Source organism: Neovison vison, chromosome 4 (genome assembly GCF_020171115.1).
Source record: "Neovison vison isolate M4711 chromosome 4, ASM_NN_V1, whole genome shotgun sequence".
Taxonomy (NCBI): Eukaryota; Metazoa; Chordata; class Mammalia; order Carnivora; family Mustelidae; genus Neogale; species Neogale vison.
The window spans coordinates 2,622,318-2,879,271 of record NC_058094.1 but is presented as its reverse complement, the minus strand read 5'-3'; the positions used below and the strand labels follow the sequence as shown (position 1 = coordinate 2,879,271).

The window sequence follows — 256,954 nt, the reverse complement described above, 5'->3', positions numbered from 1 at the left end:
GGGCACCCCTAAGGAAGATGCGCAGAAGGGAGGCCAGGTGAAGGAGGGACAGTTCTAGGGACTAGAAGCCAGATTCCCTCCTGCAACATCTCGCCAGTGTAAAGGCAAGATGGGCCACCGCCACCACGTGCCCCGGCCCCGGAGGGAACATTCTAGACTTTGAGGAGAACTAGGCTGTTGATGCAGGTTTCGCTATATGTTTGTAATTTCACTTTCTGCAGGAATTTAACGTAGGGATGGGGGAGTGTGGGATTATTAATACCTGTGCGGGGGAGGGTTATGTCCCCAGTGGTGCTTGCAGGGGGCGCACGTCTCTCCAGGGGACATGTGAACAACTTGCCCCAGGTGTGGGTCCATCCTCAGCTGGTGGTAGGGGTGCCCCAGCCACTCCTGCTCCCGCAGATCTCCCCACACCTTGCCCCACCATGGTGATCCGCACTAGCTGGACCTCCTCCAGGCCCCACCAGGGGCCCAGCCATACGGACTAAGCTGCCTATAGCAGCAAACACAAGACCTCTCTCTGGGGTTCCCAGGGCTGGGCTGCACACCCACTTCCCAGGACTCAACAACCCCACCCCTCAATGCACAGAGGGGGAAACCCTTTCCCTGTACAGTGCTCGGCAGGTCCCACACAGGGACAACCACCCACCCTCCTAACCTGAAATGCCCCGTCAGTCTAGAAAACTTGCAACTGGGCCTCCAATTAGCATCCAGCCAGAGCGCCCACATACCTGCACCTCTAGAAAAGCGAAGGTCTACATTTTCCAGGAGATTCTACCCCAAAGCATTGGTCATCGCATTCAATTGTTGCAACTCCTCAGATAAGTGCTAGTAAATGCATTTTCCACATGGGTAAACTGAGGACAGAAGGTGCTGACTACTCAGCTCAAGTCTACCCAGCATGTAAGGGGCAGAGATGGGATTCGAACCCAGCTTGTGGGGCTCCAACGTTGTGCTCTCGGTGACTGAGCTCCCTGGCCTCCCCGAGCCGGAGTGGCGACCAGGACGGAGTTCAGAGGAGGCCCTCTCGCCTTCTCTCTGGGGTGAACAGTGCGTCGTGGTTTAGCAAAAACGAAGCCATTGCTGGGGCTCCCCCGGACCTGTCCGACTGTGGGCTGGACGAAAGTAATTATCATTGCTTTGATCCATATTAAATCCCCACCAAAACAATGTCCTCTCTGCAAATTCGGTGGGGGTCACACTCAGCACAGAAGGCTGCCCACTTTCCGGTGCCTGCAAGGTGGGCAGACAGCCCTTGGAGATTTCCCACTCCTCATACCTTTTCTGCTGTTTTTTCTCTCCCATCCCCCAGCTTCCCCGCCCCACTCTCCTTTCTGTCTTTCTCTCTCAGGTAAATATATAAGATCTTGAAGAAAAAAAAGCCTAGAGTCAAGCACTCAGGGAACTTCTGGTCCGGCTGGCTAAGGCCTATCTCTCAGGGACGCTCGCTCCCTCCTGAAGCTCCAGGGTCCCGTCTCACACGGTTTTCCGCTTGTGATCGCCAAGGGGTCCCGTCCGCTCCCCTCAGCAGCCTCTGGGGAGAATCTGCCCCTTTTCCAAGTGTCCACAGTCTCCTGGCTTCGTTCGGCCACGGACCCGGAGGTAGACTTAGTTTCACCCAAAGCAAAACAAACCAGGGAGTGTGCCGGTAGGAAGGGAGGAGGAGGTGGGAGGCCCAAATGCCAGAGGCCCCCTCCCGTGCTCTGGTCCCAGAGGACCCCGCTCTTCCCTCGGAGCACGGCCTGCCCCCGTGTGGCTCATGGCCCCGAGGTACCCGGAAGACCCCGGCACCCGTGGTGCCCTCCTTCCCCGGTGGTGGGCTCTCTCCCAGAATGTACCTCTGCAGCGTCTTGGAGAGAAAAGGCAGTCAAGGCCGAGGTGGGGGGATGGGAGAGCGCTCAGAGCTTCTGAGGGGATCTGGTCAGAGGACATCTAGGGTTGACCTGGCCGCCGTTCTCTCCTTTCAGTGCCCTGGGTGAAGCTGTGCCCTCCCTCTTCTGGCTTCCCCCAAGTTAGCCGGAGCAAAGAGAGAGAATATGGACCCATGGTAATATCAGTTAATAATAGATATTATGGGATGGCTCAGTCGGTTCAGTGGCCGACTCTCGATTACTGCCCAGATCACGATCTCAGGGTCGAGAGATCGAGCCCTGGGAAGGGCTCCGTGCTGGGGGCGGAGTCTGTTTATATCCTCTCTCCCTCTCCATCCTTTCCCCCTCTAAAAAATAATAATGGGTATTATTATTGTTATTTCTCCCTCAAGTCTAGGGAGTATGATTTTTCATTTTAATAGACCTTATTTGGGGGAGCAGTTTTAAGTTTACAGAAAAATGGCGTTAACAGTGTAGAGTTCCCAAAGGCCCTTTCCCCTATTATTAACATTCTCCATTAACATGATACATGTGATGCGGGGCTCAATCCCAGGACCCTGAGATCATGACCTGAGCCAAAGGCAGAGGCTTTAACCCACTGAGCCACCCAGGCACCCCTCCTGTGGGCTTTTTAAAAAGATTTTATTTATTTATTTGAGAGAGAGAGAGAGAGAGCACAAGGAGTGAGAATACCAGAGGGAAAGAGGGAAGCAGCCTCCCGGCTGAGCAGAGAGCCTGATGCAGGACTCCAGCCCAGGACCCTGAGATCATGACCTGAGCCGAAGGCAACCGCTACACGGACTGAGCCTCCCAGGCACCCAAGATTTCCTGTGTTTAACCTCATCCTTCCCCTGCCCCAGGACCCCACATGGTGTTCAGTTGTCCTGTGTCCTTGGGCTTCTCTTTAGCTGTGACCATTCCTCAGACTTGCCTCGTCTTTGATGACTTTGACAGGTTGGAAGCCTGGTTGGGTACTTCTTGGGAAGTCGCCCTCCTAGATTTGTCTGATGCCTTTCTCCTGATTAGACAAAGGCTGTGGTTTATTGGGAGGAAGACCCAGAGAAAGAAGACGTACTGTCATCACATCAAGCTCCCATACCATCCACACGACATTAGACTTGATGCTGGCCTTGGTCACCCGGCTGAGGTCTGCCCGCCATCTCCACCATGAAGCTGCTCTCCCCACCCTCCCTTCCAGGCTGTGCACTTTGGAAGAAGATCACGCCTGAAGCGTGGGGAGTCACAGTCACCCTCCTTGAGGGCATGGGGTTGGCATACCTTCTTTGTAGGTCTTTGGCATGGGATTTGTCTCTTCTCCCCCATTTGTTAATTCCTTCAATCATTTGCATCAGTCTGGACTCATGCGTATATGCGTATGTTTTTTTACTTTGGGTTACAATCCACTACCACTTTATTTATTTCGTTGCTCTTGGGGATATTGTTAACGTCCAAAATACCTTCAAGCCTGACATGATCCATTCAAAATCAGGCTCATGTCTGGCATGGATTAGAGCCGCAGGAAGTCAGCCCAGATGACACGCAGCAATCTCCAAGATGAACAGAGCCAGGTAGGCAGCTGGTCTGTGGGAAGAGATTGATGGGTCTTGTTATAAAGCTGTAACCCACCTCGCATGTCGGCAGTGTTCGTTCTCTCCTTCAGCCCACTTGTGCTGAGCCCCTGGGACGTGCCACACAGCATGTCACAAACCAGGTTCCTGTGGTCTGGTGGGAACAGCCAAGTAAACAGGTAATTATGACATGGACCCATCCAAGCCATGCTGGCACAGAGGTGGGCGATGTTTGTGTTGGATCTTAGAAGCAGTCAAGGTCAGGGAAGGACATCCTTGGGGAGGGCACAGCATACACAGAGTGTAAGAGGACCCGTCCTTTGGGAGGGAACCAGGCTCATCTGGGTCACTGATAAGGCAGACAAGGCATCTGGGGCCAGAATGTGGGCTTGAGATTGTGTGGGGGGAGAAAGAATGAACTAAGTCGGTCAGGACTCAGCTATGAAGCAACCGTAATGGAAATTAACCTTGATGTTCATAAGTCAAAGGAATTTTAGTGGAAGGCATGCTTGGAGGAAGAGCTTCAGCTGTGATGAGCAAAGACCCTACTGCAGCAGGGATAACACACGGGGGTTTGCTCTGTCACATAAACAAAGTCCAGAGGTTGGAAGAGGAGAACTGCTATGGACACCCCATCAACTCCTCCGAGACCCCAGCTCCGTCCGTTTCTGCCCCACCGCACATGACTTCCATTCTCAGATCATTTCATGATCTAGAATGGCTGCTCGAGCTCCAGCCATTGCTTCCACATTCCAGGCAATAGGAAGGAGGAGAGAGAAATGACCAAATGACACACTCTCCTGAAAAGTCCCACCCAATATTAGTGCACACATCCCTTTGGCAAGACCTATTCCCAGCTTGGAGAGAGGCTGAGAAACGACGTCTTTTGGCCAGCAAATTATAAGTCTAAAGAAAAATGGATGAAATTGAGGAGGTCGCCCAGAGGATCTGCCACAAAAAATCACCAGGGAGCTCCGTGAGCCAAAGCGAAGCTAGAGAAGCAAGATGAACACTGGGCAGGACCCAGGGGCCTTCTGCAACCAGGCAGGAGAAATGACCAGGACCTCACTGCTCTGCTGCCCACCACAGTAGGAATCTCTCCATGCAGGGATCTTAGCTCCCGACCACTTGCTCAGGATTCACATACCCAGACAGGTGTACCCAGATGGCCAGTCCAGGTCACATGACTGAGCTCAGCCGGGGGAGTGGGATGAAGGATCACTACCACTTCCTGGAGTCCTGACCGCCTGCGGGGAGTCTCATGGTGGGGGAAGGGGCTTGGTGAGGGGCAAGCCCTGCAAGACAGACAGCCCCAGGACCCCACACTGGGATTCCTCCTAGATAAAGTCTCCAACTGGGGAGGGCCCAGAGCCTCCAGATCCAGCCCCAGCCTCCACTGGCTTCTCTTCCCTCTTCCCTTTCTAGACTTTTCCACACTCTCAGTTCCACCCAGGCGGGAGTAATGAATGAGACCATGTCAGAACTGGAGACAAGAGATGACCTTGTACTGAGCACTTACTGAGTACCGGACCCCACACCAGGGGCTCTGCAGGCAGTGGTGTGTTGCCGCCAACCCTGCCAAGTTTTTAGGATTCTGTGAGCCGATTGTTAAATATAGCCATCAGTAGAGATCAAATTATATAAAATCACAATTACCTAAATTATATGGAACACGGAAGTAATAGGGGCATGTGGGTGGCTCAGTCAGTTGAGCCTCCGCCTTCGGCTCCGATCATGGTCTCAGGGTCCTGGGATCGAGCGCTGTGTCGAGCCCTGTGTTGGGCTCTCTGCTCAGCGGGGAGGCTGCTCCTCCCTCTTCCTCTGCCCCTCCCCTTGTTCTCTCTCTCTCTTTTGCTCGCTCTCTCACAAATGAATAAATAAAATCTTTTAAAAAACAAAGGTAATAAATAGCCCGAACTCATCATTTCCTAACGGCTTTACTACGTATCTCCATCCTCTGAGCACTCGTCTGTTGTGTCTTTTTTTTTTAAAGATTTTATTTATTTATTTGACAGAGAGAGATTACAAGTAGGCAGAGAGGCAGGCAGAGAGAGAGGAGTAAGCAGGCTCCCCCCTGAGCAGAGAGCCTGACACAGGACTCGATCCCAGGACCCTGGGATCATGACCTGAGCTGAAGGCAGAGGCTTAACCCACTGAGCCACCCAGGCACCCCTTGTCTGTTGTATCTTGACAGCAGAAATCCGCAGAAATGACATGATGAGCTGCTGACATCAGTTCCGGACTGAATTCAGCAACACCACACTGGTAGCTTGAAATCAGCCACGGGAATACGTACCCCATGGACATGGGCACACGCTACAAATCAGGGCTCCCCCCTCCCCGAGAGCCTGTGATGTTTACCAGCATACCATGGTCTGTCTATGTGCTGCGTGGTAAGATGACCTACAGTCCAGAAACAAACGAGACGGGACATTGAAAACAAAGCTTCATCTTAGTCTAACAAGACGAAACTCATCCTAAGCACCTATGAATCCTGTGCCCCTTCTTGCTTCCTCTGCTGTGACTCCTTGTTTTTGAGCAGCCGTCAGAGACTGAGCATGTGAATTTGTATTCTGTCATTTATCATTCTCAAGTTCAGTGTGATCATTCATCCCATTTCATGGATGAGAAAACTGCGGCACAGAAGGGTTAAAACACTGCCCGGAATCAAACATTTTGCTCCCTGCCACAGGGCCTCTTGCCTGGCTCCACGTGCATCTGCCCCTTTCTAGCCCGAAACAACCCAGAATCTGTGACTGCGTCATCAGATGTGCTGTCACTTTAAATTCCAGTAGGTCTTCATAGCCCCCTGTCCTGCTTTTTCTGAAATGTCCTTTATTCTCTGGCCTGAGCGATTTTCCTTTCCGTCTTCTCCAGCTCTCTGAGGTTACGTTTAACTGCGACGGTGATAAAGCCCTTTTCTCTAGCAGGATCTAGCCAAAGCGAGGGGTAGTTTATAACCCTCAGCCGGTAATTAATGCGTGTGACAACCCACAGACACTACACATACTTCAGCAGCGGGACGGGGAGGAGTTCACAAGCACCAGAGCTACAAATAAATTATGGGAGAAATGCCTGCACCCCCACCCCTGAGAGCCCACACTCCAAGCCGGGCTCCTCCTCCTCCCCACAGCATCCTTGCTACTGGTGTCGGCAGCCAGTGTGGTCCCCATAAGGGGGAAACCGAGGCAAGGAAGTGACTCACCCAGGACATCAGCAAATTAGCACCAGAGGTGTGTGGGGGCACAGGACCTGCGGGCAGAACCCAACCCAGCAAGAGGATTACCTTGTGCCAAATCCCAGTGTTTGTTGAGGGACTGAACAGCAGTTTCCCTGTGTACTCCTTTCTCCCTGTGATTATGAACAGTGGCTTTGGTTTTTGTGTTTCTTCACTTGCCTGTGTGGTAAACTCCTTAGGATAAGGAACGAAGCGACCTGAGCTCCCTAAAATTGAGCTCCTCTGTCTTTACAACAGGGATCCCAGGATGTTACAAGGAACGAGCAGCATGTGCCTCGGGCAGAGCCGGCATCTCGCTCGCAGCACAGGTCCTGTCGTGCAGACACTGCTCTGACCGGGGCGCTCGGGGCGCCTGCATTAATGTCACGCGCGTTAATTACCGGCTCCGAGGCGGGAGGGTGCTAGTGCCCCGGTCACCAGCCTCAACACAGGCCTGCCCTTTGTAGTGCATCTCGTGTGTCAGGGACGGTGACCAGGACTATCTGCGCATCCCATAAACGGGCTTTGGGGACACGTATCTTTGCAGAGAGACGCGTGCCTGAGTCGGCAGCCCGGAGCCGCCTCCACAAGCAACAGAGGAACTCTGGGCTCAGCTTGGTGCTAATTACCATCTCCACCTGGAAAAAACCCTGGTGACTCAACTGGGTGGAAATGCCACCTATGCCTCAGGGACAGGAAAAGAGCTGGGACCTCGGCCAGCCCCAACGGGAGGCAGCTGTCTGGCTCCTGGGCAGAGTCGACGTGGGCTCGTGGGCTCGCACTAGCCTCTCAGGAAAGACCACACAGCTGGGGACCCGAAGTTTTCTCTTCCGTTGTTCCTCCCTGCTCAGCCTTGCATCCCTGGTCTGTGGAAAGACAGAGGACGTAGGTGAGTTCGCGGAGGCCCCCTGAGCTCTGAAGTCCTGTGCATTCACAACAAGGTGGCATTTAGCCTGCAACGGGCCATCTGCAGTCCTCCCTAGGAGCTCTCCAAGGGCAAGGACGAAGCCTGGTTCTCACACAGATCCCAAAGCCAGCAGGGAGTGCTCAATAAATTAAATCATTCTGCTTGCTTTAAAACAATGCTTCTGGAAAATTCCCCCGCCTCCAATGGACGGACGTGTGGCAGCAGGCAGATTTCGAAGACAAACAAAAGGCAAGGTCCTCAGTGTTGTGAACCAGCTGTGGTCTTATGTAGATCCGAGCTGAGCCTGCGTGCACCTGCCAGGGGCCGGGCCGCAGACACGGTCTTGACGAGGGCGTCAGAACAAAGGCTGCGGAGCTGGGGTGGTGGCCGGCCAGCGAGGCTGGCCAGCATGGCTGGGAGTGAGGGGCTTTAGGAAAAGACTTCCGTGTAAACCCGGCCAGATCCGCTGGGATCCACCCCCTTCCATGCAAGTGGGTGGCCTGTCTTTAAATATGTGGATTTATTTGTATTTCTCCAGAGAACATAGAGTTTGGGAGCTGGAAGGATGTGTCATCCTGTGTTTCTTTTCTATCCCTGGCGATGCCAAGTCGAAGACTCTGGTTCAGAGGAACGCCGTTGTTTGCCTTAAAGGGTCAGGAGGCAGAAAGTGTGACTTAGGATGGGCCCGTGTACTGCTGCGGGTGATGCCTTCTGGGTCATCCTTGAGGCCTGACACGTGGGAGTGCCTTCTGCATCCAGCTGTCTCCTTCCAGTTGATAAATCAAGCTCAAATTTGAGTACCTACTATGTGCACAGTGCTGGGCCACGTGCCCGTGGAAGGGCAGAGAAGCTGCTGGTTGTGCCACAGGCCCAGTGGGGAGAGGAAGGGCCTTGGGGGCAGTGGGGGCTGTTCCTGGGGCATGGGCTCATGCCCAGCTCCTCCCCTCCTGGCAAGGTCCCTGCTGTCCCTCCAGACTGTCACTCTTCCAGTCACCCTGTGCTGATGACCCCCAAACCTGGACCTCAGGCCAGGCCTCTGCCCGGACTCGAGACTGGGGTCCAACAGGCACACTGAGCTCGCAGTACCCCCAGATGGAAGAAGCCCCCACTCCCAGCAGGCTTTCCTTGCTCCTGGAGCCCAGGCCTCTTCCTGGTCCCCTCCCCAAGTCCTCCCTCTGCCCGTCCCTCCCACCACCCTGTTACCAGGTCCTGTTGCTTTCCCAAGTCAAATCTTTTCTAATCCATCCTGTTGTTTCCATCCCCACCTGGACCTCCAGGGCCACCCCGGTTCCTGGCCTGCGCAGGCCTGGGCCATTGTGCCTTCCCCGGACTGTGCGGGCTGCTCCTCCTCCGCCCAGTCCGCTCCCTTTGTGCTCAAGCCGGCCGGAGTCGTCGGGTGGCTTGTGCCCGATGAACCAGACCGCCCGCTCCTGCCCGGGTCCTCGTGCGGAGCTGTGGCCCTGCTAAGTGGAGTGCTCTCTCTAAGCTGGGCAAGGCAGCGTGTCACCCGGCAGGTGTGACACCCGGTCGTACTCTTTGTCCTGCTGTTCTCTGACTCCCCTCAAAAGAGCGACGGTCAGGCTGTGTCCAGATCTCGGAGGCAGAAGGCTCCGGGGACCCTGGGCCTGGGGGGGCTCCATGGTGGGGACCTTCTCCCTCCGCTCCGGACTGCTACTCTTAGGGGCCCGTCCTCTGGGCCTCGGGAGGATGCCGCTGCCCAGCCTGGAACCCTCCCCCACACACCTGTGACAGAAGCCAGCCGCTAAACACCGTCGTCTGAACCCATTGTGTCTACATCCTTGACCGGACATCAACACCAAAGCGTGATCTCTTCCAAAGAAAAGGGACAGCTAACAAATTCCGCCAACCCTTCCCAGAGTCGCAGCCGACCGGCCCTCCCCAGCAGCTCTCGTGGAGTCACAGTTGGTGTGGTGGCGGGGAAGGAGCCCAGGCCTCCCAGCCCTAAAGACAAGGCTTACGTCCTGACTTGGCGGCTTCCTAGCTGTGGGACCCCTGGACAAGTCACCTAATGTGTTAAGGTTTTCTTTTTTATTATAAGTTTTACTTATTTAAATTGTTTCTACCCCCCAGTGTGGGGCTTGAACTCACGACCCCGAGATCAAGCATCACACACTCTTGTAACTGAGCCAGCCCGGCATCCCACCCAAGGTTTTCAAGTCCTTGTTAATGTGTCTGAACAGTGAGGGATGGTGACACTTCCTTGTAGACAGCTGTGAGCAGGGAGGAACCAAACACGAACCAAATATCCACCAGTAACATGCTTTCCCGTTGGGCCCCTGCCCTCCGCCCAGTGTTTGAAGGAAGAGGCAGGACAGCCCCACTCTCTGAGCCTCGCCTTTCCACTGGGGGTGTAGGGAAACCAGGCCAGACCAGGCTGGGCTCCATCCCTCCCTCCCTCACTGCCCTGCCCTCTGGTCACAGCCTCACAAGTGACACAGGCAGCTTGCTGGACAGGCCCTGGCCAGCCCCGAGCAGGGCCAACTTCCTTTCCAACTGGGGCGTCCGGTAGGGGCTGGACATCAAGCCCCTTCAAGTTCAGTTTCCCCCGTAACAAAGCTGCGGTTTGCATCTCGTCTCCGGACTCTCTCATCTGCCTAGAGCTCAGGCGGGAGGGGGACGAGGGAGTTTATTTATCTGGCAAATATTTGAATAGCGCTCTCGTGCCAGGCCTGGTTCTGAGACCCTCACCCGTCTCGACCCATTTAAACCTCGTAACGGCCTTGGAGGTCGTGAGTCGCGGGACTCTGGTTTAGCAGGTGGCCCTGAGCTCCAGAGAGGGAGCGGCCCCCGCGGCCTGTAGCTCACTGTGAGGCGGGTGAGGGTTTGAACTCGGGCGGCCCAGCCCCGGGGCCTGCTCTGCATGTCGGCAGCAGCGTGCGGAGCTTCTACCCGCGTGTCCTGGAACCCTCGTTCGAGCCGCAAAGTGTCACGGCCTGGAAAGGACATCAGGTGGGGAGTCCTGTTTTAGGACAGAGCCGTGGCTGGGAGGAAATAGATAAGGAATTTGGGCTTCCCGGAGCTCTGGGTCCCACAGACCCTCTGAGCGGTGTGGATCGGGGGGCTGGGCCCTACAAGAGGTCAGGTGAGCACGCGGGGGTGGCCCCCTTCTGGCCTGCGTGCCTGCGTGCCTGCAGGCAGAGATTACTAACTGGACACCAAAATACACCAGCCACGGAGAACGCATTTAACGAACGTGTGGAGACGTCCCGAAGCAGGGCCGCAGAGGGAAGCAGGGGAGCAGGCCTGGAGGGAGGCCGCTTCCGTTCCAGCCCTCTCCCTGACACAAGTCCCTCCCCAGCTGTGTCCTGTGGCCCCCACAGTCTCTTGGCCCGGGCTTCTGGCTCCAGAGCTTTCTCTGTCCCCGGCAACCAGCTGTGAGCAGTGGCCCTGCTGACCACGCCAGAGCCCCATGACCCCCGGTCCCCAGTGAAGCAGGAACGGCCAGGTGGGTTCTGTCCGGGGGCCTCTGTGGAGCCCTCAGGGCTGCCTTCTGTGGGCACCCACCACTGTCCCCGGTTTACAGCTCAGGACATCAGGCCAGGGGACTTCCCTCGGCCACGCACCAGGGAATACATCTCTCTCCAGCAGACGTGCTCTGAAACCCCCTGAGATTGCAGATTACAGCAGCTCACCGACTCGTTGACCCCAGGTGCCCAGTGTCTGCCATGAGCTCCCCGGGGGGACAGGCACGTGCTACCCATGCTCTGCTGGAGCTCAAGGTGGATCATTCCAGAAACTGCACAGTCGGGCCCAGAGCTGGTGGGGGCTCTTCTGGGGAGAGACAGGGGCTTCTCTGGAAAGATAGCGCTTGCAAAACAAGCCACTTAGAGAAAGACAATGACCACAGGATCTCACTTCTGTGTGGAATTCAAGAGACAAAACAGAGGATCACAGGGGAAGGGTGGGGAAAAGAAAAAAAGACGGAATCAGAGAGAGACAAACCATAAGAGACTCGTGGTCATAGGAAACAAGCTGAGGGCTGCTGGCAGGGTGTCGGGGGCTGGCGTAACCGGGTGACGGGCATGAGGGAGGGCGCTCTAGGGAGTGGGCACCGGGTGATACAGAAGACTGACGATCACTGACCTGCACGTCTGAAACCACGGATACATTATGTTAATTAATCCAATGTAAATAAAAATAAATACATTGTTTTAAAAAAGAAAAGTTAGCTTTGGGGCAAAACCCAAAATGACGAGAACGAGTCAGCCACGTGAAACTCTGTGAAGACAGCAACGCAGGCAGGTGGTCACATATGTATTTGTTTGTTGAAGGTCCAGCAACAGGTCAGCGGCGTTGAAAACGCATTTACAGTGACTTCGGGACAGTTGCAGGAGTGGCTAGATGCTGGCACAATGTGGTTTGCCCCGTGATTCGTGCACGTGCACCAGGACCGGCGTCAGGCGTGTGCGGGCTCCGGCCCTGTTCTCTGCTCTTCTTGCCCCTTCTTCGAGGCAGACCTCCTCTGACCAGACGGAATCTTTCAGTTTCCAGAGCAGGTGAAGGCAGAGGGGGAGGGGAGAAGCAGGGAAGCGCGGGGGGAGGCTGAGCACAGGGGCCCGAGGGTGAGGACGAAGAGGGCATTTTTGGAAGCACCTCCATGAACTGTGTCACCTTTCTGGTATGTGACAAATACGGGGAAAGGACTTGAGGGCATGAAAATTGCCCTCGAATACTGGGCCATGATTTTCTGGCCACGACACAACTCTGGGAAGGGATGGTGTGGGTCACAGCTTCGGAGATGCTGCATTTCTATGCCTAGCCTGCTGTCTGTGGCCTTGGGAGGGAGATTGGATTCTATTAGGAAGGTAACCAGAGGCCACTGAAGAGGTCATTGATGCAATGTCATTTACATTTTAAAAATATCACCTAGACTGCCGTCCGGGGAGCTGGCTGGTGGAGAGGCGCAGGCGTGAGCCGCAGAAGGCCAGGGGCCAGGCCCTCCATCAGACTCCCCAGCCCACAGGCCTCTGCTGCTAAGGTCCCAGCATGCCTTGCAGCCACCCCTGCCCAAGGGCGCACTGTGCCTCCATCCACGCATCCTGGTTTGGAGACAGCGAGGCCTCTTGCCTCTCCCCCAGCCTCCAGCAGCGCAGGGTGCCGGAGCCAGATTGAGTCCCTCCCACGCCCCGCAGCCTCCCCGATTCTCCGCACACGGTCTTCCCACTGCCGCGCTCCGAGGCTCTGGACGAGTGTTCAGAAGCGGACGAGGTGCGTGAGCCTCCTGCGCGTGCACACCAACACCATGGCAACGGCAACGCGTGACAGCAGCGAGGGAAGGCAGCCCGGAATTCGCCAGCCCAGAGAGCCAACCATCTGCGAGGCCGAAGCCTCCAAATGTCACCTTTCCCAAGTGCTCCTCTCAGCCCAGCTTTGCACAGAGCAGAGGCGACAGCTGAGCCACGTAAGAGTCAGCAGCAGGTGCACGTGAAACCCCTTTAATGTGCACATTTTCCTACCCCAGGGTGACCGCGGAGAGGAACCCCGAGGGGCAGGCCTGAGCTGGCGGGCGAGGCAGGTTCAGTGACGGGGAATTTAGCTCATTTGTGAGCGGAGGGGTTCTCCACCCACCTCCGCGCCCACCGGTCTTCTGGACGTCCCCTGTCCAGAGGGGCGAACGTCTGTGCCTGTTTGGATCAAAGGCCCCCATCAACCTGACCCTCCGGAACTTGGGTTTCCGTAGACTTGCCTGTCATCCTAATGACAGTGGCAGTGATGTCTTTCCCATGGCCATGTGACATCTGTGAGGACAGGGCTGAGCCCGTCCACTCTGAGACAGCCTTTGCAGGAAGCACTCTGCTCACCCCCTGTACAAGGCTGAACGAGGATGCTGAGAGATGGTAAAGTGCCCAGGGTCCCCCGGCTGCTGGGAGGAGGAAGAGGGTACGGAAATGCAGCGGTTCTGCTCCAGAGCAGGACCTCCGTGGAGACGGAGGGGTTAAGGCAGCCTGACTGATGCACTAGTCCAAACGCTGGCTCTCGTGCATGGCTTCAGAGGAGCTTTCGCGCCTGGTGTTATGGATGGGGTCCAGCCATCTTGGACGGTTGAAGTCCGGCCTTGCTGACCACTGTGACGCACAGTGACATCATCATCATCATCATCATCACCGTGACACACAGTGTTTCAGGCTACAGCAAGCATGCCGTGCCTAGAGCTGGCGGGCACATGGTGACGGCATAATTCCCTAGCAGCCATCTTCTCCGACCCCGGTCACTGGCTCCTTGTGGCCACCTGCCCTTTCACACACAGCTCTGTCAGAGTCCTTGGTCCAGGCCCGGGTATAGGACCCCCTCCCCAGCCCCACCCCTGCCCACGCAGGGGCCTCTCCTTCTGCCTTTGTCCAAGCCCGAGTCCTGCCACCTGCTGCCAGAGTGGGAGGAGACGAGGGTGGGGGGAAGGTGCAGGCTCTGGGGACCAGTTTCTGTGGTCTGTGAAATGGGCAAGAGACTGCCGGAGAGGCAGCCATTTTCCCACGTGGCCTTTGAAGCACTGTGACCCCATCCACTGGGAATATGACCCATCGAGTAGGAAAGACCCAAATGTAAGAAGCGTTTCAGAGGACCGATCCGCAGTACCTGGAAACCTATTGGGCATGGAATTTTGGAGCAGGGGGTTGAGAATGACTAGAGGCTGGAGCCCAAAGGCCCAGAAGCATCCATGTACCCCTCCTGGAAGCTGGCCAGAGTCAGGGGATGGTCAGGGGAGGTGCGGGGTCAGAAAAGAGTCCGGGGGGGACCACCCCGGGAACCAAGGATGGGTAGGTTAGCCAGCCAGAGCCCCTAGGACACTGGGGCCTGATGGCCAAGAGTCCGAGGCCATGGTGGAATCCAGGGGTCAAGACGTGTAGGAAGCAGGGGTCAGGGCTTCCGGAGGCAGGACAGAGCACGATGGGTTTCCTTTCACCTGCTGCCCACACCCAGCCTGGCTTTGAGAGGAGCTGGGAGCAAGTGACAGCTGTCTCAGGATGGGGAGGGGAGGCGGGGCGCTCTGAAAGGGGGGCGGGGCAGGATGGAGGCTGTTGGAAGAGTCAGTGGCAGGGAGAGCCTTGTGCATCTGGCTGAGAATGGAGAGTAGTGGTGGCCGAGGGGACTGAGCCAGCGGCCATATGTGGGGGCCAGGAGCTCAGGGGAGAGATCAGGCTGGGGGCACGGCTGGGTCAGCGATGACAACAGGTGTTCTTGCTCCGTTTAAGGACACTGCTTGGTGACCTGCCCTGCCCCTTCAGGCAGCCCTCTTGTCCTGGCGCCATGTCCCCAACCCATGCTCACGGCTATCTGGCAGGTCTGGAGCTCCTTCCTGCCTCCCTGTCTGACCCCAAGCTCTGGGCTGTGCCCCGTTCACCTCTGGAAGCTGAGCTTCCCGCCGGGCCATTCAGCCCCAGCATGTGTGGGTCAGAACTTCCTCCAGACCTGGGGGCTCCTCAGCTCCTCTCTGCCTCAGCCCTGTTGCCTCAAACAACAGAAACGTATTTCCCGCATTTCTGGAGGCCAGAAAACCCAAAATCAAGGTCGGCAGTGTTCTGTGTCTGCCGGGAGCCTTTCCCTGGCTCACAGACAGCCACCTTCCCACAGTGTCCTCGTCTGGCAGGAGTGTGAGCTCTGGGCTTCCTCTGCTTGGAAGGACATCTGTTCCTACGGGGGTCAGAGCTTGACCCCGAAGACCTCTGTGAGGCTCTGTCCGAGAGAGTCACGGGGACGGTTAGGGCTTCAACATACGAATTGGGGGGGGGCAGTGTCACCCACCTAACGGTGGCAAGTCCTGTTGTTTGAATGGTGTCCTCTGGAAAGATTTGCTGGAGACCTGACCCCAGGGACCTGTGAATGAGCCCTAATGTGGAAAGAGTGTGTGTAGATGTGATCAGGTCACTTCGTTTGGGCGGGCGCTCACCGCATGGGGCAGGGGTGCTTATAAGAAGGGCAGAGGGGACACAGACACAGGGGAAGAGCTCCATGGGACATCGGGGACCAAGGCTGGAGGGACGCAGCAGCAAGCCAAGGGGCACCAGATGTCTCCACCCCAGCCAGAAGCCAGAAGAGGCAGGGAAGTGCCCCCTTGAGAGCCTTCCCAAGTAGCCCAGCCCTGGCCACACTGCATCTCAGGCTTCTGGCTTCCCAAACTGTGAGACGACACGTTTCTGCTGTTTCAAGATGCCAAGTTTGCGGTACTCCGTGACGGCAGCCCCATCTCTAGAGGGCCTGCCCCCTCCCAGGTACCCCGGTCCCTGTCTCCTGTCATCCAGCAGCCCCACATGCCAGGCAGGCTGTCACCTGTGGGTGCCCTGATGACCTGGGCTGTCCCATGCTGCTTCCTCTGCCTGAGCTCTCCTCCCCTTGTCTGCTGGCAAACTGCTACTCATCCTTAAAAGTCAAGATGGGAGGTCCCCTGCTTGGTGGGGCCATGATGATTTCCAAGTATAGCTCTCCCTCACGTTATGACGAGGTCCTGCCCCAATAAACCCATTTTAAGTTGAAAACATCCTAAGTCAAAGCGCAGGTAAGACACGCAACCCACCGTCCACACGGCCGCGCCGCGCCTGGCTCAACGTGTTTGCAGCATTCCCGAGAGCCTGTAGGGGGGCAAATCCATCCCACACAAAGCCTATTTTATAAGAAAGGGTTGACTGTCTCAGGTCATTCATTGAAGACCGCTGAAAGCGCCAGAAGGGCTCTGTGCGTACTGATCGGTTGCCAGAGTGTGGGACCCTCAAGATCGTGGACTGGGAACTACGGCCGTGGCCATGACCCAGCCTCACCAGAGAGGATCGGGGAGACTATCATACCACATACCCCCAGCCCTGGGAAAGATCACAATTCAAAACTTCGGGGATGGTTTCTGCCAAGTGTATACAGCTTTCACACCATCATAAACTCGAGCCTTCGTAAGTTGAGTCATTGTAAGTCAGCCGTTCCTCCACGGCTTCTTCCGGCACATTGCCGGCACATGCAGCACCCTGGCTCATTGCTTCCCATTTTCCTACATATCCTCTTCTAACCCTGAGCAGTGAGAGCAGCGATTACAGCCCCCGCTGAGGCCCGACAATTTCGGTTTGGTGGAAGGCCTGGGGAGCTGGCTAGCCGGCTGGCTGGTCAGTGGGCAGAAAACCAGGATCACTTCCACACAATTGGCTGGGGGGTCAGCCGTGTGCCCTGTGCTCAGCCCTCGTGTTAGCAGGGAGCGAGCCAGGCTTCATGGGACCCTGATTTTTTTTTTTTTTTTTTACAGTTTGGGGAGGGATTCTCTTTAAGAAACAGAACCCCAAAACAGGTGCAGGGCATTGAAAGTGGCGTATGTGAGGGAGGGCACCCTGGAGCTTCACGGAGCAAAGCTGTGGCTTAGGTGCAAAGGGGCCCAGACGCCCAGGACGCAAGCACTTCTGCCACGTTTCCCCACTTCCTCCCTGCTCTGACCACAGACCGCAGACCACACTTTCTGCAGAGATTGCTTCCCCTTGAAACAGCAGGTCGGAAGGGGGGAAGGAGGTGGCCCAGGAAAGCCCTGGTCCCCGCAGCTCCCGGTGGCCAGGCCTCATGCGGAGTTCAGCTTCTGTGGGTCCCTACCCTGTGCTTCCCAAACCCAGGTCCCTGGCCTGTCCGACTCCCTGGGATGTCCCCAGAGGCAGTGACAGGGACAGGGAAGGAAGCTGTGCATGCAGCCAAGTGGGCCCGCTCCGTCCCCAGCCCGCTCGTTTTGACAGTGGAGGGGGCCTGGCTCTCCTGTGCAGTATTCCTTTCAGAAGCCACCGGAGGAACAAATGACCACCCGCTGGGCGGCTTGAGACAGCAGGAATGTGCCCTCCCATAGCCCTGGAGGCCAGAAGTCCAAAGTCAAGGTGTGGACAGGGTTTCCTCCCAAGGCTCTGGGGGAGGATCTCTGCTGCGTCTCCCAGCTTCTGGGACCTCCTGGCGGTCCTTGGCGTGTGGCTGCACCCCTCCAGAGTCTGCCTCCGCCGCCGTGTGCCCCCTCCGGGGTCCTCCCTCTCCTCACAAGGACACCTGCCCTCGGACGGAAGACTCAGCCTGGATAGGAAGAATGGCCTCATCTTGAGATCCTTCACGTCATCTGCCACGGCTTTTTCCAAATAAGGTCACAATCACAGGACCTGGGGTTAGGACTTGAACATGTCTTCCTGGGGACACAGTCAAGGAGAGGGGCCGGAGGCAAGGGAAGGCAGTGAAGCAGGGGACCTGGGGGAGAAGGGTTCCGGCTCCCCCACGGAGCCCCCAACCGGGGCCCACCACCTGCTGGGCTGCCTGCTCTCCAGAGCTCCCGGCTCCTCTTTTCTTCTATCTGGCCATGAGACCACAAGCTTGGGGTGCGCCTTGAGCCAGCTCAGCGCCCCCACATAGCCCGTGTGCAGGAACCCTGGCCACTGCCCTGCTCTGCTTCCTGCTCCCCCCCCACCTCTGCTGGGACTTGTCCCTCACCATCCCGGGCTCCCCTCCCTCTGGCTCCACATCCTCCCCCCCGCCCGTGCCCCTGTACTCTCCGGCTCCTCTCTGTGGCCTCCCCCCTTTTTCTTGCTGCAAGCAGAGGGCTATGACCGTCTGTTGGTCACCTTTCTGAGGGATTCCAAGTGGCAGTGAAGGATGCCGGGAAGGCACCCTCTCCCGGGCTTCCAGCGTGAGGGACTAGCTCACAAGCTCACGAATGAACACCGTGTGCCGGCTGTGTGTGTGTGTGTGTGTGTGTGTGTGTGTGTGTGTGTGTTGGGGGAGCTCCAGGCCTGCCTCCTTTCTGTTATCTTGGCCCGGCTCCTCCCTCTGACTGAGCACTGTCCTTCCTCGTCTCTGCGGAAGCCCCCACGCACACCCCGGGGTTCTGCTGGTCGCCCGGTTACCAGCTGGCGGCCGCCTCCTCCTGCCCCAGCCCCCATTCCTTAGGGGTCCAGGGAGGGAAGGGCCCCCACTGTTGGGGTGCGACCCTGTCCCACCCTGCACCTCCCCTCCAGGGCCAGCTCCCTTCCGGTCCAGCCGGCCCGCGGCTCCTCCGGGCCGGCTCCCAGGCGGGCTCGCCTTCCTGGTTGCACTGAATACGCAGGACGGGCCACAGCCCATCTGGTTCTGACTCAGCCTCACCGTCAGCTTCGCATTTCCAGCCTCCAGCCGCGGAGCTGCCTCTGTGTCCTTCTCTGCCTCCCAGCTGTCCCTTCACGGATTCAGGAGAGGGGGGAGGGGGCAGGGCTGCTCAGGGTCCTCAGCTCCCAACCCCGTACCAGTCCCGGTCATTTGCGATGACATGCGTGGCGCCTGCCTGCCCAGTGGTCACTGAATAATGTGTGTCCGCCTGTGACAGAAAGGGAAGCGAGCGGCACGGGTTCAAGGTCACACAGCTGCAAACGCAGTCCGTGCTTCATGCGGCCACGGGAGACCTTAGCGGCCTGGGGCGGGCCACCTGCAGTGGTCCTTGGGACCAAGGGCCGGGGTGGGGAGTGTGTGGCCTCCCCCTCGCCCCGGGTCCTTCCCAGCCCCTCTCCAGCTTGCGGAGCAGGAAGCCCTCCCTTGGACTCATTTCCTGCAGAGGAAACCTCCTTTGTCCGCCGAGGTACGAATCCGGCCCGACACGGGCGGCCTCTCGGGGCCCATTCTCTGGCACTTCCTTCTTGGCATCGCGCCGCGGCTCCAGAGCGCTCCCAGGCTCCTGGCCTTCCTCGGCACGCCCGGCTGGCCCGGCTCCGGGGCTCCCGCAGGCCCCGGGCCAGGGCTGCGCCGCGGAAGCCGCCAGCAATTAGTCAGTCAACAAACACTCTCTGGGGCCTTGAGATAACTCTGCCGCAAGGAGATAAGGGTGCGGTGAGACCTCGGGCCAGACGGCTCAGAACCACCCAGAACCACCCAGCCGGCCCTTCCTGAACTCCAGCCCCAAGACTGAGAGCTAGTCAACGGTCCCTCGCGGTCGACTAACAGCGTGAGGCGTTCGGTCTCAGCCGTTCCCGCGCCCAGCTCTGGGGCTCCGAGCACACTCCTCGTCGCGCACCCGCCACCTCCGTCCGCCTGCAGGACGCTCCTGCCCCCAGGCGGAACCCTGTCCCTGATACACACGGGCTCCCCTGTCCCAGCCCCTGGCTGTCCCCTCGCTGACGCCAGGGCCCCCGGGGGACTTGCGTGACGGGCTGATCTCACTGGCCGCGGTGGCCCGAGCACGCCCACGGGTTAGCGGGTGTCAGGCGGTCCTTCCTTTCGCGCCGAGTAACCTTCTAGCGCGCGCCCGGGCCACACTGTCACCTTCCCCTGCGCGCCGACCCGGGGGTCGATCTCACCTTCCGGCTGCCGTGAACAGTGCTGCTGTGAACACGGGCGTGAACTTGTCCCTTGCACACTCGGCTGTCAGTTTTTGTCAACAAATACCCAGAAGTGGAATCGCCGGACGAGAGGGAGACGTGGAGACGGAGACGAGGACAAAGGGAACTGGACATAGAGAGAGAAGCCAGCGGAGCGAGTCACGGAGAGACGGAGAGACAGACAGACAGACAGACACACACACACACACACACAGAGCCCAGTCGGTACAGACGGCAGCTGCTCAGGGGGTGTCGGCTCTAGGACCGGCAGGCTACACATCTACACACGGACCGTTGCCGCCAGTGTGGACAGGGGCCCGCACCCCGGTTCCCCACCTAGAGCTGGTTTTCCGGCGCCTGCTGGGCCCCAGGCACAGGGAGAGACGGGCGGAGAGACAGAGACCGAGGAACAGGAGAGACAGGCAGACAGACCGTCCCTCGGCAGGGGCAGTCCAAGAGGGACAGAAGCGTCCCTCTGCTGGCTCCAGGCTGCGGCCAGTGGGCCGGCACGTCCTCCTCCAGAACCTGTGCCCCTCCTGCCGGGCCTGGAAGGTTCTTCGGTTTCCAGCTCCCCCACATGTGAAGCTATAGCAAGGCCTCCCCTGTGCGTCCAGGGAGGGAAGCGAGGTTCCACAGGCTAATATATAACGTGATGACACCAAGTTTGGCCCAAAGAAAACAACCCAGAGAAGCCCGGCTAGTTCTCAAATCAGCGCCGTGTCATCCGGCGCGAACTGTCTTGTGGCTAAGGTTGGTTTGGGTGGCTTCCAAGGGAAGTTCAGGCTGCTTTGGCTCAAGAGATGAGTTCAAGCCTCTGTGTGTGTGTGGGGGGGCGCCTGTGGGTGTGTGTGTGGTGCGTGTACTATGTGTGTATGATAGTATGTGTGAGATGTGTGTGGTGTGAGGTGAGTGTGTGTGGTGTGTGTGAGGTATACGTGTGTGGAGCGTGTGATGTAAGTATGAGATGTGCGGTATGTGTGAGGTGTATGGAGTATGTGAGGTGTGTGTGAGGTGTGTTAGGTATGTGTGGTATGAGGTATATGTGTGTGGAGCGTGTGATGTGTGGGGGGGGTGTATGGTGTGTGAGGTGTATGTGTGACGTATGTGTGAGGAATTTATGAAGTGTGAGGTGTAGATGAGAGTTGTGTGAGATGCGAGGTACGTGTGGTATGTGTTTGGCATGTATGAAGAGTGTGAGGTATACATGTGTGAAGCATGTGGGGGGAGAGTGTGTGGAGTATGTGAGGTATGTGTGAGGCATGTATTGTGTGAGGTGTATGCATGCAGAGTGTGTGGTGTGTGTGACATGTGTGGTGTGTGTGAAGCATGTGTGGTGTGAGGTATATGTGTATGGAGCGTGTGGTGTATGTGTGAGTTGTGAGGTATGTGTGCAGTGCATGAGGTGTGTGAGATGTGTATAAGGTGTGTGTGAGGTGTGTGAGGTATGTATGCTGTGAGGCATGTGAGGCATGTGTGGTGTGAGGTGTATGTGTGTGAAGCATGTGGTGTGTGTGTGATGTGAGGTGTATGACTTTGTGAGGTATGTGTGAGGCGTGTGTGATGTGAGGCCTATGTGTGTGGAGCATGTGATGTATTTGTGTGGCGTGTGGTGTGTGTGAGGTGTATGGTGTGTGTGAGATGTGTGTGAGTCACGTGTGGTGTGAGGCATATGTAAGGCGTGTGTGGTGTGAGGCATATGTGCATGGAGTGTGTGATGTATGTGTGAAGTGTGTAGAGTAGGTGAGGTGTGTGTGAGGTGTGTGAGGCATGTGAGGCATGTGTGGTCTAAGGCATATATGTGTGGAGTGTGTGGTGTGTATGTGAGTGTGTGATATGTGTGAGGTGTATGGAGTGTGTGAGGTATGTGTGTGGTATGTGCGAGTTGTATGTGTGTGGAGCATGTGGTATGTGCATGAGGTGTGCGTATGAGGTGTGCGGAGTATGTGAGGCATATGTGAGGCATTGTGGTATGTGTATGTGGAATGTGTGGTGTGTGTGGAGTATGTGGTGTTTGTGAGGGGTGTGGTATGTGTGAGGTGTATGGAGTGTGTGAGTTGTGTGTGGTGTGTGTGAGGCATATATGAGTTGAGCATGTGGTGTGTGTGTGAGGGGTGTGATATGTATGAGGTGTGTAGAGTATGTGAGACATGTGTGGTTTGAGGCGTATATGTGTGGAGTGTGTGGTATGTGTGAGGTGTGTGGTGTGGGTGAGGTGTATGGAGTGTGTGAGGTGTGTGTGTGGTGTGTGTGAGGCATATGTGTATGGAGCGTGTGGTGTGGGTATGAAGTGTATGGTGTGTATGAGGTGTGTGGTGTGAGGCATGCGTGGTGTAAGGCTTGTGTGTGTGGAGTGTGTGGTGTGTGTATGAGGTGTGTGGAGTGAGGCATATGTGAGGCATGTGCGGCATGAGGCATGTGTGTGTATGTGGCGTGTGTGGCATGTGTGTGAGGTGTGTGGTATGTGTGAGGTGTATGAGTATGTGAGGCCCATGTGGCGTGAGGTGTACACGTGCGGAGCGTGTGGTGTGGGTGTGCACTGCCGTGGGTCTGCAGGAACAACAAGGCTCCGCTGGCACAGCCCTCCCCAGACACGGACGTGTAGACGCCGACGATTCGCGTGTGGCCCACAGTGCTTCTCTGTGTCCACATCTTTTCCAGACTGATGATCTCGCTTGCACATCGCCCCCCAGGATGGGGCTCCCTGTGACTTTGAGGCTGGGAGACCAGTAGCTGAAAGAGGGGAGCTGATGGCACCACGCTAGGACACGGTCCTAGGGATGGGGACGCACGCTCCGGGCCTGAATGCTCTGCTCTTTCTTGCCCTTGGAGCCAAAGGACCTCCCCCCGCATGCTCGGCTCAGAAAGAAGGGGGCATCCCTGCGAGCGTGAGCGGGGGCCCTAACCCTGGGATGTGTGTGTTCCGCGGTGGCCGGTGGCCGGGGTGCCTGCTTCTCTGGGAGGCTGGCGTTAACTGGGATGCGGAAAGAGCCAACCCCGTGTGAGAGCACAATGTCTGGGACCGCATCTGCCAGGGGAATCCAGGAGGGCGTGCTAGAGGAGGTGTCCCGCGAACTGCTCTCTGTGCCAATTAGGATTTCTGTCACTGGGCATCCCGGTTCACCATGTGAAACTCAGTGACTTTACCAGCAGGGGTTTTTCCTTCTCCTGACATGAGAAGCCTGGAGGAGCTCACCTGGGGCTGGAGCAGCCACCTGGGAAGGTGGTCATGGAAGAGGCTCCTTCTGGCCTCCTGCTTTAGCATCCTTAGAGGGCGGCTCCATGCCTGGGCTGCGGGTGGGTTTGCAGACCAGGAAGGAAGAAAGGGAGCGTGAAAGAAAGCAGAAGCTTAGCAGGGTCTGCCCTTCCCGCTGGGAACGTGGCCATGTCTTGGGGTGCCAGGGCCTTCCAAGTAGGGCAGTGCAGGAAGAGATGGCGGAGGGGGCCCTGAGTCCGCTGAGTGGGCCACACGGCTGAGACTGGCTGGGGGAAGGGGAGCCTGGCAGCCAGGACACTGGGGAGGGGGCTCCTCCGAGGGGGCAGGTCCAACCACACAAGAAACGCCCATCCTAGTCTCAGATACGCGGCCCGGCTGGGAGGACCCAGGAGCCTCTCCAAGCAGGTGTGCCCGAAGGCCCTGGAAGCTCGGCCCAGCGAGCTTGGGGGGAAGCTGCCTGCTCCCCCGTGTAGCTCCAGCACGTCCAGCGGGGCCACGAGGGAATCCTCTGGGCCTCACTCTCTGAAAAGCAGAGGCCATAATGGTGCCGACACAAAGGAGGCAGAGGCAGTCCCGTGGGCAGAGGGTGTGGCAAACGTGTGCTGGACAGAAACTAGGGGCCATGGGGCAGACATGGCCAAAGGCCCCGTTTTCCTCAGACGGCCTAACCACGGTTGCTTGTAAAGGCACTGTCCTGTCTGCTCCCGTGCAGGCCACGTGCTTGCCATCCGCCCAGACCCACACTTGACGAGTGGGCCCCTTAGCCCGGGCCTCCCTGAGCATCTGCTCTGAAGCAGGGTGGCCTTCTGGCCCCAGGCGAGAAGCCCTTTCCAGAATCACTGATACAAAATCTAAGAAGATTAATGAGCGAGAATTTAGGTTTCTAGGAAATGTTCAGACAGAAGCATGGGAAGAGTGATAAAAAGGGAAATCTAGGAAAGAACATTAGAGAGATATGAGGCATGGTGGGAAAATGTGACAGTCCTAGAAGGAAAGCAGTGGCTCAGCCAGGAGCAAAACTTGAGCTATAAGAGATGAGCATTTCCAAATGAATAAAGACATCAAGGCACAGATTCCAGAAATTCTGGAAATCCCAGTTGAGAAGAATAAATAGAAGATCACACCTGGGCACATCTTTGTCAAACAGCAAAAAAAAAAAAAAAAACAAGTCAAAGAGAAAATCTTAGAAGTAGCCAGTGAAAAAGACACAATTACTTTAAACGGAGTGAGAACAGAACAAAGATGGCCTCTCAAAGACATGATGGAAGCCAGAGACAATATTCCAAGTGCAGAAGGAAAACTATGGAGAGCCCCTAATTTCACAGTAAGCGAAATACACTTCAAAAATGAACATGAAATAAAGATGTTTTCAGGTCAACAAAAGCTGTCAGTCGTCGCCAGCTGACCAGTGCTAAGAGAAACACTGGAGGTAGTTCATAGATAGAAGAATGATTATTCTAGATGAAGGCAGTAAGGTAGGAATAAAGAACCCCAGAATAAGCAAATAAGTAAATACAACTAAATAAATGTTGACAGTTTAAAATAATAGTAATTTTATGGGGTTTAAAAAACAAGTAGAAGAAAAATAAAAGCAGTGCAAAAGTCAGGATAGGGTTTATGGAGTTAAAATATAAGGTCCTTCCCTTGTCTAGGAAGTGACGAGTGAAAAAAATTGTAGTAAACTCTAAAAAGTCAAGGATGCATGTTGTAATTCCTAGAGTAACTATGAAAAGAGAAATGACTGAAAGCATAATTAACAACCTGTAAGAAGGAAAAGAAAGTAGTTATTTGAATAATCAAGTCAAAAGGCAAGAAAGGAGAAAAAGAACAAAGAATGGGTGGGCAAATAGAAAATAAACAGTAGCATGGTAATTTAAGCTCAAGCAGATCAGGAATTGCACTAAATGTAAATGGACTAAGTACTCCAATGAAAAGAACAATTGCCAGATTGTATTTAAAAACAAAAACAAAAAAAACAAAAAAACATCCAGGGGCACCTGGCTGGCTCAGTGGGTTAAAGCCTCTGCCTTTGGTTCAGGTCATGATCTCAGGATCCTGAGATCGAGTCCCGCAACGGGCTCTCTGCTCGGCGGGGAGCCTGCTGCCCCCCCGCCCCCACCCACCTATTTGTGACCTCTGTCTGTCAAAGAAATAAAATCTTTAAAGAAAAACAACACCCAACTATATGTTACTTTTAAAAGACTCATTGTAAATTTAAAGACACAAGAAGATTGAAGTAAAATGATGGGGGAAAAGATGGCATTCCGATGAACACAATACAGAAAAAAAGGAAGGGAAAATGGAAGGAAAGAAGGTGGTGCAGTTAAACTAATATCAGATAGAAAGTTGAGCAGCCTTCATTCTGTCAATATTGGCCTTAGGCGTTAAAAAGGGACATTTCAAAATAGTAAAAGGGTAATTCCAACAGTAAGATATGAAGTCCTAAGTCGGTACGCACGTGATACATAGCCTCAAAAGATACACGGTAGGGACGCCTGGGTGGCGCAGTTGGTTAAATGACTGCCTCCGGCTCAGGGCGTGATCCTGGAGTCCTAGGATCGAGTCCCACATCAGGCTCCCAGCTCCATGGGGAGTCTGCTTCTCCCTCTGACCTTCTCCTCGCTCATGCTCTCTCTCACTGTCTCTCTCTCTCAAATAAATAAAATAAAATCTTAAAAAAAAAAAATTAAAAAAAAAAAGATACACGGTAAATTTGGCAACCTGATGGATTAACTACCATCAGATAGGACAGAGGAACCAGGAACTAACCAGCTGCTAGAAGGTAAATGGGGCTTCACTGAGGAGACCTTTAAACTGGGTTTTCAGGCACGAGTAGGAGTTTTCTAGGTGGAAATGACGGCAAGAATAATAGTAACTGCTAGGTCCTCATTTCTTCACCTACCCCATTTCACTCAACTCTTGCAACAACACTGTGATTCAGGCACCATTAGATCCCCAGCAGTAAAACAGGGACACTGGGGCCAAAAGAGCTCCAGTAACTTGACTAAGATGATGAAGCAAATGATCAATGAATCCAGGATTCGGACTGATCTGTTGGCTTCCAGAGCTGGGGTACTTTGCCTCTAGGGCACGCTGTCTTGTGTGCAGAAGCAACACGTTTGTTTGCTTTAGTCTCTTGTCCGGCTTGTGTCTGAAGTGTTTACTTGAGGAAGGCAAGTAGTTGCGCATCCTTGATTGTAATGTTCCCAATCCTAATATACCTATATCCATGTATAGATATTGCAGATTGTAGAGATAGACACAGATGTAGATATATGGGCATGCATAGATACATGCATATAGATATACAGATATAACAAAAATTCTGCCAATGAGAACTTAGAAATCAGAAATAGGTGAAATAAAGCCTTATCTCAGAGCGGGCAGCCCAGCCCAGAACAGTGGTGTGTCCACTGCCATCTAGTGACAGCCTATAATAATTACAGGGAGAGTTCAAGTTCAAAGGCTTTACCAGATGAATGTAGTGACTGAAAATCTGAAGCCTTAAAGGGATGGAAAATATGGAACCTTGGCATCGAGTGGTTCAACAAATATTTGGTGAACAAATACATCCTTGTCAAGCTGTTCTGTTAGCCGTTTTGGTTCACAGTCTCCACGATTTCCTTTTCCCCCTCATTTTAAAAGTAAAACAGTTTTCCCTTGGTTTTAGAAGTTAAAGAGAAAAATAGCAGCTCCCCCCACCCCCGGCTTGGGTACTCAGTTTCCAGAATGAATTCTGGTTCATGATCTTGATGCTTTCTTTCCATCTTACTTTTTAAGAAAAAGAATCAAATTTGCGACATGCTGAAGATCCCCAAGATGGAAGTGAGGGACCAGCCCCAGTCCCGCCAGCGAGAAACAGCCATGGGCATTACGTGAACATCACTGCGGGCAGCTTACATGCAAATACACAAACAGAAGGATGGGTGAGGAGCAGATGGTAGAAAGACCTTTATAAAACCACAAGAATCATATACTGAATACTATTTTTATTTAATTTTACTTGAATTTAACAAAGGGAATAGAAAGGGAAGCTAATGGAATTGCTGGATTCATATACATAGTTCTTCTATACGAGAGATATTTTCATTAAAATATCCCTCCAGGTTTAATGAAAGATGCTGGCGAGGATGCGGAGAAAGGGGAACTGTCCTACACTGTTGGTGGGAAAGCAAGCTGGTGCAACCACTCTGGAAAACAGCATGGAGGGGCCTCAAAAAGTTGAAAAGAGAGCTACCCTATGACCCAGCAATTGCAGTACTGGGTACCTACCCTAAAGATACAAACGTAGTGATCCGAAGGGGCACGTGCACCCGAATGTTTACAGCAGCAACGTCCACAATAGCCAAACTATGGAAGGAACCTAGATGTCAATCAACAGATGAATGGATAAGGAAGATGTGGTGTATATACACAATGGAATACTATGCAGCCATCAAAAGAAATGAAATCTTGCCATTTGCGATGACGTGGATGGAACTAGAGGGTATCATGCTTAGCGAAATAAGTCAATCAGAGAAAGACAAATATCATATGATCTCCCTGATATGAGGAAGTGGAGATGCAACATGGGGCTTTGGGGGGGTAGGAGAATAAATGAAACAAGATGGGACTGGGAGGGAGACAAACCATAAGTGACTCTTAATCTCACAAAACAAACTGAGGGTTGCTGGGGGGAGGGGGGTTGAGAGATGGGGGCGGGGCTATGGACATTGGGGAGGGTATGTGCTATGGTGAGTGCTGTGAAGTGTGTAAACCTGGCGATTCACAGACCTGTACCCCTGGGGATAAAAATACATTATATGTTTATAAAAAAATTTTTTAAAATTTAATTAAAAAAATAATGGACTAAATTGCCTTCATAAATCTAAAAAAAACTTTTAAAAGGATGGCCCTTGGAAGATTGATATAATTTTCCCTTCTCTCATAACATAACCTCAAATTACAAAATCCCATTTAAGCTTCTCTTTTCTTTGAAACAAATGAGAAGCAGGAAAGTGAAATTAAAGCACCGGTGTAAATATGAAGCTTTTTTAGGAGTGCAGGAAAGTCTGCATGTGTATAATTTGTAAGTATTGCAAATATTTCAATAGATCTTTTTGGAAAGTTCAACACAAAGAACATCTACATTAACACTTAATCAAAATGCTCTTTGTATTTGCTTTGATCTTGGTTCTCTATAATTAGAATGCAGCAGACATGAGTTTTTTTTAGTGAATTCCTGCCTTGTAAATCAGTGATATTAATGATGTTTCCTAGTGAAACCTTTTGTATCAAGTTGCTTAATAAAGATATTGGGAGATGGAGAGGAGAAGTGAGTTGGGGGAAATCAGAGGGGGAGACAAACCATGAGACATTGTGGATTCTGAGAAACAAACTGAGGGTCTTGGGTGAGTCTGGTGGTGGGTATTAAGGAGGGCACGCATTGCATGGAGCACTGGGTGTGGTGCATAAACAATGAAACTTGAAACACTGAAAAATAAAATAAAATAAAATTTAAAAAATATATCCCTCCAGGTTTAAGAGAAGAAACGTTGGTGACATTAAAAGGTTGGCGACCTTACGATTTTTCACAAAGACGTGTTATCCCTTTTGCTATATAGACTGACTTCTTGCTGCGAAACATGAGCTCAGGAGCGTGCGGTTTTGAGTATACGGAGTCCTTCCGTACCGGCTGGTAAATACCGGCCGCTGGACTCTGTCCACAGTGCTCTGCGTCCCAGCTACCCTGATGAGCCACCAGGAGCAGCCCCAACCCCATCTCCCCAGGGTGCAGGACAACAGGGTAAATGGGACTGTGGGCCCTTCCCCAGGACTGCCGAGGCCTGGACACGTGTTCATCCTTCCCGCCACCTCCAGCTGGCGACTGGACTGGTTTAGGAGCTGCGACTGGTTTAGGAGTTCCGGGTCCTGTACGGGTTGGATGACACTCCTGAACCCAACCAGAGCCTGCGTTTCCTCCCTCCCTCCCTCCTTCCCCGTCTCGTTTTTCCCTTCCCTCTGTCCTTCCTTCCTTCCCACACATTCTCTGAACACCCACTCTGGACCCAGAGAGCCAAGCCCCACAAGCCGGGACCCCAGGAAGGAGACTCTCATAGGCAGGGAGGCTGAGGGGCTGTGCGCCCAGGGCCAGTGCGAATGGGGGAGGAGAAGGTGGACTTGGACCTCACGGGCTCCCTCCTTCCTTCTCCTTCCCCTGAGCCACTGTCTGTTCCCAGCCTCGGGGACACTGGGTAGAGAGAAGTTCGCATCCCCAAGACCTCACAGCCCCGTGAGGACACAAGCCTTGGAGGCAGGTGCAGAACTCAGGGGGAGGTTTCCCGGTGGGGCGGGGGAGGGGGGCATGAAGGGTGAGGAAGGGTGACCGGGTGGAGGGAACTGCGTGCTTGTGCTCGGAGGCGCAAAGGCAGGAGACCGGCGGCTGCTGTGGGAGCCCCTCACCAGGGGAAGGCAGCCGCCTGAGCCCTTGCTCTAGGAAGTCAGCCCCGGCTGGGCCGGGGTCCCCTGACTCATTTCCTGGCCCCTTGGCCTCTTGGACCTCCTTTGCCCCTGGCGGTGGGGAGGAAGCCGCGCTGGGGGCTGGCTGCACAAAGGGAGGCTTTGACTTTGGAGAAAGGGAGTGAGGAAGGAGGGGCGAGTAGTGCGGGTGTATTTTCGGACGCAGCTCAGGAATCTGCTCCTCTTTCTTCTCCTCCGACACCATGGCAACCAGGCCCACAGCTGGGGGGGGGGCTCCCTGCAGGAGAGCGGCTTGCTGAGGGGGCGGGTGGGGCGCTGGCTGGGCGCTCTGCTCTGAGCCTCAGTGTGGGCATCTGCAGTGTGGGGAGAGCGACAGGGCGTGGGCAGGACAGAACAGGGCTCCCCAGGGCGCAGGTGCCCAGGCAGGGTTAGTGAGGTCAGGGAGGGGACGGGGCGGCGGGGGGGGGGCTTCCTGGAGAGCCTGTGGTCCCCTTCATTTGGCCAGGCCGGGGAGCCCTGGAGCCCAACGGCCTGTCAGAGGTGGCCTGTACCTTTCCCGAAGCTCGTGGCCTCCCCACCCTCACTCTCTGCCCAGGAGCACCCAGGGGAGCCTGGACGGCGCCACGACCAGGGAGCCAGGGTGTGGTGGCCCCCTGTAGCTGGGGGTCTGAGTGGGGGGTCTTGTGGCCACCCCACCGCCCAACCCCACCCCACCCCCCGCCAAGGTACTGGGCCTTTGTTGTTTGCAGAACTCAGTCAAAGCAGAGGAGAGGATGGAGAAGGAGGGGACAGTCTTGTGTCTGTGTCCTGGGGCTGCTGTGACAGATGACCACAAATCAGCTTAAAAAACAGGACATGCTCTCCCACAGTCTGGAAGCCAGGCTCCGAAATCAAGGTGTCCATGAGGCTGGGCTCACTGCGAAGCTCTGGGAGAGGGTGCTGCCCGCCTCTTCCAGCTTTGGGGGTCCCAGTCCTCCGCGGCTGTGGCTGCCCCCCTCAGTGTCCCTTTGTCCCCACATGGCCTCCTCCCCAGTCTCCGTGAGTCCTCCTCCTACAAGGGCACCGATTCCTGGATACAGGGGCAGCCCTGCTCCCATCGGACCTCATTGTGACTAACGACATCGGCAAACACGCTTTTCCCAAATGAGGCCACATTCGGAGGTTCTGGGTGATCACAGATTTGGGGGGATGCTTCCACCCACTACAAACTGTTGGGCAGCTGGGGTGGGAGAGGTGGCCGGTGTGAACCCAAGGTCCAGGAAGGAGCCCTCCTGGGGTGCTCAGGATCCCAGACGGTAGGATGGGGGTCAGTGCTAAGGGAGAACCAGCAAAAGGAAGGTGGGACTGAGCCAAGAGATCAGGGTCCCTGTTCCCCACCTCCCACCCAGCCACACACACACACACACACACGCACGCACGCACGCAAGCACACACATACACACTCACATGCATGCAGGGCAGGGTCCTGTCCCTGAGTTTGCCTGCCATGACCTGGGGTTCCTGCTGTCCCCCGAGGATCTTCCTAGGATCCAATGCCTGCAGACAGTCCTGCCCCGCTACCCCGGGCCTTGGCTCTGTCACTGGCACTAGGCAGGAGGTGGGCAAAAGAGTGAGACTCCCGTCTTGGCCGCTCTCTGCCCCGGCCTCGGTTGTACTCCTCGGTGAAATGGGTTGAAGCTCTGCAGGGGGCTGCTGGGGGTGACTTCAGCATCAGGCCCATGGGGGTGTCCCCTCCAAGGTGGGATGGGCCCTCTCTGCCCTGGGAGGAGCGGGGATGGGGCAGGAGTGGGGGCCCAGCCTCTGGGCTGAGGGCAGAGCCTCAGGAAAGTCCTGCATGGGGGGGGGGGCTTCCTGGTGCCTGGGGTCTGTTGGCTGGCACCACAGGCACCCTCAGACCTGCACACACCCTTACAAGGACGCTCACTTGCTCTCACTCACAAGCACACACTTCTTCTTACATGCACCTGCTCACACACTCGGCTACACACTCCCACACTGACCCACGCCAGACCCTCCACCCAGCAAGTGTGCAAACAGCGCCTCCCAGGATGCCAGGTCTCCCTTCCCCCCTCCCCTCCCCTTCTCTCCCCTCACCTCCCACCTTCCCCTCCCTCCCTCCTCTCCTTCTCCCCCGACTTTCCTTCCCCTCCCTTCCCCTCCCACCCCTGCTTCTTCCTCTCCGCCTGGGCCTCCCTGCCCCAGTTTCTGAGTTGTCCCAGTGGAACTCGGAGAACAGGCAGTTCCCGGCCCATCCCACCACTTCCCTCCTCCTGCCCTTTCCTGGAAGCTTTGGAAACTGGAGAAGGAGGCCAGGACAGAAGCAGGATGGAAGCCCAGTGAGCTGAGCGCAGAGCCGGGCTGAGACCCAGCCCAGCACACGGTGGGGCCTCAAGGGTCCAGCTTCTGCCCTCCAGACCCTTGCAGGGCCTGGTTCGAGGTAGGTGGGGGGCACCCCAGCTTCTAAGCAGGTGTCCCCACCCTCCCCACACCCAGCGCCTCCTGCACAGACGCCCTCCCCTGGTCCAGGGCCCAGTTCCCCTTCAGGGATAATGTCACAGGAGCACCCCCCTGATGCCATGTCTGCCGTTCAGCCTTGAGGCCCACAGCTGTCCTGTGTGTTGGTGGCAGAGCTTCCAGGTCCTGCGAGAACCCCTCCTTTGCTCCTATGCAGGGAGGGGGTAGCCAGGTAGCCAGGATGGCCTGTGGAAGCCCAGACCCAGGGCCTACTCCGGTGGGGGTCTGAGTGGGGGGTCTTGTGGCCACCCCACTGCCCAACCCCACCCCCCGAACCGCACTTTCCTAGCACACGGGCACTCTGTCTGAGTCGTAGGAGCTCGTGCCTGGCAGAAAAATAGATGCTTGGCCCCGGGGGCATCACTCCCAAATGCACAACTTCATCTGACGCATGGAAACTTCAGGCAAAGGCTGGTCGGCCTCTCCCAATCCTCCAGTGTGCCAAGTATTTCAACCTCAGGGCCTTTGCACTGCTATCTCCTATGCTGATCTCTGGTCCCTTCGCTATGTGCCTCAGTGACTCCTCAGTGTTCTTCCGATCTCAGCCTGATGTCACCTCCTTCAGCCCCTCCCCCACCCACCCCACAGCCCCCCTCACAGAATCAGTGACCTACCAGGAGGCCCTTAGAGCAACAAGTCCAATGTATTTGGGCACTTGCTGGTTTGGCCCATCCCCTCTGCTGCCGTAACTTCCCTGAGAGCAGGAACAAGGCCTCCCTTGTCACCGGGCCCGGCGTGCATCTGGTACAAGCAGGTACTCAGTGAGCAGACAGGACCTACTGGGAACAGTGCTGAGGGCTTCCAGACCACAGATCTCTGGCCCTAGTGAGGCCAAAGGCTGTCTCCAGACTCCACCATCTGGAGGGGACCAGCCGGGTCAGCCAAGGGCCTGGGCTGGGCTGGAGTCTGGCAAGGACAAACCGGGTCACAGCGTGTGGGGCAGAGCCAAGCTGCAAGGCCCAGGAGTGCGTGGGGGAGGGGCCGGGCGTGGGAAGGGCCCGGAAGGGCTTTGTGGCCAGAGACCAGGGCGTGGGGCCCCACAGCACACCAACATCTGGGGTGGGACCCAGGGTCAGTATGTTTGCAGATCCTCTGCTTTCCTGGGCAGCTGTGGCCCCGCGGGTGTGGGGGCACGTCTAGAGCTTGAGATCCGCACCCCACCCCTTACTGACCTTGTGCCTGAACCTCCGTGACCCCAGTACCCCGTGGCTCCCTGAGGAACTCCGCACAGGGCCGAGAGCGGACCGGACCGCTGCTCCCTCTCCGTCAGACTCCCGCTGGACCACGGACATGTAAGGGTTCACTGTCCAACACTGCGTTTTTGGAAAGAGAACAAATTGTGAGCATCTCGTAAATAATGGTAGTTGGCATTTACTAATGAAAGTTCAAAATAAGGACGTGACTCTGAAATGATTTCTAGACTTCTTTTTTTTCTTTCACGGGAGCACGCAGGAAAGTATTCCCGGGGTTGTAGGGCCCCTCGCTTTCCCGAGGGTGGCTGGCAGTGGGAGTCACCTTCTGGGCCTGAACGTCAGTCCCCTTTGCTCAGCCTCCCCCGGCCTGGGGCCTTGAGACTGGGGAGTGCTGGGGGCTCCGAGGGACCCTTCCCTGGCACACTGCTGGGGTGGGGGGCGTGGACACCAGGCCAGTGCTGGAAGCTCTTCCCCCTCGCCCAGAGGTGTGGACCAAGAAGCACACGGACCAGAAGGTAGAGGAAAGAGCTCACAGTGACTAAGTTCTGGGGTTTATATATACGCAGAAATGTAACATTTGCATAAGGATCGGCTTGTTTTGTTGGGTTCGGACACCTGGATCACAGGGGTTCCATGGTGGCAGCCAGCCTCCAGGGGGATCTCCAGGGACCCCGCTTCCTGGGACTCACACCCTGAAGTGTCCTCCCATCAGGAGCAGGCTGAGCCTGGGACCCACGGCTGGGGTGGAAATGAGCGACTTCTGGCACCCGGCCGCCGTAGGCGCGAGGCTTCCGTCTTGCCTCCCCAGATCACGGCTCCGGGGGGAGCAGCACCGTGGTTAGGATGCTCAGGCATGGGGACCGAGAGGCCCACACGGTGAGGACAGCCGCGGGAGGGGGACAGCCTGGTCAAGGGCACGTCCACCTGCTCAGGCCTTCAGAGAGGACGGCCCAAGCGGCTGCCTTGACTGCCGCAGCGAGAGAGACCTGGGGCCGGGAGCAGCCGGCCGGCTCGGTGGGAGGACAGGAGTGTCCACTGTGGGCGACTGTCACCCCGAGGCAGCCAGCTAGCACGTGCATGTTTGACACGCCTTTTCCTTTCAGGCGCCCCTTGTTCTGAGAAAGCCGACCCAGAGCAGTGCCCCGGGCGGGGAGGCCCGCCACCCGCCCCTGCTCCCGACGGGAAGCTGCTGCCCTCCTTCCTCTGGTTTCAAGTGGATCAGAACGGTGGCTCCGAGCCCAGGAACCAGGAGTAATGCGTTCAGGGGTGGCCACGCTGCAGGGCCCATGCGGTCTGATCTCAGGGAGCAGGGTGAGAGGAGGAACCGAGGGACAGGGTACCCCACTGGCCACCGCTGGGGGCACCCTGGTTCCACCCTGCGGCAGCTCCCAGGGAGCCTGCGAAGGGATCCCAGAACTGTCTAGGGCAGAATTTATCCACTGGCTTCTCCCTGGGCCGAGTGTTGGGGCGGCCACACGGGCATGCCTGCTGGGTGTGGAGCTGCCCCCAAGGGTGTCCCACCCGGGGAGAACCCACGGGGAGGACGGAGGTGGGATATAGCCCAGGCCCAGGAAAGCGGCCATCAGGTCACCCTCTGAGGGGACGCCTGCATGGAGCTGATCACTGCAGCGTGGCTGGCACTCGGTGGGGCAGAGGCGATGTCGTTTGGCACCAGGACTGGTTCGGTCCAGGGACCTGCTGCCCCCGCCCCCACCCTGCTGTGGAACAGGTCCTGGCAAATGACCCGAAGACACAGATTTGCTCATTGTCCTCGCAGGAGCTGTCCTTCTATGCGACTCTGTTAAAAATATGTGTTAAATATTTTATACGGTAACGAAAACACGAGGGGAACATTGTCCAACGAATTCTCTCATGGTGCAGTTTAATTAAGTGATTTCAAACACCTGCTGCGGGGAAGACCCCTAACTTTCCACTTTGAATCAACTCTGCCCTCTTGGTAGTGGTGGCCCGAGGGGTGGGTTTAGGCCTGTGCGGCCGTGCGCAGGCTTCCCCGGCGAAGTGCTGGGTCCATCATGAAGACAAGCACGGACAAGGGCGCGGCGGCCCCACAGTCATTTGCACACTGCGGCAGGCTGGCTCAGGGTCCCCCAGGGTATCCGGGTCCTTGTCCTCGAAAATCGTGGAGGTTACCTGGTCTCCAGAAGAGACGTAGCCCGTGTCATTCAACTAAGGACCTTGAAATGAAAGGGCAACCCTGCGACGTCTGGATGGCCCTACGCCATCGCGCCTGTCCTGAGGGGGAAGCGAGGTGGGAGCAGACGTGGACAGAGGCAAGGCTCACACCTGAGGAGGCGGGGAGGCGGGGAGGCGGCTCCAGACGTCGGCAGAGGCAAGGAACGGACCCTCCCCAGAGTCTCCGGAGCGGTCACCCTGCCAATACCTTAGATCTGGTCACGGCACCTGTGTGCAGGCTTGTGGCCCCAGAACGGCGAGAGAATGACCACAGGCTGTTTTAGGCCCCGGAGACAGCCCTAGCTTGTTACAGGGGCCCGGGCAGGAGCACGCACGCCGTCCCTGCTTCTCCCCGCCCCCCTGAGAAGGACCCGCTCCCCCCCACCTGCATTTACTGAGCATTCCCCGGGCCATTGGCCCAGCGCCCGTCGGCTCCCACCGCTGCCGGACACGCGGCTCGCACCTGGCAGGGGAGGCCGGCAGCGCAGGGTGCCGATGTTGGTGGGGGGTGGGGGGCCCCTGGCCACCCAGAAGGGGCGAGCGGGCACACACCGGAGTGTGTGGAGTCTGCGCGACATTCATCGCCGGACAGCGGTGAGCAGTAGTGCGGGGCCTGCGACACACGGGCGTGTCCCTCTGTCCACAGCGGGGGTGGGGTCGCCTGGGGGCCCTTGGGTAGCATCTGTTTCCAGGATGCCGTCTCCCTCGGAGGCTCTCTCAGCTCTGCTCCCACACCCGTCCGCTGTCCCCTCCCCAAGCCCTTCCGAAAATCGAAAATCGTGTCCTGTTTGGACGGTGATGGCGCCATCTGCAGAGGAGACACCGTCTGCGGTGGCCCGGGTCCAGTCCCTGCAGGGCTCCCGGGGAGGATGGTGAGGCGGGGCCCTCAGGGTGGTGGGGCTCACAGGCCACCCCACACTCCTGGGCGGAGCAGCCCCGGCCATCGGCCCATCGTACAGGTGAGGCCCCTCAGCACAGAGAGGGCGAGTGACCTCCTCGAGGGCACACAGCAGGAAAGCGGCAGAGCTGGAAACGGAACTGTCCTGCCCAGGGCCGTGTCTCCTTTCCTGGTAACCTTTGAGTCCGTGCCCTGTCGCCCTGCGACTGCCTGCCTGGACCCCACCAGCTGTGGTTGTGACTGCACCTCAGCTGCGGGGCAGGGCCCCGTCCCATTACAGCGCACGGTGTCTGGTCCTAACCGCTCAGGGTTCAGAAACCATACGGTCCTAGGTCACAGCAAGCCTCGGCCCAGCAAGGGGACCTCCTCACTGCAGCTTCCGGACCTCTGCTCCCCTTGTCCCTTCCCATCCCTCTAGGCTAGTGACCTCCCTGGGGTCGCAATGTATGGGGGACGGGCCCCCTCTTCCCAGCTATGGCTTAGAATACACAGCACCGTTTTTTTATTCTTTGCTTCGAACTCCCTGCCTTCTTTGCAGAGTTTTGTTGTGTGTGTTTTTTTTTTTTTTTAACCTTGAAAAGAAAATTGATCCGGCGTTCTGCAAACCACCCATCGGACTTCCTGCGTGAACTTGGTGAGAAATGGACGTGAGATCCTGACGGATCCGGCTCCTAGCACCGCCCCTCCTCTCCACAGCTTCGCTGGCCCCCTGGAGACCCCTGCCCAGGGCACAGTACCCCCTGAAGCTCCCCTGCAGCCCCAGATACGCTGCCGAACCCTCAATCCTGCGTTGACTCCAGCCTCCCAAGCCCTGCTCCTGACTGGGGTTCTCAAGCTGCTCTGGGAGGGACGGGCGAATGGGGGCTGCGGCTGACACAGGTGCATGTGCCAGGTGGGCACTCGGACCCCCAAAGGCCTTGAGCGTTGAGTCAGAGCCGACATCCGCTGCTGAAGGCCAGTGCCAGCAGCAGCGTGACCCTCGGGGTGGGGTGCTGCCCGGCCAGCAGGTCTCAGGGCGAGGGCAGAGTCACCATGGGGTAGGACGTGACATTGGTCAGGAAAGCTGGGCCCAGGGAATCTGCCCATGGGCCCTTCATCTTGAGGGTGGGAGCTTTGCTTTAGCCATTCCTGGGGAGATGGGATTTCTTGGAAAGGAAGAAGGAAGCTTCTGGGGTAAGACGCAAACTCTGCAGGACCAGAAGGCTGCCTTAGGGACGTGGGCTTTGCAGAAGCAGTGCCCTGTATGGAAATTCCGAGGCTGCCCTGGAACCCCAACCTAGGTGTGAGTCCTCCTTGTGCCGCTTGCCGGTGTGTGACCCCGGGCAAGCACCGCAGCTGTCCTCGCCTGTGGAGCGGGACCTGCTGACTCGGCACCGTTCCAGGAATTGGGGTACGGCCGGGAGCAGCGTTCAGGATGCTCAGTTTTCACCAAACCTGGCAACGCTCTCACCGTCTCCTCCTCAGATAAGAAAGCAGCTTCCAGAAACCGCAGGTCCCTTGCCCAGGGCCACACAGGTGATAAATTACTTCAAGTGATCTCTTGCTGTGCAACAAGACAGCCCTAAACTCAGTGGCTTAAGACCTTTCATAATCATGTTATTTTGTTCCCGAGCCTGCATTTCGGCAGGGCTCCATGGGGGAGGCTGGTCTGTGCTCCACAGCGTCCGCCTGGGCAGCTGGATGGGGGCCTGCCTCTCGGGCGGCACACTCCCCACGGCCTAGTCAGCTCTGGCTCAGCCCGGAGCCTATCTCGTGGGCTTCGTCACGGTAGGGAACCCTGGTTCCTAGAGCAAGTGCTCCAGGAGACGAGAACCCACCTGTCCCTAAAACCCCAGGCGCAGAAATAAGCACGACATCACTTCCAATAGTCAAGCAGTTGAGGGGCCTGACTCAAGGAAAGGATATAGAGAACTTACGGTCATCTTTAAGCTATTATAGTGACCAAGCCGGGATTCGAACCTAGACTTCCTGATGTCTTCAAGCCCTGCAGTGCAGAGACACTAGAGAGGCCAGCAAGCTCGCGTTGGTAGGACCGTGCCTGGGAGAGGCCTGTCTGTCTGGCTGGACCCCCTCACGATTATCTGAGCTAGAAGAAGCTAGATTTTAAGACTGGTTATCTCCAAGCTCGGGCCAGGGCAGGGCTCTGCTGGCTCCAGAGGTCCGGTCTTTCCTTCTGGAGCCACTACTCCCGGCTCCACCCACGTGGCTCCCAGGGACCTGTCACCTTTTGCACAACCCTGGCCCTGGCCACAGCAGAGCCCGTCTGGGCTGGGCATCTGCCCCATGTGGGGCCTGTGGCTTCCTTCTGTGGGACTTCATATTTGCCCTGGGAGTTGAAAAGGCCCCATTTACTGCCACGTGGAGAACAGGTGCAGGAGAGAGGGAGGGGGGAAGCCAGGGGGCCAAGAGGAGCAGGCAGGACAGAGATACAAACACGGTCCTGATGGCTTTCCACACCCTGACTTCAGTTTCAGGGGGCAGGTGCATGGCCAGCCATGGAGGGGGCACTCCTGGAGCTTCCTGCAAAACCATCCTTTGCAGCATTCCATGTCTGGTCACCAAGAGGCCTCACCGAGCCTCCAGAACCTGTGACAGCCTCCCCCCGGCCCCCTAGTCCTTGCCCAGCCACGGTCGCTGGGAAGGTACCATGCACAGACCTGACCTCGTGAGTCCCTACAGCAGCCCCCTTCTGCACCCTCCTTCCCCGAAAGCCCCTCTGAAGGGCCAGGCCTCTGGGTCTCCGCTCATGCAGTTGCCTCCACAGGAACTTCCTTCCTCTCCTTCTCCGCTGTTAAGTTGTCTGTCCTTCTCCGTCATCCCCGCCTGATCAGGTAGCTGGGGCCGCGTCCACCAGGCACGGGGCACGGTGGTCAGAGCCTGGGTGTTACCGCACCACCCGGATTGCCGTCCCAGCTCAGCACGGACCTGCTGTGTGACCTCAGCAAGCTCCTAAACCTCTCTGTGGCTGGCTTTCCTCGCGTGTGACACGGGCTGCAGGAAGGATCACATGCGTTAAACGTGCCTGGGCCTGGAGGTCTTTACCAGCAGAGCCCTGTAGCCTCCCCCAAACCCATGGCCAGGCTGCGGCCCTGGGACATGCCCGTGGACAGTGACATCCATGGGAGGCAGACACCCGTGCCACCAAGCGCTATCCCCAGGCTGGCCTGGTGCAGTGTCCCACCCCAGGCCGCCCACTGTGTCCTGGAGCTCTGCGGGGGACCTTTCTGCAGAGGGCAAGGTGGACAGACAGACCTTCCCTCCCGCCTACAGACTGCAGGCACAGTAGCCAGCACCGAAGGTTTCAAGTCGCTCTGGAGACCCCTGCTGGCCAGTGCTGGTTACTGCGGGCAGCCGAGTCGCCCTCCTGCCCAGCAAGGGGCCAGCCCCACAGGCATGGTTACTCCCACTTAGTGCCACCAGGTCACTCAGCTGGAAAGTAGCAGTGTCGGGATTTGGAACAAGGACCATCTCCCGAGCCCATGGGCTTCCAGCCCAGAGCAGTCCCTATTTTCCCTAACCTGGGAGGCTCCACGGGCTTCTGCCACGCCCCACCCGGAACGCTCCCGTGCCCAAGGTTTCGTCCACCCTTGGATAATGAGCTTGCGTCACGGGCTTCGCAGGGCATAAAGTCAAGCCGAGCCTGGGCCGGAGCTACTAGGGAGTAAGGGAGGCCCAGCCGGAGATAAATGGGGTGCTGCCCTGCCCCTGGGGGCCACATTCTGGTGAACAAGTCTGGGCAGAGTCACATAATAAATGTTTGTTGGACGAATACATGACTGAACAAACGTACTCAGTGACTGCCACAGAGCTGCGAATCCCGGGCCGCCTGGCGAACTCATACTCATCCTTCAGAACCCTGTCCAGGGACACTTCCTCCAGGAAGGAAGCATCTTCCCTTTGAGGAGGTCTCCTCTCACACTGACTTTAGGGCAGAATGCGGTATGTGATAAGTGGGGTACAAAGCGCTATGAGATATTGGGGGTGGGGACACACATTTGAAGAAGCAGCCGTGGGAGGGAGGAGGGGGTGATGCTCTGGAACGTCTTCCTGGAGGAAAAGGAGGCTCTTAAGGAGAGCCTGGAAGGGCGAGATAGCACTGGGTCAAGGGAAGTGATGCTGGGAGGGGACGGTGGAAGCGTATGAGTCACCTTGGGCCGTCCAGCAAAGCGCCACGAACTTGGCGGCTTGGAGCCACAGGAACATATTGTCCAGCAGCTCTGGAGGCCGGAAGTCTGGAATTAAGGTGTTGGCAGGGCCGTGCTCTCCCAGAAGCCTCTAGGAGAGGATCTGTCATCACCTCTTTCTGGTCTCGGGTGGTTGGCAACATTCGCTGGTGCTCCTTGGCTCATAGACACCCCTCCAGTCTCTGTCCAAGTGTCCCTCTTTAAGGACAGCAGTCACGGGATTGGGACTCACCCCATTCCGGTCTGATCTCATCCGAACTTGCTTCCATCTGCAAAGACCCTATATTCAGATAAGGTTGCGATCCCAGGTAGCAGGGGTGAGGACTCGAACATTTCTTTTCTGGGGGACACGATTTGACCCTCAACAAGAAGGAAAGTTGACTCGTTCCCATTTGGGAAGTGAGGAGGGCGGTTCGGTTTGGGGAGAGCTGAAGGGGAGGAACCAGGCAGCAAAGATGCTGGAGACTAAGTGGGGCGATGCAGAGGGGCGTGGCCGCCTTGGGGGTCAGGCAGTGGGAGAAGGGGGTCAGCTGGGAGGCTGGAGAGGTGTTGTGGGATCACAGCAGCCCCAGGGTGGGGCTTTCACTCAGGCACAGTTGGCCCTGCTCCCCTGCCAGCCCCAGGTGGCTGCTGTTACCAGCTCGGGGTCACAGCCTGGGAACTGGCTCAAGAAGGCAGGGCCATCGGGTCGGGGGCCTGTAGCTAGCAGGTGCCCGGCTGAGCTTCGGGCCAGGTCTTCACTGCCTGCCTCCAAACCCAAGACCAGTGTGCTCACTCCGACCGTTCTGCAGAAGGTGACGTTTTGGTGCCTGATCTGTGGCCCTGCGCGCGTCCACTGCCTCTGCTCCTGGAGACAATGTCTGGGACAATGTCTGGGAACCTTTGTCTCTCCCAGTTAACATTTCACCACTTTGCTCCCCTTCGAGGGGTCACGTGTGGGCAGGTTGTTTTCAAACTTTCTGCTTTGGGGTTTTGTCTCTTGGGCTGAATTTTGAAGGGTGGTGTTTGGTGGGGAGGGGGCTGGCCTGCCTGGGCCGCGGCACACAGCAGCTCACCGAAACCTCCTGAGCCCCGCAAGGTGGGAGACAGCACCCCAGGGATTCCGGTGCCAAGTGGCAGGGGCGGGATATGCGCCGGGGTCTGCTGGATGTCCAGGCTCGTCCTCGTGGGTTCGCATCCCTGCGGGTGGTCTGTGAACTCTCCCCCAACCCCCGCCCCATGAGCATCCAGGGAGAGCCCCTGTCTGTGAAGCCCTCGAGAGCCCTGGGCTTCGCTGTAGAAAGCGGTATGGAGATTTTCCCCCAAATTAAGCAGAATTGCCACGTGATCCAGCATCCCACTTCTGAGTGGAAACCCGAATAATTAAAAGCACACACTTGAAGAGAGATTTGTCCGCCCACGATCACAGCAACTTTATTCACAACAGCCGAGAGGTGGTGTCCGGTGTCCGCGGCCGGATGAACCGTAAACAGAACACGGCGTCTAGACACAACGGAATTTTACTCAGCTTTCAAGAGGAAAAGTTCTTGTTGAGTTCTACACCTGAGCCTAATGTAACACTGTATGTTCATTAGACTGGAATATTAAAGAAAGTTTATTTACTTGTGTCGTGTCTACACCCAGCGTGGGGCTCAAACGCACAACCCCAAGGTCAAGAGCCCTGCACCCACTGACTGAGCAGGCCAGGCGCCCCTGCTTACACTGGAACTTTTTAAAAAGGATTTTATTTATTTATTTATTTGAGAGCAACAGAGTGAGACAATATGAGCAGGGGAGCGGGAGAGGGAGAAGCAGGCTCCCCGCTGAGCAGGGAGCTCGGTGCAGGACTCCGTCCCAGGACCCTGGGATCACGACCTGAGCCGAAGGCAGAGGCTTCACCCACTGAGCCCCTCGGCGCCCCTCCAGACAATGAGCAACCCTGGAAGAAAAGAGGCTGGGAGAAGCCAGGCACAGAAGGAAAAACAGGGCCCGGTCTGCTTACTTGAGAGAACCGGAGTGCTCACGCGGAGGGACAGAGGACCGGAAGGAGCCGGGGGTTGGCGCCTGGGGGGAGGCGGCGGGGAGCTCCCGTGGGTGGGGACGGGCATTCGTCTGGGGCGACAGAGAAGTTCTGACGGTGATAGTTGCATGGTAATTAGAATTTACGTAATACTGCTGAATCCGTATACTTAAAAATGGTGAAAATCGTACATTTCATGTGACGTGTATTTTATCACAGTAACGATAAACAAAGAATCCTTGGTGTTCAAAAACTCGCCTTCTGCTGACGGTCCCCGGGGCCGACAGCTGGGAACCGGGCACACCCACCAGCAGACCAAAGGTCTCTCTGTGTTTCCTACAACAGCCGGTGTCACCGGTCTCTCCGAATAAGCCAGTCCCAGGGGTGTGAATGGTGTTTTGGACTGAATCGTGTCCCCCCAGATTCATATGTTGAAGCCCTAACGCCCCAGGGCACTTGTGTTCACGGATGGGGGGGCATTACGTTTAAATGAGGTCATAAGGGTGGGCCCTGCCCCCCAGGAGAGAAGAGACCGCGGACTCTGCGTGCACGTGTGTGTGCGCGTGTGAGCACACACTGGGGAAGGCCGCGTGGGAACACCGTGAGGAGGAGGCTGTCCACGCACCAGGACGAGAGGCCTTGCCAGAAGCCAGTCTTTTTTTTTTTTTTTTAAAGATTTTATTTATTTATTTGACAGAGAGCGAGATCACAAGCAGGCAGAGAGGCAGGCAGAGAGAGAGGAGGAAGCAGGCTCCCCGCTGCGCAGAGAGCCCGATGCAGGACTCGATCCCGGGATGCGAGATCATGACCTGAGCCGAAGGCAGAGGCTTAACCCACGGAGCCACCCAGGCGCCCCACAGAAGCCAGTCTTTGTAATGTCTTGATCTCAACCTTCCAACTTCCAGGTTCCTGCTGCTCAGGACCTGGTCTGTGATGTTTGTCACAGCAGCCGAGCTGGCCGATGCAGGATGCATCTCATTTTGGTGTTGATTTGCCCTTTTCTGTGGGCTAATGGCTCTGAGCCGCTCCTCCTGGGCTCCCTGCCCCTGGGGCACCTTCTTCTGTGTACCGCAAACTCGCAGCCTTCACCCATCGTCAAGCTGGATGGAATTAAATTTGCCATTTAACTTTTGAGTTTAAGCGTTCTTCGTATGCTCCGGGTGTGAGTCCCTTATCGGATGTAGAGTGCAAATATTCTTTCCCGTTCTGTGCATTGTCTTTTTACTTTCTTGATGGTGTCCCTTGAAAAACAAAGATTTTTGCTTTTAATGAAATCCAATTTGCCTGTTTGTTTGTTTGTTTGTTTTCCTGTTGTCTGTGTGTTTGGGGTCGTGTCTAAAACCACTGCCTAATCCAGAGTCATGAAGATGAACCTTTATGTTTTCTTCTAAGGGTTTTATAGCTTAGCCCTTAGATTTGGCTCTTCTATCCATTGTGAGCTCATTTGTGTGCATGGTGTGAGGGAGGGGTCGAACCTCATTCGTTCGCATATGGATATGCAGTTGTCCCAGTACCGTTTGCCAAAAAACTCATTCCTCCTCCTTCATAAAAAATCAGCTGACCATAAAGGTCGACCATAAATGGCTTATTTCGGGACCCTCAATCCTGTCTCATTGACCTACTCTCCATCCTTATGGCAGTACCACACAGCCTCCCACGGTCACAGTTCATAGAAACTTTTGAAAAGGAAGAGTCTGAGTTCTCCAACTTTGTACTTTTTTCAAGACTGTTTCAGCTTTTCTGGGTCTCTTCAATGTCCATGTGAAATTTGGGGTCAGCTTGTCAATTTCCGCACCAAAGGTGACTCTAGGACAATGTGAGTCCCCAGCCACTTCTGACCCTCTGCGTGTATAGACAAAGCAGGATCCCGTAGCCTGAGGCCTCCTCCAGCCTGGGGTCTGACAGAGATTGTGCAGTGTCTGTACATGAACCCAGAGAAGCGGCGCCATCTTGGCCATGTTAAGTTCTGATCCAGCAACACAGTGAGTTCGGTTTTCAATGCAATCTTTTTTTCAATCAGTGAAGGTCACAGATGGTGAAAATGTTAGAAAGAAGGTGCAGAAGGGTGACAAGTAAGTCATTTGTTCTGTCTCCTGCTTCCAGGAGCCTCTGCAGAGGCGGCCGCCACTATTGGGCTCACGCTGCTCTCCAGGGACAGCAAGGACAATGCGTGTCCTGACCTCTGGCCCACATTGTAGGTCTGTGCACACGGCTGTGTGCTTGCTTCCTTCCCTAAACGATCGCAGTAGATGGCGTTGGTGCTCTGCCCACAACTCCTGACTTTGTGTCTCCGTGCACCCCTCTTTCAGCCTGGTTTTGGGGTGGTTCCTATCTCCAGGGCCAACATCGGAAGCTCTTATCTGAAGGACTGACCTTGGACTACCAAAGTCAGTTTTGCCCACACATGCAGGGTCAGAAGCGGCTGAGGACTCGCCTCTCCCTAGAACATTCCTTAGCCAATGACCGAGGCGGCTCATGGCTCTCTTGCCTCCCTTCCCTCAGCTGGAGCAGAGCGGACCCTCCAGAGTCCCCTGCAGGATCAGCACCGCCCTCTGCACGGGGCCTGCAGGAGCTCCCCACTTGCAGGACCATCCCCTAGGGCACGCCGCGGCACCCGAGCTGAGACAGGAGCTCTGCGTGGCTTCCTAGGGACCCCGCTCACTTCTCAGGACCGCACCGCGTTCCAGACTTCCACGTTCTTATCGATGCTGTTTGATTCTTCGGGGGATAACCTCGGATGGATGCCCACTTGCCCTCTCGAACCTGTGTGCACGGACACGTTTGGGAAAACGCCCGGAGGTAGAGTGGCCTGATCTAAGTGTACGTGCTCCTGGGGCTGCATTACCCCCCAAGACGCCCCGGAGAAGTCAGAAGGCCGAGCTGGGGGAGAGGGTTTTGTTCTGGGGGAGAGAAGGCCCGGCCCCTGCTTCCCGGTTCCCGCTAGGGGGCGCACACACCACGCTGTAGGAAGGGCAGGGAGGTCTCCGGGTGCCCGGTTGTGGGGATGGTGGGGCAGGGAGCCTGCACTGCCAGAGCAGGAGGGATGCACTTAGCACAGGGAGGAGACGGGCGTGCACCGCCCACTAGCGCCCCGACGCTTGGGGACTCTATACCCGGCAGGCTGCAGCCTGTCCTGAAGCACCCTCCAGGGCCCTGAGGTCGACCCTGACCCCCCACTGCCTCGACCCAGGATATGCTGCAGGAGGGTACTTCGAGCCGAGCTGCCCGGTGAGGGAATGACTGACGGTGGCAGGGTGTGACCGCAGAGGCCACGCTCCCAACGGCCACGGTCAGGATCAGGGTGAGCCCATCCGTCACCTCGGGGCTGCCTGAGCTCAGCTGTGGGGGCTCTGAGGGGCCTTGTCCCCGCCTTCCATCTCTGCCAACGGGTCGTGGTGCTTTTAACATACTAGTTAATGTCACTGTGAGCAGCGATACAGTCAACACTGACGTTTCCCGTCGCTGGTTTGTTGAGTAAGTGTTGATGAAATTGAGACTGCCAAGAGAATAAAACGTGGAGTTTTGTTGTTCGTCTTTATGCTGCGGGCGCCAGTTTTAAGGCAAGTGTTCTGCTTGTGTGCGGACTCCCCCAGACGGAGGGGACCGTATTCCGTGGGTCGCCGGGACCGCGGGCCGTTCTCCCCAGCAGAGTGGAATCCTGCACAAACGCTCAGTTTCTGTGTCACCAGGCGGGTCCCACTCCCTGATCCCCCACGGAATTGGCCGTGGCTCTGTGGGCTCCCCTGGTGCTTCCTGCAGCCCCCCCCAAGCCCCACCACCAATGGGGCCATCAACATCACATGGTGCCACGAGCAGCGGCACCAGCACAGAGGAGGCAGGAAAAGGGCAGGAGGGAGGGGTGGGGACAGACGGTCTTCTGGGCACAGGGATGGGGCCACCCACCGGAAGAGCCAGCCGTCCCAAGAGCCCGGACAGGTGGGCCCTGCGGTGTTCCCTTCACAGAGTCGTGTGGCGCCCATGGCTGGGGGGCAGAGTCGAGAGCCAGCCCTGGGCTGTGGGCTCAGCCCCGCTCCTGGCCCAGGACCCTCCCGTCCTCCCACTCCCCCGGCCAGCTTCAGGGACGCGGGAGCTGGCCCTTCTCGGGCGCCTCTGCCGCAGACAGCGACAAGCATCAGCAGAGTCTTGCTTCACCCTGGGAACAGCGAGGCTGGAAAAGGGAAGGAAATGAAGCTGCCCAGAGCCCAGGCAGGGCCAAGCCGCGGGACGGCAGCAGGCGGTTCTCACCACTGGCCGAGCACTCCGCCATCAGCCCACGTCACAGGTGGGGAAACCGAGGCCCCTGGAGTGAAGCGAGCAGCTCCGGAGCCTGGGTCCCTCGCACCCCACAGCCCTGTGTCCCCTCCTGGAATAGACCCGTTGCCCCAGCAGCGTGATAAGCAGGGGCATGAGCGAGGGAGGAAAAGCCTCCCCAGCTCCCCATGGCTTTGTTCCTGCCAGACGCTCTGTGCGACTCGGCCATCAGCAGATGTCACGCTGGCCACTGGGACCCTTGGGGCCTCCCAGAGCTGCTGTAGCCCCAAAACCCCTTCACTTCCCTGTGGCCACACCAGATGTGCAGTGACGAGGTTTTGAAACCTCTGTGGTTTGTTTTTTCCCACATTAAAAATTCTGTGTAATTATTACAAAACACTGTAAAATTGGCAAAAAGAAGGAAAACCTTCCCCTCGGCAGCGCCCGTCCTTCGCTCGCCTGCTCACTGAGCAGCTATTTACTGCTGTGTGCCCGGCGCTCAGAGACGAACCGAACACACACACGCATGCACAGAGCGGGCCGACTCCGGACCTCGGTATCGCTCCCAGACTTGTCCCGGTGTGGGTGTCGGGGCGGCTCGGGGGGTGGAGCGGCTGACTCGTGGTTTCTGCTCAGGTCTCACGACCTCAGGGTTGCAGGATCAAGCCCCGCATCGGGCTCCCGGCTCCGCGGGACGTCTGCTTCAGACTCTCCAGCCCCTGCGCCTCCCCTTGTCACGTGCCCTCTCTCAGGCTCCCGCTTTCTCTAAAATAAGTAAATATCAGTTTTAAAAGGAAAAGTATCTACTCTTTTTTCTTTTTAAAGGTTTATTGATTTATTTGGGGGGGGAGGGGCAGTGGGGGAGGAAGAGAACCTCAAGCAGACTCCCTGCTGAGCAGAGCCTGACGCAGGGCTCGATCCCACGACCCTGAGATTATGAGACCTGAGCCGAAATCGAGAGTTGAATGCCTAACCGACTGAGCCGCCCAGGTGTCCTAGTAAACAAATCTTTAAAGAAAAAAAAGCATGTCGCGGTGTGGCCGTCTACCCAGGGTACCTCAAAACAGCATGGCTCCGGGCACCTCCCCATGGGCGCCACTGAGACGGGTAGGGAGGGCATGTCACATTGCCGAGGTCCCTGCCAAGCTCACCCAGGTGCAACCCCTTACCGCCGGAGCAGCGGCCGAGCCTCTGGGGAGTGTCGTGAGTAGGGGACGGAGCCCTGGCTCCCAGCCGGGGGCCTTCCCGATGGACCCTCCCTGCGGAGCACACTTCTCGTGCCTGTGCTTGCCCTGGAGGGGCCCCTCATTGTCCCAGGGGGCGGACGGCCTGGCCCGCCGACCAGAGCTCCCCTGGGGCACCAAGGGCAGGAGGGGAGGGACATCAAAGGAGCAAGACTGTGTGCTTGGTAGCAGGGCCAGCCCCGATCTCGTGGGAAGGGAGGTGTTCGGTCCTGTGCTTCTCGGATGCAGCCGCAGAGCTGGACCACGATGTTACTCCTGCCTCTGGGCCAGCCACTCCTCGGGGCTCACAGTGCAGCACGGGCTACATCGTCTAGGAGAAGGAATGAATGAATGGATGAATAAATGGGCCATCTCTGGGGTGACCGGCCCAGGTGACTGGCTTCCAGGCCTGTAAGTCCCTGGGCAAGCCACATCCAGGTCTGGTGGCAGCGGACGCTGGGGAGCCTGTTCTCTGGGCCCCTGGTCACAAAAAGCTGCTTTTTTTCTCTCTCTTCTTTTTCAAGATTTTATTTATTTATTTGACAGACAGAGATCTTAAGTGGGCAGAGAGGCAGGTGGGGGGGGCCAGTTCCCTGATGAGCAGAGACCCCGATGTGGGGCTCAATCCCAGGACCCTGAGACCATGACCTGAGCTGAAGGCAGAGGCCCAACCCACTGAGCCACCCAGGCGCCCCAAGGCTACTTCTGCCGGCCTCGAAATCCTTAACTGTCACGTGGGAAGGATGAGGGTTTCCTGGGTTCGGGAGGACTCAGGCAATGGCGCTAACGCCCTGGCTCAGTGCCCAGTGAGCCTCAGGTGCTCCCTGAAGGCTCACGGCTGCTGGCCTCGTCCTCACCACGTCCCTCGCTGCCAGGGCCAAGCTCCCCAGCCCCTCCAGCCCTAGGCTGACGGAGAGCCCGTGAGGCTGGCAGGGGCCAGCCCCGAGCCACGCCCGGAACACAGAGAGGAGAGGAAGGACAGAGGAGACAGAGCTGCCCCCACGTGCTTAGGGCTGACCCCAGGCACAAGCAAGGTCAAGTGGCAGCTTCCACAGCAGGGCTGGTTCCAGACACAAGACCAGCCCCGCTCCGCCAGCACGCCCAGACACGCATGTGGACGCATGTGCACATACACGCACTGACACACACACCCGCACACTCAGACACAGACACGCTCACACAGACAGATGTGTGTGCACACACTAATACACGCATCTGCACACAGAGACAGGCGCGTGCGCACACACACGCCCCTGCTGTCCGCATCTATCCTCGGCTAATACACTCTTCACTTTGGGCACGTGTCATGAACTTGGGGTTCAGGCTTCCCGGGCTCACAGCCTGGCTCGGTCCCTGCTCGGTCAGCTCTGGCTGCTGTAACCTGTCCTCAGTCTGGAGGTGGGGGGCTGAGAGCAGGGAGGTGCTCCTGGGGGGCTCCTCCTGGTTCCGTCCTGTCCCCGCACCCCCACACGGTGGAGAGAGGCCGGCTCAACACTCCTGCCCTAATCATCTCCTAATAGGACTCCACTGCGGTTTAGGGCATCACCACGAATTTTGGGGTGACACAAGCCTGTAGTCCAGGACAGTTCCGCACTGGCTGGGGGACCCTGGGAAGCTGCCATCCTCTGTGCCTCGGACGCCCGTCCATCAGGAGGTCAGAGCTCACTTGGGAGGGCGGACAGCTGGGGCCCAGGGCCGGGCCCGACCCTGGAGAAACGGTCCGAGAAGGTCTTCCTCTTCCCAGTGCTGGGCAGTGTGGAGGGGCTGGTGGGGAGGGAAGGCCTGCAGTGCTACGGGGTGGTGAGGGGAGGTGTCCTTCCCTCCTGAAAGCTCTGGGTGGACCAACCAGGCAGCACTCACCCGGGCCTCAATCCACTGCAGCAAAGGTCCGGGCCTCCTTGACCAGACAGGTGCCTCCCCCCGGCGCAGCTGGCCCCCTCTCCTGACCCCAGGGCCCCAGTGGCCTGTCCAGACCTGGGTCTCCAGGCCCACTCAGTGGACTCATGAGCGGGGGGGTGGCAGGGCGGGCTCCAGGCTCACAGAATCCTAGGTCAGTCCCCAGTATCACCAGAATCTTGCCAGGTGACCCAAGCAAGTCACTCGGCATCTTGATCTGGGGGATAGTGTCCTGCCATTGGTGTCAGTGGGTCTTCAGCTTTGGGAACACTGATTGGCTCCTGCTCTGTGCTCAGTGGGGCACGTGGCTCTGGGGCGGGCTCAGTGCCGTGCGGGTTTGGGGCCTGCTGGCTTCCAACTGGGGGCTGGTCCTTGCAGAGACAGGCCATGGGCTCTGTGCTCAACAGCCAGGCCCCTGTGGGGTGCCCACAGCCGTGCCCATGGGTCCCATGTTCTGTCACACTCTGAGATGCAGAGATGACCGTGAGGCTCCAGCCTCACGCTCCAGCCCCCTCCGTCCTTAGTTTCCCATGCATTTTCCGGAGTCTCCTCATCCCCACCCCACCGTTGCAGGGGATGCAGCTAGGGACTGAAGCGGGCTGGCCTCCGCCATGGGAGACGGGCCAGGACCTTGGCAGGCAAGTGCTTCTCACCCCTGGGTTTCTGCGGGGCACACAGCCAGCACCCTCGTTCTCTGTGACCTGCTCCATCAGCCCTTCCCCCAGCCCGGGAGCTTCAAACACTCCCCCAGGCTGCGGCCAGATCCGGGAAGCATTGCAGGTGGCAGGAAGTCTAGGGGAAACCCAGAGCGGTTAGTGTCTCATGAACCTCAGCCACACACAGCACAGCTCGGCTGCGGCCAGAGAGACAGTCATGAAGGGCAAGACGTCCAGAACGCTCCACCGGGGCCCGGTCCTGGTCCTTCGGGGGTGCGTGGCCCCGAGGGCGCTGGCTCTAGGGACTCTGGGTAGGTGTGGGGTGAAGGTGGAGACCACCCGATATTTGTCCGGGGAGTGGCAGTGTGGCAGCCCTTGGGGCAGGGCTGGTAGGTGAGGTGTCTGGGGGCAGAGTCAGCAGGCGGTGGGGACTGCAGCCTGGACGGCCCAGAGGCAAGGTGCCCTCCCTGCCCCCATCCTCACACGGTGCCTGGTACACGGTAGGTGCTCAGCGAGGGGGGCCCACTGGCTGTCAGGTGCAGGGCCAGGTGCTGTCACGGCCCACGATGTCATCTCCAGAGACACATCCCAGCTGGCCACATGCCAGATGAGGGCCCTGGGCCAGGTTGCTTCCCCCTCGGGACCCATCACAGGGTATGCGGCTCTGGGTTACCAAGGGAGCAAATCAAACAGGCAGAAAATCAAACAGGCAGAGGAACACAAGGACTTCTGAGGCCTCTGGGTGATGGAGTTTTGAGGGGATCCTGGTTGTGGATACCCCCAAACCCTCATGTTAAAAAAAAAAAATTGGAAAGCAGAACCAAAGAGCAGCACTTATGACAAGATTCAGCTCAAGACCCCAATATGCCCCCAAAAAAGTAGGTGGGGATACATCCAGGGTTTTCAGTTTCTCCTCAGGAAATGGGGCTCAGGTCCCTCTGACCTCAGTTTCCCTGAATCCATCTGGAGTTCCCTACTCCTCCCCGTCTTCACGGTGGGGCTCAGCCTGGGGACCGTAGGCCAGGTCTGACTTTTCCAAAGGGCCCTAGATCTGCCTGGCTGGAGCCTCCATCCACACGGGAAGAAAAGGAGGACGCGGCTGGGCCGCTGGGGGGCCAGACGACAGGACAGCCCTCCAGCGGCCCCAGGACTCCGCCGGGCGGTGCCCAGAGCCTTGGAGGACGGCCGCCGGCTGCGGGACTCTCACTGTCCCCAAGCAGGTGAGCGCAAGGGGCTGCTGGAGGTATGTGGGCTGAGTCCCAGGAACCTTCAGGACCACCAGGAAACCCCGTGCGTCAGATGCCAAGCCACATGCCTCGCTGGATACCGGCTGAAGCAGGCTCAGACAATTAGAGAAGGGTCTGGACCATGACACCGAAAAGCTCAGAAAGCAGCTTATTTCACCCAAATATGAGCAACAGAAAAGTCCTGAGACTAAAATTCCACACCGATGTTCTTATTTGAAAAGAGAGACTAAAAGGCAGAAGAACATCCCAGGTCGACAAGGAAAGTTTTCCAGAAAGACACACCACAAACCAGACCGAGATGGCGGCCCACCAGTTTTCAGGACCCGAAAATGATCCACGTGAAATGAAAAAGGAGAAAAGTCACCGCCCTTCATTCCCAGGTGAGCTTACAGATGTTAAGGACATAGTAAAAGTCAGGAAAAGAGCGGTGCAACCCAGAAATAGAAAAACCAAGAGAGGAGGCAACAAATTCAGGAAATTCAGTTTTGGAAATAAGGACTAACCTAGAAAGAACCCAGTAGATAAAGCCTTATGAGAAATAAAACAGTGTAACGGGAGGACTGTTCTTGAAATTAGAAAAGAAACAATGACACAGGGAAAAAGCAACCCTTGCCTACGGAGGAAGGTTGGCAAAGAAGATCCAACACGGGAGCAGCAGAAACCTCGCCTGGGGGTCGGGGGGCACGGAGGCCGAACAGGCGCTGACAGTGCAGTTCCGGAAAACATCCCTGAAACAGCAGTCGGAACTACGGATCGAAAGCACACCACGTATTTGGGAATATTTACACCGAATATTTACACATTCTAGTAAAATCCTGTAAAGAAGAAGGTGGAAAAATCCTTCAGGAATTTAGGTAAAAAGAGCAAGGGACTTAAAGGAATGGAAATTCAACTGTTCTCAGACTTTCCAATGGCAACGCTTTCTGCCAGAAGAAAGTGGAGAAGCGCATGTTAAGATACTCGAAGTGACCGCGAGCCCAGGACCAAACCCCAGCGAACCAGACCTCCCGGCGGGAGAGACGCACGCGGGCATGGGCTGCGGGAAGTCCGGGACTGTTCCCGCCGGGGTCTGAGGGTACCGAGGCCCCGTCTAGAGAATGAGCAACCGGGGGAAATCGTGGAGGAAGGTCAGCTCTAGGACCAAGCCTTAGAGGAGCTTGTGAGGATCGAGGATTGTACTAGGTCGAGGGTCTTAAGGACGGCGTACGCCCTGGGGAGATGTGGAAACCAGAGCAAGGCTGGGGAGAGCCTGCGAGACAGTGGCTTGTGTCAGGAATCAGCCTACCGTGGTACTGTTACTCCAAGACGGCGGAGCGTGGGACGAGGGAGAGAGCAAATGAGAAATGATGAGGCACTGTGGTATGACCATCAGGTCCTTCGAGCCTGAATTCTGAATGTGAAAGGAAAGGGGTAGCGGGCGTAAGACAGAAGACTTGGAGTTAAAATGCTGGATGCCTGGATTCTGGGTTGGAAATATCCGTTTGAACTCATGAAGCACTTTAGAGTTAAAAGAAATATTGGTATATTTCCTGGCTCTGTCCACTGAAAAAGTCTTAAAAAAAAAAAAAAAAAGACTAACCCAGTATAAATGAGCATCCTGGAGTCCGCACCACGGTCTTTTTTTTTTTTTTTTTTTTTTTTTTAGGACTGTATTTATTTATTTGTCAGAGAGAAACTGCAATCGGGGGAGCAGCAGCAGAGGCAGAGGGAGAGGTAAGCTCCTCGCTGAGCAAGGAGCTGAAGGTGGGACTCCATCCCGGGACACTGAGATCATGACTTGAGCCGAAGGCAGACACCTAATAGGCTGAGCCACCCAGGAGTCCCCCCACTGTGGTCTTGAAATGCAATTTCTTACAAAAATAAACAACGGCTTTTTGGAGAAATGGCCGATTCCGGGTCTGCAGCAGGAAATAGACAAGAAGAGCCCAGAACACCCAGATCCCCCAGAGAGCAAGAAAGCCGCCGCAGACCAGGGTCATGTCGAAAGGTCTCCGGGTCCACTTTGCAGACGTGTCCACTGGCCAGAGATGGCCAAGTTCAGCTGGAAAAAGATCGTACTTGAAGTGATAGAGACTTTTAGCTTCGTCCACATCCATGTGTCCACGGTGAGCAAACAAAGATCCTGACCGGTCACGCGAGTGGGGTGAGGGCAGGTCGGTCCGTTACCCCCACACTGACAATGAAAAAGAAAGTCTCCAGTATTTCCAAAGGGCGCAGGTGGACCATCTTGTCCAGCAGCGGTAACTCGAGATGACACCGGGAGACAAAGGGAAGCCATTTCCGGAGAGGGCGGAGTTTGCTTCCGAGCAGGTAAGGCTTTGACCACGGGGGCCCATCCAGCAGCTGAGGGGGGTGTGGAGAGGGGAGGGAGTCACACGGTTTCCTTTCTCGGCCCAGACAGCCGTTAAAGGGGTTCTGCTTATGACACCTCCCTAAGCTGAGCATATGTTACGTGTGTTTCTCCGTAGATGTTTTATCTAATGATACAAAGTGAACATATGGAAGATTTTTTTAAGGTGGTAGCCCTCTTCTCCCGGTGCGGGAGGCTCGCTGCTATTGGCGCTCCCGAGAACATGGGAAAACCCGATTACAGGCCAGTGGGAATAATTAGGGGACTCAGACCAAGGACGGCTTCCTGGAGGAGGTGGAGCTTGGAGAGTGGACGGGATTTGGTTTAAATCGGGCCTTCCCGACCCTGACACTGTTGAAATTTATGGTGGAGAATTCTTTGTTGTGGGGCTGGTCTGTGCCCCGCAGGAGTCCAGCAACAGCCCTGGTCTTTCCCCACTAGATGCCAGGGGCCCCTCCTCCCCCAGTTGGGACATCAAATGTTTCCAGAAATTACCAAATGTCCCTGGGGACAAAATTTCCCCAGACGAGAACCACTGGTTTAAAGAACCATAAACAAAGTAGAAATGAATAAAAGCCCAGAACTTCTTGGGAGTCTCTGCCTGTGGCCACTCCTCTCCTTTCTTTGGCTTCTAGGCCCATGAGAGACCAGAGCAGCTGCTGGTCCAGGCCCTACGGGAGTCTGTTTCCTGCCCGAGGTCCTGCAGGCCTGCCCACGGTCAGGGCTGGGGGTCCCGTGACCCGGGCTGTGCCGGAGTCAGGCAGGGTGGTTGCAGACACCCGCCCACCCCCCACCCCACCCCACCCCGGTGCTAGAGCACGTGCTTCCACCCTGGCCGGCCAAGGAGGAACCCGGAGCCGAGAGGGAAGTGCCAGGCTGCGGCTCAGCAGGGGCCAGCAGGGACGCATCTCTGCCCCCAGCAAGTCCCGTCTGTGCGGCCCCGAGCTGCAGCCTGGCACCAGAGGGACTCTGCGGGCACTGAGCTCAGGACCCTCATTTCACTGTGGGGAAACCGAGGCACGCCATGGGGACAGAGCCTCCAGGCCGGCCCTTGGTGTCCTGATTCTCGAAGCATACAAGACTCCTGAATCGTTGTGAAGGACCTCGATGTTTTCCAGGCTTCCCCTGGTCGGTCATTTCTGAGCAGCTCCTGCGTGCTTTGCCCTGGGCTTAGACTAGTCTCTACAGCCCTTCACCCGCATTCCAGAAGCCCCCTGACGCCGGCTCCTTGTAGGGGCAGAGGACCGGAGGGGCTCTGTGTCCTGGAGCATGGAGGACCAATGGCAAACCGAGTTGGGGTGTGAGGTGTGCAGCGAGGGGTCGGCCCGCCGAGGTGGCTGTGGCTATGGGGACAGTCCCTGTCGCCCACTAATCATGCACGAGTTTCAGAGAGACGGAGAGACCCAGTGTCCACACCAGGGAGGACTACCCTCTCGGGGCCCGCGAGTTCCCAGACCGCCCAGGGACCACCATGCCGGGGGTTGGGAGGCGGCAGGAAAGGGTCACTCCGGGCTCACCGTCCAGCTCTGCTTGGATTTGCCTAAGATTTCACTTGAAGCAAAGAATTCTGCTATTTTAAAATACATGTTCTCAGGGTGTCTGGGTGGTTCAGTCGGTTAAATATCTAACTCATGATTTTGACTCAGGTCGTGATCTCAGGGCCGTGGGATCGAGCCCCACGTGGGCCTCCGTGCTCAGCGGAGAGTCTGCTTGTTTGTCCCTCTCCCTCCGCCTCTCCCGTCTGTCGGAGCTTTCTTGAGAGCTCTCTGTCTCTCAAACAAATAAGCAAACAAATAAAATCTTTAAAAAACAAGTTCTCAAACCAGAAATCTGGGCTGTCTATGGTTGGAGGCCACCCCGAGGGCTACAGAAGCCAAGGCGGGCGGGTCCTGAGAAGTGAGGACAGCGTGGGGCAGGGAAGGACGGCGGGCCCGGTGGTGGCGGGCTCTCCCCGTCCTGTGGCTGCGGACCCACCGCGGAACTCACCCCCGCGCTGCTGGGCTCGTGGACTCTGGGGCCACGCGTCTGGACAGGGCTCAGCGAGAGACAGCTTGTCTCTGCTCTGCGACACCAGGGCCTCAGCGGGGACCTCAGCTGGGGTGGCTCCTGGGACAGAGACCATTCAGCAGCTGAGGGCAGCAGCCACCTGCAGACTTCTTCCCTCACATGCCAGGGCGACCGCCACACAGTGCTCTGCTGGAACGGGCCCCTGGATCCTGCCGTGTGGCCTCACCGTGGAGCCTTGCTTCCTCACCACGCGGCGGTTACGTTTGAAGAGGGGGCATCCTGAGGGGAAATATCTGGAGAGGAGGCGTCCGAGGAAGCCAGACAGAAGGCCTGTGGGCCTTGGTGATCCGGCCTCGGGGGCCAGGCAGCGTGACCTCCTCAGCACAGTGTTCGACAGCTCAGCGGTCAGCTAGACTCGAGGGGACGGGACACACCACCCCTCTCTTGGCAGTATGAGTGCCAAAGATTTGCAGTCATTGTTTTAAAAACCATCACAATGACAGTTACTGAGCCCGTCCTTGGTGCTAGGTACCACCTAGATGCACAACCGGCCAAAACTGTGGGAAGGTGTTGGGACTGAGCATCCCATCCTACAGAAGAGGAAACTGAGGCACAGACAGGGTAAGGAGAACCTGGTGCAGAGCTGGTAAGTGGCAGAAGCCATGTCCAGACCCACGTCCCTCCCCTGGTTGAGAACCACCTATTTCTGCCAAGTGCACTTAGGATAAACTTAGCCTCCCAGCCCTGACAAGGAAGACCTTGCCTCATCTGGCCCTGCCCTGTCTCTGCCTCCTCTCCTGTCCCATTCTTCCCACTCAGGAAGCTCCACAGCCACACTGGACATGACACACGGGCCTGTGGGGGGCTCTGCCTCGGCAGTGTCTCCTCCCACGGTCCACTCCCCGGACCGTTGCTAGTCTTCCTCTCTTGTCATTAGGCTCTGGCTCCCGTGGTCCCTGCTCCCCGCATCCTGGCCTCTAACGCAGACTGAAATGATTCCACTGGTGTACTGGTTTTACGCTTGGCCTCCATCCAGCTGGTGGAGCACAGGGTCTGAGAAAGGAGGGAGGCTGTGCCTTTCTTGTGGGTGCGGGCTCCGTCAGCCCCTGCCGGGGCCTGGCAGAGGGGGCGCTCAGTGGACGCAGCCCGGGGGCCGGTAGTGAGTAAGTGAGTGTCCGCCTCCGCGCCGGCTTCTCCAGCTTCTCCAGTGTCGCCGGCTTCTCCAGCTTCTCCAGTGTCGCCGGCTTCTCCAGCTTCTCCAGTGTCGCCGGCTTCTCCAGCTTCTCCAGTGTCGCTGGCTTCTCCAGCTTCTCCAGTGTCGCTGGCTTCTCCAGCTTCTCCAGCTTCTCCAGTGTCGCCGGCTTCTCCAGCTTCTCCAGTGTCGCCGGCTTCTCCAGCTTCTCCAGTGTCGCCGGCTTCTCCAGCTTCTCCAGTGTCGCCGGCTTCTCCAGCTTCTCCAGCTTCTCCAGTGTCGCCGGCTTCTCCAGCTTCTCCAGTGTCGCCGGCTTCTCCAGCTTCTCCAGCTTCTCCAGTGTCGCCGGCTTCTCCAGCTTCTCCCGCTTCTCCAGTGTCGCCGGCTTCTCCAGCACTCCGTCGCTCTGCACGGTGCCGGCTCGCCTCCACTCACCTGTGCCCGTGCCGGCAGACAGAGTGGAGGTGTGTCACTATTCAGGGCGGACTCAGCGAGCGCATGCTCAGCTTTGGGGGGGGGTTTCAAGTCCGTGCCAAGTGCCTGTTTGCCAGGTGGAGACACCAAGGCCTTGACCTGCCCAGGGTGGTGTAGCTGGCTGGTGGAGCCAGGATCAACGCGGCGCCCTCGGGACTATCCACATCCACCTTCTGGATGAGAAAAGTAGTCCCTGGATGCGAGGGACTGGCCTGGGGTTCCTTAGCTCCTGAGTGCAAAGCCAGGGCTAGAACCTTGTCCCTTCCAGGGTTCCTGGGCCCTCCGAGGGCTCCCAGACTCCCTGTGGTACCCTCCAGCCCACCCCCCGCCCCCTGCACTGAGGGCCGCCCCTGTGGGATGTGCTGGTGAACAGGACCTGACTGACCTCAAGGAGCCGCCCTCCTCTAAAGAGGGAAGAAAAGTCCCCCACCGGCGTTTCCTATTTCCAGGAGAGCCAGCCAAGGGCTGCCTCCGTGCCCTTCCGCAGCAGCAGCTGAGCGAGGTGTTCCCAGGGGACGGGCGGGCCGGCCGCTGACCTGCAGATTCTGCACAAAGCAAGGAAGCTGACATCACTAGAGGGACGTAAACAGAAAGACGCTTCCTCTTTCGCTTCCAAGGGCTCCTGCCCGATTCAGAAGGTTCTCGAACTACAGAACAATTTCCCTCCCAGCCTGGACGGGGGCTCAGTGACCTGTTCTGGGGCTGCCTCCTTTGTGGCACACAGAGGGTTAAAAACAGACAAAGCCGGTGGGAGTCCTAGAGCTGGAACAGAATCCCAGAGCAGGGCTGGGGCTTGGGGGAGGGGTTCCATGCCAACAGCTGCCCCACCCCATTCCGCCCCCTTCAAGGGTGGGGAAACTCAGTCCCCAAGGGTTCAAGCCATCTCTGCACAGATGACTTGAACAGACAAGGCCTCAGCCCTGTGGTTTGGGGGCCCAGGAAACTCGCCTCACCCAAGCAGCTTTCTCACCATTGGCCCCAGATGCCTACATGTCCGCCGTGTATGATTACTCCCTGGGGTGTCTCGTCTCGGCTGGAGCAGCAGGGACACACCTCTGTTGGGGGGAGCTTCCACTCTGCCATGGCAAGTCCTCTTCTCTCTCTGGTCTCAGTCTCCTTCCCGGTGGAAGGGGCTCTGGCAGGTGGCTCACAGAGCCACTGGGAAGACTACTGAGGCACAGTACGGCCGGAGTGGGTGCTTCAGGCTGCTTTCTGTACAGTGGAGATCAGGACTATACCTTCTGTGGCCATTAAGACTAGGCAACATGTGACAGAAAACCTCTAAGAGTGGCAGTATGCGAGATAAAAGTTTGTTTTTTCTTTTTTTTTTTTTTTTTAGATTATTTATTTATTTATTTGACAGAGAGAGAGATCACAAGTAGGCAGAGAGGCAGGCAGAGAGAGAGGGGGGAAGCAGGCTCCCTGCTGAGCCGAGAGCCCGATGCAGGGCTCGATCCCAGAACACTGAGATCATGACCTGAGCTGAAGGCAGCGGCCTAATCCACTGAGCCACCCAGGCGCCCCAAAAGTTTGTTTTTTCTCATGTCAGAAAAATCTGGGACTATACAGTCATCAGAGATCCAGGAGCCTCCCATCTTTCTCCACTGCCATCCTATCCCCTTGTGGTACAAAATGGCTGCTAGAGATCCAGCCGTCACATCCTAGCTCTGGGGAGCAGGAAGGAGGAATGAGGAAGAGGGTCATCGTGCATTTGAACTTTCCTAGAAACCTCACATAATGGCTCCTCATTCATTCCTATTTTCAAGAAAGGATGGGAAATGTCATTTTTTCAGCTGGGCACATTGCCATCACCAGCAGTATAAAAGTTCTGTTAGTAAGGAAGAAGAGGATAATGGACACTGGGAGACCAGTAGTCTCCTACACGCGCTCCTCAGCCTCATGGTTGACAAGGTGCTCTACTAACTGGAGCCATTAATCAAATATAAGGAAATCAATATCAGAAAAAATAAAATTAGGGGCGCCTGGGTGGTTCAGTCGGTGAAGCATTGGCCTTCGGCTCTGGTCATGATCTCGAGGTCCTGGGATCGAGCCCCGCGTCAGGCTCCCTGCTCAGGGGGGAGCCTGCCTCTCCCTCTCCCTCTGCCTCTGCCTGCGTGTGCTCACTCTCTTGCTCTCTCTCAGATAAACACATGATCTTTAAAAAGAAGGTAAAAATGAAATTAAAATAGATTTTTTTAAATGACCCTCTTTTCACAAAGACAGCACCAACACAAAGAAGGAAGCCCCTGTCCAAACCAGACCCCGAGCCAAAGCGAGCACCCAGAAGTGCACGAGGCGCGTGGGGTTGGCGGGAACACAAGGTAAGTGTCCCGTCCCCACCTTCGGCAGCCCAGAGGCCTTGGGGAGGGAGTCCCCCGGGATGGCGAGCTTGAGCCTGACGCCCTCATCAGGTTCCCCGTGAAGAAGAGAGAGGAGCACCGAGTGTCCTCTCTGAGTGCCCGGAGGGGAGGGGGCTCTGTGGCCTGCTGCGGCCAAGGCCAGCGCCTGCGCTCAGCCGGTTCCACCTGGGACACTTAGATGTTCCCCAAACTGGAGTCCCCGGAGCCCCGCCAGCCGGCGCGTCCTAACGGGTATTTTTCATCACGAAGAAAGAAAAGCCCTCGTGGAAGAGCCGCAGGTGGCCTCGAGGGCGGCCACGCCACACCCGCTCCTGGGGCTCATCCGTTCCGTGGCCGGGACTCTCCGCAGTTACGGTCCCAGCAGCTCCGGGACCTGCGCGTCCCCAGACCCGTCCGGTCGGGGCCGCCGGGCAGACGCTTACCGGAGGCCAGCACCCGCGGCTGGAGGTTCCTCCGGGAATGAAAACTCCCCCTGAGGGTGTATCGCGGTGCCTGCGCGGGGCTGCCGGGGACCCCGCCGTGGGCAAGGATCCCAATTCCTGCCTCTGAGCGTCAGGACAGGAGCCAGGACAGGAACCAGGACATAGGATACGAGCCGGGGAGGAAAACGGTGATGGGGACGCTGGTTACGGAGCGCGCGTCGCTGAAGACGTCGACGTTTTGGATCAGGTGGCCCTGAAGACCTCGGTGAGCAGGTGACCTCGGAGTAAAGACAGAGGAGGAGGGGAGGGAGGGGCGCAGACTCTGGGCAGAGCAACAGCAGGAGCAAAACCCCCGGAGGGAGCAGGCCTGGCGGGCCAGAAGAAGAGCCTGAGGCCAAGGTGGCCAGGGCAGGAGAGAGCAGGGCGGGGCACCAGGGAGAAGGTCGGAGAGGACGTGGGACTGGACAGGAGCTGGGGCAGTTCTGGGCCAGAGGGCTACTGGGAGCTGCTGTCCTGAGAGGGGAGGCGGGGTAAGGCCAGGGTCCAAAGAGGAGTTTTTCTGTCAGGGGAGGGGCGGGGCGAGGCAGGAACAACCTGGGCTCTGTCCTCGACGAGCAAAGCAGCTTTAAAGAGAAGCGAGCGGCCTCTTGTTCATTCATTCATGTGAGACCACCAGGCCTCAGACCTGGGGCCCACGTGGACGGCGTCAGGGAGGGCATGTAGAATGGGGTGGGGGGCAGCTAGCTCTGAGCTCTGGGAGTTTTCCGGGACCTGGCCAATGACAAGGGCCCATTGCAAGTCCCCGGCCTGTGCCCCTGATGGTCATGGCTCTGAGCCAGGAAGGGGTCTTCATTCGGAGCTTTTGGATGGAGGAGTCCCTGGGGGGGGGGTCTCAGGGCAGGAACAGTCATGGGGAGGATCTGGTGGGCCAGCTGGGGCTGCTCCAGAGCAGAGGCTCGCTCTGTGGGGTGGTGGGAAGGGAAAATGGCATGGAAGTTTCTGGAAGGGTCTAGAGAATTAGATGCTGCCGAGCCTCCTTTAGTCAGGTGGGAGTTAGGTGTGGGGGGGGCCAGAACACCGAGCAGCGGGCTGTAGCACCGGGGAGCCACGGAGCACCCTGAGCAGGGAGGTATAGGACATTCCGATCACGGGCAGAGCAGCTGAGGGCCTTGCCGGACACCAGATGCCACCCCCCAGCCTTCTGCTCAGCTCAGTCCACACCATGGGCCACATCCCACAGCAGAAGGCAGCAGTGAAGACCGGACCCCTGCCAACAAGTGGCCTCCAGCCAGGCAAGTGCTCCCAGAGGGCCAGGCAGGCTCCCTGGGGCTATGGCGTCCGCTCAGGAGGGCAGCCAAGATCAGGCCAAGGCCCCAGCTGGGTGCCAAGGGGGCGCCACCAGGCCAGGCTGGGGACCTGAGTGCCAGGCTGGGCATGGAGGGCAGCCCGGGAGGGCGGCCACTAGTAGCCCTGGCTAGGAGGCAGGTGGGGGATTGACCAGAAAGCCAGGATGGCAAAGATGCCCCGAGTAAGGTGCTGGTGAGTGATGGGGTCAGGTTTGGCAGCAAAGCATCAAGGCTCCGCTCCGCTGTACCCCGAGGGCTCGCTGGGCCTCTGCGGATGGATGGACACGCGGGCTCGGCTGCCAGCCCCAGCCGCACCTTGGGACGCTCCCACACCTGACTTCTATGAAGTAGGTCTAAAAGGAGTCCTGGCCCAGAGCATGAGGTGCGGGGTGGGTCTGTGGGAAAGGCATGACCAGGGACCCTTGGCTCCAGGAATCACCGGCCGTAAGACACGGAGCCGCTCTAGGAGCATTCGCTGGTGTGAAACGGGATGCCCATTCCCATCTCAGGAAATGTGGCGGAGGTCCGGTATAGGGCATATAGGCAACGGCGCGACTCCACAGATGACCCCATCGCCAACCTGCAGGTCTCTGTTCGAGAGCTCCGCCAAGGTCACACGTGAGGGCGCTGAGACCGGCCGGCGCGGGCTGTTCCCGTGATGCTCCAGCTCGGTTTTCCCCGCAGACCCATCGGTGGAGCATTTGTCAACTACACCAAGTGCCATTGGGCCGGGAGGCGAAGCCAGAGCTGCGGCCGTGAGAGCGGGTGTTTATCCTTCCTGCCACGGTGGCGAGACTCCGGGTGAGAACAAACCGCTCTCGGAAGACCGGACCCCGGCACCGGCTGTCGCCCAAGTGCCGTCGGTGCAGGGACGTGGCGAGGCGGCCTCCTGACCCGCCCGGGGGTTGAGAAGCCTGATGCAGAGATCAGGGCATGAGATGAGTTCGGTCTGTTGCAGGAGAAATCATCTTACATAAACGCACTTTCGGCTAAAGAAAGATTTCGCAATTAGGGAAAGAGCAGAGTTCCGGTTGACATGGCACTCACACGATTCTTTAGAAAGGGTTTAATTAGAACAGGTTCCAAATGGGAAAACCCCCACAGTCCATAGTAACCCAGAGACCCCTTGCTAAATCCAGGCTGTGTCTGGGGCAGGGGGCCGTGGTGCTGGGGACAATCGCCCCATTCGACTTGGATTCCCACCGTGGTATGAGCCGGTCACTCGGTCGCTGAGGAGGGGGGCGACGCGGCTGGTCCATGCCCGGCTGGCTCCAGGCTCTGGGCTGCTCTGTGCTGGGTACGGGGTGAACGGTGTCCCTGAGAAGGACGGACCGACACCAGGCTTAGCAACCCCCCCACTGCCCCCCCAGCACACCTGAGGGCACGCAGCCGTCCAGTGTCCCCAGACCTCAGCCTGAGGCCTGCCTCCCCCCACCCCACCATCTTGGGGCGTGGCCTGGAGCAGGGACCTGACACTCTGGGGAGGTCTGGGGCGGCGGGGACCGCTGACTTGACTTGTCCCCGCACTCCTGACACACGGCAGATGCTCCGTGACCGCTGCGGTGCATGCATCGGGGAGCCTGTCTCCTGGATCTGTTTTCGGAGACTCATTAAATACCGGTCAAGGCCATGCCTGACAAACACAAGGGCAGGCCTGCCCTAATCCAGGATGATCTTGTCCTAAAGTAGCTTCACGTCTGCAAAGACATTTCCAAGTAAGGTCACAGTCCAAGGCATAGGGGACATGAGTTTGGAGGGACGCTTTTCCCTCCAGCTAAGAGTCTGCGGGACCCCCTCCCCCATACGATCTCACAGCTGTCCGCTCATACGTTCCCATGGGGGGGGGCTGCTTCTCAGGGGTGCAGGGCTGATGCACAGAGCGGTGCGGCGAGAAGCTGGGGCTCGGCCTGGGGCAGGGCGGGTGGGGGACGTCCCGAGTGGCTCTCACAAGCCCGAGACTGGCTGCCGGCTGGACAGGCATCTGGTCGAGGGTCGGGGGTGGGATGGGGGGCTCTGGAGGGGCAGGTTTGGAGGAAGGAGTGGCATGAGGTGGTGCTCAGAGCGCTTGAGGACATGTCCTGGGGCTCAGGGGTCACTGCAGGAGGCTGGGCTGGCCCCTGACCTCGTCAGTCCCCAACCTGTGCCAGGCAGAGGGACACAGAGGGGGCCCTGAAGGTGTGCCACGCCCCCACCCGCAGGAGCTGCTTGGGAGGGCGGAAGCTGGTTCTGTGTTCCAAGGAACCAGGGTCGTGGTGCTGACCCGAGGCTGGGTACTGAGGCCCAGGTCAGAACCGGGAATGGCCAGGCCAGGGGGTGGGAGTGGGGATGCAGCCAGAGTGGAGCAGAGGACGCCATGGATGAAGGCCGAGGGCAAGTTCGGGTGGAGGGGGCGGGGCCTAGGTGCGGGAATGCCCCTGGGTCCCTGGGCTCCCTCTCCTGGCTTTCTCCTGGAGCCAGTAGACACTCCCGTGCCCGCCCAGCGGGGGAGGAAGACCCCAGCCTGGGTCCGTGGCAGGTGAGGACCTGTCTCCGTTATCCAGGATCTGACCCCCCGCGGGAGCCGGAATGAGCTCCTAAACCCATGCACAGGGCGAGGGATGTTTTCAGGTAATGAGAACATCTGAGACCCAAAGCCTGTGGTGCTTCTAACGAGATGCACCCTGACTGACTGTGCCGGCCAGGCCCTTCCAGACCACTGCTGTGAGTGCCCTCAGTCCTCCCAGGACCGGGGCGCGGGGGGGTGTGCTCGGGCTGCCGCCTCCGCCCTCAGCAGGAGTGTTCCTCCATGCAGGGAGGGAAGAGGGAGCGGCTCCTTCCTTCCTTGAAGCCCTTGGAAGGGCTTCAGGGCTTGAGGAGGACTAAGGACATCTCAGTGGGTCAGGGGTGAATGGGGAGGGGGACCCAGGTTCCCCAGGGATCCACTGAGTCCCCTGTCCACCAGATAGCTCTCCGTCTCCCTCTTCCCCAGGTGTGCACACGCACAGGCACGCACACGCATGTGCAGAGGCAAACACACAGGTGTGAGTACGCACCTGGAAATGCCACAGCCAGCTGGGGAAGGAGGGATGGAGCTCGGGAGCAGGGGGTCCTCCAGGCCTCTGCCCCACCTTGACCATGAGGTCAGCTTGGCTTTGGCTTTAGAGATGAAGAAGGCCAGGGATGGGACAGGAGAGCCCCCTGCCGCTCTGACCTGAGCTGGCCCAAGGAACCCACCTGCTGGCCGGGGACCTGGCAAGCCCAGGCCTTCTGAGCTTCCCTGGGGGTGGGAATAGGACCACCCTCCTGGGCCGGGACAGAGCGTGCCCTGCTAGGACTGGGCTCCACAGGCTCCTTCAAGAGCCCTGGGAGGATGAATCCTGTCTCTTTGGGGAAAGTTGTATTTCCAGTCCGGCGGCAGAGCCCCCCACCTTGTGTCCCTGAGGCCCTGCTCTGTCCTTTCTGAGCTTGTTCAGGACCCAGCTGGAAGCCCTGCCCTGGGTGGTGAAGAGACAGGGAGGCCACAGCTCTCCCCAGAGTCTATGCCAACACACACCGTGTGTTGGGGGAGACAGGCCCCCCCTGCACTTACAAAGCACTGTGAGGTGACGGCTTTGAACTCTCACGGTCCTGGGAGCTACAGACTTGACTGACTTTGGCCCAGTGGTCTGAAAAGCCCTTCTAGTATACCGTTCCCCTGAGGGAGCTGTTGTTAACTGCCCAGCACACGTCAGGACCCCTGCAGAGGGGCTGAAGGGCTCACTCGGGGATGAGCCTGTCTCGCCCGGGAAGGCTCTGGCCACGCACAGAGCAAGGTCAGCCGAGGGCAGGGGCCTGGGCTTTGGAGGCAGCCTGGCCCAGGTGTGCCTCCTCGCGCTGACCACTGGACGCTTTTGGGTCAGTGGCTGACCTGCCTGAGCCTCGGGTCCTGATCTACGAAATGGGGGCCACGTTGTCATGGTGTCGCAGGCAACGGAGAAGAGAATGCACGTGTCTGCCTAAGGCGCCGCGCACAGGCTGGGCGGGCGATCGGCGGACTTTGCCAGCATCACCACGGCCTGCCCCTCACCTCCGTCGGCCCTGGCCAGGCTGGGTAGTGTCGCAGGGGGTCCCCTGGAGGGGAGAGTCCAGGAGCAGGGACATCTGTCTTGGACTGAGGGTCCCACTGTGCCTTCATGCTGGCCTCATGGGGTCCATCTGGCTCTCCCCCTTCACAGCGGGCGAAGGGTGCAGGGAGGGCTCAGAGGGGTCCTGCCCCCCCAGCGCTCGTGCCCTTCGCCCCGGACGGGATGCAGGGCAGCACGTTGTCTTCTGAAAAGGGCCCCTGGAGAGGGGCTGGGCTGGCCCGAGGCTCCGGAGCCGGGAGCAGGTGAGGGGAAGGCTGGCTAGGAGGTTAGAAGCCCAGGGGCAGCACGGAGGTCACGGGCCTCATGGTCAGAGGAACATGATGAGGGCCTGCGAGAGAGCTGCGTTGGGGTGTGGAGGGTCGCCCTAACCTGGGAAGCAGGGAGGCAGGTAGAGGGGGGCGGGGGGCTTCCTGAAGGGAGGTGGTATCTGATCCAAGGAAAGGTAAGCCAGAGTTACTGGGGAGGGAAGGGGAAAGAGCCTTCTAGGGCAGCAGGAACCACAGGTGCAAAGGAAAATAACCTTGAGTCACCTTGGCCTCTCTCAAGTGCAGGTTAGCGCCTTTCTTCCTCTTTTCCACCCGTTTACTGTCAGCTGCTTCTTTTGACTAGTCTCGATTCCGGGTCTGGATGGGTTATGATAGTTCTCACATCTGTCCCCTCCTCCTGCCTGAGCACCAGCAGCAGCTGACCACAGCGGCAGCAGCCGACCCATCAGGCACAGCTGGCTTCCCTGTTTCCTGTGGAAGTCAGCTTTTGTCCCCATCCTCACAGCCTCCCCGCTGTCTCGGGGCGTCGGGGACAGGTGCGTGGGGTCTGAAGTGGGGGAAGTACTGTCCACTTTTGGAAACACAACGGTGCTCCAGAAATAGACGGGACCATTGGCTTTCTCTTTTTTCAGATTTACGAAGTGTTTCGTATTTACGAAGAACGTGTCTGACTGTGGTAACATGGGCCCTCCTGCCCCACCTGCCGAGCACTCACACGGCCTCCGCTCCTGTCCCGAACTCAGCGTGGGCACCCCTTGTCCTGACTTACACTCTTCTGATCCCGGTGTGTCTGTCCACGCTTGGACTTTGCTACCTGATGCCATAGCGTGTGTTTTCCTGTGACTTTATCCTTCTACTCAGTACTGGGTCGGCGAGTCCCTGCTGAATGGCCAGCACCCTGCAGGGCAGCTGGACCTCACCACGGACGGGAGGACTTTATCCTCTTACTCATCAAACATCCCAGGATGTTTGGATGTTTGGGAGCTGGGCCCAGGAGGCGATGTGCGCAGGGTGCAAAGGACCGGCTTGGGGTCCCCAGCCTGCCGGCGCTGGGCCTGGTCCACGTTGGGGCAGAGCCAATTTCTACCCCAGGACGCCCCAGAACTGCCAGGCCCGATGGCGGCCGGCTCACAGGAGACATGTGATGGACGTTTGTCGTGCAAAATGGGAGTCACTCCTCGGAGGAGGGGAGCACTGTGGCTTCCATTTTGCCACTGACAACGCAGAGCGTTGACCCGAGTTGACCCGGGCTTGAGAAGCCTGGTGGGACCTGGGCACCACCTAGGATCCCTGCAGGACCACAGGGCCTGCCTGACACATGGCCCACCACTGCTCAGGGCAGGGCCTGGTGGAGGACTTGTTGGATCTGGTGGCCACAGTGATGGGCCGCCCTTTGCACCCTTGCAAACCCTGGGAGACGCTGAGCTCAGAGATTACTCAGCCTCCGAGGGAGCCCCGCGGTTAGCACTTCCCAACACGTGGCTTCCTCCTCTTCATGAACATTTGGAAGAAAAGACTATATTCGCCAGTGGGGCTCTCTAGCTGCTTAGGGAGGAGGGTCAGAGGCGTCTGGCAAGGTGGCCACCGCCATGCCCTGGACCCTGGTCCAGGTCCAGGGCAGAGCGGTGGGCAGGACAGACTTCCCTCGCCAGCTCCTCAGCTGCAGGACCCAAGCACTCGCTTGTGGGCTCTGCACATACCGCGCCGTCCCCTCTGCCTCGCCTGCCGGGCGCTCTTCTTCTCCCTGGGAAACGCCTCTTCAGCTTGGTGGTTGGTCTCAGGGGCTTCTCCTCCTGCCTGAGCCCCCTGGAACATGGCTCTGATTCCTCAGTTTGTCTGCCTCCCTGCCTCCCATGGGTGCGCCCCTGCCGGCCAAGGAGCTCCTGGGGGGAGGGCAGGGGAGGGCTTGTGTTTTATTCTTTGTGCGCCCAGCTGCTATCATAGGACCAGACCTATAGTAGGTGCTCAATAAACACCCCAACAGAAATGAGGACACTGAGGCTCAGGGGTGAGGTGCCTTCCTAGCTAGTGCCTTCAGACGGCCTGGGTCTGGAAGTGGTTGCGTCTGAGTGCTTCACGGTGAACCTTTTCTCCCAACATGCTAGTCCGCTCATTTCCTGGAGAAAACTGTTTATTCAGACTCGTGTTTTTCTTTGGGGATTGGCAAACTTTACCCAGAAAAGTCAAAGCCTGGCTTATATTTTCATATGGAAAACCAGCGAGCCCTCGGCTCTGGATTTTTGTGAGGAATAAATAATTTAATGGTTTGAAAACCAGTTATAGGGACGCCTGGGTGGCTCAGTGTGTTAAGCCTCTGCCTTCCGCTCAGGTCATAATCCCAGGGTCCTGGGATCAAGCCCCACATCAGGCTCTCTGCTCAGCGGGAAGCCTGCTTCTCACACCGCTCCCCCCCACCTACTTGTGATCTCTGTCTGTCAAATAAATAAATAAAATATTAAAAAAGAACAAAAAAACAGTTGTAGTGCAGCTCCGTGTTGCTGGGGAAGGAGAGAGGTGCCCCAGATCTCTCCGGAACGCTTGGTCTCCTGGGCTCGACATACACCAAGCGAGGGAAGGGGGAGGAAAATGCCCTGGAACCCTGCAGGATGAATTTATTCAAAAGAAATAACAGAAAATGCTCAACAGGCAAGCCAAGGGCAGGCAGCAGGTTCCTTGGAAGCCGCGGTTGGGAGGCAGGATGAACTGTGAGCCGGCCCGGAAAGCCTCAGGGAGGGCTGACCCAGGCTGCCGGGGTGGAAAGAGGACATACCCCTGGTGCATTCGGACCCTGGAGAAAGGACAAGCGGAGTAGCTGAGCCAAAAAGCATAGGGAAGAGAGAAGATCTGTTTTTCCGCCTGAAGCCTTCGCACGCCTGCGTGAAAATAAATTCGTTGTACATTGCAAAGGAACACACAGCGGGCGACAAAGCCGTCGCTCAGTGTCCGCTCACCAGCGCGGCTGAAATCCCAGCCTGTGTGTGCAGGAGCCTGTGTACATGGACGTACAACAAACAGTGAACGTTCCGTCCCCCGCCGGTGGCGAGGAGCCCCCGGACGCCACAGAGTGCGTTCAGCGGCGAGGGTTTGGGCTCGGCCACAGGTGCGCATGTCTGAGAGCTGTGCTCTGGGTCATACGTGTCTACTTATCCCGAAGCCAGAGGACGGGCCCTGAAGATAATTCCCATAAACCGTGAGGACAGAAGGCCACGCCAGTTGCACCTGACCATCGGTCTGTGCGATGCTGGCCCTCGGAGCAGCCCTGAGAAGTAGGTAGTACTCTTCCGTTCGTGGCCCAGAGAGATTAAGTCGTTGGCCCAAGGTCAAATACTTAGCAAATATTGGAATCAAGATTTGCAGCAGGTGATTGAGAATGAGGAGGCTGGAAAGGTGAGTTGAGGGTTGTAGGGTTCAGAGGGAGGGAGCCCCTCCCACTGGGGGGAGGAGTTGGGAGGATGCAGGTGCCGCCTGTACAGGGGAGGTGTGTGCGGGGCAGCCTGCAGGGAGGAGGAAAGCACCATGCATTTGGGCGGAGGGAGGGTCCCTGAGCAAGTCTGGGTGGCGCAGGAGAGGCACAGGGAGGGGTGGGGCTGGAGACACTGGGGCCATACCCCGAGGTCGGACTTGTAAAGATTCAAATGTCCCGCTCTCGGCACGAGGCTCTTCCGCAGCCCCTACAATGTTCAATTTCTCCAGCAGCGGGTGAGGTGGGCGTCATCCGTGTCTTACAGATACAGGAATGAGCAAATGTTTCTCCCATTCAGTGGGTGGCCTTTTCATGCCCTTGATAGTGTCCTTTGAGGCCCAAAAAGCTTTAAATTTTGATGAAGTCAATTTATCTATTTTCTCTTTCATTGCCAGTGTTTTTGGCATCGTATGCAAGAAATAATTGCCAAATCCAATGTCCTGAAGCCTTCCCTCTACTCCCTATATTTAAAAGAATTTTCACACCTAAACCACTACTAAAATGCACAAGGCAAATTTGCTATACACCACGATTTGAGACTGTATCCTCTAACCCCCTCAGAGGGGCCTGTGGGCGGTACAGTGCGTGGAGCGTCAGACTCTTGGTTTTGGCTCAGGTGGTGGTCTGGGGGTTGTGGGATCCAGCCCTGCGGGGAGCCTGCTGGAGAGCCTCTCCTTTGCCCTTTGCCCCCCACACACACACCGTGCAGGTGAGCCTGCGTTCTCTAGGTGATAAATAAATCTTTAAAAAATAAGTTCCATTAAAAAATAATTTATTGAGGTGAAATTCCAGAGCATAAAATTACCCTTTTCAGAGTGGGCAGTTTTGTGTGGTTCAGCATACTCACAACGGCGTGCCCATCCCCCTATTTTTGCCTCCGTCCTTTACGGTTTACAAACAATTTTCATATCTATTTTCTCCTTTGCTCTTCACAGTAATCCTGAGAGTGAGACAGAGCAGCAAGGCTGCTCTGCAGGATTTGGGGGAGGGGGTGCCCACAGCAAGAGCCCCAGTGCAGCGAGCTCTCGGCCGGCACCTGCTGCCCCTTCCCTGACTCCCGTGTAGGGCCGGCCTACGTTCTGGGCTGGTGGTCTTGTTAGCCAGGCTCCATGTGCACCCCTTTCTCCCTCGCCTGCATCGTCTGCCTCTCCTGCTTCTCGGGGACCCTTATGAGGCTTTTCCACCTATGCCTTTGATGGCTGGTTATCTGCACTTCTGTGTCCCATCAGCGCTTTCTCTAGGACTCAGTGAAAAGCACACAGTGTGGAAGGAGCCCGTGGAGGACCTCAGGCTTTCTCGGGTGGTAAGAAGTGAGGCCCAGAGAAGCAGAACCTCACGGCCCCGTGCACGGCCGCAGCCAGGCCCCGGCCCATTCCTACCCGGAGTTCCTTTCCTCAAACCCACTCTTGTACATCCTGGAGGAAAGGACGCTGCTCTAGCCTGAGCCTCACTGGGCCATCTTTACAGCTGCCAAGTGTTTACCTCCCGGAATCCTGACCACACCCAGCATATTTGAACAAACAGGAAGGTGAGGGGCTTGGCTGTCCCACAGCTCACGCAGAGCCAGGCTCCAGCCCACATCCCCGGAGCCCAGGGCTTTGCTGCCTCCCTGGAGGGGCTCATGCCTCCAAGCCACATCAGTGAGCCTCTCCGGGGCACTGGGGAATCACGGGTAACTCTACTCTGCCCTGTGCGGAGTCCACCAAGAGCGAAAACACGATGGAGAGAGCCAGACAAGGACGAGCAAGACCTGTCCTTTTGAAGTCAGTGACTGTAACTACTTGTCTCACTGGAGATCAGCGAGATCCGGGGGCGCCAGATGGCCTTCAGACCTAAATGAGAACCAGCAGTGACCCACAGCCAATAGGTGACTTAGTGAATGAAACTCGGATCCCGGACGTCAGGCTGCAGGCGGTAGGGGCCTCAGCAGGCCGGGAGGGATGGAGGAATCCCTGCGTCCCCAGATCCAGGCCCACCCTGTCCCCCTGTGATTCTGACATTGCCTTGTTTCCTTTCTTCTCAGGCTGATGACAGATGTTTGACACTATTATTAAGCATTTTTGAGGTTTTTTTGAAAAAAATGAATCATAGATTATTTGAATTAGAAATGTTCCTTTGGAATTATTTCCCGCTGAGGTCCCCCCCCAAGATTTGATTGATTGATTGATTGACTGATCTGAGAGCTAGAGTGACAGCAAAGGGAGAAGTGGGCTCCTGGCTGAGCAGGGCTCTGTATGCGGGGCTCAGTCCCAGGACCTCAGGATCACGACCGGAGCCCGTCACACCGTCAACCCACTGAGCGCCCCCGGCGCCCCACCCGCTTGGTTTTATCAATGCGTACGCTGGGTCCGGAGAGGGGCAGGGATGCGTCCAAGGTCGGCGGGCAGGCAGAGCGGGACCGGGACTGGGCACGAGCGCCAGCCCCCTGGGCCGGGTCTGCGGCTGGGGGAGGCCCACAGTCCCCCGGGATCGGGCCGGTGCGGAGCTGGCCAGGTGCGGGCCCTGTCTCCTCTCCGCGCTCCCAGGTTCCATCCATTCCAGCGGTGCCCACCCCGGGTTCCCTGCTGAGCATCCCTCCAGCTCTCCCTGGACAGGGCCAGCGAGGTCAGCCTGGCGGTTACGAACCGGGAACGAATGGTTCTAGCCCTTCCCCGCCAGCCCCTTCGGCCGTCCGCGCCCGGTCCACCCCGCGGTCCAGGCTCCTGGGCTTCTTCACGCCCTGGACGGCCGGCCTCGGGGCCCGCCACAGCAGGCGACTTTCACGCCCTCGGCCCCTGGGTCTGGACGCCTTCGCCCGCCACCTGTGGACACCACCCAGTCCTTCCCCAGCTCCCTGGGAGGGGGACGGCGGGAGAGGCGGGGCCAAGTGCGCGCGCGCGCCGGGACCCGCGGGCCGATTCGGAAATGACGACCTGGCGTTGGGCCCCGCGGCCGCGCCGGCTAGACTCCGCCCCCGAGAGACCCCGCCCCTCCAGGCACAGTTCAGGCGCGGCCGGCCACGCCCCCAGGGGAGGCCCCGCCCCCGAGCCCGCTCAGGCTCCGCGGGCCCCGCCCTCAGGAAGGACCAGTCCCGGGGCGCCGGTGCGGCAGCCGGCCCCGCCCCCCGGAGGCCCCGCCCCGCGGCCGGCTCCTGCGCGGACCCGGCGGCCGACTGTGGGGCGCCGGGGTGCAGTGCCAGGCGGCGTTGCGAGGGCGCTGGGCGCGGGGCGCGGGGCGCGGGGCTGGGGTCGGGTCGGCGGGCCGAGGCGCCCGAGCGGGGTGCGCGCAGCGGGCCGCGGCCGCCGAGCAGCCATGGCGGAGGCCGCGCCGTCCCACCTGGCGCTGCCCTCGGGTCTGCTGGAGCTGTGCGCGCTGCTGGGGCCCTCCCGGGACAGCCTCCGCGGCCCCGAGGTAAGGGCCGGCGGGGAAACTGAGGCGGGAGCGCCCGGGCGGCGGCTGCGGGCGCGGCGCGGGTCTGGCCGCGGCTCGCCGGCGTCTGCGCGGTGGGGGCGGTGCGCGGGGCCCCCGGCCGGGCTCACCCCCCGCCGCTGCCCGTGCGTGCGGGGACAGGGCTGTCCTCCCGCCAGGAGCAGTCGCGGGGGCTGCGGCCCCGGGAGCGGCCCCGAAGAGGAGCGCGGGCTCGGAGGACGCCCCTGCCGGTGCTCCGGGACGCACACCGGGGCAGGGTGGAGGCGGGCGGGGGGCGGGGAGGAGGGAGAGGGGTGCGGCCGGGGCGCGGGTTCACGTCCCCGAGGAAAGGGGGTCCTTCGCGTGCCGGACTCGCCGTCTCTTGGGTGCGGGTGGCGGTGCTGGGGCCGCTCGTGGGGTCCCGCGTCCGGCCGTTCGCGGGGAAGCGCGTCTGCTTGTCGCGCGCACGAAAGGCTGCGCCCCCCACGCGACCCCCCTTTCCCCGTGTCGCGGCAGCCGGAGTGACGCACCCTTCCCGGAAAGCGCAGTTTGGGACACTCTCCGTCCGCGTCTCCTTCCCACGCCCTCCCTTCGCGTTGGTTGCGCGACCCTCGCCTCCGGATCGCCCGGCGCCTTCTCTTGGCTCGGGACGCCCGTACGACTCGGTCTGTGGCATTTTTCTCCGGTGGGTGGCGATGCCCGGAGGACTCTAAGGTTACCCGCTCCACCGCCCAGTTATCTGGGCGAGTCCGTATCTCGTTCTGGACCACAGCGGAGGAGGAGGCGCAGGAGGGCACCGGAGTGTTTAGGGCGGCAGAGTGGAAGGGCTGAGGTCAGCAGGAGAAGCCAGATACGGCTAAAAATTAACTGGAGAAATGGCTCTTCATCTCCTTAATTTTTTAAAGATTGTATTTATGTACTTGAGAGAGGGAGAGAGAGCCCGAGCAGGAGAGGGGGAGGGGCGGAGGGAGAAGCAGAAGCAGACTGCCCACGGGGCAGCCCGAGCAGGGCTCCATCGAGGCCCCGGGGATCATGATCTGAGCAGAAGGCAGAGGCTTCACCAACACCGACTGAGCCCCCCAGGCGCCCCGTCTCCTTGACTTTAATACAGAGCTGACTTCTCTGGTCTCTGCATTTCCCTCCTTTCTTATTCCCCCAGCCCCCCATGTCTGCATCCCCTTTTGACCACCGTCTCCTCTGACCCTCGGTGACCGAGTTATCTCCCTGCCTCTACTTTGCCAAATGGCATTTCCTCCTTTTTCTTCTCATAGGAAATGACCTGGTTTCAGTTGCTTCTGGGTGATTTCAACACACGTGTCGGTTGCCCCAGGGTGAGACGCGTCTGGAGAGCGGGGTGATTCAGCTTCGGGGTGCACAGGGGTGCTTTCCTGACCCAAACAGGCCACGGCTTTCCCAGGCGAGCGGGCCGCTTGCTGCTCTGCACTTTGACTCCTACCCTTTCTATCCTGCGTGCGGGTTCTGCTGGGGGCTCAGCAGAAGGCAGAGAGCAGGAGAGCAGGAGCCTGGCGGGAAGCTGGCTTCCTGGACTGCGCCTCCTTTAAGGCCGGTGCTGACGGTCCAGTTAACCAAACATATGACCTCACTTGGCTACTTTTGCTCTTACAGCACTTCTATTCCCAGCATCCGAGGCTTTTTTATAACTTTGAAAATCCCCATTTCTCTGTTGTTGAGGCATTCCTGCTTGGCAACAGAACAAGCCCAGAGGTATGCAAAACATCCAACTTAATGTGAGTGTAGCAAGGTGTCCGAACTTCCCATTTCATTTCTCGGATGGGGTGGTGTTCGCTCTGTGAGGCTAGTGGCAATGACTTAGAGCCTACAGGTCGGTCCCTATGGGAGTTTCTGGGCTTGCATTTCCCTGCACCCCATCCGGTGCAGGGAATGGCACCCCGTGGTTGCCGTGGAGACTAGGTGTGGGGTGTGGAAGGACCACTGCTAGCCCTCCGAGCGGACAGAGACCAGTGTTCATAGAGTAGATCACCAGCATAATTCTTGCGTGCGAAGGCAACACTGTAACTGTTCTTGGTGGAGAGCGTCCTGGCCTTTGGCTTCTAGAGCAGCAGGTCCACTAGACTTCCTGAGTGGTGACGCCCGTGCTTCCCGTCTGTGCCACCCAGTGTGGCAGCCACTGGCCGCACGTGGCTACCAGGTGCTTGAAGCGTGGCCACTGAGGAGCTGGAGTTGAAATTTCATTTACTTTTAATTAATTTCAATTTCAATAGCCACGTGACCCTTCACGGTGGTGGACAGCACAGTTCTAGAGCATTAAAAAAAAATCTGTTTCCCATCTTATTTCATGAATGATGACCCATCCTATACGACGATCAGTGCCACTCTGTAATCTGTAGAAGTAAATCTGTGACGCTGGGAGACAGGGCGTCGTGTGTCTCACTTTTTATTAGCTCCGGGTTTTCGGACTGAAATGGTTGTTCCCGGGGAGGGCTTAGTAAATCAGTGCCAGCGAGAGGAGAGCAGGAATGGGTGTCAGCGGTCCGTGGAGGTGGACCTTGTCTCACCCGGAGGGGAGGAAGGGCAGTCACAATGTTCTGGGATCCAGGACTGTGCCTTCTGGAACTTGCTCTGGTTACGCGGTCGGACGTGTGCAGGTGTGTGGCAGTGCACTGTCCACTGCCGCCTTGTCAGTGTCCACTGCCATGTTTGCTCAGATGGCGCGCGTGACCAAGAACCGAGAGCACACCGCGGTCCCTCGGTAGGGGACGGGCAGGTGCGCTGCTGGGTCATCCCTGAGTGGCCCCGCGTGGTCCCAGCTGTGACAGGAAAGTCGGCCGCGCTGTGTGCGTAAGTGGGGGAAAAGCTGGTGGAACGGTTGGCAGGGGCTGGCTGTGTGCAGGGAGAGATCAGACTCACAAACAGCGGAGCCGTGGGAAGACGGCGTTTCCCGCCGCGCACGGGGCACTGACCGCCGTTTCTCAGAATCAGGGGAGGGCTTGCCTTTCTGTTCTTTTATTCTTCCCGCATTGTCGTTCGCTTTTAAATGTGAACTTATCCGGCTGAAGAGACAGCAAGGATGTACGTTCAGAGGAAGGACGGTGTGCAATGAGCTGCCCGGGGCCCGGTCGGTGGACGTTCGGCCATGTCACTCTAAGCGGCCAGATGAGTAGAGGGAGCGAGAGGTAGTTTATTGGTGTTAGCGTGAGAACCAACGGTGTTGCACTCAGGCTGAGTGTGCTCTGCGAGCTCACGGAGCCCGGGCCATGGATGGATGGCAGCACCCGCTGAGAGCCATCTCCTGTGCTGGACTGGGGACGCGGAGGGAAACCGTACAGTCCCTGCCTCTCCCTCCCAGCAGCTCTGAAGGTGACGTAGTTCCCCTGTGGCCGCAACGGTGCTCCAAAGGTGCGGAGCCAGTGGAGGAGGAGGCAGAAGGACGTGCTCCAGGTGGGGAGGAGGGTGGGGAGGCGGGAGGAGGTGCTGTAGGAGGGGAGGAGCCAGGGGCTTGATGGCCTGGCTTCAGGTGAGGAAAGTCTCCCTCCAGTGGGGGTGAGGGGAAGGGGGTCCCTGGCGAAGGTGGAGCAGGGAGGGCGCCGGTCCCGTGTCGGGCAGCGTGGAGAGCAGGGAGAAGCCTTGGAACATGGGCGCTTGTGTCTGGAGAATGAGGTTCAGTGGTGCACGGCTTTGGGGGCACCCTGGCACCGAAGCAGGCTGGCCCACGGCTCAGGCATGTGGTCCAGGCTGTCGTCCTGCTCTGTGACACAGGCACACGTGTGATACGTACATGGAAGACCTAGTGGTGACAATAACGTCCGGGAACAGACTCTGTTTTCATTCAGGTGGAGGGACGGGGAGGGTCTGGGAGGCCGGTTTGGGCCCGTCGGAGGGTCTGCAGATAAAACGCTGGCCCTGGGTGGTAGGAGCCACTGCCCACTGGGACATGTGATGAGGTCACATGTGTCTTCTTCTTTTTTTTTTTTTTTTAAGATTTTTATTTATTTGGGGGAGAGGGTCATGTGCAAGCAGCTGGGGGGAGGGGCAGAGGGCGAGGGAGGAGCAGACTCCCCGCTGAGCAGGGACCCCCCCCCCTGTGGGGCTCCATCCCAGGACCCTGAGATCTAGACCTGAGCCGGAGGCAGGCCCTTCACCGACTGAACCCCCCAGGTGCCCCTTGTTTGTGAGAGAGGCCAGAGGTGCAGGTGGGGTGCCCTGGGCCCAGTGGGAGGAGGCAATGTCATCCTCCTGGCAGAAACCTTGAAGGATGAGTTTGGGGGGAATCTGCACTCTCTCTGAACCACGGGTGAGTGGCTGCAAGGTTTGGAAATGGGCAGATGGGGTGTCCCTGGGGCTGCTCTTGGAGACCTTTCAGGCCAGCGGCCCTGCAGTGTGGGTTTACAGCTGGAGTGAGAGCAGGAGCTGGGGCGGCTCCGCAGACCGAGGTCACTGCCTCTGTCACAGCGGAGTGCAGGAGAGCAAGCTCGGGGTTTAGGGAAATCAGCAGGAGATTTATTTTTGAAGCTATAATTTCAGGGACCCACTGCGTTATGTCCTGTCGGGAGGCAGTTGGGTGTGGTCTGGGATTGCCAGGAAAGGAGTCAGCCCTGGGGGGCGGGGGGGGGGTGGTCACGGCCTGGAAGGAGCTGTCTGCCTGTGCCCTACCCAGCAGCTCAGGGCGGAGGGAAAGGGCAGGGGAGGTTGCAGGAAAGGGCTGCGCAGCGTGGCCACCTGTGCCCTGTCCTCCCGGATGTGGTGTTTGATGGGAGGAAGGAGTGGACGCGCATACTTTCGTAGATAAATAGGTCCAAGTGCTGGATTTTGATAGGAAGTTTTTCAAAAGGTTTTATATAACTCAAGCCGTGGTTTCCTTTCATGCCTGATGCGCAAAGATTTAAAAATTAGCCAATAATATGGATTTTCCGTGTTTGGTCTTTGTTCCAACTGGTATTAACCGTTTTCCTCAACATAAAGAAATCGTTGCCTGAATTTAAATTACACAGCATAAAAACAAGCTTTCTGATGTACGTTTACCGGCGGCGTGGTGTGGGTCCTGCAGGGGGAGAGTTCCCCTCTGGCTCCACGATTCTTACTCAAACCAGGTTGCTGGCTGTCCCTTTCCTGCCGGCGACAATTCCGTTTCTCCCAGTGACAGTGACGTCCTTCCTGATGCCTGAGTTCCTCAGAGATCTTCTGTGGCGCACTGCCCACCCCACCCTGGCACGTCCCCACCCTCCCACAGGCTTACCGCCCAGCGATTCCTGCCCTTGACCTCTCTGTTTCTCCGCTAGCATGGGGCTGACCTGCCCACTTCGTTGTCTCGGCCTATCGACCTCGTCTGGGGGCTCGGGACGCAGCCTGGCAGCCGTCTCTGCAGACCCGGCTCTCTCAGGATTCGTAGCCAGACAGAACAGAGATCGGGGCAGAGCCCGTGCTCTTTATATCATCTGGGGGAAAGAGTGAAAACGTGAAGCATTTTGTAAAGATCGGGTACCAAGTTAAAGTTTACAAACGTTCTGTCCGAATGACCCCGTCATGTAGACCCAGGGCGACCATTTGGTTGCGGGAGGAAGGGTGCATCTCTTCTCTCTGAGGCCGCCTGTCCTGCTCACTCAGTCTGTGTCCCCAGGTCAGTGGCGACAGGACCGCTGGTGTGGGGCAGGGCGTCGGCACCCCGTCTGCAGTGGCCGGACAGCATGTGGGGCCCCTGCTCGCCAGCCTCTGGGGGCATGTGGGGCCTCCGGTGTGGGGCGTCGGGGTTGAGCCCTTGACCTGCAACCCTGCCCCCTGGAGCGGGAAGCTCAGGGATGCAGCGTTCGCTGTTGTGGTGCTACCAGAGCTGGGTTTGAGCTCGGGTCTGCCTGTCGGCCAGACTTGGAACTGTCGGGCCGTGTGCCCGGGGACAGCCACAGAGCCAGACGCTGCGCCGTGGGGTGACTCGCCTGAGCACGCGACCCCACGGGTTCCTGAAAGCAGCTTCCGTGCTCCTCCCCGTCCTGGGCCGCTGGTGGTGAAAGCCGCTCCTGGTGGCTTACTCGAATTTGTCCCCGCTTCAGGTGTCCCTCAAGCAGGGGGTCGGCAGCCCCTCTCCTCTCGATCCAGAGGTCCTGTCCGTGTTTGTGCCTCCTTTCGTCACTAAGGAGGACAGTCAGACGGCCGGCGTCCCCTCTGCGACTCTGAGCAAGACCAGAAGGCGCTCCTTCAGGAAGAAGAGGGACAAGCCCAAAACAGAGCCCTGGAAGGGCCTCCCTCCTGAAGACGTTAGTGTCCCCGATGGCGTGGACCTGCTCGCCCTGCCTCAGCTCTGCTTCCCAGGTATCCCCCGCCCCGCCTTCTGCCACACCCACGGTGCCGTCTGGAAACCAAGTCAAGAAAGGGCAAGAGATGGGGCTGGTGACCCCTGGCAGCCTTGAGGTCAAAGTGCAGGGCTCAGTTGTCTCCATCGAGGGGGTTTGGGAGCTGAAGGATACGTAGTCCATGTAGTGTACCCCCGCTTGTCGGAGAACAAGTCCCCGGCGAGGGGCTGTGGGGTTGGCCAGTGCAGTCGGGAGATGTGTTTTCCAGGGATGTTTCCCCTTAAATTGGCAGGTCTGTCTTCCAGAGGTCGGCAGGTGGACCAGGACGCGTGAGCCTGCAGCGTCTCCCCCCAGGGCGTGCTTTGGTCCAGGCTCCCCGGCCCCTGTTTTCTGCGCCCCTGGGACCACAGCCCGGGCTCTCGTGCTTTCCCACCTGGTCCGCTCCCGGCAGCGGGCGGCCCTCCTGTTTCCCCCTGGTCCGTGAGAAACGCCGAGTGGCTGATGTAGAAAACTGAGTAGGGACTTGCGCTCCGTCATTTCCTGTCTGGAAGGTTCCGTCGGGAGTGGCTGCTGTCTCCTGGTCTCAGGGGTTACAACCCCGGAAGGGCGAGGGCAGCCCCGTGCCCACTGTGCTCAGACACGTACGCCTCCCCCAGGCGCACCCCAAGGGGTTTGTCTGAGGTTGTCCTCGTGCTCCTTCTCCAGATCTTGCAGAGCACAGAGGGCGGCCAAGAAATGGGCCCTGCGGAGGGACAGGGGGCGGCGGCTGGCCAGTGGCCCGACCCCCCCAAGGTGCCACAGCTGGCAGGGCGAGGCCAGGCTCTGTAGGCCGCAAAGTGGGCTCACGGGCAGCCCGGGCTCAGAGGTGGTTGCTGTGGGGTCGTGACGAGATTTCCTCTCCTTTCCTCATCCACAGGGGGCATGTACGTGGCCTCGGAGCCGAAGGAGGACTGTGTCCACTTCCTGGTGCTGACCGACGTCTGTGGGAACAGAACGCACGGCGCGGTGGTCCAGTACTATCGGCCTCTGCGCGTACGTGACTGACGCGAATTCCCTCGGAAGTCAGGCCAGGGTGGTTTTTATTTTGCCAAAATACACACCCCAAGCCACCACCCCCGTGACCACTGTCGTGGGTGTGGGTCCGTGGTGCTAAGTGCGCTCCTGCTGCTGGGAACCCCTCCTGCGTCTCATCCCAAAAGATGTTCGTCTCCCTGGAAGTCCCTCCCTCGGCCCCCCTCCTGCCTCCACGGGTTTGCCTCCTCCGGACGCCTGTGTTGGTGGACTCGGGCTGCACGTGGCCTCTGTGTCCAGCTCCCGCTCAGTGGACGGGTTCAGCGTTCGTCCACGCTGGGGCAGCAGCGCCTCTGTCCTCATGGCTGAGTCCTGCTGGTGTGCGTGAGCCGTGGCTGGTTTCCCACACAACTGCCGAGGGCCACATGGGTTCCTTTGCTCAGGGTGATGGCTTTGGGCCTCCCTTGCCCGGCAGGGCCACGTGTGTGACCCGGCCGGCATCTCGGGAGCTTGTGGGGGCCGCCATGCACCTGAAGAGGTGGCGTGACCCGCTGCCTATGTCGGAGGGTTTTGGGGAGCAGAAGGGGCCCCACTGCTTCATCCAGAAAGTCTAGGAACCCACACTGAGGGGGAGGTGGCGGCCCGGATTTTCCTCCCTGCTCTGCCGTCAGAGGCGGGGGCAGCTGCGTTGGGAGAGTTATCCCTAAGTGTGGGGGGCACAGGGCACAACTCGATGGGCTCTGTCCCTTCCTGCCCGTGGAGTGTCACGGACGCACCTGGCGTGCGTCAGAAACATGGGGGAGCCCCGCATCCTGCTGGGGTCCGAGCGCACAACCTCAGTGTCTGGACCAGGCGTCCCCTGGGTGGGTGGCGGGCAGTACGGGGAGGCCACCCCTCAAGGCCGTGTGTGTGGGCGGCTGCAGCCATGACATGGACAGCAGGCCTGCCTGCCTGCCCGGGTCAGGTAGGGGTGGGAGACGAGAGGGCCCGAGTTCTTGCCCCTCCCTGGTAGTGCTTCCAGCGGACCCAGGACGGGAGGCTGGGTCATTCAGGAAGGTGCCGGTCTGTGAAGTGATTGCTATGAGAAGTACATGTTATTTTTATTATCATTACATGCATTTGAAAAAGGTCACAGCCCTCAGCTTTGCCCGTGACTCCCCCTACACCTGGCCCCCTACACGGCCGCTCGCCTGTCCTCTCAGAGCCTGCATGGTTTCGGGGTGTTCCCCGGGCCCTACGTGCCGGCCTCCCCTCCCTCCCCGTGTGTCCAGGGACCACCCACGCCCCGCCTTGCGCGCGCGGCCCCTCCCCGAGTGCAGACGGTGCTGGGGTCCTCCTGTGCCGGCCGCCCGCTCCAGGCACGACCCTCCTGCTCTCATTTAATCCGCAGCACAGTGCACCGAGCCCGCCCTCCAGAGGAGGACGCGGGCAGTCGCACGGGCAGGGGGGTGACTTGCCCGGGGCCCCCAGCACACTGACCTGTGGGCAGTGGGCGTCGGTGCGATGTCGGTGCGCAGACGAACGATGCGCCCGCTGCTTGCCGGGCTCTGCCGGCCCCTGTCTCGCAAGACCCTTGCGTTCGCACCAGCTGCAGGTGAAGCCGCTGTCCCACCCCTCCCTCCCGACACCCCGAACCACCCACCCTGGGGGCCGGATTGCGGCCCCCCGTGACATGCCACTCGTACGCTCCGTGGCGGTCTGTGCCTCTGGAATCCCGGTGCCGGGTGCTTTCTCCAGCTGAGACCCCCCAGCTGAGACCCTCCCCCCGCCCCAGCACACACAAACGCTCGGCGCTGCAGCTTTTTCCTTCGTGAGCAGAGCCCGCGGCCGGTTCTGTTCTCGCTGTGGGTCCCTTCCCCCGGGCGGGGCGGGTCTCAGCACCTCTGCCACCTCAGCACGTCATGAACCGCGGACAGCAGGCCCCGGGAGCGGGGAGGGGGGTGTCCTGTGTGGACTGGGACTCCCAGAGACACCGGGGGCCTGTCTGCTGTGACTGGGGCCCCCAGTGGCATGGCGAGGGGACCATCCACACTGACTGGGACTCCGGAGGGAGCGTGGGCCGGGCGGTGGGGGAGCTCGTGCCGTCCAGGCCCCTGCCCTCTCGCCCCCGTCTGCAGGGGCCCACGCTGCTGATGATAGAAGCCGGGAGCGGCTGGGCCGGGAGGTGACACGGGCCTGTGGCTCTCTCTGCAGGACGCATCGTGTTTCTACAACGGCAAGGCGCACTGGGAGCCGTCCTGGCCGACGGCGGGCGTGGCTGGCTGCTTTGTCCCCTTCGCCGTGTGCGTGGTCTCCAAGCTGCCCTATTACAACGCCCTCAAGGACTGCCTGTCCTGGTGAGCCGCGCGTCCCGCGTGTCCACGAGGCCGCCCCGGTGCTGGCGGGTGGTGGACGGGCTCTGCTGTGGCTCCGGGAGCTCCCGTGAAGGCCCAGAGGCTTCCGGAGGTGGTAGTGTGTGGGCGCTCGGCCAGACAAGGGAGGGCGAAGCCAAGCTGTGGGGAGTAAAATTGGTGCAGACGATTTGATGTTTGGTTTTTCAAAAAGACGCGCATGAGAAATGGCTCTTCCGGCTGAGACTGTCAGGAGGCTACCCCCGTCAGGCCTGGCAGTTCACGGGCAGTTGACGAATCACCTCCCTTGGTGGCATCTTCACATTCACGCTGGCACCCAGTAGGAGGCCTGAGGACCTAGAGAACTTATGGCGACTGCAGAGAGCGTCGCGCTCGCTGCCCGCGGTCGGGGGACGATGGTGGCGCGCAGACACGGTCCAGCCCCTGGCCACACGCGCCCTGGCCGCCTGGTTTTCATTCTCTCCAAGTTCTAGTTTTGGAACTCGCAGTGGTTTCATGAAAGACGGGGCGGTCCGCGGAGGCTCGCCTCCATGCCGTAATACCCACCGCCACCCCTGGCAAGTCACAGGCTTCTAGAAAGAGAGTCATTTAGGTTCTCGGCCTGCGGTCAGAGGGACGAGCAGGATCCTTCCCGGCCGAGCTCAGGATCCATGGAACTCAAGTGCCAGCGCCTTCACGTTTCAGCTTTCCAAGTGCGGCTTGTCTGTGCGCAGGGCGTGGGTCCAGCCTGCGTCTCACTGCCCGGCACGAAACGCCTCGTAGGACAGAGCGCGCCCTCGGTCTCCCGCCGGGGCAGCCTCAGTGGAGCGCGTGCGCGTGGGCATGGCGTGGGCAGTGATGGGATGAGAAGGTAGGGAGGGTCCCCGTTTCTTTAGTTAACCCTTCATCTTCAGCACCGGAGGGTAGAGGGCACATCTGCCCATCTGCAGTTTCCCCTTCGGGGAGGCAGGGCGGGTGATCCCCCCTTCCTCCAACGGAACAGGTCTGCCCGCACAGCGCCCGCCTCTGAGGACGACACCGCCTGTGCCTTCTCGGGTCGTTCCCGTACCACTGGCAGCAGATGCCGTCCTGCTGGACACTGAGGCACATGAGTGTTTAACTTGAAAAACGTGTTCGGTTTCCCTGCTTCTCGAGTTTTCTCTCTCGGTGGTCGTTGCTACGGAACGGGAACTAGAAAATAGAAAAAAACAAATGACAGCAAACCAAAAAGCAGTTTATAAATGTAGATTTATAGATTTTTAAAATCTGTTTTTCTGCTATCATGGCAGCATGTAAACTGTGCCTCTGTGGACAGAACTTGGGAGAGGATGCTTAGCTGGGTGTGGAGAATTGGGTTATGGAAAGTCTTTGTTCTCTTGGGTTTTTTTTTTTAACTCAATACTATTCTTTTACCATAAGTAACATACAGAAGGACTATTGAATTATCTCTAAATTCTGACACTGACTCCAGGAAGAGCTATGATTTGTTACTTAAAGGAAGAGTGTTCGCACTTGGCTTGCGGGCATGCGTGGAGGACGAGGCTGGGGTCCGGCCCAGGGCACCGAGGAGGGTGTCCGGCACGGTTGGCTGAAATTTTCCAAGTGTAGACACCGTGTCACCACTACTGCCGTTAACACAGAAAACATTTCCACCCCGCACAAAAGTCCCCTCAGGCCTTGTGGTCGCTTCCCAGCGACCCGCATACACCCGGATTTTTTTTGACAAATATAGTACAGTCCTGTAAATGTATTTTCTCTTTCTTAAAATTTTCTTAAAACCGTTTTCTTTTCTGCAGCTGACTTTACTGTAAGAACACAGCATATAATGCATGTAAGACACGACTGCCTGTTCGTCCACTGGGTCACGGGTCATGCTTCTGGTCGGCAGTGAGCAATTAGTAGTTCAGCTTTTTGATGGGGTGGGAAGTTCTATGCAGGCTTTCAGCTGCGTGGGGGGAATGGGTGCCTTTAACCCCTCACATTGGTCAAGGGCCAACCATACTTCAAAAGTCAGAATGCATTTGGGAAACAAACGTGGTCAAGCACTTGCTTTTGAGATGTTTACTTGCTGCTGAAGTAGGACCCAGGCAGAAGATGGCACGAATTCCTGCTGCGGAACCAACACCCACAGCAAGAAACAGAACGTGGCCGGACCCCACCCCCCAACACCCCACACTCCCTGTACCCCCTCTGCAGGCAGGCCCCCCCCCGACCCTGGGCGACCGTGCCCTGCCGTCTCACGTCCAGGGTTGTCCCCATTGCCGGACGGCCCCAGAGCTGCCGGCAGACACATGAGCACAGAGTAGAAATACTACGATGACCATTGGAGGCTCGTACTTATTTTGTGATTTGATGTTTTTTTTCTTTTAGTTTATTGACTCATCTGAAGCTCTGTAAAGATTTCGAAGTTGACAATCACATAAAAGATTTTGCTGCAAAACTGTCTTTAATACCTAGCCCGCCACCTGGACCCCTTCATTTGGTAATTAAATCTGGAATTTTGTCTTTTCTTTGCAAATAGCTCAAGTCATATGATGATGGTGGTTTTAATGTTTTAAACTATTTCTTACGTTCTGGTGTGTTTTAATTAGGCTTCTTGGGTTCCTTACAGAATCATCTGATTACACAGTTTCTAAAGATGAGTTTGCCCGGCGGCCCGTGATACATAGTGTTGAGCTGGTGGTGGCCCCGTTAGTGCTTAACACACCTATGCTTTACTTGCAGAAAACATACAGAATTTACTTCAATTACAAATTTCCCTTTGGTTTATTTGTCTGGCATATTGAGTATTACATTGACTCATGTTTTCTCCTGTCCACGGTGATTCACGAAAAGTACCCAGCTTATTTTTTGGTTTTTCCCAGTGCCACTGTGTTGTTGATTGACTGGCCAAGCTTCCTGGGGATCTGGGTTTCCCTGGCATGCTCGTCCTGAAACGTGGTTGGCTCTACGTGAGGGTTTTGGGCTAAGGAGAGCTGTGGGCAAAGGCAGCCCACGTTCCCCCTTGGCTGAGTAATGGGCCAGATAGCCAAGCTGTGGGGACACCTGTCTGGCTCAGCAGTTTCCAGACTGACGCAACCACCCGGTGCTTCCTCGTTCTCCGAGAGGTGCCCGCCAAGTTACTGTCTCGACGCAGATGTAAATGTCGACCCTGTTCCGCTCAGTCCCTTCTGGGAGATGAGACAGATCTCCGTTCCCTACGTATGGTTATTCACAGTTGGAAAGATTTGTTTAATTTTGCAGGAGACGTGGGATTATGAACTTAAATTGTATATTTTTAATATCACCCTACAGTGTGTGGGGTCGGGGGGAATCCTGCCTGATGCATTCCAGGCCCAGAGACAAAGCAGGTTGCCTGCATACCTTGGTTCCGCTCCCAGAATCCTGTGTAGGGACATTTGGTGGGTACTTGTTTTGTGCAAGGCCCTCATCTTTATTATGTGGATAATGGTATTTTTTTATGATTCAGCGAAGTCATCAGAGTTTCCCTGCTTGTTCAATTCAGTCAACAAGTATTCCCTGAGGACCAGCTAAGCAGGGAACAAAACCAAGTATGGGACAGTCTGAGGGTTGGCCGTCGGTATTGGGTTCTGCCTTCGAGCGTGAGTAAGGCTCGAACCTGTACCAATCTTCGTCCCTCGGAATCTTGCATTGAGTCATATGTGGTTCTCCGACTTTTGCTGCCCTCATGAGAAAGCTTCCTGGGAGTCATTCTGGGTGCCTCTTCTCTTCACCCCTGCGTTCCCTCCATCACTCACCCCTGACGGGCCAGCTCCTGGCATTTGCCTGTAGTCCCCCCCCCCCACCACCAATGCAGGGCTACGGGCTTCTCCCATCTGTGTGACCTGAGGAGCCGCAGGTCTGTCCACGTCCATTCTTCACCCTTCGTTCAGTTCATGCTTTGCACAGTGGCTGCAGAGACTGTTAACATCGCTCCGTTGGGCTCTCCTTTTATGCTTAAAACCCCAAATGGCTTCTTGCTGTGTACCTAGCCAGTCCTACCTCTCTGGCCCCTGTGTCATCACCGTCCTCCTCTGTCTGTATCCTCACCCCCTTGCTCGCTGTTGTCCAGCCACACTGGGTGTCCCTCCGTCCCTCATGGCTGCTGCCCCAGGGCCCTTGCACATGCTGTTCCTGGAAGTCAGGTTCTTCGCGACAGCCTCTGTGACCGCCCACCTCATCTCCATGCCCTGTCCCCTTTCCGCGGAGCCCAGCCCTCTCTGTAGTTGGGGCTCATGCACGTGTTTTGCTTCATGTCCCTCTTCTCTGTTGGCCTCTGAGCTGCATGAGGAAGGAGCCCCCTGCCGAGCTGCATGTGTTACCACACCCGCCCTGCCCTTACTGCTCCCACAGTTGTGGAGCGGAAGAAGGAACGGATGGGTCGTGTTTTGGTGTTAGCCTGCCGTGCTCTCAGAGTGGGGCCTGCCTCTCGCTTCTGGTGCGTCTGTCCGAATGAGCTGAGCCCGGCTCAGGCCTGCTATTGTGACCTTCCCTTTGCAGCCTCACCAGCTCTGAGGCTGAGATGGGGCCCTGGCCCATCTTCGGGGGTGTTGAACCACCGTGGCTGTCCCTTGTTTCTGAGACACGCGAGGCCAAGGTTCTCCTCTAATCCAGGAGCCGGTTCAGGAATTTCCAGAACCCACTGCAAACAAACGTCGGTGGCTGGTGGTCAGGAGCTGCAGTTCCTGTGAGTCAAGTGTGGGGTCATCTCCGGTCCGGGTCGGAAGAGGCGGCGCCCAGCCTCAGCCCGGCCTGGCGCCTGGACCACTGGCCCGAGGGCAGGAAGGACACCCCACGGCCCCGGCTTGCTCTGCTGCTTCTCTGCCCACCAGTGGCTCTGACCTCATGGGCTTTCAGAGCTCGGGCCGAGTTACTGGGTGTGAACGCGGAACGTGCCTTTCCCTTCTCACTGTACCTGACTCACTTCCTGTGTTGCTCTCGGTGGGGGCCCATGTTTGTCTGGGGCTGCAGTCAAGCGAAGCATAGAAAGTGTTTCTCTGAAGTGTCTGTGCCTCAGTTTCTTCCCCTGTGAGGTGGGGGGCCCCAGAGCCCAGCTCAGAGGGTGTGGGTCTCACGCGTGGCGAGGTCGCTGGCCGGGGGGCCCCGACAGCGTCCCTGGTAAGAATGATTGGCGTTTGTGTTTAGTTTTTATCTGTGGTTGGGAAGCTGGTCGACATGTTTGATTTTTTTTTTAAATATCGAGGGGAGTTTTCCACATACGCTTCACCATGTTTCCTAGTTCCTCGCCCCTGGGAGCGTGTAACTCTGCTCCTGCTTGTGCCGTTACTGTCCACACAGGCGCACCCGCCTTGTTTCTGACGCGTCCTGCTTCCGCAACCGGTGGGTGACAAGACGCTGCCCTCGGGGGCACTTGCAGAAAGTGGTCCTTTCTTGTCCTCTCTGTGCAAGCCGTCACACACGGCAGGGGTGACACAAACGGGAGGAGGTGTGGATGCTGAACATTCGTTCTGGAACCTTCTCTCGCGAGGGCTCTGCGTCTCTCTGTGTCTCTCGTGTGTCCTCTTCCATACGTTCCCTGGCGCGACCTTCTCTGTCCTCAGATTCTAATCTCCTCCCTGTGTTTTCAGCCCGGCCCTGCTCACACTCCGTTCTGCTTGTCCCCAGCTCCGGGGGTGCTGCTGGGGACCCTCCACAAGACTGGCACCCATGGCCAGGAGTGAACCTGCCAGCAAGCTGCAAGGCCCCTTGGTGGAGGGGCCCCTAACGTCCTCCTCCACCCACTGTGTCCTTTAACACAGAGCGGGCGTTTTGCAGATACCAAATTCGAATTGAAGTGTTATTTTGAAATACTATCACTTGGAAAAATAAAGTCTTTTCTGCGATTTCTTGAAGTGCATGTCTTTAAGGCTTTGACAGTTATGTTGAAAATATTAAGAGAATTCGTAATGTGCAGGAGCATTCTGGCTAGGATGAAGCTGACCGTGCTTGAGTTTGAGCCTGTGCTGACCGGAACACACGTCCGGCGTCACTCACTCTGCACCGACGGGCAGTTTGCTAGTGAGTTAGGGGTGCAGGCGAGACTGGCTGACGAAGGTCTTCAGTACTGGATCTGCGCGGGAGCCTTTCTCTGCGGTTGTGCGTGTCGAGACTGTTTGGTTCATGGGACATACACGGTGACAGCCTGAGTCTTCAAACACGTTCCCGAACTCAGACGCCTTTGGCGCCTAAACGGAGAGTCTGGGTGTCTTTCAGTCTCTACTAGGAGCGGCTCTAAACTAATTACGAACTTGGTCATCACAGATATTTAACATGAAGCCACTGCAGATCGTGTTTCCCTCCCGTGCGGACCCCGAGAGCCCGGTCGTCGACTTGGACCTCCACTTGCCGTTGCTGTGTTTCAGGCCCGAGAAGGTGCTGCAGGTATGTGTCCCTCCGGACCTGGGACAGCGTCTTGGTTGGCTTAGTGGGCATTTAACCTGTCGTCTGGAGGACAATTCCAGGGCACGTGTATTCCAGAATATTCCAGAATGTTCTGGAATGTTCCACTATGCACTGGGGATAGCTGCTTTTTGGCTTCAAGCAGACATTCAGGACAGTGCACGCCATTGACAAGTAGTGCTTTTTGGGGGGTTAAAGGGGCTTTTTGTTTTGGCACATGGAGCTGGGAAACTGGGTGAGAACTGGCTTCACACGCGTGGTCAGTGCTTGGAGCACGGGCGCAGGCATGTACACGGTGTTGTCGGTTTCCCCAGATCCTGACGTGCCTCCTCACGGAGCAGCGGATCGTGTTCTTCTCCTCCAGCTGGGCTCTGCTGCCGCTGGTGGCCGAGTGCTTCCTGGCCTACCTGCACCCGTTGCAGTGGCAGCACACGTTCGTGCCCGTCCTGTCGCGCCAGATGCTGGACTTCGTCATGGCGCCGACGTCCTTCCTCATGGGCTGCCACCTCGACCACTTTGACGAAGTCAGCAAGGTTAGACCTCGACCGTTCACTGGTGAATGTCAGATCCTTGTGACCCCTGCGGGGACCGGGAGAAGTGGCTTCAAAAGGGTCCCGCCAGGAGGGCCGCGTGCTCCAGCCACAGGGAGATGGTGGTCCCTCCCGTCCCTGGGGCTCGTGCCCCTGGTGCCACGAATACACACAGGGTGCTAGTTGCACCATCCGCCTGTGCCTCTGGGTGTGTCCAAGGCTGTAGGGTCTTGGGCGCTGCGACCCTGTGCTGCCTGCCGACCCGCTTAAATTCCCAGGGTTCCATGGCTTCCTGCAGCTCCAGCGAGCAGAGCGCCGGCATCTGCGCCGATGGGGCCTGCTCTCTGGCCGAGCCGTGGCCGCTTTCTCCTTTTGTGGCCTCAAGTGAGGTGCCAGACCTTGCTGAGCCTCAGCTTCCTTGACTCTGAATGACTCGTCCTCCTGGACTGGGCTCCGTGCGGGGACCATTCCACACCCGTGGACACGGCCAGCGTCCCCGCTCCCCGTCTCGTGTTTCTCTGGCTGAGCTTCTGTGGTTCCGTTCTGCTGGGGACCCTCCTGCTGGAAGGTCCTGTCCATGCCACGCATCGCTTACAGTGCCGGTGGGTGTGGGCCTCGCCGCACGCAGTGACCTTTCACTCGCTGTGGCTGACCCGCACCAGCGTGTTCGGCCCTCTTATCTCGCAGAGGTCAACTGGACACTCTGGTCGTCAGGGCTGGGGTCCCCGACAAGAAAGCAGAAAAGCCGGGCAGCTGAGACCAATCCGCAGTGGCACCCGGCTTGACACCTTAGATGAGACCACAGTGGTGTCCTGTCTAGCCGCTTCTGCGGGAGTGATGTTTTTGAAACATCCTGAAACAACACCATTAACCCTGAAACACGGGTCACCGTCAAGTGAGACCGTCTCTGGTTGTCAGCCCATGAGACAGCAGCAGGTGAACAGTGACCTGCTGGTAGATGCGTGCGTGGTCAGAGCCTCGCTGGTGCCCATGCTCAGGGGCTCAAGGTTTCTTTTTTTTTTTTTTTTTTTTAAGGTTTTTTTTTTTTTTTTTTCTGGACAGAGATCATAAGCAGGCAGAGAGGCAGGTAGAGAGACAGGAGGAGGCAGGCTCCCTGCTGAGCAGAGAGCCCGATGTGGGGCTCCATCCAGGACCCTAGGATCAGGACCTGAGCCGAAGGCAGAGGCTTTAGCCCACTGAGCCACCCAGGTGCCCCTCAAGATGGTTTCTCAAAAGAGCTTATAAAAAGTCTAAACTCTGAACACCAGAACGGTAGCCCTCTTGCTCTCGGAGAGCTTTTTTTTTTTTAATTTTATTTATTTATTTGACAGGCAGAGATCACAAGTAGGCAGAGAGGCAGGCAGATAAAGAGAGAGGAGGAAGCAGGCTCCTCACTGAGCAGAGAGCCCGATGCGGGACTCGATCCCAGGACCCCGAGACCATGACCTGAGCCGAAGGCAGAGGCTTTAACCCTCTGAGCCCCCCAGGTGCGCCTCTCCGGGAGCTTCGCACCATCACGCGATAAACCTGGCCCCGCTGCCCGCCACTCTTCTTCTGGTCTCCCTCTTCATTCCTCGAAGTGTGTGACCAAGAACCCAGGCTCGGAGGGATCAAAACTCCCGTAACAGCAGTAACTGTGCCGGCCTCGCTGTCATGGCTGAGGTCGAAGGATCCAGTAGCACGTGGCATACAGTCAGTGCCTAATAACGTATATTTAGATGGTGAGCTCCTGTGGATTTGTGATACTGTGATGTCAGGCAGAGCGGGTTTGGCTTTCAAAAACACCTTTATGGGCGCCTGGGTGGCTCAGTGGGTTAAGCCGCTGCCTTCGGCTCAGGTCATGATCTCAGGGTCCTGGGATCGAGTCCCGCATCGGGCTCTCTGCTCAGCAGGGAGCCTGCTTCCTCCTCTTTCTCTCTGCCTGCCTCTCTGCCTATTTGTGATCTCTCTCTGTCAAATAAATAAATAAAATCTTTAAAAAAAAAAACACTTTTATTCACATAAAATACCACGAAGTTTGCCCGAGGAAAATGTGCAAGTCAGTGGCTCTTAGCAGCTTGGCAGAGTTGTGCCGATGGATTTTAGATGTTTTTGGCCCCATCGAGAAGACCCGAATGCCTTCGCATCACCCCCCATGGTCCTCCGGCCGCCCCCACCTCCGCGTGTCTCCGTGGATTTGTCCGTTCCGCACGTGTGGTTTTAGGGCCGTAACTGGCCTTGAGAGGCTGCCTTCGCTCAGCACAGCATTTTCTAGGTTCCGCGCCGTCCGTCCACATAGCCGTGGTTCTTGCTGCTGAATCAGATCTTATCGTGCGAATGTGCCACAGTTTCTTTGTCCGTCATCTGTCGACGGATGTTAGAATTGTTTCGACTTTAGACTGTCGTGACCGGTGCAGCCGCGAGCCGTCCTGTGCGTGTGAGCTCCCGTGCGGACCTGTGCTGTCCCCTGCCATGGGCGGCAGACGCTCACCGTCCAGCCACATTCTCCACCCCCACCCCCCGCGCTGTGCATTTCTGTCCTCCTGTCCGTCCTGGCGAGGGGGACGTGGCGTCTCACTGTGGATGTGGTGTGCGTTTCCCCGGCGACGAACACCAGAGCACGTGCACGTGCCCTGCTTCCCGTCAGCGCTCACCGCTGGTGCTGTCACGTGCAGCCTGGAGCGTTTCGGAGCGAATCCCGGGAAGGTGCTCGGGGCCCTGTGGGGACTCGCCGCTCCTGGGGAAGAGCCGGTTCTCGCGGCATTCTTGCCAAAGCCAGTGACTCACCAAGTAACAAACAGATTTTGTGGAAAGGCCATTCAGACCTTCATGGAAGGAATGGAAAACGTCTCCCAGTCTGCCCGCAAATGAGGAAGAAATCAGGCTGTGCTCTCAAGTTGAAAATGTGTGCCTTTTTTTAGACCTTAAGAAAAAACCACCTTGTTTCAGGCCGTTCCCCCGGGAACCTTCATGGGCACGTCCAGCCGGCAGCTCCCACCCGCAGTCAGGAAGGAAGCCTACTCAGGATTTACGTGTTCTGGAAGATTCAGGACAGGCAGCATGCTGGAGAGCGTGTTCGGTTTGGACGTTTTCCTCCGTGGGGCCGGGGACTCGGATGCTGTCGTGCGGCACGCATGTGCAAGAATGTTCATGAGGGGCCGCACGGCCCACCTCGCCCTGTCAGCCATGTGTTTGGGCCGGAAGACGACGTGTGCTCGGTTCCCATGCCGCCTGGACACGCATTCAGTGTGGGGCCGTCAGAGCGCCCGGGGGCTGCCAGGGCGGGACTCGGTGCCTGTGTATCTCGTCACACATCAGGCTTGACCAGGAACCTGGTACACAGTGCAGGAATCCTAAGTGTGTGCTCCTTGAGCTCGGGGCCCGGCCCACCCCCAGCCCTGGAATGTTCTCTCCAGGCTCCCTGAAGTGGCCGGCAGTGTTTGTACCCGGGTTGGGGAAAGCCAGAGACCCGTCTGGAGTCCTGACTCGGACTGGGGCGGGTTCCATCCAGTCTAGCTTGTGGACGTGACTCAGGGCAAGCCCGCGTTCCTTGGTGGGACAGTAGAAGGCGCAGTATGTGATTCATCCGCGGTGACGCTGCCGTAGGGAACGCAAAGTGTGTTTTTGTGTTTTCAAAGGCGCGTGCAAATGCAGAATCTTAATCGATCTTTCTCAAACTTGCAGGAAGCTGATGGTCTAATTCTGATAAATATGGATAACGGGAGCGTCACGTGTTCTGATGACCGGGAGGTCGACGTCCCCGACATCCCCCTGCTGGCAGCGCACACGTTCATTCAGAGGTAAAGGAGGGGGTCGAGTGCGCCCGGACGGCTCCGGTCACTTCTGCGCTTCTTGCCCGTCTTACATTCCAGAGCCGAGCTTTTGTCTTTAGAGTTTGGAAGTTATTTGTGAGTGTTTTAAGGTGGAAGTCATTAGTCCTTGTTCTGAATGTGTCTAGATACCGGTTATGGCCCCACTGAGTCAGGTGACGGTCCTGACCCCAGAGACCTCCCACCCTCTCTGCCCTGTGGTCTGCCTGTGACTTTTGAGGTTCCCTTCCCCTCCCTTCTGCCCTCTTCTACTCTCCCTCCCCTCCCCCCTCCCTCCTCCCTCCTCCCTCCCCCCTCCTTCCTCCCCTCCCCTCCCTACTTCCCTCCCTTCCCTCGCCCCCCCCCACCACAGACGTGTATACAGACCCACATGATGCCCCCACGGGGCAGGATCTGTGAGCTGCCCCTCCGCCATACAGCGCAGAGGTGGGTGCCTCCCCGAGTGAGCGAGACGTTGTCCTGTCTGGGTTCAGGGTCAGGTTGACTAAGGTCAACCCCCATCAGCGCTCTTACCGCCTTGGCCACATCGGGCAGCCACAGCTTCTTCCTGGAAGGGCCAGGGTAGGCTCTGGCCTGTGTCGTGTGGGGCTCCAGGACTTTCTTGCTGGAGCTGCTTCTGGGGTGGGGAAGGAGCTGACGTTCCTGTCTGCCGGGACGGTCCCCGGGTGGGGGTGGGGCGTGTGGCTGCCCCTGGGTGTGTGCAGGGCAGAGGAGCAGGGTGTGGGGTGGAGTGTCTCCGGCGTGAGCACGGGGAAGCCAGCATTCGCCACTGTTCACATCTTGGTGAGCAGAAGCCGCCTCGCCCGGCTCTGGGAGTCTGACGATTTGGCGCTGCCGGGCCTGGTGTCTGGTGGTTCCCAAGCATGCGCTTCGGTGGCACGTCCCCCGTGGGATGGGGGCCCTCTGCTCGTCCGTGTGGTGGTGTCCGATTCGAGGACAGACCCGGTGGCTTGTGTCTGGCCCCCACCTGGTGGGACGTGCCTCCTACAGCCTCAGCCACGTGAGTTAACCCGGTACGGGCGTGGCGCCTCGTGAAGGCTCCCGGGCCGCTCCAGGCGACGGTGGTCACTGTCCCTGAGGTCCTGGGGTGCTGGGGTGTCCGCACAGGGCCTTTGGTGGAGCGGGACAGGAAGCAGCGCCCTTTCCCGAGAGCCCTGCTCCTCCTCACCCTCTCTGTCCGTCTTCCTCTTCCTCACCTTCATCTGTGTTCACGGTGTCCTCCCTGCTCCCCGACCTCCCCGGCGCAGGACAGGGGCCCCAGCTCTCCCGGGCGGAGTGTTGCGGAGTGCCCAGGCAGGAGGGCCAGCCTTCTCCTCCGGCGGAGGGGTTGTCCCTGCACACAGCATGCAGGGGGAGGCCGTGGCCCCAGGCAGCACCACGATTCTGTATGGATTCCCTCCCCGCCGTGCCCCTGTGCTGCCGGGTGCACGGCCAGCTCAGGTTCCTTCTGACTGGGGGGTACCTGAACGGGTCAGCTGGGGTCGGTGGGGCTGGGACACCATCCCCAGGAACAGCTTCTTGTCACACGCAGGGGTGAATCTAGAGCGCTCCCCAGCCCGCCCTGGCCCTGCTGGCTACTGGACCTGGTCTCAGCCTGCCTCCCCGCCCACCCCTCCCACAACTCCTGCTCCTGCGGGGCCTCCAGCTGCTGGCTGGCCGCCCCCTACCTGCTTGGGGCATTCCCGTCTGTCTGGCGTCTCACCTTGCAGGACTAGGATCCTCGAGAGGCCCCCTCCAGCCACCAGCGGGCTCTTTTCCGGCTGTCCTGGCCTCCGACCCTCCCCCTGCCCCATGATCTCCTATTTGGGGTGTGCTCCTCTGTTTTTCTTTTTCTTCCCTCTTGAACGTAAGCCCCACCCTGCAGCTTGGCCTGTGGTCCCCACGCAGCCCACGCCCAGATGGCACCTGGCGTTTGGGGGCGCTCAGGAAACACGGGGCGGACACAAGTGCATTGGGTGTGTGTCTCCTGCAGTAACCCGCATGCTTGCTGGATGGTCTCCAGAGCTGCGGCCTTGATCGTGCTGGGGAGGCGGGGGACCCCGGGGTGGCCGGATGCCGGCGTCTGGAGAGCGGGTGGCCGCGAGCGGTGACACCAAGGCCCTTGGGTCTGTCTGGTCCTGCCAGTCGGGGCACGGTGGTGGGCAGCCCTGGCCGGGAGGCAGCCTGCGCTGGGAAAAAAAACTTTTTTGCCGGCGGCCTCGGCACGGGTGAGCTGTTCGTGTGGAGCAGGAACCAGACGCTCCGGGCGTGTGTTTGCCGTCCCGGCACGGAAGTTCCCGACGCGCCTTCCCAGCACCCAGAGTGTCAGTGCCCCTGGGAGCGCTCTCCGCCCGCGAGCGTGGTCCCGGCCTGCGGTGCTCAGCGTCCCGCCGTCCTTCCCAGGGTCCAGAGCCTGCGGCTGCACCACGAGCTGGACCTCGCGCACCTGGGCGCCAGCACGGACCTGAACGAGGGGCGCGCGCGCCGGCGGGCCTGGCAGCGGAGCCTCAACTGCCAGGTGCAGCACGCGGCGCTGCAGCTGCTGGTGGACGTCTTCAGGTACCGGAGAGCTGCGGCGGGCAGCCCCGGGTGGACGCGGCTGAGGTCCTCGCCCCTCTGACCCCGGGCCGCCGGTGGGGGCTCATGCCGGCTGTGGCCCGGGGCCAGCCTGGGGTGGGGACATCGGGTCACTGCGGGAACGAAGCTGGCCCCCCCAGCCCCCCAGCGGGCGGCAGCACTCAGGATCTGTCCCCGTCAGGAGGCCTCCCTCTGTCTCCACTCCTGCGGGTGCCGCTGTCCTGCAGGGCCCGGATGGAGCCTTTGTCTTTCGGGGGCTGCGTTCTTAGCCAGCGGGACTCCCCGTAGGACAAAGAAGTGATCAGGAGACAACAGGCCCGTGTGTCGTAGCAGGTTGTGTCCCTTGCTCGAACGGCATAGTCAGTACAGACACGGATATGTTCTTTTAATTTTGTTCTTTTGGAATGAAATCTTTTGCAAACAAGGTTGTTTTGTTTTGTTTTCTTAACACCTTATAAGCTTGACGAATTGTAAAAAAGCAGAGACTGAATACAGAGGGTCAACTCCGTGTCCCTCAGACAAGCGTTCCCTTGTCAACAGAAGGAAAGCGTTGAGGGTCCAACACAGGGAATGTGGCCCGTGGGCTCGCTGACCCCCGTGGAGACTGTACTTAGCCGCGGCAGATCATAGGTGTTCACACCCAGGGTCGGCCTGTCCGGGGTCGCCCCCTCGTGTCCTCTTTGTCATCTGCAGGAGGAAGGAGGGGCTGGAAGGGGAAGAGGGCTGTGAGGGTCCCTGGGGAGGGGAAGCCAGGCTTGTCCCAAAGCAGCTGGAGGAAAGGGCGCGCCCCAACCCAGCCCTGCCGGCACGCGGGACCGGGCTTGCAAACTGTGTCCTTTTGGTCCTTTCTGTGCTGCCAAATCACCATGGCTGTCTCCCGTATTGAAGGATGCTTCCACACTTAGACCGTCTCTCTCGTTGTCAGGGACGTGAAGAACCACCTGAATTACGAGCACAGGGTGTTCAACAGCGAGGAGTTTCTCAAAACCAGGGCTCCGGGCGACCAGCGGTTCTACCGGCAGGTGAGGAGCGGGCGGGGCTGGTGCGCACTCGCGGGTCCTGTCCCACGCCCGGGTCTGTGATCATGGCACCAGGCGGGGACGCTCTCTCAGCGTGTTAGTGTTTCATGCAGTATTAGTGTTTCCAGAAAGTTCGTTCCAGCTTGGTTGGTTCCTTTGGACCCTCTGGCCCCATCTCAGTTTTTTCCTTTTTTTGGTAAAGATTTTATTTATTTATTTGGCAGAGATCACAAGGAGGCAGAGAGGCAGGCAGATGGAGAGGGGGAAGCAGGCTCCCTGCTGAGCAGAGAGCCCGATGGGGGCTCGATCCCAGGACCCTGGGATCATGACCCGAGCTGAAGGCAGAGGCTTAGCCCACTGAGCCCCCCAGCCGCCCGCTCCATCTCAGTTTCTTGATCTGCTCTGCAACGTGTCGTTCCCCGTGACAAAATGCACCCACGCCATGTGTAGCGGCTGAGACATGTTGACAGACACGTGTGCCCGGGAGCCATCCCTCAGCCCGGATGGTTCCTGTCGCAGGCGTGCGGCCGTGGGGCCCTCCTGTCGGACGCGGCGGGGGGCGCTGGGTCGGTCCCCTGCTCACAAGCCCATGGAACATGTCTGTTCATGTCTGTTATGGGGAGTCGTGTCTGGGCTTTGAGCTGGCAGCTGGTGTGGCTGGTGCTGATCTTAGGGCTGTTCCCACATTTTCCAGGTGGGCGAGAGCAGCCTTCCCGGGGGGCTGGTCTCCCTCCTCCTGTAGGAGCTGCTGCCGCGGCCACCGAGAGCTCCCAGGCCTCCCCCTGCTCTTCCCTGCCCGCTCCTCTCTGCCTAATTCCGCGTGCTTCCCCCTCCGGGGCAGAGCCCTCTGCGCCCAGCCCAGGTTAGGGGGCCCCCGCGCAGTCTTCCAGAACTTTCTCTGCAGAGCTGCCTCAGCCCTGAGCTCCAGGCGGGTCTGGGCTGCTGCCTTCCATGGCGCCCCATCCAGCTGATGACCCGAGGGGTGTCTGAGCTCCCGTGCGCGGCTCCTCTCACGACTGAGGTCCACACAAGGGTCATTCGTGTGGGCTGGCCGGCAGCCTCTGCCTCTCTCTGGGCACTGCCCGTGTCCTCATGTCTGCTCTCTGACGTTTGCTGGACAGACACGCTTCCCCCGCTCATGGGCGCCCCGGCCGTCCGCTCCCTCCATGCCTCCTGCCCAGGGCGTAGAGCCCAGCCTGTGGGCCCATGAGATGCTGCCCACAGGGGACCCTGCCACGAAAGGCGCCACAGACAAGCACAGAGAGAAGCCGCAGGGATGCTCGCAGGCCCAGAGCAAAGGCGGAAGCCCTGCTCACAGTCGGGTCACAGCTGTGACCGGCGCCTGGGCCGAGCTCCCTCCTCTGTTGGCTCTGGGGCGTTCTCCAGCGGTCCCCGTGAGACATGGCTGTTGCCTCCCATCCCGTCCCGCCCACTCCTGCCGTCATTCTTGTGCGGGTGTTTTGCACGTGGGTTTCCAACACTTTCCTCATGGGCCCTGTGCCCCTGAAGCTCTCCTGTAACCCAGCGGAGCGGTGGCCTGTGGGCTTGAGCCTTGTTCCCTGCAGGCTGCTGGCCCACTGCAGGGAGCAGTGTGGGGACAAGGTGGGGACAAGCCCTGGATGCTGGAGGGTCGCCTTGTCCAGTGAGAGTCCAGGGCCAGGTCATGGGAGCCGCAGGCACTTGCTGTGAGGAGGAGGCTCTGGTCCCCAGAGATCTGGAGTCAGAGGCCACAAGGCACTGGCACTTTGGCTCTTGCTGTCATGGGGGGAAGTGGTTGAACTTCTGAAAGCTTGGTGACCTCAGACACGGAATGGCGGCCCGTGGCAGTGGCCTGGGGAGGACCTGGAGGCCAGCACTGCAGGGTGTGATCAGTGGGGACAGCTGCCTGCTTGGGACCTTGTGTCTGAGGAGCCGGGGGTCGGGGACAGGCCGCGGCTGGCGGGGAAGGGGCCCGGAAGCCGCTCGGACGGCTCGGCGAAGGCCAAGATCACAGCGGTAAGTGGCCTTCCGTGGTCTGTTTCAGGTGTTGGATACCTACATGTTTCACTCTTTCCTTAAAGCCCGGCTCAGCAGAAGGATGGACGCCTTCGCCCAGATGGATCTCCACACGCAGTCCGAAGAGGACAGGTGCTGCCGGCCGCGCGCACGACTCGGGACCAGACACTCGGGCAGCATGGGTTCATCTGGGGATGAATGACACGTCGACCAGAAAATCTCACATGCAGAAACCTATAACACGTGGGGCTCGTCCCCAAGAGCTTCTGTCTGGGGGGGACACCGAGCACAGTGTGCACGCCCTGCCGTCGGCCTTCCCTCTCCCGCTGCGTCGCTGCCGCCCCCCCATGCTGTTCCAGCTCTTCCCACACTGTTCCTGACAGACTTCGTTTATCTGTGTCCCTTCCAGGGGACAGTCTGTCTGTCCTCCAGCCGCTGGCCGCACGGCGGGGAGACAGGCGCTGCGCTCCCGCTCTGTGTCCTGCTCGCGTGCGGAGGAGCGGGCCGCGGGTGTCGCGTGGAGAAGAGGCGTGGGTGCTGAGGCGTGTTGTGCGGCCGTACTCGTGTCGACAAGGTGTTGCTTTTTTCTGACCCCAGATTAAACGGGATGCTGGTGAGCCCAAGAAGACCCACCATCGAGAAGATGACCTCACGGAAGTTCTCGCCCCTGCACATCGCCCACAGGCGAATGGTAGTGAGCATGCCCAACCTGCAGGACATCGCCGTCCCCGAGCTGCCCGCCCGGAACGCGTCGCTTCGCAAAGTGGACACCGCGGGCTGCGGAAGCGGCAGCATAGGTGATAACCGGCCCCGGCCCCGTCCGCACGTGGCTCCCGCCACTAGCGAGTCGCTGAACGCGCCGGGCTCTGTCTCCGCGCAGGGGAAGGCGGGTTTTGTTTTTGTTTTCGCGGTTTGAGTGTTTGAAATATTTCTCGAGTGTTTATTTTGCAAACTTATTCGTTACGGGATATGCTTTCTTACCCGTATTTTCCACCCACCAGTCACGCGCCGTAGCTAGCGGCTGTGCACGGTTTCGGTGTCCCTCACGTACATGCGTGTCTGTGTGTCCGTATAAAACACCGTGAGCTGGGGGCGGGGGGGACGTCCCGTGGCTGCTGCCTCAGGCTGAGGCCACCGGTACCCGGTGCTGCCCCCTGGTGACCGCACACAGCAGAGCGGCGGGCCGAGGGAGCAGAGCACCGGGCCGGCCGCAGTGGGGGCCGTGTGTCCAAGAGAAAAGCCCTCCATGACAGAGTAGGCGTCCCGGAGGTACTGCTGCATCTCCTTTCGCTGTTTCTCTCCTCGCTGTGTGGGTCTAGGCAGCTGGCGTCCCCTCTCTGGGCCTGTAATTCCTCTTTTGTCAAACCCAGGGATGTTTTTCACCCCCCGGCTGTGCTCGCTCCACTGTGGGAAGGTGCTCTGCCCTCTCCAGCCTCTGAACCTTCACCTGCAGCTCCCCCCACCCCAGGGGCCTTCCTCTCCTCTGGGTTTCACAGCTGAGACTCTGTCTCCCTGGGTTGAAGGGCCTACCCACACGACTGGCTGGTGCTGGTCCCCTGGTGCCACCGGACAGGCCCTTCAGTGACATTTGTGGAAGGAATTAGTGGGAGACACACGGGGATGAGGTTGGCTCTGGGCACCTGGGACACGTGAAGCCTCAGTTTGCACGTCTGTACGATGGGGTTGATGGCAATGGCCTTCTCACAGAGTGGCCGCCCAGCTCAACGAAACCAGCAGTTTCTGGGGCTTGGAGCTGCCCAGAGGCGTATCGCGCTTGTGTCGTCAGCGTGACCCTCCCGCGAAGACTCACTACCAGGTGTTTCCGTTCAGTGCTAGCGTCCTAGCAAATAAGATCCTTCCGACTCTCAGGGTGCCGTAGAAGCGGTGGGGGGCACTCAGCTCGGGGGCACGTGGAGCTTTCTGGAAGAGGCACAGAGGTTCTCGCTTGACATGGCACGCAGGGCCCAGAATGTTGACGCAGACAAGGGGACGGGGACCTGGGTCTATTCTCGCGTCTGCTGATGGTGCACGTGTCTCTTCTCGGCTCTAGCTCTGAATGTGAGTCCGAAGCCGACGTACACGTTCAAGATCCCGGAGATCCACTTCCCGCTGGTGAGCCAGTGCGTGCAGGCCTACTACGCCGACTGCGTCGCCCAGCTCACCAAGGCCATGAGCCTCCTGGCCCCCGACAGCTCCGTGCTCCTGGCCCGGTACTTCTACCTCCGCGGGGCGGTGCACCTGATGCACGGGCAGCTGCTGGACGCCCTGCTGGACTTCCAGAGTCTCTACAAGACAGACATCCGGATCTTTCCCGCCGATCTCGTGCGGAGGACAGTGCGGTCCCTGTCGGGCCCCCAGCGCGCCCAGGCCGAGCAGGTGCCTGAGCTGCGACGGCTCATCAGCGAGGTGGTGGACAAGGCCGGCGAGGCCACGAAGCCCGACGACCGTGTGAAGAACTTCGAGCTGCCCAAGAAGCACATGCAGCTGGACGATTTCGTGAGGAGGGTCCAGGAGTCGGGCATCGTGAAGGACACCGACATCATTCACCGACTGTTTGAGGCGCTCACCGTGGGTAAGCGGCCGGCGGGGCCCAGACGGTGGGGTGGAAGCTCATGGGGCCGAGTCCGCCAACCCCGCTGTGAGCCCGTGGGGGGCTCCACCTGAAAGGCAATCGCAGGACCTGCGGGGGGCGAGGGGCCGCCCTGGGGTCTAGGGGAGCGTGCAGATTCCGAAGCTGTGGCAGGCTCGCTGCTATCCCAGGCCCCACCCCCTGTGCCATCCCCACTGCCCCCCTGCCGGGGCGGCGGGAACGTTTCACATGACCCGATGGCGCAGACGGGCACACTGCCATATTTACTGCCGCTGCCTGGCTCGTTTGGGACCTTTCTGCCCACCCCCACCCCCACAAAGGGACCAGCGTCCCCTTGAGTCTGCTCCTCCGACCAGGTCTTTACGTGCTCACTGAACGCGGTACGTGGGTGCGTGTGGTTTCAGACGACATGTGTGCACCCGGCCGCGCCGTCCGCGGTCGCTCCGTTCCTCAGCCTTCTGCTGTCACAACTCACTGTCCGGTTTATTCACTGGACCTGCCGATGCGGCACAGCGGGAACGGGGCACGTCGCACCTGTCTGCGCGGCCGTCGGTGGCACCCGGGCCTCTTACTTTCCAGACACTGCCCTAGTGAGCTTCACCGTGCCCGCTTCCGTGTGTTGTGCCCGGTTGTGCCGGGTCTCCCGGGGCTGGTGCTGAGAAGCCCAGTCGGGGTGGGGAGCTGCCTGCTTGCCCTCGGGGCAGCACGGCCTGTGACACACCCACGTTGCCGTCCTGGATGTCCGGCTGGTCTGATGCGCGTCCGCTCGCACGCTGGGGGCTGCTCTGGTGTCTTCTGTCCGTTTCTACACTAGGATGTTCGTCTTTTCCTCACGCCGCGTGGGAGAGCCTTGTGTCCCCTGCAGCCCGGCAGCATCTCCCGTCTCATCCGGGGCCCCCGTGGGCAGGCTCGGCCAGCTGGGTCTGAGGGGGACAGGTGCTCACAGAGAGGCCTGGGCAGCGGTGTGTGGGGCTGTCGGGAAGGGGGAGCGTGGGCCCCCATGACTCAGCAGCCCTCAGGGGAGACCCTGCCCCTTCCCTTTGGGTGGCCTCTACGAGGACACAGGACCAGCCTGTTCAGGGGCGAGGCCTGAGATACGGTGGTGTACGGCCACTGGTGTCACTGTTCTTCGGGAGCGAGACGTCCAGGCTGTGCGTGGCTGATCCGAGATGGCACCAGGCTCTCCTGGTGTGGCCTTGTGGCTTCATGGCATGGTACGCCGATGGCTCCAGGGAGCACTGTTCTCCCAGTGGGAAGCACAGGGTCTGTCCCCACTCCTGTGGCCAGAAGTGTGTTCCACAGCCTGTAGCTGCCTGGGAAACATAGTTTAATGGCCAGACATGTGAACAGTGTCCAGCTTCCAGACTTATGCTAGCAGCAACCCAGGGGATGCCGGGGAGGGGTGGTGGGGGGAACCAGCGGACGTGGCCCACATGGATGGGCCATCGACGGCCTGGTTGTCACTTTGGTTCCGTTCACATCACAAAATTAGTTAATGGTCCCGACCCTGGGGTGTGTGAGCCGCTGTAGCACAGGCAACACCCGACGGGCGTTTCATCCTGACGGCTGCGGGTCGGAAGAGTCTGGGAGCTCAGAGATGAGCTCAGCTGTCTCAGAGCGAGTTGCTGCGGTCTGAGAACACATCTGAGATTTTGTTCAGAAGATTCCCGTCACTGTCTTGTCGTCGTACCTGTTAACAGACATTTCAGAGTCTGGTGTTGACACTGCAGGACCGGTAGCTGCCCCCGACAGGCCGCAGGGCAGGAAGGTGGACGTGTGTGCAAGCTTGGGGCCCGGACTGCCGCCCGTGCTGCGAGATGGGGGTGTGTGGGTGACGGGCACGCAAGGGAACAGCCAGCGTTTCTGGGCAGAACTGGAGACAAATGGATGTGACCTGTCTACAGGGGCGCATGCAAGAGCCGTGGGGGTGCGTGGCGGCCCCTCCAAGTGCACGGTGGACACGTGGTGCTCACAGATACGCGTGCTGTCCGCAGCTTGCACTGTCCAGTTTCGCTGCTGCCGCGGCAGGGGTGGTGGCCAAGGCCTGCTGACAGCCGCAGGGACAGCTCAGTTAGGCCATACTCACGGGTGGCCGTGATAGCCAAGTCCCTGGGGGACTGTCCCAACACCGCGTTCTGGAGCTGAAGTGGGGACGTGGCTGCCCTGGACCTTTTCCGTGTCTTTTGGCCGTTTCAGATCCAGCGGGTTGGCAGGGAGGACACGGCAGGACGGCACGGCCACCCACGTGCACAGCCGGGGCACGGCCCCACACCCACCCCCTGCCAGCAGCCTCTTCCTCCCCGTGCTCGGCTTCCTGCTTTGTGAACAGGCCGCCAACAGTACCGGCCTCCTGCGGGTATGGGAGGGTCGAAGGGACCCTGTGTCGTGTGCAGCGGTGTGGAAGTGAGCCGTGTGTGTAGCTTGGCGGCTGCCCAGCCGGGACAGCCACCGTGGCAGGGAAGGGAGCATGTGAGATGGTCATCCCTGCGGTTTTATCAGGGTGTTGCATAGAATGCGTAAGAGTTCTCTGGTCCAGACATCCCGGGCCAGTGTGTGCAGAGGCCTGTGATGTAGGCCCGTTTCAGAATATACTCAGTCTGACTGGAATGTGGGTGTGTGAAGGGCCAGAGGGGCCCCGTCCTGGAGGAATTTGGGGCTGATGTAAAGAGGAGCCCTGACGTGTTTGAACGAGAGAGAGGGAGTGCCTTCTTGTGTCTTAGGGCATTCCGGGTGCCCAGGGCAGCAGACTGTGAGGCTGTGTGGGTGTTTGTTCCTGTGCAGGATGGGTGGGGGGGAGGGGACCCACTGCATGACCGAGGGATGAGAGCAGAGGCAGAACCCGGCCAAGGCAGCAGCAGACACAGGGAAACGTGGGGGTCAGAGTGAGCCGGACTTCTTGGCAGTTGAGTGAAGTGGGACTGGGGTGGTCCCATTTCCACTGTAGGGATGAGCAGGCGGTTCCCCTACACAGCTTGCTTGAAGTCCCACCAATAACCAAGGCGGCTGGGCTCCAGACCTGGGTCTCTCTTTGACTCCAGAGCCCATGACTGTTGGGTTTAGAAAGGTTACTGTATCGGGTTCGTCTTGGTTACAAATAACTTGTTTGCTCACGTAACCAAACAATACTGAGATAGTGCTAGCTTCAGGCAAGGCTTGATCCAGTGGTGGAAGAGGGTCACCAAGGATCTGGTCTCTTTAGCATTTGTTTCCTCTGAGGACTAGCTCCCGTCATGGCCCTGGGATGCCTGCCACTGGGTCCAGTGGTGCCCCAGGGCTTTAACACTGTGAAAAATGCCCCAAGAGTTACTGTGGCTACCGGGGTCAGGCCATACAGCAGTCCCCTTCCCCGGGATCGAATGCCCACGCTGGGCATGGCAGCTGGGGTGGGGAGACCTGGGTGCTGGCGCCCCCTGCTGGCGTGTGTGGACAGTGCGCCACGTCTTGGGGGGCAGACATCTGCCCGGCCCAGGCCGTGTATGTAGCTCTAAGAAATCCGTCTTCTTACCAAACCTAGGACACGAGAAACAGATCGACCCAGAAACATTCAAAGATTTCTACAACTGCTGGAAAGAGGCAGAAGCAGAGGCCCAGGAGGTCAGTCTGCCTCTGTCGGTGATGGAGCACCTGGACAAGAACGAGTGTGTGTACAAGCTGTCGAGCTCCGTCAAGACAAACCGTGGCGTGGGCAAGATCGCCATGACCCAGAAGCGCCTGTTCCTCCTGACGGAAGGGAGACCGGGCTACGTGGAGATTTCCACCTTCAGGAACATAGAGGTGAGAGCCGGCTCGCGCTGCTTGCCGCCAGGGGGCCCTTCGCGTGCAGATGTGATTGTCTTCTCCACCGAGGACACCCGGTTCTGGCCTCCCCTTCAGCCTTACGTGTGTCCTCGCGAGGCGAGCGGGATGTGTTAATCCAGCTCCGAGTGCTGCTGGGACGGAGAGGCGGGAAGGTACGGCAGCCGCGGTGAAGGTGGCCTGTGGGTGCCCCCCAGCCCCGTCCTCCAGCCCCCAACACTGGCTGGCGCAGACTGCCGCCTGGAATTCCAAAGGAAGAGGAGCGTTTCAGGGGGCAGGAGTGAGTGACCCTGTCTGAACCCGCGGACGAGAGCCTTTGTGCGGCTGTGCCGACGGGTCACGGCCTGGGTCGGCCAGGAACGCCCGTGAACTCTCAGACACGGGCGGGGGTCCAGTCGCTGGGACTGTGTCTGACAGCACGGTCACATGGAGGCCCCTCTCCGGGGCCGTCCCTCTCCTCCCGCCCGGGACCAGGCTCTGCCTGGGGCACCCTGTCCTGCGCCCCGGCCAGCCCCAGCTCTGCCCCCTCGGTCCTGGGCCTGCCTTCCCGGTCGGGTGGCCGCCGCTGGGGGCCCAGGCAGGTGCGGACAGGGCGCGTGCGCACAGGGCAGGGGGATCTCCAGACCGCCGCTCTGCCACTTTCCCTTGCCGACCCGCGTTCCCACCAGGGGACATCTCTCTACCCGCTTCTTCTCTTTTCTGCCTCCACAGGAAGTGAGAAGTACCACCGTAGCTTTTCTGCTTCTGAGAATACCCACTTTAAAAATCAAAACGGTGTCCAAGAAAGAAGTGTTTGAGGCTAACCTGAAGACGGAGTGTGACCTGTGGCACCTGATGGTGAAGGAGATGTGGGCCGGGAAGAAGCTGGCTGACGACCACAAGGTCTGGGGGCGCGCACGCCTGCTCATCCCAACCCCCGACTCGTCTCAGGGGCTCGGGCGTGGCCCTACGAGTGCACGTCGGGTCAGATGAGGTCCCTCTAGAGGCACGGGAGATGCCGTGGTGTGCGTGGCCCAGTGCGTGGCCCGTGGCATCGGGGGACACTGGAGGAACGGGGCCGGACGCCGAGGTCTGAGTTGGGTCTTCTGGGCACTCCCTGCTCCAGTGGCCTCCTCCTCCACCCCTCGCCCCCCGCCCCCCAGGACGAGAGTTCTGGCAGGGGCACATCATCTGCTGGACTTGCACTTACAGGCCAGGGATCTGTGTGTTTTCACTGACTTGGGCCACACTGGTGGCTTTGAGTACACACAGTGAGGATGGTGCAGCCACGAAGGGCCCATGGACGGAGGCCCAGTTGGGGCGCTAGTGGGGCAGAGGGTCCGGCTGCCTAGATCCAGCCAGCAGCCGCAGCCGCGTGCGCAGAGCGTGGATGGGAACTCACAAGGGTGGCAGGTCCGGGGCATGGACCCCGATCATCGGGGGAAGGTGGGGGAGGCAGCCACCCCCCCCCGGGGCAAACATTAGAAAGCACAGACACGCCCACGGGAGCACTGGCCCTCATGAGGGAGTCGGTAACTGGGGCCCAGACCACGGCTACGGCAGGTATCGTTTGTCTGGAGTGGGGAGGGGGCCCAGGGCCTTGCCGGGTTTGGAATGTTCCGTGACTTTCAGACCATCCATCTGCTCTTAGGCCCGCTGCTTTATTTCACACAAATGGTACAGTCCAGCTAGAGCCCGCGGGCCACAGACCATCTCTGGCTATTCAAGCCGTGGCCACAGAGCTGAACGGTTGCCACAGAAATCCCAAGGCCCATGGAGCCCACGTAGCTGCAGAACACATGGGCCGACCCCGGCTATAAGCGACCAGGGTTTGCTTCACTCGGACGGACAAAAGCAGTCCCGTGACATCGGCCCCTCGCATCCGCCGTCCGAGCGGCCTGGACAAACGTGCTTTTTCGAAGGTGGTGTTGGCTGTAATGTCCCAGGCCTGGCAGGCATTTTGCTGACTGGTTAAAACGAGCGCCTCTCTCCCGCAGGACCCGCAGTACATCCAGCAGGCGCTGACGCACGTCTTGCTGATGGACGCCGTGGTGGGCACGCTGCCTTCGCCCGGCGCCATCTACGCCGCCTCTAAGCTGTCGTACTTCGACAGGATGAAGAACGAAAGTAAGCAAAGCTTGTGTGCGACAGAGCCGTGGCGTCCCGGCCGTGCCGTCCGTAGTTTTATCTGGCTGACGTTAGAACCGATCCCAAATGTCTCACTTTTTCCCTTTTTACACTTGAACACGTGTATTTTTGCGCCACACGCGTCCTTCTCTCCTCTTCCCGGGGCGCTGTGCTCCTACCAGCACCCACGGAGGGGCTTCCCCCTTGAGCTCTGAGTGACGTCCCACACACGCTGGGTGCTGTTTGCCGGGGCTCTTAGTTGCCAGCAACAGCTCTCCGGCGGCTGGTCATGTGCGGTGGGGACCGGGGGATGGCTGCTGAGTGGCTCGCGGAGTCCTTGGCGAGGTCGCTGTGTGTCACGAATGTGCCCCCCGGAGAGCCGTGTGCGTGCGGTGTATCGACTGGAGCCCAAGCGGAGGCCCCGGGTGGACGGGTCTTTTCTTGCCCTGGATGTGATCAGTTTCCCCCGTTAGCAGTTCTCCGATCACCTGCGTGCACACTGAATCTGGCTCTCACATTCTGGAAGCCATACGGACACAGGTCACGGTGCGCTGTTTTAATTTGTCGGGGGTGGATTTTTAAGTCTGGGAAATAGCAAATGGGTAGGAATAACTTTATGCATCATTTTAGCTACTTCTGTGTGTTTCAATTTTTAAATGATCTAGAAGCGAGCAGTCCTGTAATTTGCATAAGGGAGAGAACAGGGGGGACTGCTTACCTGTTACCATCACTCCGAGCCGTGGCCGCCCTGTGTTTGGTCCAACAACATCAAGTTCATGAAACAGGTGAACCACGGACGCTAACCACGGAGGACCATCTCTAGTCCTGTTTGTATGCGCTGTTTCCTTAAATCACGGCTTTGCTGAGACGGAATTTGCACGCCGTACTCAGGGACAGTGCACAGCGCCGTGGTTCTAGCGCACTCATGGGCGAGTGCATCATCACCGGAGGAAATGTTAGGACACCTTCATCGCCCCAGAAAGAGACCCTGTACTACGTAGGAGCCACACAGCCCCCAAGCAACCACTGAGCCCCCCCCCCTCTCTCTCTCTGGATTTGCCTGTTCTGGGCGTTTCTCGTACGCGCCTCCTCCAGCACATGTCCTTCTGAGAGGGGCGTCTTTCCTTAAGCTGCTTTCAGAGCCTGTCCTGGAGCAGGTGTCCCGTGTCACTCCGTCCTGGGGCTAAGCACCGCTGTGCAGGTGGACCCCCTTAGTTCACCATCGTCAGCTGACCGTGTGGGTTGTTTGTTGCAAATAATGCTGGGCACACGCATGGGTGGGTTTTGTTTGCGCATGCTGTCCTGGCTCCTGGGCACACAGCTGGGGATGCTGGCTTTTTAAAATGTTCTTCCAGGGCACCTGGGTGGCTCAATGGGTTAAAGCCTCTGCCTTCGGCTCAGGTCATGCTTCCAGGGTCCTGGGATCGAGCCCCACTATCGGGGTCTCTGCTCTAGTGGGGAGCCTGCTTCCTCCTCTCTCTCTGCCTGCCTCTCTGCCTACTTGTGATCTCTGTGTGTCAGATAAATAAATAAAAATCTTTAAAATAAATAAATAAATAAGTAAGTAAAATGTTCTTCCAGATTCAGAAAAAACACATCTCAGTTAAGTGTTGATTTGCTTTGGTGCATGTCGCCGTTTGCCACGTCGGTCGCCGTCTGTGGGATCGCTGATGCTCCCTGGTCCCAGAATCCCCCATCCTGTATCGCAGACCCTCCCCCCACTGTCCTGGAACCCCCCATCCCAGAACCCCCTTTTCTGGGAGCAGGCAGGATGCTCTGGTCACTGCAACCCCAGCAGAAGGGACTGGGAGGGTCTCTTGTCAACAGTCTTAGAAGCAGACATTAGCGGCTTGTTATTTTTTTATTTTTTTTAATTTTTTTTATTTGACAGAGATCACAAGGAGGCAGAGAGGCAGAGAGAGGGGGGGAAAGAGGCTCCCCACTAAGCAGAGAGCCTGATGCGGGGCTCGATCCCAGGACCCTGGGATCATGACCTGAGCCAAAGGCGAGGCTTTAACCCACTGAGCCCCCCAGATGTCCCAGAGGTTGTTATTTTTTTCATTAGGAACAAAATCAAACACTCCAGTTCAGCTCTTTATCTCAGTTCTCTGCCAAAGCCTTCTGACTCCTTTACAGACGAGGCACACCGTCACCTTGGTGGCCACCAGCGCCTGCCGGCTCGCTCTAATTGTCCACTTGGCTCCATGTGGTCAAGGCAGGTGGTCAAGGCAGGTGGTCAGTGTTCCTGACCCCTCGTCCCCCACAGGAACTGCTCTCGGGTGAGCAAAGCTTGACAGGATTGAGGCAGGAAGCCCGGCTTCCATCAGCAGCCTGGGGTCTGCTCAGGATGGAAGGTCTAAAAGTTAAACTTGTGAAATGCTGCACCCAACCCGGCTGGGAGGCACTGGGGGAGGCCGGAGACATCTGTGGTTGGGGGTGGTGTGGCATCTGCTGGGGCGCCCAGGCTGCTGCTGGCTGTCCCGCAGTGCCCGGGTCCATCCCCACAGCCGCCACAGCCATGGCCAGAGGTGACCGCGGGGCCCAGGCTGAGAGACAGCTCCCAGGCTAGTTGTCTCGGTTTCGTCACTGGGAAACAGCTAAGGTCTTGTGTTTAGTGGATAATCAGCGATGGCCAAGCGCAGACAGAGGTCACACTGGTTCCCAGCTGGGATGTGAGTGGCGTCCCCATCTTGCCTGTGGTCCACACTCGGAGCGGGGTGTGGGGGTGCCGGGACGGGGATGCCTCATGCTCTGGTCTGGGGCCAAGCGTCGGAAGCTCCTGGAGAGAGCCGAGAGTTTCCCGGAGAATAGGACGCTAACAGAGCACTTCATTTCAGTGCCCACGGCGGTTCCAAAGACGACCTCGGAGACCCTGAAGCACAAGATAAATCCTTCGGCAGGAGAGACTTTGCCCCACGCCGTGGACGTCTTGTTGTACACCCCAGGTGAGCAGAGCCGCTTGCTTCTGGCTGCCCTTCTCAGCACTCCGGGGACCTTGGGTTTGTGTCTGAGGTCAACCCTGACGCGAAGGGGGATGGGACGTGATGTAGTGTCCGTGGGGACCCAGGGTCTCCGCGGGCTCCGCCAGCTCTTGTCTTCACGAGGTCGAGTCCACGAGCGGCTGCCGAGCTCACTCAACAAGTAGAAACCCCCCACCGCGTCAGGGAGGCGGCAGCTGGGGGCCCACGGGGACTGATAAGGAGTTGGGGGGTACCCCATGGGGACTCTGCTCTGCTCAGCGGTTCCCCATGCCGCACGGTGCGCTAGTTTGGACAGCGCTCACACTCACACCCTTTCCTCCGGGGGCGCTTGATCTGGGCCTGCTGTCCCGACGGCTGTGCCCCGGATCTCGTCTCGAGCTGTGGGCATGCGGGCGCGTCTGGGCGCGTCCGAGGACACGGCTGATCTTCATGGCACGCGGCTGTGCAGCCGGACTCCCGCACACGGGCCCCCCGGCTCCCTGCAGGCTGCAGCAACGCGAAGGCCAGACAGGAACGGGCACCGCTGCGGGTCTGAGCAGGACGAGGACGCCTTCCTAGAAGCCCTCCTTGTCGGGACTGCGGCAGGAGGGTTGCTCGCGGGCTCGCGGAGCTGGGAGACAAAGGACCTCATTCTGGGCAGGAAAGAACCCGCGTCCGGGCGCTTGGCTTGGGCTCACGGAGGGTGCAGCGAGCGACTGCGATCACCGCGCCGTGCTCCCCTGTCCCCTCAGTTCTGCCTGCACAGTGTCCCCCAGCTCGCCGGTTCCAGAGGAACAAATGGCCGCTCAGTGGCAAAGTCGTTCCCCGGCAGACGAGGACCCCACAAAGTGACAGACGGAACGTGGAGGAGGACAGAGCCCAGTCGGACCTCGCGCCACTGGAGACGAGCCGGACGCCTGCAGTCAGGGCTCCTGTTGACTCTGACACCACGGATGGAGACAGTGTCATCCTGGTGTCTGGATAAATGAGTATTTCCGACCTTGTCGGCTTCCTGCACATGACCACCGCTGGACCCGGGCCTCCCGTCACGACGGGCTGGGTGACTCTTGAGAGCGTCCAGAAGGGCCACCGTGAAGAGTGTGGAGCCCTTGTCCCGTGGAGTGTCTGCCAGTCTCTGAGGAGCAAGGACCGGAGCGGGGCTGCGGCCAGCGCTGAGGGGCGAGAGGGACAAGCCCAGTCAGGACCTGCTGAGAAGGGGAGCCGGGTAAGGCCGTTAGTGGTGGCTCCGGACTCCAGTGCTGCCCGAGCGTTCCGGAGCCAGCTCTCCGCGCCGCCACCCAGCCTCAAAGCGTCCCAGTCCCTGGTGGGGCTGACCGTGTGGGGCCGCATCTCCCCAAGGGGGCTGGAAGCCGTGGGATGAATACCCCAGAGAGATGGACACATTTATGCTTCCTTGATCAGTGCTGGAGGGGATATGACCGAACAGGGGTTTGAGGGAAAGGCAGTCGTCACCATAAATGACGCCGGAACATCGTGCATCCCTTGGCCACACCTCAGGTCACGCAGTCCGTTCCCAGCGGACGGGAAGGTACCTGGGGAGGCACTGACGAGTGTAAATGAGTGAGGCAGACAAACTTCTAGCAGCCAACACAGAGGGCCATGACCTTGACCTTGGGGTAGAGAAGGAAACCGTGCGGAAGTGCTACCCAGGAAGACATTGGTGGATTTGACTGTGAAGATGATGGACTTTAAAAAGACACTTTTTGGGCACCTGTGTGCTCAGTCGGTGAAGAGTCTGCCTTCAGCTTCAGGTCATGATCTCAGGGTCCTGGGATCGAGCCCCACATCGGGCTCCCTGCTCCGCGGAGTCTGCTTGTCCCTCTCCCTCTGCTGCTTGTCCTCTCTCACTCACTCACTCTCTAGTAAAATCTTTTTTTAAAAAAAAGGACCCTTTGAAGAGAGTGAACAGGGTCGTCTGGACGTGGATAGCTTGTTGGTAACACAGCAGAGCCGACAACAGGCCCGAGTCGCAGAGAGGAGCCCCGCCCAGCTCCGAGGCCAGCGAGCAGAACGCCCGCTCCCAGAAGACGCCCTCCACATGGCAATGAGAGCCGTCGGCCGTTTGTGCCGTCAGGGGCGTGCAGGCCAGTCACAGCTCCAAACCCAGAATCTTCACACCGTTCGAATGGCCGAGACGCAGTGTGTGGGGGGACTTGTAGCCAGGGGACGTGTGCGCAGCAGGCGGGGGTGGGGGCGCACACTGGGGCTGCACGACAGCTCCTGCCCCGGCTCGCCCGCCGCCCGCCCTCCTGTCTCCGTCCCCGGCGCACACCTGCTCCCAGTCCCCGCTCGGGCTGCTGGTCTTCGGTGACCGCCTGCCCATCCTCCAGCCCCCGGCTCTGGGAAGCCACCCTGGCCGGGAGCCCTGCCCACTGTCTGTGTCGTTCTCTGGTCAGTCGGCGTGTCCCCCGTGGGCACGGGGCCTGGCACGCACAGGCCCCAGGTGGCACCCGAGGAATGGCATCACCGGCTTCCCTTTAAAGACGTGTTTGGGTTGCTTCCTCCCTCAGGGCATCTGGACCCAGCAGAGAAAGTGGAGGACGCCCGCCCCAAGCTGTGGTGTGCTCTGAGCGAGGGCAAAGTGACCGTGTTTGACGCCTCCTCCTGGACGGTCCACCAGCACTGCTTTAAAGCGGGCAATTCCAAGGTGGTGAGTGAGCGCCGTGCCCTCCGACGCGGCGGCTGCCTGGGCCAGGCCGTGCGTTCCAGAAGGATGGGCGCATCCACCAGTCAACAGTGGTGGGGTACACGTTGACCGACAGCATCGGCCTATTCGGTTGCACTAGCCGTGCACCTGCTCTAGCCGGTCAACGTCCATGCGTGAGCAGACGGCGGCTCAGCCACCCCCAGCCTGGAGCCCGAGGATGGATGTCCCTGACGCAGATGCGGGTCCTGTCCCGTACCCGCGTCCCTATCCCAAGCAGACGTGTGTGGTGTTTTGGCACGGATGCGGGTCCTGTCCTGTACCCGCGTCCCTATCCCAAGCAGACGTGTGCGGTGTTTTCACGTTTGTGGGGCTGGAAACCAGGTTTTACCTTGCGCTGCATAGTGGGGCACCCGCAGGCACCGGGGCCTTCGCAGTGGGCCACTGCAGGCACGTTTCACGTGCTCCCCGGTGCCTGCTTCCACAGCACCCCCCAGCTCAGGGTACGTTCCTGCCGACCGCCGGGTGGGAGGCATCTGCTGGGGATGCTCTAAGCGAAGAAGCTCTGCCCCGGGAGGTGCTGCTGGGAGGTCCTCCCCTCCCTCCTCCTCTAACAGAACAGTCTAGTGGGGTTAGGGACCCCAGCGTCCAGCATCACTTAGTGTCAACTTTGGTGGCCACGTCCCATCACTTAAAATAATGTGCCCATCTGGGGCCCAGTCTGGGCTTTCCAAACGGCTGCGAGGAACAGAAACACGAGGAATTCAGGCACGCGTTGCTGGGGGCCGGGCGCATTCTTCACCGCGCCGGCAGCAGACCTCACGCTGGCAAGACTGTGAGGTTACTGAACTATTCCCCCGCACCCGCTCAGGGAGCCTCAGCCGATAAAGTAACAGGGTCTAGATAAGATATTTACTAAGGCCCAGTAGTGCGCGAGACCAAACAAACCGCAGTTGAGGAAATCCCGTGTATTCTAAATTTAGTTTTTTGCTGTGGCATCTTAGTGATGTGTATTTCCGAGTGACGTGTTAATAAGAGAATAACTTAAAATCCTAGCTAAAATAAAATCAAAAGGCCACATTACGGGGCCGTCTCTGCTGCCCCCAGGCAGGCCAAGTGACAATATTCCCGCAGTGCGGCAAGTTCTCCCGCTTCAGGGAAAACAGCCTCCTGCTCCTTTCCTGAGACACTCGTCCCGTTTCACGAGAAAGAAACTCGGACAGTTATCTCAAGAAGACACGGTCTCTCCTGAAACTTGACGTTCACAGCAGTCTATCCGATGGATCTTTGGGCCACTAAAGAAAAACATTTACTAAAATTATACCAGTTCTCAGGTAGATACTTTCAGAGAAAGAGCTTCTTTTTTCTTTTAATACTTACTGGTTTTGGTATCAAACAAGTAAACTTTTTTTCTTTTAAAGATCTTATTTATTTATTTGACAGAAAGACAGAAGGAGCAGAAACACAAGCAGGGGGAGGGGCAGAGGGAGAAGCAGACACAGAACCCCCTCCCCAAGCAGAGAGCCCGACGCGGGTCTCGATCCCAGGATCCTGGGATCATGACCTGAGCTGAAGGCAGACACTTAACGACTGAGCCTCCTAGGCACCCCTAGAAAGGGTTTTTTCAAATGATTAATTCTGAAATTAGTAAGCTAGCTTCCTTTTCTAATTTATGGGAGTATTTACTGGTAAAATTACAACTACCAATTTTTAGGGGTGGCTGGGGGACTCAGCATGCCCCTCCCCCAGCTCATGCTCTCGCTCTCACAAACTAAATAAAACTGGGGCGTCTGGGTGGCTCAGTGGGTTTAGTGTCTGCCTTCGGCTCAGGTCATGCTCCCGGGGTCCTGGGATGGAGCCCCGCATCAGGCTCCCTGCTCCGCGGGAGGTCTGCTTCTCCTCCCTCTGCTGCTTTCTCCCTCTGTCAAATAAATAGAATCTTGGGGAAAAAACTACGTAACAGGTTTACACACTGGTCCGTGGACAGAACATGACCGGGGTGCACAGGAACGGCCCTCGTGTGCCCCGGAGCAGAGGTGCGGGGTGGGGGGGCAGCGAGGCAGAGGCTGGGACCGTGCGGCTGACGGCGTCTCTCCCCGGCCCGTGTCAGAACTGCATGGTGATGGCGGAGCAGAACCAGGTGTGGGTCGGCTCCGAGGACTCGGTCATCTACATCATCAACGTCCACAGCATGTCCTGCAACAAGCAACTCACCGACCACCGCTCCGGCGTCACGGACTTGGCCGTGCAGAGCGGGACGCCCAGGTACCTCCGGGCTCCGTGGCGGGGGAGGGGCCCTGGGGCTCCCGGGTGGGTGGTGAGCCCCGAGCCAGAGGGTCTCCCAGTCACGGCGGGCCATGGCCTGCGGGGGCCGGGCCGGCCACGTAGAGCGAAGCAAGCAGGTCTGTCGCGAGCCACGTCGGGTGACGTTCCCACTCGTTTCTGGTCCTGAGCACGGGGGAGCGGGTCGCTGTGGGCCACCTGCAGGGTGAGCGCGGCTGGCACGTGGCCCTGCTCGCCCGTGTCGCAGGTTCCCCTGTAAGGACGCCAGTCACGCTGGGGTCGGGCCCACCGTTAGCTTTGACTCGAATGCCTCCCTGAGGGCCCCGTGTCCCAGGACGGCCGCACTCTGACGTCCTGGGGGTTGGGACTCCCGCCTGCCTGTCTGGGGATACAGTGCAGCCTGTCATGTGTATTTGCTTCCTCCGCTGTCCTCGCAGATTCAGCACATCTGCTCAGAGGCTGGAACCCGTCTGTTCTGTCTTTGCTGTGGGTCCTGTGCTTAGAACCGGGCCTGGCACACAGCAGGTGCCCCAGGGAGAGTGGAGAGCGGAGGGTCCCATTTCCCTCTAGGGAGGAGGCGGAGGCTCCAGGAGCATGGTCACGGGGCACAGGCACCTCCGGCTCGGCTGCTCTCCTCCATGCCTTGTCCCCTGAGTTTTAGGGGCACGGCCTGTCCTTGTGGGGCCCGACTTAGAACATAAGGAGCTGAGCTGAAGATTAATCACTCTTGGGAGGTGAAGGGGCCGCGCCTCGCACCGGCTGGTGCCCCGCGTCAGGGGCTAGACGTGCCTCTGTGGTCGTGTCACGGCTCTGCGGAGCGGGCAGAGACGCTGCGGGGCAACGAGAGGCACCCTCAGGAGACCACCTGTGCCTGCTGCGTGGGTCCCGTTGTAACTACTTGTTCTGTCCAGCGGGCAGCGTTGGCTGGGGCGGGACGGGGACTCTGGGCTCTGGGCATGTTGCCGCCGAACTTACGTTGTGTTCACGCCCGCAGCAAGGTGTACTCAAGCAGCACGGACGGGACCATCCTGGCGTGGAATGCGAGCACCCTGCGGGTGACCGACAGGTTCCAGCTGCCCGGCGGTAGGCTCTCGTCCATCAGCCTGCATGACGGCTGCCTCTGGTGCTGTAAGTCCTCGGGCCCCTGCTGTCCCCGGGCTCCGGGAAGAGGAGACGGAACGTGAGCTCGCGGCCGATTTCCTGTGCTGCACCTTCCCACCTTCCAGCTCGGCCTGCTCTGTGCCCACGGGCTCCCTGCTCCCCTCCCATGCTGGCGGCTTCTCGGGCCTCCTCCACGGTGACCAGGACGCCGGCGACCTTCCACCTGCTGCCTCTCCCTGCTGCTCGCCTCTGCTCTCGCTGAGCCCTGCTTGGGGTGTGAATGCAGCTCGTGCCCCGGGAATCATCCCTGCTCCTTCCAGGAGCCCCCTGTGGCCCCGTCACTCTGTGTGGCCCACGTCACCCCTGCTGGGCGCGCCTCCACCCAGACCCCAGGAGTGTCTGTGGAGCTCGGCCGGGCACCCTGCCAGGCTGTGACGAGGACGAGCAGAGGCTGGGGCTGGAGGCGCGGGTCCTGCATCTCTGAGCCTCCCAGAGCCCAGGTGCCGTCTGCACTTCCAAGCCTTCCCCGGCTGTGCCACATGCCAGGGCCATGGTCACGAGCACGGCTTTCTGGACTCGAAGCCTGTTTTACACGAGATAAAAGGCATGACCTCGTCGTTTGTTGGCTGTGGACCAAAACAGACACCACAGAACCACCCGGGGGCCCAGGCATTTCCACCACCGCGGGGGGCTCCCCTGTGCCGCGTTCCGGGCAGTGCCCACCCACAGGGCACCTGTTGTGGATTCTGCTGCCGTGTCACCTGTGGCCCTGTGGCCGCGCAGTTCGCGAGTCTCGTGTGCTCAGGGCCACCTGCGATGATCGGCTACAGCTCCTCTTGCGGAGGTCGATGTGCTTGTGCAATTATCCCGCAATGGCACCCAGGAGTTACCCCGTGTTTACCCCTTAGAGACGCCGTCAGACTCTCCTTCAAAGCTGCTGCCCCGCATGCTGCTCCCGCCAGCCGCGTAGGAAGGTTCTGGGTCTCTGGCATCGTCACCAAACCCGCTGGCTTTTACCATCGACGCCCTCGTGGCAGTGTGTGGCGGCAGCCTCCCCCGGTGGCCACAGTGCCTTCCCAGCTGTGTGCCGGGGCGCGTGTGCCCCGCGTGTGTGTGCGTGTGCTGTGCAGAAACGTCTGCGTGCCGGTCCGCTCCCTCCGAGCGCCGTGCCGACAGCTCACGCGGGCGCCCACCGCCCCCCGCCCCCCTCCCTTGCCCACCTTTCTTCTTCGCTTTTGTTACTCCGTCTAAAAGAAGGCAGGAAAGGAGGATTTTTTATATTTAATTTACTTAAGTGTCATCTCAGCTCTCCATTTTTTGGTTTCACTTTCTTGTGGTTGCTCGAAGGATTGCGATTGGCAGCCTGAACGCGGAACGTAGGGAGCTCCCGGCCGCATTGGCAATTCCACTGACCTCTTCCTGCCCCTTTGGCTACTGTTGTTAAAAGCAGTATCTTTTTGTGTGATAAACCTCCAAAGAAATTTTTTTAAAAGATTTTATTTATTTATTTGACAGACAGAGATCACAAATAGGCAGAGAGGCAGGCAGAGAGAGAGAGGAAGGGAAGCAGGCTCCCTGCTGAGCAGAGAGCCCGATGCGGGGCTCCATCCCAGGACCCTGAGATCATGACCTGAGCCGAAGGCAGAGGCTTTAACCCACTGAGCCAACTAGGCGCCCCTTTCCAAAAATATTTTAAAAATTTTTGCATAAGTACTGATTTTTGCCTATATATTTAACCACTTCTGGAGAGGTCGGTTCGTGGTTTCCATCGGGCATTGCTTCCCTTAGCATTAAGCATCTCCCTTAGAATTTCTTATGAGCTGAGTGTGCTGTAAGCAAATTCCAGGCTGACGGACTGGATCCCCCCACGGGTTAGAAATCTCTTTCCGTTGTCATGTAGGTTTGTGCGTTCCTGATGAGAAGTCATTCCTGTTGTTCGGCTGAACACATCATGTCTGGGTCCTGAGGCTGCGTGAGGGGCTGTCTTTGCTCTAAACGCGTCAGGCTGTAGCGTGCTCAGGTGTGAAGGTCTTCACGTCTGTCTCGCTTGTGGTTTACTTCCATGAGCGGGCAGACTTTTAACTGTTCCCTTCTAGTATTTCTTTTGTCCCTTCTTTCTCCGTGTCTTCTGGGATTTTTGTTGTGTGTGTGTGTATGTGTCTGTGAACATATACACACATACGTATTCTAGAGTCAGAGCGTGATGTAAATGTATACAACAACGTTCTGATCATGTCGCTACTGGATCATGTCGCACAAGCCTCCACACAGCTGTAATTCTTTCCTTCCTTTCCTGTTGAGCTTGGTGAAGACCTGAACTTTTCATCATCAGTGTCCTGTCTGCTGCTGGACCTGTCCAGCAAATTTTCATTTCAGCCCCCAAAATTTCCATTTCTCTTCTAAAGTCTTTACGGCCACCGTCCTCTGTCTTCCTGGAGTTTTTAAATTTATTTGTAATTGTCGGTCGAGGTCGTTCTCTGTCAGATCCTGGGTCATTGGGGGGTCTGCTTCTGTGTGCTGTTTCTTGTGCCGCATTCGTGTCCTCGTGCGTCACATGTGCAGGAGTTCTTGTCGTATCCTGGCTGTTGTGGACACGTCTAGGAGACCGGATTACAGCCTTCTTTAGAGAGCATTAGGTTTTGTTCCGGAAGGTCACTGAATCACTTACTGGCCAGTCCTAATCCTGCAGAGGCTTGGCGTTCCGCTTTTCTGGGTTAAACACATTTCACTTTTGAGCTTAGTCCTGGAGCACATGACACACGTTCTCGCGTATAGTCTTCGCTTTTGTAAGCGCGGCTCTTTTGGGGTCGCTACAGTGTGTGTGCAGCCTTCCTAGCTGGGTGAGCTCCAACTCTGAGCTGGTCCGCTTCGGCCTTCTCTGTTTATACACAGTTCAGGAGTTGGCCACGGATTTGAGAATTATACGTACATTTTTGGGCTTCCTCATTTTGGGGGTATTCCTTCTCTTCCCAGCCACATTGGCAGCCCTGAACCAGACCCTTGAGCAAGGTGGACCGTGACATAGAGCGAGAACGCTTCTTTCTCGGGGTCCTGTGGAGAACCGGGAAGCACCGGCAAGGAGAGCCTGGGTCTGGGTACAGGGTGGGAGTTTACTTCTCTGTTCAAGGACGTATGTCTCAGGCATGATCTCCAGCGTGCGTGTGTGTGTGCGTGTGCATGTGTGTGTGTGTGTGCGCACGCAGCCCGGCTGCATTCTGGACTACCACAGCTGACCTGACTCTGTGCTAAATAAAAGGGTCGTGTCAGGGACAGTGAGGGAGTGAACGGAGGACAGAATCGCTGTTATCTTCCAAGTTAATAGAGTCAGTAGTTTCCCTTTGACAAGGAGAAGTGTGGGCTTTCTTCAGGCCACAGGGAGTGCCCGCCTGACAAGTGTTATCATAAGCGTCTGCCAAGCGCAAGCCTCGGTCCCTCATCGGACACCGCCAGTGCAGATGCTGGGAGCAGGTCGGGGTCTCCTGACACGCGGACCTCGGTGTGCTCGGAGGCGGACCTGACAGGGAGGGCCGGCCAGGCGGTGCGCCCCACTCCTCTCCAGGCATTGGGTGAGGTGAGCCTGCGGGGCTGCGGCCGTCCTCTCTAGCCCAGCAAGGCCACCTCAGACGTCCGCGTCCTCCCCGAGGGCTGCGTGGCCGGCTGCCCTTCCTCGGGCTCCCTGCGTCTGAGGGCGAAGCAGACCTGTTCCCACCCGCCGCGGTTCAGGCTGCGGCCTCTCTGGAGTCTGTGTCTTCATTTGCAAAGCGAACTAGAGTCCTGTCCTTCCCGCGGCGGAGCTCGCCAGCGGCCATGGGATGCGAGAGGCCAGGGACGGGCGCCCTCCTCTGTCGCTGCCCTGCTTAGCCTCTCTTGAGCCTCGTCCTGTCCCAGGCCCCTTCTTATCGGGGTCTCTCCTGGGGCTCTGTGTCCAGTGCACTGACGGGGGCCCTGGGGGCCACAAGTGCCTTCCAAGGGGCGGGCCCGGGGTTCCTGGCCAGCCGCGGCATCACAGGGGCCTCACTGGTTGGTCCGGGTGGCTAACGGTGTAGCTGGCCGACAGGCCGTCTGCAGGACCAGGTTTTACTCGGGGGAGACCACCCTGACCCGAGCGTCGAAGCAGGAAGGAGAGGGTGAGGGCAGCTCTCGCTTTCTGTGACCGAGAGCCCGCTGAGTTTCCAAGTCTTTGGGGCGACCACGGCCAGGGGTGGCCGAGGGGACCTACGGCCGCCTGCGGGCTCCCCCTCTCTCTGCATCCACCTGGGCCAGCCCCCAAGGCTGCGCCTGCCTGTCCCCGTGTCTGGGTGCTGGTGCAGCGGCCTCAGTGCTGGGGTCAGGGGCACAGGGCGCCATCCCAGCAGGACAAGTCTCGGGCTGCCCAGCCTCCTGAGGCTGTCGAGCCGCAGTGGCTGTCGGGTCACAGACGTTCTCCAAGTCACAGATGAAGATGCACTTGGTGACATGTGGCATCGTCGCTTTGTGGCATCGTCACTTTGAATTCTCATCTGCGACGGGGGAAGGACTGGCTGGGGCTTGGTGGGGGAAGGGTTCCCAATGCTAACATGATCCCACGGGGTCTGCAGGGCCTCGGGAGGCATGGCAGGTGGCGGGCTCCCCGTCAGTCACAGTGGGGAGACGGCCCCCGGGGCTGCTGGGAGCGCTCAGCTGATGCTGGCACCTGCCAGTTGCCCAGGTGACGTTTCGAGTGGCTTCATCCCTGGGCCCCGGGTGCGCCCCCCCACCCCGGGCCTCACGCTCGCCCTTCCTTCTACAGGCACAGGGAACAGTATCGTGGCCATGACGTCCAGCGGACTCCTTTGTCAAGAACTGAAGGTCAGCGAGAACTTCAAGGACATCAGCACGTCCTTCCTCAGCTTCCAGCTCCTCCCGGAGGTATCTGTCCTGGCCCCAGCGTCTGTCTGGGCGGGCCCCCCGGGGCGGAGGGCCACCGCAGCCACACCGTGACCTGTCTTTCAGCAGGAGCAGCTCTGGGCGGCCTGTGCCGGCCTCGACAGCATCTACACGTGGAGCCTGAAGGACCTGACCCAGCGGCCTCAGGCGGTTCGCCTCCAGGACTGCTCCGAGGTCAGCTGCATGATCAGGGTGAAGAAGCAGGTAAGGCGGGGAGCCACGTCCCCCGGGCCCCAGCTCTTGCCCTGGCCGCGTCCCCTCGCGGCCTGTCCAGGAAGGACTCGGATGCGGGGGGTGTACTGGGTAAAGCACACCTCCAGGGGTCTCCCTTCCCGGGCCAGTCTGCGTGTGGCCGACGCCCCCTCCGTTTCTCCCTGGCAGATCTGGGTAGGTGGCACAGGCCTGGCACAGGGAAAGTCCAAAGGGAAAATCTACGTGGTCGACGCCGAGAGGAAGACGGTGGAAAAGGAGCTGGTGGCCCACGCGGACGTGGTGAAGACCCTGTGCTCGGCGGAGGACAGATACGTGCTGAGCGGGTCGGGCAGGGCGGAAGGGAAGATCGCCATCTGGAAAGTCGAGTAAACGTGGGTGAACATGCTGAGCAGCGCCGTGTCCCGCCCCTGCCGGCGCCCCCCCAGGAAGGTGGGGGAGGGGAGCCAGTCCGGCCCCCCATGGGGGAGGGCGGTGTGCCGCTCTCCTGATTCCAACAGCCAGCTTGGGGTGCTTCTCCGGCAGGCGGCTGGATCAACTTGCTAACAGGCTCTGCCGTGAAGTTACCCTGTGTGTTGTCTAGAAAGTTCCAGAACTCACGACTAGGGGCCAGCACCAGAGCGGGAGGGAAGTGACTTAGCCCCATCACGTATGACCGGCAGACCTCCAGTCTCTGGTGTGCGTTTCCTCTGCTTCGTTCACTCAGCAAGTGTCCAGTGAGCATCAGCGGGCAGGGGACCTACCGCCTTCGGCAGCCGCGTATCTCCAGCGCGTGCGTGAGAGGAGGTGCTTTTTAAGTGACAACTTTGTGGCTGAAGAGATTGGCGGCTGCCCTTGCTGGGCCTGCTCAGAGCAGGTGACCCAGGACGGCACAGGGAGGGGACGGCACCGGGCTCAGGGTGTGTGGCCAGGCTGGGCTGAGGTGTGTCCGGTCTTTATAATGAAGAGACCTAGAGAGACGGGACTGCCGAAGGTCACTGGTGAGGAGTTCCGCCTAAAAGAGCATCCGTGATCGAATTTTCTAGTGACGTTGCTGCCACTCAGTCACATATATTTCCACCATCTGTATCTTGTCTGTTGCGTAGATGGTCCGTTATTTATCTGAAATGATCTTATTAGCTATAAATTAAGTATTTGCAAAAAAAGACCTCTTACACATTTTTACTATTATATTGAGATGTCCCTCCCTCAGTGTCCAGGAGGGAGCGGATATCCCCCTAACAGCAACGAGTGAGGGTCTGTCCCTGTCCCCCGATGGACCCACCATGAGCTCAGCCGCAGATGGGGCCGCTGGACCCTCTGCCCTGGGCTTATCGGTCTCAGAGGCCACGCTGACCCTGAAAGGTCAGAGGGTGTTCGCCAGCCCCCAGGGGTGAGCTCAGAGTGTCCGGAGCCTCCAGACGAAAGCTTAGACCAGGCCTTGCTCTGCAGAACTTACATGCTTTGCATGGTCCATATCACGGACCCAGATTTTGGGATGTTCTGGGAATGTGGTGCAGAGAACAGCCAGGCGGCCTCACGCCCCCGTGACTGTGCTTACAAAGAAGGGGTGTTCCAGACTTCTGGAAGGGAGACTCTGCCGTAGCAAAGGACACAAGGTTGAATTCTGCTTTTGTGAACATGTGAAAAATTACAGTCAAATCCGGTCAGAAACACTCATAAATTATTGAATGTCAGTCCACACGTAACCAGCTGTTTTTACTTGTCGATAATAAATTTCGTTTATTAAATGCTGATGTCCGAGACCCTCACTTTCCCCACATTCGCTGGTGGGTGAGAGCCATAAAGTAAGCCGGGGCCGTTTGGGGTTTGCCCTGGATTCACACGACGCATACTTCCAGTTACTCTAATGCTGACTTTTCGTTCCCTTTATTCTTGGTGATAATTTCCAAGATCTTACGTGACGGTGACAGAGGGGCCGGTGGGGGCTGTTAGGTGAAAGGTCACTTTCTGCCTTCAGTGTCCCCTCTGTGCTCAGGGGACCGTCCATGTCAACAGCTTGTCCCGGGAAGCCCCAGGGGAGCTGGCATCCGTGAGCCAATGCCTTCCCCACCTTGGCTCCAGAAACCGGAATTAAGTTGGTACCAAAAAAAAAAAAAATGTTTATCTTGAATGGGAAGCCAGTTCTACTAGGATTTCAATGCTCCAGCCGTATCTCGAACAAGAGAAGAGAAAGCTGGCTTCAGGGTGCGGCCCCGGGCTACGGCGGCAGCGGCAGGCTTGCCCCACTCCCGCTGACTGCACACATGGTCCCTCGGCTCGGTCGTCAGGAGCCACTCTGAAGATGCGAATGCGTTGGCCACTCTCCGTGACAACCTTGGAATCGGATGTGAGTGTAACAGCTGAATTAAAAGTGTATGACTGACTTCCGTCCATTTCTAGAAGGTTCCTTAGGAAGATGAGGTGCTCTCCCTGCAGGGCTGGGGAGGGCTTGGCCAGAGAGCCGGGCAGAGCTGCCCTGCTGTGTCTGCTACCTGGAAGCGTCTGGAAGCCGTGGGGTCTCTGGGGGCTTAGGCTCAGACGCTCGGGAGCTCGTTTCTCACTTGTGCTACTAACTGCGAGGCTGCAGCATGGCCTTGAACCCATAGGACTCCAGAGCTCTGGGTTTCTGTGCCTCGGAACAGAGAGGGGCTCGGTGCCTTAGTCCTGGAATTCCTGGGCTGGCGTGGCGACTAATAAGGGCCCTCCCCTGCTGGGCCCAGGACCAGCCCAGAGAACACTCCAGCAGGCTGCTTTACTGGGCACCTGTGAAAATGCTCGGAATGAGCTCATAAGCACGTGAGAGCAGCTGCAGTGGCCCGGAAAGGCCAGTCCACGTCCTGACCCCATGTCCTGTGGGTGCGGCCCTGTCGATCTCTAGATGAGGTCATCCTGGGTTAGGGTGGGCCTTAAAGGCAGTGACAGGTGTCATCAGAAGAACAGAAGACACAGACCAACACTCGCCATCTACAAGAGACGCACTTCAAATACACCGACGCTGGGGCTGGGGTGGTGGGGGGCGGGAGAGCGGGGGGAGCCGGAGCAAGCGCACCAGGCAGACAATCAGCACCGCTGGTTCCCATCCAAAGTAGCCTCCTGCTGAAGTGTGCGTAATGTGAAAAAGGCAGTTCAGTTCCTTGAGACGGTTACTAGTTCCTGAGAGATAATAACCCTGTGTGTAACACGCAGGGGTGAACGTGGTAGAACGATAGGGTAGAACAGACAAATCCACACTGGGAGTCGGGAGATTTTCACACCCTCCTCTCGGTAAGTGGGAGAACCAGTAAATAAAAACTTCGTGACGACACAAAGTTCGTCACTGTCTGCCAGTGTGACCTGACATTACAGAACACTACAGCCCACACCGCAGAATCCCCCTTCTTTTCTAGTGAACAGAGTGTTCCTCAAGCTAGATCATACACTGGACCATGAAGTACAAAGATTTAAATCTTACGGGACGTGTTCTCAGACCAGCCCAAACTTAAATTAGGAATCAACAGCAGCAATTCCCTCAAAATCCCCAAATTAAAATCATGATGGAAATTAAACATTACTTCCAAATAACCTAAAGGTCAAATAAAGATATCACACAGGAAATCAAAATAATACAAAATTCGTGGGATACAGTTAAGGCACTGCTTAGAGAAAAGTTATTGCTTTAAGTGCCTCTATCAGAAGAAAGGTTTAAAATTAAACTTCCATCATGAAAACTTAGAAAAAAAAAAAGCATATTTAATCCCAAATATGCAAAGGAGGGAAATAACAAAGATAAGACCAAAATCAATGAAATAGAAAGCAATCAACAAAGCCAAAAGTTGGTTCTGTAGAGTAATTGGTAAACTCTCATTAAACCAATCAAGAGAAAAGGAGCAGACACACAGCCACTCTCATGAACAAGACGGGCTGACCTCTTCTAGACATCAAAGCAGTAAGGGAACAGCTTTACAGCAATAAATTTGGTGAAATGTACAAACTATACAAGAAGAAATAGACAACCTTAATACTTCTACATCTATTAAGGAAACTGACTTTAGTCAAAAGCCTTCCCAGGAAATCCCGGGCCCTGTGGGTGTCACAGTGAATTCCAGCGCACCCTTAAGCACGGAGTCTAGGATCCCACAGAAGTCTGTTGGAAGGACAGGGATCACCTCCTGACCCATTCTGGAGACCAGCACCATGTTGTACTAAAATCCGACAGATCATCTTACAGGAAAATAAAAGTACACATTGGTTCCCTGCACAACACAGATGCAAAATGCCTGAACGAACTCTTAGCCAGTTGAATCCAGCAACATTGTGAACGGATAACAGAGCATGACCGAGTGGGGCTGGGCCCAGGATTGCAAAGTTGATTTAATAATCGACAATCTGTAAATGCACGTATTAAAGGAGAAAAGCCAAAGTGGTTGTCTCAACAGATGCAGGAAAAAACTGATGGAATAAAATTATCGTCCACAACAAACATTCCAGCAAACAGAGGGGAACCTCCTCAGACGAATACGGAGCACCTGGGGGAACCCACGGCGGACAGCCCACCTGACGGCTGCGGTCCGGCTGCTCCCCTCCAAGGCCGGGAACAGGCATGAGCGCTTTCATCCCCCCATTCCACACCGCACCGCAGGTCCTGGCCTTGGCACGAAGGCAAAGATGAATGACTAAAAGGCTGGACTAGGGGGTGCCTGGGTGGCTCAGTGGGTTAAGCCGCTGCCTTCGTCATGGTCATGGTCTCAGGGTCCTGGGATTGAGCTCCGCATTGGGCTCTCTGCTCAGTGGGGATCCTGCTTCCTCCTCTCTCTCTGCCTGCCTCTCTGCCTGCTTGTGATCTCTCTTTCCGTCAAATAAATAAATAAAATCTTTTAAAAAAATGTAAAAATATGACATGATCACATTCAAAACACATCTCATCGGAATAAATTTAATGAAGCAGATGCGCTAGACTAGTATACTAAGAACACAGAACAGTGCTGAGATTTTAAAAAGCCTAAATAAAAAAGTATACTATGTTTATGGATGAGAAGATTAAATACCATAAAGACGTTAGTTCTCTCCAAGTCAACCCAGTACATTCGAGGTACTTCCAGTCTGAACCCCAAGATATTTAAACATACGTACGTTGAAAATCTGACACACACAGGTGTACACACACACATGGAAACACCAAGTTGAATAGTCAAGATAACCTTGGAAAAGATCCAAGCTAGAGAACTCATACCATGTGATTTAAAGCTTCCCACCCCAGCAACGCAGCAGTGATTAAGACGGTAAGAGCGTGCGCATAAACAGATCGATGTGCGGAACAGGATGTAGACACAGTCAGCTGATCATCAACAGAAATCGCTGGACAGGTCAGTAGGAAGTCTTTGCAACAAACAGGGCTGCGACAACCAGGTAAATGTATGGGAACAGGAGGAAGCTCCACCCTAATCTCACTCCAAAAAATCTTCATTCCAGGTGGTTCATCTAGACGTAAAGCTACAACAGAACAGACACAGAACATCTTCGCAACCTTGGTGCAGATAAAGACATCTTAGAGAAAACACAATAAAAGCTAACTAGAAAAAAAAGTGACAAATTGAACATCATTGAAATACATCATTAAGAAGTTAAAAAAAAAAACCAGCTGGAAGGAAATATTGACATGCTAGATCTGACAAAGACTTACACTCAGAGCATGTGACATATAAAGAGCATCTACAAATCAGTACAAACAGCCCAATTAAACAATGGGCAAAGGATACTTTACCAATGGAGATAAGCAGATGCCAATTTGAAAAGATGCTTAAAATCATTAGTCATGGGGCACCTGGGTGGCTCAGTGGGTTAAGCCGCTGCCTTCAGCTCAGGTCATGATCCCAGAGTCCTGGGATCGAGTCCCACATCGGGCTCTCTGCTCAGCAGGGAGCCTGCTTCCTCCTCTCTCTCTCTCTCTCTGCCTGCCTCTCTGCCTACTTGTGATCTCTCTCTGTCAAATAAATAAAATCTTTAAAAAAAAAAAACTCTTTAAAAAAAAAATCATTAGTCATTTAGGAGAGACATTAAGCCACAGTGAAACACTACCCGACAGTCATCAGAGTAGCTCACGTTAGGGTCCCGAGAACGAACGCAGATGAGGATGCGAAGCAGAAGGACTACTGTGTGTGGCAGCGACTGCCCGCTGCAGCATGCAAACAGCATACCCTGGGGAGGTATCTCACTGGGGAGAACGTTCGCCAGTTGTTTCTTTTCCTTTTTTTTTTTTTTTTAAGGTTTTATTTATTTGAGAGAGCAAGTGAGCGCACAGCCGGGGCAGAGGGGTTGGGGTAGAGGCGGAGGGAGAGGGAGCAGCAGACTCCCCACTCAGCAGAGGACCTGATGTAGGGCTCGATCCCAAAACCCCGAGACCATGACCTCAACCAAAGGCAGACAGCAAAACTCATTTCAGTCATACAGCCGGAAGAGCCTCATTTCTTTCTTTTTTCTTTTTAAAGATTTTACTTATTTATTTGACAGAGAGAAATCACAGGTAGATGGAGAGGCAGGCTGAGAGAGAGAGGGAAGCAGGCTCCCTGCTGAGCAGAGAGCCCGATGCGGGACTCGATCCCAGGACCCTGAGATCATGACCTGAGCCGAAGGCAGCGGCTTAACCCACTGAGCTACCCAGGCGCCCAAGAGCCTCATTTCTGACGAAGAGAGTTAACCCCGGTTCCAGAGCTCCACACGAAGACAATTTCATAAAGAATTCACCGATGGGGGGACGCCTGGGTGGCGCAGTTGGTTGAACGACTGCCTCCGGCTCAGGGCGTGATCCTGGAGTCCCGGGATCGAGTCCCACATCAGGCTCCCAGCTCCATGGGGAGTCTGCTTCGCTCTCTGACCTTCTCCTCGCTCATGCTCTCTCTCACTGTCTCTCTCTCTCAAATAAATAAATAAAATCTTTAAAAAAAAAAATAAAAAAAAATTTTAAAGAATTCACCGATGGGGGTGCCTGCGTGGTTCAGTCTGTTGAGCATCTTGACTCTTGGTTTTGACTCGGGCCATGATCTCAGGGTCGTGGGATCGAGCCCCGAGTTGGGTTCCGTGCTGGGCGTGGAGCCCGCTTAGGATTCTCTCTCTCCTTCTGCTTGGTCCCCCCTCAATGTTTTCTCTCTAAAATAAATCTCTTTAAAAATTCAGTGACAAACCCTTCCAAACATATAAGGAAAATGTGTAAATTCTCTGCCAGGTTTTTTCATAAAAATAAGGAGTGAGCTCTTCCTTATCTCATTCTATGATAGCAAACGACTACCTTCCTACCAAAGCCAGACATTGCAAAGGAAAACAGAAACAAAAACAGGACCATTTCCCTTCATAAACATAAACATCTTTAACAACATTCTAGAAGTTCAAATCCAGCAGTAAGTAACGAGGATAATACGTATGACGGAGTAGAATCCATCCCAGGAAGGGAAGACGTGAGACCACGATGTCCTTCACCACATTAACAAACTCAAACACGGGCTCATCCCGACAGATCCAGGAAGAGCACGAGACGGGATCAGAACCACGAACCGGGAACAGGAAGGGCTTCGGGCGGCCCCAGAGCAGCTCCAGCGCCCCAGCAGACACTGCACGTCCCGGGCACAGACTCCGTCTTGCCCTCTGAACTCCGGAACACGGCGCACACCCCTCTCTCTCCGAGACTAGGAGAAAATGCTGATCAGGACTTGGGCCCTTAGAAACCGAGTAATGAGAAAAACCCACTAAAAACAGGACAAAATGTGGAGTTCAACACTGCACCGAGGAAGATGGCGAACACAGGAGATGCTGAGCGCCCGCGCGCCCCTGGAGCCCCGCTGGGCTAGCGCTGCGCAGCCGAGCCCTGGCCGAAGCTGGGTCAGGCGGCCTGGCCGGGCCGCGGCCCAGCAGGTGCAGCCACAGCACCCTCACTTGTCGCCGTGGGAACGCCGAGTCCTGGGCCCCCCACCAGCCCCTGGGAACATACAGTAGATCTTTTTTTTAAAGTTTTTATTTATTCACTTGAGAGAGAGAATGGGAGAGAGTGAGCATGAGAGGGGGAGGGTCAGAGGGAGAAGCAGACCCCCCGCCGAGCAGGGAGCCTGGGGCAGAACCCAGGACTCCAGGACCGTGACCTCAGCTGCAGGCAGGCACTCAAACAACTGAGCCCCTGGGCGCCCTACGGTAGCTTTTATTTATTTATTTATTTATTTATTTTTTAAAGATTTTATTTATTCATCAGAGAGAGAGGGAGAGAGAGCGAGCACAGGCAGACAGAGAGGCAGGCAGAGGCAGAGGGAGAAGCAGGCTCCCTGCCGAGCAAGGAGCCCGATGTGGGACTCGATCCCAGGACGCTGGGATCATGACCTGAGCCGAAGGCAGCTGCTTAACCAACTGAGCCCCCAGGCGCCCCTACGGTAGCTTTTAATAGTCAAACCACACACAGCACGCGACTCAGCAGCCCCGCTCCGGCAGCTACGGGGAGATCGGAAACTGCGTCTGCAGGAACCGAGAAGTGGCAAAACCCGAGCCCACCAGCTGCTCTGCGGACGGACGGACGGACGCTCGTCGTCGGGTCCAAAGCAGCAACAAAGCGGAACAGGCCTGAAATCACACAGGCCTCGCACGGCGGCGCACGCAGGAGGAGCGCGTCACACCGCGGGGTTCTCCGGTGACACAACGCAGACCCGGGATGGTCCGCTCGAAGCGGCGGGAGGAGGGGAGCACTTTTCCGTGTGACACGACCTCTGGCCGTGAGCGTGTGCGATGGACGTTTCTGGGTTTTCCTTTCTGTGGGGAACCACCCCGAGGCGTGAACCGCTGGGCCCTGCGTGAGCCGGGCCGGCGACGGAGCTCCTACTGCGCGTCTGTCGGGGCGCTGCGCGCTTCAAACCGGTCAGTCTCACTGCAGGTAACTCACAATCGATAAAGCTGATTTTTTTTTGAAGTATAGGAAATTTTTTATTTCCTACATCTCTCTTTTTTAAGATTTTATTTATTTGACAGAGAGAGATCACAAGTGGACAGAGAGGCAGAGAGAGAGAGAGAGAGAGAGAGAGAGAGGAGGAAGCAGGGTCCTTGCAGAGCAGGGAGCCCGATGTGGGACTCGATCCCAGGACCCCGAGATCATGACCTGAGCTGAAAGCAGAGGCTTAACCCACTGAGCCACCCAGATGCCCCAATAAAGCTAATTTTTAAAGCAAAAAGAAAATAATAAATCACAATCAAACTTCAATTATATACGTTACCGATGCAGTTTCCCAATTGGCGAGTTGATGCCCGATCTCTGCTCACTTCATACTGTGCAGCACCGTCCCGTGCCTGTTCGAGCTGCGGCAGTGAGGGCTTCAGTCCAGGACCCGGCCACCTTCTGCCGGGGAGCTGTGGGACACGTTAGTTGCCCCCCACCCCACCCCCCGCCCCCTGCAGAAGAACGCGAGCATGTCAGATCAGGCTTCCTCCCCAGGCTGACTGCTCCCACCCGACCAGGGTCTTGGGGGTATGTGTGTTTTCTATCATTTCTAACAGCCTGGAACAGATGTGTGTCCGCCTTCTGCTCTCTGGTTCCTCATCTAAAGATTATCACAGTCTGCTCCTTTCCATTTCGTTGGAAGTGGCCTAATGATATTAAAGAGCCACGTTAGTGGAAGCCAAGACTGATGATTACGAGTGGTGTCCAGAGTCAGAAACCAGATGGGAGCTCTGACAACTTCACTGTTTCACAAATAAAGTGTTCTCGTCTACGCATGTCCCATTTGAGGTGTCTCACTCTTCCCAGGAAAATCCTCAAGTGCATCACCGAGAAAAAGTAAATTAATGCTACACTTTTAGGAAGGTAGAGGTGATCTACACAGTAGATAGATACAAACTTCACAAACAAAACCCAGAAAACTCCTAAAACAAAAACCCTCTGTTCAAGTTTTTTTTTTTTTTAAAGATTTTATTTATTTATTTGTCAGGCAGGGATCACAAGTAGGCAGAGTCAGGCAGAGAGAGAGGAGGAAGCAGGCTCCCTGCTGAGCAGAGAACCTGATGCAGGGCTCGATCCCAGGACCCTGAGACCATGACCTGAGCCAAAGGCAGAGGCTTAACCCACTGAGTCGCCCGGGAGCCCCTGTTCAACTTTTTTTAAAAGAATTTATTTATTTGACAGAGAGAGACACAATGAGAGAGGGAACACAAGCAGGGGAAGAGGGAGAGAGAGAAGCAGGCTTCCTGTTGAGCAGGGAGCCTGATGTGGGGCTTGATCCCAGGACCGTGAGATCATGACTTGAGCTGTAGGCAGGCTTAACTGACTGGGCCACCCGGGTGCCACAACCACCCCCCCCCATTCATCTTACTAAAAGGATGTAGGAGACCTAAACGTGCAAATAAGATGATCAAGGTCTTACTCAACAGATCATGGAGATTGCAAACCCATGTGTGGTTCCATTTTTGTAAGAAAAAAACACATCAGCATGTGCAGAGTTTGGCGGGCTGCCCCCCCACCCCCCGTTTTCTGTCCCACCCAGGCCGGCGGCACCTGCACTAGGGGAGGCTGGCGGAGGCTGGGCAGACGGCAGGGGGCGCTGTGGCTCCAGGCGGCAGGAAGGCTTGCTGGCGAGGGTGCTCCAGGGAACTCCAGCCTCTGGCCCCCACCCCCTCTGGCCCCCACCCCCTCCCTCCCTGCTCCCTCCTTCCCTCCCCGGGCCCCACCCAGCCTCCTCTGCGCCGGGTCCTGGGTTCAGCTATCACTGGCTGAGTGGCCTTGGGCAAGCCCCCACCCCCACTTCCTCTGAGCCACGTTGCGGGGCGGGGGGGGGGGGGGGGAGCGCAACACCTTCCCCTGCCCAGGACCTCACCCAGCCCAAGGCCCAGGCACCCCGAACCTCAAGGCTTCAGCTACTTACCTGTGTGGCTGGAGGTACAGGCCCAGCTTCTGAGCAGCTCCCTCTTCCCAGGAGGGGCTGCCAGACCTGCTACCACACCTGTCCTGGGGCCCCAGCCAACTTGCTGGGCAGGAGTCACCCCCAACCCACCCCCCGCTGGCTGGGCCTGAGCTCCCACTTGGGTGCCCCCAGGCAGGGAGGCAGGCAGAGCTGTGACCTCCTTCCCCCTGACTGTGGGATCTGTCCTGGTGGCCCCCCCACCCCCGCTGAAGGTGGGGGTTCCAGCACAGACCCCCAGGTTTGGGAACTGGTGAGGAAGGGGTTCTGGGGAGACTTCCTGAGCCCATACTTTGTCCACACAGCAGTGGGCCTGGGGGCTCTCTGCCCTCCGCCACCAGACCCACCACGGCTCAGGATGGGGGAGGGGGGGCCTGGGTCCCCAGCCCAGCCCCAGGAAGGCACAGGGAGGGGCTGCGGGGAAGTGATTCAGACACACCCACGTGGTCACCTGGTAGGGAAAGGTTTATTAAGATTTAACCACAAAGTTACAGCAAAACAGACCCAGGGAGGCCTTGGGGGGAGACGGAGCGTTCCAGACAGAACCACGTGCAAGACAGAACCCAGCGGACACGCAAGCTCGGTGCACCCAGAAGGAAACGACACGGCCGATGCTCGACACACAGGCACACCGACGTCCGGCCCCTTCTTAGCACCCAATATAAAAACTTAATATGTGGTATTATTCTTCTTTATAAGTGCTTTTCCTCAGAAGACACGGTGTGTCTAACACACACTTATATTGTTGCTGAAACCAGCAAGAGTTGTCACACTACCCAACTTCATAAGTTGATAAAAAAAGTCCTGTGGCAAGTTCACAACAGAACTAAATAGCGTCGTTCCCAGATGCCTGGGGACTTGGTCCTGTAACAAGAGGCATTTCCATAAAACGGGTCCTTCTGCCACCAAGAGACCGTCTCAGTCCACAGCATTGGAGACGTGCCCTGCCCCCAGCCCGGGGAGAGCGACGGGATTCAGCAGCCCCCCCAGCCCGGGGGCTCCGGAGCACGGGCTGGCCAAGAGGCCCTCTCAAGACTGGGGGGGCTTGGGCCGGGACGGTGGTGGCTGCTTCCCGTGAGGGGGAAGGGAGCAGCTGAGGCTGGGCTCCCAGATGAGAGGCATGTTCAGGGCCGGGGCTGCACCGACCCCACTCCCAGCAGGGGCTGGGCGGGTCCACCGCCAGCCACATGCCCACTGCGGGAGGAAGCAGGCCGGCGGCCCCCCAGGCCCGGAAACAGGAAGGTGGATGCCTGCGGGTGCAACACGGGGAAGACCGGCCTGTCCCCGGCATGAGCCACCCACGAGGCCGGGCCACCGGGGCCCCACCCTCCCCAGGGTGACAGGAGCCGGACAGCTGGCAGAAAGGAAGGTTCGGCTACGCCTGTTTGAGGCGGTGTCTGGTGGGAGCTGGTGTGTCACGAACTCGGGCAGTGACAGGTGTCTCCACCCCCAGCTGCGGCGGCCCCCCACAGACACGGGACAGGAGCCACTGGACACACTACGTTAGTGCCACGAGGCTAGGCCGCGGGGGTGGGGGGGTGGGCTCACAGGCCCAGCTCATGTCCTGCTTCCTGCAGCCCCACAGACAGGTGGGCCTTTGGGGCAGGGGCTCAGAGAACCCCGTCCCCCCACACTGACACCTGCAAGAACACACCTGAGCACCTCTGAGGGGGGCCTGGCGCTCTCGGGGGACTCCAGGGCGGGGACAGACGCTGCAGGCCCTTAGCCACCCGAAGGTCACAACGGCGTCACACAGAACAGGGAAGCAGGCGCGGGGGTGTGCTGCCCGGCCTGACCCGGAGCCTCCCCGCCCCCACACAGGCTCCAGCACGGACCAGGCTTTGGCTGCACGGGTTTGGGTCATCTGAGACCTTCACTTCGTTGACTTTTACAGGGAACGAAAGAGCAAGTCAGCCACGTTACCCTGTTTTGGTAATCAGCCCATTTCCAGGATACAGGAACCAACTGAACAGAACCCCTCCAGGGCACACTCCCAGCCCACGGACCTGTGCCCATGAGCCCCAGGGCCACCTGTCCTGGCACCGATACCTGCAGGCCTGCCGCAGGACCCTCGGGCACGGGCTGAAGATGGCCCGCTCCGGGACACTCTCCTGCTGGGTCCCCACCAGGTCCGCCCCGGCTACTGCATTAGAAATCACCCCCCACCCCCCAACCCTGAGCCACAGAGCGCAACTGTGTGCCAACGGCCAGCTCCTCCTCACGGCTCTTAAGACACTCGAGGCTCTCGAGTCAGTGCGACCCTGAAATCACCTCCCCGCGTGGGTGGGCCGAGCGCCCTCTGTGCTCCCGCCCGGAGCGAGGGCCCAGGAAGGCAGCTATGGAGAGGGACTCCGATCCAGACCACGAGGCACCTCCCTCTCCTCACAGGTCTGCACCCTGACCAGACCCAAGAGTGAGGAAGCACCGTCAGGGACATCCACGTTCTAGAATCTGCTGAGGCAGCCCTGCCCAGGGCCGGCTGGTCCTGGGAGGGGCGCGGCTTCCGCTTCCAACACAGCGTCCGCTGGGGCCCTTGTTATTTCGGAGCATGGTGGGGGAAGGCTGGGACGTCAAGGGTTAACATGCTTTGTGGATGGCAGCCCCACCGTAAGGCCCTAGTGCCTGAACACCAAGACCTGGCCAGGCCCCAAGCGCAGGGCCCATGCAGCCATGGGGCTCCCACGTCTGGGAGCCCCACCCCCCGCCCCAGAGCGGTCCTCCTGACCCAAGACATGCGCTTGCTTCGCTGCACACCTGGATTCGGGACTTTTCCAGCCCCCACCCCCGACCCTGGATCAGCTGCTCTCCTGCCACTGGCTTTCCTGGCTGTCGGGAGCAGGTCGGCCACTCGGACCCTGCGATCAGGAGGACCCACGGCGGGAGAAGCCGGGGCCGGAAAGCCACCAGGGGGATGATGGGCTGAGCCGGAGATAGGGACCTGTCCTGGGGGCCCGCCCAGCTGGAGCAGGAGACGGGGGCTTCGCACCAGGCCGGGCGGACTCTCCCTGTCCCCGCTCCGTGTCCACGAGGCCAGCCTCTCGCGTGAACACGCGCAGAACGCTCAGTACCCGGCGCCGGCTCTGGGAGGTCGGCTCTCCGAGGGGAGCTCCTGGGCGGAAGGGGACCGACGCAGACCCAAAACGCCACCAGCGGCTGCGAGACGCGACGTGACCAGAGGGCGGCCAAGCACACGAAACAGCCAGTCCTTGGAATACACAGAAAATTCAAGTAATTTATTTAAAAACTGCTTAGTCTCCTCTTGAAATATATATATACGTGTATATATCTGCTCTAGAATGATACTGCGGCATGATTGTTCATGCATCTGAAAGTTCTTCATTAAAAAAACAAAAAAAAACAAACTTGAGGCAGCGAAGTATGACCATCGTCTGTGTCCAGGTGACATCAGGAAGCTCAGACCGATCGTTCCAAGTGAGAGGAGCAGACACTGCTCCGTCGTGAGAGAATGGTCTGGAAAGCATCCCCAGCAGCTGCGGCGTCTGTCGACCGCGCGCCTTCCCCCAAGTCTGCGTTTGGCTGAGATGCTCAGAGCGGAGGCCGCACCAGGTCCTGCGGGGGAGGGGACCATCCTCAGGTCCCAGACACTCGCATCACTTCGCCACTGCCCCGACTCCGGCGTCGGGTGGGCCCAGCAGGCCCGAGAGGTCAGAAGAGGTCAGAAGAGGCCGGGGCCGCGTCCCACGCACCCGAGGTAGGCCTGGCGGCAGGTCCCAGGGGCCGAGGCCGCACCTGGAGCTCTGCCCTCATGATTTCCCCAACAAATGGTTTAAACACGAGTCAAAGTGCAACGAAAGAGTCCATCTCCTCTCTGGGGAGCTCCGGACAAAGATGACGAGGTCGGGGGTCCAGGCGCAGACATGGGCGTGCACCTGCAGGGGGCCTGTCTGCTCCCTGGGGTGCTGCTGGCTACAGGTGCCCGTCCCAGCCCGTCGTCCCCGCAGGCCACCCCCAGTGGACCCTGTCCCGCCCACCAGGTGCCCGGGGGCCCTCCCGGCAGCACAGGTTCGGGATGGGGGTGCGGCTGCCACTTCCTGCTGCCCAGAGGCGGGCCTGCCCCCGGTGCCATCAGAATCTCTGAGGAAAAGAAAACATGGTTTCCTTAAGAAAACCAGTTTTGAGAGGAAAAAAAATTTTTTTTTTCTAAAATAATGATAAAAATACTCTCCAATAATGGCAGCACCAACAGAACGTGAGATCTGACACCTGCAGGCCCCCCAGAGGGCGCAGAGAGGCCCAGGGACTGGCCACACGGCTGCTCTTTAATCCGCAGACCGCAGGCGGCGAGCCACAGCACGGACTTGTGGTTTTCAATTATGACCTTGGAAATGAAAATCTTATTTTTCTCTGGATTGCTTGTGTCTAGTGTAAATCTGCCTTACGATTTAAAAACATGCAGAATAATATACCTGCGAAATTAAACAGTTGAAATCAGAAGCTCCTTTTCAATTAAAAAAAAAAATTTCAAATGATTTTTTTAATCGTGGAAAAAGTAATCAGTGTGGTGTTTCTGCCCGGAGGCCCAGGCCTACCCTAGAGCTACCGCACCCCCACCCGTGTAGTGAAGGAACTCTGCTTTGTGCCGTCACCAGAGCCACAGTGACCAACCCGCCCGCCATCCCCAACCCACCCCACCCCAGGAATGTGTGCGCACAGGGGCGAGGCTCAGACCATCGACTCCGTCTCCACCAGCCCCTGCAGGCCCTCCTTCCGGGACAGGGTCAAGACGGTGGGCTTCTGGCTGCCGTCCCCGCCGTCACCCGGCGGCCGATCAGACAGGCCCTCCTGCTCCTCCTTGGCCTCTTCCGACACCTCCGGGTAGATCACCAGGAACGTGGCCGTCAGGAAGCCCAGGAAAGAGCCCACGGAGGCCACCATGGGGATGACGCGCACGGTCCCGACGGCATCGACCACACCTCCGAGGGCAGACGCCACCAGGATCTGGGAGATGTACACCTGGCAGGACAGGATGGCACAGTCGATGCCGAAGCCGCGCTTGGAGTTCCCGGGGCTGTGGTGGACGTACTGCAAGAGAGAGAGCCCGCGAGTGAGGGCCGCGGCGGGGACCGGCCCGTCAGCCGACACCACCATGTTTGTTTGAACGTGAGCTCAGAAGTCTGGAAACAGAACTTGCCTGCCGTTGGCTGCTTGGCGACCACTCAGCCTGTCTCCCCGACCCCGTCCCACTTCTATTCAACACTGTATTGGAGACTCTGGCCATTGCAATAAGGCAAGGAAAATGGAAAACGTGTTAAGGAGTGGAAAAGAAAACATAAATCTCATGGTGGGACAGTGTGTGATGTCCAAAGTGTCTACGGATGCACTCGAAGATTAGTAGGAGAACGCAGCGTCTTTGTGGGTAGAAAGCCTCCACACTATCAAGTTCGTAACTCTCCCCAAACTGATCTATACAATCAACGTACTTCCAGTGCCAAAGCCCAGAAACTGCTCTAACACTCAGATGAAGAGTAAACCGTCAGGAACACCCAAGATGATCTCAAAAAGCAAAGATGAAGGACCCACGGCACCAGATTTCGGTCTTACTATGAAGCTACTTTAGAACAGAGCACTGGTCTGGGAACAGACCGGCCAGTGGAGGAGGACAGAGGAACCAGAAACGCCACCCCCCACAGACCGGCACCCAGCTCGGACAAGGTCGGCACCGCAGTGCGGGCAGGGACCAGGTGGCCCTCATGTGAGTGGCACTGGGTCACATAGCTACCCGGACGTGGGGAAATGAAGTCACGCTCCTCTACCACACACACACACACACACACACACACACCCGTATCCCAGATGGACTGCCAACACGCACGGGACAAGGGTGCCACCCAGTGCCACGGCCAGCAGAGTGCAGCACAGACTGTGGCCGGCAGTGAGACCGGGAGGGAAAGAGCCACGTTCTGCAACCACAGGAGGGAAGCACAGGCGTGAAGGCAAGGCAGACACTCTGGGTTCAAACACTGGCAAGAGGATGACACGGGGTCAGAGGTGAGGACAAGGACCAGCTTCCTGTTGTTGCCATGTCTGCCTTACTCTTTCCAGTTTGTTGTCCAAAAACCCACTCGCGCTGTTCGCTGACAGTGTGTGCACTTTTCTGTGGCCCCGTGACACTCCAACGCAACAGCTTATTAGAAAACACGATGCGCTTACTTGGATTTTCATTAGTTTGGCATTTCATCGGTACCTAACCACTGCGGATTTACTTTGCTTCTCTAATCGTGCAAGAGAAGATTAAGCATAGTTTGGGTTTATTTTTTCCCTTCTCCATTTTTTCCTTTCCTTTCAGGGTCTGTGTCCGAGTTAGAAACACGGTCTACACCAGCGCTGTGGCCACGGAGCACTGTGAGAGGCGGCTGGTCCGAGTCCAGAGGGATTGCTGGCAGCAGGTACACACTCCCTCCAAGGCTCGGGGAGAACAATCGGAATTTTATATGGGATGTGCTGAAATCACGGTGTCTGGGACGTACGGCGACGAACAGCATTTGCGGTTACGCTGACTGCACCTGTCTGCTCCCTCTCTAAACGCAGCTGCTCAAAGCACAGACGGACCCAGGGGGCTCACGCCCTACTGCGCAGGTCAGTGCCGGCCACGCTCCCCCGCTTTGGGGTCTGTGAGGGGACAGCAAGGGGCAGGCAGCCTCCCGGGTGCCCGACCAAAATCCCTTATGATGCACCGGAAGCCGCACTGTCAGGTAGGCCATGGAAGGAGCCGGTACCTCAGACCAACCCAATTCGGGGGGCACTTCAGAACCGAAGATCTGGGGGGCCATTTGCACCCCCAAATGCCCCCCCAGCGGAAGGTACAGAGCTCTCTGCCTAGAGACGAGTGGAGAACGAGCAGGGGCTTTGGAGCCAGATGAGTCTGATGATCTGACCTGAGCTACATTTCGGGCTGGTGACCTCGGGCCCCACCACTGCCCCCGGCCCCAGCCCCCAGCTTTGGACGCACCTCCTTGATGTCGTGGTACTGCCCGAGCAGGGCGTAGGGGCAGTAGGAGATGCTCATGGAGACGATACCCATGGTGCTGATCATGACCATGGCCACGTAGACGTTGGCGAATAGGGCCATCACGGCCGTGCCGATGGAGAAGCCCAGCGTCCCCAGCACGTAGATGACCCTGATGCTCAGATCGTAGTTGTCCAGATACTTCTGTAGCAGCGCTGCAGGGAGAGTACGGCCATGGGACAGTGACCACGGGACAGTGACCCACAGACAGAGTACGGCCACAAGACAGTGACCCACAGGGTGAGCTGCGTGCCCACCCCACTCCAGTCGGCCACCTCCTGCTGCTGCTGCTACCCGGAGCCCTCCCCCACCCCGCCCCACCGCCCCACCGAGTCCCACCTGCCCCCATCACACGTGCGAGCCCATGGCACCCCACTCAACTCCCCGGGGCTCTGGCACCTCAGACGTCAGCCCTCCTAGGTTGGGTCCCAGAGTCCAGAGCCTGGTCCCACCCAGTAGCTCCCTGGGGCCTCCTCGCCCTGCAGGCCAGCCTGGCCCAGACCCTTCCCACCAGGGACACCCAGTCTTGACTTAAGATCTCAAATTGTGGCTGGTTTCCCTGGAGTGTAAACCCCTGAGTCTAGAGGGACAGACTCCTGCTCGCCCCTTCTGGCCCAGCGGCTTAATGTCACCTCCCCCAGGAAGCCTCTCTGAGGCTTCACAGACAATGCCGTGTGACCTTCAGGCTGGCTTCCTGCTGCTCCATTGACCTTGGCCACCCTCAAGTCCAGGCCAGGCTGAAATGACGCCAACCTCCCCCTCCAGGTACACGTAGAAAACAGGAAGGACCCAGAGCAGACTTGCTCAGGGGAACCTGGACCCCGCTGTGCCCCATTCCTGGAAGGTGGGCCTGGGCATGCTGTTCCCAAGACTGAGGCCTGTCACCCCGACCCCCCTCCTCAAGGATGAAACCACACCTGCAGGGAAAGGCCTCTCCTCCATGAGGTCTGCAGACCCAACCTCCCCCTGTACTCCTGGCTAAGCACAAAAGACCCCTCTCCCAGCCCGCGGGCCCGGTTCCTGCTGTCCCCCATCCCCCCAAGCCCGTCCCTTGCCGGAGCCTCTCTCTGAGGAGCCCCCAGGGAAGGAACCAGCACAGAGGACAGCCTGCCCGTGGTCTGAGGATGCCCAAATCCAGACACACGCGCTTCCATGCTTCTGGCCCTGAGCCACAGCCTGTTCCAAGTCAGGCCCACTTTCCAGGCAGGACGACCTGGGCCCTGTTTCCCACCACTGAGCGCCCCCGAGGGAGTGCAGCTGCTCTGCCTGGAGGTCGGCCTACCTGAGCAGATTGCGCCGGTGGCTGCGTAAATCACCAGGCCCCAGCAGCCCATCTTCATGCCCGCGTTGTAGGCCTGCCAGGCGGTTGAGTTGGAGGGAGCCTGTTCCAGAAAAGAGACCGGGGCTCAAGGCAGGGGCAGGGACCACGCGCCACAGGCTTTGGGCAAAGGAGGGGACTTTCCATCTCAACTGCAGGCGGGCCGTTTATGAGCCGCAGTCCCGGTACGGGCCAGGCTCCGCACAGGTGGTTCCAGCCCCTCCCAGCCGTGCCCGGCACCGGAGCCCGGGTGGAGGCCATCAGGCCCAACGGGAGGTCGCGCAGCCCCAGGCGACAGCCAGCCGCCGGGCCGGGGCACAGAGGCCGATGCCCGCCAGGCCCCGGGGCGGGCACATCCCGGCCCTCACCTTGGGGTCCCCGTCGAAGATGACCTGACCCATGAAGTCGGTGTAGAAGACGGCCTCGGCGATGACGGAGAACCAGGTGAGCAGGTGGCAGAGGCACAGACGCGCCAGCTCCCTGGGCATCTTCAGCATGGACAGCCACAGCAGCCGCACAGTGGTCTCGGCCTCCCCCTCCTCGCTCTCCGTGTCCCCGCTGGAGGCCGTGGCCCCGCTCTGGTTCCGGTGCCGGCAGCGCTGGCGCTTCTGCAGGTCATACAGGTCGCTCATGCTGCGCGACGGCTTGATGAGGACCACGGCGTTGGCCCGCCGGTAGCGGTAGCGGTGGGAGCTGATCTTGCCGTAGTAGGAGAAGGTGCTTGAGGCCTGGCGGCGGAACATGTGCCTGCGGCGCCTCATGGAGCCGGACGCGGCGGCGATGGGCCTCACGTCCACCCTGGTGTAGCCCACGGGGCCGTCCGTCGGCGGGGAGCCGCTGCCGTTGGGGACTTTGGCTTCGGGCGCATGATTCTCGAGCAGCGTGTCGTTCTCCTTCGCGGTTTCCCTGAGCAGTGAGGCCAGGCAGGGCGGCCTGGCACGGGCGAGCTCCTGGCTGGTGCTGCGGGGGGTGCCGGGGTACGAGCCGTCGTGGAAGATGGAGGGCTCGATGTCGGGCAGGAAGGGCAGCTCGGGCTCCAGGTCGAGCGCGGCGTCGGGCACGTGCAGCACCGAGTCGCTCTTGCTCCGCACCATGCCCGCGCCCAGGTAGTCCAGCGCAAGCTCGTGCTCCGACCGCACCTCCTCGGGGAACAGCCCCGCGCCGCCGTCCAGCGCGCTCCCGCGGGCGGCGGGGGGCAGCGCGTCCGCCGCCTCCCCGGCCCGCTCTTGCTGGGGGCTGTACTGCTCCTCGTCGATGCTGAACAGATGCAGGGCCACCGACACCACGAAGATGATGGCCGCGAAGAAGAAGAGCACTTGGTTCTGAGTCCGGAACCAGGTGCCCAAGAAGGTCTGGGTCCAGTCCAGCCCGCCCAGCACATAGCCGATGGCCCCGCCGAGGCCTGAGCGGGTAGGAGAGACAGAGGGGCCGTGAGCGGTGTCGGGCACCTCGGCACTCCCTCCCAGACGGGGAGAACCCAGGACAGAGCCCGAAGGGCCTGTGCCCTTAACCACGGACCAGGCGTGGCATTCGTAGCTCTGGCCGAGTCAGGACAACTTTGGGGATGGAAAGTGAAAAAGTGGTGGGAAAAACACAGTGAGAAACTCCAGCTGACCCTAGGTTTGCAGCTCTGACTTAACAGAGTCCCGTCCAAGGCACTGGGAGCAGCTATCTGCCAGGATAGGAAACAGAGGCTTGCCTGTGACTCTGGGCAGCGCGGACCGTCATCCCTCAAGCTCAGGAAGCTGCCGCTCCCAGCGGATGAGAACGGGGCCTGAGCGCAGGGAGCGGTCAGCGGGGGCTGCTCCCTGCCGCGCCGACCAGCAGCAGCCAGCACCCTGCCCTCCCGCCATGGGAACAGCCTCCCCCATGCTGCCGGTCCTGCCCCGTGCCGGGTGGGGCGGGGGCAGGGCTGCGCTCTCACCGGCAGAGAAGGCGTGGATGTTAAGGGCCATGTCCTGCTCCTCGCTGTCCACCACGTCCAGCAGGTAGGCCCGGATGGGGCCCTCGGTCGCATCGGCACTGAAGTCCAGGACGACCACCCCCAGCACGGTGAGGACGATGCCGATGGGCTGGCGGCTGGGGACATCGCCGAGGGACAGACCTGCCCAACACACGGGGCACTCAGATCACAGCTCCTAAGAGCAGACCGCTCCCTGCAAGGGGAGGTGGGGACACGCTCGCCAACGCCAGAAAGGCGCGTGGCTCCTTGGCGCAGAAGGTCAGAACGGAGGATGGGCCTTGTGTTTTCCATTTCTGTTACGCATATGGTTATTTTTTCTCCCCAGTCACATTAGCTGCGGGGAACCTCAACGCTTACTTACTTTGACGCTGTGTAACTAAAAAAGCATCCTTCCTCCCTAACTATCACTGGGAAAGGAGGGGTACACTGGGAGCATGAAGGGAACATCTAGGAGAAAACATGACGCGTGACATGTACGGTCACTCTCATATGCACACGCACCACCTTGGGGTTCGACCAGCCCTGGGGCCAGGGTTTGCGGGGGCGCTCCTAGGGCGCTCCCTGAACACGTGATGGGTCTCCCTGGTCTGTCCACTGTGGTTCCACATCTTCCAACGGAAGACTTTTTGAAAGCTGTCCTCCTGATGCTACCCAGCGAGCATGTTTCTTTTCCAAGAAAAATTAACCTTTCAAGGCTAACACTCACGTTTTGTACGTCAGACTGTACCCAAGGCACCCAACCAGAAACACGGGCCAGCTGTGCGGACGGCCAGAGTCAGACCCCAGGTGACAGCCCATCCAGGACCACAGGAAGTACTCGTGACCTCCCCTGGGGTCGTCAGGCACCTTCTCAGAGCGCCAGAAAGGGGCCAGAAAGGGGCCGCTCCGTGGTGCAATGGGAACGGCCCTACGTCCAGCACAATGCCTCCCGCAGCAGGTTGTAAGCACCCAGAGGAAGTGGCGGTCACACGCCACCTCTCACTGGCCTTGGGGAGTACACCCTGTGAGCCCAGAGACCAAACCGGTCCCCCGATGGCTAAGCTACAGCTGGGTCCTGAGACCGGCGGGAATCCTGTGCCTGCAGATGCGGGGCGTGGCGTACGAAACCCGGGGCCCGGAGCAGGTGAGCTGCAGCACGGGAAGAGCAGGGGAGAGGCCAGGAGAGGCGTGAGCACAGCCGGCCCACGTGCAGGCACAGCCTCGGAGAATAGCACAGCTGTCTCTCCGGGGCACAGTGCTGCGAAGGGACACCAGCTCCGTACGGTGAAGGGGACAGGCCGAGAGCCAGCAGCCCCGAGCCCACAGGATTGTGGAGAGTGCCCCCCGCCCCGGACTTCCGCCAGCCGGTCGCACTGGCCTTCCCGGGCCCCAGCCTGGCCCCACACAGGCCTCTGAGAGTCCAAGGGGCTCTGGGCCTCTCTGTGAGTGTCCAACGCACTTGATGTCGACCTAGGCCACGCGTGCACTCGTCAGAACACAGATGAAGCCTTGATCTTAAAAAGCCGTTGCCAGAAAACAGGTTTTGTTTCTAACAGTTCTGATGAGCTCCCTCGGGGCAAACCCATTTTCCCACGTCGAGCTGCTCAACTTAAAAACAACACAACAAAGCACGAGCACACGAATAGAAAAAACAAGCACGGAACCGGGTCTGGACGCTTTCGACCCAACGTCTGAGAGAAGGAGAAAGAAGAAGGGGCTTCTGAAGCCGCGCTGCAAACAGGACGTGCTGTCGGACGCGCGGGGCAGACAAGCGGGTCACAACAGGAAGGGCTGCCCTGTGAACACGTCCCCACGGCGCTCCCACGTGGGGCCCGGCCTCAGCCCCGCCGGGAGCGCCCGGAAGCCCTGCGCCTGCCCGCCGGGCGCCGCCGAGAGCACGGCCCCTCCCGCCGGGACGCGGGGGGACACTCACCGATGGCCGAGCCGTTGAGGAAGAGGGCCACGCCGAAGAGCACGCCGACACACAGGGCGAGGATGAAGGGCCGCCGGCGGCCCCAGCTCAGCGTGCAGCGGTCACTGGCGGAGCCGATGATGGGCGTGAAGATGAGGCCGAGGATGGGGCTCAGGAACCAGGTCAGGCTGTAGTACTGCTCCGGAAGGCCTGGGGCACAGGGGGCGGGCGGTCACGGGGCGGGCACGCGCATGCGGACACGCGTGCCCCTGGGTCCGGCGGAGACCCCGCGAGGTCCGAGCGCCCGGCTCCCAGCCTGGGACATCTGACACGCACCCGACGCCGACTGAGAAGCATGAGGTGGCCGGAGGCCAGCACCTGGGCCTCGGAGGTGTCCCCGGCAGCCAGGCACCCAGTGAGACAAGCGGCACTTGCTAGAGCCGGCAGCCCTGGACCTGCCGCGTGCAGGGGGACCGAGCACCCGAGGCACGGACCACACTGACCAGGGCCCGTGTCTACAGCTGCTCAACGCGGCCTCACAGGCACTGGACCCAGAACGGGGGTAGCGGGAGGAAGACACCCCCCCGCCCCATCCTGGGCCTCTTGGCCAGAATCTATGATGAGAGTCTCAGTGAGGGGCCGCATGTGCTCAAGGACCCCCGCCACGGGCTTCCAAGAGGGCGGGGAGCGGCCGCCAAGAGGGGAGGCACGGGTGGGTGTTCGGCTGGAGCCCAGGTGTTCCATCAGGCACCGGCTACCGCTCCGCTCTAACCCCCTAACCGCCCAGGGAGGTAGGCATTATCGTGCCGGTTGTCCGGCATGACAACGTGAATGTAAATGTGAAGCTCAGAGATTAGGTAACCTGTGCAGGGTCACACAGTGACAAGGTAAGACCACCCTCGCACAAAGCCCGTGCCCGTTGCCAGGGGAACGGCACACTCCACACACCCGAGCGCTACACAGTGGCCAGGGGTCCCGGCTGCAGCTGGGCATGGCCAGCCACACCCCACACATGCCAGCCACGGCAGGGCACACGCCGTGGGCTCCGTTTACAGGAGGTCTGAGTGGCTGACAGAGCTTCTGCTGGAAGAAGCCGGCGCAGTGGCAGCCCGCGGGAGGGGTGGGGGCTTTGGGGCTCGTGTGTCCTCTTCGTGATCTGGGTGGGGGTCACTAGTGACTGGCCACCCTGCTGCAGGCTGCCAGTGTCCTGCGTCCATGAGAAGCTGACTCAGACGACAGCGCTCTGCACACCAGCGATCCCCGGCTAGCACTCTGCCCAGCCACAGGCCCTGGGAAATGGCTGAGCCGCGCCCCCAGGAGCCACGCTCCTCTGGCAGAGGGAAGCACCCCCTAAAACACTTAGGCACGCAGTCCACGGTTCAAGGCATCGGCTCTGACATCTATACCACACGGAGCTCTAGGAAAGGTGGGGTGGGTTCCTACTGCAAGTCACCAGACGCACGGAGGTCTCAGGAAACGAGCAGCAGGCTGAGCGCGTCCCCTGGCCGGCTCTGGTTTCCCCCGCAGGCCTGGGGCCTCCGCTCTCCTCCTCAAAGGCAGGCAGAGGGGAGAGCAGCAGCCGCGGGCAGAGCCCATGCTGCCCCTGGGCAGGAGCCCGGGTGTGGCACCACGAGCCTCAGAAAGGACCAGTCACGTATGCGACACGGTCCCTGTCAAAGAATGGAAAGTGGTTCTGACCCGGGGTACATAGACTCTTACTTTCTTTGGGGCTTTTAATACGGCACAACTTTACCAATAAACACTGCTTGGCCGGCGGGAAGACCCTAACTGCCGAACCCGCTGTTTCACCCACCCTCGGGCAGCCCGCGAACCCCTCTCCAGTCCAGCTCTCGGCTGCGGCCGGCGCTCTCCATCCTGGGACCGCTCTCACCTGCCAGGCCTGTCTCCACCCACCCCGTACCGTCAGGTGTTCCCGCCAAGCCCCCGCGCTCCGGCGAGAGGACAAGTCTTCTCCAACGGCCGCGCCCCCCCCGCCCCCTCCTTGGCCACAAGCACTCGCGCCCGGCAGCACCAGCGGCGCCCCGCAATGTGCGCGCTGTTGGACCAGTGCCGGGGACCAGCGCACACGGCCCACGGGGACCTGTGGGGCCTGCCGAGGGGTGGGGCGGCGAAACTTTGAACTAGGCTCATCTTTGCCTTGTGTAGCCCTGGGCCCTGCGTCAGGAGCACACGCAGCCCCTGGCGCTGCCTCAGGCTCCTCGCTTACGTGCCACGTTACTGTCCGCACCCCCTGCCTTGTCTCTCCACACCTCCTGTCCCGGCCTGCTTTCGGCCAAGTTAACTCTTTTAACTTACACTTTGGCTTTTTAGCCTTATCTTGCCAGGGTCTGCTCGGGAGAGTTCATCACACACCGCTCTCCAGGCCGGCGCAGAAGCCCCGCGCGCGAGCCGGAACCTCGCCGAGGCTCTGTCCTCGCCCCCGAGGCTCTCCACGCACGCAGCGCCCACGTGTCCCATCCAGAGGGCGTCAACCCCGTCTGTGCGACAGTCCTTGTTTAAACCGTCACGTCACGTTTAAGGGAATTAAAATGAAAACTCCCTTTGTTTTTACCTCCCACTGAGCCATGTCTCCCTTCCTTCCTGAAGACGGGAGCGTCCACACGGTAGCCCGTCCACACGGTAGCCCGTCCACACGGTAGCCCGCCCCTTCTGCCTCTGGGCTGTCCCGCTCCCTCAGCGTTTCCTCCAGCAATCTGCCAACAGCAAATCCGCTTGTTATTTTACCCAAAATCTCTTTCTCTTCTAGTCTGACAGGCTATTTTTGCTGGATAAAGAATTCTGGGTTAACTCCGCCCGCAGCCCCCTCCAGAGCAGTGAGGCGGTCACTCCCGTTACTGCAGAGAAGGCGGTGACATTTCACGTGACTAGAGAGAGAGGCCGATCATCTTCCTCTCCTCTGGGTGCTTTCAAGATTTTCTCTTTCTTGTTGGCTTTTGGCAGTTTGACTACGATGAATCTAAGTGAAGTTTCCTTTCTCTCCTGCTTGGACGCCACTGAGCTCCGTGAAGCTGAACCTACCGGTCTTCCGGCACACGCGGGAAACTTCCTGTTAGTACCCCAGCTTTCTCCTGCCCCCTTCTCTAGCTCCGCTCCTCTGGGACCCCCAATCGCAAGAGCATCCAACCCGCGGACACTGCACCCCCGCGTCCTGTGGCCCTGTCCCTTTCTGGTCTCCGTCTTTGTCCCCTCTGCTCTTCATCTCTGCCAACCAAGCCTTCGGTGTGCTGCGTCCTACGTCAACCCGATCTCCCCTAATTCTCTCAGATATTGCATTTTTCAGGCCCAGAATTTCCATTTGCTTCTTCAGCGCATCTCTCCGCTGAGCTCTCTTACTTCCCACGGTCACAGCCTCGAGCACGCGTACACACGCCTGACAACGGCAAGGAGTCACCACCTTGGAGTGAGGGTCACGTTTTCAGCTTCCCTGTTTCTTCTAACCCCACTAAGCTGTACCCTTCACACTGTAAATGACGTGTTGTAGAGACCCTACGTTCTGCTACATTCCTTTGAAGAGTGCTGCAATTCTCATTTTAAACAAGTAACTTGGCTGGACTCAAAACCCTCCCCTGCAACAGGAACCCGGAGAAATCGGTTCTGTTCTTTCCGCTTTTATCCAAGCTCCAGCACGCAGCGTGACAAGTAGCACCCTCTGGCCCCCATGATACAGTCGCCCAGCAACTGCCGACGGGCATGCACGCCCCACCGGCCGGTCTCGAAGGTGGGGTGCACCGCACTCCTGGGCAGCAGCTCCAGTACCCAGTTCCACTGAGCCAACGGGCAGAGAGAAAGCTGCATGGAAGAGCTCCTTAGAGACGTGGGCTCCGCTGGAGGGGCCGGGCTCCGTCATTCCCAGAGCTGCGCCCAAGGCTGAGAGGCTCCGGGGCTGGTCACGGAGAACCACGTGTGCATGATCCTGCCTAACTTCTGCAAACACCCACACGTCTGTCTGAGGTGCGAGGCTCCACGCCAGACACGAGCCGCAGAAGACGGACTGCTGGGCGCACACCGCCGCCTTGAAGCAGCCAACGCCTGCTGTGAGACGGGCCCTGGCCCCGTCCCACCATCCGCTAAGCCACGGCCCACCAGCACCCAGCTCACATGAGGCCAGGACGGTGTCCCTAGGAGTCCTGGAGCCAGCAAGTGTGAGACACAGCACAGTCTTCCCCAGCATAGGCAACAGCACGGGTGGGACTTGAGAAGCTGGCTGTCAAGGGGACCGGGAAGGAAGCCATTCCACTGAAGGGACCTTCTGGAAACCAGGGTTTCCCATCCCTCCGGGAGAGGGCTGCCAGAATGGGCAGCAGCCAGGCACGACCCTGGACGGCTCCCCGTGCCCTCTGGATGCCCAGAGAATGTGCCGTGGTGGCTGCTGAGCCCAGAGGCATGCTCACCCTGTGGCTCGCTCTCCGGACCAGGACAGGGGGGTCAGGCCTCCCATCTTCTCTCTGGTCCCCACTCATCAACCCTCGCCCCCAACCACACGGCCAATCAATACCCAGCGTGATCGCCTCGAGACATGCCCGGCTGCAGCACTTGGTGCCCAGGAGCCTCGCCCGTGTCTCTGGACTGGGACACTCGGGGTGGGAACGCTGGGCTGGATCCTGCCACATCACACATCCTCAGAGCAGACTCATGGGCCCAGCAGCTCCCAGGCTTCCTGGCCCAGTCTGTCCCCTCCAACTGGGCACCCAAAGTGTGCACCCATTGAGCAAAGTGCCCCCACAGGGGCCCCCAGAGCAAAGGCTGAGGTAGGCGGGAGCGCGCAGGAGGGGCTGACAGGACCCGCAGCAGTGCCAGCCCGGTGGTGATGTCCCCGGTCCTCCCGAAGGTGAAGCCCGGGCTCCCCCACAGGAAGCCCCACGCGCCCCAGCCAGGCGGCCTCGGGGAGGGGGGGGGACAAGCTGGGGATGGCGAAAGCGACACGGGGCAGTGGCTTTCTTTGTCCAGCATATTGGCAAGAAGCATCAGCATTTCCCATCACGTCCCCCAGGCAGCCCTGGGGGTGAGCGAGCCTGGGCCCCCGCTGCTGCGAGGCAGCCACTGGGACACCTCCAACAGTGCATTTCCCAGCCCGGCTCTCAACAAACAGCACACCGCCCGTAGTAAATAATTTTTGTTTTCTCCCGGGCAGAAGGCGAACAACAATGGTGGGACCAGGAAGGCTCCCCGTTCACAGGAAATGCTCAGTGTGTCAGCATCGTCGGAGGGCCGTGTGAGGTCACGGGCAGCGGTCGCCACGCTGGTCACGCGCGGCAGCTCCCATTCAATGCCACCACGTCGTCTTTGATAAACTGGTACTTGGGGGGGAGGGCAGCCAGGGGACCGGGAAAGTGGCCTATAAATGTTTAACAAAAGATCTGAACCGGGAATGGGAACATACATTCTTTCCTTCGATAGACAAAGCCTTCCACATCAAGATAGGTCTGTATCCGCAGCAAGAATTCCATGATAACGCTGGACTCGTGAGAACCAGTGCTCCGTGGGAAATGCCCACCAGCCTCGCATGACCTCTGATGAACAGACGTCAACGAGCTGTGTGGGGGACCCTGGCGAGGGCCATGGGCATCCCAGAGACGGCCTGAGGGAGGAAAGGGCGCCCGGCACAGGGAGGGTCTACAACTGGGCAGAGAGGGGGCAGGCACTCCTCCATCTGCGTGGAATGTTCTAGAACCCCAGAGCCATGGGCAGGTAGGGAGTGGGGTGCAGCAACTGGTGTTTCCAGGGGAGGAGGAACAGGCCCCGCGTGTGTGCACACGTCCCTCCCAGAGGGCCAGGAGCCCACCGCCGCCCGGGCTGCTCTCAGTGGCGTCCCCAGCACCCAGGCCATGCTCCCTATGTGTCAACCTTCATTACAGCCCTGAAGGGGGTCCTCAGACACTCAGAAGGTGCAGTCCCCAACCTGGGCGGGCCATGGGGGGAGGGGGGTACAGGTCCTCACGGGGTCTGAGACAGAGGGCAAGGGGTCAGCTGGCTCATGCTCCCTGTGGGTCGATGGTGAAGTCTAGCCCGAGAGGGTCCCAGCGGCTGCACGGGCCACGTCGGAACGAGCTATTCTGGACAGAGTCCTTCAGACTTCCTGGGCGGCACTGAATTCCGGGGGATCCTGAGGGTCTTTCTTCTGGCCGAACAAGCACCCCGCAGCCCCTGCGCTGGCCCCGAGGCTGGGTTGCTTCCAGGAATAAGCGTGCACAGCCCCCCCAGCCCTGCACTGGGGGCTCCCTGTGCGTCGGTGCTGGGGGTGCCGGTCCTATTTTAAAGGGGGAGGAGACCCAGCACCCCGGCTGGAGGCACTTGGCGGGTCACTGAGCCTCTGGGAAGCCAGGGGCGTGAACCTGCCGCTGCCCGGGCGCCCAGCGGCTAGGCAGGCAGAGCACCCCAGCGCACGGCCCGGCCCGCTCCCGCCAGCTGCTCTCGCCCCAGCGGCTGGCACAAGCACCCACTTTGCAGCTCTGAAGTCTGCTGCCCAGAGCAAGCACCTTCACGACGGGACAGGAACTCACAAGGCCAGGCACAAGATTTCAGAAGCTTCCAGAAGCTTCCCCAAACACATAAAATGCACGGCTTATCCTACAGAGCTCCGTGCGTAGGGGTGTGGACACTGACACTTTCCCGACTTCCTGGCAGAAACCGGCACGAGAACGGTGAGGTGGTGGCGATGCCTAGGCCACAGGTGGGTGACGGGGACCCGGCGCCACGGCAGGTCCACTACCTGCAGAGCCCCGCGGCCGTGACCGCAGAACAGGGACGGCTGCCCGAGGCCGAGACGGGCGGGCGGCTGAGACGAGATGCTCCCTGCAGTTGGCGGTCTGAGGAACAAGCAGAAAGTGCCGCTCAGAGGAGGCTGAGCTCCCCGAAGGCCAGTGAGAGCAGCCGGCGGCCGGCACAGGCCCGCACGTCGAGCTGGCAGGGGGCATGGCCCGGGGCCCTCTACGGCCCTCTCTGCCTGTCCAGGCCCAGCCCCCCGGGCCTGGCTGGGCCCCAGCAGCATTGCTGCGGCCTCAGGCAGGCTGGGCGGGGTCTGAGCACAAGCCAACCTGCTTCGAAGGAAAGGACCAGAGGAAACTGCAGGCCCGGGCCCTTCGGCAGCACTGACTCGTAGCAGGCGAGCCTGGGGCCAGAGTGGCAGGCAGGCTCTCACGTGGGGACCTCCCCACTGTGACACTCGCCTTTCGCTCTCGCGGTCGGTGTCCCATGGAGCCTGGCCTCCCCACCAGTGCCCGCTGTTCACCACCAAAGCCTCCCAGAAGCAGTCAGGGATACGGCGGCGCTAGCTGAGCCCTGGGTCCCCAGCAGACCGACGGCTTACCTCTAGAGAACTCCCCTCCACGCGGCCATGACTAGGGCCTACGGTGACGGCCCGGACAAGTGGCCTCGTGACTCAGGAAAGCTGGCGCTCCATGGCCCACTCACCACCCCGCGCTTGGCTCAGACATTTCCCCCAGCAGCAAGGCTCCCTGCGGCTATCCCAGCGGAGGCCGGGAACTAGCCGTCGAAGAGCGTGCGCCCTCCTCCGAACACTGGTCTGTCCTGAAGACGGGGGCTCGTGCTGCCTCACGTCCCCGCGAAGGGGAAGCACTTGGGCCCAGGGCCACAGGGGACCTCAGGCTCCGCATGAGCCCCGCAGAAGTGAGAGCCAGCGGGACACGGGTCCTCCCCTCTGCTCAGACACCACTCCCCTCTTCGTGGGGGTGATCAAGTAGGACACAGCAGATGCCTAGGACCCCCGCTGAAAACTCGCGAGTGTCATGGGGCACCTGGGGGCTCAGTCGGTGAAGCATCTGCCTTCGGCTCCGGTCATGATATCGGGGTCCAGGGACTGAGTCCCACATGGGCCTCTCTGCTCAGCGGGAGGCCTGCTTCTCCCTCCCCTTCTCCCCCTCCCTGACTCATGCTCACGCTCTCACACTCTCTCAAAATAAATAAAATCTTTTAAAAAATAAAGTAAAAATCCTGAGTGTCGAGTCACAGTGGCACAGAGAACAGCCCCTGAAACCCACAACGCGGCCACATCTACAGAGCCTACAAAATCGGCTGGGCTGTGGTTCAGTTTCGCTCTGCTGCCATCATCCAGCAAGGTGAGAGAATCCGGGAACCAAAGGCCTTCCGCTAGCCCTGCCAACGCTCCCCGGGGCCGTCTGCACGCAGTGTGGACCAGCAGGCGGCGCAGGCCCTGCTGAAATAGGAGAAGCGTCCAGAGCGCAGGCCTCCCCAGGGGCTGGTGGGGCTGGTGGAACAGGAAGCGTGTGGGGCACAGCACGGAACCGCTGCTGGGTCCGCACAATTCCCGCCCGGACAGGCAGCAATGCTCCTTAGTCACGTTTTTAAATGACGGCAAAATGTAAGCAGGTGTAAGTCTAAAAGGAACTTAAGACAATTTATTTGCACTGATCCAAGTTCAGACCTCCCCACCCCCGCCACCCAGCCCACCTCCTGCTGGCAGAACCCTCCAGGGCTCTGGCCACTTTTAGGAAACCAAGCCCATTCCCCCATCCGGGACTCTCCCCCTTGTCCAGCCCCGACCACCTCCAACAGAAACTCTGGTTTCCAGGTCTCCCGTTTTGCATTTTGAGACCCACCCCCCGACCAGACTTGCAGATACAGTACTTCTAATGTGGATACTCCAGATTCTCAAAGTTCAACTGAAGTTTCTTGAAGTTAACTCTCTTGTGCTCCCAAAAGCCTTCACCAGCGCTAAGATACACCGGTATCCACTCTTCACCTAAACGGAGGGCAGACGGACAGATGCTGCACCCAGACACACAGCCTACTGACATGCTGTTTACGTAATTTATGGGTGTCCATGTTTTGTTAAGATGTGAGTGGTTCTTTTTTTTTTACAACAAAATTACCATTATCTGGAAAGTATTTTGCGGGTGGACACATTCTATACCCATTGTTCTTAAGAGAAAAGTTAAGAGAGCATTTGCTCTAAAGTTTACCATTTAAAAAACCTCTCTGGGATTCTGATTTTGTTTCTGATACAGGTTTAAGGAAAATACTATTTGCAGTGAGTCCTTTGCAACTGTGCCTTGACCATCGCCCTTCTGGAGGGAGCCGGGAAGCCACCTGGCTATGCTCACCTGTGGCGGTGGGGGTTGGGGGTCGGGACACCACACAGGTGCCACGGGTCACCCCAAACACACACTCAAGTGTCTGGGCTGCCTGGTATCTTATCATTGCAACACATATTTCTAATGTTTTGTTTACAATTTACTTAACTGACCTTTGGCTTTCATTGCACAGTTAAATGAGCTTTTCCTGCAGGAATTATGCACATCATTTTTTCTGTCTTCTTTAATCAAGTTTGTGCACTTGCTTCATGTTTGGTCACCACAATTCTGAGGACTAATCTGCTAAGTCTGGAAACTGCTACAAGACACTGCTTACTATTAAGACCTAAAAACCTATTCCTTTACCAATGCTCATATGCTCAATATTGAAAAAAGGCACAACTGCCCCAGTTTCTCTGGAAATCACCTCCTTGGAGTGGCACGTAATGCCTCCTGTGATCAATCCCTGCCTACCAGACGCCAGATCTCTGCTCACACCACTCTGTGGCGTGGCGAGCTCCTGCCCTTCTGCCTCTGGCCACGCCACACTCTCCCCTACAACTCTCCCTGCGCAGCACAGCCTACAATGCTGACTCACCCTTGCTTCACTGACCTCAACTTACTCTTTGCAACAGGGAGGCCCAATGTCCCCTCCTCCACACAGCCTCCCGACTTCCCGTCCCCTTCCTGCACCCAGGTTGGTAGGCTTCTGCTTTGTTTGCTGTTCCCATGCCTGCCTCCAACAGCTGCCAACAGCGAGTACTCTGTCCTTCCTAACCCTGCTTCTCCAGCCCATCAATCACAACCTTCCCCCAGGTCCTGGCAGAGCCCCCAGCACCGGGCCGCCCTCGAGGCCAGCCTGCTGGACAGATGACCTCCCCCCGCAGGCCTCCCCTGCTCAGCAGTCACTTGATCCCTGGACCCAGGGCTCCAGTGGTCCCCACTGCCTCCCACACCTCTGACCTCACCCAATTGTTCTAGTCACACGGCCCATGTGCATGTCGACTCTAGGCCTCGCCACCGCACCTGGCCCCATGCCCAGCACCGAGCAGGTAGGTGCTCAGTCAGGCCTCGACAGAAGAATAACACGCTTCATAATTCCTTGGGAAAAAGGACTACAGCTGATGTTTCATTGTTTCTAAAATACAATGATCTGAAACACAAGGAAATCCAGACTTCCCAATCCAAACAAAACAGCCTAATGTGAATTTTTTTTCAATTATTTTGGTCAAAATTCAGGAGATTTTGACGAACCCCCACCTTCACGTGTGCCTCTCCCACTGGCCTGCTGTCTGTGGTTCACAGGGTCGGTGTGGGTGCTGGTGGGCAGGGGGTGGGCAGGAAGGGCCCCCTGACCACAGCGGGCTGCCCGGGTGGGACTCCCAGGCTTGGACAGCATGCCTGAGGGCCCCGGAGTTCTGGCGGGATAGGGTCGGCCGTCTGCCGACTCTAAGCCCGGGCCACGGGGCAGACTTCGGGCTTCCTCAGTCTCGCGTCGGCAGGAAATCCCATGTTGAGCTGCATAGTCTGTGGAGTCCATCTTATTTTCCTCCACATTCTGAAAACCACAGTCAAATACACGTAACGTCAAACTGGCCACTTACATCATTTTTTGGTGTGCGGTTCAGGAGTATCCCAGACATTCACGTGGCTGCACAGCTGTCGCCAAGGTCCACCCAGGGCATTCACCTTGCAAAACTAAGACCATCCCCATGAAACAGACTCCCCATTCCCCCTCCCCAGCCCTCACCACTTTGGGTCTCCAGGAACCTGACTGTCTCGGTCCCTCAAACAGGGAGAACCCTACCACAGGATTGTCCTTCTGCATCTGGAGGTTTCCCTGAGACGCACATCTTCCAGGGCCAGTCCGATTTCGGCCACTTGCCATCCCCTCCCCCACTCAGTCCCTTGGGCCTGGAAGTCTGGCTCTGCAGCCCTTGATGCTGGGGACGGCACTGAGCCCACACTCCCCATATGAGGAAGCGTCAACCACAGAACGATCCTGCCGCCCCCCCCGCCCCCCCCCAGTCCAGCTGGAAGCAGTGTGAGTGCGCCTCCCCCAGCACCAGGCCTGAGGCTAGATGCACATGCCGGCCCAATACCCAGGGGACCATTGGGACCAGGGCAGTTGTGCCCCTGCCCTTGGGGCCTGGCAGACAAGCAAGCAAAGATAAGCCAAGGGCAGAGCCAAGTGCCAGGAAGGACGGGTGGGTCCTGGGGGAAACCCACCCAAGAGAGCCTGCTGATAAACCTCCCCCAGGCTTGTGCGGCCTCAGTTTCCACTAATCCGGGAAGAACAGTTAGAGAAGGAGCCTCAGCACCCTCCAGGGGAGGCAGCAGCGCCCGATCCAATGTTCGACCCAATGTTCGGCTGCTAAACAAAAAACAGAAAGGAATACGGAATTAAATTCCAAAAACCCTGGGGTGCCTGGGTGGCTCAGTGGGTTAAGCTTCTGCCTTCTGCTCAGATCATGATCTTTGGGTCCTGGGATCGAGCCCCGCATCGGGCTCTCTGCTCAGCGGGGAGCCTACTTCCTCCTCTCTCTCTCTCTGCCTGCCTATCTGCCTACTTGTGATCTCTGTCTAATAAATACATAAAATCTTAAAAAAAAAATTCCAAAAACCCCAATGTACTCTTGGCCAAGACAATGACCTCCCCGTGCAGGGGAGGTACCCACACTGCCAGGGCTTCCAGGCCACCGTGACAATGATGGTCCTCCTGCTGCCGGAGGGGTGGGCCTCCCGTGCCTGGGTGCCGGAGGGCATCACCCCGGCATGGGTAGCAGGTGTGCAGTCACTTGTAAGTGGGGCGATCTGTCTTTTGCACCTGGGCTCTAGGCCCCGGGGATGGCTCACGGCTCTGCACTTGCCCATTTACCTGGCATTCAGGGACAAGGCCTCAGGCCTTCCTGGCTTCTGCAGGCTGACCTGGCCACCTGAAGCTTTGACAACTCCCTTCAGGGCACCGCTTCCTTCCTGCCCCACCAGGGCCCATTCTGCCAAGCAGGGGAGCCACGCCCCAGCAGAAGCAAGAGGCCTCGAAGGCCATGACTCGTCTCCTCATGGTCCTGGGCTCAACTGTCTGGGTCCCGAGGCTGAGCAGGGCCGTTGTGGATTTCTGCAGAGCCCCCGTTAGCGGGACAGCTATGCCTGGGGGAAGCTTCCCGTGCAGAGGAAGCTGGGGGTAGCCGGCTGCTGGGTCTGCTTTTGCAAAACAGGAAAACCAGCCAAGCGTGCTATGTGCCGCAGGCCCTGGGGCAGCAGCACCACCAGACAAATACAAAGCCTCCACCGGACCCTCTGGGCAGCATCAAGGTACACAAAGGGGACTCGGCTCGCAGGAAGACTCTGAGAGCATATGAACTGCAGAAAGTACCCTGTTAACAGAAGCCCCAGGCAAAGGGAGTCACAGTGACACCCGTGCAGGGTAGAGCCCTTGCCACCCAGATCGCAACACACCCGCTGGAAGCTCCACGTTCGTCAGAGGCACCTTGCAGGAAAGATGGTAACGTGATCGCACAGCAGGTCGCCTGGTCACCCTCACCCCCATGGCCTCCGACTCCGGAGTTCATGCCCGTAAGCACAAACGTGCTGAGTCACCAGCTGCGTTTCCAGTCCCCATGCAGCGTGACCCTGTTTCCCAATTCTCACCAAGACTGTGCTGACCGGCGGGGCACCCTGCGGACTTCCCACGGGCGGCACAGAGTCAGCAGCCCCAGCCCGCAGCCGCTGCAGGGCAAGGGCACGGTCAGCAGCCCCTCCCCCCACCCCCCAGGCCTCTGCCAGCCCCACCGGCAACATGCCCCTCCCTGAGCAATCCCGGGAGTGGAGCTGAGGGGGGGCACCACTTCAGACTCTGAAGGTTTTCTCTAAGGGCGGCTGTTCAAGGGTAGGCTTCTCCTGCAGGAAGAAAAGGGGACCTTCACAGCCCAGGCATCCTGGTTCACACAGAGCTGCACTGGAAGGGGGGAAAAGGCTGCATTTTTTTTATGAGACACGCACCAAGTGCACACAAGCCATACCCTGCACCCTGGATGAGACACAAACTTTCCCCGTGAATTAGGAGCCTATAAAGACAAACGTGGTTCTCATTCCTCAAGGAGGCGGCCTCCTTTCTTCTAGATGGCTTTCCTTCCCTTTTCCCTGGAGGGCACACCTTGAACCAGGAGGAAACCGGGGGCAGGGGTGGGGCGGGGCAGGGCACGGACTGACTTCTCCCCAGGGAAGGGGAGCTGGATGCGGCCAGGCCAGGAGGGGCGACTGCTCCTTAGGAAGGGCTGTTCTGGGGCTCCGGGCAGATGCTTCCCCAGGCTTCCTTTGAAGAGTGACCCTGCACATCCCCTTGAGGCTCATCACTGCCAGATCCAGGGGGAGCGTGGGACCAGGCAGGTGGTCCCAGGAGGCTTCTTCCCTGGAGAAGGGCTGAAACCGCCTCAGCACCAACTAAACCAAACCTGGGACCTGGACTTAGAGGTGCCACTCTGATCTCCTTTATGCCAACATTTGAGCCTGGGGCCCAGGAACGCGGTTTTTAGAAGTCCCCTCCCAAAGCTGACCTGTTCAGTAAAGGGGATGGGGATCCAGCGTGGAAGAAATCGGACAGAGAGGGACGGGGACCGCCGAGCAGGCATGAGATGCCAGCACAGACCGGCTTTGCGCTCCCACCTGAGTTGGGATCCTCACCAGCTCTGGATGCCCCTGGGAGCGGCCACTGGGGACATGGACAAGTCAAAAAGCCCCTTGTCTTGTGTCTGGCCTGGAGGAAGTCTCTAGGAGGAGGCTTCTAGGGCTGGCTGCCTCTAGGGATGAACCTGGAAGGGGAGTGGGGGTTAGGGGAGGGGTGGAAACCTCACCATCCCAACAGTCGGGAACTTCTGAATTCTGACCCTGGTGGCAATGCTACTAATTAAAGGAGAATCAACTTTAAAGATGGCCTGCCCTGGGAGCAAGGGTTCAGAAGCGCGGGCTAGGGGCTAAGCTGGGCCTGCTCCAACAACAGTGCTCGGGGACTGCTGGCGGCATCGTCCACGGAGCACGGTGTCCCTTCCATGCCAACGTCCTGCCCCTTGCCAGTCAGCCAGAGGCTTGGGGCACAGAGCCAGGAAGGACGGGCCCATCGCACCACCATCCCTCCACCTCGTCTGCCGCGTCCTGGGTCCAGCCAACATGGCAGCATCCCTTCCAGGCCCAAGAAAAAGCACCTGCTTCTAGTCTAAAGGCTGCTTTCAGGGGAAGAGGTCACGTGGGATCGAGACAGTGGACTTCGGGTCCCCAAATGGCCAGGTAAAGCAGGGAGCAAGATCCCACACTGGTAAAGCAGGTAAACAGGTAAAACAGGTAAAGCAAGAGAACTTGTCTGGGGCAGAGCTGCCCGTGGGGAGTGGGGCCGCGGGTGCCGTGGCCCTCTCTACACTTACTGGCCCATCAGGGAGTGCACGCCTCCCTCGAGTGCAACACACACACAGAGTTCAGACTGTCTGGACTTAAACCGGCACTAAGCCGAATGCTTCACCTCCTGAGGAGCCAGCTCGGCACCAGAGCGCCCAGCAGATCCCGCAGAGCAACGGCCCGAGCCAGCCTCGAAGTTCAGCTCCAGGGTCAGAGGAGAAAGGAGGCAGTGGGGCCCTGCCCTTCCCAGAGCAACTCGGAGACAGATGGCCTACGTCGTCCTCGAAGCACCGAAACAGACCAGTCCTGCCAGGTCGCTTGTCACCACACGTGCACTTTGCTGAGGACCACAGGAGACAACGTGCGACCAAAAATAAACCCCCAAGACCCAAGATCCCTGGGAAGGAGCAACCGGCACGGCCGACAATGTCAGGACCCGGCTCTTCCTTACTGTCCTGCTTGGGCAACGAGCGGAACTTATGCACTAAAACAAAGTCAGTCCTGGAATTATGACTGCTTTCCTAATTTCTCCAACCGAGGACGGCAACAGGCCAGGCCAGCTGACTTCCAGGGCGTACCACATGTGGGCCGGTTCCTGGTGGGGCATTTCGACACTGCATGCCCACAAAGCAGGGAAAGCTACCCGGGGCGCCCGGGGGCACCATCAGTGTGAAGCGTCTGATTTCTGATTTTCCTGGTTTCCACTCCAGTCCTGATCCTGGGGTCGGTCATGATCTGGGGTGGTGAGACTGAGCTCCCTGCTCGGCAGGAGGTCTGCTCAGATATGCTCTCACCCCCTGCCCCTTCCCCACTCACGCTTTCTCTCGCCATCACGGATAAATAAAAAAGTCTTAAAAAAAGAAGAAAGAAAAAGTGCGACTACAGTTGTGGGATCCAGCGTGAAGAACAGCCCACCATGCTCCACGGTACCGAGAGCAAGTAACCTGGTTGGTCACCTGCTGGAGATCGCGGTGTGGGGCAAGTGCCCCGGCTGGCAGGGCACCTGGCCCAGTCTGGGGCTACCCACCTGCTGGCTCCTGCCGTCCCCCCACTCAGCTCACAGACTCACCAGGGAGACAGGTGACCCCGCCTCCCACCGGAACCTGCAAGGCTGCGCACCACCATCTCCAAGCTCCAAGCCGAGCTGACACAGATACACGCCCTGGAAAGGGGACTTTCAACCAAAACATGGGTCCCCGCTGTCCCCACTTAACACACCCTAAAACGTGGCTGTGGAGTTAGAGCACATCCAGCAGGCTGCCTGGGTCCCAGACCGGGCAAGGGGAGCTTCTCCCAAAGGAGGAGAATCCAGGTCCTTCTCAGTCTCCCAGAGCACCCAACTCTGCCAAGCACACCTGACCAGCTGGCTTTCCGAACCGGGGTACGTTCTACAAACGTATTACGCAGTAATTGTTTCAACCAAACAGAAAGTCCATTTCATAAAAGCCCACTAACCTTCAGCCTGCCACAAAATTATGTCAATGCTAGAAGACCCAGGAAGGCCAGGGGACCGGATATAGGGAGATTTAGCAAAATGGGGCAGCCGTTGGCTGCTGAGGCCAGCTCCGGGGTCTCCTTAATGGGGTCCAGGTCCCCCGAGATCACAAGAGCTCAACAGCTCGCTCCCTACATCTCCGTCAAGACCACGTGGCAGGGTCATCTCTCCTCGACGATATACGCTTCATCTCCCTAACAAGAGGCCTCCAGAACTCTCCGGATCTACCAACCCAGACTCCTGCTCAGCGGGCAGCCAGCAGGGAAGGGACGGGATCCCCCACCTCCACGCGGTGTTAGGGACCCCAGTAAAAATGACCACAGCCATGGGGACGGCATTCCCCCGGAGGCCCCTGCACACTCACTCAGCCCATCCTCTGAGCCCAGTCACCTCTGTTCCAGCTGTCCTCCCGGCCGGAAGGCTGTTGGGTGAAGGGCACCGTGTCTTCCTTCCGCGTCCAGAGACGCCAGCCCTGTGACTCACCCGAGTCCTTTAGCACCACTGACCCCCGGAGCCAGAGGGCGGGCGGACCGGACTCAGCTTAGAGACCCGTGCAGAGGGCTGGGGGGGACAGAAGTGGAAGCCACCCGACACCGCCCGGCTCTGCACGCCGCCCAGCCCGGCAACCACAGCGAAGACGCCGCAGGAGCCGGTGTGAATGAGCGGCTTCAGGACCACAAACCAGATGAGGCCGTGGCAAAACCCAATGCTTCCACCTGTGGGGACAACAGAACAGCTCACGGCCAAGGATGCTGAAGCTCAAAGTGTTGCCAAACACTTCCCACGTTCTCGCGATGCCCATTTCCCTCCCCAGCAGGTCAACGAGGCGACTGGAGAGGTTTGGTCCCTGCTCGACCCCAGTGGGCTTCTGCCTGAAGCAGGCGCACCCAGGGCATCCCAGGGCCACCAGGAGGCTCCGTCTGGGGTCAAGAAAGGTGCTGACTCTAACACCTAGTTCTTAAAGGCCTCTTCCCTGCGGGGGCCCCACAGTCTCAGCCAGGTGCCACACGCACAAGGTGAGCATCTCCTTGGACCCCAGCTCCATCCCCTCGGACGGGAGGGGTCACCATGGCCCTTTGGGGTGGTGACCACATACAGGGGCCAAACGGGGCCGGTCATACGGGCAGTCCCCGGGCAGTCCCCGCAGACATGAGGCAGGTGGACTGAACTGAAGGTTACTGTTTCAGCATCAGCTCCGGTAACTGCAGATAACAAAACTCCGTAATAAACACCACGCCTCTGGGCCCGGCAGACAACTGTTCTAAGAAAGTCAGGCTCAAGTGAGAGCACATTCTGATCACTATGTCACTCCTCAGTGTGAAGCCGACCCCAGGAAATAAACTGGGCCTCCTAGGCTCAGGGCAAGGTCCCCCTGCCCCCAAGCCCTGCTCTCCTCCCAGTCAGTGCCCTGTAGTGCTGGGGGGGGGGGTGTCCATACCCTCCCTGAATCCCGAGGGTCAGAGCCTGTGAAGGTGGGCATGTGGAGCCACTCCCACGACCTCCGGTCCAGATGCAGCAAGTGCCTTATCCTCCAGAGTAACACACTCGTGTCTACCGCCCCGGGCTAGCCAAAACCATACCAGCCTCCCGGAGCACACTGGGTACTCAAGCCCCAACAAGGAAACACGCTAAGCTGTACAGAAACTGAGCCTTGCAACCTAGAAACTGGAACATTCCAAGAAGCTGTTAGCGCCAGGGTTTTAAGCCACGATACACATAGCCGATCACAAAGAAAATCCGGGAATAAGCGCCCCAGACCTGTTCTTCTAGAACAACCTACTTCTCTGTAACCGGAGCTTCTGAATTCCGTACTATTCACCGTAAGCACGAGGTGGTCTAGAGACTGGACAGTGGCACTCCATGTGGAACCGTAACCACCCGCTTACAGTTCCGCCTGCCTCTGGGATGACCTCAGCAGCGGTGCCAGACCCAAGTCCCTCCACGCTGAAGGCCCAAAACAATCAACGTCTGGTAAAATTAACTGCCGCCGGATTCCCTGAGGTCTGGCCACAAAGCCAGTCTTCGTTTCTTAAACTTGCCAAGCCCATCTCCCCGAGTGCCCTCTGCTCGCCATCCCCCACTGTCACCCGAGGCCCCCGCACAGGGCTGGTGTCCTCTTGGAGGTCTGCGGCACCCCGCTCCTCCGGCTCACAGCGCTGCGAGGCGGCTCCGGCTGGTCCCGCACGAGCAGAGACGGGCGTCTCAGCCCAGCCTCGGGTCCCGGCACGCCTGCCCGGGTACGGAACGTGCAGGGCAGAGACGCAGGTGAGACGGCAAGAGGGACCCACATCACTCACGCCGCACTGTCCCCAGCTCTCCGGAAAAGTGCTCAACCCGGCCTGAGGTCTCCTGAAGCCTCCTCAGGACACCTTTAAAGATGAACTAGGTAAGGCCCGGGGTTACAGAGAGAATGTGCCACAGGGTGGTAAGCTCAGCAGGGGAGCAGGGATGATGCCGAGAAGAGGCAGGGCTGTGTCCCGTAACCACGGCGTCGGAAACCACTGCAAGCATCTGCCACCGCCGAGGTGGGAAGCCGAGGTGGGAAACGAGGGCGCCACTCGTCCCGGACAGAAACGACAGGGTTTTCAGACCCTGCACTTGCCCGACAGAGCCACGGAGCCATGAGCGCTCACCGAACAGGAAGCATCGTGTCCGGAGAAAGAAACGTTCCTAAAACCACCAAAGCAAGCGGACACTATGCACATGCGGAGTTCTGGAATGAAAGAGAAGACTTTTAATAGCTCGGCCCCTTATCCAGAAGGCTCAGAGGCTGGAAAGTTGCAGATTTTCAAACTCCCTTAGACAAGAGGGAAACTGAACACCGACAAAACACACGGGGCCTAAGGCCCCCCAGCGGTGATCTGGAGGGGACGCCACGGTCTTCCTGTACGGGGCTCTGTAAGGCTCACTGAGCAACTCCGTGAACTCCAGTATTTCTGGAAATACGTGTCATTCAGCCACACAACGTCCACTCGAAATTCAGATTTAAGTCGTCAACAAGAAGCTAGTGATAAAAACGTGATTCTGGGTTTTCCAGGCCGGGCTTTGTTCCAAGCACTTGCCTTGTGCCTACCTGGGAGATGGTCTACAGTCACCCTCCCCTCCCTGGGAAGGAAGGTGAGGGAGAGTCAGGGAGGTTCCCTGGCCTGCCCCGGGACAAGGCTGGTGACCATGTCCGGGAGGCAGGAGAAGGGTGGGAGGTACCGCAGGGGAGCCGGGCAGCCCCGGGATCAGAGTGACTGGAAGCCGACCGCGCACACCCCAGCACTCGACCACCCCCTTGCAAAACAGGTACTTCCTCATCCATGCCCAAGGCCCACCCACCGGAGGGAAAAAATGGCCAGAGTAGGTGAAGGAGAGCAAAAAGCCCGGGACGCTGGTTCCCAGGGCTCCTGACGCTGTCCAGCGCACTGACAAGGCCCGCGTGCCAACATGCACGCGAGCTCCAACCGCGACTGCCAAAGCTCGGTGCCGGACACCGGGCAGAGGCGCGGACGGCACTTACCAATCTGTAAGAGGACCGGTGTGACCAACGCTGTCTCCATGGCGTAACAGAACTCCCTGCCAAACATCACGGCCCCGTGCATCACCCACAGGCGCACAGGGATCCGGTCTATGGACCCCTCGCTGATGGTCTCCTCACGGGCGTCCGCGCTGCCCGGCTTCTGCAGGTCCGGCAGGGCCACGGGCAGCTCCTGGACTTGCATAGACTCCGAGTCGGCGTTCTGTGGGGCCATTCTCATTACCACCAGAAACATAGATACATGCGTGTGTACGGATTTCCTCCGCCTATATAGAGAAGACTATCAGGTATCGTTAAGGATAAATGAGGACGCCTTCTCTCCCCGCGTCAGCCGTGTTCCTCCGGCGAGCGGTGCTTACATCCCTCCGTGCACAGACAGAGATCTCTCAACTTCTCACGAACGAGCGAGGCGCGCAGCAAAACGAAAGGATGTTTGGTCGGACTGTAAGCACACGGCTTGCTGGTTTACTGTGAATTAGAGTTAAAAATCCATAATTGCCATTCAGTTAATACTAGCTCCATCATCGTTATCGAAGCGGTGCTGAAGTTATTTTTCTTGCTACAGAGAGGTGGGAAGGTGACACAAGAAGGGGGTCCGCCGTTGCTCCCCATCGAGGGACTGGTTGATCTGCAAAAGAGGAAAACAACCCCAGCAGAGAGTCAGTCGGGGGCGGCCACCATGTGGCCTCCCCCCCCCCCGGCCCGTCCAGGCGCTCCGTGGACTGGTCCTGGGCCACCCGGGAGACCCCAACCTCGGACCGCCGCAGCTCGCTGGTGCTGCCTCCGGCTCAGCCATGGAGAAGACAAACCCTGACTCCTAGAGAAGCGTCTTCTTGTATGATCTGATCCCGGGTTGGGGTGAAGACAGGACAAAGAAGGGCAGACAGCAGGAGAGAGCTCGGCTTTTGCTCTTGGACAGTGAGAACTAGCAAGAATCAGCACCCCTGGGAGTGGGGAGGCAGGGAGGCCGGATAAAGGAGCAGAGATGGCACCCGGGAGTGGAAGCAGGGAGGGGGTCGAGCAAGGTGGGCGGCTTGCCACCCGCAGGGCAGGGGCGGTGGGGATGGGGGTGTTCCAAACCCACCAAAAGGCAGCTGAGTGCATGCTGTGGGCTGTCTACAGCAGTGGTCTTTGACCTTGGCGGGTTCCGGCCCCTCTCCAGGAGAAATTGCCTGCATCGCACACTCGAGTATCTGGTCTAGGGGCGCTCGGACTCCCAAACCACACACACCGTTCCTACCAGTGGCCAACTCCTGACCCTGGCCCCACATTCCCACTGTCCTGGCGCTTCGACGGGCTTTGGAGTGCATTCTGTACCCATAGGACACAGCGCAACAAAGCACCCACCCCGCCCCTCTACTACAACTTTCCCTTAGAAAGGTTTTAGGAAAATGCAAGGCAGTGTAAGGACGTAGCCTCACCCAACCCACGCGCTGGGCCAGATGCGAGCCCCCAGGCACCGGGGTGCTCTGCACCCCGCCCTGCAGAAGAGGGGCCCTGAAATCACACCACTGGCTTTCCATCTTGTTTTAAGGTCAGTCTGTGAGTTGAAATCTTACCAGAGATTTTCAACAGCTCGTTTACATAAAAATACTTCTAGTTACTACTCACTTAACCCAGGATGGACTTCATCAGTTCCTTCTCCCCTTCCCCCCAGAACCGGTGAGCAACCAAGGGCAGCCTTTACATGGAGCAGCCCCTCGGGGAGCCCCGGAGGCCATGGCGGGGCCCCAGCCCTTCCCTCACCCCACCACCACGGCAGGGCTCCCTCCCAGTCCCTTCCCGCTGTCTCTGGGGCCCACAAGTACGCGTCCTGTCTTCACGGGTGCTGTCACACGCCCTACCCCGTGCCCCTTCGCTTCACTCCGAGACCCCCCTCCTCGAGACTGCTCTCAGGACGCCCCAAGTGCCCCCTACCACCTAACAGCTCGATCAAAACCAGGGGCTTGAGGGCGCCTGGGTGGCTCAGTCAGTGGAGCATCTGACTCTTGGGGTCACCTCAGGTCATGGTCCCAGGGTCGTGAGATGGAGCCTGCTTGACACCCTCCCTCTGGCCCCTCCCGCCTTGCGCGGCTGCACTCTCTCTCTCAAAACAAAACAGAAACAACCAGGACTTCTAACCTCAATCTTAAAAAATGTGTTATGAAACTACTTCTAGAAAACACAGTAAACAAAACAGCGTTAAAAAGAACAATAAACGCAAGTTGTCCAGCATTAACAATCACCAATACCTGCTGCTCCCACTCCGTCGCTACCTTGGGAGAGATCCCTGTCCTAAGAAAATGGAAGCGAAGAAATCCGTTTGTCAACCCGTCAATCTTATACCAAAATAGGGTCCGTGGTTTTTGTGGGTTTTTCTTAAAGATTTTATTTATTTATTTGTCAGAGAGAGCCAGCGAGCACAGGCAGTCAGAGTGGCAGGCAGAGGCAACGGTAGAAGCAGGTTCCCCGCCAAGCAAGGAGCCCGATGCGGGGCTCCATCTCAGGACGAGGGGATCATGACCTGAGTGGAAGGCAGCCGCTCAACCAACTGAGCCCCCCCAGGCGTCCCTGGGTCCACAGTTTTAAATGCCTTTTTCCACCAAATAAGATAGATCGTTTTTATGTGAGGGACATGTACCCCAGACAGGTTTCCAAAGCCCACAGTGATGACCGGGGGTTTTAGGGGCAGGAATGACGATCATCGTTTTCCAAGAACCCTAGCGACTTAGTCACGAACACACAGCCGTCCAGTTCAGCCCCGGCACTGCCCAGGGCTGCCGCCATCCTGACCCCCGCGCCTGAGCAAGGGTGGCCTCTGCCAAGGCCACGTCCACACCAGCGAGAAATCAGGCGGCCGAGCTCCACACTAGGTATCTGTGAGCTCTTCAAAGGCCCTGGTCTCCGGGAACTCTGCCGCTCTGAGGACAGCAGCCGGCGTCTGGACAGGTTCCCGGCTGGCACAGCGTGGGTGGGGGCCAGGCCACCACTAGGCGCAGCCCCACAGTAGGGAATGATCTGGCCCCCAGGGTCAACCAGATCAAAGCTGAGAAACTGTTTGAAGGTTATTATGAAATGGGGAAAAGGCTCCTCCAGAAATGCCGAAACATTACATTTTACACTATTACATTTTGAATCCATCAGCTGGGCCAGATGTGGCAAACTCAATGTCACCGCCTCTTCGTGGAACCAAATCAGTCGTTCCTCAAAGTGGACAGGAAAATGCCGGCGGGCCCAAGCCACACCCTCCCAGAGCGGGAGGAGGTGGCCTCTGAGATGCGGCCTGCGGCACGCAGAAGGGTGCCAGCAGTTCCCTCCCGAGAGCCTAAGCACCTTTGCGGAATTCTCCAGAAAGCCCCAGCTCGCCGCCACAGTCTCTGGCGACATGTGCTCAGGTGGCATGTCTGAGGGCCCCTCTCGGGCTCAGCCCTCCCAGGAAATCGGGCCGTGGCCCCACCCGTCATGTGATGGGCTCTGGCCTGTACCTCCGTCACATGACCCCAGCCTGGACAGGGACAAGCTCCCGTGGCAGAGGCCGCCACCCACGCTTCATCTGTCTCTGCACCTCCCAGGTGCCCAGCCACGCAGCAGGAGCCCGGGGAGGTCCCGGGAAGAGCGGATGAACACATGAATGAAGGAATGCATGAGGGCCAGCTAACCGCTGACCAGAACATCCCAGGGGCTGTGCGCAGTGGAGACCACCCCGCCCGCACCACCGGCCGGGCAAGGGCGTCAGGCTGCAGGGAGGCCCGCGTGAGGCGGCATGAGCGTGGCGGGGATTTACCTGCCGTTCGGGGAGGCTAGGCATTAACACAGCTGGCTTCCCTCCTGTGCAAGCGCAGTGGCACAGTGACCAGGTTTTACACACGCGACTTCACTGCCATCTACAGTGATGGAAACGACAAACATCGTTAGCGTCTTCAGGGAGTCTGCTCTGTGGGCAGCAGTTAGTAAACAGAGACCGTCCGCGCCTCCCGGCCCTACAGAGCCCCACATCCGCACTCTCAAGCCAAGGCCGCAGCGCTGCACCGGCGGCACCGTCCCCAGAGCGAAGCCACTGTCCCACTGGTACCTTCCAATGGGGCTTAACTAACAGCCCCGTCAGCAGACAGCAGGCTCCTTCCAGATCTGGCCGAGCCGGTTCAGAGCCAGGCGCCCCGAGACAACACCCGGGCACCCACCAGCAGGTTATCACCTGGTGGAGCTGGGCTCTGGCCGCTCTCTCTGCGAGTCCTGGGGGTCTTACAAGCTTTTAGGGGATGACAGAAGACACTTTATACAAATCGAGTTTAGGCATCTTGCACTTGGAACCACGAACACTGGGTACCTAAGATGGAAACTGAACAGACCCCACGGCAAGCAAGCCTGTGGGGACGAGCCCATAGAAGGCGGAAGAGCCCGTGTAAGCAATTCTGCTCAAGAGCCACAGTCAGGCGTGTCGGGGGCGCTCAGTCAGTTAAGCGGCCGACTCCTGGCGTCGGCTCAGGTCATGATCTCCGGGTGGGGAGATCGAGCCCAGCATCAGGCTCCACGCTTGGCCCAAGTCTGACTGGGAGTCTGTCTCTCTCTCCCTCCTCCCCCCCACTCCCACTCGTGTGCTCTCAAATCAGTCTGCAAACAAAAGCCGTGGTCAAAACGTCCACAGCACGTGGGAGGCGAACCAGCCAATTCTGAGACCCCCGAGAGGGACAGAGCACGATTCACAGACTCTGGGTCAGGCTATGCACACAGGCTGTGGGTTGTGCAACTCAGCCATTAGTTCGCAGTGACATCTCGTGGAGCACATGTGACCTCTCGGACGCATGTTCTTGTGTGTGGTGTGAGGGAAGGATCCACCGTTCCCTTCTCACAGCAGCCATCGGATCGCGTCAATAGCGTTTATCTGGAAGTCCACTGCCAACACTCTGAGACTCCTCTTTGCCCCCATCAAATTTCCACCAGTACTTGGGTCTGTTCCCCAGGTCCGCGTTCCGTCGGCCTGTCTGCTGCCCGTGCCCAGCAAGCTGCTGCTGTAAGGCCAGAGGCTTCTGGAGCTTTCAGACTCTGCCGGGGCCGCACCCTCTCCCCTCTCCCGGCTTCCTTCCCCAGCACTCCCCGATTTCTTCCTGCAGGCTGGTGTACACGCGGACGAGCTTGAAGAGCTGGACTAGCTCAGGAAAGAAGTAGCTTCTGTTGGTAATTCTTACTGTGACTCCATTAATTTTATACATTACTTGAGGGAGGACCTCTGGGTACTCTCAGCCGGAGGAGGACGAGCTTTCTGTTTGCCGGAGACCACCTCGGCGCCTCTCGTGAGAATTTCAAAATACTCTTTCCACAGGCTTTGCACATTTCTAGTTAAGTTTCTTTCTAACGATTTTCTTTTTTTTTCTTTGTGGGCACTGTAAACAGGACTTTCTCTCCCCTTGTACTCCAACTGCCTGGTCATCCTACCAGAAGGCTAGTAAATGCTCTTTGTTCCCTTGCTCGGGCAGGACTTACACACGACGCAATCATGCCGCATTCGATCTGTCAGACAAACTTACCCTGACATAGAACACTTCCAATACTCTGGCATGTCCCCAAGTGTCCCTTCCCCTACAGTTAAGGCTAATGACTTTCACATTTTAATTTGGTAATCTACTTCTTTAAGTGTCTGAGAACAGACAAAAAGGCTACCACCAAGTTAACAACAGATCAAATGTCACCAAACTACGCATAGTCCCCGCCCTGGCCTAACAGGGTTATTTCCAAAGCTCACCAACGCGTTGCCTGGAACCTGATCGTCAGCTCCTCGGAGACAGAACTCAGGGTCCCCCCCCGTCTGAACCGAACTAAATCACAGCACCGACCGGTTCAGGAGCGAGGGACCAGGCACGTGTTCTGGGCACGAAGACTCCGACACAGTCTCCCCTCACTTGCTCTACTTCCCGTGCCTTCCCAGCAGGACTCCACAAGGAAAGGAAAGGAAGACGGCTTCGAGAAGGAAAGGCAGGAGCTCACGGGGCAGGTCCCGCCGCTGCTCACCCATCAGCCCAGCACCTGGGCGGAGGGTGAGTCATCGCACTGAGGGGAGCCACCGGACCCCGTAAAAGCAGGTTTGCGCTGCCCACGAGCCTTCTTATCACCAACGGTTTTCTTCAAGGAAGCTGTTTTATATAAATGGGAGACCATTAACCAAAGGAACTAAAACCATAAAAATGAGCCATTTCACGCACATCCTTCTGCAGGGCCGAACGAAGAAGCCTGAACTCGAACCTGGCAAACCCGCAGCAGCAGCTGGACGAGGACGGGCCTGCTCCTGCCCCGTAGCGCGGACAAGGGCGTGCTCCCCAAAGCCTCCGCCAGAGCTGCCCAAAAACGTGAAGTCCGGGCTGGGACCCCAGAACCTTCCATCCAGAAGACCCAGAAACACGCTTCAGACAGATTTTCCCCGACAGAGAAGACGCGCACGCCTCCGGGGCCCGCGGCAGGGGCTGCCACAGCGTTCAGGGACAGCGACAAGGGTAGGATTTGCAGATGCACTTAGACCAGTGAAACTACCATTGTTCCAATCAACAACTTCCTCTATTGTCCTGTTTCTAATTTAAGGGTAACTGATGCCAGAACACGTGACTTCCTACAATTTGCTCTGTGGAAAGCTGGCTGTGAAGGAACGCCATCAAGCAGTCAACTGCGGAGCCGTTTCGGACAGACCCCACGAGCTCCGGTTCAGCTCCACGATTCCATCCATCTCTGGGAACGCGGTCGGAGAGGAGGGAATGCGGGTCGGCGAAGCGACACCCACACGTCCTGCTCCTTCCACCCTCCCCCACCCCCACCCCTGGCAGCGCTCTGGGCCCTGGAGGCAACGGTGGCGGTGGCGTTGGCTTCCTACCCCCGCCCTTTAAAACCGGCCATCCGCAACCCCGAGACAATCCACACAGCTACCAACACCTTAAAACGTCATCAACCATTAACCTCCGCGGACCCTGTTGAAGTGCGGCTGTTCGGTGCTCAGCCCGCCTCTCTCTCACCAACGACCACTGCAAAGAACCCGAACCCGCGCGCAACACAAACACCAGGGAACCCAAAGACCAAAGACTGGCAGCGGCAATAAGGAAGAGCTGCTTTCAGACCAAGAGTGTAAGAAGATGTAAAATCCAATCAAGTTCAACGTATCCTTCATAAGAAAGCAGCACTCCTACAGATCTGTTCATAAGGTCATCTCCTGCAGAGTATTCAAGAAATCCCACGGACTTCCAACATCAAATCAATGTTGTCTCAAGACACAGAGAAGCCAAAGACAGAGAGAAAGTATTTGCAAACGACACATCTGCTGAAGGACTCTTCTCCAGAACACAACAACAAGAAAACGAACACCTTGGCTTACGAAAGGGCCAAGAGAGCCGCAGAGACCCCTCCCTAGAGATGCGCGGACAGCGAGTGGTCGCGTGAAGACACCCCACGCCACGTGGGATCAGAAACCGGTAAGACAAAACGAGATGCCACGGCGCACCCACGAGAAGGGCCCCGGTCCGCGCACAGACACCACCAGGGGCCGGCGAGGACGCCGAGCAGCAGGACCGCTCCCTCGCGGCTCCTGGGAACGTGGGACGGCGCGGCCACACGGGAAGACTGGCGCTTTCTCTCAAATTAAACACGCTCTTCCCACGGGGCCCAGCAACCAGGCCCGTTGGTATTTACCCAAAGGAGCTGAAAACTTATGTCCACACGAGAATCTGCACGACGTGTCCAGTTTTATTAACTGCGCAAACCTGGAAGCGACCGCGGCCCCCTTCAGCAGGCGAGTGTTTAAGTCAGCTGGGATCCACCCACGCAGTGGGACGCTATCTGGTGCGAAAACGAAAAGGAGTTCTCAAGCCATGAAAAGTCGTGCAGACCCTTAAATGCATATCGCTAAGCGAAAGACGCGGATCCCAAAAGGCTACTCCCTGCGTGATCCCAACCCCTTGACACTCCGGGAAAAGGCAACACTACGCTAGAGACCGTAAAAGACACGTGGCTGCCAGGGACAGAGCGGGGTGGCGCGGTGGGGAGCGGGGACAGACGCGCGCGTGCAGAGCAGAGGCATTTCAGGGCGCTGGGACTGCTCCGTAGGGTACAGTAACGGTCCCGTCATGACACACCTGCCCACACCCGCAGAGTGAAGAGCGGCGGGGTGACCCCGACCGTGGACTATGGACTTTGGGTAAGGATGATGCGTCAGTGCAGGTTTCTAAGCTGTTTTTGTTTTATCGGAGAGCGAGTGAGTGTGAGCAGGGAGAAGGGCGGGAAGCAGGGCCGCCGCCGAGCAGCGAGCCCGATGAGGCCAGGTCCCTACGGGACGGTACTTTCAGATGTGAGACGGTGTTCCCAGGTACAGAACGTTCAGACCGATCACCTCCTGAGTCCTCTCTTGTCAGGGGTTTTGGACTGTGTATTTTCTTAACGTAAAGGGCACTTTTTAAAGAATTGGTAAACTATTTTTTAGAATAGTTTAGGTTCGCAGCAAAATTGAGCATCAAGTACCACTTTCTTCATTTCTTTTTTTCTTTTTTTTAAAGATTTTATTTATTTATTTGAGAGAGAGACAGTGAGAGAGAGCATGAGCGAGGAGAAGGTCAGAGGGAGAAGCAGACTCCCCATGGAGCTGGGAGCCCGATGCGGGACTCGATCCCGGGAGTCCAGGATCACGCCCTGAGCCGAAGGCAGTCGTCCAACCAACTGCGCCACCAGGCGTCCTCAAGTACCACTTTCTGTAACTCCCTGTCCTCAGGCATACGAAGCAGCCCCCATCGAGAGCACTTCCCAGCAGCGTGGCACGTGCGCTACAGCAGAGGAACCTGGGGCGCCTGGGGGCTCAGTTAAGCATCTGCCTTCGGCTCAGGTCTCGACCCCCGGGACGCAGGGTCCAGCCCAGCGTCCAGCTCCCTGCTCAGCGGGGAGTCTGCTTCTCCCCCTGCTCCTTCTGGTTCTCCTTCTGCTCCTGTTCCCTCTCTGCCCCTCCACCCTCACAAATAAAGTCTTTTTAAAAATAAATGAATAAATAAATAAGGCACGTGACTTTGTGGTTGTCCCCAAGCACATAGCCCCTCAGTGTCATGCCCCCCACCATATTGCTGGGCTGCCTGATCAGGGGCTGGGGTCTCTGAGCGGTGATCAGGTCGTGAGGGTAGAGCCCTGGTGAATGGGGTTCGTGCCCTCACGGTAGAGACCCGGGCCACTCTGGCTCCTTCCACCTGCACGGTGAGGCCACGGCGAGAAAACAAGTCTGAACCGGGGAGCACGCCCCTCAGACAGACAAAACACTCCAGGACGGTGAGAATTCCGAGTGTGCTGGTGAGGAGCGCCCCAGCCTGAGGTTGTGTGGCGGCCCTGACAGCCCGAGACCACGCCCATCGGACACACACCCAGGGCACAGCCCGGCATGAGACGCTCCCCACGGGTACGAGGACCACGTGGCTCACTCACGTGGCACGGTTACTAACGGCATCCTCCCCCCCTTCGCCCCGCTCTCAAGTGTCCCAGTTCGGACAGCGCATTGCCACTCCGGAGATAAATGATCAGAAGCTTAGCTGGGACTTGAACCTTTTCATAACACAACCTTTGAGAGTTCTGTGTCACAAGACATAGTGGGGGACACTTCAGAAACCAAAGGCGACCCACGTAGGACCTGACGTCAATCTCTATTTGACTCTTGTGGATCGGCTTGCTGGGAACTTGATGTTGGGAAAGGGGGGCGGAGGGAGAGATGTGTGCGTACGCACTGCTGCCTTAACAGACCGAGGCAGAGCAGCAAAGGAAATGTGGCAAGAGGCCCCTGGGAGCAAGGGATGAAAGTGTTGCTGTGCTGTGAACAAGTCAGTCTAATTAAAGTGTTTCTCAATGGAGTCGCATCCCAGCAGGAGGCAGGAGGGGCCCAAGCCCGGGACCCCCCACGCCCCTCCCAGGCGGCTCTCATACCAACCATGCTGCCCGGCCCCTCCCCGCTGGACAGCCCCGGTGGTCTCCTCCCCTGTCCTCTTACACACCTGCCCCCTCAAACACATGCCCGACCCCGCACAAATGCCTCCAGCAGAGATCTGGGCCAGGCCACTCCCTCCCACAGCAGGCCAGGGCACGACACGTGACCATTCAGCAGCAGCCTCGGCCCCACCGTAAGCTCCCGGAGGTGGGGACAGGCCTGCAGGACAGGAAGGAGCAGCTCCAGCCCACATGCCTGGCAAGCAAGACAGCCTCTGGGCTGGCCAGGCCCTTCTCCTTTGCCTTTAGGTCCCATGGGCCTGAGGACAGAGCCAGGACCAGCTGTCTGCCTTCCCCCCACTCTGGCCCCTGGTAAAGGGAGGAGCACATATCCCGGGGCCTGAGGACACAGCAGACAGCAGGCGCCAACCGTGAGGGCAGAATGGCTCCGACCCCACTGGGTGGTCCAGTGCCTTACCAGTGCAGGCACTCCAGATGGCTGGAAAGAAATGGATTCGTGAGCGCGAGGGGTGCCTGGGGGGTTCAATGGGTTAAAGCCTCTGCCTTCAGCTCAGGTCATGATCTCAGGGTCCTGGGATCCAGCCCCGCAAGCAGAGAGCCTGCTTTCCTTCTTCTCTCTGCCTGCCTCTCTGCCTACTTGTGATCTCTGTCAAATAAATAAATAAAATTAAAAAAAAAAAAAAAAAAAGGGTGGAGGACGAGACCAACCCATAATTACCCATTAGGAAAAGAAAGCCGATTTTCAGAACTGCCTCTCCCTTAGAGAGAAGAGCGAGTTAAGCACCGAGGCTTATTCTCTTCCGATTGGGAAGCAGACGTCAGTGTGTCAGTGCTAACGAGCAGCTGAGATGATTTTTAAAGCCTTAAGACTGGCATATTGCAATTCAAGTAAACTCTCAAAACACACACGTTACTTACAGTGTTCTTTCGTTTTAAGGCACCACACCCTCCAAATAAATCACAGCAGCTCCCAATTTCACAGGTGGGTGGAATTTCTCAGGAATTCCTCTGCTTTGATCAAACTGCCTGAGTCCAGGGGCATCTGGAGCATAAAACACTGCCCCGCCACGCCTCACAGGCAGCGTCCTCCCTCCGCCCACCCAGCCCCCGGCCACCTGCTAGGGCTCTCGTGCTGGGTCCGACGCCAGGGCAGTCAAGGGGACTGGTCCCGGCCCAGCTGGGAGGCCTCCGCCGGGCCTGCATTCTTAGCAGGACATCACAGACACCAAGAGGACGTCCCCTCCAGTGCAGTGCCCAGGAGGACTTGACCTGTCCCATCGTCCTGATCCCCGCAGGCCCCTGGGGTCACACCTCCCGTGGGTGGGGAGGGCAGGATAATACATCCAAGCTAAATCAGCAGACTCCACAGTCTACGTAACGGTACATATTTTGAAGGTTGGACCAAATCAAAGCACTATTCTTCCCCAATTTTAGGGGGCAAGGCATTAGGACCAACCCCAAGGCCCCTCTACACAGAACCCGCCAGCACTTCGTGCTACAAGCAGTTGCTCCCTGCTACGAGGAACACAGCCAGCAGCCAACCCTCAGAAGGCAAGCGCAAGTTCATTTAGGAGGTTATGCTCAACGAGGACAAACTGCCCCCAGAGGAAAATATTCCCTGAAATGTTTGCCTTCTGCTAAAATACAGAAACTTTCTCCTATAAATACTTTCTACCTCTGGCCTTCAGAGACTTTTCCCAGATTTGCATCATCAACTCAGTGGGTTGGGTTTTGTTTCTTAATTAAAAAGCAGCAAGTGGTTTCCTTCCCCTGCCCTTCTTCTCCGTGTCCCGAGCAAACCACTGGCGTCTGCAGAAGCTCCGGCTGCCATGGAAACAAGAGCGTGGCCGCGTACCGCGCAGAGCAAAGCCTCAGGACCGCTGGCAATGCCGAGGGGCAGCCGCGGTCAGCACTTGGAGCTGCTCTGATCGGGCACGGTCTTCATCTGGGGGCACAGCCAGGTGCACACGGACACCTCTCCGGGCCACGGACCAGAGAGGTTGCAAGCTGCCTCGGGACACTCGTAACCACCGAATGGTATTAAAACATAAAAACACGAACGCCTCACGTTACAAACACATCTCTGAGAGCCAGCAGAATGAGGGAGAACCACTAGCCACTCTGCCAAGACACAACGAAACCCTGAGACCTTTTGCCAGCATTTATAGGTCAAACGAAAGCAAAGCAGTTTCCAGGTTCCGCTTTTATCCTAAGGCAAGAAGGCCGCAGAGCCACGGAGTCAGACACTGGTCTGACAATATGGAATGACTTGAATTATGGGCCACATTGTCAGGTGAACGTAAAATGCCTGTTGTGGGTTTTTTGCCTTTTTTTTTTTTAAGATTTTATTTATTTATTTGACAGAGATCACAAGTAGGCAGAGAGGCAGGCGGGGGGGGGGGGGGGGGAAGCAGGCTCCCTCCCCATTAAGCAGGGAGCCCAATGAGGGGCCCGATCCCAGAACCCTGAGTTCATGACCTGAGCTAAAGGCAGAGCCTTTAACCCACTGAGCCACCCAGGCACCCCCAAATGCCCATTTTTAAAGAAGGGAAGTAGGAAATCTATTTGAGAAATGGCAAAACCAAACCTAGTTTTCTTATAAAAGGTCAAGTGCTGGTTAATGAGTAGAACTTATATGCGCTCAATATATGCCTGGAATTAAAACTACTCTTACTTTCTAAGAAGTACAATGACAGCAGCAAGACCAGCCCTGTTTCCCTCCATGCACATGAAGCCAGAGACCCAGGTTGGCGATGTTCACGGATGGGATAGGTCGTGTCTACACCAAGAGGCAGCACGCATCGCTGAACCACTAAAAACGCAGTCTTTTGTATTTCTATGCCCTTCATAAATCCCTCCATCTCACAACTCCTTACGACACCTAAGATGGTTTTACATCAAGGAGCACGGGGTCCCGGGACCCCAAGGGGGAGCCCTGCCCAGAGTCCCAGGGAAGGCAGGGCGCCAAGGAGCGAGGGCAGGGTGGCCATTCCCCCTGACCGCCCCCCCCCCAGCCCAGGGAAGAGGCTGGGAGCAGAGACAATCTCTTACTGAGGGGGAAGGGGGGACGGGAGGCTGCTCTAGTTTTCTGAACGGCGTAAGTCAGACTCTACCTCCACAGGCAAGACTAACCCCTTCACCTGGAGGCTCCCTGATTTTCTGGGACAAAGAAACCCTGTCTGGTACCTCACCGACGGACCCTTCCGCCACCCTAGGTCAGCAAATCAGAGCCAGGGCTTCCTTGGGAATCCTGGGTGGACTCTCCCTGTAGAATTCATGAGGGTGGCCCCAGGACCACGAGGAAGACTTCTGAAACACGGAGGCTGTGGTCACCGTGTGTCCAAAGCTTCAGAATGTGAATACCCCTGGGCTGCCATTCCCTCTTCCGACCTTGTCCTAAAACAAAGGCACAGGCAACGCTGAGGACGCCGCTAGAAACCCGAAGCGCCCATACATAAAGCGTGGAGCACCAGGCTCCGATTCCACGGCATGCCACCCTGCTGGCGTGGGAACAAAGCCCGTACCGCGTGCAAAGGGCAGGTAGAAGTCAAGTGCACGTTGCGATCATAACAAGTTTTTTTTTAAGGTACGGAAGCAGAGAAAAAGGTGTTATTTCTGGGTGATTTGTAGTTGTAGTTGTTCTTCTGTAGGACTTAAATTTATTTTACATTTATAAAGAGGGGCGCCTGGGCGGCTCCGTGGGTTAAAGCCTCTGCCTTCGGCTCGGGTGATGGTTCCAGGATCCAGGGATCAAGACCCGCATCGGGCTCTCTGCTCAGCGGGGAGCCTGCTTCCTCCTCTCTCTCTGCCTACTTGTGATCTCTCTGTCAAATAAATAAATAAAATCTTTTAAAAAAATTTAAAAAGAAACAGTAGGGGCGCCTGGTGGCTCCTAATTTCGACTCAGGTCACGGCCCCAGGGTCGTGAGGTGGACCCCCACGTTGGGCTCCATGCGAGTCTGCTTGGGATTCTCTCTCTCCCTCTACCCCCATCTTGCACACACACTCTCACTCTCAAATAAGTAAACCTTAAAACACACACACACACACACACACACAGAGTAAATCACCTTTAAAAATAAATTTTCTCCGGGGCGCCTGGGGGGCTCAGTGGGTTAGAGCCTCTGCCTTCGGCTCAGGTCATGATCTCAGGGTCCTGGGATCAAGCCCCGCATCAGGCTCTCTGCTCAGTGTGAGCCTGCTTCCTCCTCTGTCTCTGCCTTTCTCTCTGCCCACTTGCGATCTCTGTCCATCAAATAAATAAATAAAATCTTAAAAATAAATAAATAAATTTTCTGGTGGTCTCCAAGTGCAGGACAAGATGGGGGGCGTGCAGTGGGACACAGCGTTCTGCAATCACAAAGTCAAATCTCGCAGGAGCCAGACTGGCAGGTCCCCTCCATCAGTGCAGGTTCAAAGCGGATTACCAGGAACTGGCTCAGAAGCTGCTCCCAGTCCGCCCTTGACATTGGAGAGACACAGACTGTGCTCTAACCCACCCCAGCAAGCAGCACACCCATCCCACATGTTTTGGGGCAGGAAAGTTATTCGTTCCTCCGGGACCCCCGGCTGGGTCTTCACCAGGCTTCTACCCCAGTTCCCAAACACAATCCCACAGCTTTCCTGCCCACAGCACCTGCGTGCCCCTGCCCTGTAACTCAGGATGCTCTGTTGCACTTGGCCTCCTCCCTACTGGACAGAAGGCAACCACCCGCTCCGGTCATCAGACTCTCCCACGGAGAGGTACTCCCAGGTCAGCCTGTCTACCAGGCCCTGTGCCCACCGAGGAGAAAGGAGTCAACGGCTCTCTCCTCTTCTCTCCGGGTTAAGAGACAAGACAGAAAAGCACCGCAACAAGGTCTGAAATAGGCCCACGCAGGATAAAGAAACCCTAATCTTGTCCAGGTGACACGTAGCCCCCCCACCTGTGACCCAGACAGAACTGGGCTCCCGAGGCCCAAAGCCTCATGTGTGCTTCTCCGCTGCCCCCCGACTCAACTCTCTGCGGATGCTGGCGTTCCCCGGGCCTCTCAGCTCTGCCCTCTGGGACTGGATTACCAGCTGTGAGCCAGCAGAAGGCTGCCTCCAGCCCGCGCAGAGAACACAGCCAAAAACCCAGCGCCAGGCTCACAGCCGGGCCTCCCTGAGCAAGGGGAGGCCCAGATCCCCAGATGCCCGCAGTGCAGGTGACCACCAGCACAGCCAAGGGTTACCACCCCCCCCACACACACAGGGCAAATCCACACACAGGAAGCCCACTGCGGCCCTCAGCCTCCCCACGCGCCGTACCAGGAGACCGGCAAGCTACACCTGATGCGGACGCCAAGTCAGGTAGTGACTGGAATGTCGCCGCAGGCCACGGGGAAGCCCAGAGAGATAGAGAACCACAGCGACCTTCCCCCAAAGGGCCGTACCTGGCCACCCGGCTGCTCAGAAGCTCCTGAGGCTGGAGCGCAGGAATGAAGTTAAACCAAACTCCTCTGGGCACAAACAGGTCTCAGAAACAGACACAATGACACTGGCTCTCCATAAACTCAGCCCGACGGTCGGACCTGAGCACGTGACCACAGACGGCCCCCACGTGCGCAAAACGAACGGGGTTCAACAGGGTGGATTTTACATCTCCTGGAGAGCCACGGGCACTCGCGAGAAAGTCACTGCGCTTCATACAGTGCTCTCCACCCGAGCCGGCTCCGCGGCACACAGCCCCGGTGACCGGTCCGGCCAGCCCAGGGACCTCAAGCCCGACCGCCCTGAGGCCGGACAGCAGCAGCACCCACCACGCGACCTCACTTGTTAGGACGGATTTTCGGATGCATCAGAAATCAATGTGAGGGGGACAGAGTTTCCCTCTGGGAAGACAACGGGGTTCTGTGGACCGAGGGCAGTGACGGAGGCCGCCGCGTGGTGAGGACTCCCCAAGGCCGGGCAGCCCTACCCTTGAAGACGGTTCGGGTGGTACGGTGTGGTGGGTGTATTCTGCTGAGATGAAAGTGAACAGTGCAATATGAGAAACTTATCTAGAAATGACCTGGAATGCCCTATCAGCAAGGCAGTGGGGTATCTGCCCCTGTGGGTACTCGGCGCACCCCAAGACAATTAAGCCAACCCCCATCTTGGGCACACTGAAAGCCTTCGGGCACTGGGGCAGACGGGGCTGCAAATTCGCGCCGCGGAGTGGGGGCCCTGGGGACACGCTGCCCCGTCCCCAGCAGCCACACATCTAGCTCTGGGCCTGAGTCAGGAGGGAGGGAGGCAGGTGGACACACACAGAGACAGCGAGACACAGACGGACGGAGACCAGCAGACGAAGGAGGAGCGAGTCAGCAGGAAAGAGTGAGTCAGCTGACCAAGGAGGAAGTGCAAGGTCCCTAAACTTCCCCGCAGGGCACAAACAGGACTCCACGGGCGCGCCCTGACCTCCCTTCGGCACCCACCGCACATCTCGCCACCTGGGCAGCCACCTCGGCCCTCTGCGTCCCACCCCAGCCCAAGGTCCAGTGCACAAGCCCCGCCCGGCTGACACCCTTACCCAGCCCCCCCCAGTCCCCCCCAGTCCCCGAGAAAGGCCTCTGTCTCCAGTTCTGGCCAGCCCCCGCCGGCCGCAGCTGAATCATGGCGACATTCTGCAGGACCCAGCCTTCTCGGGCACAGCTTCTCACCTCCTCCTGCCCAAGCCCGCGCCAGTCCCCACTGCTGGTCCCTGACACCCTCAGCACCAGGCCTGGAGCTAAGGAGGAGCCTTAGCCAGCCTGGAGCTGTAGGGAGCCGGAACCCTGCACCCCAACACACCAGGAGGCATTTCCCTTCACCTGACAGTCGAAGAGGGCTGCCAGGTGGAGGACACAGGCTCTGGAGAAGATCCAAGAAGTGGTTCCTTTTACTAAAAAATAACCCCCCACAGGAAAGATTTTACTTGAGTTTTTAAAGAATGAGTTCACTCTCCGTGTTGTTCTCCTTAAGATCTGCAATCTCCAGACCAGACGAAGGATAACCACCTGCCCCCCCACCCCGGTCTAGGTTGTAGTGAGGCCCAGTTTCCCCTGCAAGGAAGCACCTCCAGTGTGACAGACAATCACAAAGAGGCAGAGCTGGCTTCAAGCACCAAAGTCCACATTCCTGAAAAGCCTGCCCCATTGCAAAAGCAGTTAACACCTGAACGGACTGACGCAGACTGAGCCGCCCTGGTCTCCCCTCCCCCAGCGCAGGCTGAAGGCTCGCCAGCAACAACCAAAAAAAAACCACACGGATAAAGGCCTCTCTAGAAGCACCGCCAAAACGATTCCATCTGTTAACAAAAACTAACTGTTGAATTAAAGGTTGCAAGTTCAAACACAATCTGCCTATTGTAAACAGTGCCTCAGTTTATCGAGGTAACAATAACGCTCTTTCAAAGATTGATAAAGTTCTCCACAAATACTTGCCCTCCAGCATTTTTAAGATACTTTGCAGGATAAATATTAGCTTGAGACTTGCCTACAGGAGAAGTGAAAGCCGCCAAAAAAGCAGTTCTAAAAAAAAAAGAAGAAAAACCAGGAGTGGCTTCAGCTTGGAGGGAGGAGCTGGGCCCTTGCTCTGGGGCCAAGAGTGTGGTGCCAAGCTGGGCCGCATTACCCCACCCGTCCTGGGCCCGCCCAGCCTAGGAGGGTAGGGCCGCAGCCCCGTCTCCCCATCGGGGGCACAGTGCCAGGCCCTCCACAAACAAACCACCCGGCCTACAGAAAGACCTGGAAAACTGAGTTAATTAAAAGGAGAGATTTTAAGATAATTGTCAGGATGGAAAAGAACAAGGAGCATCACAGCTTCAATCTAATTTAAACTTAATTTCCTGGAAGACAGTGAAGTCGTCTGGGTAGCCGAGGGCAGCGCAGTGCGGGGAGAGTGGCCCGGGCATCAGCGGCCGGCCTGGTGGGCATGCGCCGCGTCCTGCCAATGCCCCGACTGACTCCCAATGTCACTGACCCTTCACCCCACCTGCGGGGTCTTTTCATGGTTAACACAGTAGCTCACAACTCAGTAGGAACCGGAAGTGAGCTCAGAACGAAGCCTGAGGGGACGTGGTGGGGACACACGAGTGCTCCCCAGTGAGGGACCAGCTCGGGGAGCCGGCTGGGCCTCAGGCCTAGGGCTCTGTGCAGTCCGGTGGGCAGGGGGTACTGAGCACCTGCCAAGCACAGCCTCGTCCACCACAGGCCCTGCAACACCAGCCCCAGGACCTTGACACCCACCCCTCTGACCTTCCGAGGCCACGCTCCTCTCCTCACACTCCTCTGAACAGAGCAGCACGCGGAGAGCCCTCCCAGCGCTGCACATGTCACACACTTGACACAAGCTATGCTCCCTCCCACAGCTGTGGGCAGCAGGGCGGGGACACGGGCCACAGGACGTCCTGAATCACCAGCGCACCTCTCCTGCTTGCAGACTGACATTTAGCCCTCAGCGCCCCGTCCGCACCGGCAGCCACACCTCCAGACCGCACAGGCCATCGCCGCGGAGCCCAAGCCCTGCAGGTTCTCGGGGAGCGGAGCCGCTGTCACCCCCACAGCCTCGCACGCAGGACAGCAGTCACCTCCGATTTCATCCGCGTGAGAGTGTCGAGATCTCCCGCATGACCCCATCCTGGGTCGAGCACATCGCCGTGCGTGGCCCTAACCAAGAAGTGCCACGAAGAGCAGAGAACAATCAATCAGGCAGGGCTTTAAGTGAACCAAACGCGGGCTGATTTTGGTCTGACTGGCCTGGAGCACCAGCAAGTAATCTAATAGTGACAACACGCCTGGTTTCACGGGAACTTTTACGCAGAGCTGTCACTGAAAGGGAAAAATCTTTGTTGGAAACACAAAACTTTAGGTTAAGTGGTTCTGCTCCCTCATCAGAAAGCAGGCACAGCCAGCGACTCCGCTGTAAAGGAAGGGACATGTGCGTCAGGTCTAGAATACCGCAGAGCCTTCTGCATGGGACTTCCCCAGCAAGAGAACGCGGACCACGGAGGATGGAGGCCAGCTACGTGGTCAGGACGACCCCCTCGGCGTCGCCTGCGGAACGGGCAGGCATTGGGGACACAAAGAAGCCGCCACCTGTGGTCTAGGATAGTGTCCCTCCCTTCAAGACACCTAAAACAGGGTGTGGGGTGTGGGGCTGGGTATTGAAGAGTGAGGAGAAGCTGTGTCACTGCAAGGCACAGCCAGGGAGACCGCCCCCACCCCCACGCGGGGTATCAGAAGTGGAGGAGACCCACGAGACAACAGAGGGCAGCAGGCAAGCCTAGACCGACCCAGGGACAGGTGGGGACAGGTGGGGTGCTGCACGTGGAAGCCCAGGCACGGTGCAAGGCATGGGCTCATTTTAGCCTTGTCGTCAGCAGGAGCAGGACGGCGGGCTCGCTCTGCTGTGGACAGCACTGTGTGCGAGGCATTTTCCAAGAGCAGCACCTCCCCCCGCGGTAGCTCCACCCAGGGAGACCCCCGCCCCCCACCGAGAGGCCAGCACCGCCTGGCAGCCGGGGAGCTTGGGCGCGGAGAGGTGCCGTCCAAGAGGTCTGCAGCAGAGCGGAGCTAGGGGAGGGGGCCGGGGGCCGCCAGTGCAAAAGGAGGGGCAGGAGCTCTGGCCTGACCTGGGTCAGCCATGGGGTCTTCAAGGACTAAGAGAAGGGGCAGCATCGGGGCCGGCAAGTCCCTCGGGCGTGGTCCAGCCCCACCTGAATCTCAGAGGAGAAATGCAGCCCGAGAGGCCGGGGGACCCAGGCTCGAGGACATATTCCCCCAGAGAGGTGTTTAGAATGAGTGTGTGCTCGCCCAGGGCTAAGGAGAGGAGGCTGCCAGGGCGGTGCAGGCAGGCTCTGTGGCCGGCGACAGCACTCCCTTTCACCTGCTGGCCCTGCTCTCCAGGCTGTCCCTGCCTCCCCTGCAGTCCAACCTCCCCCCTGCCCCCACCACCCCCCACCAACCTCCTAAACTGCTCCCCCCACCACCGCAGCTCTCCCCAGCTCTCCCTGCTACTATGTCCCCAGCACGAGGTATGGCCAGAACATTCTGTACCCGACTCTGCCCCTCCGGCTGCCCACCCCTCACCACTTCCCCTCCTGCTCCGTCGGTTCCTGCCCTCCTCACCACTCAAGCACAGCAAACCCACACTAGTCCACACCGGTCCTCGTCTGGCCAAGACTCTGACTCCAAGCCACGGCCACCCTCCACATCAGCCACACTGCCCCTGCAGATGTCCCATGAGTCTGCCATGCTCCCCCGGCTTCCGAACAAGCCACCCCAGGTCTGGGGGCCTGACCCAGCGTCCTTTTCTACTACAACTCATCTGGATGGCCAGCAATGGGACAAGCTAGACCAGACAGGAACTAGAGGTGGCAGGACAGGGTCTGCCCAACCGGAGCCCGACACCCGGGCAGGCATGGACCTCCCAGCCCACCTTGGCCAAGGGCACCAAACCACCCCAACCATCCACAGAAGGCCTGTTATTTTACCACTGGCTGTATCCAAAACTCATCAGAAGCCACCGCTACCCTAACTCACAACCACATCACCACACGACACCCCACAACCTGGGCCTGTGCAGAGCTTCTCCGGAAGGAGTTAAACCCAAGACACCACGGCGCTGCCGAACGGCCGAGGCGCTGGGAGAAGCGGGGGCACCTGGCTCCCCTCCTCCTGCGGATGCCAGCCACAGCCTGTGCTCCAGCCTGCTTGAAGCCGGCCAGAGATACACACACAGCAAGATTCCCTGCCCGCCGGAAGGTTCTAGGCCGGTCTACAGCCTCGCGCCCAGCGCCCTGGACAAGCAGCAGTGGAAGGAAGAGCGGGGGACAAACAAGGAAGCTCTTGACGCTGCAGCCTAGAATGTCTCAACCTCCCCAGACATTCCGGGCATCGACGACAGCTCGGGCTCCTGCACTTGAGGGCGCAGCCGGGGGCCCACCAGACAAGGGCCCCAAAGGGGTGACACTCAGTCAGCGTCCGGCATGGGCAGCTTTGGGGACTTTCCTGCAGTGGCCACTCTGCAGCTGGAAGGCACAGGGACAGGTGGCAACAGAGACACAGGCCACATCTTGGGCGCGCTCCAGTCCAGAAGACCGAGGGCACCACATGTGCAAACCCGAGTCCCGGGGCTGCAGGACGTGTGGAAAAGGGACAGCCCCGAATACCAATGCTTCACAGACCATCTCCGTAAGCCCTAGCCCTGCTCCCGGGCAGCCCACAGCACGTCGCATGAGCGAGAAAGTCAGGATGTTTCGTGCTCATCTCAACAGTATGGACTTGCTTGAACAATGGCTGAAGCTGGGGTGTCTGGACGCAGCCCTGTCCGTTAAGTGTCCGACTCTCGGTTTCGGCTCCGGCCCCAATCTCAGGGTCGTGGGATCGAGCCATGTGCCAGGCCGCGCACTGGGCTCAGGGAGTGTGCTTCCGCAGGAGACTCTCTCTGCCTCCCCAGGCCCCACCCCTGCCCTTCACAATGCCCCCCGCCCCCGCCCACAAATCAATCTTTGAGCAGAACAAAACCAAGGGCTTCAATCCTGTTTCCTTCAGTGGCTTTCCACTATATAAGCGCTTTACCCTGAAATTCAATCAGGGACAGTGACCTTCCATGAGGTGACCTGCTGCAACTCAACTGTGAAAACGCAGGGGTCTGTGACCCATGACTGGAGAGTCCCAGAAGAGAGGCCAAAGCCCCAGGGGACGCTGGGCAGACAGACTCCAGGCCTAGGGACCAGGGGGCAGGTGGTGCTCTCGCTGGGGGAGGAAGGGCCCTGGCGGCCGCGGCTCAGGAGAGGAGGGGCTGGGCCTCGGCGCGCCCCCGCCGGCACCATGGAAAGTTGGCCGCGGCTGGAGAGGACGTCTGGTGTCTATAAAAATGTTCCTCCCGGGGGAGCCTCTGGAAGCAGAGACTCCAAGAGAATTTCATTCTTTTCCTTATTTGCCACTCTGAAAAATAAGCCGTTCTTCCTATTCTGAAACGCAATACGGGTCAAAACCTTCCACGGTGAATAGTGACCCAAAGAAAAAGGTCACCAGATCCAAAATATTTCTCATTTGGCCCGTGGCCCAAAGAAACTCTATTCTGTTTACTCGGTTCCTCTCCCGGGAGATAAAAACCTAATGCAATACACCAAGCGGCCCGCGGTACTCTGAACTGTGCAGGGAGGGCGGGGCTGCGGGCACTTCCCACCGGCTGGGCTGGGTCCTGCTGGGGGCCAGCACACCTCCAGCCTCCACCGTGGTCTCACAGGGGAGAAGAGAACCGCCTCCCGCGTGCCCACCCCAGCCCTCACAACCCAGCAAGGCTGACCCCCGAAGACAGCAGGTGATCCGCAAAGGCCTGCGCGGAACCAGGAACAGGGCTGAACGTGGGGCTTGGTTGGGGTCTGCCGGCTCCAAGATGGGCTTCCCTCCCCGTGGCAGGACGGCTCCCACTAGGATTTCCCACCCCCGACCGCTTCTGGTGGGGGCCCCACTGGAGGGAAGGAGCCCTCAGCTCACGCCTGCCCCACGTGGCCCTCGGCCTGACGTCTTCCGTCGGGGCAGCCGCTGAGCAAGGGCCCATGCTCCACCGGTCCTTAGGCCTTCCCCAGGCCACAGCCCCTCAAAGGCTACCATCTCCCATCAGGACCACAGCAGCGACCTCCCACTGCAGCCAACGCCCCCAGGGCCCTCCCCAGCTCCCCCATCGCTGAGTCCCCGTCCCAGGGTGACGGGGTGCCCAGCCCAGGCCAGGGCGCGTCCCACTGTCCTGCAGAAGGACACACTCTCCAGGGACACGAACCCCACCGAACTAGCCTGCCTCCAAGTTCTCTTTCAAACCGTGAGGCCCACACTCCAGCTGCTGCACACTCGAGTCCACCTTCCTGGAAGGTCTTTCCTAAGGACATGTACATCCAGGGTACAAAGGCCCAGCCCCGGAGAAGCAGCAGGAGGCAGAGCCAGGACACAAGGCAGAAAGCCCCCGACAGGGGCTGCTACAGTCCTGAAGCTGAGCATGAGGCCGCCAAGGCCATCAACATGAGGGGAGGGTGCAGTGGGGGTCACTCGGGCCTGTGTCCCTGGAGGCCGCAGTGACTCTCCCGTCGCTGACTCCGTTTGCCAACGTGGCATGGGCAGGCGGACGTGCCGGCATGGGGGAGCTACCACTCACTGAGGAGCCCCGGTCAGCTCCTCCCAGCCCCAGCATAGACCCAGCACCAGCCCCCGCACTGCCCTCCATCTCTGCCTCTGGCCCCACCCAGCTCCCAAGGTGGGGGGCGGGGGGGTGCTGTCTGAGCCCTCTAGAAATAAGGCACTTAGGGCCAGAGGAGGAGGAATGGTGGAGGTGTGTGGCCTGTGTCAGCCGGCCCTGACGGAGGCCCTCCCTCTGTGGCCCAGGAAGCACACAGCCTAGTGGCAGCCCCCACTGTGTGGTGTGAGGAAGGGACCAAGACAGAGCAAGGGAAGCACGTGGCAAGTCCGCAAACACATCTTTCTTGTATCTTTACGAGTGCCTCTTAAAGACATTCTCTACTTAGAGCGGCTGACGACTTTTCCAGGATAAGGCGAGTATAAGCAGAGGAACAACCACAGTTCAAAAGTGTCTCCCCATCAAGGCGCATTTAAAACAGTAGAAGGCATTAATCTGTCTCCGAGCTGGGTTCCTGCTCCCGCCGTCCTCAGAAGCCTGACCCACAGGGCGGGAGCACAACCTCTCCTCCCACCGGCTAGGAGACTCTCCCCTGCCTGTGCCCTGGCTGGCAGCCCTCCCCTCAATCCCCCTGCATCCCAGCCTGTCCACACCTTCCCCAAGCAAGCTCAGGACTATGGGAGGAAAGAGAAGTAGCTGCTCCTTAGAAACCACGCACACCTGCAGTGAGGCCAAACTCGAGTCACAGTCTGAGCTGGGCGGGGGGTGCGCACGGTCCTGCTCACGGTCCTGTTCCCGGTCCTGCTCACGGCCACAGGGATCCACCCTTGCTTAGTATTTCAACACCGGACCCCACGAGTATCAGGCACGGGCCCAGAGCAGGACCCCTAGGCCACCACGAGACCTTGAGAAAGCCGCTCACCTTTCCAGGCCACAAGCAAAATGGCAGGGTGGGACCCGGGCACCTGTCCCTTCTGCACTTCCACGGCTTTGATCCTACAATTTAAAACCACACACCAAGGGCAATACCATCACGAGAAAGGCCTGCAGGGCCGGCAGGAAGCCTGTAATAGACGCGCTATAAACTCAACACACCTCACTCTGTCTTCAAGACTAATTTTAACAGGGAGAAGACATAACCGCAGCTAAGAAACCTTTCCTCGCGGATATGATTTACAGCGCCGTGACTCAGCTGCCCTGCCTGCCTGACAGGTGAGGTCACCTGGATGTAGACTGGTGTTTTCACAGGGCCTACGCACAGGGCAAGGAGAGCAGGCTGCCACCTTCCCTGGTCTCCCTCCTCCTAGGTCCCTCGAAGCCCCTCATCACCGCTTCACGGCGCATCTGGATTTCCCAATTCCTCCCAGGGAACACCCCCACGGCCGGCCAGGACGCTGGCCTTCTGGCCTCGCTGGCTGGGCAGCCGGTTAGAGGAGCGAGCTACAAACACGAGCATTATGGACGTGTTTGTCTCAAGAGGCTGTCCTTGTAAGCACCTGCAAGTCTATAAACAACAACTACAAAAAAAAAAAAGTCAGCCATAAAGGGTCTCCTGTGCCCCCTTTTGCCCCACCGGCCTCCTCAAGGGCTCTGCAAGCTCAGCAGTCCCCAAGCTGAACCAAATGCCCCTCAGCCAGCACTCAGACTGGTGAACAGGCAGCACCCCCAGCACCTCTGGCACCAGCGGCCAGGTGCCCTCGGGCCTCCCCAGGCACAGAGACCAAGGCCCAATGGCCAGGGTTCTCTCCCTGTCTCCTGCCCACACATGGCTCACACCTAGGCTACCTCAGTGGCTCCTTTCCGACCACCACCCCACCCCTGCACCCACAACTCCCTCTCTCCAACCAGATCCTGACTTCCTCTCCCAGGCACGTCCCTAAAGTCACGATAGTGCCCCCCATAGCAGCAGGGGCCCAGCTTACGCACAGAAGAGGCCGACACAGAGACCACATCCACCAGAACCTTGGGCTCTCGCTCAACTTGGCTCTGTTCATGCCCCTTCTGACCCCGCTGCACCTGCCCCCTCCAGGCCTCGCTGGCCCAGCCTTCTCCCTCTCTCTTGGAAACTCCGAAGTCTCTCCCTGTGGACCCTCATCTTTGACTGCTCCGTGTGGGGACAGAGCTAGCCGCCGTTCCGACCATCTTTCCTGCAAGCCGATCCCGATTCTAGATCACACTCACTCACACACACACACAGACACACACACACACACGCACACTTGCTGGGCCCTCGGGACACTCCAACGCCACACAGGGAATCCTGCCATCTGGCCCAATTTCCAGACACAGAAACTGCAGTGCCAAGGCTCGCGCACACAAGACGCACCATGGAACCGAGGACGCGGCTCAGCAGCCCGGCCACGGCGCCCCCTCCCAGCACCAGGTCTGGGCTAGGCTGGGCAAAGCAGAGGGGATCCGAGGAGACACAGGAGCCTCACTGTGGGCCTGATTTCTGGAGGGAGCCCTCCCCGTGAGGCAGGCAGCCGGACACAGGCATCCAGAACTGTGCCGCACAAGACATGGGGAGCCCGGAACCTGGACAAGCTGGCGGTGGTGGGCCCTTGGTAAGGAGCAGGGCGGCTGCCGCGGGGAGGTGTGGCTCTAGGGAGGGCGGGACTTGTTGCTGTAACTGATGAAATTAAAACCCGGCCAGATCAGAAACCTTAGTTTCCAACAGGCCCTTACTGGGGTGCCTGGCTGGCTCTGTTGGTTAGGCGTCAGATGCAAAATCTCGGCTGTCATGATCTCAGGGTCCTGAGATCAGGCTCCACCCTCAGCATGGGGCCTGCTTAAGATTTTCTCTCCCTCTGCCCCTCCCCCCAGCTCACAAGCATGCGCTGAGAGAAAATAAATAAAAAATCAAACAGTCCTTTACTGGAGGGCCTGGCAGGCTCAGTCAGTGGAGCACGCAACTCTTGATCTCAGGGTGTGAGTGCAAGCCCCAGGGTGGGTGCAGAGATTACTTTTTAAAAAATAAATACAGGGGTGTCTGGGTGGCTCAGTGGGTTAAAGCCTCTGCCTTCGGCTCAGGTCATGATCCCAGGGTCCTGGGATCGAGCCCCGTGTCAGGCTCTCTGCTCAGCAGGGAGCCTGCTTAAAATCTTAGGAAAAAGAAAAGGAAATACATAAAAAAATAAATAAATAAAAGTCCTTTCCTCCACCCTCCATACGTAATACATGACCGTCAAGAATGTGTGGAGTCACACATGTAACCGGACTTGTGGCTTCCCGTCCGGACAGGATTCCGACCTTTAGGACCGCCGATGGGGTCAGCAGATGGCGGAGTATTATCAGTTACTCTCCACAGTAAAGCCACATTCTCCTCATTCAACTGAAGAGCCCGTAGAGGTGATTTTACAAATGGGTGGGACTTGGGGCTCTTCCCAGCTTGGAAGCGCTGACCCCTTCTGCAGGAAGCTGGCTGCCACCGTGGGGAGAGACTCCCTGGTAAAGAGCGTGTCTCCTGCTTTGAGGGGAGTGGAGTGGCCACGTGCCAGTGGCCTGTGGGGCCCCCGTGGCTGCAGCCCCTGCAGAGAAAACCAGCACACCTGGGTCCTCCAGCCCAGCAGGGGGGCAGGCAGGGCAAACCAGGCCCCGGGCAGACCCCAAGTCCTGTGAGCCAAGCACCTTCTCTGCCTGGCAGGCCCAGGACACAAGGAACGGTCCAGAGAATTCCTGGTGCAGCGGCTTCCCACGGGACCATGGTCCTCCCATGAACTGCGTGTCCCTCCCGCCAGTGACACTGAGCTAGTGGCGGGGAGGGCACCTGGCTAGCTCAGGCAGGGAGGAATCTGGTCTGGGTCTTGGGGTCTTAGGATTGAGCCTCGCATGGGGTGCCCTGCTCAGCGGGGAGTCTGATTCTTCCTCTCCCTTGTCCCTCCCGACTCATCTGCTCTCTCAGATAAGTAAACAGCACCTTTAAAAAATATGTTATTTATTTGGGGCGCCTGGGTGGCTCAGTGGGTTAAGCCGCTGCCTTCGGCTCAGGTCATGATCTCAGGGTCCTGGGATCGAGTCCCACATGGGGCTCTCTGCTCAGTGGTGAGCCTGTTCCCACAGGGACCACTTAAGACCAGGTCAGTCTCTGCCACAGCACCGATTAGGCCATGGTAGGAACCAGTGCAGACGCAGAGGTCTGACCTGTGACTCCCCTTGCAGGTCACACGAGCTTCCAGGTCACCAGAGCCACAGCAAGCCTGACCCTTCCACCTTGGCTTGGCTGGGGGTCAGGAATGATACCCGGCCGCTCCCAACTTTTATCTCAATGTGACATTGCTTAATTCTTTTACACAACCTTGACTTGACTCTCCCACTGCTAATTTTAACCACCCTTCGTTTCCCCACAAAGTAAACCGGAGCGTCCCAATGTCACCATCACAACAGATTCCAACAGCCGCGGAGATGGCAGGATGCCGTGCTGGCCCGAGACAGCGCTCTAAGTGCGCGCTGCTGCCGCTCATCTTGGCCACAGCAAGGAAACCCAACCGCCACCGCTGGGGTTTATCTCTAGCACACTCCTGGGGGGAGAGACTGCCCAAGGCCGGCACCGGCCCCAGCTGCCCGCCTGCTTCCTGAGCCACCAAACACATAGGCTTGGACCGACCACCGGCCAGGCCGCCCCCCAGGCTTCCAGACAGACCAAGCAGCCCACGCAGCAGGCTCTGCAGCCGTGGTTCCCGAACAGGGGTTCCTCAGCTGAGACCCAGAGATGGGGGGCTGAGAGGGCCCATCCCTGGCACAGGGGGCTAGGAGACCTAAGTATCTACAAAATGGTGTCTCTTTGCATTTTTGTGGGAAAGGTCCACACTTTCACCAGGCTTTCCAAAGGAATCCATGACCCAAGAAAGGTTAAGTCCAACCCCAGTTGCAAGTGGGAAAGAGGGAAGTATCCACGGTGCCGCAGCTGGTTAGAGGGTTTCTGCTGTGAAAATTACTGCATCCGCTTTTCATAACTTGGAAAAGTGGGCCCTCCCTTTTAGCTTCCTTTAGAATTCAGCTGAACAACTAGGTTCATGGGGTAGGGGGTGGCAGGGCAGACAGAAACAAAACTAGAAAGATAAAATCTAAATTTAGGAAAAACTCTAAGGGCCGGCCCAGACTATTCCAGAGCTCACCGAACACTTGGTGACATCAGAAAGATCAAACCGCGACTTCTAGAACTGATCCTAAAGGACAAGTCAAAGGGCTGTCGCTCTGTCGGGCCACAGCATCTGGAATCGAGTCCTGGATAAATGTTATTTACTTGGCTCACCAGGGTGATAATGAGCTTGTTTTGAACCTGCTGTATATGGTGTTAGCTCATTCATTGTGAAAAGTAACCCAGGACAGACCCAGCTGGGGAAAGACTGAGCAAGGGAAACCGGATCAGCAAAACACTGTTCTCACGTTTCATAACCCAAACGAGCCAGGCTCCGGGTGAAACCTTAATCTGCTCTGCGTGCTGCATTTAGACCAGGGGTCCGGGCATCGCCTCTCTCCCTCGGGTCCAGAGCGCAGCTGTGCTCTCTCCGCTGTGTCTGGCTCTAGAGCTGGCTGCCACTGTCACCAGACCCTGGGCAGTGGGACCACAGTGCACAGACCCCCCACCTACCCACGGCGCCCCTCCCTCATGCATCCCGCTCACTGCGCTCCCACTGTGCACACACGGAGAGGTCCAGACTGCCTTCCAGTCACTTCCGGGCCACCTGGCCAACAGTGGGAAACCAGCCAACGCCAGGAGAAGAGGAAGTGACCCACGCGGCATCGTCATAGCTACACCCCGGACCCACCAAAGCCCACTCAGCCTGCATTTCTCAGCTACACCAGCCAACTCTGTTCCTCCCTTCCGCCACCTGACCGAGACCCCAAATGACCATAAACCCATAGGCATCAGCTTCCACCAAGTAGGAAGAGCGCCAGGCAGCCAGAACGCCACACACCCATGCATGCTCCATCTCAGCGACCACGCAGGAGCACAGGGGTGCACGCAGGGAAAGCTGGTCCCTGGCCTCCCAGGCTCTCAACCTGAGCGGTCACCGTCAGTTGACCAGGCCCCTGCACAGAAAACCATGCCCCTCTCCAGCCGACCCCCGAGCCCCTGGGCGCAGGGTCGGGTGAAGCCTTCCATGTTGGTGTCCCTTAACCCTGCGCACCCCTCTGTATGGCCCTAAGGCTTCTTGCTCTACTTGCGATGCCCACCTGCTTCCTGCAAACAGGACATGAGAGACACAGCGGCCAAAGTCCGTCCGTGACACGGACACAGTCACTGACCCGGGGCAGAAGCTGGCAGCAGTAAGCCCAACACCCCTGTGTAGTTACAAGCAGTGACTAAGATGTTCTCAGGGAGTTATCAAATCAAGACGACCATCGGCCTTGAAAGGGATTCCTGGAGGCAAGACAGGACCTGTAAGCCTATTCCGGATGCTCCGACAGGAGCCCTGCCTGTCGTGCCCTAAGGAACCCACCGGCGTAATCACCGGAAATGGGTAGGAGACGCTCACATGCGCACTTCCTCGGGGACAGTGCAAAGAAAGGGGATTCGAAGGCAACCCCACATCAACTGGAAATGTGGGCCCTTGTCTGGTGTGAATTAGCAGCACGCTATAAAGACAGCGACCTAGTTACAAGCACCCCCACATGAAGTGCTTGGGGAAACTCGGCCGGGGGGTGTGGACCTGCTTAGGGAGGCAGGCAGGCGCTCACGGGCGAGTCAGACGCTCCGAGCTCCGGGTCCTCCAACGACCTGGGGCACAGACCCATGACCCATGACCCTCCTGCCGATTGCTGGGACGGGGCCCTGGGGCTCACAGGTGAAGTAGCGTTTCGTAAGTCAGAGAGGGCCAAAGGGAGGCTGGCCTCGGGGTCCAGTCTTGGTGGAACCCGTGCAGCTGCCTCTCCCTGCCTGCAAACCAGCCGGAAGGTATGGTGGTCCCTGGGGCCTACCAACAGAGACAAGGAGATCTCATTCTTAAAATGGACATAACGGGCGCCTGGGTGGCTCAGTGGGTTAAGCCGCTGCCTTTGGCTCAGGTCATGATCTCAGGGTCCTGGGTCGAGTCCCACATCAAGCCTCTCTGCTCAGCAGGGAGCCTGCTTCCCTCTCTCTATCTCTGCCTACCTCTCTGCCTACTTGTGATTTCTCTCTGTCAAATAAATAAATAAATAAAATCTTTTTTAAAAATAAATAAATAAATAAATAAAGATAAAATGGACATAACAACTGAACTTTGAAACAGCCCCACAGTGAGTTACCAGAAGCTGCGTGTTGACTCCAGGACACTCAGCGGATGGAAGGTCCAGCGGACGCTTCCTTGAGCCCCCCACCCCGTTATCTTGCAGGGGATCCATGAGCACCTGGTCCGCAGCACCCATCTTCCGCGAACACCCCCGCGGGTGTATGAGGGTGGCAGCGGCACAGGCTTCCACCAGGCACTGCCCCTCCGCAGCCTGTCTCTCATGTGCCACCACGGAACCTTCCGCATGGGGCCGGGAAGGCGTCCAGGCAGGAGTCTCGTCCCAGAGACCAAGCCCCAAGCTGGCAGCTACTCACGTGGAGGCCACTTGCGGCGCACAGACCGGGCATCAAGCAGGGAGGCGACTCCCAAGTTGAAGGGCCCTCGCCACCCCTGCCCCCCAAGGCCATCAGCCCTTGTTAAGGCTGCCACCCAAGCTCCGCAGAGTCTTTTCCTTGGCTGGTGACAAACCCATTGTGTAGAAGAGCCTAGGTTTGCATTCTGGAGAGGACCAACAATTTCTACAAGTGGTAACCCGAGGGGGGCTGTCGCTCATTAAAACAGACGCAGCTGAAGCACACCCCACTGTACTGTCCGAAGCGGTGTCCACACCCTTGGGCCCAGGGGCCAGACTCTGTTTCTCCTGAAGCCAGTCACATGGGCCTCCACTTTCAGAAAGCCCTCCCTGAGCAGCCCGCCTGAGGGGGGCAGGAACTATCTTCAGTGCTGGATGAGCTCCGAATCATCACTCCTGCCTCCTGCGGTCCACGGGGGGGCCTCCCCGCTTAGGCTCCAACTGTTCATGCAGCTCCCACTGCCCCCGGACGTTTCCCAGCAGCGCATTCGGTCAGGAGAGAGAATCCCAGGTGGGGTCCATAAGAGCTCTGGGCATCCATTTTCTCATCTATAAAATGGGAATATCACCGCGTCCATGCAGGACAGTCAGGAAAACCCGGCAGTGAACACGGAGTCTAGGTGGCATTCACAAAGCCCGGCCCGTGGCCACGCTGGCAGGGGGCCTACCCAAGACGAAAACGCCCACGGGACCACCGTGGGGCCGGCAGGACGCCGCCGACACGCAGGGAGGCCCAGCATGCCAGGACTCAGCACAGCGCAAGCACAGGGCCTCTGGGGTCTCACGGTGACTCCAATGAACAGAACTAGTCCTCAGTCCCCCCAAGCCTGCCACACACTCGTGCAAACACGCTCTGCCCCGCGATGGCCTCCGTAAGCCCAGACTCTTCCTCACAGTCATCCCCATACAAGCCACATGCTGTTCTAGAAAGTCTGCACATTGCGACTATCCCCGTCCCTCAACTGGGTTATTTAAACAAGTGCAGGGACACCTGGGGGGCTCAGCTAAGCCTCAGCCACTGGCTCAGGTCATAATCCTGGGGTCCTGGGATGTGTCCCAAGGTTAGGCTCCTTGCTCAGCAGGAAGCCTGCTTCCTCTGCCAGTCCCTCCCCCGACTTGTGCTCTCTTACTATCTCGCTCCGGGTGTCAAGTAAATTAAATAAAAATCTCTAAAAAATAATAATAATGAAAATAAAGAACTAAGTAAAACCAAGTGCCCCCTAGGCTCCCACCACAAGGGACCGGGTCACCATGGCACAGGGAGGCCAGGCCTCCGGCCTCACAGCCCACCATCTGGCCCGGGAGCAGACCCTGCTGTGGGGAGGCGGGCCTGGGCTCCCAGGCTACATCTCCAGGGGCTCTAAGCCGAGGCCCAGCTCTGTGGGCAAAAATCAACCGCCAGAGGACAAGGTTCTGAGAGGATCATGAGGAAATCCACATTCAAATTGTAAGCTCGTTTCCAAAACGGTATCCGAAGCCGACAGAAGCCACAGCCTGCACCCCGTGGCTCCCCCTCTCCCACAGACGCACAGGCTTTCCTCAGAAACCTACACGACCTTGGCAGCCACAAACCGACAGGGTCCACAGGACTCTCCCCGGCACACGCACCGTCTCACTTCTGCACAGGCTGCCGGCACGGTGCAGACTTAACCAAGGACTGACAAGCGGCCCCCGCAGAAGCTTCCACTCACCAGGCCTTCTGGGATGGCACCGAAAGCACGGTCTCTTCTCACTCACTTCAACTGCCTAGTTCCTTTGAAAACACGGTCTCAATTTTATTTTGGATTTGATTCGCGTTAAATGTTTCATTTTGTGGGCGCCTGGGTGGCTCAGAGGGTTAAACCCTCTGCCTTCGGCTCAGAGGTCATGGTCTCAGGGTCCTGGGATCGAGCCCCACGTAGGGACTCTCTGCGCAGCGGGGAGCCTGCTTCTCCCCTTCCCTCTGCCTGCCTCTCTGTCTACTTGTGATCTCTCTTTCTGTCAAATAAACAAAATCTTTTAACAAAAAGTTTCATTCTGTGAAGTTACCAATGTTCTATACACACCGCAGTAAACACAAAAACAGGAAACTCCACGTTGCAAACCCTGCTTTTCGGAGGGCGGGTGGCGGAAGGTGAGCCTCATCCCTGTGGCTCAGGGCCCCACAGGAGACCTACGGGCCCAGAGCCCCATGTGTGGGTCCCAGGGCTCACCCCCAGGCTCAGCCACTTACTGTGTGGCCTCGTACAAGCGGCTTTACCTCTCCGCACCTCCTCTCCCGCTCCACAAAAATGCAGGTAGTAACAGACCGTCCCCGTGGGGCTCTGCAGAGGATAAGGCTGAGCCGTCGGCAGAGGACCCAGCCTCCCAGATCACTTCCCAGGGCCTGCTAAGTACCAGGAACAAATACTCATTATGCTTCCCAGATTGTAACACAGAAACTGAAGCTCGGAGCAGCGGGTTGCTTCTGGGCCAAGGTCACAAAGCCAGGGACAGCCCAGCCAAGGATGGAAATGGCCCCGGCACCCCAAACAATGCCAGACTCTAGGATGTTTCTGTTGTAGAATAAAAGGCCCAGGGCCCCTCCCTCTCAAGAATTAAAAACACTTTAGCTGTCTGAATAATTCAGGAATGAGTTAGACACGTTTGAAACAGCCCTTAGCTTTCCCCTTCGGCTTCCCTGTCCCGCTAGGCTCGCCGGACCCGTGCTGGCAAAGCAAAGAGCAAGCTGGCCTCAGCTCTATCATCCATCCCCAGCACGGAATCGGAGCTCCTGCACACGGGACAGCGAAGGACGGAGAGGCTGCCTCAGCCCTCCGGAAGCTCTGGCTGCATCCAGCAGAGGGTGGTGGTGTGCAGGCCTGACGGGGAGGATTTTGTCCAAAGCTGCTCCTGCAGAACCACCAACAGTCCCCCTGGGACTCCAGCTCCGTGCAGCAGGACTGGCTGGTGGTAGGCGGGCATCGGTGTCAGGCCCCAGGGGACAGCAGGGTTTCTGGAACTGAACCCCCTGTGCAGGGTCACCTGGGTAACCCTGTTCACCTTCAGCAGCCCAAGCCTCTTAGCCTTTGTTTTACAAGCCTGAAACCTTGATTTCGGGGTCCGGGTCCAAATGCTAAGGAAGTGTAAGCAAGGGTTTGTGTTTAAGAGATCAGTGGGGAGGGGTGCGGGAAGGCCTTGGTGGCTAAGTGACTGCCTCCTGCTCAGGTCAGGATCGAGCCCCGCATCGGGCCCTCGGCTCAGCAGCAACAGCAAGTCTGCTTCTCCCTCTCTGGAGCTCTGTGACCTCTCTCGCTTTCACACTTTCTCAAGTAAGTAAAAAAAATCTTTAAAAAAAATTAATATAAAAAATACAGATCAATGGAGGGTCCGCGCCAGAGCTGTCCCACACCGTTCCCTACTAGGCTGGGTCCGGGCGGTGCTGCCTTGTCCAGCGCCATTCCACACGGCTTAGAGGAAGCCACAGGGCTCCTAAACACGATCCTGGAACTAGCTCCTTCCTATCTTCACTTAACCCTGGGAACAAAGACACTGCCTCGCAATCTGAGGACCTGACTTGTTCCCAAATATTTACAATTCCAAATTCGTGGGGAAGCATTCTTAAGTGGATTCTTAACAGCCAGCCCTGAGCACAGAAGACAGATAAAACTTCAAGCCGGCACACATTACCAAAATCCCAGGAGCCAGGCGGGCGGCTTGCTTGCTTTCTTTCCCCACAAAGCTGGGTGAAGCCAGAGACCCCTGTAATACAAAGTTCAACAGTTCTCAACCCAAGGCACTTTCTTTTTCTGGGCTAGCAACAGTAACCGCGTGTTCTCTGAGAGCATCTCCAGCCTGCCTGAGAGAGGACCAGCCCAGGACTTTCCAACAGTCTGAGGAAGTTCTCGGGGCATCCAGGATTCTCAGGGAGAGAGCCCCACCTCTCTGCAAATCCCAAGCAGTCAAGCTCCTCTGCAAACCCCCAGGCCTTTCACCCACCCCAAGAGCCAGTACCCTAGAGGGACAGCCAACAACACACCCTTCTTCTCCTCCTCCCAGAACACACGCTGCCTTCCAAAAGCTTTGCACAGCAGGCACACTGGATTCCTGCAAGACAAAAACCTCTTTGGAATCCAACACCCAGCTAAGCAGTCCTGTCTGCTTTTAACAAATCTTTCTGGAAAATTAAAGTGTAACTCAAGGCACAATCCCATAGGCTTAAATTTTAACCCAACCCAATAAAAATGCATTGCCCCTTCACTAAAGCATACATGTTTACGAGATCTACCGTCCTCTCTGCCCTTTAACACGTAAATCTAGAAAAGACGCAATTAAATATTAAAGTACACATGGGTCAGCACTCACTGTCATCGTTTAACGAAGTGGCAAATGCTCTTTACCCCTCCCCCCATGGAGCACAGTAACACAGCACAGCAGAAGCACTTCTGGGGTTTTCGGGAGGGATGCCTTTGAGAGACTGAATTTATAGACCTCATAGTCCCAGACTACACCGCCTGAGCTCCGGCCAGTGGGGGAAGCCCCAGCCTTCACTCTCCCTTCCTGCCCCATCAGCAAGAGGGAAGCCTCTCAGCAAATGTTCCAGCAACAAGGGTTGCCTAGGCACCAAGGGCAAATCCCTAATTCCTTTAATGGGACCACCACTCAGCTCTTTACAACATGCCCTTCCAATGTATTTTTATTGTGTGCATTTAGTAATTATGAAGATCAATGAGGCACTTGTGCTTCTGTGATCAATTTCGTATTGGTAATTACAATGACAAAAGATACTTCTGGATGGCATGAACACAGCCTTATGATCACAGAAATAGTTTAAACTCCAATTTACATACACTTGTGTCACAAGTGGGAAGGAGGATCAATGAAAGACTCTGATGTGGAAAAAAGCTGAAAACAGCAAACCTCCAAGTTCAAGAAGAAAAAAGATGCACATGTTACAACCATCAATAGTCTGGGAGGGGGTGGTTAAGGGTGGGTAGTGGTTATCCAGTCAGTAACATACTTAGCCTTGGATCATTTCAAGAGCATTCTAATTGTGAATTTCAGCGTCCACAGACACACTCCACTAGACATTACATCTAATTCTCTTTAAAATTAGCCAAAAGCTCACCGTCCACCTAGAAACGCACCTGAGGTCTTCAAAGTTATATGAAGTTATATAAGCAAAAACGTCTGACGGTCTCCGCGGAGAGGCGAATAGAACTCCGCAGGACCCATAATCTAACCAGCCACCAGCTGAAGAACCAGCTCCCCCCCACCCTGTTACGTCCAGTGAACTCTGGGTTGACAAGCTCAGCTCTGGGGTAGGGACGGCAAAACTCCTTGCCCCTCAAAATAATTGGCGGAAAAATATTTCCTTCCCATTTCAAACCCAAACATCATACTTTTGGGTAAATAGATGCTCCTACAACGATGACTAAAATGTTGGCAATGAGAAGCGGATTTGTTTCCTGGCCTTACAGAGTCCGTCTGATCACTCGAAATTGCGAGATAAGCTTTGCCTGTGAAATACACTGACCGCCCCATCTGGAGCACAGCCCCCAGCCATTGTCCCACAGTTCTCCTCTGTCATCTACCGCAAGGGTCAGCTATGGATTTCGCACTCACGACTTGGCTGTCTTCACGACGGGGAGCATGTGGGCTGCCAATGGATTCATTCAACCGGCTCCGGGATTCAGAGGCAGAGCCCCAGGAGAGATCCTTGGGCAAAGCACCAAAAACCGTGCAGAGGAGCCACACCCCGGAACCCCAGGTCAGAAGGCCCTTTTTGCATGCAACAAAAGAAAAGCACCCCGCAGGCGCTGGTTCAGGAATGCAGTTTTCCTCTCCGCCAGCAAAATCCTTCAACAGGTTTGGGAGGATGAAAACACCAACGACCTCGTCTGAACAACGCTTCCCTCACCTGGGCTGCCCGCCAAGCAGAGGTGGGAGGCAAGGTAGCCTCTCGATCAGAAAGTCGAAAACGCCCTGCAAACCCCATCCTGCGACGGCACTACCCCACCTTGTGGTGGCGGGCACTCCCCCTGCAGGAAAACGTGCCCCCTTGCGGGGGGCTCCTGTCTGGAGTCTGCCACCGACCCTGTGCAGCCCCGAATTAGTGACGGGGAACTGCAAGTCCTCCTCGCCCAACTTCGTGCTTTGGTGTCCTTTCCCACAGCCTCCCTTGTTCTGCCTGCCCGCCGGTGAAGGTGGGGACACCACCCGGCCCCCCGCAGCCATGTAGGGGCCCCGCAGGAGCGCCAAGCGTCAAAGGACTCTATTGGTGGCGCGCAAACAGTAAGTGGACCACACCGCTGCCCTCGGACGTCTGTGGACGCGTCGATCTTCTTAAAATGTCTCCTGTAAAAGTCACTCGCCCAGAAGGAGGCTCGCAGATGCGTGAGGCCCCCACGACGTGTTTCCGCTGCCACTGCTCCCCCACAGGCAGCGGGCTGGTCCGAAAGATCTATCAAGCAGACTGGTGAAGTCGGACTTTTGGCAAGCTTCCTCCTGATCTAGGGCCGGGAAGCTTCCTTTGCACACAATGCAAAGATCCACAATTCCCCAGCTCGCTCCAAGGGCCTTATTTCACAAAGGCCTCACATCTGATACCTTTGATTAAAAAAAAAAGGGGGGGCCACTCGAAGCACATTTTGAAAGTTCCATGTTTAAAAAGATCCTTGTTCATTGATTTTGGTGGGGCAATTACGCTAATGTAAACAAGGGGGCCTTGTCCGGGCGCCTGTGGGGGAGGTGCAACGGGCCCGGCCTGGGCCAGGAGCCCCCCTGCTGACGCCGACTGCTCTGGCTCCAGGGTCCTCTCCGACCCCCACCCCTTCCTTCCCTGTGACTGCTCTGGGCTGGGAGGCTCTCTCCCTCTGGTCAGATCTCCACTCCGCACAGCTGAAACACTCGTGTTCCTGACTGGGAGTGGAAGCAGCCCTTCTCGGTGGTGGTTCACCGAGTGCATCTCCATCCACCGGTGCTGTGACCAAGCAACCAGGGGAGCCAGAGGCAACAACTGTGCAGCGGCAGCCTCCCCGGGAACACAGCTTCTAGCGCATTCCAGCTCCACAAATTACAGACAGGGCTCTGCCAGGGGTGTTCCCGAGGAGGGTACGGGCAATTTGGGGTTGTTGGCCACCTACGGCGCTAGCCAGCCGCCCTCACTCCGTGCCAGGCCGTGAGGCTGCTCGTCTCGAACCACCCTTAACTGCTGCACAGGGCTGGGCTCCGGGGGCTCGTGGGAGAGCGAAGAAGGCAGACAGGGCACAGGGTGCAGACGAGTGATAGGGACAAACAGGCAGCACCATCGGAAAATAACAGCAGCGCCCAGACCCCACTCAGCTCTGCTCCCCACCACGCCTCTGACGACGCAGATAAAACCAGTCCAATATCAAGCGACCTAATCACTGGCCAAAATACCTTCTCGGACTCCTTTCCTCCCTGGGGGACGGGGAAGCTGCCATTGCCGCAGCCCCTCCCCCTCTGCAGACCTGCAGGGCGGGATCTCCTGGCTCCAAGAGAGCTGGGCCCCTTCCCTAGACTCCCCCCACCTTCCCAGCTCCCCTCCTCTCCAATAAGCAAAGTTGGAGACCAGACACAGCCCCAGGATGTTAAAAGCTGCACGCCACCTTGGAGCTCACCCAGTCCAATCCCTGCTCTGCTGCCCACCCGCCCCTCCACGACAGGGACCAACCGACCTGCAACACTCCTTACTGCAAAGGAAGCAGGCCACTCGCTCACGGCTCCCACCCACCCCACCCCCCACCCCCACCCCCGGCCCAGCCCCAGAGCGGTTGGGCAGCCTCCCCTGGGGGGCACCTGGGACACACACACACACACACACAAAAAAACCACTAAAGACCTAATATGCATTTCAAATGCATCTCAAAAGGTCCACCTCCGTCCTTTACAGCTGCTGCGCATAAAAACAATTAGCCTGCCTGGGAATGAAATTCCTGACTTTTCAGACAACCTATTTCGCCACCCTCTCACCGGAGAGCACTTGCGATCCTGATCAAGCCTGGGTCTTTCCACCTAGGGGCCTGCAGAGGTGCTGCCACTACTCAACTTCAGGTAGATTCTGCAGAATCTCTCCCAAGCCTTAAATAAACTCTCTCTTTTAATACTTAATTCCAATCTAGCAAAAGGGCAAGGAAATTACCCCCGTTTTTAAAAGGAGATTAGGGATTACGGTTTCTGATAGCCAACCATTCATTACACTTAATCAATAAACCAGCCCTCCAGCTTTTTATCCCCTTCCCCTTTTTTTTTTATTCCAAATACAAAGTAACAGCGATGACCGCTGCCCACCGCCCCGTGCCCTACCTGTCTGTCCCGGCCAGAGAGTGGTGCGAGGTGGTCGTAGTGAAAGAAAATGCAGGACACACACACAGAGCACCGCCAAGATCCAACCTGGGTCTCCCCAGCAGAAACACGCTTTGATTCTGACAAGCATTTGACCCCACAACTGCTTCCGTCACTCATCTTTCAAACCCTCCCTTCCCAGGACCTAGGGCTAAGATGCCCCAACACCCGCGAGCTCCAAGGTCCCTTTTGCTGGAGTTAGCTGAGGTACCCAATGGGGCTGGGGGGCTCAGTCTGACCCTTCAGAGCCCCCCTTGGAAAAACAACAATCTCACACTTTCCAGATCAAGTGCCCCTTCCCCTCCCCCCATCCCACCACTTTCTAGAATCATTACAGATACCTAACCAAGAGGCTGGGCTTTTCCCAAACCACCACCCTCCCTGCCCCCGTTTTGATATAGCTACCCTGGAAAAGCCCTCAGCTGCAAAGTGCTCCCCAATAACCGAATCACAAGCAACACACCTTGGGGAGGAACGGGTTAAATTCAATAGCTCCAGGAGGAGGAGCTACTCGGGAAAGGGGAAGCGGTGCTGAGATGCAGAGAAATGTGCAGGGCAGGGGCTCCGGACCGGCTGCAGAGATGCACTGGCCCCTCTCCTCCAGGGACAAGCCAGGCCACAGGAAATAAAGGTGTCTTCCAAGGGACAGACCGAAGGACAAGCACTTAAGACACAAACACGGGCACAGTCCAGGGGGCAGCTTGGAGCCCGAGGTGAGGGACACTGGATGGGCGTGCGGAGCGCGTGTGTGCGCAGGGGGCAGGGGGTGGGGTGAGGGCAGGGGGTGGGGTGAAGGCAGGCGCAGGGGACTGGCAAGGGCTGGACTCTCAGAAGTTGGGAGATAGATGTCAGGCCGCGGAGGCAGGACGGGGTCGGAGCCAAGGGGGCGAGGCCCCAGATTCCGCTCCGGGTAGAGAAACCTGAGGAAACGGGGTGGGGGATGCCGTGCGACCGAAGGGGGCCGGATCCGTGGGAAGGTGCACACGGCGGGGAGGGGGCCCGGGATGCTCCCGCGGGCTTCCTGCGCGGGGGTGACGAGGGGCAGGTGCAGCCCAGGGAGAGGAGGAGGGAGGCCGAGGATGGGGCGCGAGTTCCGGCGGGAGTCGCCCCGGCCGAGTGGTGGGGGCAGTCGGGGCGGGGGTGGGGTGGTGGCCTCCTCCCTGGGGACGAGATGCCCGGGCGGGCCGGGAGCGGGACCAGGAGCTCGAGGCCGGGCCGCGCGGAGGTGGGCTGGGGAGGCGGGAAGCTGCAGGTGCCGGCGTCCAGGTGCGGGGCCTGGGAGGCGGGCGGGCGAGGCGGCCGCTCACCTGTCTCCTCCGGCCGGGGCCGCGGGGGCGGCGGCGCGGCGGGGCGGCCGGGCCGGGCCGGGCGGAGGCGGCGGGGGCGCGGGGCCCCGGGCGCTGGGGGGCGGCGGCGGCGGCAAGGGCGGCGGCGGGGCCCGGCGGCGGCTGCTCTCGGCCGGCCGGCCGGGCGGTCAGTCAGCGAGCGACGCGGGCGCGGACGGAGCGCTGCGAGGCTGCGGCCGGCGCGCGGGGACAACGCCGCTTTATCGGGTCGGAAACAGCCGCCGCGCGCCGCTTCCGCTGACGCAGCGCCGGCCTGCGCTCATGACTATGCAGCAGCCGCCGCGGGAGGCCGGGGCGGGGCTGGCTTCGCGCGCGCCCATTGGCCTCCGTGCGCCCCGCCCACCGAGTCTCCCCGCCCCGCCGCCCCAGGCCCCGCCCCGACCGGCCCCGCCCCTCGCGGCGTCCCACCTCCCTCCTCCGGGGAGGGGCGTCCCGCGTGCCCCCAGCCCCAGCTTCCGCGCGCTGGAGCCCCCGCCCCTCCCCTGCTCACCCCCTGCCCAATTCCCTCCTAACGCAGCGGGGCCCCCATCAGCCAATCCCCTCTAGGAGCGTTCTCCTCCCCCCACCCCCCCAACCCGGTCCCGGCCGCTCCGAGCAGGGTGGGCTCCGCCCCCAGGTGCTGCGGAGGACGCTTTCCCCGCCTCGCCTCTGGGTCTCCCCTCCTTGAGCCCCATTGGTCGCCGTGGTCCATCCGCCAGTCTTCTGCGCCCCCTCTGGGTAGCTGGGCGGGACCCATGCCAGCCCGGGACCCCGTCCCGTAGCACCCACAAAGCAGACCGGCTGCGGTCCCAAGGATGGGCCGCCTCCCCACGCCGGAGCCCAGGGACGCCAGGTTGCGGGAGGCAGCCCGACGGAGAAAGGGATGACCTGACGGGCTGAGGTCAGACAGCCGCGTGCCCTCGCCGGGGTGGAAGGGCTGTGAGCAAATCGCTTCACCTCGCAGAGCTGGGCGTCCTCATCTGCAGCGCAGAGATCCTCAGCCCCTCTCGTGGGGCCGCTGGAGGGGATTAGGAAGGAAGGGTGCGCCGCGCGGCCTCCGGAGCAGTTAGGATGGGAAAATCCGACAGCAGCAAGTGTTGGTGTGGATGTGGAGCAACTGGAACTCTCTCCCGCGGCTCCTGGGGGTGCAGAATGGTGCAGCCCCTGGAAGTCCCTTTCCAAGGGCTTGCACTGCAAACCCTACGACCTCGCAGTCCCCTCCTAGATGCATACCTTATGCGATCGTCTTTCTCTTCACAGCAGCCCTGTTTGTAATAACCACACATGGGAAGGGACCCAAATGCCCCTCAGCCGTAGAACAGATACACCGACAGCATTCTCTGGTCGGTTCAGTGGAATGACAGCGCTGCTACGCATAGTGCACAGCCACACATAACATGATGACTCACACATGATTTGGGGGTAAGAAAAGCCAGACTTCAAAGCATATAGGGTTCCGTGTGTATAAAGTGGTAAAGTATACATAAAAGTCAGGATAGTGGGGCGCCTGGGTGGCTCAGTGGGTTAAGCCGCTCCCTTCGGCTCAGGGCATGATCTCAGGGTCCTGGGATCGAGTCCCACATCCGGCTCTCTGCTCAGCAGGGAGCATGCTTCCCTCTCTCTCTCTGCCTGCCTCTCCATCTACTTGTGATTTCTCTCTGTCAAATCAATAAAATCTTAAAAAAAAAAAAAAGTCAGGATAGTGGTTAGCATTAGAGGGAGGGGTGCCAGAGCCACACGGGGGAAGCCAAGAGAGTGTTTGGGATGCTGGTAAGGTTCCATGTCTTGATCTGGGTTACACAGGTGTGTATGTCATGCTTCAGTGAAGGGTTAATAAGAACATCAGCGGCAAGTACCTAAAAAGCCCGAAGGGGTCCCCCCGCTCATCGTGGGTTCCTCACAACTGTCTGTCTCCCTCTTCTGTTGGGTTTCTGGCTCCTCTGGCCAGAAGATGGAGGCAGAGGTGATCCCAGAGATGCTGCGACCTTGGGCACCTTTCTTTTTTTTAAAGATTTCATCTATCCATTTGACAGACAGAGATCACAAGTAGGCAGAGAGGCAGGCAGAGAGAGAGGAGGAAGCAGGCTCCCTGCAGAGCAGAGAGCCCCATGCGGGGCTCGATCCCAGGACCCTGGGATCATGACCTGAGCTGAAGGCAGAGGCTTTAACCCACTGAGCCACCCAGGCGCTCCCTTGGGCACCTTTCTTAATCTTTCAGAGCCTTCCTCTGTGAATGAGCCTTCTAATAACACCTACCCCCCAAGCTGTCATGGGGGTTAAATAACGCTTTATTCAAAAACTTGATACAGTAAGGAGCACAGAGTAAGGACTTAATAACTTTAATTATTCACGACACTCCGAATGCTGCAACTTATCAAAATCTATTTTCATCCTTTCAGCAACCAGCTACTGAGCGCCTACCGTATGGCACGTACTCAGCCAGATGCAGGGTACTGGAGCCGGCAGCAAGATCCGCTGTCCCTCCTGGAGGATCCTGTAGCAGAATGGGAAGCGCCTCTGAGAAAGGAATGCCTGCTAGGCCCGCAGCCGGGGAGCCCAGCATAGGACCTGCTCATAGTAGGTCCCGCATCAGTGTTTCTGAAAAGACAAATGAACGCATGCATAAAAGCGTATGCGTAAAGTTTCATGTGAATAAAATTTAAATGTTAGATTAATTGACTTCTACAGTCTGGAGTTGGGCACAGAGAATGGACAGAGAGCAAGGTTACTGCGCATGTGCAAGAACAGGTGCAGCTGCCCCAGTGCATGTGTGTGCGGTAACCTTGCTCTCTGTCCATTCAGAGCAGGAGTAGGGGCGGGGCCGCACTTCCTGCGCTCCATTCCAGCCTAGCCCCCTGGGGCCTCGTCCCGCTGCCAGCAGCAAGCAGGGGGTTGCGGAATGTGTGTTTGTGTTCCCCTAAAAGTCAGGTTGACTCTCCACCCCCAGTGGGATGACATTGGGGGGCTCTTTGGGGTGATTAGTAGGGTGGAGTCCTACGGATGGATGAGTGCCCTCATAAGAAGAGGGCACAAGAAAGCTCCTTTCCTCTCTTCTTGCATGTCTGCACCGAGGAAGGCCGTAGGAGGAGGCCCTCTCCAGAACCCAGCCATGTTGGTGTCCGGGTCTCGGATTTCCTGGTGTCCAGAACTGTGAGAAATAAGTATTGGGTGCTTGAGCTGCCCAGTCTGCCTTATTCCTGTTACAGCAGCCTGAGCAGATTAAGACAGAGGGTAAGGTGAGCCTGTTGCTTGTGACCCCACTGTCCAACCACCTGGGGGTGGGGGGCTACAAAGCCACACAGCTCCCCCCATGCCCTCCTTGAATGACAGGGCCCCCAGTGCTGTGAGGATGGAGCTGGACATATGAGAAGCCTGTTGCCCCAGAGTCAGAAAGACCTGGCCCCAGAGCAGGACGTGCCTGGGCACTTACCTGTCACAGGTGTGCGACCTCAGAAACACTCTATGCCTGGTTGACAGCTCTGCCGTGAGTAGCTTGAAATTCTTAATCATTTCTGGGGCGCCTGGGGGGGCTGACTGGTTAAGTGTCCAACTCTTGGTTTTGGCTCAGGCTGTGATCTGTGGGATGGACACCCCCACCCCCAGCCCCAGCTGGGTTCCCCTCAGTACGGAGTCTGCTTCCCCTCTCCCTCTCCCCTTTACTCCCCACACCCACCCCGGCTCAAGCACTCTCCCTTTCTGTCTCTTTTTCTGAAATAAATAAATCTTTTGAAAAAATTCTTCATAAGGGGCGCCTGGGTGGCTCGGTGGGTCGAAGCCTCTGCCTTTGGCTCGGGTCATGATTCCAGGGTCCTGGGATCCAGCCCCGCGTCCGGCTCTCTGCTTAGCGGAGAGCCTGCTTCCTCCTCTCTCTCTCTCTCTCTCTGCCTGCCTCTCTGCCTACTTGTGATCTCTGTCAAATAAATCAATAAAATCTTTAAAAAAAACCTTCATAATTTCTAACAAATTATGGAGCCCATCCTATATCCTCATTGTAAGCACAATGACCCCCTGGGACACTTGGAGGGAGCCACAAGCCCCGGGCTGTGTCCTGGGAAACTGGGAGGGTCGGACAACGTCTCATCACTGCTCATGCAACCTTGCCTTCTCCCCGCCTCAACTGGGGCCCCTTGGAGCAGAGCTGTGTCCTTCTTGTCCATGGATCTGCAGGGCCTAAGATCTAATAAAACTGTAACCTTGACCATTTCCAGAGACTGGCCAGGAATTTCCCCTCCTCGAGGAAGCCCTCTCGATGTCCTGTCTTACCAGAGAGAGTGGATCCCTTCCATGAGCTCTGACTCCCTCTGCCCCTTCACAGATCATTCCTGGCTGTAACTGGGCATGTCTGTCTCTCGAGTGTTCTGCAAGCTCTGTCCAAGGGGCTGGTAACCAGGTCAGGTTCGTGGCTGCATCCCAGAGTCTGCCCACAGTGGGGCTGCGGACATGTTTGCAGGTAAAGGGGACAGAAAGAAAGAGAAAAGGAATCTCTTAGTGAGGACCCACAGAGAGGCACTGAAGGGTCCACAGACTCCGGAAACCACGTGAACCAACCTTCACTGGGCACTTGCTGAAGGCAGACCCAGCATCCCGTGTATCCCCTGCCGTGCCGTGCCTCTGTGGGTTGAGAGCTGTCATCCCCATCGTGTGACCCCACCAGGTCAGGTCGAGGACACCTGCAGAAGGCATGAGGCCCCTGACCCTGGTGCCTGGAGGCAGAGAGGTTGGGCGTGCTGGCCTGGGAGGGGCAGGATTTGGGGCAGGTCAGGGTTGGGGAAGTGGAGGGGCAATCAGCCGACAGGTTCTGGGGCTGGGGGGGGGGGGCTGGTCACAGGCCCTGGTTGGAACCTTGCCATCAGCAGAGGCTGCAGGCTGTACACTGGGGGTGAACCCAGGGGGGCCTGCGGAGGGAAGGGGCTACAAGCCAAGGCTGTGGCCCTCAGTGGATGATCATTTGCAAAACTGTCCTTCATTTTTAAGCAATAACATGTTAATGGGGTTTTTTTGCCTTTTTTGTTTTTTGTTTTTTAAGATTATTTATTTGACAGAGAGATCACAAGTAGGCAGAGAGGCAGGCAGAGAGAGAGAGGGGAAGCAGGTTCCCTGCTGAGCAGAGAGCCCGATGTGGGGCGCAATCCCTGGACCCTGGGATCATGACCTGCACCGAAGGTAGAGGCTTTAACCCACTGAGCCCCCCAGGCACCCCTGTCCTTCATTTGAAGGGGGGGCAGGCAGAGGGAGTGAGTTTAGGTGTGATGGAGATGAGCAGAGGCCCCCGGGCAGACTTGGCGCTCCAGCCACTTCCCACTGTGTGACCCTGGGGGAAATGCCTAATCTCTGTGAGTCTCAAGGCACAATGGAGAGGCTGGGCCCTCGCAGAGCGTGGGGTGCAGGCCTCCTGAGATGTGGGGCAGGTGGGCCCACACCCTACGGGTCCCAGGTCTTAGAGCAAAACCAGGCTCCCCCGTCGCCCACGATAGGACCCGAGGCTTGAGAGAACAATGACTGCCCAGGCCTCCTGAGCAGTGAGTGACCTTCAGAGTAACCTCAGTTCCGGGGGGACGAAGCTGTGGCAGGACCTCCAGGCGCTGGGATTGGCAAGAGAGCAATAGGATTCCTGGGGCTTGGAAGTGCCCGGGGTCATATGGCTTCTCAGAATCATAAAGCTATCTGGGGACACATCGTCACTCCGGGTCATCAAGCTGTCCGGGTCGTGCAGCCGCCTGAGTTCATATGGACACTCAAGGTCATATAGCTTCCCGGGGCCATAAGCCACTTGGAGTCATATAGCTTCGTGGGGTCAGTCACATGCCTGTCTGGGGTCATACAGTTTTCCAAGGTGATACGGTTTCTTGGGGTCATATGTCTTCCTGTACTCACAGGACTTCTTGGGATGATACAACTGCCAGGAGTCCTGCGGCTCTCTGGTCATAGGCTTCCCAGGGTCCTATGTCCACCTAGGGTCATACGGTCACCTGGGGCCACAGTGCACCTTCGGAAGAGGTTTAGGCTTCTAGGCCATTCTACTGCTGCTGTGTCCTGGGTGAGCCCCCCCCCCCGCGCCCGCCAGCCTTCCTTTCCTTATCTATGTGGTGGACAGGACATCTGTGCCTGGAGGACTGGGGGACAGGGCGGTGGTGTCGAGCATGAGGAAAGGCACAGGGCCCACGCAGGAATGGAGGCTGTACTCCGTGAGTGCCTGCGACACTGGGGACCCCCAGCACAGCCCTTACCTTCTCAGCCTGAGCAGACCTGGAGGGTTTCCCTGAGAGAGTGAGGCCGCTTTCACCCAGAATGGGAGTGGGGGGGCTTTCTGAGCAGCAGGTACTAGAAAAGTCCTGGCTGGCTTTTTCAGGAGCAGAGGAGTGAGAGGGGCAGAGGAAGGCCTCCTACGGGAGAGAGGGGCTGAAAGGGAAGCCGAACCCCTCCGCTGCCCCGTCCCGGGGTCTGGGGAGCAGGTCCAGGTGAAGTTTCTGTGCTCTGCCTTTTCCTGTAGTTGTCTTCTGTTCTACAACCAAACTGTAGGGTAAATAAATGCAGCAGGGGTTGGCGGAGAACTTGGGGATGGCAGAACCCTACTGAGGTTCACAAAGCCTAGGGGCAGGCACACATACGGCCATGCACAAGCACGCACACGCGCGCACACACACTACGGCTGAAACACCCATCTCTTGATCCCTTCTTGGCCTGGGCCTGAGGCAGGACAGGTGGTCGAGGCTTCTTCCTGTCTATGTCCCTGTGGGACCTGCAGTTGCTGGAGAAAGGGGCACCAGTGCCAACAGGCCTTCGTCGTCTTCTTCTTTTTATTTTATTTTATTTATTTATTGGACAGAGAGAGATCACAAGCAGGCAGAGAGACAGGCAGAGAGAGAGGGGGAAGCAGGCTCCCCTCTGAGCAGAGAGCCCGATTCGGGGCTGGATTCCAGGACCCTGGAATCATGACCTGAGCAGAAGGCAGAGGCTTAACCCACTGAACCCCCCCAGGCGCCCCAACAGGCCTTCTTTAAAGGGGACCTAGAAGTCCCGGATTGGGCACAGGTGGGCATCAGCCTGCTTGGGTTAAAGACCCAGCTTCACCCCTTCCTTGCAGGCTGCACACAGCTCCCTCCCTCAGAAGGGCCTAAAAATTATGTAGCTGGCTGTCAATGAGTCCCTTTGCTTCTCCGTGCCTTGGTTGCCTCATCTGCAAAATGGGCGCATGAGTTCAGCCCTAATGCTGGTCTGGCTTGACTCAAGTGCTTGGGGGCATGATGGACAGGCTCCCAGAGGGACTGCATACCGACTAAGCCCCACCCACAGCACTTGAGGGCACTTCTGCTAGAAGAGGGAGCTGAGGCACAGGGACAGAAGGTGGCAGGTAGCAGGTAAGTAGCCCAGTTGGGATTTGAACCCAGGCTGCCTGGCTCTGCATCCTCGTGCCCTCTGCCCAAGGTCGAGGGCTTGCGAGGAGCTCCTGGACCGTCAGAGTGGGGATGAGCGGGGGCATCTGCTCTGCGTTGTGAGGGTACGTGCCCGGATGGTGGGGGAGGGAGGGCCAGGCTCCCCGCAGCCCAGCTGGGAACCGAATGACCAGGGTAACCTGAAGGGGAGGCAGGGAGGCAGCTGCCCTGGCAGGTGCAGGGTGGGGCATCTAGCAGAACTTCTCAGAATGAAGAGTGAAGGCAGGTGATGTGTGGGGCCACCCCACCCATGGCCCGAGGCCCAGGCCCCACCTGCTGACGTCAGTAAGGGCAGAGTGGGCCTCTGGGGTGCTCAGAACTCAGAACTCCCACGGGCACTCAGCTTGGACGGCAAACTGTCCCCCAGCCCACTGCCACCGCCCTCTGGGTCGACCCTCTGTCCTCCTGCCTTTGCTCACACTGTTCCTCTTGCCAGCAGTGCATGTCCCCTCTGTTGGTCTTCCTGTCCCAGGGGCACCTCCTACAGGAAGCCCTTCTAGACCACACAAGTGCAAGGTAATTCCTGCCTCCCCCAGCACATACCAGAAATAAAGCTGGCCTTCAATTGTGCCTTGAATCAGCCTTTACAGAGCAATCAACACTTTACAAGGTATTTTCCTGTCCATATCTCCCTGAACCTCATAGGAACCCTGTGGGGTCAGATGGTTTCATCCCCATTTTGCAGATGGGGACCCCAGAGGCAAGGGGAGGATGTGGGCTCAGATGGGCGTGCAGAGTCACCAAGAGCTAACACTTACTGATAACTTCCTGGGTGCCAAGAACCGCCCTGTGTTTCCATTCGGTTATTCACCCGGGAACCCTTGACTGAGCACCTGCTCCATGCCAGCCACTGTCACAGATGCCGGGAAGACAGACGAATGCAGCCCCCTCTCCTGCAAGCTGCATCCTCGCGAGAGGGCAGACAGACGGCAAGTCAGCTGGTAAGTAAGGTGGTGACGCAGTCTGTGCAGAGCAGGAAGTGGGGAGAAGTGCTGGGTTGGGGGGCCGTGGGGGGGCTGTCAGGCAAGATCACTTGCGAAGGGGACTTGGAGAAACCTGAAGAAGAAGAGGGGACAACGCCAACGATGTCCATCCTGGAAGCCAACCCTGTCTCCCACCGGGGGCTGGACATTGCCCCTCTGTCCTTCACCCCCGAAACACAGAGGGGCCCCCTCCCTCTTGCCACAGCTCCCCCGGGCCTGCCTGCTGGGCCCTTGCGCTGGCCCCAGCCTCTAATCCTGCAACCCTCTCAGCCACACAGGATGGCCTCTGGGGCGCGGGTTCCCCGGGCTGAGTCCTGTGCACACCCACACCGGACACAATGCAGGAAGGAGCAGTGAGTGAGGGAAGGTAGACGCTGCGGGCCAAGGTCCTGGCCCTGCAGATGCCCCTTTTCCGGGGTGCAGGGGTCGGGCGCATTAGAGGAGGTGGCCCCTTCCCCAGGCCATGCAGAGAATAGCACACCCTCTAGAAACTCACACGGGCAGGGGCGCCTGGGTGGCTCAGTGGGTTAAAGCCTCCGCCTTCGGCTCAGGTCGTGATCCCGGGGTCCTGGGATCGAGCCCCGCATCGAGCCTCGCATCGGGCTCTCTGCTCAGCGGGGAGCCTGCTTCCTTCTCTCTCTCTGCCTGTCTCTCTGCCTACTTGTGATCTCTGTCTGTCAAATAAATAAATAAAATCTTTAAAACAAACAAACAAAAAAAAAAACCTCACACGGGCAGCTCCCTGGTTCTGCTCCTCTCCTGTCTGTTCATGGCCCCGTGCGTGCGTTCACGTGGCCGTTCATTCAGCAAGTTGTACGGATTGTCTGCGGGCTGCCTGGGTCTCTCTGAGAGGGAGCAGTCATTAATAGCTGTGACAGCGTGTCTAAGCCTCCTTAAGCCTCAGTTTTCCCACCTTTGAAATGGGGTGCTAGGACCTCACTGCCAGGTTCTGGTGACAAGCCCAGGAAAGCGTGGGAGGGGAGTCAGCCTTCGCTCATCCAATGAAGCCTTGCTGTGGCCCGGTCACTACGTGTATGGGGCTAGGCGCTTGGGGGGACACAGCCTGTCACAGGTGCTTCACAAATTGTGGTTTCTTAAGAAAAAAAAAAAAAAAAAAAGTGGAAGGAAGCCATACTGAGGCCCAGACCATGCAGTGCTAATGGAACTGGGGCCTTTGAAATTGGGCAGAGGCTGGGCTTTGAGTCAAGGTGTTAGGCGGCTGCCTAAGGCAGAGTAGGCATTGTCTGACCTTGCCGTGGGAGAGCCCAGGAGAAGCTGCTGGGGGTAACTGGAGTCCAGAGCCAAGAACGGCAGGCTGCAGAGAGGGCTGACCCCGTTTTCCGAGGCAGTCTTGCCAGGAGGCCTGTTTTCCATGGTGTTTACTGACTCCTCCAGCTCCAAGGAGCTCTGAGTGTTTGGGCCACGTTCCCAGGGTCATCCCCCCAACAGCACACTGCAAGCGAGGAGAGAGCAGTGGGGTGGCTGGGCCAGCTGGGAAGTGTGACAGGAGAGAAGCGGGGGCTCAGCTCCTCCCTAATCTGTAGCCCCAGGAAACCACTCCCACCTCGGATTTGGGTTCAGAGCTGGGGGCCAGGGTGGAACTGAGCTGAGACGCTTTCTTCTGCCTGCTAAGGGAGGGGTGGAGCAGGTAGGTGCAAAGGGGTCAGGACTAGTAAACAGGGTCAGGTTCAGTCATGGAGCAAATAAGGTCAGGGCTCAGTCAGTAAAACTAGAGCCAGTGATAAATCGAGGTTAGGATCAATGCCTACTGTATAACCAAGGTCAGGATATAACCAAGGTCTGACCAAGGTTATGTATCTCCAACTGTGAGCAAGGATCGGGGCTCAGTATGTGACTAGGATCAGGGCTCAGAGTGTGATCATGGTCAGCATCAGTGTGTGACCAGGACTGGGGCTCTGTGTGTGATGGGGATCAGGGCTCAGAATATGATCAGGGTCAAGGTTCATGCTGTCTGTGTAACTAAGTTGAGGACTCAGTGACCAAGATCAGAACTCAGTATATGATCAGGATCAGGGCTCAGAGCGTGACCAGGAAGAAGGCTCAGAGTGTGATCAGAGTCAACATCAGTGTATGGTCAGGATTAGGGCTCAGTGCATGACCAGGATTAAGACTCAGTATGTAATTAGGATCAGGACTCTGTGTGTGATCAGGTCAAGGCTCCGTGCGTAATCAAAATCACCACCCAGTTGTGAGCAAGGTCAGAATTCATTCCGGGACTGGGGTCAGAGTTCAGTGTGTCACTAGGATTCAGAGTTCAGCGTGGATCAGGGTTCAGTCTGTGGTGGGATCAGGATTCAGCACAGGGCTGGTCCTCTTAAGGCCAGTGGGGTCTCTCCAGGCCTGCAGCGAGCTCAGGGCTGATGGGTCTCTCCTCTGCCTTTTAGCCGCCTTGGCCTTTCTGTCCTCATTTACGAATCCTGTGTTCTGTGGCAGGCACCGCAGGAGGTGCCGGTGAGACGGCTCCCTCCACGGCGGTGCCATCCCTGGAGGATGTCCCATCTCCCAGCTGGTTCATACAGGACACTCCCCAGGAAGGGCCAGAGTCGTGTTTCCTCCCCAGGACTGGAGGTTCACTAGAGAAGGCTTTGAAGCTGGGTGCCTTTGAGGGAGTGGACTGGGCCCTCCGATCAAGGGAATCTGGTTGCGCCGGCGAGCACCAGGCAGGCATCGGCCATACCTGTGGACAGACAGCATTCCGTTATCAGAAAGCACCTTTTAGGCTAGCCTTATGGGGACAGGGAGCCAGGGTTGCAGGGGCCCAGAGATGGCCTCAGGCAGTCCCCCCAAGGTGACAGTGATTGCTTTGGTGAACACTCCCTGCCCCAGAGGCCACCACCTGGGGTGGACAGAATGCGGAAGATGATGGGAAGGAATGAGTGCTGGAGGCTGATGGGAAAGGGGGCTGACAGGCGAGGGACGGCGGGGGGAGGCCAGGGCGGCAGAGTGGGTGAAGGTGCACAGAGGAAGACCATGGTCAGCAGGGGACCTGCAGTGGCCCCCCGGGACCCGGGTAGGGCTCCATGGCAGGGCTCCCTGCTGGCGACGCCTCTGTGCGCTTGACCCACTGGCCAAGCCCCTGCAGCCTCCAGCACCCCCACCCCCGCCCCCAGCCTGCAGGCCTTGGCCTTGGGGACCCTCTGCTGTGCCATCTGTGCAGGGCTGTGCAAGATGGGGTCCTTTGCCTGCTGGGCTCAGGCTTCCCACCAGCCCTAGACCTGGGCTCAGCGTTGGTCTAGCCCTGCTTCACATCGCCCTTCACAGAGCTGATCTTTGTCAAGTGCAATGGTCCCAGTACTACCCCTGCAGAGCCCCTTCCATTCTCCTGCTCCCCGTCCCTAGACCAGACCCCCCGCTTACTCCAGTGCTCTCCCACCGTCTGGTTCACGGGACCCCCATCCCACTTCAGGGCAGCTGCTGGTGAGGCTGGGCTCTGGGAGTGAGAGCGGCAGGGGCTGCCTCCCAGGCTGCCTGCTGAAGGGGAGGGGGTGCTCTGAGGCCCCACAGCAGGGGGACCAGGGGAGGGTGTGGGCAGGGCTGCGGAGGAGGCCGTGGGCTCAGAGGACACCTGAGCCTGCAGAAGGGCAGGGAGGTCAGGGTTGCAGGGAGGCTGCGAGTACAGGCAGGGCCAGCTGTGCAGGGAGGCCATACACCTCGGACGGCTCCGAGGGTGCAGGCAGGGCTGGGGTCCTCTGGGCTAGGGCTACACGACCACGGCAGCTCATTCAGTCTTCCAAGAACCCATTCTGTCGCACCAGGCAATCAGGATGCCCTTTGCTCAGAGAAGGAAACTGCCCCGGAGCAGTCCAGTGATGGCTTGAAAGCTGCCCGGTCAGCAGGCAGAGCCAGGGCTGGTCTCTAGACCCGGGACCCCAGCGCTGGAGCTCCAGAACCCAGGAGCAGTCAGGACCCAGGATGGAGCCTGGCGCTGTGCCAGGGTGTGGGGTGGCCTACGTCTGAGTTCGGTGGGGACCCAACAACTGGGGGGCCAGTGGGTCCTGTCCCAGCGCTCTCTCAGGCACCAGAGGGCCTTGCTTGCCACCTCCAGTCCCACTTGGGCCCGTCACGCTGGTATGACCTGTCACTCTCATAGACACAGCATCACCAGAGCTTGACCTAACAGGGGGCATTTATTGAGCATTTACTCTGTGCTAAGCCCTTTGCATTCCTTGCTCATCACCCTGCTGGCCGAGGACTGCATGTCATGATGTAGAGGGAAGGTGGAGGGCTGTGGTGGCCTGGCCTCCCTGCAGAGGACCGCAGAGTCCCGACCCCTCTGTTCACTGCCCCAGGGATGTCCTCAGGGCCAAAAGGAGGGTTCCCGCCTCCTGCAGGGGTGGGGCGCAGGGATGGAACGAGGCCCACCCAGTTCCCGCCCAACCTGCTGGGTTGGTTTGGCTCTGCCTGTGCCCCATGCCTGGGGAGCTTGCCCGCCGCCCTCTCCACTGCTTCCCCCTGCTTGGATTTTTGCCCTCTGTCCTTTTTCTGGACGTCTGCTTCTGGAGCTCATGTCTCCCGAGAGTCAGCCGGCGGCCCAAGGGCTCAGGCAGCTTCGGAGAAACAGCAGCTAGACGAGGGCCCTCCTTCCTGCTGTCCCCGCCTGGCCCCCCCGGGGGTCCCCACGAGCTGAGGTCACAGCCCATCCATTTCCCACCCGTGCGCCGCGCAGGGAGCCCACCGCAGGCTGATGCTCCGTTTGCCTGTGCCTGGCGCCCTGGGGACCCTGGGGCCCGGCCGCTCCCCTGGGGGTCTTCGGGGACCCCTCGCTTCGGGGCACCGGGCTGCTCCTCAGCAGGGGGTGCCCAGCCACTTGCCCCTTTTACCACCTGGAATCCTGGTTCTAACACTCCCACCTCCTGGGCCCCAGGACTTGGGGGGAGGGTGTATGAGGCTGTTCGCAGATAGGCCTTCCCTCTGTCCGCGCACTGACCCGGCCGACCCAGCTCAGCTTCCGAGATCAGAGGAGACTGGGGCGTTCAGGGTCGTGGGGCCGCGGACACAAGACGAAATCAGAGGGGGACACAAACTGTGGGGGACTCTTAACTCTAGGGAACAAATGGAGGGTGGCTGCCGGGGAGGGGTGGGGGCGTGGGGGGCCCTGGGGGATGGGCCTGAAGGAGGGCAGGGGATGAGAGGAGCATGGGGTGGCGTAGGCCACGAAGAAGCCCCGACCTCTATCTCCAAAACAAATTATACACTACATGTGCACGCTACATGTTCATTATTGAATTTAAATAAGAAAACAAAAACAAAAACAAAAATCCCACACAAAAACAAGAGAATCAAACAAAACAAAAAAACCAAAGCAAAACAAAAGAAAAGCTTTCGTTGAAGGAAGACGGTGAGAGACCAGGGTTGAGTCCCAAAGGCTTTCATCCCTGCTGAGACACAGGCTCCTTCCAGAGGCTTCTCAGACTCCCTGAGACTGATTCGAAATTTGAACGTTTTGCCCATTCTGCTCCAGGGCTGGGGGGTGCTCTGCAGCGTCCCTCCCTCAGGACCATGGGGTGGGGGGCAGCGAGGGTCTCCCTCCCTGCTCCTGGGGGCAGGCCGGCCACGCTCAGAAGTAAGGCCCAGAGGAAGCCACAGTAGCCCTGTGATGTGACCCCCGGGGCGCCCGAGACACCACTTTCCAGAAAAGATGCTGAAGCCCACGCTGAGCTCGCCTCCTTGGCCCCACGTTGGCTGCCGGTGCCTGGTCAGAGCCTCACACAGCTGTGGCCCGCCTCACGTGGCACAGTGTGGGATGTGCTCGCTGACCAGGATGCCATCCACGGCCCCACAGAGCCTCCAGCCCTCCCAGCAGGAGGAGCCCAACAGCGGGCTCCAGGGAGTGACAGACTCAAAGAGGAAGGCGCCGGGGCCTTGTGTGAGCTCATGTGGGCTCTTGCTTCTCCATGCCTCAGTTTCCTCATCTGTGAAATGAGGCAGGGTTGTGGTGTGCGGGAGAATGGGCAGCCAGAGCGTGCTGCTCTTGTGTCACAAAGACCAGGGCTCAGGGAGGCCTCCCGGTGCGAGCTGTGTGTGAGCCTGGTGGCAAGGAAGGGCTCCCCTGCTAATGGGCAAGGAAAAGCATTCCAGCAGAAGGAACAGCAGATGCAAGGATATTGATGCCTGGAGGTCTGCTCTAGGCCACACAGCCCCCTGGGAGGGCTGGAGTCCGAGGTCGGGGGTGGTCAGTGCAGGGGGCACTCTTGAGGGGCTGCTGTCCTCACTCAGCCACACTCCCAGCTGTTAGATACGCTGGTTCCTTCCAGAATGCCACCCGGCCCTGTCCACGCTCTCTCCACCGTCCAAACTAAACGAAGACGCAACCTCACTCACAAAGGCCTTCCTCGCCACCACCAAGACCAGCTCAAAATACGATTTTGCCTAGAGAGCTCCCGAGAGAGGCCTCCCTGGGGAAAGTGACTCAGCAGCTGGGACTGGGGGACAAGGAAGGGAAGAGGAGATGAGGGCTTTGAGCCAGGCTTCAGGGCCAGGCCTCCCCCTCCCCTGCCAGGAGCTTGCTCTTCTCTGCTGGAGGCAGGCAGGCAGTCCCCCTCCCCCCAGGAGTTTCTAAGAATCAGGGAGAGGTGGGCAGAGGTCCACAGAGCTGGAGGAAGGCCCATACGGGCATTTCCAGCCAGTTGCTGTGCACACAGCCCCTTGGAGCACTTACTGTGCAGTTTCCTGTTCCAGGGGCGCTAAATCAATCCTCTTTTCAGCCCATTTTCCAGATGGGCACACCGAGGGAACCCGAGGCCTGCCTGGGTCGCTGCTGGGAAGGAACGAGCATCCTGGCCCCAGGGTGGGGCCGTCGGGAAGGAAGGTGCCAAGACTGCTCCGCGGGCAGGGCGGGACCTGCGCCCTTCTGTGGGAACCATCACCCGGATCTGGAGAAGAAACCGATACCGCCCTGGGCACCCACAGCCAATTAGTCGAGGAGGAGGAGGCTGTTGCAAGGGCCCCGATTTTGAAATTTGACTGCGATAACCACCTTGTTGAACTCAATTCACCCATAGCTGGGGATCCGCCTTCTCTGGAACCCAGAACCTCCCTCCCTGCAGGGGACCCTCTTGCCCTGGCGGGGTCCTGGCCCACTTCATAGCCACCAAGGCCTCCCTCATCTGTGACATGGGGGGTGAGGCTCTGCTGGGAAGGTCATGAGTTGAATTGTACCTCCATTCCCAAATTCACACACATAGGTCCTAACCCCCAGGACCCCGGGGTGGAGCCTTCATGGAGGAGATGGTGTCGGCGAGCTCGCATGTGTGAGGGCAAAACCACGATGACCGGCATCCTCGGAAGATGGGACGTGTGGACGCAGATATGCAGGGAGAGTGCCGTGCGGACATGGGGACGGCGGTCTGTCCACTAGCCAAGGAGAGGAGCAGGTCCTTGCTCACTACCCTCGGAATGAGCCAGCGGGGCCGCACCTTGACCTTGGACATCCGACCTCCAGACAGTGGAACAGTAAACAGTGGGCGTTGTGGCCGCCCCATCTGTCGTGTTTGTTACAGCAGCCCGAGCAAACTAATACGGGGAGGTGGTTCCCCTCATTTAGATCACTGTACAGGAAGGGCCGCAGTGAAGTCTGGCAGGCGTCGGCCTCCAAAGAAGTGTGGGCGATTACACTAAACAACAAAACCACTGCCAAGACCCAGGGCTCAGCAGCTGGGGAAGCAGCCCTCACGGTTTACCTCTGAGCCCTCGGGGGACGGGCCAGGGAGCACAGTGCAGCCCACTGATCAAGAGCAGGGACAGTGGCCGCCGGGAGGCACCAGGTGGGACTGAAGCTCAGCACAAGACTTGGGCTCCAGAAACATTTCTGAAATTCACTGGCTCCGTTCAGGAAAGTGACTGCCTCAGTGACCTCCATACTTGTATGGTTCCCACCAAACTTCTTTAAGCCCAGGGCAGGCGGGTGCAGCAGGGGTCATGGGACTGGCTGGGGGAGGAGGTCAGAGGAGTGTTGAGGGAGAGGTGACACTCCAGGCAGAGGGGAGAGCAGGCAACAGGGAAGGGCATTCCTGGCAAAGGGAATGGCTTATGCAAGGTCTCCAGGTGCAAGGGGATGGGAACAGCTGGGGCAGGAGAAAGGTCGGGCCGGCATGAGAAGGGACACCTGGGTCATGACAGAGATCCAGTGGGCATGAAGGACTTTCTCTGAGGGCAGCGGGAGCCATGGACAAGCTCTGAGCAAGAGAGGGGCAGATCTGATTCAGATTTGGAAAGCTCCCTCTGTCAGTGGTGTAGACAGTGTTCTCCAGTGGGAACCAATGTCAGCCATAAGTCACTTTAAAGTATCTGGTAGTCTCGTGTTATAAAAACGAAAGAGAGGGGCACCTGGGTGGCTCCGTGGGTTAAGCTTCTGCCTTCGGCTCAGGTCATGATCTCAGGGTCTTGGGATCAAGTCCCGCATCGGGCTCTCTGCTCAGCGGGGAGCCTGCTTCCCCCCCCACCTCTGCCTGCTTCTCTGCTTACTTGTAATCTCTGTCTGTCAAATAAATAAATAAAATCTTTAAAAAAAATAAAATAAAAATGAAAGAAATTGATGCAAATTTTTAAAAGATTTATTTGTTTTTGAGAGAGAGAGAATCAGCGGGAGGGGCAGAGGGAGAGGGAGAGAGAGAATGTCAAGCAGACTCCCTGCTGAGCGTGGGCCCTGATGCAGGGATTGATCTCAGGACCCTGAGGCCATGACCTGAACCGAAATTGAGGGTCAGATTCTTCACCGACCGTGAGGCCCAGGCGCCCCGGTACAATTTATTTTAACGGTATATTTTATTTAACCTAATACATCCAAAATAATATTCAAAGTGTGACTAATATACAGTTATTGAGCTAAACTGAGATATTCTACCCCATCCCTCTCCTCCTCGGACTCTGAGACGGTGCGTGTTCATACAACCACTCCCGGTTCCGACTACACTTCAAGAGCTCACAAGCGGAGAGTGGCCGTTTTCGACAGCACAGGTGTGAGGACTGCAGTGGAGGCAGGGAGGCTGGTGGGAGGCCACCATCTGTCCCTGGAGAGCTGTGGAGGGCTCTGGGCTTCCCCTCCAGGTGCCAGCCCAGGCGGGGCGCCCAGGAGGGACTTGGAATGACCGGTTCCAGCTTGCCCAGAACGCAGCACCGAGCAGGTGGCAGAGCAGAACGGCTTGAGCTCGTGCTGGTGTCAGCTCAGACAGCTAGTGTCCTCAGCCCTGTGGCCTCTGTCCACCCCAGACTCCAGACTCCTGCAAGGCTTCCCGTCCCAGCTGGAGGGTGACCCGAGGCCTGACCCCTGAGGGCCCTGTGGATGAGCCCGGAAGGAAGGCCTCCTCCTTGATGCACTCGCCAGCAGGCGTCCGGCAGGGGCTTCCCCCGGGGAGTCCTCGGGAAGCACTTCACACACCGGTGGGCGTGCAGCCAGGGGGCCCCCAGCAGCTGCAGGAGGCCAGCGCCTCAGGGGCAGGGAGGGCCAGCCCCCTGGGTCGCACCCGGGTCATGCCCTGGGGGAGGAGGATGCCGGAGCTGCCTCAGAAGATAGCTGGGGCTCTTTGGGGACACACAGCAAGTTGGCCTGCCTGCTCCCTCCCCAGCCCAGACCCCCCCCACCCCCCGCCCGCCGCACCACAGAGAGGGAGTCTGGAGCTGTGCTCTCATGGGCCGGGGTGGGAACCCGGTGGGCTCACGCGTGTGTCCCCACAAGAGAGCTAAGTATGGCCGTGTGCCGAGAAGTTTCTGGCTGTGGCTCCTCACTTCTGAGGCATGGCCTCCTCTCCCCCAGCTGAACTCCCGGTATAAACACCCCGATCTGGGAGTTAAGTCACTCCGCAGCTTCAGAATGAGTACTTGGGGGGCGCCTGGGTGGTTCAGGGGGTTAAAGCCTCTGCCTTCGGCTCCGGTCATGATGGGGGGGGGTGTCTCTGCTCAGCGGGGAGCCTGTTTCCTCCTCTCTCTCTGCCTGCTTGTGATCTGTTTGTCGAATAAATTAAAAAAAAAAAAAAAATGAGTACTCGGTCCCGCAACTAGTCCACACCGCCTGACCTCGGGGTGTCCATCGCTCTCCTCCCTCCCGGCACCTGCTAGGTGCCCGGGACCCTGTGAGGCGGCGGGGATTCTGCTGGGAAGGAAGGAGAGAGCGGGGCTTTCCTGGGGCGGACGCTCATCACTGAAGAGGAGGCAGATGTCTCCAGTCCCTCAAACCCGGTCGGCATCGGGGGGGCAAAGAGCAGAGGGGCCGGAGCACCAGGAGAGGCACGGGGAAGCAGGTGGCACTGGGAGGGGTGTGCGGTGCGGGGGGGTCCGGCAGCAGGTGCGGTGCTAGGACAGAGGCGGGACAAGGGTAGGGACGCGCAGGCGGCCTCCGGGGGTGGGCTGCGGACCGGGGTCGCCCCCGTCAAGAGCGGTGGGGGCCGCGGAAGAGGACCGAGCCGGGGTGCGGCGGTCGGGCCTGGAGGGCCAGCGGGGCTCCTGGGAGAGCTCGGACAGGAGCGGAGGGGCGGAAAAGGGAAGGGGGCAGCTGTGACACGCGCAAGGAGCCACCGGCCAGGCCTTGCGACAGGTGCGCCGAGAAGGCTGCCGAGAGCGCGGCGCCGCAGCCTCACGCACGTGCAGCGCGGTCTCCCCCGCGCCGCGGGCCCTCGGCCCCCCCCCGCCGCCTCTGATTGGTGGACCTGGGAGGAGGCCTTGCGCATGCTCCGCCTAGGAGCCCCGCCCGCAGGCGGTGCACCCTCTGCGCATGCCCAGCCCCGGGAGCCCGGCCGATGGGCCGGCCGTGCATCCTCTGCGCATGCCCAGCCCTGGGATTCCCCTCCCGCGGGCGGCGTGCTCTCTGCGCATGCCCGGCGCCGGGGCCCCTGTCCGCAGGCAGCGCACCCTCTGCGAAGTTCTTTGGGCTTTTTAGTCATGTGCGGGTCGCTCTTGATCCGTCTTTTGCCCGCGAGGGAGCCCACTGTGTCCCCCTCTAGTATCCTCTGACTGTCCATATGCCTTACTCTTATTTGCTCGCTGAGAATTAAATAGGGGGTGGGAGGGGCGCCTGGGTGGCTCAGTGGGTTAGGCCGCTGCCTTCGGCTCAGGTCATGATCTCAGGGTCCTGGGATCGAGCCCCGCATCGGGCTCTCTGCTCAGCAGGGAGCCTGCTTCCCTTCCTCTCTCTCTCTGCCTGCCTCTCCATCTACTTGTGATTTCTCTCTGTCAAATAAATAAAATCTTAAAAAAAAAAAAATAGGGGGTGGGAGGGTTGAAACCACCTGCGTGACACAGGTGTGTGGTGATGGGCGGAGCCAAAGTCCAGGTTCGCACCTGCAGCAGGTGGGCTGGAGGGAAGCGCGATGGCAGGCTGGTGGTGACGGTCCACCTCAAGTTCCAGAATTCATGTCTCACGTCGGGGCTCCTGCACTTGGCGGATGCCCGCCCTCGCCAGTGTTCTCACTGCCCCACCCAAGCTCTGGGGACTGGGATTTTTGCTTCTGGTTTCAAATGCATCCGACATTTTTCCAGCTGCCTGCCCCCATGCTAGCCGTCTGTTGACAGACTGGCCCGCCGGGGGAGAGCAAGTGGAGAAAGGATCCGCCACCGACCAGAGATGCATTTGCTTGGTCTGCCTGGGCAGTGTTTGACGGGGAGATGGGGATGGGGGCTCCTGGCAAGCCCAGCAGGGCTCTGCTGCAGCTGGGCTGTGGGCACAGGGAGAGAGGGCTGAAAGTTTAGGGAAGGAGAAGGAGCCCCATGGGCCTTTCGTCGGGTGCCTGTGTGGCCAGGAACACTTCCTTCAGGGTCTGAGCCTCACTTCCCACCTGTTAGGAAGGGAGAACCGCACCCACTCTGCAGAGTCAACGAGCTCAGTCTCCAGGTGTGGGTCCTGGGTCCATAGGAAGGGGCTCTGTGACCGAGGACCTGGGTGATCGTGACCAGGCATGGGCACAGAACATGGGGACTGTAGGTAAAATGCGGAGCAAGTGTGGGTTCTGAGCTCTGTCCTCTGCCCCTGTTCTGTCCCCAATATCAGGACTCCTGTGTAAGGGAGTCATTGGGCTGGGATGATGTTCACATCGCAGGTTCTGGACATGGGGGTCCAGGGGGACAGGCCAGTGCCTAGCAGAAATGAGAGTTCATTATAAATTCCCTAAGCAGAGTGCGCACTTGATCTAATAGGATGACCAGGAAGAGGGAGACCTTTCTTGAGGGCCCCAGCATCTTCTTTTTTTTTTTTTTTTAAAGATTTTATTTATTTATTTGTCAGAGAGAGAGGGAGAGAGAGCGAGCACAGGCAGACAGAGAGGCAGGCAGAGGCAGAGGGAGAAGCAGGCTCCCTGCCGAGCAAGGAGCCCGATGTGGGACTCGATCCCAGGACGCTGGGATCATGACCTGAGCCGAAGGCAGCTGCTTAATCAACTGAGCCACCCAGGCGTCCCCCCATCATCTTCTTAACCAGCTTCCTAGTGACCAACCAAACAGTGAGGGGCCGTGACATGGGCCTCAGGGACCTTTGTAAGCCTCTCCTTTCCCGAATGCAGGCACAGTACCTGAAACCCCATCATTGGGGTCACATGGCTTTGATCCTCTAACACTCCTGGATTTTCCAGCTTTGAGCCCACATTCATCAGATGTGGCCAGCAGCTGACACTTATTAAGGGTGTCCTGTGTAGCAGGCTTTGTGCTGAGGTTGGTTTTTTTCTTTTTTTCATCATCTCTTATTTATGCAGAAAATAAATCCTCTTAACAGCCCATTTATAGACTAAGAATAGGAGCTCGGGGAGGTTAGGTAACTAGCCCAAGGTCACTGAGCTCCCCAGTGGCAGAAACAGTATGGAACCCAGCCAACGTGCTTCTGGGGTGGGGAGGACCCTGCCTCATCTTTAGAACTCCCACCCCAATCCAGGCTGGGTCCGCAAGACCCTGGAACGGGCTGAATGAAGGCGACCAGCCAGGCACTGGGAAGGAGGGCGGGGGAAGCTGCTCGTGCAGCCCACAGTCCTGGGTTCGAACTCTGCTCTAGCATGAATGAGCTGTGTCTGCTCTGTCAAGTTCCTTTGCCTCTCTGAGTCTCAGTGTCCTCCCCTATCAAATGGGATCCTAAGAATTACAAAAATACGTCCCGTGAGTGTTGGGTGGGGAAATCTGCGGAGTCTGGAGCCCGTTTATGTAGGTGACAATACATAGTTGCACTAGGCTTTATGTTGATTTCTAGTGGGGGGGCCACAGAGCAGGGACTTGTGTTCTGAGAGGGTCAAAGTGGGGGCCTGGCTATTTGGGAGGCTGTTATCAGAGCCCACATCCAGGATTATAACCCTGCCTGTGAATTAGAGCGAGGTTCCTCAGAGCAGACAGTTCCTTGGGCTCACAGGCACAGCCCCTCAAAAGAGTACCGGTTCTCCTCTCTTTGAGGCCCGGAAGGACTGCGTTTCCCCTCGACCCCTGCCCCATCCCTGCACTGGCTAGACCGCCTGACTGGTTCTGACCAGTGGGTTTGTGAGCATGGTCAGGGCTCAGCGTGGGACTGGAGTCAGAGCTCAGCTTATGAACAGGATCGGGAGTCAGCATGTGATCCGGATGGAAGCCCAGCGAGTGGCAGGTCGGAGCACACCCCAAAGCCAGATGGCTCAGTGCAGTCCTCTGCGGCTGGCCCGCGTTGGCCTGGAAAGGGCTCTTGACCCCCATGGCTGCAGGCAGCCTGCGACTGGGGAGAGCAGGGTCAGCCACGCTTTCGGGGCTTTGCTCGTACCCAAGTTTGCACCCTCTTGCTGGCTAGGAGCTGGGCACAAGCATTACCACGCAAGTTCCTGCTCAGGGTCAGAGCCCTCTCCACTCTGTCTGCTGTCTTGCCTGTGTACCTGACCCTGACCCCACCCAACTTACACATTCTTCCCACTGCCTCCCCAGTCCCAGCCCTCATGCATACACCCGGGCCATGATGTGGGCAGACCCAGCCGGAGAGGGTGTTCAGGGGACCCGAGAAGTGTATGCATGTGTGCACACGGGGACCTGAGCACACAGGCCAACTGTGGCATCGGCAGAGCAGAAGCTGCGTGGTGGGGTGGGGCGGGGTGGGGCAAGGATGGGGCAGCAGTCCCCTGCCAGAGTGGGAGTCCAGTCTGCCATTAACATGGTGCTGGGGAGCAGGGTCAGGAGAGGCTGCGAGGCATCCCATGTCCCTAGTGGGCACGACTGCTCACACCTGACGTGACCTTCACCGCTGAGCCTCAGTGTCCCCATTTGTAGCATGGGATAAGGCAAGAGACTCTCTCCAGGGGTCTTGTGTGGATGACTGAAGATCAGCCTGGGAATAGCGTGCACACTGTCCACAGCCTGAACCCACATCCCTCCTCCGGGTGCCTCCACCTGGGAGCCCACGCTGGAGGCTTCCACATTCTGTCCCCGAGCCTTCTGGAATAGCTCCTCTGGGCAGGCCCTGCGTCAGCTGTGTGGGAGTGAAGTACACCGGAGGAGGGCCCTTTCGCATGCAGCTCACAGGGCTCTGGGAGAGCTGAGCCCAGAGAAGGCACCAGCTCACCCTAGGTCACACAGCTGAGGCAGCTCCGTGAGATGGCAGGAGGCAGCGTTCCGGAACTCTCTTTAGCATCATGGCAGCGACCCGATCAAGGCACATCCTCGCCCAGCGGGCTCCAGGCTGGTTCCATTCTCAGAGCTCCCCAGCGTGGCCCTCTGGGGTATCATGGTGGTATCGCCGACACGCTGGGGGGCTTCTGGGGACCTCCGCCCACCATGGGGTTTTTCTGTTTTTGAAATGGAGGGCATAGACTCTCAGGCCCGAAAGTCCAGTTGGTCCTTGGCAGGATTTCCCGAGGCCCACGCTCTCCGGGGCCTGTTTACTCACAGCTTATGACTAGAAAACAGCCCCCAGCTCCTGCCCTCCCATCGAGGCTTGCCCGGGCAGAGCGGAGGTTAGCAGTATGGCGATAAAGGGCACCCTGAGATTTGGGAACAATGGAGAGGTCTGTAATTACCTTCTCAGCAGCCGGATAAGCATCTCAGCCCCTCCCTGTCCCGGTTGGTCCACTCCGGTTTGCAGCACGGTTGTGCCCCGAGTCACACCTTGATTAGGAGGGAGACAACACTCCCTCCCTCTCTTTTCTGTGTCCCATTCTCTGCTGCCCAACGCCCAGGAGCTTTGAATTCAAAAGGTGGTCACAGAAAGTTGGCTAAAAAGAACCCTTATAAACAGCGGTAAGGTCGGTGTGCTATTGTCGGTCTTGAACACTGGTTTGAGAACATCCCCCCAGAGATTTTCATGGAGTAAGAACTTTGTAAAAATCCAGTTTTCAGTCTGCAGGATGTCCTGAAAGACGCAGGTCCCGGGCCCTGGTCTTGGGGTGGGGGAGGGGTAGCTAGGGGGATATGAGCTGTCTCCCACCTCCGTCTCAGGGTGGGGAGAAGCAGAGAAGGGCTCTGCGGCCGGCCTGAGCTGGGTTCTAATCCCTGAGCTGCACGTTTGGAGCTGAGCAGCTGAATGAGGGCTTCTGCCCCCTGGGGGTCGAACCCATGGAGCCGTGTTTGTGCCTCTCCCGTACCCGCGGAAGCCCAGTGGGCAAGCTCTGGTTCTGCCTGTCTTACAGAAAAGGAGATGCAGCCTTCCTAGGGTCCCTGCCAAGGCCCAGAGCGGTGTCTGAGCTACAGACTGACCAACCTCCAGCATCCCCCTCACCGAGACCCTCCTCCTGCTCCCTGCCCCAGCAAACCTCACCCCCGCCACAGCAGAGCCTATCTTTGTGCCTTGGACCACGCTGGGCCTTCTGCTGGCCCAGCTCTTCGCCCTTCCAGCCCAGGGAGGGCTGCAGGCCCAGGTCCCCCCTTCCCCCCGCCCCAGCTGCAAGGCCCTTGAGGGGAGGGGGACAGAGGATCCTAGGGGCTGTCCAGGGCTGGGGAGTCTTACTGCACTTCTCTCTCAGATTTCTTGTCTGGGACTCAATCTCCTGGACCGTGGGGTCCCAAAGGTCACCCCGGTTTGGGGGCCTGGGGATGGTTCTCTCCTGGGCTCTTTTAAGATGAAGACCCACAACTGGTCCCTGAGGGCACCCCATGCTCAGAAATCTGAGCCGAAGCTTCCCTTGGTGGGGGGGTGGGGGTGGGGCGTGAGTGGGAGTGGGGGATTGGGGCGGTGGGCGGGAGGCTGCACAGTCCCTGTAGGGGCCAGGAGGCAGGCCGTGTTAGTGGCCCGGTTCCTGGCCCTTCCCCTGCTCGGCCTGTTTCCTCCGGCCTCCTCACAGAGCCTGACCGCGGTGGCAGGGGGCCCTGGTGCTGAGCCCTTAGACTCTGAGGACGGCGCCCCGGCAGCTGGCAGCCGTGACGCAGGCAGCTGGTGGCTTCTCGGGCTCGCCGCACTGTGCTCCCAGGGCAAAGGGCCGCTCCCTGGCAGGCCAGGGGCTGGCAGCCGTTGGCAGGGGCCTTGGTGTTCTCATCCGTGAGTCAGCGGCCATGGGAACATTAATTTATTTGAGTGGTTGGCGTGGCCAAGGCCTTGGAACACAAGAAGACTCTGCCGAGGCGGGGCCAAGGGCACCAGGGTGGGTGCCGGGAAGACACCTAGGACACTCGCTTGCGGGCCCCCGCTGCTGTCCCGAGGTTGTGCTGAGCGTGGCCCCAGAGAGTGCGATCAGGGAGTCTGCCAAGGAGGCAAGGGAGGGAGCGTGTGTTGCTATGAGGGGCCCCCGGGGCGGGTGGGCAGCTTCTTGGCCAGCGTGGGCCCCGAGGGAGCTGGAGCTTTCCCGGCCGGAAGGGGCAGAAGGCACACTGCGGTCCAAGGCGCGGAGGCACCGAGGGACCCTCTGGGATGGCAAGGGTGCGGGTGACGCGGATGGCGGTGGAGTCTACCGGCCAGGCTCTAGGATCCTTTAGGATCTCCCTGGAAACCTCCAGAGCCCCCGGTGAGGGTCCCCATAACAGCGCTTTTCCGGGGCGGCCCCGGGTCTTCTCCTCTCGTCCGCCGTTAGCAAGCACGGGCTTGGCGGGGGACAGTACCGGCCATGTCACGCAGCACACACAGTACTTTTGGTTAATCCCGTCAACAATCCTGTGGGGGGTGGGGAGTGTTAGCCCCGTGTCTCAGGTAAGGACTTTTTAATTTATTTTCTTGAAAAACATTTTTTTTATTTTTATTTTTTAAGTCATCTCTACACCCAATATGGGGCTCAAACCCATGACCCCAAGATCAGGAGTCGCACGCCTTACCGACTGAGCCAGCTGCGCACCCCGATAAGGACTTTTTTCTTTTATTGAGGTGAAATTCACGTAACATAAAATTAACCGTGTTAAAGTCAGCGATTCCGTGGCGCTGGGCTCGCTCACGATGCTGGTTGACCACCCCACGCTCTCTCATTCCAGCACTTCCATCACCCCAAGAAGCAGCCCAGGGTCCACCAGTGACCACCTAGCCCCTCCCCTGCCACCCCCCTGCGTGCTCCCTGTCCCTGGGATGTACCTTCGTGTCCACGGGACCGCACACTCGGGCCCGTGCTGCACGGGGATCCTGGCACTCAGCCCCGTGGTTTCCGTCCTCATCCACGCCGTAGTGGGCTCCCCCAGGTTCATGCCTTCGCGTGGTTGAGGGATGCTCAGCTCCGTGGTTGTGGGTCTGCTCATCGGTGGGCGGACCTTGGGGCTGCCTCCGGTTGTGGCTGCCCAGGGCGGCCGTAAAGGCTCCCCAGCGGAGAGTGGAGGGCCGGCCGGGCACGCGTCTGAAGTCCTCTTCGTGGGGTCCTTGCTGTGCTCTCTCCCGAACCCTTTTCTGTTCTAGGCCGGCCCTCCCCTTGGGACTAGGGGCCTCAATGTGGGGCTCCTGTCCCCCGCAAGCTGGGTGGCGGGGGGCGGAGTGAGGAGTCGCTGGAATATGCCCGGTGCCCGTGGGCTTCAGGAGCTCATGAGGTGTTCTGCAGGTGACCTTCCGGCCTGATGGTCCCAAATCGGCAAGTTCGACAATTCCAGGCTCTCAGAACCGTGGAGTCTGAAGATTCTCAAACGCTAAGCTCCCGAGGCTCCGGGGGACAGAGAACTGAGCAGGATCCCGGTCCCCACCTCACGGTCGTCAACAGCAGACGTCACTGACAGAGACTCAGCAGCCCGAGGACCCCTGCAAAGTGGAGCAGCCACTGCCGTGCGTGCGTGGAGGTCTGTTGGCTCCCGCCTCGTGCCAGCTGCCCCATCTCCACCCCCCGCCTCCTGGCCTCTCGTTCTTCGTCCATTCCCACAGCCATAGACCCTTCCCTGCTCCCAGCTGGCCCCAGTGGGCCCCGATCTTTCCTGCCACTCACCCCTGGCCCCACCCCTGGCAAGGCCCCTGGACAGCTGGGAAGGGCCCTGGAGGGAGGATCCCCCCCAGGGAGTGACCCCAAGCGATGCCCTCCTGGGAGGGCCTGCAGGGTCTGAGTAGGGCGGGGTGGCGGGGTCTGGGCTTCCCGCAGAGGTGGGAGAGGCTGCCCAGGCTGTCGGGGCCTCTTGAGCCCCTGGTAGGAGGACAGGGGCCCCTGTGGGCCCTCTCTGGTTCTGGGAAGCCTCCAGACAGCTGGGATGCAGGATGTGTGGCACCCCGCCCTCCAGCGCCTCCCCTCCTTGCCAGCCTTGTCCTCCCCGTGTCAACGCCCCTGGGTCAGTCCTCTGCATAGGTGATGAACCGAGGGGCCGAGGTGGGTGCGGGCGGCTGGGGAGGAGCTGCCCAGGCCCACCAGGGCCGCCATGGGAGCCGGGAGGCTCACTGGCAGGCCGGATAGTAGCAGGGTGGTTTCTGGGCAGGCAGTGATGAGTTCATTCATGATGGTAAATTCTTCCTGTCCCCTTCGCCCGACATCTTTTGGGCCTTGGTCACACCTTATCTGGAAAAGGGGTTTCGGAGCTGGGAGTGTATGCCCTGGGGTTTCTCAGACTGGGTTCTTGGTGCCCGGGCTCCCCGGGGGCGGGGAGTGCCCAGCCTGTCCAATCAAGGGCGTCTGTACTCCCTTAGTAGAAGACAGGCTCCGTTTCTGCTCCTCGTGCCCCCATCCCTGTCCTCCCACCGTGGCCTGGGAGCTGGGAGTCCTCTGTGGGAAAGGACGCGCTCTGGGCCTGGAAATAGCCAAGTGTGGACAGAAATAACCCTGGCCTCAAAAAAAGACCATGGAAAATTAAATAGGGAACATTAGCATTCGCCTGGCACTTTCCACAGCCATCAGCTCATTGGGGAGGTGGTGTTTTCATCCTAATTTGATAGACAAGGGAACAGAGTCTCAGACAGAAAAGTGACCTGCCCGAGGTCTCTCTGCCATTCAATCAGGCCTTTGACCCCTGACCTCCCCCTCCATAGCTCTGAGTCTTGACCCCCACAGTGTGTGCCGGTAGAGATGCCCTCCCTTGTTTCTCTGAGAGGCAAACTCCTATTCATCCTTCAAAACCCAGCGAAACATTGCCTCCTCTGTGAAGCCTTCCCTGGCCCTCTGGCAGGTCACTGAGCCCTCACAGGGATCTCGGCCAGGACCCGCCATGCTGGATTAGAGCAGCGGGCTCTCTGACACAGGGTCTGTCCCTCATTCATCCCTGCAGCCTCCAGTTTAAGGCCAAGCAGCAGAGCCGGTGCTCAGTGGGTGCTTGCGGAGGGACTGATCTGCGGACGGTCCTCATTCACCGGTGAGTGGTTGCAGTTTGAAGGCCTGTGCCTTTCCCTGCATTTTCCTCACAACCAGCTGAAGTTAGCAGGCCTCTCCAGGAATCCAGGCCCCGGGCAGGGCTGGCTGGAGTTGGCCTTGTGTCCACGACACTGAGGCCATGCTGTCCTCCACTGAGCTGCCTCGGTGAGGACAGCTGTGCAGGTGGATGGTGGGCGGGTGGCGATGGAGGCCGTGTCATCCCAGCTGTCGGACTAGGGGTCCACCAGCTGCTGTCTCCCTCTGTGTCCAACAACCCAGGGCCTGTGGCTCTTCCTGACCAGAGAGCCCCAGGATCGCCGAGGAACAGCTACCCAGCCCCATTTCTCCCTGGCATCCGTTTGTCTGTCTGTCTGTCTGTCTGTCTCCTTGCTGCGTGGCTTTGGGGCAGGTGCCAGCGCTGTGGTTGGAAGCGCACAGCCCCGCCTGTCAGGACATCCCAGCCCTCGAATGTGTTCTCTCTCCTGCCTACGCGGTGGGCGCCCCACCACGCTGTGGGACTGCAGGCAGCTGTCTGACCACTTCTGGGCTCACGAGAGAGTGAGGTTCTTATGGGGGCCACGTATGGCCTTAGGGACCTTTCAGCTCCCCCGAATCGCCAGCATAATGCAGCCTGTGCCGCGGAAGGGGAGGCAGCATCTGAGAAGAGGGGGAGGGGGCTGGCTGCCCATGGGGCTCACTGTCCTGTGCTTCCTGTGGACATAAGCCTCATTGCACAGCCTGCGAGCAGGTACTGCCTCACCGGCCACCCTTTCCCTTCTGTGACCACCTCACTGAGCCTCCCCGTTGTTGGGGGGCAGTGGGGGTGAGGGGCGGCCTTGAAGGTGGAGGAGCCGGAGGGTTCAGGGGCCTCCTGACTCAGGGCCGAGCTTCCCCCTGCCCCCAGGTGGGTCAGGACGCCGCACCTCCTCCAAGCAGCCCTCTGGGGTCAGATGGCAGAGGAGATCTGGAGAGGTCACTGCCGCAGGCCAAGTCCAGCCGGGCCGGCTCTCCCAGGCCAGCAGCGCCCCCTGGTGGCCCATGGCCCCCGATGCCTTTGTCCGCCCCGCATTCCCCGGGGCTCTGGGGCCAGTCTGGGAAGGACTCGCTCAAGACCCCGGGGCAGAACCCGGGAATCCTGTGCCTGAGGCTGAGCCCGGAATGTGCCCCCTTAGCCCTGGCCTGTCTCACGGCTCCCGACTCACCGCGGTCACGCGTTTCAGGGAAGCTCAAAGACGGGGCTTCCCGCGGAGGAATGAGGGAGAACGGCGTGTCTCAGTCACCGTCGCCGTGCGCGTGGGGGACAGGGGTCCGGTGCGGGGAGACCCTCCATCACGCTCGGTGTGGGGAAGGTGAAGGGTGCTGTGGGCTGAATGAACGTGCTCGGGGCCTCGTGTGCTCCCGTAGCCCGGGCTGATCACGGATTCCCGAGTGCCGAGCGCCGCGGGGAGAAGCACGCACCCGCACAGACGCGCACACACAGACACAGAACACATGCACGCACACACATCCCCGATAGACACACAACACACAAGGATACAGACAGGTGCACGACACACACACAACGTACGTGCACACACCACACACGTGTGCACACACAAACAACACGTACACACAAGCACACATACATATAGACACACGACACACACACATGCCCACACAGGCACACAAATCCACACAACACGCGTGCACGCACACCAACACACGATGTAACATGCGTGTAACATGCACGTGCACACGTGTAGCACACACAATGCGTGCATACAGACACACATGCGCGCACACGTGCACACTTGTCACGACGGCGTCTAAAGGCAGAGGGTGTCAATTCCTCCCCTTGGCAGAGGAGGGGACCGAGGCCCAGAAATGGTACGTGACTCGCTAAGCGTTAGAGAAGCTGGTGTGGCCAAAGGGACCTGGCCTGGGCAGGACACCCGCTTACCTGCCGGGGCTCTGTCCCCGGAGGCGTGTTCTGGGCTGGGCTGCGCTGTGACACCCTCTCTGTGGCGCTCTGCTGCTAGGGTCCTAGAGCTGCTCCCAGACATGCCCCCCATGGCTCTCTCTAGAGAGGACAGGTTGCAGGTGAGGCCAGACCCCTGGACCTCACTTCCCTAGACGAGAGCTTGACCTTCAACCTCCTCCTGCCCCTGCCCGAAGCAGGCTACTAGGAGAGGCACCCAAGGGGGGTGAAGCAGGAAGACCCTCACAGGCCCCAGGACTCCTCCATGAAACAGGTCCCAAAGGCCACTGGTATAGTCTGGACACTTGGGGCTCACAGGGGGCCAGACCCCTGTCGCCCCCCCAGAGTCCCTAGATGTGAAGGTCTGTGGCACCCTGTGACACCTGGGGACGTGCTGATGCCTGGGTCCTGGGGGTCCAGTGCAGGGCGGGTGGCAGTGTTCCTGGCCCACTCCTCCCACCAAGTTCATGCCCCACCCCACTTCTGTCTGGGACCCCGCTGCAAAGGCCTCCTTGGCTTGGGGGTGAGCCTGGGGACCCCATACCTTGTGAATCCACCTCTGTGCTCGGGACGCCTGCTCTCCCCGCCGAGAGCACTGGAAGCGGAGGGCTGGTGAGTGGGGAGGAGGGAGGAAAGCAGAGCCGGGGCTAGTTCATAAACACAAGCAGCGCTTCTCCCATTTAAGTCCTTTCTGTCAGCAAGACCCCAGGATCGAACACCAGCTGGGGGGCCATTTGTTCTGAGCCCTTGTGTTACAGCTGAGCAAACAGGCCTACAGAGGGATGGGGATGAGGCTGTGGTCTTGGGGACTCTGGGAGGGACGCCTGCCTCCTCTCCCCTTCCTCTGCTGCCTTTGGAGTGGGGCCAGAGCTGCTCAGTCCTGGGGCACCTGTGGTCTGGGCAGAAAGCCCCTCCTCACAGACAGTGGGGCTAAGGCTCAGGGGGGTCCCCAAGTTGGCGCAGCAGGACATGGTGCGTGGTCCAAGAGTCCACTCACCCACTGGGCCTCCCTTTCTTCATCTGTAATATGGGCGTGAAACGCCCTGGTCCCGCCTGCCTGCAAGGCTCTGGTGCCCTCGGGGCTTGAAAAGCTCCTAGTACCAAACCCTCAAGGAGAGGCCCAGTGGGGTGGGTGTGGCGGGCCAGGTGGTTGGGGTGAGGACCGGCAGGCAAGGGCCTTGAACCTCTTCTTCCAGGAAGCCCTTCAGGATGCCCCTGTCTGGCCAGTCCCATTTGGCGTGGCAGAGGACTCTGAGTGTCACAGCTGTGCCACCAGCCTTTGGACTCCCTGGGGCTTTGCAAAGTCCCTGCGGGCTCAGCACGGGGCCAAGCCCGATGGTTAGGTTGGGGGCAAGTCCTGAGGGACAGCTGGGCCGGGTGGTCTGTCCTGGGTTGGGGTGGGAAGGATTCCGGCAGGCTGGCCCCAGGGCCAGAGGAAGGGAAGGGACCCAAGATGGGGATAGTCGGGGCTTGTGCTGCACCAAAGCGAAGGCCCAGGGGAGGGTGTGCAGGGCCCTAAGCGCAGGACGAGAGAGGGCTGCCAGGGGTGGGGAAGGGCCCGTCTGGGAGGTCTGGGGAGGCTCCGTGGGGCAGGGGGTCGCGTGGAAATGGGGATGACACAAGCCATTTCCCCAGGCGTGTCCCCCCTCCCTCCCACTTCCGCTTTTTGTCTTGCCCTCCTCCTCCCTTCTGCCCCAGGGCGCGTCCCCCTTTCCCCAGACTCAGCGCAATGACGCACAGCTTCCCTGGCTCCTGCCACAGTCAGGGCGTGGGTGTGGCCTTGACCCTGGGACCAGGCAGGTCTGGGTGGGCAGTGCTCTTCCTGGGTGTCACTGGGTGGCCTTGCATGGGCCACTCACATCTCTAAGCCTCGGTGTCCTCCTCGGTGAGTTAGGAGCACAGACCCCATGGGGAGGCTGCCTCGCCTACTGAACAACCTCACCTCCTCGGCATCTGCCTCCTGGGCCCCTGGAGGAGGCGCACGTTGAGCCTCCCGGGGGGAAGGGAGGGGATGTGAGGAGGCCCGGGGCAGTGCAGGGTCGGATCTGGCTGTCAGGGGGGACATCCATCTCCCACAGGGCCTTCCACGCCTGCCCCAGGCACCGGAGGCCCCCAGGAAGCTGGGGCGGGCGCCGCAGTGACATTTTCTGCTATTAATGGAGCTTAATCTAAACAGGCCCTAATATTTACCTCAGGCCGCCTCTGGCCTCAGAGCGCGCCAGACAGCAGAGCGATGATGGGCGGCATCTAGCCACGCCCCTTCCCCCCCGGGGCTCCCCAGGAGGAGCAGAGGACCAGAGGACCCAGGCCGCCCTGAGAGGCAGGAACCAGGTGTCCGGAAGCCAGGCCATCCAGGACGCCCGAGCCTCCCTTCCCCCATCTGTAGATCAGGGATGACAATCCCCACCTCCCAGGCTTCTGGGCAGGGTCAGAGGACAGGACACCTCAAGAGTGGTTTCCCTGGGGCTCCAGGTCCCTAACTGCCCCCCCCCGCCCCCCAGGGACGGTGCAAGCACACACCCACCACCACAGCCTGTCCCTGGCGGTGAATGGGCTCCTGCTGGCGCAGAGCCCCCCAAACTCTGAGACCTCAAAGGGTCTGAGACTCCATGGGGGGCATGTCTGGGACAGGTGATGCCTGCGCATGCTCACGGAGTGGAGGGCAGGAAGGGAAGAAACAGATTTAATTCAGGATGAGGACTTCTTGTAAGAAGATCGTTTACATCAGATATAAATACACACACCACGTCACGTCACTTGGGCTTTCTGAAAATCAGGGAAGGGAGGCCGGGGAGAGGGGGTCCAGAGACCTCACACCCTGGCCCCTGTGGGAACAAGGACAGTCCGGGTCGGCCTCTGGAGGTCCCTGGGGGCTCAGTCCCTACAAGGAGGTCAGAGTAGGAGGGAGCCAGACGTCAGGAGGTGGGATCAAGCCTTTGAGAGAGCTGTGGGGGGGGTTCCTCAGCCCTTTCTCCGCCAGCTGCAAGGCCAAGGAGGGGAGAGAGGGCAGGGGAGATGGGGGGAAACCTGAGGCCCACCTAGAGAGAGCTCTGTGTGGGGGGCCGTCAGACTGAGTTCTCGGAAGAGCGAGGTCAGCCCCCAGTTCCCGTCCCAGCTGCAGAGGACAGGTGGCGACCTGTCCAACTTGAGTGGTAGAAGGTTCCCACAGGGCCCGGGGGCCCTGAGAAACCCAGCTTGGATGGTGGGATTTCAGGCCTGAGGACAAGGGGAGGGGGCTCGGCACCTCCCTGGATGCCGGATCCCAGTGCTGCCCATGGCTCTTCCGTCTGTACGCGGTGGGGGCTAATTAGACAACAGCTCGGGTCCCGGGTCCCGGTCACCATTTCCCAGATCCGCACCGGCTCGCTGGCCTTACGGACCCCACCCCCTAGAGGAAGGGATTGTCCCAAGAGAACCGGGACTCCTCCACCTCCAAACACGGCCCTGCCCTCTGGCTGACCACTCACTCTTGAGTGTGAATGAGAATGAGCACCAGGGAGAGAGCCCACAGGTGGTGCTCTGCTGGGGCAAAGCCCCAACGCTGACCCTCCCCCTCCACCCCTCTGCCGCATGCCTGCCCTGGTGCGATGTCGGGCTGGGGACAGACAATGCTCCGTGGGGGCTTCCTTGCCTGAAACCCCACCAGTAGTGCTGGTCCTTGGCTTGGCATCCCTCTTGCCACGGGCTCACAGGTCCCTGCTCTGCCCCATGCGGCTCTGGGTCCCTGGGGAGCCATAGCCCTGCTCTGAGCAAGGTCGGGGAGAGGCTCCCATACTATGCCTGGAACCTGTCCTGCAGGGGCGGGCAAAGACAGAGCTGACCTTGGAGGACCTGGTGCTCTCTCCGACCCTGGCTGGGCCTTTCCCTCTTTGAGACTCAGTTTTCTCATCTGTAGCATGGGGCTATAAATGGCCTTCCTGCCTCCCAGGCCTCCCTCCAGGGCCCTGAACTCGGAGGATGGAGGCCTCTGGCGGGAGCCACTGAGCACATTGGACTCTCCTTTGCAAGGCTGGGCAGATCTGAGGCTGGATTCCATCTCACCCTTCTTCAGTGGCTGTGGCTGAGTGCCAGCATGGGGCCTGGCTCAGGCCCAGGGCTCCTCTCCCCCAGGAGGCCCCTACCCTGCAGCAGTCTACAAAGGGCTCAGAGAACTTGGCTACTCCATAGAAGGTTTGTGGAGGCAATCCTGGAGTGCAGCTTAGAGGAGGCACCGGAGACCCAAGCCAGAAAAAACGCTACTTCCCCAGGACAGGCAGGGGAGAAACGGCGAGCCAGGCAGGAGCTGGCCAGTGGTCCCTGCCCCTGAAGGAGAACAAAGGCTCTGTATGTGGGCTGCCGGGAGCCTCGGGCTGGGAGGCCTCCAAGCTGCTCTAGGTCTTTGCTCTTGGTTTTCTCATCCATAGGATGGGGCCACAAGCCCTGCCGCCCTCCTGAGGCAGCAGGCAGTGTGTTCTGAGGTCATTCCTGGAGTGGGGGCTTTGGGCAGACTGGAGTTGCCTCCAAGGGCTGGCGCAGGGGTGTGGCAGGACACAGGATGGGGTTTTGACTCTGATGTGGCCGTGGCCCAGCCATGGCCCTGTACGTGCTGCTTACCCCCTCCCACCCCAGATGGGCAGGACACAGCTCCTCTTCTGTGGGCTGTGGATGGGCAGGCCTCAGCCCAGATGTCACAGCACTTCCAGCAAAGCTCCCCCAGGCCGTCATGCTGTCTTGCCGTGCGGTTCATGGAGGCCCTGGGCGGTGGACTTCCAGAGACTCTAACGCCTCCTGTCTGTTCACGGGACATTCGTGTGCCCCGACTTTTCCTTTCCGATTTTAGTATATGTGCTGCCGAAGCGAGCACCCGACTTTTCCTTTCCGTCCTGTTCTTCTTTCTGTGGGGGGCAGGCATGGGGAGGAGGGGACGAGAGCAGTGGGAACAGAGCCTCTTTGGGATTCCTAGTGCCTGTTTCTGAGGAATCCCTTGTAGGGTGAGGACGGGCCAAGAGAGAAGCAGCTCTGGGGTGCTCCTCTGCGTTTTCACCCGACATGGTCTGTGCCCCGGGACGTAAGCCGTCAGCGTCTGGACTACCACATCCCCTGCGGAACCCGAGGCAGACATTGCTAATCGACTTCGGAGCTGTGTGGCCTCAGATCCCTTCCGCAGGCAGCGTGCGGGGCAGCCATCACCAATCAATCAGGGGCAATGCAGTCGGCCCTCCCACCCCTATCCCCAGGCAGAGCCGAGGTCTCCGTCGGCCTGGACCTGGTCTGCCCCACCTGGTCCTGACCTCTGGGCCCCTGGCAGGGTCCCGCCGACTAAGCGTCAGGCCCGTTGGCCAGGTCCTGGGTGAAGATGCTGGGGCCGGCGCTGAGGATGTGATGGTGGCCCGAGCCGCGGGAGCTCTTGTGCACGCTGACCATGTTGCCGCTGTTGGGCTCGTACCCGGCTCCGTGGCGGCGGCAGAGGCCTCGGACGGTGGCCTGGAAGCCGCTGGTGACGAAGCAGTAGACGATGGGGTCCAGGCAGCTGTTGAGGCTGCTGAGGGTCACAGCCACGTGGTAGGCCACGAGGCTGGCGCGGGGCGGCCCCTCCGGCCACAGCGCCACCGCCACCTGGCGGGCATGGAAGGGCGTGAAGCAGACGAGGAAGATGACGAGCACGGTGAGCAGGAGCTGCATGGCCCGCACGCGGCGCTGGCGGCCCTGGCGCAGGAGGCCCGGCCGTGACAGGGCGCACACGATGCGGCCCGTGAACACGCTGATGACCAGCAGCGGCAGCAGGAACCCCAGCACGGTCAGCGCCAGCACGCGGCAGCAGGGCCGCCCGCCGGCCGTCACGCCCAGCACCGACAAGGTCACGGCGCCGGCGGCCAGCCACACGCAGGCGCACACGGCCCTGGCGCAGGCCAGCTGGCGGCAGCGGCGGGAGCCGTCGGGCCGCACGATGGCCAGGTAGCGGTCCACGCAGATGCAGGTGAGGAAGAGGATGGAGCAGTGCATGTTGAGGAAGTAGCCGACGACGTGCGGGAAGGCGCACCGCAGGCAGCCGCGCGTGCCGTAGAAGACGGCGAAGCGCGTGGGCAGGGACAGGCCCACCAGCAGGTCGGTCACCACCAGGTTGACGGTGTAGATGACCGATGGCGTCTTGGCCTGGGTGCGGCAGCAGAAGACGAACAGCGCCAGCCCGTTGAGCACCAGCCCCGCCAGGAAGATGAGGCCGTGCACCGCCATCAGCGCGAGCCACAGGCCGGGGAAGGCCGCGTGCAGCTCCTCGTCCAGCCGGGCGAACACGTGGAACAGGGGCTTCTCCGGCACGCTGCCGTTGGCCTCCGCCACGGTGGCGTTGGGGGCCGCCGGGGCCCAGGAGCCCACGGGAGACGCGGAGGGCATGGCGGCGGCCGGCACACGCTGGGGGGCCTGGAAGGAAGGAGGCCGGTGAGCCCTGGGGGGTGGGAGCCGGGACTGGAGCCTGGTGCTGCTGGGCTTTGCCTGCTCGCCGAGGTCCCCAGCATTCCCTCTGGCCCTGAGACGCCGGCCCTCTCCCTCCCATGGGGCCCCGCACTTGCCGGGGAGGAGCTCCAGCCGAATGTTGGTAGACTGAGCCCCTCCTCGATGGCGCGGGAAGGAAAACCCTCGCTGTACAGGACGGTCCCAGGACCGACAGGGAAGGCAAAGGCCGTGACGCCAAGAGTGGGAGGCTCGAACCCGGGCTCCAGGCCTGGTTCCCCCCTTCCTCGCCGTGCAGCCTTAGGCCAGTCACTTAACCTCTCTGTGTTTCCCTCCTGACCCATATGGCGGGGGCTGTGGAGCTGCTAGCATTAACTGAGCACATAGTTGGTGCTGGATAAATCACAGGGTTAGTTGCTGCCCGATAAACCACCGTTCTGCTCCAAAGAGCCCGGCCCGTGATGCCCACGACGGCCCCGCCCGGCTGCCCCCACACCCGGGTCAGACCCCGTCCTCCTGCCCGCGCATCTGTTCTTGGCTCTTCTAAGGCCGGTGGTGGGTCAATGCCCGCGGGCTAGGGTCCTCATAAGAAACCTCGCCCAAGGGCCATCATCTCCCCCTGCCCCCACCCGACCTCCTGGGGCTCCCCGCGCTGGGAGGTGCGCACCCTTGTCGCCTGGAAGGTTCGAGAATCCTGCGGGGTGCGGGCTGGGGCCTGCGCCTGGAGCCCGGTCCCAGCAGCCGCTGCGGGGCGGGTGTGAGTTAAATAAACGCTGAGCTCCGGCCGGGCAAGGGGCCGCCCACTCTGTTTATGTTCCTGCACCGCTGTGTTTAACGTACTGAGATTTATCTCTGTTTATGCGTGAAGGGTTAACAGGCCCCCACCCCCATCCCTGCCGCGCTGATGCTCCAAATAAGGGCATTTCTGGCTTTTTCTGGAGAAAGGAGAGGGCTTTGGGGACAAGCTGGGGGGAAGGGTGGGTACGTGGGACATCCCAGCCACACCGTGCGCCCTCCCCCACCTGCAAGGGGAAAGGAAGACCCTGTGCACCCCTTGCCCCCCACCATGGCCCATGGATGTGGGGCATCTGCTGCAAGCACGCGGGACACTGCCCACTCCCCACGGCTGCCTCTCTGGCCCTAGGCCACGGACTCACTCCGGCAGCTTCTACTCTGTGGACTGGGGGTACTGAGTTCTGTCTGCTGGGGGCTGGGCACCAAATGTCCAGCCTGGTGGAGGGGAGGCACGGCAGCGGAGTCCTTACTGGCTAAGGGTCGAGCTCCAGTCTGGCCTGGAGGGAGGCCCGGGCAGGGCAGAAGGCCGCCTCTCTCCTTGGGCCCAGAGAGGTCTGCACGTGCTTGAGGTCACCTAGCTTTGCCTCTGCCTCTGGGACCGTGGCCCTGGGCATCTGCTGACCCCCAAGGTTGCTGGGAGGAGTCAGAGGCTGCCTAGGCCCATGGCCATACCCACCACATGCAGGCCTAGGTCTCAGCTTTCTAGTCCTTTCCGGCTGGGCTGCCCTCTGTCTGGTACCCCAGACCCAAACACGCAGGGTCGATGGATGCGTTTGTCGAATGCTAAGTCAGGCTGGCGAGGAGCACAGGGACATCTAGGGCAGGGAGAGACGTCCTGGGGGCGTGGGCAAGAGTGAGGGGAGGCTGTGAGGCTGGGGCACGGGGCTGGGAACCTGGATTCCCAGGCAGTGGGGGACCCCTGAATGGCCCCAAGGAGGAGAGGGGTGCCTCCCTGCCTGTGTCCCTTCTGTGAAAACAAATGAGCCGCGGCGAGGCGTGGAGGAGGGCAGGGATCTGGCTCTGGGGACATGGCCAAGAGTCGTTTTGGATTCCCTTCCACACGCTTTTTGGTTTTCCAGTGTGTCTGCCCTAGGTTCGCGTCCGTGTCACAGGGAGAGACAAATAATAAACATTACAGAACACTTCCTCTGGGAGATAGACCCAGGATGACGTCCTTCCAGGAAACTCCCCAGGGCGGCCTCACGTGCGGGTCGGCGGCAGGCTCGAGGTGCCAGAGGGTCCAGGCCAGGGATGGGGGCCCGGGGGCCTCTGCAGCTGGGGGATGGGCAGGGTGCTCAGGACGCCCCGAGGCCGGACAGGTGAGGAGAGACGGCGATGTCTGCAGAGCACACCCCGCTTCCCGGCTCCAGGACTCTGAACCCTGATCCCAAACAAGGCTGAGCCCTGATGTCAGCCACACCGGATCCCAGGAACCTCGATCCTGCCACGCACTGAGCCCTGACTCAGACCTCACTCTGAGCGCTGATCCCGGTCACAGCCTGGGCCCTCATCCCTGACTCTCGGCAGGTCTCATCTCTCCCGCATTCCCTCTGTGAGTCTGGCTGTCTCTGTTCCTGTAACAACCCACCCCCCTGCACACCACACTCCACGGCTCACTTCTCACAGTGGCGAAGTGCGGGCATTCTCACTTGATGACCCCTTTCCAGGGCATCTGTTCATTTTGCTTTGAACAATGAGGAGCTCAGTGCTGGGCCTCCAGGCCCAGGGTTTGACCTGTGGAGCCTTCTTGGGCTGTGGCCTGCTGATGGCCTCCTGAACCTGCCCACATAGTACCCGGCCGGCCCCTCTCTGGCCCGGGGAGGAGCTGGGTTGGGAGTTTCTGGGCTGAGGCGCCCCCTCTCTCCTCCTCCTTCCCCACGGCCTCAGGAAGGACTTCTGTCCTCCGGGCCTCAGTTTCCCCTTTGGTCTTCACTGCCTCTGCTCATGCCGCTCCTTGACCGTCCACTTGGGACGGCTTCCCCTGGGAACCTCTGAAACTGCTCGGGTCAAGGCCGTGACCCTCAGCAGGGTGTTCTTCCCAACGACCCAATCCCAGCACCCAGCGCTCCTGCCCCCTGGCTGCGCGGCTCCCCGAGGACCCTCCTGGCAGCGCCGCTCTCCCACTGTGCACGCTCAGGCTCCCACCCCTCCTGCCGGCCAGGGCTAGGCCTATGCACGATGCTTCCATCTAAGATGGGACTCAGGGCCGGGTGGGGTGTCACCGCCAGTGATGGCTGGAGCGCTGGGGTCGTGGGAGCATTGGCCCAGGGACATTGGCCAACAGAGGTTGGTCCCCACGCACCAGCAGCCGCGCTGGGTTGTTGAGGAACCCCTCTGAGCCTCGGTCTCCCTGCCTGCCTCCCTCTCACATAAGGGCAGAGCCTTCCTCTCCCCCATTTCTAGCGGATTCATGGTGTGGGTGTGTTGAGGAGCTGGGAGCTGGGTCCCTGTCCTGGCCTCTGGGCATCCTGCACTCACACTCCAAGAAGCCGAAGCTCTGGGAAGGACGGGCCAGGACTGGGACCTGGGGCTGCCTCAGGTGAGCCCAGGGCTAGACCCTTGGTCCTGAGGGGGACGGGGACACCCGGGCAAGCGGCCCCCTCCGCCCATAGGCGCCCGGCACCCACTCCCCACGTGCCTCGCTCTCTGCTTGCCCTCTAAATATAGCCTGGAATGAGGGGAAAGGAGAGAAGGTTCTGCTCCTCTGTGGGGACTGTCTGGCCCCAGGCCCGCCCACCCAGGCTGAGGGGGAGGCACAGACCTGGCCTTCAGACTGGCCCAGTCTGAAGTGAGCAGAGGAGGCCCAGGACCCTGGTTCCAGGCCGGCTCTGCCACGCCCTCACCCTGGGCACCTCGGCCTGTCAGTGAGCCTTGCTCTCTTCATCTGCTAAATGGGGCCCCTGGTGCCTTCCGCAGCCTAATGGGGGAGGCGGGGCTCTGTCCTGAGAGCCAGTCTGAGGGGGGTGGCACAGCCCTGTCCCCTCCCCTTCCTGGCAGGGAGTCCTGGGCCTGGCTGAGGTGGATTGGACCTCGTAGCTGGGGCCAGCTGGCGGGAGCCCTGTGGGCAGAGGCCATGCCCTCATAGTGCCTGGCGTGGGGCCGGGCCCAGGGCCTAGAAGCGGTTGGACTTAGGACCTGTGCACTGCCTGCTTCCCCAGCCCGCTTGGCCTGCCCACATTCAGCGACTTTTCCAGAAAGAACAGAGATGCAGGCTGCTCTCGGGGGGCTCAGGATCAGCTGGGAAGACACACGGCAGTGGGGGACGGTGCTGGAGCATAGCCCATCCCAAACCACGCCGAACACCCTGGAACAGCCCTCAGTGTCCTCGCCTGTAAGGTGGGCAAAGTTAGAAGTCACCTCTGGCTGCCCCGAGGCATGCTGGAAGGTGGCACAGGATGCGCCCTGAAGGGTTTTGGTGGGTAGGAGCGGGGAGATGGGGCCCAGTATGCACACAGGTGAGGGTTAGGGAAAGGGGGCCCCTTGGGAGAAGGGTGGTGGGAGGCAGCAGGGGCGCTCCGCGCAGCCCTCGGCCCCCAGGAGTGAGTCCTGGTCCTGGGTGGGAGTGAGCCACTAGTGTGTCGCTGTCCTGGAGGGGCAGCTGGAGGGCCGGGGCACTTATCCCCAGCCCCTGTAGGGCCTCACTCTGCCTGCCTCTTGACTTCCTTCCCTCTTCCTGTTCCTGCCTGTCTCAGAGACAGTGAGGGGTCTCAGAAGGAGAGGCAGGGGTCCATCCATCCTGCCCAGGCCCTCCCAGGCCCCTTGAAGGACTCAGTCTTGCCGTCTATCTGTGGGCACCTCCAGCTCTGAAACGCTGCGAGGCTTGGACATGTCTGCACCTTCTGGAACGTCTTTACCACCGGGCAGCACCGCCAGGCAGGGCGGAGGAGTGATGGTCGTATCCCGGGGGTGGGGGTGGGGCTTGGGCTGAGACCCAGGCCCAGGGTTTCCTGGGGTCAGAGGCGGCTACTGCACAGCCTGGACAGGCTGGCTCAGCCTCTCTTGACCATTTGCGGGAAAAAAAATCCTTCTGTGGCTTGGTCCTGTTCCATTCCCTGGCCTTGTTCTTGGGCTCCGGCAGCCCTGAGCCCCAGACTACCTCTAGTGATGAGTGAGTTGCCCCAGGCTATAGTGATTGGTCAGCCATGGCCAGCCCTGGGGACTTCAAAGGACAACTCTCTCCTCCCTGGGGCTGTGAGGTCAAGCTGCTGCTGGCTGCTGGGGAAGCAGGACCAAGTACAGAGACCAAGTCCTGAGGACGTGGCTCAAGCGCCTGGATCCAGCCCTTCCTGAAGGTGGTATCCTGGGACTTGTCAGTTAAATGAAGCAATTACCTCCCTCTTTGGCTTACGTTAATTTGAGCTGAGTTTCCGTCCCCTGTGACTAAAATAACCCTATATACACTCTTATTCACATGCTGTCTCCCTTCACTTTGGATGCCTTCTCCTTCAGAGAGCCCTCCCTGGTAGATTTGTGGCCTCTTTTGGGTTCTCATAGCACTGTGGCTCTGTCATTGCCTGGCCACTTGTCCGGTGTCCCCACTAGTCTGTGAATTTCAACAAAAGAGAGGATCATAAATCACATTCAGTGCATGTCGAGTGAATGAGTGAGCGAATTCATGAAAGCTTAGCTTGCTCTCCTCTGAGGTTGGGGAGATCACCCCAGGTTAGGCTGCTGCATTGTGAAGCTGCTCCAAAAATAAAGGAAGTCTTTCTATTTTACAGCCCAAATTGGCTCCCCTGAGCCCAGCCCATAGCCCCCAGAGTCTCCATTTGGCATGTCTTTGGCGTGGCCTGCTCTCTCTTGCCCCCTGCCCTTGGGGGGGTCTTGTGGTAGGGAGCAAGTGGAAAGGGACATGAGGATTCCTCTTATTATTGGGAGGGGGTCTAATCCATATTTTAAAATGAGGGCACAGAGACAGGGAGCTTCAGCAGCCAAACTGGGGTCACCCCGCTGGGCCTTGGGGCTTGTCCTTGGCTGGGCTGATCCTGACCTGCTTTCACATACAGAGAGCGCTTGCTGGACGCTTGGGTTTCGCTCACCTCCACCCAGCAGACTGGGAATCCAGGTGTCCACCTGCCAGGTGAGAACCTGAGGTCTTGGCGGGGGGCGGCGAGCCCCATACTTAGCAGGGACAGAGTCCAATTTAGACCCAGGGCCTGATGCCCCCACCCAGCAGCCCCCATTCATCCATGGTTCTCCTATAGACCTGAGACCTGTGGGGTGTCTTGGGTGGAGAACATAGATCCCCAGCTGAATGCTGGCAGGGTGATTGGGAGGCAAAGGAAGGTGGGATCAGGGAAGGCTTCCTGGAAGAGGCAGTGGACTCCGCAGGTCTGGAAGCCTGCTCGAACAGCCTAGGAGGCTGAGGCCAGGAGCCACCCTCACAGGGCCTTGAACATGGTGCAAAGTGCCTGGCCCGGATCCAACATGCTGGGAGGCAGGATCCTGGCCAGAGGTGACCTCCCAGGTTTCCCTCCCAGTCTCTTGCACCGCTTATGGCCTCAGCCGGCCTTGGAGGAGGGCTTGGACCCAGAGTGCCTGGTGCAGGTGTGCCCGGGGAGCGGGGGCAGTTGGGGGTGCGCGGTGAGGGCGGTGTTTCCTCCCGGCCCCTCCAGGTAGGGACACGCAGAGGCCTGCACATCACAGACCTTCCAGAGCTTTGTGGAGACCTTCCAGGGAGGCATGTAGGTAAAGGGTGATGCTCGTGGTAGGGGCCGTCCCTGTGAGGGACCCAAGGCCCTGCCTAGGCTGGGGGGACCTCTCTCCAGACTCACTGCCCCTCAGCTGTCTGGTGACACTCCACGCGCCCTCCCGCCCCGAGCTTTGGCCCAAGCTCTTCATCCACCGGACTCTTCCTTGCTCCCTCCCTCCGCAACATTTTGCTCACCCTTCTTGGGGACTTTCTGGCCTCCCTTCCCCAGGAAACACTCCCAGCGGGAGCCTCGGAGGGTGGGGCTGGGGGGCGAGGGCTGGGGGCAGGACTCCAGCCTGTGCCTCCTGCTGCCACCGGGACAGCGGGACAGCGGGACAGCACAGCACAGGAAGGGTTGACAGCTCCTCTAGGAAGCCTACCCTGTTACCCTGTGGGGTCCAGCCGGTCCCTTGTCATCCCCACCCTGCTCCTGGTCCCAGAGCAGGGAATGAGCATCTTTGCACAGGTCATTTGACTCTGTCCTTTCCAACAAGGGATGGGAGGTTGCTGCTGCCAGCTTGCTGGGTGTTCCCTACAACGTCAGGAGCTGGTACCTGCCCATGGGCCCTGAGAGGGGCCCCCTCTTTGGCAGGGGAGGGCACATCCTAACATCGTGGCTTTTCTCAAAACCGCACCCTCTCCCTGCGCGTGCCCCTGCAGCTGTCCAGCTGCCCGGTGGACGCCAATCCTGCAGCCTGTCTGCCTTTGTCCTGCTACGTAGGGTCCCCAGCAGACTGGGAGCCTGGCGTCCGCCCTAGGCCAACAGGCAGCAGCATGGAGTCTGGTCTGTGCCAGAGGCCAAGAGGGGCCGCCCAGTCTGTCTCCAACAAGGAGCACAAAGCATCTGCTGTGGGCCGGGCACCTGTAGGACCCTAGAAATCCACAGGGTGCTTTGTAGATGAGGAAGCAGGAACCCAGAGGAGAGCCACATGCCTGGGCCACACAGCATTAAGTTGGTGGAACTGGGAGTCAAACCTGGGTCTAGTGCACTTGGCCTGGGCTGGGGTGGGACAAGGCGGGGTGGGCTGGCATCTCGGGACCTGGGGTTTGTGCACAAGGGCATGGCCAGAGCAGAGAGTACCTGTGCGTGTCCCCAGGCTGCTGGTGGGTGACCGCCCCCGCCTTCCACAGCCCAGATAGCCATTATTGGGGAACCATCTTCCTGTTTATTTTCACGATTATTCTTGGTTTCACGGCATCCACTTTAGAACGTCGCCTGCTGTTTTTGGCTGGTCTGAGCCTCTCTGCTCATTCCATCCAGGGACTGCTGGGTCCCTACCGAGGTCCCCAAGAGGGGCCAGACTGTTCCTGGGTCACCTAGCAGGTCCTAGGTGGTGCCAGCCAGAATCTGGGTTCCTATCCCCGTCTGGCTCTCTTTCCCCGGGCTCAGGCACAGGGGGTGCGGGAGGGTGTGGGCTGAGTGCGGTGCAGAGGGGCCCCTGAGCTGCATGGGCTTGACCCTGCCCACAGTCCGTCCTCTGCACCCTCAGCCTGGAGGACGTGCAGGTTTCTCCGGGAGGGTGGCTGCGGGCATGGCTGGCCCACAGGCGGCTGTGCAGGGGCTCACAGCAGCGGAACCCGCCCCTGGCTTCTCTCTGGGCAAGCTGTCTGCAGATCCATCCCTGGCCCTGTCACCTGCTGAAGGCCCCGTGCACCCTAGTCCCCGGCCCACACAGTCCTCCCTCAGCCCCTGGGCACCCCTCCACGAGGGAGAGCTGTGATCCCACAATCCACGGGTTGTCTTCGAGACGACCCCTCCCTGATCCCCGCTGATTCCTTCCAAGATGCCCCTGTTCAGTGCATCTGGCCCCGTTTTGCCCGTGAGGACACTGAGGTACAGGGCAGTTAAGTGGTGTGTCTGGGTCACTCAGCGGGGGCTGGAGGACCCAAGACTTGAGCTCTGCCCCATGGCACCCCTGCCAGTCCCGTGCCCTGGAGAGCTGACTGCGCCCATGGTGCAGACCTGGAACCGGAAGCCAGCAGCTTGGCCTGGGACGAATAGCCCGGAGTCGGGGGTCAGAGGCGTGGTTAGGACCCAGTGCTTCTGAGGCATGAGACCTGACCTTGAACCCCCAGTGGTGCAGGTACAGGGGGCACAGAGGTTCCCGGGCAGGTCTGGCCCCACCCCCTCCCCCCAGCTCACAGCTGTGGCAAGGCTGGGGGAGTCCCCAGCAGGAGGGGCCTCCCCGGGGCCTCTGGAGGAACAGGTGTTTGAGACAGGAGGAGGGTGGCAAAGGCCCCGACGTGGGGGCTTCTGTGCTCAGGACCCTTGAGAAGCCTGCGGGCAGGCCTGGCTGAGGGACAGCTGTGTCTTCACTTGCTGTGGGGGCCACTCCCCTGGGCGGGGCAGGGTCTGCGGAGGGAGCGCTTCAGACCCCAGTGCGCCTCCTCAGGGAAGCCCTCCCAGATTGCCCAGCTCTCTGCACTACCTTCTCTTCACTGGCTTTGTTTTCAGCTGCTCACCCACCCCCTGGCAGCTGGGTAGTTATTTGTTTCCCTACTGGACTGGCAGTCCGTGAGCACCGCAGCTGAACGACCGGATGAATGATTTTTAGAGTCCACTCTGGCCCCTCTGGGCCTTAGTTTGGCCATCTGTGAAGTGGGCGCGTTGAGACCCACAGCCTGGCCGTCGGGTCCCCCGGGAAGAAATGAGGCCAGAGTGCAGGTGCTCGGAGAACTCCAGTTCCTCCCCACACAGACCAGGGCTCCGGAAGCAGCAGCAGCCCCTCTCCCCGGCCCCTACTTTTGCCAAGGCTCAGAGAGGGGCAGTGACTTGCCCATGGCCACACCGTGGGGAAGAGGTGGCCTCCAGGGTGGCCTCTGTCTGGGAGTGACCAATCGTGGCAGGAGAGTACAGGGTCCTGCGGGCAGGTCCGGGCCCCGGCCGCGGGGCTGTGAGCCGCCACCACCACCTACCGTGCCTCCATCCCCAGTCTTGCCCGAGGTTGCACAGCTGCTCCTTGTCTGTCCCGCCAGGCACCCTGGCCACCGGCCAGTTCCCAACCCGCCCGCCCCCCTCGGGACCCTGTTCCTGCTGCCCTTCTCCCAGGGTGCTCACCGCCAGCCGGAGGCGGGCGGGGGCAGTGCCAGCTCCGAGGTTCATGCTGGGGCCTGGGAGGGCCAGTTGCCCTGGCCTCAGTTTCCCCGTGGCTGAAAGAGTGGGCAAAGAGCCAGGGCTGGAGCCTAGAGCCTCAGCTGTGGGGTGGCTAGGAGCCTATCCACACGAGTCCCTCAACCCCTGGCCCTGCCCCAGCCTGGGGGACAGTGGTGGCCAAGGTCGCAAAGGCGGTCAAGGTGGCCAAGCACCCAATCCCTTCCTTATCCTGGCCTCTGGGGCCACCCTACTGCCTCGATGGGTGGGAAAACAGAGGCAGAGCTTTGGGCAGCCCGCAGATGGCCAGTGAGAGTGCTGAATGAATGAATGAAAGCCAGGGATGGGGGTGAGGGGGGTGGGGTGGGGTGGGGGGTGGGTGGGGGTGGGAGCCGCACAGGTGGGGCTCTGGGGTCAGGAAGGATGCTCCCACAAGCCCCTGCACGCCCTCCCTTCCCCTCTCTGCCTAGCCGGGCCAGCTGGGACCACCCACCCCCTTGCCCTCAGGGTCTCAGTTTTCCCATCTGTACAATGGCTCCCTGCAGGGTGGGACCTCAAAGCCCTTTCAGGCTCTGATCTCTCCCCTCCCTCGTCTGGGAGCGCTTTCTTGGTCCCTCAGCCCCTGTGCTGCGCGCCTGGCTGGGGAGTGAGGATACTCCCGGCACTGTCCAGCTCTGGGAGGCTGGGGACAGCCCTTGGGGGACTCACCATACCTTCGCCTAGTCCGGTGGCTTGAGACAGAGCCGGCACAGCCTAAGCCTGGAAGACCTCCCGGGGCACTCAGTCCGGCAGCCCGACCCGCCTTCCTGGGGCCTGACGTCAGGCCCGCGCTGGGGCTCCTTTTGGGCAAAGGCGGAGGGGTGGGGGCGGGGTGGGGGCGGGCTCCTTCCCCGGCTGGCCAGCCCCCTGGAGGAGCCTGATTCCCGGGCCCTGGGGGAGGGAGCCTAGAGGCAGCTGAGTCTGCGGCTCATTCCTGGCCGACAGAGGAGGAAACTGAGGCACAGAGGGGCGGGGCCAACGCTGCACCACCTAGGTCTGGGGTGGGGGTGGGGGGGCGGTGAAGAGAGGGGAGGGAGGGTGGCCCGGGCCCTGGCTTTCTATCCACCCACCACCGTCCCCTCCCCCCCCCACAGAGCGTGGCTGCGGGAGGCGGGAACAGGACCTATGCACACTGCCTACGACTGCCCGCGGTGGCTCTTTGGGTCCCCAGCTATGACTGGGGTTTCTGTGTTTTGCCTGTCCTGAGCCCGGGTGTGTGTGTGTGCCCGTGACCTAGGGCCTGCGTACTTGGGATCTGGGCCTCCGCTGGTGCCTTCTCATGTGTGTCCCTGGGGCACACGCATGCCTGAGTGTGTCTGCGGGCTCAGCACCAGCCCAGGGCCCATCCTGTGAGTACTGGCCGCTCTGTGGGGACGCATGGGGTAGGCCCTGTGGGAGAGATCTGGATGTGCCCGGGGGCTGGGGCGAGGGGCCGGGGGTCGTGAATCTTAGTAACCGGCCTGATGGGGGTGGTGGTGCTGGGAGGGACACCCCTCCCCAGACAGACAGCCCGCCTGGGTGGTGGCTCGTGGGCAGCCTGGGCTGGGCAGCCTGGGCCGGTAGGGCTTCTGCCAGGCTGAAGGTTGGCTGAGGGTGGCTGCCGTGGGGGCGGGGCAGGGAGAGCTCAGGGTCAGGACTTTGCCGTCTCCTCTGCCCTCTCTGGGCTCCTGTCCCTGCGCAGTTCCTCACTCCCGCGATGGAATCACCCGGCGCCCTCCACCCAGCACTACTGAGCTGGCCCGTGCTGGGCACTGGGAACAGGGACGCTGCCCGAGACGAGGCCCCTGGCCCCAAGAGCTCAGTCTGGTGAGGGACAACGTTACAACCAACAGCCGGCTGGGGAGGGGCAGTGCGGAAGGTGGGCATAGGCAGCCCGGCTGGGGGAGGGAGGGCAGAGGGAGGGAGCCCATCTGGTCTGTGGGCGCTGCCCATCGGCTGCCGGGAGTGGTGAAGTGGGAGGGAACCGAGCCCTACCGCAGGGGCTTTTAGCTGCCCTGTGGGAATAGGCTGGACTCTGAGGGCAGTGGGAGCCATGGAAGATTCTGGGGGGAGGGTGGTCCCTGGAGCAGCTTCCCCGGCTAATACAGGTCCGACTGATTGTCTCCTCCGAATACTGCGCTGTCAGTCTCAGAAGGGGAAAACAGAGACCCAGGAACGGGAAGGTGTCTCTGGCCCACAGCGGCCCCTGCCCCAGACCGGCGCTGGCTCCCGGCTGGCAACGCAGGGCACCCAGGATCTGGCTGAAGGAGTGACGACTCAGTGTTGTTTCCCTGCGGGGCAGCCTGGAGGCGGCCAGGATGTGGGCGGGGGCCCAAGGGCTGAGCCGGGGAGGCTCAGAGTTTATGAGCTGGAGACGGCCGCTGAGTCACGGGCCGCCCGGCACACACAGGCTGTTTCCCAAAGAAATATTGGGGAGATCCTCTAGGACAAAACAAAGGCTGGCCAACTGCCTGGGGAGCAGGGAGACAGCATGGGGCGGCTTCCAGAGCCCCTCACCCTAGGGCGGCTCCTCTCTGGAGGACCCAGGGGTCTTGGAGTGGTGGGGGAAGGCGCTGGAGCCCACAAGGCTCAGGGTGACCCTCCCCGAGCCCGCAGCACTGATGATTTCACCCTGTCACCTCCACAGGCTGGGTCAGGCCGGGCTGTCCCTGGCTGGGTCAGGGTGGGGCTGCCCCTCCTGGTGGGGAGCCCTTACTCTTGCTGTGGGAGCCATGGAGTTCTGGAGCTCTGTCCCCAGTCCCCAGGACTCCCAGTGATGCTCGAGATGCACAGCGTGTCCTGTCACTGCTGGAGTCTGACCTTCTGAGGGATTCAGCCACAAAGAGCCACCAAGCCTCTGAGTGGACAGGGGACACTTGGTGACAGCCAGGCAGGTCCTGTCACTTGCCTGGTGCCTGCGGCTCCAGACCTCATTCATCCTTCCGAGTGGTCCTTGTCTTGGTGCCACTCGACGATGTAGACAGAGCTGGGGCTCTGGCCGCGTGGCCTGCAGCCTGCCAGGGTCGGGGACGCAGGTCGGCTCCAGGGAGGACGCTAACTGCTAGAAGCCGTACGGGGCAATCCCTGGGGATCACCTGGAGAAGACGGGTGATGGCAGGGGCTGGGTGACAGGCCCCTCAGGGCCCTCCAAAGCGGCCCACGGCCACATGTCCCTTCTGTGCTCTGGAGGCCCGGGCAGGTGCCAGTCCTCCACGGCGAGGGCAGGGTGGCCGGGGTCTTTCTCTTTCTTGGGAAAAGGTGACCCCGAGTGTCCTAGGTGGGTGTGTTGGGAGATTAAGAATGGGAAGCCCTTGGGCAGCCATGGGTTCAAGCCCAGCTGGACCATTCTCTTACGCTCTCTGGCCCTAGGTGTCTCCCCAGAAAGTGGGGACAACGTGGCCCGTGAAAGGCCTGCAGGCCAGGTCCCCTTTGTTTCAGGAAGGGCCTCGCCCTGCTGTGCCCCAGGGAGGCTCATCCCCAGCAGGTGCAGGGAAACAGGCCGGGGATGCGGACTCACCGAAAGCCCACAGCTTTAGCCCAGAGAGTGGAAGAGCCAGAGACCCAAGGCCCTCTGGAGGGGAGTGAGGCTCAGGTGGGCAGAGTTCTCGAAGAGAGTGAGGACGGGGTGGGGTGGGAGATGTTCTGGAAAGGAGGGACCTAGTTCACGCTGCACAGCTAGAACTCGGCCGCAACCTGCCTCCTGGAGAGGTGTCTGGGCACTTAACAAGGACCGGTGCATAATTATCATGGGGCCGCACCCCGAAGCCCTAGAGCTGTCCCGGGGTGACTCCTGGGACCACCACCCCTGGGTTCCCCCCCAGTTCCTTGGACCACTCTCCGTGCCCCATCCGTCACCCACGAGCCCCTTGGACCGCATCTCGTCCCACTTTTCCTTTTTACAGGGGGAGGAATTGAAGTCTAGAGAGGGATAGAGACCCGCGCAAAGCCACACAGCGAACGGGTCACTGCAGATGCAGAGCGGGGGGCTGGGCTTGGGCTTCCAGTCGCCCTCAGACTCTTGGGCCCTCGGGCCACCCAAGAGACCAGGCCAGGGTTGTCCGACCTCCCGTTAGACCTGGTGTCTGGGACCATGAGAACGGTCTTGTGAGTTCAGTGAGGCTGTGGCCCTGGTTCTCGGTGGGACACAGGGTGGGTGTTTGGTGCCGGCAGGGCTCCTGAGGCCCCGCAGAACAAAGGGAAGGATCCCTTGAGGAACTGCAAGGAGGTACAGAGGTGCTGGGCTCGTCTGTGAGAAGGCTGAGGTGGAGCCCCGGGTCTCAGAGGGGTGGGTGCAATCCAGGAGGACTTGCTGGGGGAGTCACCCAGCCCCTACTGGGCACATACACGGCAGCCGGCCCTGCTCCAGCCCCCTCGCATGCACGGACATGCATGCGTGACACACAGACGTGCACGCACGCCCTGTCTAGCCTTTTGGTTAACGACCAGTCGCCTTGGGGGCACGTGCCGGCCCGCCCGGGCACCCAGCCCGACCCTGGTCTTGGGTGGAGGAGAAGAAGAAGAGATGTCTTGGGCGGCGTCGAGTCTTTCCTGGGCCTGACCTCCCAACCCAGCGGGCCCGAGGGGCAGGAGCCAGGAGCTCCTCGTTGGCCCCGCAGGCCTTCCCAGGATTCACCCCGGGCTCTGCCGGGCTTGAGGACGGAGCCCACTGAGCTGGCCTTACCTTGTCGGAGAGTGAACCAAGGGCAGGGGTGGGCTCTGCTTCCCAAGATCAGATGCTGCTGCAGCCCCCTCTGAGCCTCCCCATAGTCTGGACAGGTGTTCCTCCTCCTCCCGCCCAGGACCTACCCCCTCACCTGTTACCAGCCCTGGGCCACAGAGCCAATCCAGGACCTGCTGGGAGAATGGCCGGTTTCCCCTGGGGCAGGGAGGACAATGGAGCTAGGTTGCTGGTTTGGGGGTGCCCCACTCCAGTCCCTCTACACCGCCTCCCCTGCGCTCTCCCAGTGCTCCCGAGGACTCGGGATGGGGACTGGGAGGTCTGGTGCTGGTTGTACTGCCTTGGGACCTTCTATACCCTGGGGTCAAGGAGGAGGCAGAACTTTTCAGTCTGTCTGGGGCAGGGGCTGTTGGATGACGTGGGCTCCAGGGAGAGGTGAAAGGAGGCCTGAGCCCCTGGGCCTTCCCCACAGCCTCCTGAGGTCTGGGGACATGGTGGGAGGTTCTGGAAGGCGGCGCTGCCATGCAGCACAGTGGCAGCGTGACCCAGCTCTGCTGACCGCCCGCTGGGCATGACCTGCGGTCTGGAAACAGTGGTCCAGGGGTCGGTCGCTCAGCAGCGGACCCATTTATGGAGCGGTCGCCATGTGCCGGGCGCATGCTGTCCCAAAGCATTTCCGGTATCCACCAAACAGCCCTCGGTGGGGAGCACCCTTGTCCCATCCTGGCTGGCCAGAGAGGAACTGTGAAGTCCCCTGCCCAAGGTCACAAGCTAGGAGGGGATGGGGTTGGGTAGGGCCGGCAGAGCCTTTGCTCAGAAGCTTCGGGAACCCACCCCAGGCCCGGGAAAGAAGGCACTACCCAGCGCAGACAGTGCTGGGTCTGAGGGGGCTTGTAGGTCCACGTCCCTTTCTTCGGGCAGCTGGATCCCCCAGGTTCTGGAGGCCCAGGGCCAGGATTCCCATTCCCCCGGGGCTGGGCGGGGCTGTGGCTCCCTCGGCGGAGCCACACTGGCCAGCCCAGGCTAGGAGCCGGCCATGGCCCCCGCAGGGCCTCAGGACCCGCTTTCTATTCCAGCTCTTCCTGGCCTCTGGATGGCCCCGTGGGACCGGAACTGCCGCGTCTGTGTATGTCTGTGTGGTCAGCCGGCCTCTGTGGGGCGGCCCTGGGCGTGCAGGCTCTACGGACCTGAGCTGCCTCGCTGGCGCAGCTGTGGGAGCAGGAACCGTGAGGGGGTGGTGTCCGTGCAGGGGCGCTGCAGCTGCCGTGGTTCTCAGACAGCCCTGTCCACCTTCCCTCGTGGGAGGTAGTGAGCTCCCCGTCACTGTAAGTGGCCAGAACAGAGCCCGGATGGGCACGGCCCAGAGCTGCTGCATGGGCATCGGCCCTGGGGGACAGGAGGACTTGTGAACTCTGAGGTGTGGGACACGGAGTCCCCAGGCTCTCAATGTCACTGGTTCTAAGATTCTGTGACTCCAAACTTCTAAGTTGCCATCACTTTTAAGAGCCTGGGGCTACTGGCTCCACTGGCATCTGCATACAGAAAGTCAGACCCTGGGGCATTTCCTCACCCCAGCAAGGCCAAGTCCCTTCTGACCTCCAGACTTTGACCCCAACTCTTCTCCATGTGAGAATGCTTTCCCACTTCTTTTTTTTTAAAAGATTTTATTTATTTATTTGACAGATAGAGATCACAAGTAGACAGAGAGGCAGGCAGAGAGAGAGGGAAGCAGGCTCCCTGCCGAGCAGAGAGCTTGATGCGGGACTCGATCCCAGGACCCTGAGA

General features: G+C 58.9%; 3 protein-coding genes across 5 annotated transcripts; 1 reads left to right on the top strand and 2 right to left on the bottom strand.

The window, feature by feature from the left end:
- The first annotated feature begins 73,041 nt into the window (after positions 1–73,041).
- On the top strand, positions 73,042–123,413 carry DENND3 (DENN domain containing 3). Of its 2 annotated transcripts, none has more exons than XM_044244868.1 (23): positions 73,042–73,159; positions 79,180–79,438; positions 80,336–80,451; positions 82,624–82,766; positions 85,131–85,242; positions 89,022–89,141; positions 89,474–89,692; positions 93,353–93,468; positions 95,881–96,036; positions 96,980–97,076; positions 99,097–99,200; positions 99,666–99,865; positions 101,119–101,640; positions 105,173–105,432; positions 106,165–106,335; positions 107,430–107,559; positions 110,397–110,504; positions 113,051–113,190; positions 115,295–115,449; positions 116,462–116,595; positions 121,337–121,455; positions 121,543–121,677; positions 121,855–123,413. In XM_044244868.1, exons 1-23 carry the CDS (start codon positions 73,061–73,063, stop codon positions 122,053–122,055), a joined length of 3,816 nt encoding a protein of 1,271 aa, XP_044100803.1. In that variant the 5' UTR covers positions 73,042–73,060; the 3' UTR covers positions 122,056–123,413. The 2 variants fall into 2 exon arrangements, with proteins under 2 accessions (XP_044100803.1, XP_044100802.1); XM_044244867.1 differs by having other exon boundaries at positions 121,540–121,677.
- A 12,353-nt stretch (positions 123,414–135,766) lies between these two features.
- Positions 135,767–204,509, bottom strand: SLC45A4 (solute carrier family 45 member 4). Of its 2 annotated transcripts, none has more exons than XM_044244866.1 (8): positions 204,475–204,509; positions 164,219–164,864; positions 144,781–144,969; positions 142,830–143,009; positions 141,274–142,307; positions 140,870–140,969; positions 139,531–139,742; positions 135,767–137,603 (listed from the first exon to the last, which is right to left on the bottom strand). In XM_044244866.1, the coding sequence occupies exons 2-8, from the start codon at positions 164,469–164,471 to the stop codon at positions 137,244–137,246; spliced, it is 2,328 nt and encodes a 775-aa protein (XP_044100801.1). In that variant the 5' UTR covers positions 164,472–164,864; positions 204,475–204,509; the 3' UTR covers positions 135,767–137,243. The 2 variants fall into 2 exon arrangements, with proteins under 2 accessions (XP_044100801.1, XP_044100800.1); XM_044244865.1 differs by lacking the exon at positions 204,475–204,509 and adding an exon at positions 168,000–168,099.
- A 35,255-nt stretch (positions 204,510–239,764) lies between these two features.
- On the bottom strand, positions 239,765–240,838 carry GPR20 (G protein-coupled receptor 20). The gene has a single exon (XM_044247080.1). It carries the CDS (start codon positions 240,836–240,838, stop codon positions 239,765–239,767), a length of 1,074 nt encoding a protein of 357 aa, XP_044103015.1.
- Between the last annotated feature and the right edge of the window lie 16,116 nt (positions 240,839–256,954).

What these genes read in the sequence shown, in the direction of transcription:
- GPR20 (XM_044247080.1), bottom strand. Translation starts at nt 240,838, where the DNA reads ATGCCCTCCGCGTCTCCCGTGGGCTCCTGGGCCCCGGCGGCCCCCAAC.
- SLC45A4 (XM_044244866.1), bottom strand. Translation starts at nt 164,471, where the DNA reads ATGTTTCTGGTGGTAATGAGAATGGCCCCACAGAACGCCGACTCGGAG. An exon ending in CACCGGCGCAATCTGCTCAG is followed by an intron (nt 139,743 to 140,869) that starts GTAGGCCGACCT and finishes CTCTCCCTGCAG; the next exon opens with CGCTGCTACAGAAGTATCTG. An exon ending in AGTACCACGACATCAAGGAG is followed by an intron (nt 137,604 to 139,530) that starts GTGCGTCCAAAG and finishes TCTCTCTTGCAG; the next exon opens with TACGTCCACCACAGCCCCGG.
- DENND3 (XM_044244867.1), top strand. Translation starts at nt 73,061, where the DNA reads ATGGCGGAGGCCGCGCCGTCCCACCTGGCGCTGCCCTCGGGTCTGCTG. An exon ending in AGTACTATCGGCCTCTGCGC is followed by an intron (nt 80,452 to 82,623) that starts GTACGTGACTGA and finishes CTCTCTCTGCAG; the next exon opens with GACGCATCGTGTTTCTACAA. An exon ending in CGACAGGATGAAGAACGAAA is followed by an intron (nt 107,560 to 110,396) that starts GTAAGCAAAGCT and finishes ACTTCATTTCAG; the next exon opens with TGCCCACGGCGGTTCCAAAG.